The sequence below is a fragment of the Pseudophryne corroboree genome, chromosome 3 (genome assembly GCF_028390025.1).
Source record: "Pseudophryne corroboree isolate aPseCor3 chromosome 3, aPseCor3.hap2, whole genome shotgun sequence".
In the NCBI taxonomy this organism is placed as follows: Eukaryota; Metazoa; Chordata; class Amphibia; order Anura; family Myobatrachidae; genus Pseudophryne; species Pseudophryne corroboree.
In genome coordinates this window covers 341,277,843-341,521,635 of record NC_086446.1, presented here as the reverse complement: position 1 = coordinate 341,521,635, position 243,793 = coordinate 341,277,843, and the positions used below count along the sequence as shown (strand labels likewise).

Genomic DNA, 243,793 nt, shown 5'->3' with positions numbered 1-243,793 from the left:
TTTTTATCAGGGGCAACCCACGCTTCATTACACACGTCATTTAATTCTTCTGATTCAGGAAAAACTATAGGTAGTTTTTTCACACCCCACATAATACCCTGTTTAGTGGTACCTGTAGTATCAGCTAAATGTAACGCCTCCTTCATTGCCAAAATCATATAACGTGTGGCCCTACTGGAAAATACGGTTGATTCGTCACCGTCACCACTGGAGTCAGTGCCTGTGTCTGGGTCTGTGTCGACCGACTGAGGCAAAGGGCGTTTCACAGCCCCTGACGGTGTTTGAGTCGCCTGGACAGGCACTAATTGATTGTCCGGCCGTCTCATGTCGTCAAACGACTGCTTTAGCGTGTTGACACTATCCCGTAGTTCCATAAATAAAGGCATCCATTCTGGTGTCGACTCCCTAGGGGGTGACATCCTCATATTTGGCAATTGCTCCGCCTCCACACCAATATCGTCCTCATACATGTCGACACACACGTACCGACACACAGCAGACACACAGGGAATGCTCCTAACGAAGACAGGACCCACTAGCCCTTTGGGGAGACAGAGGGAGAGTTTGCCAGCACACACCAAAAGCGCTATATATAACAGGGATAGCCTTATAATAAGTGCTCCCTTATAGCTGCTTTATATATATCAAAATATCGCCATAAATTTGCCCCCCCTCTCTGTTTTACCCTGTTTCTGTAGTGCAGTGCAGGGGAGAGACCTGGGAGCCGTCCTGACCAGCGGAGCTGTGAGAGGAAATGGCGCCGTGTGCTGAGGAGATAGGCCCCGCCCCTTTTCCGGCGGGCTCGTCTCCCGCTATTTAGTGAATCCAGGCAGGGGTTAAATATCTCCATATAGCCTCTGGGGGCTATATGTGAGGTATTTTTAGCCTTTATATAGGTTACATTTGCCTCCCAGGGCGCCCCCCCCCAGCGCCCTGCACCCTCAGTGACTGCGTGTGAAGTGTGCTGAGAGGAAAATGGCGCACAGCTGCAGTGCTGTGCGCTACCTTTAGAAGACTGCAGGAGTCTTCAGCCGCCGATTCTGGACCTCTTCTGACTTCAGCATCTGCAAGGGGGCCGGCGGCGCGGCTCCGGTGACCATCCAGGCTGTACCTGTGATCGTCCCTCTGGAGCTGATGTCCAGTAGCCAAGAAGCCAATCCATCCTGCACGCAGGTGAGTTCACTTCTTCTCCCCTCAGTCCCTCGTTGCAGTGATCCTGTTGCCAGCAGGAATCACTGTAAAATAAAAAACCTAAGCTAAACTTTTTCTAAGCAGCTCTTTAGGAGAGCCACCTAGATTGCACCCTTCTCGGCCGGGCACAAAAATCTAACTGGAGTCTGGAGGAGGGTCATAGGGGGAGGAGCCAGTGCACACCACCTGATCTGGAAAAGCTTTACTTTTTGTGCCCTGTCTCCTGCGGAGCCGCTATTCCCCATGGTCCTTTCAGGAACCCCAGCATCCACTAGGACGATAGAGAAATAAAAATTATACTCACAACAATCCTGCGTAGATCGGTCCTCTTCTGGTTTGTAATCCACGTACTTGGGAGAAAAAAAAACGAAGAACCCTAACCACGCACTGAAAGGCCTTTCCCCCGACTGGCGGGACCCCCCGTGACTGCTGTCAAAGAGGGTCCCTTCAGCCAATCAGGGAGCGCCACGTCATGGCACTCTCCTGATTGGCTGTGCGCGCCTGAACTGTCAGTCAGGCGGCGCACTCGAGATACAATGTAGCGCATAGGGGCTCCATTGTATCCAATGGTGGGAACTTTGCGGTCAGCGGTAGACCGCGAGGTTATGTGGGGTCACTCTTGTGGTCTACCGCTGACCGCAAAGTTCCCATTTGATACAATGGAGCGCCTATGCGCTACATTGTATCTAGAGTGCGCCGCCTGACAGTTCAGGCGCGCACAGCCAATCAGGAAAGTGCCATGACGTGGCGCTCCCTGATTGGCTGAAGGGACCCTCTTTGACAGCAGTCACGGGGGGTCCCGCAAGTTGGGGAAAGGGGTCCCATGTGTAAACAGACAAGAAGAGGACCGATCTACACAGGATTGTTGTGAGTATAATTTTTATTTACAGGTACACCTGGATTCTACTAGAGAAGAGGACCGACAGCTTTGTGTCAACATAGGCAAGTATGTGTGTATGTAGGTGTGCATGTATGTAATAAAGATGTACTGTCACGGTGTGTGCATTGTTATTTTGGGGGGTATTTTTTTTGTAGAACTACAGGTACCAGCGGGCCTGTTTTTCACCCGCATGCTGGTACTTGTGGTTCTCCAAGTACCAGTTTGCGGATTAAGCTTGCTGGGACTTGTGGTTCTGCTACAAAAAACAATATTCTTTTTTTTTTCACAAAAGGCTATCAGCCCCCCATCCGCCACCCTTGGATGGGGAGGGGGGGGGGGGGTAGCCTTGGGCTTCACCCCTGGCCCTTGGGTGGCTGGAGGGAGGGACCCCTTGATTTAAGGGGTCCCCACTCCTCCAGGGTACCCTGGCCAGGGGTGACTAGTTGGGGATTTAATGCCACGGCCGCAGGGACCTATATAAAAGTGTCCCCCGGCTGTGGCATTATCTCTCTGACTAGTGGAGCCCGATGCTGGTGGAAAAAATACGGGGGACCCCTACGTCTTTTGTCCCCCGTATTTTTTGCACCAGGACCAGAGCCCGGTGCTGGTTGTTTAAATATGGGGGAATCACAGTCAATTTCCCCCCCGTATTTTTACAACCAGGACCGGCTCAAAGAGACCGAGGCTGGTTATGCTTAGGAGGGGGGACCCCACACAATTTTTTTCAGGATTTATTGAACACTTTTGTAATGTCCATGAAGTCGAATCCAGGCCGCCCACTATTCGTCAATTGGTCCGTTTTTCGACAGGGTGACTGTCGAATCCGTTATTTATTGAATATGTCGAATTCGGGTCCCGGCGGGAGGGTTTCGCCTGTCGAATTGTGTTGAATCCAAAAACAGTCGAATTCACGCCGGAATTTGACTGCAATTGAATATACCCCTATGTGATGTGTACCCAGCCAAACACCGCTCACTCCAGGACCCAGCATCGGCTACTTCATACGCACTAACCGATGACGGCAGCGACATATCTTTAGCGGAAACCGGAGCTCCATTCAACTGCATTGCCCCGTTAACGATATCAACAGACTGACGAACATGTTCAGCCGACTAGAAATGTCATTGACGACGCGCAGGAGAGTGCATCATCAAGACTAAGGGGTCTATTCATGAAGCAGTGAAAAGAGTGGAGAAGTTGCCCATGGCAACCAATCAGCTGCTCTGTATGATTTTATAGTATGCAAACTATGTTACTTCAATGCTGATTGGTTCTTCTCCACTGGCTCACTTCTCGTTTTCACTGCTTCATGAATAGACCCCATAGTGCATACACACTATACGCATACCCCGCAACTGTACATTTTTGACCAGTACAGTACCATTTTGTCATGGCATGTACCGGCCATAAAGTGCTTTGTACCGTGTTTCGATAAACTGTTCATAATATTGCAGTGTGTAGCCAGCTTAAGAAATCTGTAGCACAACTATCTCCATATTATTCCATCCTAGCAGTAGCTTCTGTTCTGTCTGCATGACAGTGTTTCAAACTATTTATGGTGAAACACGTTTTTTACAGATTTCTATATACTTTGGCTGAATGTAGATCACTTGTGGTCCGTCGCATTAAGAGCACCACCATCATAGCTATGCCGGGACACTATACTGATTACCAGGCTCAGGGGATTATCGTGATCGTAAACTGTTGCTGCCGTACAGATCTCAGCCTACAGAAACATACGTTGTGACTGAGGCTGGAAGGGGACGCTGACACTTCTGTTGTGCCGCAGCGCAGCTTCGGCTCTGCAGCAGTACCGGCATGTGTTTGCGCCCTCCGGCGCTTCCTCTCCCACATTGCCTATCTTGTGCGTTTATACTACACACGCATGCATTTACCACAACACGCAAGCGCCTCGCAGTCCCATCCCCCACCGAGTCCCGGCGTCGGTGGCACTAGGGCCGCAGCACTAGACTGCTTCCAGCGCACATGTTGGATGACCCCCAGGCCAACAAATACTCCGCCCCCCGACTCACCCGCCCGGGCCCCGCCTCTCGCCATCCCAGCATCCTTAGCGGCAATGACTGGCGCCTCAGTGTATGCTGCCAATCAGCGCTCTCTAATCTGTGTAAGATCCGGCTGATATCAGTGCGCGAGGAAGCCCCGCCCCTCTTGTACTGCGCGCCTGGATCCCTCCGCGCCACGCTCGCTCCCTCCCTCCGGCAGCCCGCCCGGCACCGCCCGAGCAGTGACCCGGTACCGCCCGCATGGAGCTCATCACTATCCTCGAGAAGACCATCTCTCCCGGTAAGGTAGAGACGGCGTGTGGGGAAACTGGCTGGCAGGTAGCGGGTGGATGGGTAGCGCTGCGGGACTGATAAGAGGCTGTGACAACAGCCGGCGCTTAGTGCAGGGTGCTGGCCTGACGCTCTCTCGCTCTCTTTTTCCCCCTTAGACCGCAATGAGTTGGAAGCGGCACAGAAGTTCTTGGAGCAGGCGGCCATCGAAAACCAGGTGAGAGACCGTGAGCCACGTCCCGTGCCGGGCGGGTTGGGCCCCCTGGTAGTGATACACGTAGCAGCAGGGGGCCGGCGTGCCGGTTATGATGTGCCGGGCACGCTACGTGCCTGGGCCTCCTATAACCGCCAATACACGCACAACCTAACTTGCCCGCCATGAGCTTTCAGCCAATGTGGAGGCGAGGAAAGATCGAGCCGGGTGGCTGCAGGCCAATAGGAAGGCGAGGCTCAGGGAGCGGTGTGGGGGGAGGTGGCCAAACAAGTTGAGTTGACGAGCGGCCTAGTACAGCTATCCCTCATGCTGGGGACCGGGGATAAGATGCTGTCCCCTCTATATGTCCTAATACACCTATATATACAGTAGTGTGGCTGGATGCTGTCCCCTGTATATGTCCGAATATACCTTCTATATAGTGTGCCGGTAGCCAGATGCTGTCCCCTCTATATATCCAAATACACCTATGTATAGTGTGCCGGTAGCCAGATGCTGCCCCCTCTATATGTCCTAATACATCTATATATAGTTTGTCGGTGGCTGGATGCTGTTGCCTCTATACTGAATGTCCTAATACATCCATATATATAGTGTGCCGGTGGCCAGATGCTGTCCCCTCTATATATCCTAATACACCTACATACAGTAGTGTGCAGATGGCCAGCTGCTGTGTCCTCTATGTCCTGACTCCTAACAAACCTATGTGTTCCACCAGTGATAACGTGTTCGATATAAAAGAGCTATTCTACATGATTTTGTCTGCCACCATTGTTTATAGAGGATGGTTGACTATGTAGGGTTGCAGTTAAGGTACTGTATAGTATATCTGTAATATTATGTAAGAGCTATTCCTTGAGCTGGTGTCTGTGTATTATGTTTAATTCTTTGGAGAGCCTTCTCAATGTGATCTATAATGGAGTTATTCAGTGTGGGCGTGTCAGTGTGACTAGTCAGTGAATTACTATCTAAAGCAGGATTTTATTATGCTAGATCAGTATAAAGGGGGATACTCGTGGAGCGATCGCTGCTTAAAATCTAAGCAGTCTGACTAGATTGCTTAGATTTTAAGCAGTGATCTCTCCGTGTGTACTCCCTATAGCGATACGCAGCCCTGCGCATCGCTATCGCTGGTGCTAGATTGGCCTGCATGCAGGCCAATCTAGCAGGTCGCTCATTTCACCCGCTGGTTGAAGTGAGCGCCCCCGCACGCTCAGCACACATAGCGCTGTGCTGAGCGGGGGGAGAGATGTGTGCTGAGCGGTTCGCTCAGCACACATCTCTCCCACATCGGCCAGTGAGTACTGGCCTTAATTGATATTATGGTGGGCAGAGAATGTTGCTGCTCCAGTATAGTGGGGTAGCTGGAGGAGTCGCATGCAGACATTGAAACCTCATCCGAATCCACACCATGACCCCATTGCTGTGTGAAAGCCCTGCTAACCATTCCATCCCCACTATGCACAATATAAATACCAATGCAGTCTTAGGGGGGTATGCAATTTGCTCTGGTAGTCTGAGCTATTGATTTTGCACCCCTGCCTTTTCAAGTACCGCCCATTGTTAAGGCATTTTTAGCCTTGCCTTTTCACCTCTTTTTGTAGATGGCTCCAAATCTGTTAGGATACATTTTTATTACCACCAGTCAGCACAGGATGCTACTACCAAAGTGTCTGCACAAAGTACAGCAGAATGGGACAGGCTCTGTTTTTGAAGTATGATAGTACTAAGATGTGTTACCAGGTTACACCATAATGGATGTTAAAATGCAGCATGTGAGGATGGTTTAATGCAGTTTTGCACATAAATGTGCATTGGAGCATTAGCGATCATACACTGTGTGCACTAAACACTATTTTCAGTAATCTTTAGGTCAAATTTCACATTTCGAGCAATTCTTGCTTGAAATGTACATATGCCCTACATGTAAAGCTGGATGCGCACTATAAGATTATGGGTGGTATTCAAATGATATATCACGCCCAATCTCCTATTTAAAGTGATCCCCATTATCGCGCCTGTCGCACCCATAGTAATCCGGCTTTAGCTGTGTAAAGGGTTGAAATTATAATACACCCGTCAGCAGAAACAGAACGTGTGTGGAAGGGGGTGAAAAGAATTGAATACCAACTTATCTGTCTAGTCTTTCTTGTTGGAGTATAATTTGCTAATGTGTGGGAGCAAATGACAATCAACTATTTGCTCCCAAAAGCCAGAAAATAGGCAAAAAATGTTGTTCGTATGAATTTGTTACATCAAATGGCTTTAACCAGGTTGTCTGAACGTCCATTTTTGTCTGTTTTTCCAGTGTTTGAGAACAAATGTTAAGCTGGGTACACTACACACTGAGCGATGTCGCCTGATCCAGCGGATAAGTCTGACATATTGCTGAATTAGGCACATATCAGGCAGTGTGTGTGTGCCCACGGTCGCTAGAAGCGTCGTCAGGTTTGATGTGCTGCACAACAATGTATGCTATCGAAGGACAAACACTGATCATTCCATCCTTAATTAACATTGCTCAATCTGTACCCAGGTTTTGATGTCAGGTTGACATATCGACTGGGTACGCATTGCTCCAGTGTGTACCCATCTTTAGGGACGTAACTGATCAGGTCACCTGAACATGGTGTGTAGGCCCATACTTTTGGCCAAAACTATGCAACAAATCTCAAATTTCTTTTATATTACCTGTACATTGCAGAATTTATTACAATTCTTATTAGTAATGTTTGGAGAGTGTACAGAATAGCCCTTACATTTTTCATTTTTAAAATTTTTTTTTTTATGGTTAACTGGATTTTAGATGGATATTTGCCCATTTAGGTCTTGTCACTTGGCAGAAAGTATAGTAATTCCAGCTGCTTTTGGGAAATCCTTTCCTATATTGCCCTGTACAAGGCTTTCTTATACTGCATTATTGGACACAAGAAGGTTTCCTTTGATTAGCTGCCACATAAATATTTGCTTATGTTATAAATGATATTCCATTTTGAAGGTATCAAATTTTGGAAGATGCTGTAAATACTTAATTTTCTATTTGTGCCACAATATTCCATACTGGTGTATTACCAGATGTAGCTTCTTTATAGAAGAATAGGTATTTATTATATATGAGATTAGATCCATACACTTGTTCTAGGTATGTGATGTCTCTGTACTGGAAGGATGTTATGTATGTATTCTTTCTATGTGTAATGTTTATACCTGTCATTCTGTCTAGGCAACATTCCTGTTGGAGCTCTCGAAAGTACTTGCAAATCCTGCAAACAGCCAGGTGGCAAGAGTTGCATCTGGTTTGCAGATTAAAAATTCTTTGACCTCAAAAGACCCAGATGTGAAGGCACAGTACCAACAGCGGTGGTTGGGTATAGATGCTCATGTTCGACGGGAAATAAAGTCTTTGGTAAGCTCTCTCTTTTGCTTAGAAAAAAAGATGTCTTGATCCATTACAGGCTGCCAAGCATGACACTTTTTGCTTCTGTCCTCAGGTGCTGCGAACATTGGGGACAGAGAGCTACAGGCCTAGTTCAGCGTCACAATGTGTGGCAGGGATAGCATGTGCAGAAATTCCAGTCAACCAATGGCCTCAGCTAATTCCACAGCTTGTTGCCAATGTGACCGACCCAAACAGTACAGAACACATGAAGGAATCAACGCTGGAAGCCATTGGTTACATCTGTCAAGACATTGTGAGTAATCCATTTTACTTAGAGGTCTGGCACTATTATCAGTTGTCGCGCACATTTATCTCCTCCCTTTCTTCCCATTTGTTGGATGCCACCCTTATGCCATCTTGGTTACCAACCCCTTTTCTTTTTGTTTATTTTTCTTTCTTGCACTGCCATTTGTGGTTGTACCAAAAAATTCAAATGCTCAATGTTTGTTCAGTCCAGAAACCGGTCACCATCCTGCAGGTGACAGGTCCAATTAAATGCATTGAGGTATGTAAATGAGCCTGGAAGAAGAGTATTTGCACACTTTCTCCCATACACATTATTGGCCAGTGCTCTACATTTTGTTGCCTTTTGTTTCCCACGTGTGTCTTAGGATCCTGAACAACTGCAACATAAATCCAATGAAATTCTCACGGCGATAATCCAGGGTATGAGGAAAGAGGAGCCAAGCAACAATGTCAGACTAGCAGCCACAAACGCTCTGCTCAACTCTTTGGAGTTCACCAAATCTAACTTTGATAAAGAGGTGAGATGGTAGTTTTATGTATAGTCTAATGATATCGGTGCCCTATTTTCATCCATTAGTCACTTTGTATTCTGTGGGCTGGTGTACCGTTGCACAACTGGGATGTAGAAATGTGTAGAAGTGCTGAACTTGCAGCTTCCAGTCTACGTTCTTGAACCAGACATTGTTTTCTGGAAATAACTTGTCTGATGGATTTAGCATGGCATTGCTCTGCATGTATCCTGTGCTCCAGACTGGTGGATTGGCCTCGTGGGTCAGCACTTTCACCAGTGGTGCTATCAGCTGCTGAGAGTTTCTAATGTGTACTAGTATCCAATTTTGTAAGTGGTCGTTATTATGGAAGAAAACCTACAACCAAAAATGGTAAGTTGAAGTGGTGGTTTCACATTGCTACTTTTGTAGCTTCTGAAGCACTTATGTCTCATTTAGGGGGGAATTGTACTGAGCCTTGAAAAGTTATACATTTCACGGTAATAAAGTATCAGCCAATCGGCTCCTAACGTCCATGTCACAGGCTGGGTTTGCAAAAGTGACAGGAGTTGGTTGGTACTTTATCACACTGCAATTTATCACTTTTCAAGGCTTCGTACATCTGGCCCTTAGTGTTTGAATTGCAGGCTTAAGAAGAGCAGTAATTATACATTTCAGTGCTTAATTACACGGTCAGGGTTGGCTCTAATATAACTTAATTTAGTGAGTCTTCATTGAGTGTTTGTCCAAAATGCTGTTTTCACACTTTCAGTAATTAAAGTGCTTGTGACATCCTTATTCTCTAGTACTCATAGGATGGTATTCAGTTGTTATATCACGCCCAATCTCCTGTCTAAAGTGACAAAAGATCGCGGGGCATTATTCAATTGTTTATCGTGCCCATAAGTGCAACCAAACTAATGGGCCCGACGTGAAAAGTCCTGTTTGAACGCTGGAACGGGTTACTTTTTGCTAATTTCAGCTCGCCACCCCCAAAAAGGTTGGGAGCTGAATTTCCAGTGTCAGCAGCTGATAGTGTCTGACCGAAGCAACGATTGAATAGTTCCATTGGGCGCCATATGCTGGGGATAAAACAATTTTAATACCGCCCATAGAAATTACTCAGCTATGGGCATTTACGCTCTTTAGAAATTGAGTGAGAACTACAGTAAGTCATGTACTTTGCTGCTTATAGCCGATTGCTGTAGTGGGATTGCAATGCAAGTGCATCGCGTCAAGCTACGAGCGTGCCCCTCGCTGCCCAGCTCCACTACAGTCAATGGGTGGTGGGAGCAGACGTCCTGCTGTGATGCATACTCATCGCTGCAGCATTATAAACATACACAACTGATTGCAGTTGAGGCTTGGTGCATAGCTTTCTGCTTATTTAAAAATAACTTTATCAGGAGTTCTGTGTATAGGGAATGCAAGACTTCCAAAATCACATTGCATGCATTCAGTATAATAAGCACTTCATATTTGTTCATATGTTTTACATTTATATTTCTTTCTCATCCATAAGGGATACTGGGAACACTGAATTATGATGGGGTATAGACTGGGTCCAAAGGAGCTGGTGCACTTTAAATTTCTTCAACAGGGTGTGCCGGCTCCTCCCCTCTTTCACAGCTCAGTTTAGAAAATGTGCCCTCAGGAGAGGATGCACACTCAAGCTCCAGAGTTTTTCTTCGGTTTAATTTCTGTTTGTTGTTTTCAGGTAAGTTGTTGTGCAGCGCGATTGCAGGGCGGGCATACGGACTCCCCTTGGGGTGATCCCATAGCCCCCCCTCCCCCCCCTGCGCAGACGTGATAGTGGAATGGGGTACTAATACTTTCATTATACCACAACTTGGGGACTTTGCCAGTCTAAATAACAGTATAGCTCCAGCGCCATTGCAGGGGGCGGAGCTTCATCAGAGCGGGACCAGCGGCTTCCATGCGACATTTCCTGCACTCCCAGCGCTGCTGCAGGACTGCCAGCTCCTCCAAAGGATACTCTGTGGCCAGACACTGGTGCAAGGGTGTAGTTATGAGGGAGAGCCAGCTGTGGGACCCTTGTATTAGGCTCCTCTTGCACTGTACAGCAAATTGCCTTCAAGCAGTTCAGTTGTTAGTATCAGGCTGTGTGCTGGTTCCTCATCTCTATGCATCTCCACACATACTAAGTTGGGCAGTCTTGCTTGTACCCTGTGTGTGTGTGTGTGTGTGTGTGTGTGTGTGTGTGTGTGTGTGTGTGTGTGTAAATGTCCTCTGTCAGCATGGTGAAAAAAGTTGTGTGTGCTGTATATCGCACCAGGTTTTTCCCCTCTCGTGCAGATTCCCTCATATGTGAACAATGCAATCAGCCCTCACAAACTAGTGGGGCTTCTGGGGGTGAATTGCAAGAGCCTTTTATTGGCTCAGTTCAATTAAATCTGATGGCTGACCTGTGTCATGGGTTAACTACTGCAAGGCAAGAAAGGCAGCAGTTACAACAGTCTATGGCTGTTCTGACAAAGGATAGGGCAGATAGCAGGCGTGTTTCTCCTCTCTCTAATCCTTTACCCCAGAAAAGAGGGTTACCGGATATCCTCTCAATCTGAAGAGGGGGAGGAGCTGGAATCAAATACTGAATTAGATGATTCCTCTGCTGCACAGGGTATAGACTCGCTTATTGCAATAAGAGATGTTTTAAATGTTCCTAGTGAGGAATCTGATGTGCAGCAATCCTTTCTCTGCACAGAAAAAGGCACAGGTCACATTTGCAGACTCAAAGGAACTGGATGACCTTTTCAGAGCCATGGGTCTCCTGATTAAAAAAATATATATATTCCAAGTGTCCAAGAAGTGGTTAGCCACCTTTCCATTTGCCCAAGATCGGCGTAAGGTATGGAAAACTCCCCTGGCGGTGGACGCCTCGGTGTTACACCTGTCCAAAAAGCTAGTTCTGCTGGTTCCAGGGGCTACGGCCTTAAAAGAACCTGCAGTTCGGAAAATAGAAGCGACTTTAAAATCTATTTATGTTGCAGCGGGGGCATCCGACAGGCCTGTTGCTGGATGTTGGGTGACGCATGCCATACACACTTGGGCTGGTACCATTCAGGAGGGCCTAACAGGGGATAAGTCCCTGGCTGACAATACTGCTGGTTCAGCATATTCAGGAGTCTGTCCGCTTCCTCTGTGATACTATCAAAGGAATCTGTGTTATTAATACACGTACCCCTACCATGGAGATATCTGCGCCCAGAGCGTTGTGGTTATGTCAGTGGGTAGCGGACACTGAGTCTCAGAGGAGTGTGGAAGCCTTACTTTTCACAGGCGATTTGCTGTTCAGAGGTGAATTGGATACCTGGTTTTCGAAGGTGACCGCTGGAAAATCCACGTTCTTCCCCTCTGCTGCTCTGCCACCTAGGCGACCTAACACTGGACCTTCTCTGCAGTCCTTTCGGACAGCGCGCTTTAAGGGTAAATCCAGAGGCGCCTCAAATGCGGCACGAGGTTCCAGAGGTAAGTCTCGCTACAACAGGATCTCGGGACCAGATCATCCGCTCTGGCTCCTCAAAGCCCTCAGCATGACTGTCCCTCTACTCCAGGAAGATCTCAGGGTGGGAGCTCGTCTGAGATTCTTCAACCCCATTTGGAACAGCTCCTGCCAGGATGCCTGGGTAAAAGACCTGATCTCCCATGACTACAAACTGGAGTTAGACAGTCCTCCACCGCAAAGGTTTTTAAAATCGGGTTTACCGGCTTTAAAAACCATGTGCCTCACCCTACGGGAGGCCATTCAAAAGTTGTCCCTGTACCACTTCAGCAACGGGGCGAAGGATATTATTCCAGCTTTTTTATGGTACCAAAGCCAGATGGTTCAGTGAGAACCATTTTGAACCTCAAATCGTTAAATCCATATCTGAGGGTTTTCCGGTTCAAAATGGAGTCTGAGGGCTGTGATCTCTGGTCTGGAGGAAGGGGAATTCTTGGCATGTACCTCAAGTTTGCTCTGATGGAGGAACACTACCAGTTCCAGGCGTTACCATTCGGCTTATCCACAGCCCCAAGGGTTTTCACCAATGGCGGAGATGTTACAACTCAGGATTCAGGGGGTGGACATTTTTCCCTAACTGGACAGTCTGCTTATAAAAGCAAGGAAATCCTGTTGGACAGCATGTGCCGCACGACATACCTGTTGACACGCCATGGTTTGATTCTGAAGTTGCAGAAATCCCACCTGGAGCCAACCCAACGCCTCCAGTTCTTCGGAGTGATCCTGGACTTGGTGGCTCAAAAAATAGTTTTTTCTTCCCTGCAGACAAGGCGGAGGATGTTCAGGAGTTGGTTCGAGCGGTTCTACAACCACGCAAGGTCTCGGTACATCTTTGCACCCGTCTGTTGGGTAAGATGGTGGCCTCCTTCGAGGCTGTTACGTTTTGCAGGCTTCATCCCGCCTGATGGAATCCCGGCGGTCGAAATACTGACGCCGGAATCCCGACTGGCACAATCCCGACATATTCTTCCTCCGTGGGTGTCCACGACACCCATAGAGGGAGAATATAATAGTGTGCCGAGCGTAGCGAGCCTGCAAGGAGCTGCGTTCTGCTCACCACCCCTGTCCAGTGGAAGACCAATTCCTCACGTGGAAGACGGTGATGCTCTTTGCCTTGGCATCCGCTGGGCGGGTTTCAGAGCTGGGTGATTTGTCCTGTAGGAGTACCTATCTGGTCTTTCATGCTGACAGGGCAGAGCTCAGGACTCGTCAGCAGTTTCTGCCAAAGGTGGTCTCTGCATTCCACCTGAATCAGCCTATTGTGGTTCCGGAGGCTTCGACTACTGCCTCTTCCTGAGTCCTTGGATGTAGTGCGAGCCCTAAGGATTTATGTCAAGAGGAATGCGACTATCCGATATTCGGATTCCTTGTTTGTCCTCTATGACGCTTGCAAGTAAAGGTCTTCCTGCTTCCAAGCAATCCATTGCCCGTTGGATTTGGTTTACTATTCAACAGGCCTATGCTTCGGCGGCCTTACCTGTTCCTAGGTCTGTCAAGACCCACTCTACCAGGTCTGTGGTTCTTCCTGGGGTGGCTGCCCGTGGTGTCGGCTTTGCAACTATGCCGGGCCGCTACCTGGTCGGGGACGAACACGTTTGTCAAGTTCTACAGGTTTGATACCCTGGCTACGGAGGATGTCCAACTTGGACATACGGTGTTGCAGGCGTCTCGGCACGTTCCCACCCGTTCTGGGAGCTTTGGGACGTTCCCATTGTAATTCAGTGTTCCCAGTATCCCTTATGGATGATGGAGAAAAAAGGATTTAAATTACCGACCGGTAAATCCTTTTCTTGTCCATAAGGGATACTGGGCGCCCACCTCTGTGCTTCACCTTCCTGCAAGTTTTTGTGTGAAGTTGTTAATTTTAGCTGTTTTCTGGTTTCACTAGCGGTTGCTCGATTTGTTGTTGCTGTGGGCTGGGTTGTTTCTCACCACTCGTGTTTTGATATGTTTCCTCCTTAAGTATGCCTTCTCCTTTGGGCACAGTATTTCCAGACCGAGCTGTGAGGGAGGGCATAGAGGGGAGAAGCCAGCACACCCTGTTGAAGAAATTTAAAGTGCATTGGCACCTTTGGACCCCATCTATACCCTAGTGTTCCCAGTATCCCTTATGGACTACAAAAAAAGGATTTACCAGTAGGTAATTAAAATCCTCCTCTTTTAACTTGTAGTCTTGGTATAGTAGTAGATCTGGCTTTTGTTCTGACCATAATACACCAGATGCAAGAACAGGTTGGGGGGTTCTTTAAAAAAAAAAAAAAAAGTTTGATAACCTTTTCTTTCTCCTACTAGTCTGAAAGGCACTACATTATGCAAGTAGTTTGTGAAGCAACACAGTGTCCTGATACTAGGGTGAGTTATCTGAAATGTTACTGCAGCAGTTAGTAGTCTCACTAGATTTTTCTTAGTGACATTGTGTCCTCTTCTGTAGGTACGAGTGGCTGCCCTACAGAACCTTGTGAAGATCATGTCCTTGTACTATCAGTATATGGAAACCTATATGGGTCCTGCACTGTTTGCTGTAAGTATTGGGCACTTAATAGCACAACAGCTGGAATAATAAATAAGAGTATTTGGGGAGTTCAATTGTTTGCTTTTTCCATTTGAGCGTCTTTTTTTCCGGTCTAAACAAGCTGGAGGAATGAGAGCAAAAAAAAACGAAACTTATCTACCAAAAAATATATACGGCCTACCTAACAAACAATTACATACCTATAAACTAAACAATTGCCTACCTACTGTGTAAAATAACTGTTACCTAACAAACTATTAACTAACTAATTACCTACCAAGCTAACAAACTATTTACTACCTAACAAAGTATTACCTACCTTCCAAACAAACTAATTTATTTATTTTTTCTTTCAGCCTAGGTGTACACTGAGGCTGTGAGGTATGGTGATGTGGAGCACTGTGGGCACAAAGGAATTAACTTCTTGTAGAGTGCAGCAGAGGCTCCTCCTCCCCGATACACTGCCTACTCTTCAGGGGACCAGTTGTTCTTGGTGCCTTAAGCTAACGGGGCACATTTTTTGGATGGGCTGCTTGCAGTCCAATTTTACTTTTTAAATATGTTTTCCATTTCCATAGCAGTGTTGATACCAGCGCCGCTGCTGGATTTCAACAGACCCCTGCCGGCGGCTGATGTGCGGACCTCACGGCTGCTCACACCAGCCATATCCCGGCACTAGAGGAGCTGCAGCTGCGCTAGGGGACAGGTAAGTGGTTTGCTGGCGCAGCGGCGAACACCACCGGTGGGGAAGGAACAGCCCCTGGCATCACTGCTGTTTTCTCTGAGCCACCACTAGACCACGAGGAGTCATCTGTAGCTCCACCACCTTGGCTACAGTCTGTCCTGGGTGTTGGCACCCAGTGGGTTCTTTCTTTCCTTCACCCCCATCCTAGCTGGTTGGCCATTTTACATGCTGCTTCCCTGCATGGAGGACAGACCCTTACTGCTCCCCTATACCTCACTGTAGTGGCAGGTTGTATTGTCCCCCACTTCACTTCTGTGTTGGTTGGGAACTCATGTGACTTTGCTCTTATTACTGTGAGCTCTGCATTTGGTAATGATAGGGTTACAATAGCTACAGTTTGTTTTCTATATACTGTAACTGTTCTTATTTTTGTTAGCCAGCTGTTTATTTTAACAGTAGTCCTAGCTGTGTTGGACCGCACAGCCCCAGTACCTTTCAACACTGATTCCTTTGTGTGCTCTGTTACTGTGGTGCGCCAGACCTTTTCAGATAGCTGTTCTAGTTGTGTGTGCATTTATACTGCCCTTTCAGTTTTAAGATGTCCTCCAAGGGATCTTCCAAAGCCTCCCAGAAGGTAAGGAATGTTCTAGAGTTGCAAGCCTATACGTGCACTGCTTGCAAGGAAAACGTTTACAGCAGGACCACACGGTGCCTATCTGACTGCTGCTATGCACTGGATAGTTCTGCACCTGAGGTGTCTGCCCCACAGGAGCCAGACTGGGCTGCTTCCTTGACTTAGGCCATGCGGGATCTGGCTTCCCAGCTAACAGCCTCTCTGCTTCCTACACCACCAGAACAGCTGCAGATGGATAACCCACAACAGCCTATTACAGAACCACCGTGGCTACAAGGCCTTTCACAGTCCGTACAGGGATTGGTCCAGGTTTCCAATTCACTGCATCAGGCTTTGGGTTCCTCAACCACACGCAGAAACCCCAGGCGCTGCTCGCGCTGACGGACATCTCCCACTCGGAAGCTTCTTATGAGAACACCTCTTACCATACTGCTGAGGAGGATGTACCCTCGGCTCAGGAAGACCACATGACTCAAGTCAGAGTGGAAAATTTGATCAAGACTGTTTGGCTCCAGTTACAGGATAAGGACTCTTACATGCAACTGGCTGTAGAGGTTACCTTATTCAAGAGGAAGAAAATGGAACTGCTGCTTTATCTCCTTCCTCTCCCTCAAGTGGGATCTTCAAGGAGGCTTGGTTGCACCCTAACTAAAACTGTTGATATACCGTCTGCTATCCTCCTATCCGATGCCGGAAGCAGACCAGAGAAATGGAACACTCCCTCTGGGGTACGCTTACATCGCTAGGTTGGTAAAATCAACCGCCCTTCCCATTCCAGATGTTACTTCCCTCAGGGATACCACTGACAAAAAGCTGGAGCAGTTCCTTAAGTCGCTGTTTACCAATGTAGGTGCGTCTGTTTGTGCATCTTTTCCTTTAGCCTGGGTCTCCTTGGCAATAGGAAGCTGGGAGGATTCTTTTGCAGAAGGTCTCCAATCCTGGACACTCTGCTCTGATTTGCTATCTATTGTGGATTGCATTAGAGAGGTTAGCACTTATTTATTAAAAAGCCATGGAAGTCCTCACCTTTTCTGGGGATATGCTCTTCTGTCCATAGTTGGACAAGGTTGTGGCCACTATTGCGACCTCTAAAACTGCCTTTCTGAGGTCAAACAGCCCTCTTTTCGTTCCTTTCGCCCACAGGGCAAAGTGACCGAAAGGAGGGCTGTTTGACCTCAGGCAACCACCTCCTAAGATGCAGAGATCTTTGTCCAAGGCCGCCAAGTCAAAAGGGTCATCAGGCAAGCTGACAAACCTACAGCATGACAGAGTACCCACCTGGGCTCTTTCAGGGTGGCCGGTCGACATCTATGGTTCGCAGAAGTCTAGCTTAGACTCTACATCCAACTCCTGGGTGTCGGGCATTGCATTCAGAGGATTTGCCCTCACTGTTCTGGAGCGGCAGCCTGCTCAGTTCTTCACTACCAGTCTGCCAGTGGATGTTGGCAAATCCACTATCCTAATCTTCCATTAGTCCCCACGGAACGTCAGGGGTTATTGTCCTGCTGCCTCAAAGTGGTCCAGTCTTTTATTCCAATTAGTTCTTTGTTCAAAAACCCAACGGATCGTTCTTCCCTTGTCTCGAAGTTGAACCTGTTCCTTGGCATTTCCACGTTCAGAATGGAGTGGCTTCAGGCCATTCTGCAGGCTCTGGAGCTGGGGGATTTTATGGCCTACTTGGATATTCAGGACACCTAACTTCACATCCTCATTTGGCCAGAGCACCAGCGCTTTCTGCGGTGAATGGTCTCCAGACCCTCACTGATTTCCTCACTGGTCTCAATATACTTTTGCGTGGGAGTTCTGGGTAAGATGGTATACTGTTTCGATATGGTAGAATATGCCCAATTCAGCTGCAGCTCGAACTGCTACGACAATGGAAGAGATCTCCTGTCTCAAGTCCATCCCTAATTTTTCTGTCCAGCGAAACCCGCCTTTCACTATTGTGGTGGCTTCAGTCATCCCATCTCAACAAGGACCGCCTATTCCTGATCCAGGATTATAACATTCTTACCACAGATGCCAGGTTCTGCGGCTGGGGGGCACTGGGAACAGTTCCTTTCAGGAAGGTTGGTCTCCGCGTAAATATGAAATACAGACGCTGCAATCCCAACACAGGGAATATGCTGGCGGTCAAAATCCCGCCTGGTACTCCCACTCAGGTGGAGGACCACGCCACCACCCATGGGGGTAATAGAATAGTGTGGCACGCTGCGCGTGAGGTTGAGATTCCTGCGTCTGTATTTTGACAGCCAGATCCCAACAGTCAGAATTTCATACCGAATACTTGTCATTATTGCAAACTTCTTCGATATGGCTCCAGAACCAGAGATCCAGAGGGATTTCTGGTAGATGCTCTAGTGGCTCCCTGGTCATTCACCATGGTGTATCTCTTTCAACCGATTGCTTTCTTCCCCAGTGCTTCGACGTCTGAAGCAGGAAGTGGTTGCAGCCATTCTGGTTGACCTGGACTGACCGAAAACAGGCCTGGTACACAGACCTCTGCTGTCTATCCATAGAGCATCTACACTGCTCGAAAAAATAAAGGGAACACTTAAACAACACATGCTAAATCTGAATGAATGAGTTGAATGTGCTGACAACAAAATCACACAAATTTAATAATGGAAATCAAATTTATTAACCCATGGAGGTCTGGATTTGGAGTCGCACTCAAAATTAAAGTGGAAAAACACACTACAGGCTGATCCAATTTTGATGTAATGTCCTTAAAACAAGTCAAAATGAGGCTCAGCAGTGTGTTGCCTCCATGTGCCTTTGTGACCTCCCTACAACGCCTGGGCGTGCTCCTGATGAGGTGGCGGATGGTCTCCTGAGGGATCTCCTCCCAGACCTGGACTAAAGCATCCGCCAACTCCTGGACAGTCTGTGGTGCAACGTGGCGTTGATGGATGGAGCGAGACATGATGTCCCAGATGTGCTCAATTGGATTCAGGTCTGGGGAACGGGCGGGCCAGTCCATAGCATCAATGCCTTCATCTTGCAGGAACTGCTGACTCACTCCAGCCACATGAGGTCTAGCATTGTCTTGCATTAGGAGGAACCCAGGGCCAACCGCACCAGCATATGGTCTCACAAGGGGTCTGAGGATCTCATCTCGGTACCTAATGGCAGTCAGGCTACCTCTGGCGAGCACATGGAGGTGGAGGGCTGTGCGGGCCCCCAAAGAAATGATGACCCACTGCCAAACCAGTCATGCTGGAGGATGTTGCAGGCAGCAGAACGTTCTGCTTGGCGTCTCCAGACTCTCACGTGCTCAGTGAGAACCTGCTTTGATCTGTGAAGAGCACAGGGCGCCAGTGGCGAATTTGCCAATCTTGGTGTTCTCTGGCAAATGCCAAACGTCCTGCGCGGTGTTGGGCTGTAAGCACAACCCCCACCTGTGGACGTCGGGCCCTCATACCAACCTCATGGAGTCTGTTTCTGATCGTTTGAGTAGACACATGCACATTTGTGGCGTGCTGGAGGTCATTTTGCAGGGCTCTGGCAGTGCTCCTCCTGTTCCTCCTTGCACAAAGGCGGAGGTAGCGGTCCTGCTGCTGGGTTGTTGCCCTCCTACGGCCTCCTCCACGTCTCCTGATGTACTGGCCTGTCTCCTGGTAGCGCCTCCATGCTCTGGACACTACGCTGACAGACACAGCAAACTTTCTTGCCACAGCTCGCATTGATGTGCCATCCTGGATGAGCTGCACTACCTGAGCCACTTGTGTGTGTTGTAGACTCCATCTCATGCTACCACTAGAGTGAAAGCACCGCCAGCTTTCAAAGGTGACCAAAACATCAGCCAGAAAGAATAGGACCTGAGAAGTGGTCTGTGGTCACCACCTGCAGAACTACTCCTTTATTTGGGGTGTCTTGCTAATTGCCTATAATTTCCACCTGTTTATTCCATTTGCACAACAGCATGTGAAATTGATTGTCTATCAGTGTTGCTTCCTAAGTGGACAGTTTGATTTCACAGAAGTGTGATTGACTTGGAGTTACATTGTGTTGTTTAAGTGTTCCCTTTATTTATTTTTTGAGCAGTGTATTTTGCATCCCTTTGTCCAGATCTGCTATCCCAGGGCCCGTGTCTCCATCCTGACCTACCCCGGATGGCTTTGACATGGTCGTTGAGAGGTCTGTCTTAAGAGCTCTGGGCTTTTCCGGCTTGTATATACCACAGGTTGTGGCGAAAGCACTTCCAGTGGCGTGCTGCCTGTCATTTTGATCCGTTGGTATACTGGGCCTCCCAAGATTTTGGCCTTCCTTCAGTCGGGGTTGGATTTGGGCCTTAGGCTAGCTTCTTTAAAGATGCAGTATCTGCCCTTTCAGCAACCCCTCCAAAAACATGCCCTGTTGACTTATGGCACCAAGAAAAACTGGTCCACTGAAGAGTATGTGGGGTATAGGGGAGGGAGGCTCTGCTGCACTCTAAAGAAAGGGTGCCTGCAGTGCTCCACATTGCCGTAGCCCACAGTCTTATTGTCCTCCTTGGCTTCACAAAAGACATTACAGGTAAGACAAAAATTCCCTTATCTAACTAAAAAAACAAAACCATCTACCAACCAAACTATCTATGTAACAAATTCAGCTATCTACTGTAGCTACAGAAGATTATACCTACCTATCAAAGAAACTAGCTAGCTATCTAAAACTATTGACCTTTAGAATGTAAGCTCTCACGAGTAGGGCCCTCTTCCCTCATGTGCTTATACTTTTCTTACTTTAATAATCCTCAACTGCCCAGATCCTGCAGTTTTTTTTGGCCACCTGGAACTTATCTCTGTTTACTGGTGTAGATATGCTTAGTTACCCTGTACTTGTCCTATATTGTCTTCAACTATAAGTCACTGTTTTCCTGTTTTGATTATGTGCATATGTACTCTGTAATTGGGTGCTGCGGAACCCTTGTGGCGCGATATAAAGGATGATGATAATAATAACAGGGTAACTCAAACTACAAGAGGAATTTTTTTTTTTTTTAATATGATTTTTTTATACTTTTTTTTTATTTTATTTATTTATTTATTTATTTATTTATATATATATATATATATATATATATATATATATATATATATATATATATATATATATATATATATATATATATATATTTTATAAATTTCAGGTGGGAAATGGGAAAACTACGTAATTAGAATTTTTATAAACCGTTGCGTGCACCCAATCGGATCAATTTTAATTGCACCTCCAGTGGGTAGAAATGTAAAAACTTCAAAAATGGTCCTGTCACTTTTTTACCGTATCTACTACGGATGGTCCTCGGGTAAAGCTAAGAACCAAAGATTAATATTTAATTATATTAAGACATCTCAAATTTTACATTTCTATAGATTTATGCAATTTTTAATATAAAAAAAAAAAAATATATATATATATATATATATATATATATATATATATATATATATATATATATATATATATATATATATATATATTTACAAAATCAATCTCCCATGCGAAGAACGGATAGAACAGCTAGTATATACAGATGTAGATAAATATTTGCGCTCTCATTACTAATAAATGAAATGCACCTTTTAAAGAAGAATAAAAGGAAGGCAGAAACTTAAACAAAATAAAACAAAATTAGAGTAGAATATATATATGTATATATATGTGTGTGTGTGTGTGTGTGTATAGGTGTTTTGAGTGCATTATTACACCTGATCTGGTGAGTAGCAGACGAGCAGCACTGGAGACCAGTCTCCCAAACCAGCGTCTGTGGTTAGCATGCTGGACTCTCCTTTTGGGCAGAGATTGAATGTTCATGGGTCCAAATGCAGTGCCCCCAGAAAACAACTATGTAACCATTGGGCAGGAGGGGAATGATACAGTGGGCAGGGATATTCGTCACCAAAAAGAACAAACAATTGAATTGGTCCCTTTGTGACATGGCTTCTGTCTTGCAGATCACTGTGGAGGCTATGAAGAATGAAATAGATGAAGTTTCTCTGCAGGGAATAGAGTTCTGGTCCAACGTTTGCGATGAGGAGATGGACCTGGCAATTGAAGCATCTGAGGTAACAGGACAGTAATGTGGAAATAGATCTTACATGCTTGATTGTCAAGTAAAAGTTTGGTACCGGACTACTTAACTAATATTTGATAAATCTGTTCTATTTATATTTTAAACGGTAAACTTCTGGATTCACTCAGTGGACACAGTCAAAGTGTGAGCTGAGTGTATATATTGTTTGTCCATAATGTATTGGAGTTATGCTGGGATATTGTGGGGCGTACTGTGAAGTAGTAAAAACCTTCACTCACTTCACTAGTTTTTGTTAATTAATGGCCTTACTCCAATATGAATTACCACGCAATGGCTGCTGCTTCTGTTTACATGAGTTGCACTTTAATAGAGAAGCACGTTGACAAAATGTAAAGCTTTTGCAGGAGCCTGTTCCATATAAAACCTTATTTTATTGGACTATAAAAATGTGTATTCTGATTACCAGTTGGAGTGCCCTGTAAAAGTTATCTTCCTCTGGTATCTCTGATCTGTTGTGTATACATGAAAGGGCTGTACTAATTTTTTTGCAGTGTATGGACCAAAATATTTTAGCATTGTTAATGCCCGGAATTAACTTATTCTAGTATATTGTTGGGAGGGTGGTGACTATTCTGGAGGGCACATTTGTGCACATGGCCTCTCAGACAGTGGATGTGGACTGTTTTACTCCAGACCTCAAGTGGAACCAGTCCCACTTTTCAGCTCTGGTCCAGACCTCCCACTTGGACAAAGGGGGGTCTTTTCCTGGTCTTACACTTAATGCTGCTTGCAACAGACATGAGGTTGTAGGGGAGCCATTGCTCTCAAGCTCACATTCCATGGTCTATGAATGCCCCAGGAAACCTTTCTTTCTATCAACATTGTGGAACTTTGGGCGATCTACAGTGCCTTCTATCATTCAAAGCCTCTTTAGGGCAGTAAAAGTCCAGACGAACAATACAGCTGCTGCCACGTATATAAATGGGGTGGTCTTACAAACTCGGGAGCCATACAAAAAGTCCATGAGCCGAGTCACAACCAATTTACACGCTCTGGCATCATATTAGATTAAGGGCTCTAATTTCTAGGGAGTCAATCCAATTAGCTGCGTGTTCGCACAAAACTGCTTGCCACCCCATAGAGTACAAAGCAATTTTGTGCGAATTGGGACTGATTTGAACCCGCGAAGGGTGCGAGATCGGGTGCCTTTGGCGTTTAAACGCCATTGCAATGGCACGTCGCAACCTTTGCAGTTAATTTAGATTGGCTCCTAGGTCTCTTGCCTAAAAACTTGCAGGAGATATGGCAGAACCCTCTTAGAAAGGGCTCTAGAGGAAGTATAGTCAGATACTGGAGAAGCAGTCCCGCAGCTACCGTTGCTGTAGTCTCTGGGCTCCCATGTAGCAACTAGTTGTGTGGGATTCACGTTTGCTGTGCCAATCATCCATTGTGGCTGTAAAGTTGCCATCTTGTATTGTAGTGTGACCATGTTGCACCTTGATGCAACAGTATTAAACTAAATTATGTAGAGGGTCAGACTTTATGGATAGTTCAACTTGAAACCTTGCTTTAGAGACATGAATAAACTGGTATTAAGCTAGAACACTGCAGAATTAATAATGCCACAGTATTTCTCTCCAAAATTGGCCCTCATTTAAAGAAACTGCTATGTATAATTACTTTGACCATTATAACATATTAATCCCTATATGGGTAAGGATCGTTAGGTCAACCCAACTTAGGTCGGCATTGGTGTTAGGTTGGCAGGTCGAAAGGTCAACTTGATGTTTTTGGTGTCGTTTTCTCCGTAAAGTGACGGAACCCAAATTAGTACACCGTGTCCCCCCTCGCAGCTTCGGGAAAGGTGCCTTGCTCCGCTACTGCTGCGCTTGGCACAGATTACCATTCCAATCGTAGTCCACGTGGATCGTTAAGTATGAAAAAATCAAAAAAATGGAAGAAAAAAGTGAAACTCGTGTCAACGTTTTGACTTAACGGCCATGTCGACCTAATGGCATTGTCGACCTTCAGTGTTCGACCTAATGAGTGTCGACCTAAGTTGTCAACACAACAACCGTAACCCCCCCTAGATTCACGCAAATCATGCTAGATCTCCCCATTTGGCTCCCCACAGACTGTCCACACACTTGTACAAAATATACATCTTCATGACAATATACAATGCACGGGTTCCCTGGACACTGGCAGTCATTCCATGCAGTTGCTTTTGTGCGACTCTAATCTGTGTAACAAAGCAAGACTGAGGACCGAAGCAAGTGAGCTGTGCCACGCATCAATGTGCTTTCCCTGCAACTTTACACTAATTGTAAATGCCTAATACTCTATGGCGTCAGTCCTGTTCACTGCAAACTGGGTCCTATGAGCTTTTCTCATGGCAAGCTTGCACTGCAAATTTTATTGCTTTTCTAGATGATATGTTAGCGTTTTTATCTTGTGCGCTTTCGCCTGAACAAGGTGAAAAGGTAGGGTACATCTCTATTTTAGGGTAAACATGTCGGGGCACAATGCATAACCTCTGGTACATACCTCTTAATAATCCTGCACTTGGAGGGGTTTAAATAGCATAATTTGGCGAATAAAGATGTCTGTTTTCAGGTAAATCTCTAAAAAGCTCAGTAATAGTTTAAAGGATGTGGGACAGGTATATGGTGATGCATTGATGGGAGAGTTTTTAAACTTGCAGATGAAAGGTGTTTATTGCAACTTTACAAGCTTGTATATACACACTGGAAAATTACTAGACAGCATTTTTCAGTACCCCCAAATGCAGGAAAGACTCAACCATTAATATTATGGGGTTAAGGATGGTTTGCCCTTTTTATGTGCTTCTTTTCTCAGGTTGCCTGTGGTAGTAGTGTTATGTAGTGTCGCCACAATTGGTGATTACTCGGCGGATTGTCTTACGCCATGCATACAGTTAGTGATTCATGCTTTTACTTAATGCAGTAGTGATGTCTGCCGGTAGAACACATGGGGTTGGATTTTTATTGAACCTTGTTCTTTGTACAAAGACCAAACTGATCTTCGCCAATCCAAAAACAATCTTGTTTAAGGTAGTCTTTGTGATTCATGGTTAGCTGCATGTGCAGGGTCTGGCAACTGCTCTATGGATATTCACATAGGATATGTCGGCTCTGAGGTCCAGAGTGGCAGCGATTTATACCCATCAGAATGATTTTATCCAGACAGGGTCACCAGCTTGACTTTGAATGCATTGCCAAGGGGCTATATGTGCTATACCACGCGAGTCTCTCAGTTTTGTTTTTCTATAGCCAGAAGTCTAATCTGCTTTCTACTCCAAATATGTTTTATACGTTTTGAAGCTGCTCAGTCCCATTTATTGGCATCCCAGAACAAAAGTCTCAGAGGGACCCTCATACATTTGCTATTTGTACTTTGGTATTTGTGTTGGTGGCCAGCCTCATTGGGTGGTAGTGTGGTCACTTCAGTTGTTTTAAGGGTCTGTGGTCCCTAGTAGAAGCAAAATGTTACCATTCTTTTACTACAATTACGAGTTAAATGTCCTTCAGTTGCTGGTACGGCCCATATGGATTCAATCAGGAGGAAAATTTTCAGTGCTTTGGGGTGATTTAATACCGTGACAGTGTGTCCCCTTTAAAATAAGGTTTTACTTTTTTTTTATTTGGAGCCCCCCTGTAATTGGTTAATGTAGATTTGCAGTGATCTTTGAGGATTGTTAATTGAAAATGTAGTTGTACATTTTAGTGAAGTCTGTTAATTGCTTATCAGGTATTTGGAGGTTGTCACACTACTATACAATGATATTGTGTTCATAACACCATTTGTAGGCAAATGACTGATATAACCAGTAAACTTTTTTTATATTTTTGTTAGTAAACCATTGCAACCTTTAGTATATCTACACCCCTTGTGTCTGGTATGTACCTTTTTATAGGCCCTACATACTGGCCGATAATCCTCAAAGATATGAACGATCTCGTTCATTATTGAACGAGGTAACGTTCATATCTTTGAGTGTGGAGTCACCAGCAATGAATGATGGGCGGCACCACGCTCGTTCATCACTGGTGCCCCGTCGGCTGTGCATGCAGGCTAATATGGACGATCTCATCCATATTTGCCTGCACTTCTATGGAGCCGGGTGACTGGGGGAGTGAAGAAACTTCACTCCCCCCCCCCCCCCCCCCCCCCCCCCCGCCACCGGGTCGGCCGTATCCGCCGTCGGCAGCTCGGCGGTGGGTCGATCAATGTGTAGGGCCCTTTAGGTTACTAATGACTATTTTTTGCTCTAAATTTAAATATTTAAAGGTCTAGTATCATTCATTGTGGAACATGGGTTTGTATGTTGGGTTATACCTTTTTCCTGCTATGTCTGAGGATGACAAGTTCATGCACCACGCAGATCACACTCTGTTGATTATGACTTTCTGAAGACATTTATGAGCAGAAGGGGTTTGGACAAAATGGGCAGTATATGTAGACACTGCTGTATTTGATAAACTTGAATGAGGTGTCTGACATACATCTTACTCTAAAGTCGAGCACAGTGGGTTTGTTTCGCTTTCGTCCGCTAGGGGACACTGGAGATCTTAGACAGCTGGGGTGTGAAGGATGCAGACCGGAGAGCAAAATGTTAAAAAAAAAAAAAATTATGCACAGCTGGCTCTTCCCCCTAATCCCTCCAGTTTAAAAAAAATTGTGCTGGAGGTAGCAGCACAAGACTGGAGCTCTTGCTCCATGAGGAAATTTATTTGTCTTCTTTTTTTTTTTTTTTTACTGTGGCCGATCCAACCTGCTGAAAGGAGGGTGAAGGTTTCCAAGAACTGTACTAACAGTTCCAGTGAGGCAACGATCCTGTTGGAAGGGATCAGTATCTCACTCAGAAGATCTCTGAAGTATAGCATGGGTGAAGTGAGTAATATGGTCTATAGCGGTGGAGAGAGAGCGCAGGCATTCAACAGCTTTCCCCTCCTAATGTTTGTTCTCCCAGCTCAGTAGTAACTAGTCATGGTGGAAGACTGAACAGGGACCCGGCGGCGGGACAGCCCTTGCAGCCAGGGCTCCGGAGTGGTGGGCAGACCGCGTCCAGCAGGGTGGACCGCACACGGGGTCTATGCTGAGGAGCGGACAGCTTGGGAGCCGTGGAGTGTTTATGTATATTAATATTACCGCAGGCGGAGGAGGTTGTCTCGCGGCGGGCGCTCTGAGGTAGGAGCTGAGGGGTTAGTTAATCCCTGCACTGCAAGGGCTACGTTGTGAATAAAAGCGGCCATTTTGTTTTTCCAGGCAGGCGTGCATTTAGAGTAGGCAGTTCACTCTGAAGCGGAGGACTCATTATTTTCTGTCAGAGGCCACAAGGAGCATTGCAGCCAAGACGGAAGTAAAAGCTCATCTGTAGTGACTAGAATACTATGTTTAGCGAGATTTATAAGTGCTCTATGTCAGGATCTGTCTGAAATGAAGTAATTTTATATGGTTTGTTTTTGCTTCCAAAGGACACTGCTGACAGGTCCTGCGGGGGAGGAGCAACAATTTCTCAACCCAGACAACTCAAGCTGTTTCAACAGTTGGTGGTGTGGGGGTTGTAAAAGTCAGGCTGGTTTAAAAAAATAAAAATAAAGTTTGTACTTTTTTAATGTTTAATTTTTAATATAATTCCAGCTGTGTGACTCCCAATCTTCATTGCTACCTATATCCCTACGGTCTTTCTCCTCCTACTCTAATAGAGTGAAAGTACTGCTGATTGGTGTGTTTTAAACATGTCTAAAGCACCAAACAAGACCACAAAAACTTGCTATGTATGTTCAAAATGTGGTAAAAAGAGCACTAATGTTGGCCGCTTCGGGGTGTGAGACACGTTTGGAAATTGACGCTCAACCTGGGAGCAGTGGTCTGTCCGGGTCATGGGGAAAATGCCCATGCAGATATTTCTAAGGAAGGGCAGAATCCCGCAAGCAACATTTACTATGGGCTGCGGGATTTTCCAAAACTATGGAGGAATTCCTTATTAGAATTACTCCTTCCGCACAGGTAGAAAAGAATGTTCGTAAAGTGGTAAAGGGACCCTCCCTCTCATACAGGAAGAGGAGGGTGAGTCCATAGAGGCTATAATTTATGTCAGTCCTCAGGAGGAAGATGCTGAGGAAAAGGGATTAGAATCCCTTATTGAAGAGTTAAAACAGGTCCTTAACTTCAATGAAGAGGAGATTAAGGAACCTGAGGTGTTTGATCTATTTGAGTCTCAGAAACCGCGTACAGCTATTTCCCCCCCCCCCCCCACCCCCGATTCTCCAGGATCAAATGGAAGGAGCCAGATAGACGCTTTCAAATCCCCAAAAAGTTTATGGCTAATTACCCACTTCCCAGGGCTGTCATGTCTAAATGGGAGGTTCCTCTGATTGTGGACGCCTCCCTGGTTAGACTGTCCAAGAATACAATCTTGCCGATACCAAACGTGACTACGCTAAAGGATGTCTGATCGTAAGTTGGATACTGCACTAAAATCTATTTCTCTGACGTCCTAAGTGGATGCTGGGACTCCGTAAGGACCATGGGGAATAGCGGCTCCGCAGGAGACTGGGCACAACTAAAGAAAGCTTTAGGACTACCTGGTGTGCACTGGCTCCTCCCACTATGACCCTCCTCCAGACCTCAGTTAGATTCTTGTGCCCGGCTGAGCTGGATGCACACTAGGGGCTCTCCTGAGCTCCTAGAAAGAAAGTATATTTAGGTTTTTTATCTTACAGTGAGATCTGCTGGCAACAGACTCACTGCAGCGAGGGACTAAGGGGAGAAGAAGCGAACCTACCTAACAGGTGGTAGTTTGGGCTTCTTAGGCTACTGGACACCATTAGCTCCAGAGGGATCGACCGCAGGACCCGACCTTGGTGTTCGTTCCCGGAGCCGCGCCGCCGGTCCCCTTACAGAGCAAGAAGTGTTCCGGAAAATCGGCGGCAGAAGACTTCTGTCTTCAACAAGGTAGCGCACAGCACTGCAGCTGTGCGCCATTGCTCCTTATGCACACCTCACACTCCGGTCACTGATGGGTGCAGGGCGCTGGGGGGGGGGGGGCGCCCTGAGGGCAATATAAGACACCTTGGCTGGCAAATCATCACAATATATAGTCCCAGGGCTATATATGTGATAAATTACCCCTGCCAGAATCCATAAAAAAGCGGGAGAAAAGTCAGCCGAAAAAGGGGCGGGGCTATCTCCCTCAGCACACTGGCGCCATTTTTTCTTCACAGTGCAGCTGGAAGACGGCTCCCAAGGCTCTCCCCTGTAGTTTTCAGGCTCAAAGGGTTAAAAAGAGAGGGGGGGCACTAAATTTTAGGCACAATATATGTATACAAGCAGCTATTGGGGGAAAAATCACTCAGTTATAGTGTTAATCCCTGCATTATATAGCACTCTTGTGTGTGCTGGCATACTCTCTCTCTGTCTCCCCAAAGGACTTTGTGGGGTCCTGTCCTCAGTCAGAGCATTCCCTGTGTGTGTGCGGTGTGTCGGTACGGCTGTGTCGACATGTTGGATGAGGAAGGTTACGTGGAGGCGGAGCAGAGGCCGATAAATGGGATGTCGCCCCCTGTGGGGCCGACACCAGAGTTGATGGATAGCTGGAAGGTATTAATCGACAATGTCAACTCCTTACATAAAAGGCTGGATGACGTAACAGCTGTGGGACAGCCGGCTTCTCAGCACGCGCCTGCCCAGGCGTCTCAAAGGCCATCGGGGGCTCCAAAAAAAAAAAAACGCCCGTTACCTCAGATGGCAGACACAGATGTCGTCACGGAGTCTGACTCCAGTGTCGACGAGGTTGAGATATATACACAATCCACTAGGAACATCCGTTACATGATCTCGGCAATAAAAAATGTGTTACACATTTCTGACATGAACCCAAGTACCACATAAAAGGGGTTTTATTTTTGGGGAGAAAAAGCAGCCAGTGTTTTGTTCCCCCATCAGATGAGTGAATGAAGTGTGTAAAGGAGCGTGGGTTCCCCCGATAAGAAACTGGTAATTTCTAAAAAGTTACTGATGGCGTACCCTTTCCCGCCAGAGGATAGGTCATGTTGGGAGATATCCCCTAGGGTGGATAAGGCGCTCACACGTTTGTCAAAAAAGGTGGCACTGCCGTCTTAGGATACGGCCACCTTGAAGGAGCCTGCTGATGAAAAGCATGAGGCTATCCTGAAGTCTGTATATACACACTCAGGTTCTATACTGAGACCTGCAATTGCCTCAGCAAAAAATAGTGCTGCTGCAGCGTGGTCTGATACCCTGTCAGATAATATTAATACCCTAGACAGGGATAATATTTTGCTAACATAGAGCATATTAAAGACGTTGTCTTATATATGAAGGATGCACAGAGGGATATTTGCCGGCTGGCATCCAGAATTAATGCAATGTCCATTCTGCCAGGAGGGTATTAGAAACCCGGCAGTGGACAGGTGATGCTGCCTTTAAAAGGCACATGGAGATTCTGCCTTATAAGGGTGAGGAATTGTTTGGGGATGGTCTCTGGGACCTCGTATCCACAGCAACAGCTGGGAAGAAATAATTTTACCTCAGGTTTCCTCACAGCCTAAGAAAGCACCGTATTTTCAGGTACAGTCCTTTCTGCTTCAGAAAAGCAAGCGGGTCAAAGGCGCTTCCTTTCTGCACAGAGACAAGGGAAGAAAGAAAAAGCTGCACCAGACAGCCAGTTCCCAGGATCAAAAATCTTCCCCCGCTTCCTCTGAGTCCACCGCATGACGCTGGGGCTCCACAGGTGGAGACAGGTGCGGTGGGGGCGCATCTCGGGAACTTCAGGGACCAGTGGGCTTGCCCACAGGTGGATCCCTAGGTTCTGCAAATAGTATCACAGGGGTACAGGCTGGAGTTCGAGGCGACTCCCCCTCGCCGTTACCTCACATCAGCCTTGCCTGCTGCCCTCGGAGAAAGGTAGTACTGGCGGCAATTCACAAGCTGTACTTCCAGCAGGTGAAATCAAGGTACCCCTCCTTCAACAAGGCCGGGGTTACTATTCCAAAATGTTGTGGTACCGAAACCAGACGGTTCGGTGAGACCCATTCTAAAATTGAAAGCCTTGAACACTTATATACAAAGGTTCAAGTTCAAAATGGAATCGCTCAGGGCGATTATTGCAAGCCTGGAGAATTTCATGGTATCACTGGACATCAAGGATGCTTACCTGCATGTCCCTATTTACCCTCTTCACCAGGAGTACCTCAAAATTGTGGTACAGGATTGTCATTACCAATTCCAGACTTTGCCGTTGGTCTGTCTCCGGCACTGAGGTATTTACCAAGGTAATGGCGGAAATAATTATCCCGTACTTGGACGATCTCCTTATAAAGGCGAGGTCCAGGGAGCAGTTGTTCGTCTGAGTAGCACTATCTCGGGAAGTGCTACAACAGCACGGCTGGATTCTGAATATTCCAAAGTCGCAGCTGGTTCCTACGACGCGTCTACTGTTCCTGGGTATGGTTCTGGACACAGAACAGGATAAAAAGGGTTTCTCCTGGAGGAGAAGTCCAAGGAGTTGTCGTCTCTAGACAGAGACCTCCTAATACAAATACAGGTGTCGGTGCATCAATGCACGCGAGCCCTGGGAAAGATGGTAGCTTCTTACGAAGAAATTCCATTCGCCAGGTCCCATGCAAGGATTTTCCAGTGGGATCTGTTGGACAAGTGGTCCGGGTCGCATCTTCAGATGCATCGGCGGATAACCCTGTCTCCAAGGGCCAGGGTGTCGCTGTTGTGGTGGCTGCAGAGTGCTCATCTTCTAGGGGGCCGCAGATTCGGCATACAGGACTGGGTCCTGGTGACCACGGATGCCAGCCTTCGAGGCTGGGGGGCAGTCACATAGGGAAGAAACTTCCAAGGCTATGGAAAAGTCAGGAGACTTCCCTACACATAAATATTCTGGAACTAAGGGCCATTTACAATGCCCTAAGTCAGGCTAGACCCCTGCTTCAACACCGGCCGGTGCTGATCCAGTCAGACAACATCACGGCGGTCGCTCATGTAAACCGACAGGGCGGCGCAAGAAGCAGGATGGCGATGGCAGAAGCCACAAGGATTCTCCGATGGGCGGAAAATCATGTGTTAGGACTGTCAGCAGTGTTCATTCCCGGAGTGGACAACTGAGAAGCAGACTTTCTCAGAAGACACGACCTCCACCCGGGAGAGTGGGGACTTCATCCAGAAGTCTTCCAGATGATTGTACACCGTTGGGAAAGGCCACAGGTGGACATGATGGAGTCCCGCCTCAACAAAAAGCTACAAAGATATTGCACCTATCAAGGGACCCTCAGGCGATAGCTGTGGACGCTCTGGTAACACTGGGTGTACCAGTCGGTGTATGTGTTCCCTTCTCTGCCTCTCTTACCCAGGGTAATGAGAATAATAAGAAGGAGAGGAGTAAGAACTATACTCATTGTTCCGGGTTGGCCAAGAAGAGCTTGGTAACCAGAACTCCAAGAAATGATCTCCGAGGACCCATGGCCTCTGCCGCTCAGACAGGACCTGCTGCAGCAGGGGGCCTGTCTGTTCCAAGACGTACCGCGGCTGAGTTTGACGGCATGGCGGTTGAACGCCGGATCCTGAAGGAAAAAGGCATTCCGGAGGAAGTTATCCCTACGCTATTTAAAGCTAGGAGAGAAGTGAACGCAAACCATTATCACCACATATGGCGGAAATATGTTGCGTGCTGTGAGGCCAGGAAGGCCCCAAAGGAGAAATTTCAGCTAGGTCGATTTCTGCACTTCCTACAGTCAGGGTGACTATGGGCCTAAAATTGGGTTCCATTAAGGTCCAGATTTCGGCTCTATCGATTTTCTTCCAAAATAGAACTGGCTTCACTGCCTGAAGTTCAGACTTTTGTTAAGGGAGTGCTGCATAGTCAGCCCCCGTTTGTGCCTCCAGTGGCACCGTGGGATCTCAACGTGGTGTTGGATTTCCTGAAGTCGCATTGGGTTGAGCCACTTAAATCCGTGGAGCTATTATACCTCACGTGGAAGTGGTCATGCTGTGGGCCTTGGCGGCGTCCAGGCGTGTATCAGAATTGGCGGCTTTGTCATACAAAAGCCCTTATCTGTATTTTATATGGATAAGGCGGAATTGAGGACTCGTTCCCAATTCCTTCCTAAGGTGGTATCAGTTTTTCATGTGAACCAACCTATTGTGGTGCCTGCGGCTACTTGGGACTTGGAGGATTCCAAGTTACTGGACGTAGTCAGGGCCCTGAAAAGTATATGTTTCCAGGACAGCTGGAGTCAGGAAAACTGACTCGCTATTTCTCCTGTATGCACCCAACAAGCTGGGTGCTCCTGCTTCTAAGCAGACTATTGCTCGCTGGATCTGTAGCACGATTCAACTTGCACATTCTGCGGCTTGACTGCCGCACCCTAAATCTGTAAAGGCCAATACCACGAGGAAAGTGGGCTCTTCTTGGGCGGCTGCGGGGTCTCGGCTTTACAACTTTGCCGAGCTGTTACTTGGTCAGGTTAAAACATTTTTGTAAGAGTCTACAAGTTTGATACCCTGGCTGAGGAGGACCTAGAGTTTGCTCATTCGGTGCTGCAGAGTCATCCGCACTCTCCTGCCCGTTTGGGAGCTTTGGTATAATCCCCATGGTCCTTACGGAGTCTCAGCATCCACTTAGGACGTCAGAGAAAATAAGATTTTACTCACCGGTAAATCTATTTCTCGTAGTCCGTAGTGGATGCTGGGTGCCCATCCCAAGTGCGGATTGTCTGCAATACTTGTTTATAGTTATTGCCTAACTAAAGGGTTATTGTTGAGCCATCTATTGAGAGGCTCAGTTATATTTCATACTGTTAACTGGGTATAGTATCACGAGTTATACGGTGTGATTGGTGTGGCTGGTATGAGTCTTACCCGGGATTCAAAATCCTTCCTTATTGGGTCAGCTCTTCCGGGCACAGTATCCTAACTGAGGTCTGGAGGAGGGTCATAGTGGGAGGAGCCAGTGCACACCAGGTAGTCCTAAAGCTTTCTTTAGTTGTGCCCAGTCTCCTGCGGAGCCGCTATTCCCCATGGTCCTTACGGAGTCCCAGCATCCACTACGGACTGCGAGAAATAGATTTACCGGTGAGTAAAATCTTATTTTTTTGTGTCTACTTGAGCATCACAGCGACCTACAATTATCAGTGCTTGGGTAAATAAGGCTGTTGTAGCATGGGCTGGTCAAATGGTTCAGGCAGTAACGGAAGAGAGAGTTCGACTAGCGGAGCATATCTGGGAGTCAGCCACATTTGCCAAGCTACAAAGGATGCTAGCAGGATAGCATCACGCATTTCGGCTAGATCAGCCAGAGGGATTCTGTGGCTCAGAGAATGGCAAGTGGACTCAGATTCCAAGAAGGCAGTGGAGCTGATCCCCCCCCCCCCCCCCCTTTGTAGGGGAAGCTTTATTTGGACCAGAATTAGATGAGTGGATTTCACAGGCAACAGCACATATACCACATATCCTAGAACCACACCACTGGTCAGAAGAAATTATTCTACTCCGGTGTTCAATTCATTTAGGTCTCATTCCTTTCGAGCTAGAGGAAGAGGTTTTGGCAGTCAAGCTCGTGGAAACGGGCAGAGGCCGTTCCCAGTCCACAACCCGAAAACAGTACTCCAGACCTGCTGACAAGACCGTGGCATGACTGTCTTCCAGCTCACCTTGGGTCTATGGTGGGTGCATGTTTGGAAAGGTTTCGGGACACCTGGGCTGAAACCTCACCAGAAGTCGGGATCAACAATATTGTCTCCCAGGGTTACAAGATGGATTTTCAAACCTTACCTCAGTCAGTTTTTTACAACAGGCCTTCCTCTGTGCTCTCAAAGAGAGGGCATTAGGCACGGCTATTCAAAAGTTACTTCAAACGGAAGTCATTATGCCTGTCCCGACTTCTCAAACAGGAACGGGATTTTATTCAAATCTTTTTGTAGTGCCAAAACCGGATGGGTCTATCAGGCCAATCCTCAATTTAAAGGTGTTGAACCAATTCCTGACTATTGATTCCATCTTGAATCTGTAAACCGTAATTGGGACTGGCGCAAAGAGAGTTCATGGTGTCGGACATAAATGATTCAGAACTCCATGTCCCATTTTGAACCCCTCACAAAGCCTATTTACGGTTTGCAGTGGGAAAGACTCATTACCAGTTCAGAGCTGTACCGTTCGGCGTATCATCAGCCCCGAGAGTCTTCACAAAGATCATGGTAGCAAAATTTAGATAGTTAGGGGTAACGATAATACTGTATCTGGATGACCTTCTTATGAAGGCCACCTCTCAGGACCAGTTGATCCAGGATGTTCAGATCACCCATCAATTTCTGATCCGACACAGCTGGATGGTGAATTAAAAAAAAACCCCAATCTGCAACCGACGGAGGATTTAATTCCTGGGTCTCATTTTAGATAAGATACATCTGAAGGTTTTTCTTCCAGAAGACCGAAATGGTACGTCTGGTTCTACGGAACCAGATGGTCCCTCTCCATCTTTGTGTACGGCATCTAGGAAGGTGGCAGCATCTTTCGAAGCGATCCAGTACGGCAGACTACATTCCAGACCTTCTCAGCTGAATCTGATTGCTCAGGGGGCAGGCATGCATTTACTTCACCAATGGATTCACTTGTCGCCCCAGGCCAGGACCTTGTTAATTTGGTGGTCGGTCCACAAGAACCTGGCGGCGGCGAAGAGGTTTACGATCTGGGATTGGAAGATTGACAACGGATGTAAGTCTGAGGATGGGAAGCAGTACTGGACAACCATCGGTTTCAGGGAAGATGGTCACCACAAGAGAGCAGTCTACCAATAAATGTTCTGGAGCGAGTAGCCATTTACAATGCACTCCTGATGCATACTTGCCTACCTGACCCTCTCCATGAGGGAGAAAATGCTCTGTTCCTAGACTTTCCTGGTAATGTATGATTGCCATCACCTGTGGTGAGCTAGTTAATTGATAAGAAAGATGTTTCACCACATGTGATGGCAATCGTACATTACCAGAAAGTCTAGGAACAGAGCATTTTCTCCCTCATGGAGAGGGTCAGGTAGGCAAGTATGTCCTGATGGCGGAAGAACTAGTAAGGGCTCAGCATGTGAGTGCAGTCGGACAATGTGACTGCAACTGCATACGTAAATCGCCAGGGAGGAACAAAACGCAATATAATCCTGTCGGCAGTCTTCATTCCAGGAGTGGACAATTGAGAAGCAGACTACCTCAGTTGTCAAGATATGCATCCTGGACAGTGGTGTCTACATCCAAAGATATTCGATATAGTGGTAAGAAGGTGGGGTCTACCGCAGAAAGACCTAATGGCCTTTTGAAACAACCATCAGCTGCCATATGTGGCCAGTACGCGGGATTCAGCAGCAGAGGCAGTGGACACGCTGGCAATTACCTGGACCTACGATCTGGTGTACATCTTCCTGCTGTTTCCTCTGTTACCAAGAGTTTCAAAAAAGGTAACTGGAAAGAGTGTGGGTGATTTTAAGGAAGTCCGTCACGGCGGCACATTAATATAGAATTTGGAAGAAGTACATGGACCGCTGCCAGTCTAGGGGGTGGAACCCCAGAGAGTTACGCCTTACTAGACTGAGGTTTCTCCAAAATGGTTTTGATGACGGTTTGAGATTGGGATCCTTGAAGGTACAGGTCTCTGCGCTCTCGATCCTTTTCCAGCAATGTCTGGCGTCCTTGCAGGAAGTAGACATGTTTTACAGGGTGTGTTGAGAATACAACCACTGTTTCGTCCGCCAATGGCCCCATGGGATGTAAATGTGGTCCTAGAATTTCTGAAATTGTCTGTTTTCGAGCCTTTGGAAAGGGCGGATCTAAAATATTGGATGGCGGTCCTGCTCCTCGCCTTAGCATCCGCAAGGAAGGTTTTAGAGTTAGAGGCCCTGTCATGCAAAAGTCCTTTCTTAAGGGCCCCATACACTAGACCGATAACACCCGGTTTCAGCTCAATTCGGGCATTCGGCCCTATATATTGGGTGAAATCGGGCATTTTCAGTGTGCTTTTCCTCCGATCCGATGCGCGCTCCCGTGTGCATCTGTTCCCCCTAGATCCGACATATCACAAGTGCTGCACTTGTTATGTCTGTTCCCGCAGTAAATGGATGGGAAAGTAAAAGATACATCGTATGCAAAAAAAACTGCATACGATATATCGAATACTATCCTGCCAACGGGGAGGCTGCCAGGAGGTTTGAGGAAATCATATTTGACATGACGGACAGTCATGTTGTATAAGTGTATGGGGTCCTTTAGTTTTTCATGAAGACAGAGCGGAGCACCGTATAAAAGTGGAGTTTTTACCTAAGGTGATTTCGGGGTTTCCGCATAAACCATCCGGTTCCCTCCTTCCAAGGATTGCCTGGGGGGGACATGGCCTTGGACGTAGTCAGAGCCTTACTGGAGTATGTTCAGGCTGTTTCTGTTAGGAAGTCGGATGCTTTGTACTGCATGATGTCCCCAAAAGGGTTGGCTGGATTCTAAACAGACATTGGCCAGATGGATACGACTAACTATCAAACAAGTATATATTGCTTGTGGTAAGAGTTCCTTTTCGTGTAGGTGCTCATACCACCAGGTCAGTGGGAGCTTCGTGGGCTGTGGCTAGAAGTGCTTCCACTACCCAACTTTGCAGAGCCACAACGTGGTCGTCGGCACACGCGTTAACTCGTTTCTACAAGTTTGATACATTTGCACCTAGAGATGCAAAATTTGGACGTTTGGTTCTTCAGGCTTCAGACCGCACTCCCGCCCATGGGAGTATCTTTGGGATGTCCCCAGCTCTCTAAGCTTTCCAGTGTCCCCTAGTGGATTGAAAGAAAAAAGAGGATTTTGGTACTTAACGATAAATCCATTTCTCTGAGTCCACTCTGACACTGGACGCCTGCCTCGGTGCTGTCAGCCTGCTTGTTCTTATAAATTTAGTTCAAACAGCTTGGTTATTGTGTTATTAGTTCTTGGTTGCTGTTTGATATGTTGGTACGGTTGGTTCCTTCCCATATGGCTTTGATCTTTCATGTTCCCTCTTCTCAGTCAATTTTTCAAACTGGAAGGATGGGGGGGGGGGGGGGGTGAAGGGGGAGGAGCCAGCTGTGCATACATTTTTTTTTTTTTTTTAACATTGTGCTACCTCCAGTCTACAGCCTTCACACCCCATCTTTCTAAGATCTCCAGTGTCCCCTTGTGGATTCATAGAAATGGATTTATCGTAAATACCAAAATCCTCTCTTCTATGCAACTGCCTTATTTACTTATGTTCATAAGTGGTGTTATATGGAAACCAGTTGGCATACACTATTGAAAACTATGACTTTATTTATCTGATTTAACAGGATCGCATAGTGGAGGAGATAATGGGGTATATTCAATTTATATCCTGATTTTTTTTTTTTTTTTTTTTTTTTTTGGCTAGCTATTCAATCCCAGCTGTTTTCAGCTACTTTTCCAACAATGCGTGTTTGACTTGTTAACAAGTCGAATCTGCATCCGCAGAAAATGGTCAAACAGCCGCGTTTTTTTACAAACGTGAGGATCAGAGAGTAATTCGCTGATCCACGTGGTTAACGACAGTGCTGGATTTTTTGACAGTCGAAAAATTGGCACTTTGAATAGGTCGACTGTAAGTTCGTCCTAAAAGCGGGCGAAAAGTGCGACACTAATTTAATACCCCCCAATAGATTAGTATTGGTGGTGGGAGAATGTGTCTTAGGACTAATCCAAAGTGATCCGTTTTTGCAATGTACAGCTTACTTGATCATAAATTACTACTATAAAGCCAAGTCGGTAAGGGCAAGCTGGTAAATTACCAGTTAAGATTCATAAAAAAAAAAGTGGGGGAAAAAAGCAGGCTGTATAATATAATTTTATTTTATTATTATTATTATTATTATTTTTTTTTTTTTTTTTTACACATTCAGTACCTTTCACAGTCCTGCTGTTTCCATCTTAGAAATCTCCAGGATAAGACCCTTTCTTACCCTGGATGTTAAGACCTAATACACTCACTGGTCCTCTCCAGGTTGTACTACTGTAACCGCCAGAAGGCAGGTTCAGATACACTATGCCTACAACATTAAGAGTCAGTCCTAGCATCCATATAAAATAGGCTGGTGTATAGTATATCCTATGGAGAACATAAACATATTCTTTTTACAAATACATGCAGTGGAACCTTGAGTGCTGGCAATCATTTGCTACCACTACCCCTCCATAAGAACACCCAAATCAACCTTTGTTTGGGTTTCAGTGACCAAAACAAAATCTAGCTGAAAACCCATGAATTTAACAATTTTATATATATATTTTTTTTTAGATCAGATGACTTCTGTTTTCTAAAACTGTAATGCTCTCTTTTCAGGCTGCTGAGCAGGGGAGACCTCCAGAACACACGAGCAAGTTCTATGCCAAGGGGGCTTTGCAGTACCTTGTCCCCATACTGACACAGACCCTAACGAAACAGGTGAATCAAATTTTAATTTTGGCCATATTTTGTGCGAAAAGTAACTAGAAACTAAATTTCTGTTTGTTTGTTTTTTAGCTTTCATTTTAGCAAGTTTTGTCATACCAAATGTGCTGCGTGTTATGAAGATTCTTCAAACTGATGCCTCTGTAGGCTTCTTATTCTAGTACCACTGTACAGATTGCTGCATGCAGGCACATGAACACAGACAAGTTCTGGGTGCTGCCTATCAGTATGTACTAGTTTCTTTTTTTCTTTTTTTATTCTTTCTGCTACCAGGATGAGAATGACGATGATGATGACTGGAACCCTTGCAAGGCTGCTGGAGTTTGCCTTATGCTACTCGCTACCTGCTGTGAAGATGACATTGTTCCCCATGTGTTGCCATTCATCAAAGAACACATTAAAAACCCAGACTGGCGCTACAGAGACGCTGCTGTAATGGCATTTGGGTGTATCCTGGAGGGACCAGAATCCTGCCAGCTGAAGCCACTAGTCATTCAGGTGAGGGTTTGGCTGTTATTACATTCACATTTACCGCTATGTCTATGGATGACCAGTTCATGCACCACACAGAAAATACTGTGTTGATTATGACTTTCTGAAGACTTTTCAATAGCGGGATCCATTGATTTAAAAACTGTTTGGTTTGCTTGCTGCTTTGTATGCGAATGGAAATTCAGTTTGCCTTATAAAATGTTGGAGAGAAAAAAACCACTCCTCATATGCAGCACTTATAATAGAGGCTGTGTTAGATGGATTGAAACAAGCAGTGTGTCTGCCCAAGTCTGATTCGTCGGTGGATGTGGTTCAGAGTGTTGACATCCCATATGCCAAGTTTTATGTATGATAAACCCTAAAGGCAGCCTAACCTGAGCTGCTGCTGTTCAGTATGTCGACATCTTGAATGTTGGCTTGATGTCCAGCTTGGCATTCTGAATGTCAACCTTTTGACTACATACATCCGTTACATAAATCTTGTCCGTTTGATAAGTGCGATGGATGATGGGCTGGTGGTAGGTAATTGTAACTTGCATTTTGGGTGTAGTGATCAGTAAAGAGTACATTTATTTAGTTATATTTTTGGAAATTGTACTAATTGTCTGAACTCGCTTGTACTTCACAACAGGCAATGCCTACATTGATTGAGCTGATGAAGGATCCCAGTGTAGTTGTGAGGGACACAACTGCTTGGACTGTTGGCCGGATATGTGAACTTCTCCCTGAGGCAGCGATCAATGATGTTTACCTTGTTCCTCTACTGCAGTGCCTCATTGAGGGCTTGGGGGCAGAGCCTAGAGTTGCGTCTAATGTGTGCTGGGTAAGTAGAAGATGGAATCGATGCCTTTTGTGTAGTAGAATGAGAAACATAGAAACATAGAATTTGACGGCAGATAAGAACCACTTGGCCCATCTAGTCTGCACCTTTTTTGTTTTATCATTTAGGCAATCTCAACCCTTTTTTAACCTTAATTCTTTGTAAGGATATTCATATGCCTGTCCCAAGCATGTTTAAATTGCCCTACAGTCTTAGCCTCTACCACCTCTGATGGGAGGCTATTCCACTTATCCACTACCCTTTCTGTGAAGTCATTTTTCCTTAAATTTCCCCTGAACCTCCCCCCCTCCAGTCTCAATGTATGCCCTCGAGTTCTAATACTTCTTTTCCTTTGAAGAATGTTTCCCTCCTGAACTTTAAAACCCTTGATATATTTGAAAGTTTCTATCATGTCCCCCCTTTCCCTTCTCTCCTCCAAACTATATACATGTTAAGATCTTTTCTCTGACGTCCTAATGGATGCTGGGAACTCCGTAAGGACCATGGGGAATAGCGGGCTCCGAAGGAGGCTGGGCACTCTAGAAAGATTTATGACTACCTGGTGTGCACTGGCTCCTCCCACTATGACCCTCCTCCAAGCCTCAGTTAGATTTTGTGCCCGGCCGAGGTTGGATGCACACTAGGGGCTCTCCTGAGCTCTTAGAAAGAAAGATAGACTTAGGTTTTTTATTTTCAGTGAGACCTGCTGGCAACAGGCTCACTGCAGCGAGGGACTAAGGGGAGAAGAAGCGAACTCGCCTGCTTGCAGCCGAATTGGGCTTCTTAAACTACTGGACACCATTAGCTCCAGAGGGATCGACCGCAGGCCCAGTCCTTAGTGTTCGGTCCCGGAGCCGCGCCGCCGTCCCCCTTACAGAGCCAGAAGCAAGAAGAGGTCTGGAAAATCGGCGGCAGAAGACATCAGTCTTCTCCAAGGTAGCGCACAGCACTGCAGCTGTGCGCCATTGCTCCTCACACACACTTCACACTCCGGTCACTGAGAGTGCAGGGCGCTGGGGGGGGGGGGGGGGGGGCGGGCGGGCAGCTGGCGCCATTTCTCCTTCACAGATCCACTGGAAGGAAGCTCCCTGGCTCTCCCCTGCAGTCTACACTACAGAAAAGGGTAAAAAAGAGAGGGGGGGGCACTAAATTTAGGCGCTGTATAGATTATATAGAAAAAGCAGCTATAGGGGACATAACTCAGTTAGTCCCTGCATTATATAGCGCTCTGGTGTGTGCTGGCATACTCTCACTCTGTCCCCCCAAAGGGCTTTTGTGGGTCCTGTCCTCTGTTGGAGCATTCCTTGTGTGTGTGCGGTGTGTCGGTACGGCTGTGTCGACATGTTTGATGAGGATAATGATGTGGAGACGGAGCAGATGCCTTTAGAAGGGATGTCACCCCCTGCGGGGCAGACACCTGAATGGTTGAGCTTATGGAAAGAAATGAGTGCACGTATAGACTCCTTACATAAGAAATTTGACGACATGCCAAATGTGGGACAGCCGACTTCTCAGCTCGTGCCTGTCCAGGCGTCGCACAGGTCATCAGGGGCTCTAAAACGCCCGCTACCTCAGACCGCAGACCCAGATGTCGACACTGATACTGACACCAGTGTCGACGACGAGTCTAATCTGATGCCCACTAAGGCCATTCACTGCATGATTGAGGCAATGAAAGAGGTGTTACACATTTCTGATATAAATACAGGTACCACTAAAAAGGGTATTATGTTTGGGGAGAAAAAACTACCCGTAGTTTTTCCCCCATCAGATGAATTAAATGAAGTGTGTGAAGAAGCGTGGGCTTTCCCTGATAAAAAATTGGTAATTCCTAAGAAGGTACTAATGGCGTTCCCTTTCCCGCCAGAGGATAGGTCACGTTGGGAAACACCTCCTAGGGTGGATAAAGCGCTCACACGTTTGTCAAAAAAGGTGGCACTACCGTCTCCGGATACGGCCGCCCTCAAGGAACCTGCTGATAGAAAGCAGGAGGCGATCCTGAAGTCTGTATATACACACTCAGGCATTATACTTAGGCCAGCTATCGCGTCAGCTTGGATGTGCAGTGCTGCCGCTGCGTGGTCAGATAAACTGTCAGAAAATATTGACACATTAGACAGAGACACGATCCTGTTAACCATAGACCATATAAAAGACTCAGTCTTATATATGAGAGATGCACAGAGGGAAATCTGCCGACTGGCATCTAAAGTTAGTGCATTGTCCATTTCTGCTAGGAGAGGCTTATGGACTCGCCAGTGGACAGGAGATGCAGATTCTAAAAGGCACATGGAAGTGTTGCCATATAAAGGTGAGGAATTATTTGGGGATGGTCTCTCGGACCTAGTTTCCACAGCAACGTCTGGGAAGTCAGCATTTTTACCCCATGTCCCCTCACAGCCTAAGAGGGCGCCGTTTTATCAGGTTCAGTCCTTTCAGACCCAGAAAAACAGGCGTGGAAAAGGCGGGTCTTTTCTATCCAGAGGCAGAGGTAGGGGAAAAAGGCTGCAACAAACAGCAGGTTCCCAGGAGCAAAAGTCCTCCCCCCCGCTGCCAAATCCGCCGCATGATGGTGGGGCTCCACAGGCGGAGCCTGGTACGGTGGGGGGCCGCCTCAAGAATTTCAGCGATCAGTGGGCTCGCTCACAGGTGGATCCCTGGATCCTTCAAATAGTATCTCAGGGGTACAAACTGGAAGTCGAGGCGTCTCCACCCCACTGGTTCCTAAAATCTGCCTTGCCGATTGCTCCCTCAGACAGGGAGGCGGTGCTAGCGGCAATTCACAAGCTGTATTCCCAGCAGGTGATAATCAAGGTACCCCTACTTCAACAAGGCCGGGGTTATTATTCCACACTATTTGTGGTACCGAAACCGGACGGTTCGGTGAGACCCATTTTAAATTTGAAATCCTTGAACACATACATAAAAAAATTCAAGTTCAAGATGGAATCGCTCAGGGCGGTTATTGCGAGCCTGGACGAGGGGGATTACATGGTATCCCTGGACATCAAGGATGCTTACTTGCATGTCCCCATTTACCATCCTCACCAGGAGTACCTCAGATTTGTGGTACAGGATTGCCATTACCAATTCCAGACGCTGCCGTTTGGACTGTCCACGGCACCGAGGGTATTTACCAAGGTGATGGCGGAAATGATGATACTCCTTCGAAAAAAGGGAGTTTTTATTATCCCGTACTTGGACGATCTCCTAATAAAAGCGAGGTCCAAGGAACAGTTGTTGGTGGGAGTAGCACTATCTCAGCTACACCAGCACGGCTGGATTCTGAATATCCCGAAGTCACAGCTGGTTCCGACGACACGGCTACTGTTCCTGGGTATGATTCTGGATACAGTCCAGAAAAGTGTTTCTCCCGGAGGAGAAAGCCAGGGAGTTGTCATCTCTAGTCAGAGACCTCCTGAAACCAAAACAGGTATCAGTGCATCGCTGCACGCGGGTCCTAGGAAAGATGGTGGCTTCTTACGAAGCAATTCCCTTCGGCAGGTTCCATGCCAGAATCTTTCAGTGGGACCTGTTGGACCAGTGGTCCGGATCGCATCTTCAGATGCATCGCTTGATAACCCTGTCTCCAAGAACCAGGGTGTCTCTACTGTGGTGGCTGCAGAGTGCCCATCTTCTAGAGGGCCGCAGGTTCGGCATACAGGACTGGGTCCTGGTGACCACGGATGCCAGCCTTCGAGGCTGGGGGGCAGTCACACAGGGAAGAAACTTCCAAGGACTATGGTCGAGTCAGGAGACTTCCCTTCACATAAATATTCTGGAACTAAGGGCCATCTACAATGCCCTAAGTCAAGCAAAATCCCTGCTCCTACAACAGCCGGTGCTGATTTAGTCAGACAACATCACTGCAGTCGCCCATGTAAATCGACAGGGTGGCACAAGAAGCAGGATGGCGATGGCAGAAGCCACAAGAATTCTCCGATGGGCGGAGAATCATGTACTAGCACTTTCAGCAGTGTTCATTCCGGGAGTGGACAACTGGGAAGCAGACTTCCTCAGCAGACACGACCTCCACCCGGGAGAGTGGGGACTTCATCCAGAAGTCTTCCAGATGCTGGTAAACCGTTGGGAAAAACCACAGGTGGACATGATGGCGTCCCGCCTCAACAAAAAGTTAAAAAGATATTGCGCCAGGTCAAGGGACCCTCAGGCGGTAGCTGTGGACGCTCTAGTGACACCGTGGGTGTACCAGTCGGTTTATGTGTTCCCTCCTGCCTCTCATACCAAAGGTATTGAGAATAAGAAAGCGAGGAGAAAACACCATTCTCGTGGTTCCGGATTGGCCGAGACGAGCGTGGTACCCGGAACTTCAAGAGATGCTCTCAGAGGACCCGTGGCCTCTACCGCTCAGACAGGACCTGCTACAGCAGGGGCCCTGTCTGTTCCAAGACTTACCGCGGCTGCGTTTGACGGCATGGTGGTTGAACACCGGATCCTAAAGGAAAAGGGTATTCCGGAAGAAGTCATTCCTACGCTTATTAAGGCAAGGAAAGATGTTACGGCAAAGCATTATCACCGCATATGGCGGAAATATGTTGCATGGTGCGAGGCCAAAAAGGCCCCAACAGAGGAATTTCAACTAGGTCGATTTCTGCATTTCCTGCAAGCAGGACTAAATATGGGCCTAAAACTAGGCTCCATTAAAGTACAGATCTCGGCTCTGTCGATTTTTCTTTCAAAAAGAACTAGCTTCAGTACCTGAAGTTCAGACATTTGTGAAAGGAGTGCTGCATATTCAGCCCCCATTTGTGCCTCCTGTGGCACCTTGGGATCTCAACGTGATGTTGAGTTTCTTAAAATCACATTGGTTTGAGCCACTAAAAACCGTGGATCTGAAATATCTCACGTGGAAAGTGGTCATGTTATTGGCCTTGGCTTCAGCCAGGCGAGTGTCAGAATTGGCGGCTTTATCTTGTAAAAGCCCTTATCTGATTTTCCATATGGATAGGGCAGAATTGAGGACTCGTCCCCAATTTCTCCCTAAGGTGGTGTCAGCGTTTCACCTGAACCAGCCTATTGTGGTGCCTGCGGCTACTAAGGATTTGGAGGACTCCAAGTTGCTAGACGTTGTCAAGGCCCTGAAAATATATGTTTCCAGGATGGCTGGAGTCAGAAAATCTGACTCTCTGTTTATCCTGTATGTACCCAACAAGCTGGGTGCTCCTGCTTCTAAGCAGTCTATTGCTCGCTGGATTTGTAGTACAATTCAGCTTGCTCATTCTGTGGCAGGCCTGCCACAGCCAAAATCTGTCAATGCCCATTCCACAAGGAAGGTGGGCTCATCTTGGGCGGCTGCCCGAGGGGTCTCGGCTTTACAACTTTGCCGAGCAGCTACTTGGTCAGGGGCAAACACATTTGCAAAATTCTACAAATTTGATACCCTGGCTGAGGAGGACCTGGAGTTCTCTCATTCGGTGCTGCAGAGTCATCCGCACTCTCCCGCCCGTTTGGGAGCTTTGGTATAATCCCCATGGTCTTTACGGAGTTCCCAGCATCCACTAGGACGTCAGAGAAAATAAGAATTTACTCACCGGTAATTCTATTTCTCGTAGTCCGTAGTGGATGGTGGGCGCCCATCCCAAGTGCGGATTGTCTGCAATACTTGTAAATAGTTATTGTTAACTAAAGGGTTATTGTTGAGCCATCTGTTGAGAGGCTCAGTTGTTTTCAAACTGTCAAACTGGATATAGTATCATGAGTTGTACGGTGTGATTGGTGTGGCTGGTAAGAGTCTTACCCGGGATTCTAAATCCTTCCTTATTATGTCAGCTCGTCCGGGCACAGTGTCCTAACTGAGGCTTGGAGGAGGGTCATAGTGGGAGGAGCCAGTGCACACCAGGTAGTCATAAATCTTTCTAGAGTGCCCAGCCTCCTTCGGAGCCCGCTATTCCCCATGGTCCTTACTGAGTTCCCAGCATCCACTACGGACTACGAGAAATAGAATTACCGGTGAGTAAATTCTTATTTTAGCCTTTCCGGGTAAGTTTTGTGATGTAGGCCATGCACCATTTTAGTTGCCCTTCTTTGTACACTCTAATGTATTTATATCCTTCTGGAGATAGGGTCTCCAGAACTGGACACAGTATTCCAGATGGGGCCGTACCAATGACCTATACAGTGGCATTATCACTTTTTTTCCTGCTGCTGATTTTTCTCCCTATGCAACCAAGCATCTGACTTGCCTTTCTCATTGCTTTGTTGCATTGCTTTCCTGCCTTCAAGTCACTTGAAATAGTGACTCCTAAATCTCTTTCCTCCTCAGTAGTTTCCATTATAGTACCCTTGATACTATACTTAGCCTTTGGGTTCTTGAGACCCAAGTGCATGATTTTGCATTTTTTAGCATTAAACTGTAGTTGCCACGTTCTTGACCATTTCTCAAGCCTACCTAGGTAATTAATCATTTGTTTGACCCCTCCCGGTGTGTCTACCCTGTTGCATATCTTTGTATCATCTGCAAAAAAGCATATCTTCCCTTCAATACCATCTGCAATGTCACCAACAAAGATATTAAAGAGAACTGGACCAAGTACAGATCCCTGGGGTACTCCACTGGTAACATATCCCTCCATAGATTGCACTCCATTAACTACGACTGTCTGTTTCCTATCCTGCAACAAGGTTCTTATTCATTTAACTGATTTATAATCCACCCCCTGGCTTTCAAGTTTATTTAGCAGTCTGCGATGTGGGACAGTGTCAAATGCCTTACTAAAGTCTAGATATGCTACATCTACAGCTCCCCCTTGATCTATTATTTTCATCACAGAGTCCAAAAAGTCAATAAGATTTGTTTGGCATGATCTCCTACCAGTAAATCCATGCTGTTTTGGATCCTGTAAGTTGTTTGATTTAAGATATTCCACTACTCTTTCTTTTAATAGTTTTTCCATTACTTTCCCTACTACTGATGTAAGGCTTACTGGTCTGTAGTTACTTGCTTCTTCCTTGCTTCCACTTTTGTGCAGTGGAACTACATTTGCTCTTTTCCAGTCCTCTGGAATAGCACCTGTATTTAGTGACTGGTTAAATAATTCTGTTAAAGGTGTAACCAGCACATCTTTTAGCTCTTTGAGTATCCTTGGGTGTATCCCATCTGGTCCCATTGATTTATCCACTTTTAGTTTTGAAAGTTCTGTTAGGACATTCTCTGTAAATGTATTTTCATGTACCTTATTTTTTATGAATGTCCTTGCAACTTAACTGTGGCCCCATCCCTTCTTCTGTAGTAAATACTGAGCAAAAATAATTATTTAGGTGATCTGCTATTGCCTTGTCTCCCTCCACCAAATGCTCCCTCTCTGTCTTAAGTCTTATTTCTCTGACGTCCTAGTGGATGGTGGGAACTCCGTAAGGACCATGGGGAATAGCGGCTCCGCAGGAGACTGGGTACAACTAAGAAAGATTTAGGACTACCTGGTGTGCACTGGCTCCTCCCTCTATGCCCCTCCTCCAGACATCCGTTAGAATTTTGTGCCCAGCCGAGCTGGTTGCACACTAGGGGCTCTCCTGACCTCTTAGAAAGAAATAAGAATTTACTTACCGATAATTCTATTTCTCATAGTCCGTAGTGGATGCTGGGGACTCCGTAAGGACCATGGGGAATAGCGGCTCCGCAGGAGACTGGGCACATCTAAAGAAAGCTTTAGGACTATCTGGTGTGCACTGGCTCCTCCCCCTATGACCCTCCTCCAAGCCTCAGTTAGGATACTGTGCCAAAACGAGCGTACACAATAAGGAAGGATTTTGAATCCCGGGTAAGACTCATACCAGCCACACCAATCACACCTTATAACCTGTGATCTGAACCCAGTTAACAGCATGATAACAGAGGAGCCTCTGAAAGATGTCTCACAACAATAATAACCCGATTTTTGTAACAATAACTATGTACAAGTATTGCAGACAATCCGCACTTGGGATGGGCGCCCAGCATCCACTACGGACTGTGAGAAATAGAATTATCGGTAAGTAAATTCTTATTTTCTCTATCGTCCTAAGTGGATGCTGGGGTTCCTGAAAGGACCATGGGGAATAGCGGCTCCGCAGGAGACAGGGCACAAAAAAGTAAAGCTTTACTAGGTCAGGTGGTGTGCACTGGCTCCTCCCCCTATGACCCTCCTCCAGACTCCAGTTAGATTTTGTGCCCGAACGAGAAGGGTGCAATCTAGGTGGCTCTCCTAAAGAGCTGCTTAGAGAAAGTTTAGTTTAGGTTTTTTTCTTTACAGTGAGTCCTGCTGGCAACAGGATCACTGCAACGTGGGACTTAGGGGGAAAGTAGTAAACTCACCTGCATGCAGAGTGGATTTGCTGCTTGGCTACTGGACACCATTAGCTCCAGAGGGATCGAACACAGGCCCAGCCGTGGAGTCCGGTCCCGGAGCCGCGCCGCCGACCCCCTTGCAGATGCTGAAGCGTGAAGAGGTCCGGAAACCGGCGGCTGAAGACTCCTCAGTCTTCATAAGGTAGCGCACAGCACTGCAGCTGTGCGCCATTTTCCTCTCAGCACACTTCACTGGGCAGTCACTGAGGGTGCAGAGCGCTGGGGGGGGGCGCTCTGAGAGGCAAATATAAACCTTATACAAGGCTAAAAATACCTCACATATAGCCCATAGGGGCTATATGGAGATATTTAACCCCTGCCTGACTGGAAAAATAGCGGGAGAAGAACCCGCCGAAAAAGGGGCGGGGCCTATCTCCTCAGCACACGGCGCCATTTTCTGTCACAGCTCCGCTGGTCAGAACGGCTCCCAGGTCTCTCCCCTGCACTGCACTACAGAAACAGGGTAAAACAGAGAGGGGGGGCACATTAATGGCTATATATATATATATTAAAGCAGCTATAAGGGAGCACTTAATATAAGGATATCCCTTGTATATATAGCGCTTTGTGGTGTGTGCTGGCAGACTCTCCCTCTGTCTCCCCAAAAGGGCTAGTGGGTCCTGTCTTCATTAGAGCATTCCCTGTGAGTTTGCGGTGTGTGTCGGTACGTGGTGTCGACATGTATGAGGACGATATTGGTGTGGAGGCGGAGCAATTGCCAAATATGCAGATGTCACCCCCCAGGGGGTCGACACCAGAATGGATGCCTTTATTTGTGGAATTACGTGATGGTTTATCTTCCCTTAAACAGTCAGTTGAGGACATGAGGCGGCCGGACAATCAATTAATGCCTGTCCAGGCGCCTCAAACACCGTCAGGGGCTGTAAAACGCCCTTTGCCTCAGTCGGTCGACACAGACCCAGACACGGGCACTGATTCCAGTGACGACGGTAGAAATTCAAACGTATTTTCCAGGAGGGCCACACGTTATATGATTTTGGCAATGAAGGAGACGTTACATTTAGCTGATACTACAGATACCGTAAAACAGGGTATTATGTATGGTGTGAAAAAACTACAAACAGTTTTTCCTGAATCAGAAGAATTAAATGACGTGTGTGATGAAGCGTGGGTTGCTCCTGATAAAAAGTTGATAATTTCAAAAAAGTTATTGGCATTATACCCTTTCCCGCCAGAGGTTAGGGCGCGCTGGGAAACACCCCCTAAGGTGGACAAGGCGCTCACACGCTTATCCAAACAAGTGGCGTTACCCTCTCCTGAGACGGCCGCACTTAAGGATCCATCAGATAGAAAGATGGAAGTTATTCAAAAGAATATATACACACATGCAGGTGTTATACTACGACCAGCTATAGCAACTGCCTGGATGTGCAGTGCTGGAGTAGTTTGGTCAGAATCCCTGATTGAAAATATTGATACCCTAGATAGGGACAATGTTTTACTGTCGTTAGAACAAATAAAGGATGCATTTATCTATATGCGTGATGCACAGAGGGATATTTGCACACTGGCATCTCGGGTGAGTGCTATGTCCATTTCAGCCAGAAGAGCCTTATGGACACGACAGTGGACAGGCGATGCGGATTCAAAACGTCACATGGAGGTTTTGCCGTATAAAGGGGAGGAGTTATTTGGAGTTGGTCTATCAGACTTGGTGGCCACGGCTACTGCCGGGAAATCCACTTTTTTACCTCAAGTCACTCCCCAACAGAGAAAGGCACCGACCTTTCAACCGCAGCCTTTTCGCTCCTACAAAAATAAGAGAGCAAAGGGCTTGTCGTACCTGCCACGAGGCAGAGGAAGAGGGAAGAGACACCAACAGGCAGCTCCTTCCCAGGAACAGAAGCCCTCCCCGGCTCCTGCAAAAACCTCAGCATGACGCTGGGGCCTCTCAAGAGGACTCGGGGACAGTGGGGGGCCGTCTCAAAAATTACAGCGCGCAGTGGGCTCACTCGCAGGTAGACCCCTGGATCCTGCAGATAATATCTCAGGGGTACAGGTTGGAATTAGAGACGGATCCTCCTCATCGTTTCCTGAAGTCTGCCTTACCAACCGTCTCTTCCGAAAGGGAGAGGGTGTTGGAAGCCATTCACAAGCTGTACGCTCAGCAGGTGATAGTCAAAGTACCCCTATTACAACAAGGAAAGGGGTATTATTCCACTCTATTTGTGGTACCGAAGCCGGATGGCTCGGTAAGGCCTATTCTAAATCTGAAGTCCTTGAACCTCTACATAAAAAAGTTCAAGTTCAAGATGGAGTCACTCAGAGCAGTGATAGCGAACCTGGAAGAAGGGGACTTTATGGTATCCTTGGACATCAAGGATGCGTATCTACACGTTCCGATTTACCCCGCACACCAGGGGTACCTCAGGTTCATTGTTCAAAACTGTCACTATCAGTTTCAGACGCTGCCGTTCGGATTGTCCACGGCGCCTCGGGTCTTTACCAAGGTAATGGCCGAGATGATGATTCTTCTTCGAAGAAAAGGCGTATTAGTTATCCCATACTTGGACGATCTCCTAATAAGGGCAAGGTCCAGAGAACAGCTGGAGACAGCTTTAGCACTATCTCAAGAGGTGCTAAGACAACACGGGTGGATTCTGAATATTCCAAAATCCCATTTAATCCCGACAACTCGTCTGCTGTTCCTAGGAATGATTCTGGACACGGTTCAGAAAAAGGTTTTCCTTCCAGAGGAAAAAGCCAAGGAGTTATCCGATCTGGTCAGGAACCTCCTAAAACCAGGAAAAGTGTCAGTACATCAATGCACAAGAGTCCTGGGAAAAATGGTGGCTTCTTACGAAGCAATTCCATTCGGCAGATTCCATGCAAGAATATTCCAAAGGGATCTGTTGGACAAATGGTCAGGGTCGCATCTGCAGATGCACCTGCGAATAACCCTGTCACCAAAGACAAGGGTGTCACTTCTGTGGTGGTTGCAGAAGGCTCACCTATTAGAAGGCCGCAGATTCGGCATTCAGGATTGGATCCTGGTGACCACGGACGCCAGCCTGAGAGGCTGGGGAGCAGTCACACAAGGAAGAAACTTCCAGGGAGTATGGACGAGTCTGGAAAAGTCTCTTCACATAAACATTCTGGAACTAAGAGCAATCTACAATGCTCTAAGCCAGGCGGAACTTCTCCTGCAAGGAAAGCCGGTGTTGATTCAGTCGGACAACATCACGGCGGTCGCCCATGTAAACAGGCAGGGCGGCACAAGAAGCAGGAGTGCAATGGCAGAAGCTGCCAAGATTCTTCGCTGGGCGGAGAATCACGTGATAGCACTGTCAGCAGTGTTCATCCCGGGCGTGGACAACTGGGAAGCAGACTTCCTCAGCAGACACGATCTTCATCCGGGAGAGTGGGGTCTACATCCAGAAGTCTTCAACATGTTAATAGACCGTTGGGAAAGACCAATTGTAGACATGATGGCGTCTCGCCTCAACAAGAAACTGGACAAATATTGCGCCAGGTCAAGAGATCCACAGGCAATAGCTGTGGACGCACTGGTAACTCCTTGGGTGTACCAGTCAGTGTATGTGTTTCCTCCTCTGCCGCTCATACCAAAGGTATTGAAGATCATACGGCAAAGAAGAGTAAGAACAATACTAGTGGTTCCGGATTGGCCGAGAAGGACTTGGTATCCGGAACTTCAAGAGATGCTCACGGACGAACCGTGGCCTCTACCTCTGAGAAGGGACCTGCTACAGCAGGGTCCCTGTCTTTTTCAAGACTTACCGCGGCTGCGTTTGACGGCATGGCGGTTGAACGCCAGATCCTAAAAGGGAAAGGCATTCCAGAAGAAGTCATTCCTACCTTGATTAAGGCACGGAAGGAAGTCACCGTGAAACATTATCACCGCATTTGGCGAAAATATGTAGCGTGGTGCGAGGATCGGAGGGTTCCGACGGAGGAATTCCAACTGGGTCGTTTCCTACATTTCCTGCAATCAGGATTATCTATGGGTCTCAAATTGGGATCCATTAAGGTTCAAATTTCGGCCCTGTCAATATTCTTCCAAAAAGAATTGGCCTCTGTCCCTGAGGTCCAGACTTTTGTCAAGGGAGTACTGCATATACAGCCTCCTGTGGTGCCTCCGGTGGCACCGTGGGATCTAAATGTAGTTTTAGATTTCCTCAAATCCCATTGGTTTGAACCATTGAAAAAGGTGGATTTGAAATATCTCACATTGAAAGTGACTATGTTACTAGCCCTGGCCTCTGCCAGGAGAGTATCTGAATTGGCGGCTTTATCTTATAAAAGTCCTTATCTAATCTTCCATTCGGATAGGGCAGAACTGCGGACTCGTCCGCATTTTCTCCCTAAAGTGGTATCAGCATTTCATCTGAACCAACCTATTGTGGTGCCTGCGGCCACTAGCGACTTGGAGGACTCCAAGTTGTTGGACGTTGTCAGAGCCTTAAAAATATACATTGCAAGGACGGCTGGAGTCAGAAAATCTGACTCGCTGTTTATATTGTATGCACCCAACAAGTTGGGCGCACCTGCTTCTAAGCAGTCGATGGCTCGTTGGATTTGTAACACAATTCAACTTGCACATTCTGTGGCAGGCCTGCCACAGCCTAAAACTGTAAAAGCCCACTCCACAAGGAAGGTGGGCTCATCTTGGGCGGCTGCCCGAGGGGTCTCGGCATTACAACTCTGCCGAGCAGCTACGTGGTCGGGGGAGAACACGTTTGTAAAATTTTACAAATTTGATACCCTGGCAAAGGAGGACCTGGAGTTCTCTCATTCGGTGCTGCAGAGTCATCCGCACTCTCCCGCCCGTTTGGGAGCTTTGGTATAATCCCCATGGTCCTTTCAGGAACCCCAGCATCCACTTAGGACGATAGAGAAAATAAGAATTTACTTACCGATAATTCTATTTCTCGGAGTCCGTAGTGGATGCTGGGCGCCCATCCCAAGTGCGGATTATCTGCAATACTTGTACATAGTTATTGTTAACTAATTCGGGTTATTGTTAAGGAGCCATCTTTAAGAGGCCCTTTCTGTTGTCATACTGTTAACTGGGTTTAGATCACAAGTTGTACGGTGTGATTGGTGTGGCTGGTATGAGTCTTACCCGGGATTCAAAATGCCTCCCTTATTGTGTATGCTCGTCCGGGCACAGTACCTAACTGGAGTCTGGAGGAGGGTCATAGGGGGAGGAGCCAGTGCACACCACCTGACCTAGTAAAGCTTTACTTTTTTGTGCCCTGTCTCCTGCGGAGCCGCTATTCCCCATGGTCCTTTCAGGAACCCCAGCATCCACTACGGACTCCGAGAAATAGAATTATCGGTAAGTAAATTCTTATTTTCTCTAACGTCCTAAGTGGATGCTGGGGACTCCGTAAGGACCATGGGGATTATACCAAAGCTCCCAAACGGGCGGGAGAGTGCGGATGACTCTGCAGCACCAAATGAGAGAACTCCAGGTCCTCCTCAGCCAGGATATCAATTTTGTAGAATTTTACAAACTTATTTGCTCCTGACCAAGTAGCTGCTCGGCAAAGTTGTAAAGCCGAGACCCCTCGGGCAGCCGCCCAAGATGAGCCCACCTTCCTTGTGGAGTGGGCATTTACAGATTTTTGGCTGTGGCAGGCCTGCCACAGAATGTGCAAGCTGAATTGTACTACAAATCCAACGAGCAATAGTCTGCTTAGAAGCAGGAGCACCCAGCTTGTTGGGTGCACACAGGATAAACAGCGAGTCAGATTTCCTGACTCCAGCCGTCCTGGAAACATATATTTTCAGGGCACTGACAACGTCTAGCAACTTGGAGGCCTCCAAGTCCCTAGTAGCCGCAGGCACCACCAATAGGTTGGTTCAGGTGAGACGCTGAAACCACCTTGGGGAGAAACTGAGGACGAGTCCTCAATTCCGCCCTGTCCGAATGGAAAATCAGATAAGGGCTTTTTCAGGATAAAGCCGCCAATTCTGACACGCGCCTGGCCCAGGCCAGGGCCAACAGCATGACCACTTTCCATGTGAGATATTTTAACTCCACAGATTTAAGTGGTTCAAACCAATGTGACTTTTGGAACCCAAAACTACATTGAGATCCCAAGTGCCACTGGAGGCACAAAAGGAGGCTGTATATGCAGTACCCCTTTTACAAATGTCTGAACTTCAGGGACTGAAGCTAGTTCTTTTTGGAAGAAAATTGACAGGGCCGAAATTTGAACCTTAATGGACCCCAATTTCAGGCCCATAGACACTCCTGTTTGCAGGAAATGTAGGAATCGACCCAGTTGAATTTCCTCTGTCGGGCCTTACTGGCCTCGCACCACGCAACATATTTTCGCCAATTGCGGTGATAATGTTTTTGCGGTTACATCCTTCCTGGCTTTGATCAGGATAGGGATGACTTCATCCGGAATGCCTTTTTTCCTTCAGGATCCGGCGTTCAACCGCCATGCCGTCAAACGCAGCCGCGGTAAGTCTTGGAACAGACAGGGTCCTTGCTGGAGCAGGTCCCTTCTTAGAGGTAGAGGCCACGGATCCTCCGTGAGCATCTCTTGAAGTTCCGGTTACCAAGTCCTTCTTGGCCAATCCGGAACCACGAATATAGTGCTTACTCCTCTCCATCTTATCAATCTCAGTACCTTGGGTATGAGAGGCAGAGGAGGGAACACATACCCTGACTGGTACACCCACGGTGTTACCAGAGCGTCTACAGCTTATTGCCTGAGGGTCCCTGGACCTGGCGCAATACCTGTCGAGTTATTAATCATGTGGAAGACTTCTGGGTGAAGTCCCCACTTCAGTGGAGGTCGTGCTGAGGAAGTCTGCTTCCCAGTTGTCCACTCCCGGAATGAATACTGCTGACAGTGCTATCACATGATTTTCCGCCCAGCGAAGAATCCTTGCAGCTTCTGCCATTGCCCTCCTGCTTCTTGTGCCACCCTGTCTGTTTACGTGGGTGACTGCCGTGATGTTGTCCGACTGGATCAACACCGGCTGACCTTGAAGCAGAGGTCTTGCTAAGCTTAGAGCATTGTAAATGTCCCTTAGCTTCAGGATATTTATGTGAAGTGATGTCTCCAGGCTTGACCATAAGCCCTGGATATTCCTTCCCTGTGTGACTGCTCCCCAGCCTCGCAGGCTGGCATCCGTGGTCACCAGGACCCAGTCCTGAATGCCTAATCTGCGGCCCTCTAGAAGATGAGCACTCTGCAACCACCACAGGAGGGACACCCTTGTCCTTGGTGACAGGGTTATCCGCTGATGCATCTGAAGATGCGATCCGGACCATTTGTCCAGCAGGTCCCACTGGAAAGTTCTTGCGTGGAATCTGACGAATGGGATTGCTTCGTAGGAAGCCACCATTTTACCCAGAACCCTTGTGCATTGATGCACTGAGACTTGGCTCGGTTTTAGGAGGTTCCTGACTAGCTCGGATAACTCCCTGGCTTTCTCCTCCGGGAGAAACACCTTTTTCTGGACTTTGTCCAGGATCATCCCTAGGAACAGAAGACACGTCGTCGGAACCAGGTGCGATTTTGGAATATTGAGAATCCAATCGTGCTGCCGCAACACTACCTGAGATAGTGCTACACCGACCTCCAACTGTTCCCTGGATCTTACCCTTATCAGGGAATTGTCCAAGGAAGGGATAACTAAAATTCACTTCCTTCGAAGGAATATCATCATTTCGGCCATTACCTTGGTAAAGACCCGGGGTGCCGTGTACCATCCATACGGCAGCGTCTGAACTGATAGTAACAGTTCTGTACCATAAACCTGAGGTACCCTTGGTGAGAAGGGTAAATTTTGACATGAAGGTAAGCATCCTTGATGTCCCGAGACATCATGTAGTCCCCTTCTTCCAGGTTCGCAATCACTGCTCTGAGTGACTCAATCTTGAATTTGAACCTCTGTACGTAAGTGTTCAAAGATTTTAGATTTAGAATCGGTCTCACCGAGCCGTCCGGCTTCGGTACCACAACAGTGTGGAATAATACCCCGTTCCCTGTTGCAGGAGGGGTATCTTGATTATCACCTTCTGGGAATACAGCTTGTGAATGGCTTCCAAAACTGTCTCCCTGTCAGAAGGAGACATCGGTAAAGCCGACTTTAGGAAACGGCGAGGGGGAGACGTCTCGAATTCTAATTTGTACCCCTGAGATATCACCTGAAGGATCCAGGGGTCTACTTGCGAGTGAGCCCACTGCGCGCTGAAATTCATTGAGATGGGCCCCCCACCGTGCCTGATTCTGCTTGTAAAGCCCCAGCGTATACTGAGGGCTTGGCAGAGGCGGGAGAGGGTTTCTGTTCCTGGGAACTGGCTGATTTCTGCAGCCTTTTTCCTCTCCCTCTGTCACGGGGCAGAAATGAGGAACCTTTTGCCCGTTTGTCCACGAAAAGACTGCGCCTGATAATACGGCGTCTTCTCATGTTGAGAGGCGACCTGGGGTACAAACGTGGAATTCCCAGCTGTTGCCGTGGCCACCAGGTCTGAAAGACCGACCCCAAATAACTCCTCCCTTAATAAAGCAATACTTCCAAATGCCGTTTGGAATACGCATCACCTGACCACTGACGTGTCCATAACCCTCTACTGGTAGAAATGGACAACGCGCTTAGACTTGATGCCAGTCGGCAAATATTCCGCTGTGCATCACGCATATATAAAAATGCATCTTTTAAATGCTCTATAGGCAAAAATATACTGTCCCTATCTAGGGTATCAATATTTTCAGTCAGGGAATCCGACCACGCCAACCCAGCACTGCACATCCAGGCTGAGGCGATTGCTGGTCGCAGTATAACACCAGTATGTGTGTAAATACCTTTTAGGATACCCTCCTGCTTTCTATCAGCAGGATCCTTAAGGGCGGCCATCTCAGGCGAAGGTAGAGCCCTTACAAGCGTGTGAGCGCTTTATCCCCCCTAGGGGGTGTTTCCCAACACACCCTAACCTCTGGCGGGAAAGGATATAATGCCAATAACATTTCAGAAATTATCCGTTATCGGGGGAAACCCACGCATCATCACACACCTCATTTAATTTCTCAGATTCAGGAAAACTACAGGTAGTTTTTCCTCACCGAACATAATACCCCTTTCTCTATCGTCCTAAGTGGATGCTGGGGTTCCTGAAAGGACCATGGGGAATAGCGGCTCCGCAGGAGACAGGGCACAAAAAAGTAAAGCTTTTACCAGATCAGGTGGTGTGCACTGGCTCCTCCCCCTATGACCCTCCTCCAGACTCCAGTTAGATTTTGTGCCCGAACGAGAAGGGTGCAATCTAGGTGGCTCTCCTAAAGAGCTGCTTAGAGAAAGTTTAGCTTAGGTTTTTTACTTTACAGTGAGTCCTGCTGGCAACAGGATCACTGCAACGAGGGACTTAGGGGAGAAGTAGTGAACTCACCTGCGTGCAGAGTGGATTTGCTGCTTGGCTACTGGACACTAGCTCCAGAGGGACGATCACAGGTACAGCCTGGATGGTCACCGGAGCCGCGCCGCCGGCCCCCTTGCAGACGCTGAAGAGAGAAGAGGTCCAAAATCGGCGGCTGAAGACTCCTGAGTCTTCATAAAGGTAGCGCACAGCACTGCAGCTGTGCGCCATTTTCCTCTCAGCACACTTCACACAACAGTCACTGAGGGTGCAGAGCGCTGGGGGGGGCGCTCTGAGAGGCAAATAAAAACCTTATTAGAGGCAAAAAATACCTCACATATAGCCCACAGAGGCTATATGGAGATATTTAACCCCTGCCTAACTTCAAAAATAGCGGGAGACGAGCCCGCCGTAAAAGGGGCGGGGCCTATCTCCTCAGCACACAGCGCCATTTTCTCTCACAGAAAAGCTGGAGAGAAGGCTCCCAGGCTCTCCCCTGCACTGCACTACAGAAACAGGGTTAAAACAGAGAGGGGGGGCACTGATTTTGGCGATATTGTATATATATATAAAAGATGCTATAAGGGAGAAACACTTATATAAGGTTGTCCCTATATAATTATAGCGTTTTTGGTGTGTGCTGGCAGACTCTCCCTCTGTCTCCCCAAAGGGCTAGTGGGTCCTGTCCTCTGTCAGAGCATTCCCGGTGTGTGTGCTGTGTGTCGGCACGTGTGTGTCGACATGTATGAGGACGATGTTGGTGAGGAGGCGGAGAAATTGCCTGTAATGGTGATGTCACTCTCTAGGGAGTCGACACCGGAATGGATGGCTTATTTAGAGAATTACGTGAGAATGTCAACACGCTGCAAGGTCGGTTGACGACATGAGACGGCCGACAATCTATTAGGACCGGTCCAGGCGTCTCAGAAACACCGTCAGGGGTTTTAAAAACGCCCATTTACCTCAGTCGGTCGACACAGACACAGACACGGACACTGAATACAGTGTCGACGGTGAATAAACAAACGTATTTCTCATTAGGGCCACACGTTAAGGGCAATGAAGGAGGTGTTACGTGTTTCTGATACTACAAGTACCACAAGAAAGGGTATTATGTGGGAGTGGAAAAAACTACCTGTAGTTTTTCCTGAATCAGATAAAATAAAATGAAGTGTGTGATGATGCGTAGGGTTACCCCGATAGCAAATATTGGCGTTATACCCTTTCCCGCCAGAAATTAGGGTACGTTGGGAAACACCCCTTAGGGTGATAAGGCGCTCACACGCTTATCAAGTGGCGTTACCGTCTCCAGATACGGCCGCCCTCAAGGAGCCAGCTGATAGGAAGCTGGAAAAATATCCTAAAAAGTATATACACACATACGGTGGTTATACTGCGACCAGCGATCGCCATCAGCCTGGAGATGCAGTGCTGGGTTGGCTTGGTCGGATTCCCTGACTGAAAATATTTTATTCATGTAGAGCATTTAATAGGATGCATTCTATATATATGTATGTGAGATGCACAGAGGGATATTTGCTCTCTGGCATCAAGATAAGTGCGTTGTCCATATCTCCCAGAAGATGTCAGGGACACGACAGTGGTCAGGTGATACAGATCCCATACGGCAGATGGAAGTATTGCTGTATAAAGGGAAGGAGTTATTTGGGGGTCGGTCCATCGGACCTGGGGACCACAGCAACAGCTGGGAAATCCAACCTTTTTTACCCCAAGTTACATCTCAGCTAAAAAAGACACCGTCTTTTCAGCCTCAATCTTTCCTTTCCCATGAGGGCATGCAGGCAAAAGGCCAGTCATATCTGCCCAGACATAGAGGTAAGGGAAGTAGACTGCAGCAGGCAGCCCTTTCCCAGGAAAAGAAGCCCTCCACCGCGTCTGCCAAGTCCTCAGCATGACGCTGGGGCCGTGCAAGCGGACTCAAGGTGGGGGGGTAGTCTCAAGAGTCTCAGGGCGCAGTGGGATCACTCGCAAGTTGACCCCTAGATCGTACGAGTATTATCCCAGGGGTAAAGATTGGAGAGTCGAGACATCTTCTCCTCGCAGGTTCCTGAAGTCTGCTTTACCAACGGCTCCCTCCGACAGGGAGGCAGCATTGGAAACAATTCACAAGCTGTATATCCAGCAGGTGATAATCAAAGTACCCCTCCTACGACAAGGAAAAGGGTATTATTTTTCCACACTATATTGTGGTACTGAAGCCAGACGGCTTGGTGACACATAGTCTAAATCTAAAATGTTTTGAACACTTACATAAAAGGTTCAAATCGAGATAAAGTCACTCAGAGCAGTGATAGCGAACCGGAAAAAAGGGGACTATATGGTGTCCCTGGACATCAAGGATTACCTCCATGTCCAAATTTTGTCCTTCTCATCAAGGGTACCTCTGGTTCGTGGTACAGAACTGTCAATATCAGTTTCAGACGATGCCGTTTGAATTATCCACGGCACCCCGGGCCTTTTTACCAAGGTAATGGCCGAAAAGATGTTTCTTCAAAGAAAAAAGGCATCTAAATTATCCCTTACTTGCACGACCTAAAAAGGGCAAGTTCCAGAGAACAGTTGGAGGTCGGAAGAGCACTATCTAAAGTAGTTCTTCGACGGCACGACTGGATTCTAAATATTCCAAGAATCGCAGCTGTTTTCCGACGATACGTCTGCTGTTCCTAGGGATGATTCTGGACACGGTTCAGAAAAAGGTTTTTCTTCCCGAGGAAAAAGCCAAGGAGTTATCCGACCTGTCAGGAACCTCCTAAAACCAGGAAAGGTGTCTGTACATCAATGCACAAGAGTCCTGGGAAAAATGGTGGCTTTTTACGAAGCAATTCCATTCGGCAGATTCCATGCAAGAATTTTCCAAAGGGATCTGTTGGACAAATGGTCAGGGTCGCATCCTCAGATGCACCTGCGAATAACCCTGTCGCCAAGGACAAGGGTATATCTTCTGTGGTGGTTGCAAAAGGCTCATCTATTGGTGGGCCGCAGATTCGGCATACAGGATTTGATCCTGGTGACCACGGACGCCAGCCTGAGAGGTTGGGGAGCAGTCACACAAGGAAGAAACTTCCAGGGGGTATGGACGAACCTGGAAAAGTCTCTTCACATAAACATTCTGGTACTAAGAGCAATCTAAAATGCTCTAAGCCAGGCGGAACCACTCCTGCAAGGAAAACCGGTGTTGATTCAGTCGGACAACATCACGGCGGTCGCCCATGTAAACAGACAGGGCGGCACAAGAAGCAGGAGTGCAATGGCAGAAGCTGCCAAGATTCTTCGCTGGGCGGAGAATCACGTAATAGCACTGTCAGCAGTGTTCTTCCCGGGCGTGGACAACTGGGAAGCAGACTTCCTCAGCAGACACGATATTCACCCGGGAGAGGGGGGTCTTCATCCAGAAGTCTTCCACATGCTAATAAACTGTTGGGAAAGACCAATGGTAGACATGATGGCGTCTCGCCTCAACAAGAAACTGGACAAGTATTGCGCCAGGTCAAGAGATCCACAGGCAATAGCTGTGGACGCACTGGTAACACCTTGGGTGTACAAATCAGTATATGTGTTTCCTCCTCTGCCTCTCATACCAAAGGTATTGAAGATTATACGGTGAGGAGGAGTAAGAACAATACTAGTGGCTCCGGATTGGCCAAGAAGGACTTGGTACCCGGAACTTCAAGAGTTGGTCACGGACGACCCGTGCCCTCTACTTCTGAGAAGGGACCTGCTACAACAGGGTCCCTGTCTCTTTCAAGACTTACCGCGGCTGCGTTTGACGGCATGGCGGTTGAACGCCAGATCCTAAAAGGGAAAGGCATTCCAGAAGAAGTCATTCCTACCTTGATTAAGGCAAGGAAGGAAGTCACCGCGAAACATTATCACCGCATTTGGCGAAAATATGTCGCGTGGTGCGAGGATCGGAGTGTTCCGACGGAGGAATTTCAACTGGGTCGTTTCCTACATTTCCTACAATCAGGATTGTCTATGGGTCTCAAATTGAGATCTATTAAGGTTCAAATTTCGGCCCTGTCAATATTCTTCCAAAAAGAATTGGCCTCAGTTCCTGAGGTACAGACTTTTGTTAAAGGAGTACTGCATATACAGCCTCCTGTGGTGCCTCCGGTGGCACCGTGGGATCTAAATGTAGTTTTAGATTTCCTCAAATCCCATTGGTTTGAACCATTGAAAAAGGTGGATTTTAAATATCTCACATGGAAAGTGACTATGTTACTGGCCCTGGCTTCCGCCAGGAGAGTATCTGAATTGGCGGCTTTATCTTATAAAAGCCCTTATCTAATCTTCCATTCGGATAGGGCAGAACTGAGGACTCGTCCGCATTTTCTCCCTAAGGTGGTATCAGCGTTTCACCTGAACCAACCTATTGTGGTGCCTGCGGCCACTGGCGACTTGGAGGACTCCAAGTTGTTGGACGTTGTCAGAGCCTTAAAAATATACATTTCAAGGACGGCTGAAGTCAGAAAATCTGACTCGCTGTTGATACTATATGCACCCAACAAGTTGGGTGCCCCTGCTTCTAAGCAGACGATTGCTCGTTGGATTTGTAACACAATTCAACTTGCTCATTCTGTGGCAGGCCTGCCACAGCCTAAATCTGTTAAGGCCCATTCCACAAGGAAGGTGGGCTCATCTTGGGCGGCTGCCCGAGGGGTCTCGGCATTACAATTCTGTCGAGCAGCTACGTGGTCGGGGGAAAACACGTTTGTAAAATTCTACAAATTTGATACCCTGGCAAAAGAGGACTTGGAATTCTCTCATTCGGTGCTGCAGAGTCATCCGCACTCTCCCGCCCGTTTGGGAGCTTTGGTATAATCCCCATGGTCCTTTCAGGAACCCCAGCATCCACTTAGGACGATAGAGAAAATAAGAATTTACTTACCGATAATTCTATTTCTCGGAGTCCGTAGTGGATGCTGGGCGCCCATCCCAAGTGCGGATTATCTGCAATACTGTACATAGTTATTGTTAACAAATTCGGGTTATATTGTTAAGGAGCCATCTTTAAGAGGCTCTTTCTGTTATCATACTGTTAACTGGGTTTAGATCACAAGTTGTACGGTGTGATTGGTGTGGCTGGTATGAGTCTTACCCGGGATTCAAATTGCCTCCCTTATTGTGTACGCTCGTCCGGGCACAGTACCTAACTGGAGTCTGGAGGAGGGTCATAGGGGGAGGAGCCAGTGCACACCACCTGATCTGGTAAAAGCTTTACTTTTTTGTGCCCTGTCTCCTGCGGAGCCGCTATTCCCCATGGTCCTTTCAGGAACCCCAGCATCCACTACGGACTCCGAGAAATAGAATTATCGGTAAGTAAATTCTTATTTTTTTGGTGGTACTCGTATTATCAGAAATGTGTAAAACATTTTTCATTGCCTCAATCATGTAACGTGTGGCCCTACTGGAAGTCACATTCGTCTCTTCACCGTCGACACGAGTCAGTATCCGTGTCGGCGTCTATATCTGCCATCTGAGGTAACGGGCGCTTTAGAGCCCCTGACGGCCTATGAGACGTCTGGACAGGCACAAGCTGAGTAGCCGGCTGTCTCATGTCAACCACTGTCTTTTATACAGAGCTGACACTGTCACGTAATTCCTTCCAACAGTTCATCCACTCAGGTGTCGACCCCCTAGGGGGTGACATCACTATTACAGGCAATCTGCTCCGTCTCCATCATTTTTCTCCTCATACATGTCGACACAAAAGTACCGACATACAGCACACACAGGGAATGCTCTGATAGAGGACAGGACCCCACTAGCCCTTTGGGGAGACAGAGGGAGGGTTTGCCAGCACACACCAGAGCGCTATATATATACAGGGATAACCTTATATAAAAGTGTTTTTCCCCTTATAGCTGCTGTATAGTTAATACTGCGCCTAATTAGTGCCCCCCTCTCTTTTTTTAACCCTTTCTGTAGTGTGACTGCAGGGGAGAGACAGGGAGCTTCCCTCCAACGGAGCTGTGAGGGAAAATGGTGCCCGTGTGCTGAGATAGGCTCCGCCCCTTTTTCGCTGACTTTTCTCCTGCTTTTTTATGGATTCTGGCAGGGGTTAAATGCATCCATATAGCCCAGGAGCTATATGTGATGCATTTTTTTTGCCATCCAAGGTGTTTTTATTGCATCTCAGGGTGCCCCCCCCCCCAGCGCCCTGCACCCTCAGTGACCGAAGTGTGAAGTGTGCTGAGAGCAATGGCGCACAGCTGCAGTGCTGTGCGCTACCTTGTTGAAGACGGGACGTCTTCTGCCGCCGATTTTCCGGACCTCTTCTGCCTTCTGGCTCTGTAAGGGGGCCGGCGGCGCGGCTCTGGGACCCATCCAAGCTGGGCCTGTGATCGTCCCTCTGGAGCTAATGTCCAGTAGCCTAAGAAGCCCAATCCACTCTGCACGCAGGTGAGTTCGCTTCTTCTCCCCTTAGTCCCTCGATGCAGTGAGCCTGTTGCCAGCAGGTCTCACTGAAAATAAAAAACCTAATCTAAAACTTTCACTAAGAAGCTCAGGAGAGCCCCTAGTGTGCACCCTTCTCGTTCGGGCACAGAGATCTAACTGAGCCTTGGAGGAGGGTCATAGGGGGAGGAGCCAGTGCACACCAGATAGTCCTAAAGCTTTCTTTAGATGTGCCCAGTCTCCTGCGGAGCCGCTATTCCCCATGGTCCTTACGGAGTCCCCAGCATCCACTTAGGACGTTAGAGAAAAGTATATTTTGGTTTTTTATTTTCAGTGAGATCTGCTGGCAACAGACTCACTGCTTCGAGGGACTGAGGGGAGAAGAAGCGAACCTACCTGCTTGCAGCTAGCTTGGGCTTCTTAGGCTACTGGACACCATTAGCTCCAGAGGGATTGAACACAGGCCCAGCCTCGGTCGTCCGGAGCCGCGCCGCCGTCCCCCTTGCAGAGCCAGAAGCAAGAAGAACATCCAGAAAGTCGGCGGCTGAAGACTCCTGTCTTCATTAAGGTAGCGCACAGCACTGCAGCTGTGCGCCATTGCTCCCCATGCACACCTCACACTCCGGTCACTGATGGGTGCAGGGCGCTGGCGGGGGGGGGCTGCAATATAAATACCTTAGCTTGGCAAAACAACACATAATATAGTCAGGAAGACTATATATGTGTAAAATCCCCTGCCAGAAAGATCCTGAAAAAAGCGTGAGAAGTCCGCCGTGAAGGGGGCGGGGCTATCTCCCTCAGCACATTGGCGCCATTTCCTCTCGCAGCTCCGCTGGAAGGACGCTCCCCAGGCTCTCCCCTGCAGTTTCCAGGCTCAATAGGGTAAAAAAGAGGGGGGGGGCACTAAATTTAGGCGCAAATTGTGTATTATAGCAGCTATAGGGGAAAAATCACTGTGTAGTGGGTATCCCTGTATTATATAGCGCTCTGGTGTGTGCTGGCATACTCTGTCTCCCCAAAGGACTTTGTGGGGTCCTGTCCTCAGTCAGAGCATTCCCTGTGTGTGTGCGGTGTGTCGGTACGGCTGTGTCGACATGTTTGATGAGGAGGCTTATGTGGAGGCGGAGCAGGTGCCGAAAAGTGTGATGTCACCCCCTGCGGGGTCGACACCTGAATGGATGGACATGTGGAAGGAATTACGTGACAGTGTCAACTCCTTACATAAAAGGTTTGACGACATAGCAGATGTGGGACGGCCGGCTGCTCAGCCCGTGCCTGCCCTGGCGTCTCAAAAGCTATCAGGGGCTCTAAAACGCCCACTACCTCAGATGGCAGACACAGATGTCGACACGGATACTGACTCCAGTGTCGACGACGATGAGACTAGTGTAAATTCCAATAGAGCCATTCGTTATATGATTACCGCAATGAAAAATGTGTTGCAAATTTCTGATATTACCCCAGGTACCACAAAAAAGGGTATTGTTTGGGGAGAAAAAGCTACCAGTGGTTTCTCTAACGTCCTAGTGGATGCTGGGGACTCCGTCAGGACCATGGGGAATAGCGGCTCCGCAGGAGACAGGGCACAAAAGCAAGCTTTTAGGATCACATGGTGTGTACTGGCTCCTCCCCCTATGACCCTCCTCCAAGCCTCAGTTAGGTTTTTGTGCCCGGCCGAGAAGGGTGCAATCTAGGTGGCTCTCTTAAAGAGTTGCTTAGAAAAAGTTTTTAGGTTCTTTATTTTCAGTGAGTCCTGCTGGCAACAGGCTCACTGCATCGAGGGACTTAGGGGAGAGATTTTCAACTCACCTGCGTGCAGGATGGATTGGATTCTTAGGCTACTGGACATAGCTCCAGAGGGAGTCGGAACACAGGGCTCGCCCTGGGGTTCGTCCCGGAGCCGCGCCGCCGACCCCCCTTGCAGATGCTGAAGATGAAGAGGTCCGGAACCAGGCGGCAGAAGACTCTCTCAGTCTTCATCAGGTAGCGCACAGCACTGCAGCTGTGCGCCATTGTTGTCAGCACACTTCACACAGCGGTCACGGAGGGTGCAGGGCGCTGGGGGGGGCGCCCTGGGCAGCAATGTATAATACCTGTATGGCGAAAAATACATCACATATAGCCCTTGAGGCTATATGGATGTATTTAACCCCTGCCAGATATCTAAAACTCCGGAGAAGAAGCCCGCCGAAAAGGGGGCGGGGCCTATTCTCCTCAGCACACAGCGCCATTTTCCCTCGCAGAAAGGCTGGTGGGAAGGCTCCCATGATCTCCCCTGCACTGCACTACAGAAACAGGGTTAAAACAGAGAGGGGGGGCACTGATTTGGCGATATGTATATATATTAAAATGCTATAAAAGGAACACTTATATAAAGGTTGTCCCTGGATAATTATAGCGTTTTGGTGTGTGCTGGCAAACTCTCCCTCTGTCTCCCCAAAGGGCTAGTGGGTCCTGTCCTCTATCAGAGCATTCCCTATGTGTGTGCTGTATGTCGGTACGTGTGTGTCGACATGTATGAGGAAAATATTGGTGAGGAGGCGGAGCAAATTGCCTGTAATGGTGATGTCACTCTCTAGGGAGTCGACACCGGAATGGATGGCTTATTTATGGAAATTACGTGACAATGTCAACACGCTGCAAGCCGGTTGACGACATGAGAGGGCCGGCGAACAAATTAGTATCTGTCCAGGCGTCTCAAACACCGTCAGGGGCTGTAAAATGCCCATTTACCTCAGTCGGTCGACACAGACCCAGACACGGACACTGATTTCAGTGTCGACGGTGAAGAAACAAACGTATTTTCTTTTAGGGCCACACGTTAAGGGCAATGAAGGAGGTGTTACATATTTCTGATACTCCAAGTACCACAAAAAAGGGTATTATGTGTGAGGTGAAAAAACTACCTGTAGTTTTTCCTGAATCAGATAAATTAAATGAAGTGTGTGATGATGCGTGGGTTTCCCCCGATAGAAAATTATTGGCGGTATACCCTTTCCCGCCAGAAGTTAAGGCGCGGTGGGAAACACCCCTCAGGGTGGATAAGGCGCTCACACGCTTATCAGAACAAGTGGCGGTACCATCTACGGATAGGGCCGTACTTAAGGAGCCAGCTGATAGGAGGCTGAAAAATATCCTAAAAAGTATACACACACATGCTGGTGTTATACTGCGACCAGCGATCGCCTCAGCCTGGATGTGCAGAGCTGAGGTGGCTTGGTCGGATTCCCTGACTAAAAATATTGATACCTTTGACAGGGACAGTATTTTATTGACTATAGAGCATTTAAAGGATGCATTTCTATATATGCGAGATGCGCAGAGGGATATTTGCACTCTGGCATCAAGAGTAAATGCGATGTCCATATCTGCAAGAAGATGTTTATGGACACGACAGTGGTCAGGTGATGCAGATTCCAAACGGCACAAAGATGTATTGCCGTATAAAGGGGAGGAGTTATTTGGGGTCGGTCCATGGGACCTGGTGGCCAGGGCAACTGCTGGAAAATCCACCGTTTTTTACCCTAAGTCACATCTCTGCAGAAAAAGACACCGTCTTTTCAGCCTCAGTCCTTTCGTCCCTATAAGAGTCATATCTGCCCAGGGATAGAGGAAAGGGAAGAAGACTGCAGCAGGCAGCCCATTCCCAGGAACAGAAGCCCTCCACCGCTTCTACCAAGTTCTCAGCATGACGCTGGGACCGTACAGGACCCCTGGATCCTACAAGTAGTATCCAAGGGGTACAGATTGGAATGTCGAGAGGTTTCCCCCCTCGCAGGTTCCTGTAGTCTGCTGTACCAATGTCTCCCTCCGACAGGGAGGCAGTATTGAAAACAATTCACAAGCTGTATTCCCAGCAGGTGATAATAAAATTACCCCTCCGACAACAAGGAAAGGGGTATTACTCCACACTATATGGTGGTACTGAAGGCTAGGTGAGACCTATTCTAAATCTGAAAAATTTGAACACTTGCAAGGGTTCAAATCCAGATGGAGTCACTCAGAGCAGTGATAGCAAAGAACAAGGGGACTATATGGTGTCCCGGGACATCAGGGATGCTTACCTCCATGTCCCAAAATTTGCCTTTTCTCACCAAGGGTACCTCAGGTTCGTGGTACAGAACTGTCACTATCAGTTTCAAGACGATGCCATTGGATTGTCAAAGGCACCCCGGGTCCTTACCAAGGTAATGACCGAAAGGAGGATTAGTCTTCAAAGAAAATGGACGACCTCCTGATAAGAACAAGGTCCAGAGAACAGTTGGAGGTCGGAGTAGCACTATCTCAAGTAGTTCTACGACAGCACGGGTGGATTCTAAATATTCCAAAACCGCAGTTGTTCCGACGACACGTCTGCTGGTCCTAGGGATGATTCTGGACACAGTCCAGGAAAAGGTGTTTCTCCCAGAGGAGAAAGCCAGGGAGTTATCCGAGCTAATCGGGATCCTCCTAAAACCAGGAAAAGTGTCAGTGCATCATTGCACAAGAGTCCTGGTAAAAATGGTGGCTTATTACGAAGCGCTTCCATTCGGCAGATTTCACGCAAGAACTCTTCAGTGGGATCTGCTGGACAAATGGTCCGGATCGCATCTTCAGATGCATCAGCGGATAACCCTATATCCAAGGACAAGGGTGTCTCTCCTGTGGTGATTACAGAGTGCTCATCTTCTAGAGGGCCGCAGATTCGGCATTCAGGATTGGATGCTGGTGACCACGGAGGCCAGCCTGAGAGGCTGGGGAGCAGTCACACAAGGAGTGTGATCAAGTCTGGAGAATTCTCTCCACATAAATATACTGGAGCTAAGAGCAAATTTATAATGCTCTAAGCTTAGCAAGACCTCTGCTTCAAGGTCAGCCGGTATTGATCCAGTGGGATAACATCACGGCAGTCGCCCACGTAAACAGAAAGGGCGGCACAAGAAGCAGGAGGGCAGTGGCAAAACTGCAAGGATTTTTCGCTAGGCGGAAAATCATGTGATAGCACTGTCAGCAGTGTTCATTCCGGGAGTGGACGACTGGGAAGCAGACTTCCTCAGCAGGCACGACCTCCACCCGGGAGAGTGGGAACTTCATCGGGAAGTTTTCCGCATGATTGTGAACCGTTGGGAAAGACCAAAGGTGGACATGATGGCGTCCCGCCCGAACAAAAAATGGGACAGGTATTGCGCCAGGTCACGAGACCTTCAGGCGATAGCTGTGGACGTCCTGGTAACACCGTGGGTGTAACAGTCGGTGTATGTGTTCCCTCCTCTGCTTCTCATAACCAAGGTATTGAGAATTATAAGACATAGAGGAGTAAGAACTATACTCGTGGCTCCGGATTGGCCAAGAGGGACTTGGTAACCGGAACTTCAAGAGATGCTCACAGAGGACTAATGGCCTCGGGAGCTAAGAAGGGATTTGCTTTCAGCAAGTACCATGTCTGTTCCAAGAGGAACCGTGGCATCGGCCTTTAAGAAAGGACCTGCTCCAGCAGGGACCTTGTCTGTTCCAAGACTTACCGCGACTGCGTTTGACGGCATGGCGGTTTGAACGCCGGATCCTAAGGGAAAAGGCATTCCGGAAGAGGTCATACCTACCCTGGTCAAAGCCAGGAAGGAGGTGACCGCACAACGTTATCACCACATGTGGTAAAAATATGTTGCGTGGGTGAGGCCAGGAAGGCCCCACGAAAAAATTTCAACTAGGTCGATTTCTGCACTTCCTGCAAACAGGAGTGTCTATGAGCCTCAAATTGGGGTCCATTAAGGTTCAAGTTTCGGCCCTATAGATTTTCTTCCAGAAAGAATTGGCTTCAGTTCCTGAAGTCCAGACGTTTGTCAAGGGAGTATTGCATATACAGCCCTTGTGTGCCTCCAGTGGCACCGTGGGATCTCAACGTAGTGTTGGGATTCATCAAATCATATTGGTTTGAACCACTCAAATCTGTGGATTTGAAATATCTCACATGGAAAGTGACCATGCTGTTGGCCCTGGCCTCGGCCAGGCGATTGTCAAAATTGGCGGCTTTGTCTTACAAAAGCCCATATTTGATTTTCCATTCGGACAGGGCAGAACTGCGGACTCGTCCCCAGTTTCTTCCTAAGGTGGTGTCAGCGTTTCACCTGAAACAACCTATTGTGGTGCCTGCGGCTACTAGGGACTTGGAGGACTCCAAGTTGCTAGACGTTGTCAGGGCCCTGAAAATATAAATATATATATATATATATATATATATATATATATATATATATATATATATATATATATATATATATATATATATATATATATATATATATATATATATATATATATATATATATATATATATATATATATGTATATATATATGTGTGTGTTCTAGTGATAAATCAGTTGCGCCTTCAGTGTTTGTGAATAAAACGTTGCAAATCCTTAAGTGATAGTTAAAAAATGCGTACCAGACATATGCAGAACATTCGCCTTGTTTATGGTGTCTTTGCATCTGGATGTTCCTTACTCGTACTAACTCTCCGTTCCCATCCGTCCAGGCATTGGTGTGGAGTTTGTACGTATATGCAAGACAATGTCAATATACTGCTCTTAGAAAAGTGACTTGGTGCTATTTTTGTGCAAAGTTAGCAGTAAAGTGAATATGTGCAGAGAAAGTGCTGTAAGTGCTTATTAAAAATATATGAATAAAAATGAATATATTACTGGCAGTGTGCTAGTTCCCTTTTTTTCTTAGGTAATGTGCTTAAATACCATTTCTTAAGGGTGCAACACCATATAGCTCAGTATTCAGAGGAGATCTATAGAGGAGGTATATTTATATGAGGCACTTACATCTAGAGTTGCAATGAATTAAAAAGATGCTGCCGTCATTCCGTCATCAGACTTATATACCTCTCTATTGTATTCCGTATAGAAGTGCTTCTTGCGAGCCAGATAATAAGATGTGAGTGACCGGAGAACCTGGAGCTGTGTGGGTGCGGCTCAGAGACACATACACAAAGCTAAGGGACGGAGGAGGAAGTCACAAAAATAGCACCAAGTCACTTTTCTAAGAGCAGTATATTGACACATTGTCTTGCATATACGTACAAACTCCACACCAATGCCTGGACGGATGGGAACGGAGAGTTAGTACGAGTAAGGAACATCCAGATGCAAAGACACCATAAACAAGGCGAATGTTCTGCATATGTCTGGTACGCATTTTTTAACTATCACTTAAGGATTTGCAACGTTTTATTCACAAACACTGAAGGCGCAACTGATTTATCACTAGAACAAATTTGAAAACTAAGTTCCCTTGGGAATTGGACATTTTGAAATCTGGTTGCGACACCATTTAATCTGGGAGTGTTCTCTAAATAATTTAATAATTTGCTTTGCACTATTTCATGTGTAATTTATGATCTCCCATCTCAGGGATATCTGGTTATAGAATATTCAGGTTGTAGCGCTATCTGCACTTTTTGTACACAATATATATATATATATAATATATAATATATAATATATATATATATATATATATAAATAAATATATAAATTCCAGGACGGCTGGAGTCAGAAAGTCTGACTTGCTGTTTATATTGTAGGCACCCCAAAAACTGGGTGCTCCTGCTTCTAAGCAGACTATTGCTCGTTGGATTTGTAGTACAATTCAGCTTGCACATTCTGTGGCAGGCCTGCCACAGCCAAAATCTGTAAATGCCCATTCCACAAGGAAGGTGGGCTCATCTTGGGCGGCTGCCCGAGGGGTCTCGGCTTTACAACTTTGCCGAGCAGCTACTTGGTCAGGGGCAAACACGTTTGCAAAATTCTACAAATTTGATACCCTGGCTGAGGAGGACCTGGAGTTCTCTCATTCGGTGCTGCAGAGTCATCCGCACTCTCCCGCCCGTTTGGGAGCTTTGGTATAATCCCCATGGTCCTGACGGAGTCCCCAGCATCCACTAGGACGTTAGAGAAAATAAGATTTTACTTACCGATAAATCTATTTCTCATAGTCCGTAGTGGATGCTGGGCGCCCATCCCAAGTGCGGATTGTCTGCATTACTTGTACATAGTTATTGTTACAAAAAATCGGGTTATTATTGTTGAGCCATCTTTTTTTAGAGGCTACTTCATTGTTATCATACTGTTAACTGGGTTCAAATCACAAGTTGTACGGTGTGATTGGTGTGGCTGGTATGAGTCTTACCCGGGATTCAAGATCCTTCCTTATTGTGTACGCTCGTCCGGGCACAGTACCTAACTGAGGCTTGGAGGAGGGTCATAGGGGGAGGAGCCAGTACACACCATGTGATCCTAAAAGCTTGCTTTTGTGCCCTGTCTCCTGCGGAGCCGCTATTCCCCATGGTCCTGACTGAGTCCCCAGCATCCACTACGGACTATGAGAAATAGATTTATCGGTAAGTAAAATCTTATTTTTTCCCCCATCTGATGAATTAAATGAAGTGTGTGAAAGCGTGGGTTTCCCCCGATAAGAAACTGGTAATTTCTAAAAAGTTACTAATGGCGTACCCTTTCCCGCCAGAGGACAGGTCACGTTGGGAGACATCCCCTAGGGTGGATAAAGCGCTCACACGTCTGTCTAAAAAGTGGCACTACCGTCTCCGGACACAGCCGCCCTAAAGGAAACTGCGGATAGAAAGCAGGAGGCTATCCTGAAGTCTGTATATACACACTCAGGAATTATACTGAGACCGGCTATTGCTTCAGCATGGATGTGCAGTGCTGCAGCTGCGTGGTCAGATTACCTGTCGGAAAACATTGATACCCTAGATAGGGACACTATATTGCTAACCGTAGAGCATATTAAAGACGCTGTCTTATACATGAGAGATGCACAGAGGGATATTTGCCGGCTGGCATCTAAAATAAACGCAATGTCCATTTCTGCCAGGAGAGGATTGTGGACTCGGCAGTGGACAGGAGATGCAGATTCTAAAAGGCACATGGAAGTTTTGCCTTACAAGGGTGAGGAGTTGTTTTCGGATGGTCTCTCGGACCTCGTTTCCACAGCGACAGCTGGGAAGTCAGCATTTTTACCCCATGTTCCCTCACAGCCAAAGAGAGCACCGTATTATCAGGTACAGTCCTTTCGGCCCCAGAAAGGTAAGCGGGTTAGAGGCGCGTCCTTTCTACCCAGAGGCAGAGGTAGAGGGAAAAAGCTGCAACATACAGCCAGTTCCCAGGAACAAAAGTCCTCCCCCGCTTCCTCTAAGTCCACCGCTTGACGCTGGGGCTCCACAGGCGGAGCCAGGTACGGTGGGGGCCCGTCTCAAGAACTTCAGCGACCAGTGGGCTCGCTCACGGGTGGATCCCTGGATTCTACAAGTAGTATCTCAGGGGTACAAGCTGGAATTCGAGACGTCTCCCCCTCGCCGTTTCCTCCAACCTGCCTAGCCGACGGCTCCCCCGGACAGGGAGGCAGTGCTGGAGGCGATTCACAAGCTGTTTTCTCAGCAGGTGATAATCAAGGTACCCCTCCTTCAACAAGGACGGGGTTACTATTCCACAATGTTTGTGGTACTGAAACCGGACGGTTCGGTGAGACCCATTTTAAATTTAAAATCCTTGAACACTTGTATAAGAAGGTTCAAGATGGAATCACTCAGGGCGGTGATTGCAAGCCTGGACGAGGGGGATTACATGGTATCACTGGACATCAAGGATGCTTACCTACATGTCCCCATTTACCCTCCTCACCAGGAGTACCTCAGATTTGTGGTACAGGACTGTCATTACCAATTCCAGACGTTGCCGTTTGGTCTGTCCACGGCACCGAGGGTATTTACCAAGGTAATGGCCGAAATGATGATACTCCTTCGAAAAAAGGGAGTTTTAATTATCCCGTACTTGGACGATCTCCTTATAAAGGCGAGGTCCAGGGAACAGTTGTTGATCGGAGTAGCACTTGCTCGGGAAGTGCTACAACAGCACGGCTGGATCCTGAATTTTCCAAAGTCGCAGCTGGTTCCTACAACGCGTCTACTGTTCCTGGGGATGGTTCTGGACACGGAACAGAAAAAGTGTTTCTCCCGGAGGAGAAGGCCAAGGAGTTGTCATCTTTAGTCAGAGACCTCCTAAAACCAAAACAGGTGTCGTTGCACGCGAGTCCTGGGAAAGATGGTGGCTTCTTACGAAGCAATTCCTTTCAGAAGGTTCCATGCAAGGATCTTTCAGTGGGATCTGTTGGACAAGTGGTCCGGATCGCATCTTCAGATACATCGGCTGATAACCCTGTCTCCAAGGACCAGGGTGTCGCTGTTGTGGTGGCTGCAGAGTGCTCATCTTCTAGAGGGCCGCAGATTCGGCACACAGGACTGGGTCCTGGTGACCACGGATGCCAGCCTTCGAGGTTGGGGGGCAGTCACACAGGGAAGAAACTTCCAAGGACTATGGACAAGTCAGGAGACTTCCCTACACATAAATATTCTGGAACTAAGGGCCATTTACAATGCCCTAAGTCAGGCAAGACCCCTGCTTCAACACCAGCCGGTGCTGATCCAGTCAGACAACATCACGGCGGTCGCCCATGTAAACAGACAGGGCGGCACAAGAAGCAGGATGGCGATGGCAGAAGCCACAAGGATTCTCCGATGGGCGGAAAATCACGTGATAGCACGGTCAGCAGTATTCATTCCGGGAGTGGACAACTGGGAAGCAGACTTCCTCAGCAGGCACGACCTCCACCCGGGAGAGTGGGGACTTCATCCAGAAGTCTTCAAGCTGATTGTTAATCGCTGGGAACGGCCACAGGTGGACATGATGGCGTCCCGCCTCAACAAAAAGCTAAAAAAATATTGCGCAAGGTCAAGGGACCCTCAGGCGATAGCTGTGGACGCTCTAGTGACACCGTGGGTGTACCAGTCGGTTTGTGTTCCCTCCTCTGCCTCTCATACCCAAGGTACTGAGAATAATGAGGAGTAAGAACTATACTTGTGGTTCCGGATTGGTGAAGAAGAGCTTGGTACCCAGAACTTCAAGAAATGATCTCAGAGGACCCATGGCCTCTGCCGCTCAGACAGGACCTGCTGCTGCAAGGACCCTGTCTGTTCCAAGACTTACCGCGGCTGCGTTTGACGGCATGGCGGTTGAACGCCAGATCCTGAAGGAAAAGGGCATTCCGGAGGAAGTCATCCCTATGCTGATTAAAGCTAGGAAGGAGGTGACCGCAAACCATTATCACCGCATATGGTGAAAATATGTTGCGTGGTGTGAGGCCAGAAGGGCTCCAACGGAGAAGTTTCAGCTGGGTCGATTTCTGCACTTCCTACAGTCAGGGGTGACTATGGGCCTAAAATTGGGTTCCATTAAGGTCCAGATTTCGGCTGTCGATTTTCTTCCAAAAAGAACTGGCTTCACTGCCTGAAGTTCAGACGTTTGTTAAAGGAGTGCTGCATATTCAGCCCCCTTTTGTGCCTCCAGTGGCACCTTGGGATCTCAACGTGGTGTTGAATTTCCTTAAGCCACACTGGTTTGAGCCACTTAAAACCGTGGTACTAAAATATCTCACGTGGAAAGTGGTCATGCTGCTGTTGGCCTTGGCTTCGGCCAGGCGTGTGTCAGAATTGGCGGCTTTGTCATGTAAAAGCCCTTATCTGATTTTCCATATGGATAGGGCGGAATTGAGGACTCGTCCCCAATTTCTTCCTAAGGTGGTATCAGCTTTTCATTTGAACCAAACTATTGTGGTGCCTGCGGCTACTAAGGACTTGGAGGATTCCAAGTTGCTGGACGTAGTCAGGGCCCTGAAAATATGTTTCCAGGACGGCTGGAGTCAGGAAAACTGACTCTCTATTTATCCTGTATGCACCCAACAAGCTGGGTGCTCCTGCTTCAATGCAGTCTATTGCTCGCTGGATCTGTAGTACGATTCAACTTGCACATTCTGCGGCTGGACTGCCGCATCCTAAATCTGTAAGAGCCCATCCCACGAGGAAAGTGGGCTGCTCTTGGGCTGCTGCCCGAGGGGTCTCGGCTTTACAACTTTGCCGAGCTGCTACTTGGTCGGGTTCAAACACATTTGCTAAATTCTACAAGTTTGATACCCTGGCTGAGAAGGACCTTGAGTTTGCTCATTCGGTGCTGCAGAGTCATCCGCACTCTCCCGCCCGTTTGGGAGCTTTGGTATAATCCCCATGGTCCTTACGGAGTTCCCAGCATCCACTAGGACGTCAGAGAAAATAAGATTTTACTCACCGGTAAATCTATTTCTCGTAGTCCGTAGTGGATGCTGGGCGCCCATCCTAAGTGCGGATTGTCTGCAATACTTGTATATAGTTATTGCCTAACTAAAGGGTTATTGTTATGAGCCATCTGTTCATGAGGCTCAGTTGTTATTCATACTGTTAACTGGGTATAGTATCACGAGTTGTACGGTGTGATTGGTGTGGCTGGTATGAGTCTTACCCGGGATTCCAAAATCCTTTCCTTATTGTGTCAGCTCTTCCGGGCACAGTTTCCTAACTGAGGTCTGGAGGAGGGGCATAGAGGGAGGAGCCAGTGCACACCAGGTAGTCCTAAATCTTTCTTAGTTGTGCCCAGTCTACTGTGGAGCCACTATTCCCCATGGTCCTTACGGAGTTCCCAGCATCCACTACGGACTACGAGAAATAGATTTACCGGTGAGTAAAATCTTATTTATTCCTCCATTTGATTTTCTCCTTTCGCTTATATACTTAAAAAAAAGTTTTTGCCCCCTTTATCTACTGACTGGGCCATTTTCTCCTCCGCTTCTGCCTTTGCACGTCTGATCACTTTCTTAGCATCCTTCCGTCTGTCCAGATACACCTTTGTCGTTATTATTTTGTGTCTGTTTGTATTTCCTAAAAGCCATCTTTTTTGCTTTCACACTAGTTGATACTTCTTTTGTGAACCACACTGGCTTCCTTTTCCTGGTGCTTTTCCTAACCATTTTGATACAAAGGTCTGTTGCACTTAGTATTGCACTTTTCAGTTTTTTCCACCTCTCCTGAACTCCCAAGTTCCTCCAGTCTGCCAATGAATCACTTAAACATCTCCCCATTTTTGCAAAGTCAGCATTTCTAAAATCCAACACCTTTGTTTCTCTAACGTCCTAGTGGATGCTGGGGACTCCGTCAGGACCATGGGGAATAGCGGGCTCCGCAGGAGACAGGGCACATCTAAAAAAGCTTTTTAGGTCACATGGTGTGTACTGGCTCCTCCCCCTATGACCCTCCTCCAAGCCTCAGTTAGGTTTTTGTGCCCGTCCGAGAGGGTGCAATCTAGGTGGCTCTCTTAAAGAGCTGTTTAGAAAAGTTTTTTTTTTAGGTTTCTAATCAGTGATTCCTGCTGGCGACAGGATCACTGCAACGAGGGACTTAGGGGAGAGACTTGCAACTCACCTGCGTGCAGGAGGATTGAAGTTTTAGGCTACTGGACACTGAGCTCCAGAGGGAGTCGGAACACAGGTCAGCCTGGGGTTCGTCCCGGAGCCGCGCCGCCGATCCCCCTTACAGACGCTGAAGAACGGCAGAACGGAGGTCCGGAAACAGGCGGCAGAAGACTCCTCAGTCTTCATGAAGGTAGCGCACAGCACTGCAGCTGTGCGCCATTGTTGCTACACGGCTCACTGATCTCGGTCACGGAGGGTGCAGGGCGCTGCTGGGGGCGCCCTGGGCAACAATATAGATTACCTTAGAGGCAAATAAATACATCACATATAGCCATTAAGGCTATATGTATGTATTTAACCCAGGCCAGTTTTCCTAATAACCGGGAGAAAAGCCCGCCGTGAAAGGGGCGGAGCTTATTCTCCTCAGCACTCAGCGCCATTTTCCTGACCAGCTCCGCTGGTGAGGAAGGCTCCCACTCTCCCCTGCACTACAGAAACAGGGTTAAAGAGAAGGGGGGCATAAATTGGCGATATAATTATATATTAAGAGCCCATATATAGAAACAACACCTTCTAGGGTTGTTATATACATTATGGCGCTTTTGGTGTGTGCTGGCAAACTCTCCCTCTGTCTCCCCAAAGGGCTAGTGGGTCCTGTCCTCTATCAGAGCATTCCCTGTATGTGTGTGCTGTAGGTCGGTACGTGTGTGTCGACATGTATGAGGAAAATGTTGGTGAGGAGACGGAGAAAATTGCCTGTAATGGTGATGTCACTCTCTAGGGAGTCGACACCAGAATGGATGGCTTACTTATGGAATTACGTGATAATGTCAACACGCTGCAAGCCGGTTGACGACATGAGACAGCCGGCGGACAAATTAGTATCGGTCCAGGCGTCTCAGACACCGTCAGGGGCTTGTAAAAACGCCCATTTACCTCAGTCGGTCGACTGACACGGACACTGACCCCAGTGTCGACGGTGAAGAAACAAACGTAGTTTTCCTTTAGGGCCACAAGTTACATGTTAAGGGCAATGAAGGAGGTGTTACGTATTTCTGATACCACAAGTACCACAAATAAGGGTAATTTGTAGGGTGGGAATAAACTACTTGTAGTTTTGCCTGAATCAGATAAATTAAATGAAGTGTGTGATGATACGTGGGGTTCCTCCGACAGAAAGTTATGGGCGGTATACCCTTTTTCCCGCCAGTAGTAAGGGCGAGTTGGAAAACACACCTTAGGGTGGACAAGGCGCTCACACGCTTATAAAAAACATGGCGTTACCGTTTCCAGATACGGCCGCCCTCAAGGAGCCAGCTGATAGGAAGCTGGAAAATATCATAACAGTATATACACACATACTGGTGTTATACTACGACCAGCAATCGCCTCAGCCTGGATGTGCAGCGCTGAGGGGGCTTGGTCGGATTTCCTGACTGAAAATTTTGATACCCTTGACAGGGACAGGATTTTATTGTCTATAGAGCATTTTAAGGATGCATTTCTATATATGTGTGATGCGCAGAGGCATATTTGCATTCTGGCATCAAGAGTAAATGTGATGTACATATCTGCCAGACGAAGACACGACAGTGGTCAGGTGAGGCAGATTCCAGACGGCATATGGAAGTATTGCCGTATAAAGGGGCGGTCCATTGGACCTGGTGGCCATGGCAACAGCTGAAAAATCCACCTTTTGTTACCCCGAGTCACATATTGGCAGAAAAGGACAGTCTTTTCAGTCTCAGTCCTTTCGTCCCCATACGGGCAGGCGGGCGAAGGCCAGTCATATCTGCCCAGGGGGAGAGGAAAGGGAAGAAGACTGCAGCAAGCAGCTCATTCCCAGGAACAGAAGCTCCTCACGGCTTCTGCCAAGTCCGCAGCATAACGCTGGGGCCGTACAAGCGGACTCAGGTGCGGTAGGGGGTCATCTCAAGAGTTTCAGCAACACTCGCAAGGGAACTCCGGGATCCTACATGTAATATCCCAGGTGTACATTGGAAATTCGAGACGTCTCCCCCTCACACAATTCACAGGCTGTATTCCCAGCAGGTGATAATCAAAGTACCCTTCTTACAACAAGGAAGGGGGTAGTATTCCACACTATATTGTGGTACTGAAGCCAACCGGCTCGGTGAGATCTGAAATATTTGAACACTTACATACAAGTGTTCAAATCAAGATGGAGTCACTCGGAGCAGTGATAGCGAACCAGGAAGAAGGGGACGATATGATGTCACTGGATATCAGGGACGTTTACCTACAGGTCCAAATTTGCCCTTCTCACCAAGGGTACTTCAGGTTCCTGGTACAGAACTGTCACTATCAGTTCAGACGCTGCCGTTTGGATTGTCCACGGCGCCCCGGGTCTTTACCAAGGTAATGGCCGGAATGATGATTTTTCTTAAAAGAAACATGGACGCTTTCCTGATAAGGGCAAGGTCCAGAGAACAGTTGGAGGTCGGAGTAGCACTATCTTAAGTAGTTCTACGACAGCACGAGTGGATTCTAAATATTCCAAAATCGCAGCTTTTTCCGACGACACGTCTACTGTTCCTAGGGAAGATTCTGGACACAGTCCAGAAAAACGTGTTTCTCCCAGTGGAGAAAACCAGGGAGTTATCCGAGCTAATCGGGATCCTCCTAAAACCAGGAAAAGTGTCAGTGCATCATTGCACAAGAGTCCTGGTAAAAATGGTGGCTTATTACGAAGCAATTCCATTCGGCAGATTTCCCGCAAGAACTCTTCAGTGGGATCTGCTGGACAAATGGTCCGGATCGCATCCTCAGATGCATCAGCGGATAACCCTATATCCAAGGAAAAGGGTGTCTCTCCTGTGGTGATTACAGAGTGCTCATCTTCTAGAGGGCCGCAGATTCGGCATTCAGGATTGGATGCCGGTGACCACGGAGGCCAGCCTGAGAGGCTGGGGAACAGTTACACAAGGAAAAAATTTCCAGGGAAGTGTGATTAAGTCTGGAGAATTCTCTCCGCATAAATAAGCTTAGAGCAAATTTATAATGCTCTAAACTTAGCTAGACCTCTGCTTCAAGGTCAGCCGGTATTGATCCAGTGGGATAACATCACGGCAGTCGCCCACGTAAACAGAAGGGCGGCACAAGAAGCAGGAGGGCAGTGAAAACTGCAAGGATTTTTCGCTAGGCGGAAAATCATGTGATAGCACTGTCAGCAGTGTTCTTTCCGGGAGTGGACGACTGGGAAGCAGACTTCCTCAGCAGGCATGACCTCCACCCGGGAGAGTGGAAACTTCATAGGGAAGTTTTTCAACATGATTGTGGACCGTTGGCAAAGACCAAAGGTGGACATGATGGCGTCCCGCCCGAACAAAAAACGGGACAGGTATTCCGCCAGGTCATGAGACCTTCAGGCGATAGCTGTGGATGTTCTGGTAACACCGTGGGTGTACCAGTCTGTGTATGTGTTCCCTCCTCTGTTTCTCATAACCAGGGTATTGAGAATTATAAGACATAGAGGAGTATGAACTATACTAGTGGCTCCGGATTGGCCAAGAGGGACTTGGTACCCGGAACTTCAAGAAATGCTCACAGAGGACTAAGGGCCTGGGGAGCTAAGAAGGGACTTGATTCAGCAAGTACCATGTCTATTCCAAGACTTACCGCGGCTGCGTTTGACGGCATGGCGGTTGAATGCCGGATCCTGAGGGGAAAAGGCATTCCATAAGAGGTCATACCTACCCTGGTCAAAGCCAGGAAGGAGGTGACCGCACAACGTCATCACCACATGTGGTGAAAATATGTTGCGTGGGTGAGGCCAGGAAGGCTCCACGACGGAAATTCAACTAGGTCGATTTCTACACTTCCTGAAAACAGGAGTGTTTTGGACCTCAAATTGGGGTTCATTAACATTTAAATTTCGGCCCTGTAGATTTTCTTCCAGAAAGAATTGACTTCAGTTCCTGAAGTCCAGATTGTAAAGGATGTATTGCATATACAGCTTTTTTGTGCCCCTAGGGGCACCGTGAGATCTCAACATAGTGTTGGGATTTCTTAAAATCATATTGGTTTGAACCGCTCAAATCTGTGGATTTGAAATATCTCACATGGAAAGTGACCATGCTGTTGACAAATATCTCACATGGGAAGTGACCATGTTGTTAGCCCTGGCCTCGGCCAGGCGATTGTCAGAATGGGCGGCTTTGTCTTACAAAAGCCCATATTAAAATTTTCCATTTGAACAGGACAGAACTGGGACTCGTCTCCAGTTTCTTCATAAAGGGGTGTCAGCGTTTTCACCTGAAACAACCTCTTGTGGTGCCTGCGGCTACTAGGGACTTGGAGGACTCCATGTTACTAGACGTGGTCAGGGCCCTAAAAATATATATATATATATATATATATATATATATAGTTAGGACGGCTGGAGTCAGAAAGTCTGACTTGCTGTTTATACTGTATACACCCAACAAGCTGGGTGCTCATGCTTCTAAGCAGTCTATTGCACGCTGGATTTGTAGTACAATTCAGCTTGCACATTCTGTGGCAGGCCTGCCACAGACGAAATATGTAGATGCCCATTCCACAAGGAAGGTGGGCTCATCCTGGGCGGCTGCCCGAGGAGTCTCGGCATTACAACTTTGCCGAGCAGCTACGTGGTCAGGGGAGAACACGTTTGTAAAATTTTACAAATTTTGATACTCTGGCTAAGGAGGACCTGGAGTTCTCTCATTCGGTGCTGCAGAGTCATCCGCACTCTCCCGCCCGTTTGGGAGCTTTGGTATAATCCCCATGGTCCTGACGGAGTCCCCAGCATCCACTAGGACGTTAGAGAAAATAAGAATTTACTTACCGATAATTCTATTTCTCGTAGTCCGTAGTGGATGCTTGGCGCCCATCCCAAGTGCGGATTGTCTGCAATGCTTGTACATAGTTATTGTTACAAAAATCGGGTTATTACTATTGTTGTGAGCCATCTTTTCGGAGGCTGCTTCGTTTTGTTATCATACTGTTAACTGGGTTCAGATCACAAGTTGTACGGTGTGATTGGTGTGGCTGGTATGAGTCTTACCCGGGATTCAAGATCCTTCCTTATTGTGTACGCTCGTCCGGGCACAGTACCTAACTGAGGCTTGGAGGAGGGTCATAGGGGGAGGAGCCAGTACACACCATGTGACCTAAAAAGCTTTTTTAGATGTGCCCTGTCTCCTGCGGAGCCCGCTATTCCCCATGGTCCTGACGGAGTCCCCAGCATCCACTACGGACTACGAGAAATAGAATTATCGGTAAGTAAATTCTTATTTTTTGTGTGACAGGAGTTGGATCCTGTCTTTATACTAAACCATACTGCTTGATGATCACTGGATCCCAGGTGCTCACCCACATATATATCCGATATCCTATCACCATTTGTAAGAAATAGATCTAATATTGAGTCTTTGCGAGTGGGCTCCCTCACCAATTGCTTGAGAGATGCTCCCTGTAAGGAATGTAGAAATTTGCCACTTGTAGCTGAACTTGCAAAAGACCCCTCCCAATTTACATCAGGTAAATTAAAGTCTCCCATGATTATGACTTCTCCCTTAAAAGCCATTTTAGAGATGTCCAAAAATAGGTTCCTGTCCAAATCCTGCCCCTGGCCTGGTGGTCTATAAATCACCCCAATGCGAATAATGTCCTTCTTCCCAGTTTCTATGGTGACCCAAAGGGCCTCAGTTTTGGCTTCAATATTTTGTATTAAAGTAGCATTTATGCTTTTTTTTCACATACATTGCTACCCCTCCTCCTATTCTTCCTATTCTGTCTTTCCTAAATAAATTGTATTCTGGTATAGCTAAGTCCCAGTCATGATTCTCATTGCACCAAGACTCTGTAATTGCCACAAAATCCAGGTTATCCCTGGTCATTATCGCAATTAGCTCTGGAATTTTGTCTCCTAAGCTCCTAGCATTTGCAGACATAGCTTTAAGAATTTTGTCTGTGCATTTGTTATTAGTAGCCATGTCCAGGGCGTACAAAATAAATGACAAGTTTAAAGTTGAAATTACCTGTTTGGGGATGTTGCTCAGTATTTGTTTTCTTTTACTAATCAGTAATCATACTCTGTCCTTTACACCATGACTACACCTTACTAAATATAAAGATATAGTACACCTGACCACAATGGGTAAATGTTCAAAGGAGGTAAACACCAGTCAGTATGCAATAATAAACTGTTTAACCAAGCAACTTCCCCACACATGCAATGACATTTACAAGAAAGAACCATTTCCTAGCTGCGGTCCTCTTGTGCTATAGTACTAAGCTTCTGTGGTGATGTAACTTTCTATGCTGCTGTGGTAAATGTGAGTATACTTGTGTGTTAAGGCTCTCTCCAGCTTGGCTGAGGCTGCTTATGAAGCTGCAGACGTAACAGATGTTCTGGAGGAGCCAGCGTCATATTGCTTGTCTAGCTCATTTGAGGTGATTGTGCAAAAGTTGCTGGAGACTACTGATAGGTGAGTACTACTAGATTTCAAACTTTAGTCTTTCCCACGTGTTACAATACCATTCATATAGCTACTAGCATTTCATTATTTTCCAATGATGACCTGTTCATGCACCACACAGAATCTATGCTGTGTTGATTATGACTGTCTGAAGACTCCTTAAATACTCATGTTTTGGCTGCCCCAGGGTTAATATTGACAAGTAGTAAATTAGCAACCTGTTTTCTTCTATTACTCAGACCTGATGGACACCAGAACAACCTACGGAGTGCTGCCTACGAAGCCCTAATGGAAATTGTCAAGAACAGTGCCAAGGACTGCTACCCGGCTGTGCAGAAAACCACTCTAGTGATAATGGAGAGGCTGCAACAAGTGCTTCAGATGGAGGTAGGAGTTAAGCATCTGCTGCGTGAGACATTACTGCTTGCAGCCAGCAGCATGTTATGTATTCCACCTCTCATTTCTCTCCACAGTCCCACATACAGAGCACATCAGACAGGATACAATTTAATGATCTCCAGTCCCTTCTCTGTGCTACTCTCCAGGTAAGTGTCCATAATTATCACAGACCTTCGTGGTTGATAGCTGGAGAGATGCCACATTGTCTGAGGATGACTAGTTCATGCACCACACAGAATTTGCTGTGTTGATTATGACACTCTGAAGACATGTCACCTGGGATTTTGTAGCAGACGAACTTACTGTACTGATCTTTAATCACTTTCCCGGCATGTTTGCATCAGACCACGACAGCAAGTGTTTTCTCTGACCTGGTCTCACAGGATGCGACTAGTCCGTTAAACAGCAGCTGCTACACTCAGAGGGGCTGGGACCTTCCCGGGGTTGGTTATGTGTGACCGGTGGCCAGCATACCTCCACCGGTATCATGGCAGCAGAAAACCAGCAGGGGAAGGGGAGCGCGCGCCCTTCTCACTCTATTGGTGTCATGGACACCCACAGGTGGGAATAGTCCCTGCTAGTCGTCATGCCGACTGTTGGTATTCTCTGGGGCCTGGATGTAGGGGGAGGAGAACTTCCTCCTTCACGTACCCTCCCCCATTGTCTGCTGTACTGCCTATCACTGCTGATTGGTCAACACTGCACAACCCTTCACCCGACGGCAGCAGCCAATAGTAGCCACTGGGAAAGTGTTAGTTAACACCCCCCAAGCCTCACCTTCCCAACCTGGTGGCTGTCTGGCTTTGAAAATGAAAGCTGCGATGTTTCAGTGTTTCGTGGGGAGGGGTTTTTTTTTTTGGGGGGGGGGGGGGGGGTCTGGCTGGAAAGTTTTTATATTTTGAAACACCCCCCCCCCCCCCAAAAAAAAAACCCTCTTTACAAAGCACGGAAACATTTGACCCCTCCCCCGCCCCACTAAAATCATTTTGGATGAGGTTAAATACATGTTCATCACCTACTTCACTCATTTAAATTTTTTTATTTCTGAGTTTTTTTAGTCGGGGAAAAAAAACTTGTCAGATAGGCTTCTATGTGGAAACTGTCCTTTTATTAACCAGTGCTGTTCCTTGTAGTCTGTGGGAGCCAATGCCTGTCCTGCGTAGCTGCTAATAGAGATATTAAAACTGTCATGCTTCTGGCTAAATATAATGGAACTAGACAGAGGAGGGAGGCTGGTGCGGGATGGGGGGGGAGGTGTGTGGTGGTCTACAGCTTACTGGCCTCTGATACCACTGTGCTAATGGCTCCGATCTCATAGTATAGGAGATATTGTTAATGTGCCAACTATATTCAAATTATGGCTTCCTCTTGACCCTTATGGAATAGCTGACTGCCATCTGAGCCTAATGGTGTAATACTGTAGCTTTTTACTAGATGTGTGTGCTCAGTTGTACCGCATTCTTATTTCTTTTCTTCCAAGAATGTGCTCCGCAAGGTGCAGCCTCAGGATGCCCTACAGATCTCTGATGTGGTGATGGCCTCTCTGCTGCGCATGTTCCAGAGCACAGCTGGTTCAGGAGGAGTGCAGGAAGATGCCCTCATGGCAGTGAGCACTTTGGTTGAAGGTAAGGTTTCTGAGCAGGCTAGATTTTGTGGAGCGGTTGTGCAGATTTTCTTTGAGGGAGACTTATTTGTATTCTAGCAACTTGCATAAACTGTGTAGGTATGGTGAAATGATCTACCATACTTGTTTTGGGAAAATCACTGATGTACACTTGCATATGGACTGTTAAGGTCACACTAGCATGAAGAAAACTCATTCCAACTTCAAATCTATTTGAAAATGCTAAGTTAAGCTTTTTCTTTTGATATGGTACCAGTGTACTGACCAGCAGCCTTCAACAGTACTTTGTAAACATTAGGTTATGCTGTGGGAGAACAAACTAGACCAGTCATTCTAAATCCAGTTTTTCCAACAGGTTACTGTATTTTTTGATTTTGGTCTGTGGAAGCAGGTGGGATAATTACTGACCCAGGAAAATAGATTAATCCACCTGTACAAGATAAAAGAAATCCACAAAACATGACCTATTGGTGGTACTTGAGGACCGAGTTGATAACGCCTGCTGTAGACAAAGTTGCACCCTTTTTATGATCACATGCTTTTTATTCATAGTGAAGTGTTTGACTCAACAAAATATTTGCTTTTGCACCAGAGTTTATCCACACAAATTGGTATGCTTAAACATAAATATTAAACTATTGCTGATTGTGATCCTGTAAACTGTCTTACAGTACTTGGAGCAGAATTTTTGAAATACATGGAAGCATTTAAACCTTTCCTTGCCATTGGACTCAAAAACTATGCAGAGTATCAGGTGAGATTTTGACTACTTTGCACATCCACTTTTTGCCCTTAAGTCAGTTCAGATAACTAGAGGTTTGTAGTAATTTCCACTGGAGTGCAAAACTACTAACTTACTCTACTAAATTTCTCTGGCATCCATAAGGGATACTGGGGTTTACTTAATACGATGGGTTATAGACTGGGTCCAAAGGAGCCGGTGCACTTCAAATTTTTTCAGCTGGTTGTGCTGGCTCCTCCCCTCTATGCCCCCTCCCATAGGCAGTTTAGGAAAAAGTGCCTTCAGGAGAGGATGCACACCCTGGGAGCTCCAGAAGATTTTTCTTCAGATTCTTTTGAACGTTATTATTTTCGGTATGCTGTCTGGGCAACAGTATACCTGCACCGTGGTAGTTAGGGGGGGAAGGGGACGGTTACCGGCCTCTGTAAGGCGTCAGCTGCTTCCCCCGCTGCAGGACCACCATCCTGAGAGGTTGGTTGTTTCCGCGTGTGACTGCGCCTTGGCTGTCACTGCCGCAGCATACCCCTAACATAGCCTGAAGGTGAGAAGAGTGGAGAGTACAAACTGGGGGCCCCGCTAGGGGGCCCCCCCGGTTCTGGGTGTGGCGGAACGCCAAGGCGGCATACCGGCCACGGGGGGGACCCACTATAGCCCCCATGTGTACACTGGCAGCGGTAGTGCAAACTAACAGCTATTGTGGTGTTTGCACAGTGTATGCAGACTTTGCCAGTATAAAGGTTCTATATAGCTCCAGTGCCATTACAGGGGGCGGAGTTTACTCAGCGGGACCAGCAGCGTTTTGGCGCCTTCCTTTGCCTACAGCAGCAGCAGCAAGGATACACATCTCCTCCAGGCACTCCGGGATACACAGGAAACTGGTACAAGCATCTATAATAAAGGGGAGAGCCGCTATTATACACAATCTAGTGTCCTAAATAGGACAAGTAATCCGGTTTTTACTGTGATAGGAAATCTGCAGGCTGAATATATTTAAGTCTGACAGTCTGGGATGTGCTCTCTTCCTCTCACTCTAGGTCTTCATCTCACACGCAGTAAGGGCAGGCTTGTTGTTGTACTTGTCTGTGTGTGAGTGTTACTGTAATTATGGTCAAACACGCATTATGCAAGGTTTATCACACCAGATTCTCCCCTTCTACCACTGGTTCCCTATCGTATGACCAATGCAGTCAGTCTTCCCAAGTTAGTTTGGAGACTGGGGGGAGGGCCAGGAGCCATCCTGGCTCAGTGCCATAAAGACTAATGGTAGACATGTCATCTCAGCTCAATGCTAATAAACAGACAACAACTGCAACAGGTTGTTGCGGACCTGGCTGCTAAGGCTGATGAAAGACAGCTTCCCCTCCCTAGTTGAGGGCCACTTAAATGTGGGCTGCCTGCTTTACTCAGACTGAGGATATTCAGGAGGAGGGGGAGTAATTTGAACCTGATATAGAAGATTCCACTTCTACACAGGGTATTGAGCCCCTCATTCTTGCTATCAGGGATGTATTAAAAATCCTTTTGGAAGACGCTGCTGCACAACAGTCGTTCTTCCTAGCGCGTAAAAAGCTCAGTATCACCTTCTCTGATTGTCCTGAACTAGATGAGGTTTTTAAACAAGCCTGGAAAAATCCTGATAAAAGATATCTGGTTACAAGGAGATTTTTACGCTCTTTCCCATTTACACCGGAAGGAAGGAAACATTGGGAAGAACCCTCAGCCGTAGATGTCGGTCTCCCGCCTTTCTAAAAAGGTGCTCTTGTCGGCCCCAGGGTCCTCTCAGCTCAAGGACCCTGGGGATAGGAATATAGGAACTACACTGGTCTATTTACACTGCGGCTGGCATGTCACAAAAACCTGTGATAGCGGGTTGCTGAAGGTCTCATGCCATCCATATCTGAGCGACTCAAATTCAGGAGGGCATTGCGGGGGATATGCCCCTGGTCACACTACAGTGACCCTCCTTAAACACATTTAAGACACTGCACGCATGCTGTGTGACTCTGAAGGAGATAGGCACTGTTAATGATAGAACTACTACCATGGCAGTGTCTGCACGCAGAGCTTTGTGGAAGCGTCAGTGGATTGTGGACGTGGATTCCAAGCGCAGTGTGGAGTCTCTCCCTTTCACAGGGGAGTGGCTCTTCTGGGTTGAGTTAGATACATGGATTTCTGAGGTTACTGTAAGAAATCCACGTTTCTACCCTCTGGGGCCCCGCCGGCTAGGCGTTCCTACCCAGGGTCGTCTAACCAGTCCTTTCAGACCACCAGATTCAGATCAAGAGCCAGTGGTGCCTCCAATGTGGCACAAGGCCCCAGAGGTAAGACAAGAAAACCAACTGCTGCTTTTTCCCAGGAACCAAGCACCAGTTCAGCTTCCACAAAAGCCTCAGCATGACTGTGCCTCCTCACCCTGAGAGGATCTCGAGGTGGGAGCTAGTCTGTATCACTTAAGCCACATCTGGGACAGCTCCTGCCAGGATACCCCTGGGTAAGGACCTCATTTCCCAGGGCTACAAGCTGGAGTTAGACAGCGCTCCTCCCCAACGATTTTTCAAATCAGACTTGCCAGTTTTGGAGGATACATGGGTTACGCTGCAACAGTCTATCCTAAAGTTGTTCCAGTACCACTGCTACAACAGGGAAAGGGTTACTACTCCAACCTGTTTGTGGTACCAAAACCGGACTGTTCGGTAGGGCCAATTATGAATCTAAAATCCTTGCACCCTTACCTCAAGGTTTTCAAGTTCAAGATGGAATCCTTGAGAGCAGTGATTTGCAAGCCTGGATGACCGGGAGTTCATGGTCTCTCTGGATATAAAGGATGCTTATCTCCATATCCCAATTTGGCCGCCTCCCCAGGCTTGCATGCGGCTTGCCCTGCTGAACAATCGCTACCAGTTCCAGGTTCTAACCTTCGGCCTATCCACAGCTCCGATGGTATTCACCAAGGTGATGGCAGAGAAGATGTTCCAACTCCGGGTCCAGGCAATCAATATTGTCCCTTATCTGGACGATCTCTTGATAAAGTCAAGATCCAGGGAACTTTTATTGCTCCATATAGAACGCACTATCCAACTTCTGTAAATTGAGGATCCACTCATGGTGTGACAGAAGTCCCACTTGAAGCCAACTCAGCTGTTCCTGACAATGTGGCTGGATACTGTGACTTTGAAAGTGTTCCTCACAGAGGACAAAGCAAGAACACTTCAGGAGATGGTGCAACTAGTCCTCCTCGGATATCCATTCATCTTTGCATAAAGTTGTTGGGAAAGATAGTGGCTACCTACGAAGCCATTTAATATGGAAGGTACCATGACAGAACGTTTTAATTGGATCTCCTGAGCAAGTGGTCCCGATCACATCTTCAGATGCACTGGATAATTTGTCTGTCACCTCAGGCCAGGATCTCCCTCCTGTGGTGGTTGCAGTCCTCCATCCTACTGGAAGGTCGCAGTTTTGGGATTCAGGATTGGATCGTCCTTGCGACAGATGCGAGTCTGAGGAGAGGATGGGGGGAGCTATCACCGAAGGGGCTCCATTCCAGGGCAGGTGGTCAACCCACGAAGCCCTTCTTCCAATCAACATTCTAGAACTTCTGCTTCAGGTCTCTCCTCCGCTCAGGGATCGGGCTATGCAAGTTCAGTCGGACAACGCCATGGCAGTGGCTTACATAAATCGACAAGGAGGGGCACAAAGCAGAGCCTGCATGCGAGATGTGTCAAAAATACTCTTCTGGGCAGAACTAAGAGCAATGTCCGTGATCTTATTCCAGGGGTTGACAAGTGGGAAGCGGACTTCCTCAGTCGCCACAATCTCCACCTGGGAGAGTGGGGTCTCTACCACCTGGTGTTTCAACAGATCATTGACTTGTGGGGCTGCCCACAGACTTGATGGCTCCTTGACTCAAGAAGAAGCTTCCCTGGTATTGCTTAATAACCAGGGACCCTCAAGCGAGGGCAATAGACGCGCTGACGTCTCCTGGGCCTTATCGGTTGGTCTACCTGATTCCTCTGATTCCGTGGCTCCCGAGGGTGCTCAAACGAATCAGGGAGTCGAGGCAATTCGGATTGCCCCAGATTGGCCTCGGAGGACTTGGTACACAGATCTTCTGGACATGTCCGTGATGGACCCTAGGCCTCCAAGAAAAGCTCTTCTGCAGCAAGGCCCGTTCGTCTCCCCGGACTTACGGTGACTTCGTTTGACGGCTTGGAGGTTGAGCGGAACATCCTAGCTCGCAAAGGCATTTCTAAGAAGGTTATTGCAACCATGGTTCAGGACAGAACCTGTAACATCAAAACACTATCATTGTATCTGGAGGAGATATGTCTCCTGGTGTGAGGAATGCACATATCCTCCTGCAGAGTTCCACTTAGGATGTCTTACATTTGCTGCAGGCTGGTGTGGATAAGGGCTTACATTTGGGTTCCCTTAAGGTCCAGATTTCAGCGCGCTCAATTTTTTTCCAGAAGACACTGAGTGTTTCCAGAAGTTCAGACCACCTTGCAGGGAGTTCTCCACATACAACCTCCATTTGTGCTGCCCAAGGCACCCTGGGACTTGAATGTGTTGTTGGAATTTCTAGTGTCCTCCTGGTTTGAACCTTTGACGGTGGAAGACAAGTACCTCACGTGGAAGATGGTGATGTTGCTGGCCCTGGCTTCTGCTAGGCATGTCTCAGAATTTGGGGGCCTTATTGTGTAAAAGTCCCTACTTGGTCTTTTACAAGGACAGAGTTGAGCTCTGGACTAGACAACTGTTTCTGCCGAAGGTTGTCTCTGCATGCCACTTGAATCATCCGATTGTAGTCCCGTCCAGTTCTGGTACATCTGATACTCTGGAGTTGTTAGATGCTGGTGAGAGCCTTGAAGATCTATGTCAAGAGTGGCTCAGATCAGAAAGACTGATTCCTTGTTCGTGCTATATGATGCGCAGAAACAGGGTTGAGCTGCTTCTAAGCAGTTCATTGCTCGTTGGATTAGGCTGACTATCCAACAGGCTTATGTGTCAGCAGCCTTACTTGTTCCACAGTCTCTGAAGGCCCACTCTATACGATCAGTGGGGTCTTCCTGTTCGGCTGCCCGTGGAGTCTCAGCCTTGCAACTATGCTGAGATGCTACCTAGTCGGGGAAGAGCACCTTTTGTGAAGTTCTACAAGTTTGATACCCTGGCCAAAGAGGATACTCAGTTTGGGCAGGCGGTACTGCAGGTGTCTTCGCCAGTTCTGGATGCTTTAGGATGTCCCCATCGTATTAAGTAAACCCCAGTGTCGCTTATGGATGCCAGAGAAAATGGGATTTTAATACCTACCAGTAAATCCCTTTCTCATAAGGGATACTGGGAGCCCACCTCAGTGCGTTGACTTTTCTGCAGGTTTTTTTTTTTTTTTTTTTACAAAAGTTGCCTGTTCAGCTATTGCTGTTTTGTTCCAGCTGTTGGTGGTTTTGCTGTGGTATGCTGGTGTGTGAATCTCACCACTCATTATGTTCCTTCTCAAGTATGTCCTTTCTCCTTCGGGCACTATTTTACTTATAACTGCCTGTGGGAGAGGGCATAGAGGGGAGGAGCCAGCACACCCAGTTGAAGAAATGTAAAGTGCACCGGCTCCTTTGGACCCCTTCTATACCCATCGTATTAAGTAAACCCCAGTATCCCTTATGGACTACGAGTAAGGGATTTACCGGTAGGTATTAAAACCACGTTTTTAAGCTTCATCTGTAGGTGCTCCTGCAAAGATTGGGTATTGAATCTGGGCCGTTTTGCGACTAATTCTAATTGCTGCTATAACCCCATTTGCTGCCTCAGATGGCAGGGTTTTTGTAAGTGTCCGATGGCACACTGTTTCTACAGGGACAGCCAGCTCCCACTGTGGCATCCTCTTCAGTGAGGGCAAACCACAATGTACACAGGTATGTGCTTGGGTACCCTCCATAGGTTAAAGATCTCCCCTGCCATAAGTGTGGGTGCCAGATCAAAGCTGCAGTCTAGCCTCGTTCAGTTCAATTGTACTGGGAAGTGAAAAGTTCTCAGGGCACAGCCTTACAAAAGGTGTAAACACACCAAAGTTCCCATACACCAGGTCACACCCAAGTGCCTTCTGTGCTACTTGCAAGACATAGGGCCGCCATCCCTGCATACCTGTGGTGGCTCCCTCAGACTCAAATAAACCTGTCTTGTCAAGAGCTCTCACACAGGGAATCTGATTGAATGAGGTCCAAAACTCAATGGCTAGATGCAAAGAATGGTGGAGTTCCCGTAATGGTTTATTTAGTTTTTTTTTTTCTTTTTTTTTTTTTCCTGTCAGCTACTAGGGGACACTGGCCCAACTTCAAGAACGTGGGGTCATGGTGTCTTACAGGGAGCTGGCACTTTAAATCTAAGAAGTGAAACTGGGTGCTCCCCCTCTATCCCCCATCATCCCCCAGTTTTGAATTTGTGCTGAGGGAGCTGGCTCCTGCTTAGTTATTTTATATTTTTTCTTTTTTCTGTTGGGACTTCGTTCCCTTAGCCTCAGGCACCCTTCGCCACTTGTCCAGAGAAGTGGGGTTCGGGTCACACCAGCAGCAATCTGCAGGAGAACAGCGCTCAACTCTAGAAGCACTGTTCCTCCCAACACAGCCACATCCTGGGGCTCCGGTTTGGTGAGTGAGCCTCCTTGTAGGCACAGCAGCTGGCCTCACTACTCTTCCGGTTACGCTGGGCACGATAGCTGCGGGACCAGTGTAGCTGCAGTATTCCTATACTGCCGCACGGACAGTGGGGATGTGTGTGTGTGTGGGGGGGGGGGGGGTAATAATGCGCACCCGCTCCTCTCAGTGACTGTCTTCCTGCACTGCCGCGCTGACAGTACACAGCACGGCAGTGTGGGCAAAGTACGGACGCCGCATACAGTTTGTGGAGGGAGGGCACTCGGGACTGCGGCAGCGTGAAGGGGAATCAGTCCTGTGTGTGGAGTGGCCGTGTCCCGACCAGCGCTGGTGACACGCTGTGTGTAGTGTCCGCATTGCACAGTTAGCACACATGAACAGGTTGTTTGTGTTAGCAATGTTATCAGCACACATGAACTGGTTCTTTAAATGCGGTACCCACTCAAAAAAAAAAAAAAAAATTGGTGAGATGGGTGCCTCTGCCTGTCAGTCCAAAATAAAAAAAGGTAAAAAGCCCTTCTCAGCTAGGCAGCTCATTAATGGCAACAATTGTTTCATTCTCCTCAGGAATCTGCACTGTATAGAGAGAGAGGTGCACATTGCTACAGACTGCCAGCAACTTACACCCCCTTCACATCGCATCAAAAACCTGGTATAGTGCCGAGTTTTAGCAGTGTCAACCCGGGTCGAGCTGCAATGTGAAAGTGCCATAGTGAATTTACCTGGTCCAACAACACGGTATTTCAACCCGTGTTAAAATAAGGATCCTACACTGTTCGGACCCGGTTCATTTGGCAGTGTGAAAGTCTCAGACCTGGTATATTCAACCCTGGAATATTAAAAAGGTGGTGATAGGCTGTCTCCCTGCATGATGTCACCAGCCTGAACCCGGAAACAGGCAGCACTTTGTAAACAGTGGGTGAGCTTTTATACAGCATTCAAATGCTCTTTAAAATATGGCAACCTGGAGGGATGACGAAGTTAAGGAGTTGTTGAGGATTAGAGGGGAGGCTGAAATTGCCAAGCAAATTACAGGCACAGTAAAGGATGCAATAACCTATAAAAACACAGCTGAGACTATCACAAAGTCTCTACAGACGTGCTCTGTCGGCCATTATTGCTGCACTGCTCAGCATTCCCCAGCCCCTCTAACTGTGAAACGTCATATGTGATACAGAAAAGTCCATACAAAGGGTAGTCACACTATTTTAAATGGGTGAACTGTGTTCAGTGTGAAAGGCACCAACTCGGGAATAACCTGGTAATAACCCGGCTCCAAAATGTGATGTGAAAGGGGTAAAGCTTGTTCAGACCCGGGTCAGACGCATGTTCAAAAGCAGTGTCCTTACCGGGTTTGCGGCGTGAAAGCGGTATTAGCCACTAGCCTGTAGTTTATGCAGGCTTCTGAGGGGATTCCCCCCCCCCCCCCCCCTCTTTTCTTTCTCCTATATTTGTGAGTGCTCGTGTAAAATTTGTATGCGTCTCCACAATGGCAGGCAAGGGGACCAGCGAATAAGGTGTCACAAAAATTGTTTCTTTGCAAAGTGTAACAAAATAGTTCACACAGACTATTCCTCGATATGTGAGGCATGTGCTTCGGAGGTCGCGTTGGTTAACCCATCCCAAGATGCTAATTTCTCCCCCTGGGCGCTGGCGCTAACTGGAACGATCTCACAATTACTGAGGTGGCTGCCTTAATGAGGACTCGTTAGATGGTTGGGGATATGCCTCAAAATGAGGTACCCTCTATTACTACGGAACCACCCTGGGTGGCAGGGCCAGCCAAAGTCAGTAGAAGGTCTCACAAAACGCTTGGACACGTCCAGTAAACAACCGCAGACAGTGGCTAGGCCAAAACGCCCAGTACCATTAATTCTTCAGTGTGATGAATCTGGGGAAGAGCTTCTCTCTCTCTCTCTCTCTCTCTCTCTCTCTCTCTCTCTCTCTCTCTCTCTCTCTCTCTCTCTCTCTCTCTCTCTCTCTCTCTCTCTCTCTCTCTCTCTCTCAAGCCAAAGAGGATGATCGTGAGTTGGGCGAAATTACTGACGCGGACAACGAAGTTACGCTAGAACCTTCTCAAGGGGTTGAACCTTTTATTTCTGCTATAAGGCAAATGTTGAACACTTCCGAGACGACAATACCAGATTCGGCAGATACTGCGCTATTTGGTAGAAAACGGCGTTCAATGGACACATCCCTTTTCAAAGAAACTAGATCAGCTGACTGAGACTTGGAAGAACCCAGACAAGTGTGTTCAGATGCCCAAAAGATTCCTCAGTCTTTATCCGTTTCCATCGGCTATGACTTATAAGTGGGAGAACTCATTGAGTGGACTCCTCTGTACATGTTAGAAAAGGGAATGGGTCAGTTAAATCCTTTGGCGCATGGGAAAAGGGGCAAAAAAGACCTATGGATATGGTTCAAATTACTTCCCTAAGTCTATTTCGACAAAACTTGAAGGAAATGATCTGCGTACCCCCACTCACACTGTGCGGGAGTAAGACGTATCCATAAAGGTATCTTTTTTTTCTTTCAATCGTAAACCAATATCACAACTGTCCAGACCTTATATCAAAAAGCAATCCGAAGTGTGGCAATAAAGAAACAGAGTATCATACCCCAACTCACACGAGAAGAAACTTGATGACTCCTATCAAGGTATCTTTGAATATTCAATGTAGCTCTTAGTATGACTCCTCAGCACGCGATGGTCTCATAGGATTGAAAAGATAAAACAGACATACAATGTGTAGTATTGCAAATGACCCCACTCTTATATTTCTCTATCGTCCTAAGTGGATGCTGGGGTTCCTGAAAGGACCATGGGGAATAGCGGCTCCGCAGGAGACAGGGCACAAAAAAGTAAAGCTTTACTAGGTCAGGTGGTGTGCACTGGCTCCTCCCCCTATGACCCTCCTCCAGACTCCAGTTAGATTTTGTGCCCGAACGAGAAGGGTGCAATCTAGGTGGCTCTCCTAAAGAGCTGCTTAGAGAAAGTTTAGTTTAGGTTTTTTTTTCTTTACAGTGAGTCCTGCTGGCAACAGGATCACTGCAACGTGGGTCTTAGGGGGAAAGTAGTAAACTCACCTGCATGCAGAGTGGATTTGCTGCTTGGCTACTGGACACCATTAGCTCCAGAGGGATCGAACACAGGCCCAGCCGTGGAGTCCGGTCCCGGAGCCGCGCCGCCGACCCCCTTGCAGATGCTGAAGCGTGAAGAGGTCCGGAAACCGGCGGCTGAAGACTCCTCAGTCTTCATAAGGTAGCGCACAGCACTGCAGCTGTGCGCCATTTTCCTCTCAGCACACTTCACTGGGCAGTCACTGAGGGTGCAGAGCGCTGGGGGGGGGCGCTCTGAGAGGCAAATATAAACCTTATACAAGGCTAAAAATACCTCACATATAGCCCATAGGGGCTATATGGAGATATTTAACCCCTGCCTGACTGGAAAAATAGCGGGAGAAGAACCCGCCGAAAAAGGGGCGGGGCCTATCTCCTCAGCACACGGCGCCATTTTCTGTCACAGCTCCGCTGGTCAGAACGGCTCCCAGGTCTCTCCCCTGCACTGCACTACAGAAACAGGGTAAAACAGAGAGGGGGGGCACATTAATGGCTATATATATATATATTAAAGCAGCTATAAGGGAGCACTTAATATAAGGATATCCCTTGTATATATAGCGCTTTGTGGTGTGTGCTGGCAGACTCTCCCTCTGTCTCCCCAAAAGGGCTAGTGGGTCCTGTCTTCATTAGAGCATTCCCTGTGAGTTTGCGGTGTGTGTCGGTACGTGGTGTCGACATGTATGAGGACGATATTGGTGTGGAGGCGGAGCAATTGCCAAATATGCAGATGTCACCCCCCAGGGGGTCGACACCAGAATGGATGCCTTTATTTGTGGAATTACGTGATGGTTTATCTTCCCTTAAACAGTCAGTTGAGGACATGAGGCGGCCGGACAATCAATTAATGCCTGTCCAGGCGCCTCAAACACCGTCAGGGGCTGTAAAACGCCCTTTGCCTCAGTCGGTCGACACAGACCCAGACACGGGCACTGATTCCAGTGACGACGGTAGAAATTCAAACGTATTTTCCAGTAGGGCCACACGTTATATGATTTTGGCAATGAAGGAGACGTTACATTTAGCTGATACTACAGATACCGTAAAACAGGGTATTATGTATGGTGTGAAAAAACTACAAACAGTTTTTCCTGAATCAGAAGAATTAAATGACGTGTGTGATGAAGCGTGGGTTGCTCCTGATAAAAAGTTGATAATTTCAAAAAAGTTATTGGCATTATACCCTTTCCCGCCAGAGGTTAGGGCGCGCTGGGAAACACCCCCTAAGGTGGACAAGGCGCTCACACGCTTATCCAAACAAGTGGCGTTACCCTCTCCTGAGACGGCCGCACTTAAGGATCCATCAGATAGAAAGATGGAAGTTATTCAAAAGAATATATACACACATGCAGGTGTTATACTACGACCAGCTATAGCAACTGCCTGGATGTGCAGTGCTGGAGTAGTTTGGTCAGAATCCCTGATTGAAAATATTGATACCCTAGATAGGGACAATGTTTTACTGTCGTTAGAACAAATAAAGGATGCATTTATCTATATGCGTGATGCACAGAGGGATATTTGCACACTGGCATCTCGGGTGAGTGCTATGTCCATTTCAGCCAGAAGAGCCTTATGGACACGACAGTGGACAGGCGATGCGGATTCAAAACGTCACATGGAGGTTTTGCCGTATAAAGGGGAGGAGTTATTTGGAGTTGGTCTATCAGACTTGGTGGCCACGGCTACTGCCGGGAAATCCACTTTTTTACCTCAAGTCACTCCCCAACAGAGAAAGGCACCGACTTTTCAACCGCAGCCTTTTCGCTCCTACAAAAATAAGAGAGCAAAGGGCTTGTCGTACCTGCCACGAGGCAGAGGAAGAGGGAAGAGACACCAACAGGCAGCTCCTTCCCAGGAACAGAAGCCCTCCCCGGCTCCTGCAAAAACCTCAGCATGACGCTGGGGCCTCTCAAGCGGACTCGGGGACAGTGGGGGGCCGTCTCAAAAATTACAGCGCGCAGTGGGCTCACTCGCAGGTAGACCCCTGGATCCTGCAGATAATATCTCAGGGGTACAGGTTGGAATTAGAGACGGATCCTCCTCATCGTTTCCTGAAGTCTGCCTTACCAACCGTCTCTTCCGAAAGGGAGAGGGTGTTGGAAGCCATTCACAAGCTGTACGCTCAGCAGGTGATAGTCAAAGTACCCCTATTACAACAAGGAAAGGGGTATTATTCCACTCTATTTGTGGTACCGAAGCCGGATGGCTCGGTAAGGCCTATTCTAAATCTGAAGTCCTTGAACCTCTACATAAAAAAGTTCAAGTTCAAGATGGAGTCACTCAGAGCAGTGATAGCGAACCTGGAAGAAGGGGACTTTATGGTATCCTTGGACATCAAGGATGCGTATCTACACGTTCCGATTTACCCCGCACACCAGGGGTACCTCAGGTTCATTGTTCAAAACTGTCACTATCAGTTTCAGACGCTGCCGTTCGGATTGTCCACGGCGCCTCGGGTCTTTACCAAGGTAATGGCCGAGATGATGATTCTTCTTCGAAGAAAAGGCGTATTAGTTATCCCATACTTGGACGATCTCCTAATAAGGGCAAGGTCCAGAGAACAGCTGGAGACAGCTTTAGCACTATCTCAAGAGGTGCTAAGACAACACGGGTGGATTCTGAATATTCCAAAATCCCATTTAATCCCGACAACTCGTCTGCTGTTCCTAGGAATGATTCTGGACACGGTTCAGAAAAAGGTTTTCCTTCCAGAGGAAAAAGCCAAGGAGTTATCCGATCTGGTCAGGAACCTCCTAAAACCAGGAAAAGTGTCAGTACATCAATGCACAAGAGTCCTGGGAAAAATGGTGGCTTCTTACGAAGCAATTCCATTCGGCAGATTCCATGCAAGAATATTCCAAAGGGATCTGTTGGACAAATGGTCAGGGTCGCATCTGCAGATGCACCTGCGAATAACCCTGTCACCAAAGACAAGGGTGTCACTTCTGTGGTGGTTGCAGAAGGCTCACCTATTAGAAGGCCGCAGATTCGGCATTCAGGATTGGATCCTGGTGACCACGGACGCCAGCCTGAGAGGCTGGGGAGCAGTCACACAAGGAAGAAACTTCCAGGGAGTATGGACGAGTCTGGAAAAGTCTCTTCACATAAACATTCTGGAACTAAGAGCAATCTACAATGCTCTAAGCCAGGCGGAACTTCTCCTGCAAGGAAAGCCGGTGTTGATTCAGTCGGACAACATCACGGCGGTCGCCCATGTAAACAGGCAGGGCGGCACAAGAAGCAGGAGTGCAATGGCAGAAGCTGCCAAGATTCTTCGCTGGGCGGAGAATCACGTGATAGCACTGTCAGCAGTGTTCATCCCGGGCGTGGACAACTGGGAAGCAGACTTCCTCAGCAGACACGATCTTCATCCGGGAGAGTGGGGTCTACATCCAGAAGTCTTCAACATGTTAATAGACCGTTGGGAAAGACCAATTGTAGACATGATGGCGTCTCGCCTCAACAAGAAACTGGACAAATATTGCGCCAGGTCAAGAGATCCACAGGCAATAGCTGTGGACGCACTGGTAACTCCTTGGGTGTACCAGTCAGTGTATGTGTTTCCTCCTCTGCCGCTCATACCAAAGGTATTGAAGATCATACGGCAAAGAAGAGTAAGAACAATACTAGTGGTTCCGGATTGGCCGAGAAGGACTTGGTATCCGGAACTTCAAGAGATGCTCACGGACGAACCGTGGCCTCTACCTCTGAGAAGGGACCTGCTACAGCAGGGTCCCTGTCTTTTTCAAGACTTACCGCGGCTGCGTTTGACGGCATGGCGGTTGAACGCCAGATCCTAAAAGGGAAAGGCATTCCAGAAGAAGTCATTCCTACCTTGATTAAGGCACGGAAGGAAGTCACCGTGAAACATTATCACCGCATTTGGCGAAAATATGTAGCGTGGTGCGAGGATCGGAAGGTTCCGACGGAGGAATTCCAACTGGGTCGTTTCCTACATTTCCTGCAATCAGGATTATCTATGGGTCTCAAATTGGGATCCATTAAGGTTCAAATTTCGGCCCTGTCAATATTCTTCCAAAAAGAATTGGCCTCTGTCCCTGAGGTCCAGACTTTTGTCAAGGGAGTACTGCATATACAGCCTCCTGTGGTGCCTCCGGTGGCACCGTGGGATCTAAATGTAGTTTTAGATTTCCTCAAATCCCATTGGTTTGAACCATTGAAAAAGGTGGATTTGAAATATCTCACATTGAAAGTGACTATGTTACTAGCCCTGGCCTCTGCCAGGAGAGTATCTGAATTGGCGGCTTTATCTTATAAAAGTCCTTATCTAATCTTCCATTCGGATAGGGCAGAACTGCGGACTCGTCCGCATTTTCTCCCTAAAGTGGTATCAGCATTTCATCTGAACCAACCTATTGTGGTGCCTGCGGCCACTAGCGACTTGGAGGACTCCAAGTTGTTGGACGTTGTCAGAGCCTTAAAAATATACATTGCAAGGACGGCTGGAGTCAGAAAATCTGACTCGCTGTTTATATTGTATGCACCCAACAAGTTGGGCGCACCTGCTTCTAAGCAGTCGATTGCTCGTTGGATTTGTAACACAATTCAACTTGCACATTCTGTGGCAGGCCTGCCACAGCCTAAAACTGTAAAAGCCCACTCCACAAGGAAGGTGGGCTCATCTTGGGCGGCTGCCCGAGGGGTCTCGGCATTACAACTCTGCCGAGCAGCTACGTGGTCGGGGGAGAACACGTTTGTAAAATTTTACAAATTTGATACCCTGGCAAAGGAGGACCTGGAGTTCTCTCATTCGGTGCTGCAGAGTCATCCGCACTCTCCCGCCCGTTTGGGAGCTTTGGTATAATCCCCATGGTCCTTTCAGGAACCCCAGCATCCACTTAGGACGATAGAGAAAATAAGAATTTACTTACCGATAATTCTATTTCTCGGAGTCCGTAGTGGATGCTGGGCGCCCATCCCAAGTGCGGATTATCTGCAATACTTGTACATAGTTATTGTTAACTAATTCGGGTTATTGTTAAGGAGCCATCTTTAAGAGGCCCTTTCTGTTGTCATACTGTTAACTGGGTTTAGATCACAAGTTGTACGGTGTGATTGGTGTGGCTGGTATGAGTCTTACCCGGGATTCAAAATGCCTCCCTTATTGTGTATGCTCGTCCGGGCACAGTACCTAACTGGAGTCTGGAGGAGGGTCATAGGGGGAGGAGCCAGTGCACACCACCTGACCTAGTAAAGCTTTACTTTTTTGTGCCCTGTCTCCTGCGGAGCCGCTATTCCCCATGGTCCTTTCAGGAACCCCAGCATCCACTACGGACTCCGAGAAATAGAATTATCGGTAAGTAAATTCTTATTATAATGACATAAGATGTGGGTAACCTACACCCTGATAGTGTCATATGCCTGTGTCACAATTGCTAGGTGCACTGTACATCTACCCTTCACCGTGGTAAAATGAAGCATATGACACAGGCATACTTACTCACAGGCAGTCTTACTCCCGCACAGTGTGACTGGGGGTACGCAGATCATTTCCTTCAAGTTTTGTCGAAATAGACTTAGGGAAGTAATTTGAACCATATCCATAGGTCTTTTTTTTGCCCCTTTTCCCATGCGCCAAAGGATTTAACTGACCCATTCCCTTTTCTATGTTGTATTTGTTGTTGGATAAAAGGTGAAATCCAATTTGGGTCCGTGTTCTCCATAGGCAGCATTCCCCTTGCGCCGTCTGTTGTATACATTACAGTTACACCCCTTTTTCTCTGTCCTCCATCTGGGGGACGCTGCGCCGTTACTTGTGGGTTAGAGGTGTGTGGTAGTGGAGTTTGGCACAGAATCTAAAGCTGACTCCTCCCCCCTCTAACCCCTCCCATCTCCTTCCTGCTCAGCCATATTCAGTTTTTATTTTGTGCCTGTGGAGTACAGACACAGTTTTTATTTCTCCTAGATTTTTTTGTTTTTGTTTTTTTTGTTTGTTGTTTACAGGATGCCTAGTCCCTGTTTACGGGTGACAGGTATTGATGGAGTGGACTAATATTCCACTCGAGGATGCTGTCTAGAAAGGCCACCATACCTGGGTCACTGGGGCCTTTGTACATTAACGACGACAGAAGAAAGGTAACGGACAGCCACAATCTGTCACCGACAGTATTGGGCTGTCCCTATTTATTTCACTCATTTATTTCATAAACATGCACGCCAGCCGAGCCCCCCCCCCCCCCCCCGCCACCAGCGGGAGCGGCGCCGGAGATTTCTCCCCTACAACCGCAGTGAGAGACCTGGAGGGTTGTGGGGACAGATGGCAGACTGGTCCGGGAGAATCTTCTGACTCCCGGGGACCAGCTAGAAGCCGCCGCGGACGCTGTGAGTAGCGGCGCGCGGCGGCCCGAACTTCCGGTTTCAGCGCGGGGTGACGTCAGCAGTGCAGGGACGGCTTCCCGCCCTGCTCTGCCCGCGCGCGCGCCAATCTGCCTGACGCCATCTTCTTCTGCACGGAGACAGGGGGACGCTGTGCGCTTCACACACGGAGCCTGCCAGGGGGAGAATTTTAACATAATCGCAAGTATAGAGGGGGCTGATCAAAGGGGGGATTACAGGCCATATTGGAATCCACCTAGGGATTAACCTAATAAGGAGAGTCTCTGACTTGCACTCAGTCATCCTGGATTAGGTCCCACTCTATCCTTAATGTAGATTGTTAACACAGCTCATTAGTCAGAAGGTTTAGGGTGATTTTATTTTAGTGTATACCTTCAGAATGGAAAAAGTGACTAGTAAACCGGACAGACCTACAAAGGGAAAAACGGCCTCGGTAGTTTATTTTTCCTGCTCTCAGTGTGGCTCAAAGCTGGCTAAAGGTAGTTCTGACGCAGGTACCTTATGTGCTTCATGCTCTGGTGCATCAGTGACAGATCAGCAGGGAGGTTCCGCAGATCAGCCGACGCCCCCATGGGTTAAAAACATGGTGGACGCCATTTCAGATTTGCGTCAATCTAGGGAGACTGAATCTGCTCGGACTCAGGTGGAGCCTTTATGGGCCCAAAATATGGGAAAGTGCCTCACTGATTTAACTCAATCTTTGAATAAGTTTGTAAATGCTGCCAGCAGTTCGACTGCTACTAAACGATCGCAGCCGTTACCTGCTATAGCATTTCCAGGTGAGGAGGCGGACACCCTGGCATCTCCATTGGAGGAGGGGGAGGTAGATCCTGAATGGGATGAAGTTTCGGCTTGGGAAGATGAGGAACCTTCTACTAGTTCAGGTGTTAGATTGTTAATAGAAGCCATTCGTCAGACTCTTAATATTCAGGACACGGTGGTAGAGGAAACTCCTTCCCCCTTCTTCAAACGACAAAAGAGACAGGTTACGGCCTTCCCTTCTTATTCTCACTTTGCGGATATTTTAAAAGAACCCTGGCTTAAACCGGATTCTCGTTTTCAGGCGCCTAAAAAGTTAAGATTTCTATATCCTTTTACAGAGGAAGATACGAAATTTTGGGAGACGGCCCCTAAGGTAGATGCTCCTATTTCACATCTAGCAAAAGCTACGGTTATTCCGTCGGTACAGTCTGTGACCTTAAAAGACGCTACTGATAGAAAGATTGAAGCATTACTAAAATCTATGTTTTCTTTATCAGGTGTTTCTCTCCGTCCAGTACTGGCGAGTGCCTGGGTACTTAAGGCCGTGGATGAATGGCTTGCACAGGTGGTATCGGGAATGCAGTCGGATGATCCGTCGGAAGCCATTCACGTAGCGGAACAGATTTCGGAGGCACTCACTTATGTGGGTGAAGCCTTGTTGGATTCGGTTGCGCTACAGACCCGGGTTTCAGCCTTGACAGTATCTGCAAGACGCTCTTTGTGGCTTAGAGTTTGGAATGCTGATTCTGACTCAAAGCAAACATTGACGGCTGTGCCTTTTGAAGGTGAGTTCCTTTTTGGATCAATTATTTCAGATTCTACTGGAGGAAAGAGCCCTTTCCTTCCATCTGCACCTCACAAACCAAAACCTACAAGGTTTCGGTCCTTTCGTACGCAGGGCAGAGGTAACTTCCAATCCTTTCGTGCTTCCTCCAGATTCCCAAGAAGGGGCTCTTTCAGAGGAAGAGGATATCAGGCTATTCGCAGACCGGCCAGTAAGCCTGCCGACAAACCTGAGGCATGACGTCTCAGGTCCCCTGGAGGGATCAATGAAGGTTGGGGCCCGGTTACTTCAGTTCAGGGAAGTGTGGCTCCTATCGAAACCGGATCGGTGGGTAATGGGGGTCATTTCCAGAGGATATATGTTGGATTTCGAAGAGACGGTCCCAACCCGACTATTCATAACACCTCTCCCAGACGATCCCTCCAGACGGCAAGCTCTTCTTCAGGCAATCACAAACCTCTTACAAAATGGAGTAATCATTCCGGTTCCCTCTCATCAAAGGGGGCGGGGGTTTTACTCAGGTCTTTTTCTTGTGGACAAGCCGGATGGTTCGTTTCGGCCCATTCTGAATCTGAAGGCTCTCAACCCGTATCTCTCAACCCAAAAATTCAAGATGGAATCCATTCGCTCAATTATCGCCGCCATGGAGCCAGGGGAATATTTGGCTTCAATAGACATAAAAGACGCCTACTTACATGTCCCGATTTGGATAGGGCATCAGTCTCTGCTGAGATTTGCAATCGGGCCGGAGCATTTTCAGTTTCAAGCTCTTCCCTTTGGTCTTTCTACGGCTCCCCGAGTTTTTACAAAGGTCTTAGGCCATGTAGTCGCAGTTCTTCGTTGCCAAAGGGTCAACATCACTCCATATTTGGACGACCTGTTGGTCAAGGCACCGTCAGCGGAGATTCTCACTCAGAACCTGCAGTTAACAATGGAGACTCTACAATCGTTCGGGTGGATAATCAACTTTCCAAAGTCATCTCTACTCCCTTCTCAGAAGATGATTTTTCTGGGACTTTTATTCGACACCAACAGCCAGAAGGTGTTTCTTCCTGCGGACAAGATTCAGGATCTGCAGTCGAGAATCCGAACCCTGTTACACTTACCAGTAGTGTCGGTCCTCAGATGTATGCAGGTGTTGGGCAAAATGGTATCCTCCTTCGAGGCAGTTCCATATGCCAGATTTCATGCCCGTCCTCTTCAAACGCAGATTCTCAACTGTTGGACTCGGACGGAACCACGTCTCGAATTGCAGTTGATCCGCTTGTCGATAAAGACTCGTCAGTCTCTTCACTGGTGGCTTCACAGTCACAATTTGAAAAAGGGTGCACCGTTCACAATCTGGTCTTGGATGATGGTCACCACGGACGCAAGCCTCAGTGGTTGGGGGGCAGTTTTCCAGACTCATCACTTCCAGGGACGCTGGAGCAATCAGGAGTCAAAATTGCAAATCAACATTCTGGAACTAAGGGCGATTCGGTATGCACTCATTCGCATTCAAACCATGGTGCAGGGTCAACCAGTTCGGGTGCAGTCCGACAATGCCACCGCAGTGGCTTACATCAACAAACAGGGAGGAACTCGCAGTTGGTCCACAATGAGAGAGGTCGCTCAGATCCTCGCGTGGGCGGAACGCTGGGTTCCGGTGATCTCCGCGATCCACATTCCAGGAGTCGAAAACTGGGAAGCAGACTTTTTGAGTCGTCACACGATTCATCCGGGGGAATGGGAACTTCATCAGGAAGTGTTTCTCTCTCTAGTGGATCGATGGGGAATGCCAGACATAGACCTGATGGCGTCTCGCCTCAACGCGAAACTTCCTCACTACGGAGCAAGGACTCAGGATCCACAGGCAATCCTGATCGATGCTCTTACTGCCCCATGGCAATTTCAACTGGGATATGTGTTTCCGCCAATCCCACTGATTCCGCGTCTACTCCAACGCATTCGGCGAGAGGGTCTCGCAGTGATTCTAGTGACTCCAGATTGGCCGCGTCGACAATGGTACACTCTTCTGCGCAGTATGGTAGTCGGAGATCCCTTTCGTCTACCTCTGCGACCAGATCTGCTTCTTCAAGGGCCTTGTCGCCACCCAGATTTACATCGGATGGCTTTGACGGCTTGGCTCTTGAATCCAAGATTTTGAAGGCAAAAGGTCTTTCTCGATCGGTTGTCCAGACGATGATTCGAGCTAGGAAACCGGTGACCTCAGGCATTTACCATAGAATATGGCGTATTTACATTGCATGGTGCGAAAAACGGAGACTGACTCCGCATTTGTTTAGACTACCTCGCCTACTCTCTTTCCTTCAGGAGGGTCTCGACAAGGGCCTAAAGCTTTCTTCACTAAAGGGTCAGGTTTCAGCTTTATCGGTTCTTTTTCAGAAGAAACTAGCAAATATTCCAGAGGTTCAAACATTCCTGCAGGGAGTACTTCGGATTCAACCACCTTTTGTCCCTCCGGTTCCTCCCTGGGATTTAAACTTGGTCCTTACGGCTCTTCAGACCTCTCCATTTGAACCTTTAGAATCAGTTGAGCTCCGTTATCTGACACAGAAAGTTGTTTTTCTGTTGGCTATTGCCTCAGCTAGACGAGTATCTGAGTTGGCGGCCCTTTCTTGCAGACCCCCCTTGTTAGTGTTTCATGAGAACCGGGTGGTTCTACGGACTAAACCTTCTTTCCTCCCAAAGGTTGTTTCAGCATTCCATTTAAATCAGGACATTGTACTTCCTGCCTTTACTCCGACATCTTCTTCTGGTGAGGACTCTCATTTGGCTCTTCTGGATGTGGTTCGAGCCTTGCGTATCTATTTGTCTCGCACAGAGTCATTCCGTCGCACGGATAACTTACTGGTTTTAATTGATGTTCCAAAACGAGGTTGGCCGGCCTCCAAAAATACTGTGGCCCGTTGGATAACTTCGGCCATAAGACAGGCTTACCTGTCTTCTCATGTTTCGGTTCCTGACTCAATTAGGGCTCATTCGACTAGAGCTGTTGGAGCCTCTTGGGCTGTTCGCGGTGGTGCATCTGTTGAGCAACTGTGCAGAGCAGCGACCTGGTCGTCAGTTCATACTTTCACAAAGTTTTATAGTTTTCATACTTTTGGTTTGGAGACTGCCTCTGTTGGGCGTCGTATATTGAAGACGGCTATGCCGTCACCGTCTCCCTCCTCTCATTAGCTTGCTTTGGGAAATCCCACAAGTAACGGCGCAGCGTCCCCCAGATGGAGGACAGAGAAATTGGGATTTTTGTTTACTTACCGTAAAATCTCTTTCTCTGAGTCCATCTGGGGGACGCTGCGATCCCTCCCATAGTTTGTCTGGTTTAATTGGTTAATTTTTTTTTTATTCTGGTCTATCTCCTTTGGCTTGGCTAAACGTTAACTGAATATGGCTGAGCAGGAAGGAGATGGGAGGGGTTAGAGGGGGGAGGAGTCAGCTTTAGATTCTGTGCCAAACTCCACTACCACACACCTCTAACCCACAAGTAACGGCGCAGCGTCCCCCAGATGGACTCAGAGAAAGAGATTTTACGGTAAGTAAACAAAAATCCCAATTTTTGTATCCTCTGTACATGTTGTCCATGAAAACATCATTACCTGTCCCGGTAGCACTTTTGTTGAAAGACCCGTCTGTCCAGAAGCTGGACACCATGTTGAAGTCTTCTCTAATCAGCCGCAGGTGTCCCACTTAGCCCAACCTTTGTAAGTTCCAATTGATAAAGGATTTACAAGAGGGTGTTCCGTTGGAAGAAGTAGTGATCTTAGCGGAACATATTAAGATTTCTATCTACCTAGGAGAAGTGACTAGAGATATTTGACAAGTTAATTAGAGGATCTCAGCAGCAACTATTGCAGCCAGAAGAGTTCTTTGGCCTTGGTCATGGCAAGTGGACGCTGAGTCAAAAAGAGCGACTGAAGCACTTCCGTTTCCAGGTGGTCTTTTTGGAAAAGAACTAGACTCATTAATTTCTCAGGCTACGGGTGGTAAATCTACCTTCTTACCAACCCTTCCGCCACCACCTAAGCGCTCTTAGGAGGCCTTTTATGTGAATCACTGAGGTGAACCTTACGAATAGAACTGCACATCCCAAATGCTGTAATAGCCGAAGGAGCCTGGGTGGATAGTTTACCCTTTGAGCATCTGCAAGGAGTGTTCATGAACATTTGTGTTTGCATTGTTTTTTTTTTTGTTTTTTTCATACATTTTCTCTAACGTCCTAGTGGATGCTGGGAACTCTGTAAGGACCATGGGAAATAGCGTGCTCCGCAGGAGACTGGGCACTCTAAAGAAAGATTTAGTACTATCTGGTGTGCACTGGCTCCTCCCTCTATGCCCCTCCTCCAGACCTCAGTTAGTTAGAATCTGTGCCCGGACAGAGCTGGGTGCTTTTAGTGAGCTCTCCTGAGCTTGCTAATAAAGTATTTGTTAGGTTTTTTTTATTTTCAGAGAGCTTCTGCTGGCACAGACTCTCTGCTATGTGGGACTGAGGGGAGAGAAGCAAACCTACTAACTGCGGCTAGGTTGCGCTTCTTAGGCTACTGGACACCATTAGCTCCAGAGGGATCGAACACAGGACCTGACCTTGTCGTCCGTTCCCGGAGCCGCGCCGCCGTCCCCCTCGCAGAGCCAGAAGACAGAAGCCGGCAGAAGCGGAGAAGACATCGAAATCGGCGGCAGAAGACTCCTGTCTTCACATGAGGTAGCGCACAGCACTGCAGCTGTGCGCCATTGCGCCCACACTAACCCACACACTCCGGTCACTGTAGGGTGCAGGGCGTAAGGGGGGGGCGCCCTGGGCAGCAATTGATACCTCCTGGCGAAAACTGCATATAGACAGTGGGACACTGTAACATGTATGAGCCCCTGCCATTTATTTTACAGAAAATCGCGGGACAGAAGCCTGCCGCTGAGGGGGCGGGGCCTTCGTCCTCGGCACTCACCAGCTCCATTTTCCTGCCACAGCTCCGCTGAGAGGAAGCTCCCCAGGCTCTCCCCTGCAGAATCACGGTAGAAGGGTGAAAAAGAGGGGGGGCACATAAATGTAGGCGCATTAATCATAATACAGCAGCTACTGGGTAAACACTAAAGTACTGTGTAATCCCTGGGTTATATAGCGCTGGGGTGTGTGCTGGCATACTCTCTCTCCAAAAGGCCTTGTGGGGGTCCTGTCCTCATTTAGAGCTTCCCCTGTGTGTGTGGTGTGTCGGTACGCGTGTCGACATGTTTGACGAAGAGGGCTATGTGGAGGCAGAGCAAGTGCAGTTGACTGACGTGTCGGCGCCGACACCTGATTGGATGGATATGTGGAAGGTGTTAAATGATAATGTAAACTCCTTACATAAAAGGTTGGATAAAGCTGATACCTCGGGCCAGTCAGGGTCTCAACCCATGCCTGATCCTACAGCGCAGAGGCCCTCAGGGTCTCAAAAGCGTCCACCATCCAAAATGGTTGACACAGATTCTGACTCCAGTGTTGACGACGATGATGCAAAATTGCAACCGAAAATGACAAAAGCTATACGCTACATGATTATAGCGATGAAGGATGTGTTACACATATCGGAGGTAAACCCTGTCCCTGACAAGAGGGTTTATATGTATGGGGAGAAAAAGCAAGAGGTGACTTTTCCCCCTTCACATGAGTTAAATGAGTTATGTGAAAGTCCTGATTTCCAAAAGGTTACTTATGGCGTACCCTTTCCCGCCAGAGGACAGGGTGCGCTGGGAATCCTCCCTTAGGGTAGATAAAGCTCTCACACGCTTATCTAAGAAGGTGGCCCTGCCGTCGCAGGATACGGCCACCCTAAAGGATCCTGCAGATAGAAAGCATGAAAGTATCCTGAAATCTGTTTATACACATTCAGGGACTCTACTGAGGCCGGCAAGTGCGTCGGCTTGGATGTGTAGTGCTGTAGCAGCGTGGACAGATAATCTGTCTGAGGAAATGGATACCTTGGACAGGGATACCATTATGCTGACCCTGGGGCATATAAAAGACACTGTCCTATATATGAGGGATGCCCAGAGGGACATTTGCCTACTGCGCTCTAGAATTAATGCAATGTCAATTTCTGCCAGGAGGGTCCTGTGGACTTGGCAGTGGACAGGTGATGCCGACTCCAAAAAACACATGGAGGTGTTAAAAAATAATATAAAAAAAATAAAAAAAAAATAAGGGGCAGACTAGATGGGCCAAGTGGTTCTTATCTGCCGACAAATTCTATGTTTCTATGTGTTACCTTACAAGGGTGAGGAATTGTTTGGGGACGGTCTCTCGGACCTGGTTTCCACAGCTACTGCTGGGAAGTCCAACTTTTTGCCATATATTCCCTCACAACCTAAGAAAGCACCGTATTACCAAATGCAGTCCTTTCGCGCACAAAGAAGCAAGAAGGTCAGAGGTGCTTCCTTTCTTGCTAGAGGCAGGGGTAGAGGAAAAAAGCTGCACCTTACAGCTAGTTCCCAGGAACAGAAGTCCTCCCCGGCTTCCACTAAATCCACCGCATGACGCTGGGGCTCCACGGGTGGAGCCAGGAGCGGTGGGGGCGCGTCTCTGACATTTCAGCCACCAGTGGGTTCGCTCACAGGTGGATCCCTGGGCTATACAGATAGTGTCTCAGGGATACAAGCTGGAATTCGAGGTGATGCCCCCTCAACGTTACCTAAAATCGGCCCTGCCAGCTTCCCCCATAGAAAGGGAAGTAGTGGTAGCGGCAATTCACAAGCTATTTCTCCAGCAGGTGGTGGTAATGGTTCCCCTTCTTCAGGGGAAAGGGATACTATTCCACAATGTTTGTGGTACCGAAACCGGACGGTTCGGTCAGACCTATATTAAATTTAAAGTCCCTGAACATTTATCTGAAAAGATTCAAGTTCAAAATGGAATCGCTCAGAGCGGTCATTGCAAGCCTGGAAGAGGGGGATTTTATGGTGTCTCTGGACATCAAGGATGCTTACTTGCATGTCCCCATTTATCCGCCTCATCAGGAGTACCTCAGATTTGTGGTACAGGACTGTCATTACCAATTCCAGACGTTGCCGTTTGGGTTTTCCACGGCACCGAGAATATTTACCAAGGTAATGGCAGAAATGATGGTGATCCTGAGAAAGCAAGGAGTCAGTTATCCCATACTTGGACGATCTCCTCATAAAGGCGAGGTCACGGGAGCAGTTGCAGATCAGCGTAGCGCACTCTCAGGAAGTGTTGCAACAGCATGGCTGGATTCTGAATATCCCAAAGTCGCAGCTGATTCCTACGACGCGTCTGCCCTTTCTGGGCATGGTTCTGGACACAGACCAGAAGAAGGTGTTTCTCCCGACGGAGAAGGCTCAAGAGCTTGTGACTCTAGTCAGAGACCTCTTAAAACCGAAACAGGTGTCGGTGCATCACTGCACGCGAGTCCTGGGAAAGATGGTGGCATCGTACGAAGCCATTCCCTTTGGCAGGTTCCATGCGAGGATCTTTCAATGGGATCTGTTGGACAAATGGTCCGGATCGCATCTTCAGATGCAGCGGCTGATCACCCTGTCCCCCAGGGCCAGGGTGTCTCTTCTGTGGTGGCTACAGAGTGCTCACCTTCTAGAGGGCCGCAGGTTCGGCATACAGGACTGGGTCCTGGTGACCACGGATGCGAGCCTCCGAGGGTGGGGGGCAGTCACTCAGGGAAGAAACTTCCAAGGGTTGTGGTCAAGTCAGGAGGCTTGTCTGCACATAAATATCCTGGAACTAAGGGCCATATTCAACGCCCTGAGTCAAGCGGAGCCCCTGCTTCGCAACCAACCGGTGCTGATTCAGTCAGACAACATCACCGCGGTGGCTCATGTAAACCGCCAGGGCGGCACAAGAAGCAGAGTCGCGATGGCGGAAGCCACCAGGATTCTTCGGTGGGCGGAGAATCACGTGCAAGCACTGTCGGCAGTGTTCATTCTGGGGGTGGACAACTGGGAAGCAGACTTCCTCAGCAGGCACGACCTTCACCCGGGAGAGTGGGGACTTCATCACGAAGTCTTCATTCAGATTACAAATCTATGGGAACTGCCACAGGTAGACATGATGGCGTCCCGTCTCAACAAAAAGCTACAACGGTATTGCACCAGGTCAAGAGACCCTCAGGCGATAGCTGTGGACGCCCTGGTAACACTGTGGGTGTTCCAGTCGGTCTATGTGTTTCCTCCTCTTCCTCTCATACCCAAGGTGCTGAGAATCGTAAGAAGAAGAGTGAGTACAATACTCATTGTTCTGGATTGGCCAAGAAGGCCTTGGTATCCGGAAATGCTCAGAGGACCCATGGCCTCTGCCTCTCAGACAGGACCTGTTGCAACAGGGGCCCTGCCTGTTCCAAGACTTACCACGGCTGCGTTTGACGGCATGGCGGTTGAACGCCGGATCCTAGCGGAAAAAGGCATTCCGGAGGAAGTTATTCTTACGCTGATAAAGGCTGGGAAGGACGTGACAGCAAAGCCTTATCACCGCATATGGCGAAAATATGTTGCTTGGTGTGAGGCCAGGAAGGCCCCTACAGAGGAATTCCAACTGGGCAAATTTCTGCACTTTCTACAGTCTGGAGTGATTATGGGCTTGAAGTTTAGATCCATAAAGGTCCAGATTTCGGCCCTATCCATTTTCTTTCAAAAGGAACTGGCGTCTCTTCCTGAAGTTCAGACGTTTGTTAAGGGAGTGCTGCATATTCAGCCCCCTTTTGTGCCACCAGTGGCACCTTGGGATCTCAACGTGGTGTTGGGTTTCCTAAAATCCCACTGGTTTGAACCACTTAGACTGTGGAGCTAAAGTATCTCACATGGAAGGTGGTCATGCTATTGGCCTTAGCTTCGGCTAAGCGTGTGTCAGAATTGGCGGCTTTGTCATGTAAAAGCCCCTATCTGGTTTTTCATATAGACAGGGCAGAATTGCGGACTCGTCCCCAATTTCTGCCAAAGGTGGTGTCATCTTTTCATTTGAACCAACCTATTGTGGTGCCTGCGGCTACTCGTGACTTGGAGGATTCCAGGTTACTAGATGTAGTCAGGGCTTTGAAGATTTATGTAGCCAGAACGGCTGGAGTCAGGAAAACTGACTCGCTGTTTATCCTATATGCCCCCAACAAGTTGGGGGCTCCTGCTTCAAAGCAAACCGTTGCCCGCTGGATCTGTAACACGATTCAGCAGGCTCATTCTGCGGCTGGATTGCCGCATCCAAAATCAGTGAAAGCCCATTCCACAAGGAAGGTGGGCTCTTCTTGGGCGGCTGCCCGAGGGGTCTCTGCTTTACAGCTTTGCCGAGCTGCTACTTGGTCGGGTTCAAACACATTTGCAAAATTCTACAAGTTTGATACCCTGGCTGAGGAGGACCTTGAGTTTGCCCATTCGGTGCTGCAGTGTCATCCGCACTCTCCCGCCCGTTTGGGAGCTTTGGTATAATCCCCATGGTCCTTACGGAGTTCCCAGCATCCACTAGGACGTTAGAGAAAATAAGATTTTACTCACCGGTAAATCTATTTCTCATAGTCCGTAGTGGATGCTGGGCGCCCGTCCCTAGTGTGGACTTTCTGCAATACGCGTACATAGTTATTGCTTAATAATGGGTTATGTTATGTTGGCATCCATTGTTGATGCCCTTTTCATACTGTTGACTGGATAAGTGTATCACAAGTTATGCGGTGTGATTGGTGTGACTGGTATGAGTCTTACCCGGGATTCCAAAATCCTTTCCTTATAATGTCTGCTCTTCCGGGCACAGTTTCCTTAACTGAGGTCTGGAGGAGGGGCATAGATGGAGGAGCCAGTGCACACCAGATAGTACTAAATCTTTCTTTAGAGTGCCCAGTCTCCTGCGGAGCCCGCTATTCCCCATGGTCCTTACAGAGTTCCCAGCATCCACTACGGACTATGAGAAATAGATTTACCGGTGAGTAAAATCTTATCTCCTGGACGACGGATTTACGTATGAACTTTCCTGAAAAAAATGAACTGACTTTAGCTCACACGGGTAATTTCTTTGTACTATTGATTATTTGCGCCACCTAGGGATTATCCTAAAAATCTTTCTTAACATTTATTTTTAGCGTGTAAGGTGACCACACCTGGATAGACCTTGGGTTGGCTGCATTTGTGCACAGGGATATATCTTAAATTTTTGTCTTTTTTTTCATATCAATCAGCCTATTGTGGTACCGTCCTTGCAGGAGGATTCTGGGATGCCTTCTTCTCTGGATGTAGTGAGAACGTTGAAGATTTACGTGGAACAGACAGCACCGTTACGAAAGACTGATGCTTTATGATCTCCCACGTTGAGGGTGGCCTGCTACTAAGCAGACCTTGGCCTGCTGGATTCGGTTGACTATTCGTCAAGCCTATCTACATCAATCTAGGTGTCCTTCATTATCCATTGCGGCCCACACTCCCGCTCGGTTTGGTCTTCCTGGGCCACTAGTTGGGGGGTTACCATGTCTCAAATCTGTAGAGTAGCCACTTGGCCCTGTATTCATACGTTTACCAAATTCTACAAGTCTGATACATTTGCAGCTTCATCTTCACAGTTTGGCCGTCTTGTTTTGCAAGTTCCCTGGGCGGGAGATCGCTGAGGGGGAAACTTTGGGCTGTCCCCACGGTCTTGAAGTTGTGCAAGTGTCCCCTAGTGGCTGACAGAAAAAGCAGGATTTTGGTGCTTACCGATAAATCCCTTTTTCGGAAGCCGTAGGGGACACTGGCCGCCCGCCAGTCGCTGTTCTCTTGCCTTCATTGTTCTGTTTTAATTATGTGCTCTCTTCCCTCGTATAGTTCTGCTCTCTTGTCCCCGTCTCTTCTTAGCTAATTTATAACTGAGGGATGAGGGGGGAGGAGCTTGTTACACTTCTTACGTTATTTAAAGTGCCAGCTCCCTGTAAGCCACCATTATCACCCCACGGTCTTGAAGTTGTTCCAGTGTCCCCTATGACTTCCGAAAAAGGGATTCATCAGTAAGTACCAAAATCCTCCTTTTCTGTGCCTCATTGTTTATGTACTGTATTCTGTTCATTCTATATGTTAAGCACCTTGAGTCCTATTTAAGAAAGAATGCTATTCTGTATGCTGTTAGGAATGTACTGCATATTCAGGGGAGAGCAGCGAAGCACTGTTTAGGAGGAGATTGAATCAGGCAGGTACCCCGAGTGTGTCTGACATTTTAAGTCTTTTTAAATGCTTCTTTGAACACAAATTGGGAGTTTCCTCTGTAGCTTAGATACTCCCATTGCTCGATTGTCTAAAACTACTAGTTTAAATCCTGAATGCGGCTATCATCAATGATAGGAACATTTGAGACCATTGTGAAGTGTCTAATCATGTGTATAATGTTGGTATGCGCTTGACGTAGGTCTACAGTCTCATTTGCCTAGATAAACAAAACGATAGGCAGCTCAGCTGGAAGTGGGCCTACTCTTCAGTATTTGCATATAACAATAGCTCACTCTGGTTGAGCGTATCAAGGAGGCTCCAGTCTTTGGTTGATCAGGAGTATTCAACATGCAGACCTCCAGCTGTTGTGGAGCTAAAGATCACAGCATGTTCTGCCACAGTTTTGCTATTATGGCCTGCTACTTTTTTTTTCTAGAATGTGTCGTTCTAGTTCTACACTAGAATGTGTAGTTCTACAGCACCACATATTGAATACCCCTGTACTAGACTTTGCAAGGTCTCATCTATTGTGGTTCTCAACTACTGATTTGCAAGCAGACAATGTGTTTGGCATTCAGTGAAGCTGTGCAAAATTTTGCTTTCTATTGTCCTAGATTTGTGACTGGACTTTGGTGAAACTAGATGCCAGTCTCAATGGTTGGTTAACAGTGCTCCTTCAGTCCAGATTTCAGTATCAATGGACACCTGAGCAGTCCATGCTCATCTTAAATGCCCTGACCAAAAAAATCTGTCCCCCTTGGGGGACATGCTATAATGATCTAATTAGACAAGACCACAGCTGTGGTACATCTTCTATAATTGTAGGCATCTGAAGCACTCAAGCCATGAGGTAAACCGGCACAAAATGAGCAGATATTTGTATGTATGTATGTATGTATGTATGTATATATATATATATAATAAATATATATATATATATATATATAAATATATATATATAAATATATATATATATATATATATATATATATATATATATATATATATATATATATATATATATATATAGTGGTGTTCATCCTGGGCATCAACAGTTAGGTTAACCACCTCAGCAGGCAGGACCTGCACACAGTTGATATGTTTATCTATCTGGAGATCAGCTGTGGATTGCAACAGTGTCCAGATCATTGCAATTTCTATGAATTATTATTATTTTTTTTTTTTTTTTTTCCTTTATCCCTGCTACCAAGGGTACTCAAAAGGGTAAATTGAGGAGTCTGTTATTCTTGGGTTTGCACCCTGAGCATGACAATGGCTCATCCTTGGCTCCTCGCACTTCTGTCTCAGTTAGGGTCCCTTTGGACACCTACTGTACATCTTTCTAATTTGGCTTAAACAGCGTGACTATTGATGCTATGAACAAAAAATGTTGTTCTATTAGATGGGTAGACACAGATTCACAAAGACTTAAGAACTCCACTTTTTACAGGGACTTTGTCTAAATGCAGATTGGTCCTTTGTCCATTAGCTGGTGTAATTTGTGCTGTATGATGGTCATTGATCACTGTGTACATTGCTGGGAGATATATGTTCATATCCTATTTTTTCTTTTTTATTATAGGTATGTCTGGCTGCTGTAGGTCTTGTAGGGGACCTCTGCCGAGCTCTGCAAACAAACATTTTGCTAGTCTGTGATGAGATAATGCAGCTTCTGCTGGAGAACCTAGGGGTAAGAAACATCTTTATGTCAAACTTTTATAGCTTTTTGTTGCCAATTACAGCAGTCTTTGCATAGTTGGTGGTTTAATTGAGTTAGTTGCCTTTATCGTAAATCCAGTGTTCTATTTTTCCTTTTCCTCAGAATGAAAATGTTCACCGCTCTGTTAAACCACAGATCCTGTCTGTGTTTGGAGACATTGCTTTAGCTATTGGTGGGGAGTTTAAGAAGTACTTAGAGGTTGTACTGAACACATTGCAGCAAGCCTCTCAGGCTCAAGTGGATAAAGTGAGTATCGCCTGTATCTCTCTAGCAAACAGTCTTGATATCTTTGGCACCATGGGGAAAAGTAATCCGTGATGATGATGGTTGCAATGTCAGTTTAGGGGTCTATTCAATTGATGTTGGATCCTTTCCGACAGTTCAGTAATCAATTTGAGAACCAATCAGACTGGTTTCCTTCAATGTCAATCCGACTTCTTTTAAAGTCGGAGTAACATTGTCGAAAATGGGACTAAACCCTGTTGTATATTTGGCCAAATACGACAAAACACGTGGATCTGTGGCTAATTTGCCGATCCACGTGTTTTCCGACAAGTCTGAAAAAACGGCAGCCCCATTGAATAGGTAGAATCGTGATTTGACTTAAGTTGGAAACGGCTGTCTTTCCAACTAGACCCCGTAGTGTCCTTCACAATGGATTGTTTGTCCTTTTTTACAAATTTGCCTGTGTGGATTCCACTCCACCCAGCCCACTCCTTTCCAAGTATTGTTATCTTATCATAGATGGTGAGTATATTCTAAATCCTGATCTGATCCACCTCCCACTTTAGACAGACTATGATATGGTGGATTACCTGAATGAGCTGCGGGAGGGATGCTTGGAGGCATATACCGGAATAATCCAAGGACTCAAGGGAGACCAAGAGAATGTGCATCGTAAGTAGTAGTAGACAGTTCCTTTTATATAGCATATAAAGAGCTAAATCTGTAGAATTTAATTTTTCACTATACCTTATCTATTCAGAAACTTCCACAACTTCTGTGGGGCACAAAGTATAGTGCTTCAATCTATATAAAGTGTTTTCCAAAAGAAGTTCTCAAGCACTGAATGTTTGCCTTAATCTAAAATATTACTCATAGGTTTCTTGAGACAAGGAATGGAATATTCCATAATATGTATGGTAATTTCCACAATTGGAAAGATAGAGAGAGATATAGGTAGAGAGATATAGGTAGAGAGATATAGGTAGAGAGATATAGGTAGAGAGATATAGGTAGAGAGATATAGGTAGAGAGATATAGGTAGAGAGATATAGGTAGAGAGATATAGGTAGAGAGATAGGTAGAGAGATATAGGTAGAGAGATATAGGTAGAGAGATATAGGTAGAGAGATATAGGTAGAGAGATATAGGTAGAGAGATATAGGTAGAGAGATATAGGTAGAGAGATATAGGTAGAGAGATATAGGTAGAGAGATATAGGTAGAGAGATATAGGTAGAGAGATATAGGTAGAGAGATATAGGTAGAGAGATATAGGTAGAGAGATATAGGTAGAGAGATATAGGTAGAGAGATATAGGTAGAGAGATATAGGTAGAGAGATATAGGTAGAGAGATATATATATAGATATGTAGAGATATATATATATATATATATAGAGATATATATATATATATATATATAGAGATATATATATATATATATATATATATATATATATATATATATATATATATATATATATATATATATATAGATAGATAGATAGATATAGATAGATAGATATATAGATAGATAGATATAGATAGATAGATAGATAGATAGATGTAGATGTAGATGTAGATGTAGATATATATGTAGATATGTAGAGATATATATATAGATATAGATATATATATATAGATATGTAGAGATAGATATATATATATATATATATATATATCTATCTATCTATCTGTGTATGTATGCGTGTGTATATATATGTGTATATATATGTATATATGTATGTATATATATATATATATATATATATATATATATATATATATTTATATTATTTTTTTTTCTCTCTCTGACATCCTAGTGGATGCTGGGAACTCCGTAAGGACCATGGGGAATAGACGGGCTCCGCAGGAGACTGGGCACTCTAAAGGAAAGATTAGGTACTATCTGGTGTGCACTGGCTCCTCCCTCTATGCCCCTCCTCCAGACCTCAGTTAGATTTCTGTGCCCGGCCGAGCTGGATGCACACTAGGGGCTCTCCTGAGCTCCTAGAAAGAAAGTATATGTTAGGTTTTTTATTTTACAGTGAGACCTGCTGGCAACAGGCTCACTGCAACGAGGGACTAAGGGGAGAAGAAGCAAACCTACCTGCTTGCAGCTAGCTTGGGCTTCTTAGGCTACTGGACACCATTAGCTCCAGAGGGATCGACCGCAGGACCCGTCCTTGGTGTTCGTTCCCGGAGCCGCGCCGCCGTCCCCCTTACAGAGCCAGAAGCATGAAGATGGTCCGGAAAATCGGCGGCAGAAGACTTCAGTCTTCACCAAGGTAGCGCACAGCACTGCAGCTGTGCGCCATTGCTCCTCATACACACTTCACACTCCGGTCACTGAGGGTGCAGGGCGCTGGGGGGGCGCCCTGAGCAGCAATAAAAACACCTTGGCTGGCAAAATAATCACAATATATAGCCCCAGAGGCTATATATGTGATAAATACCCCTGCCAGAATCCATAAAAAAGTGGGAGAAAAGTCAGCGAAAAAGGGGCGGAGCTATCTCCCTCGGCACACTGGCGCCATTTTCTCTTCACAGTGTAGCTGGAAGACAGCTCCCCAGGCTCTCCCCTGTAGTTTTCAGGCTCAAAGGGTTAAAAAGAGAGGGGGGGCACTAAATTTAGGCGCAATATTGTTTATACAAGCAGCTATTGGGGAAAATTCACTCAGTGATAGTGTTTATCCCTACATTATATAGCGCTCTGGTGTGTGCTGGCATACTCTCTCTCTGTCTCCCCAAAGGGCTGTGTGGTGTCCTGTCCTTTTCATCAGTCAGAGCATTCCCTGTGTGTGTGCGGAGTGTCGGTATGGCTGTGTCGACATGTTTGATGAGGAGGCTTTTGTGGAGGCGGAGCAGATGCCGATAAATGGGATGTCGCCCCCTGTGGGCCGACACCAGAGTGGATGGATAGGTGGAAGGTATTAACCGTCAGTGTCAATTCCTTACATAAAAGGCTGGATGACGTAACAGCTATGGGACAGCCGGCTTCTCAGCCCGCGCCTGCCCAGGCGTCTCAAAGGCCATCAGGGGCTCAAAAACGCCCGCTCCCTCAGATGGCAGACACAGATGTCGACACGGAGTCTGACTCCAGTGTCGACGAGGTTGAGACATATACACAATCCACTAGGAACATCCGTTACATGATCCCGGCAATAAAAAATGTTACACATTTCTGACATTAACCCAAGTACCACTAAAAAGGGTTTTATGTTTGGGGAGAAAAAGCAGGCAGTGTTTTGTTCCCCCATCAAATGAGTGAATGAAGTGTGAAAAAGCGTGGGTTCCCCCGATAAGAAACTGGTAATTTCTAAAAAGTTACTGATGGCGTACCTTTTCCCGCCAGAGGATAAGTTACGCTGGGAGATATCCCCTAGGGTGGATAAGGCGCTCACACGTTTGTCAAAAAAGGTTGCACTGCCGTCTTAGGATACGGCCACTTTGAAGGTACCTGCTGATAAAAAGCAGGAGGCTATCCTGAAGTCTGTATTTACACACTCAGGTACTAGACTGAGACCTGCAGATAGTGCTGCTGCAACGTGGTCTGTAACCCTGTCAAACAGGGATACTATTTTGCGAACATAAGACGTCGTCTTATATATGAGGGATGCACAGAGGGATATTTTGCCGGCTGGCATCCAGAATTAATGCAATGTCCACTCTGTCAGGAGGGTATTAGAGACCCGACACTGGACAGGTGATGCTGACTTTAAAAGGCACATAGAGCCTTATAAGGGTGAGGAATTGTTTGGGGATGGTCTCTGGGACCTCGTATCCACAGCAACAGCTGGGAAGAAATTTTTTTACCTCAGGTTTCCTCACAGCCTAAGAAAGCACTGTATTATCAGGTACAGTCCTTTCGGCTTCAGAAAAGCAAGCGGGTCAAAGGCGCTTCCTTTCTGCACAGAGACGAGGGAAAAAGCTGCACCAGTCAGCCAGTTCCCAGAATCCAAATACTTCCCCCGCTTCCTCTGAGTCCACCGCATGACGCGGGGGCTCCACGGGCGTAGCCAGGTATGGTGGGGGGCCGCCTCAAAAATTTCAGCGATCAGTGGGCTCGCTCACAGGTGGATCCCTGGATCCTTCAAGTAGTATCTCAGGGGTACAGGCTGGAATTCGAGGCGTCTACCCCCCGCCGTTTCCTCAACTCTGCCTTGCCGACAACTCCCTCAGGCAGGGAGGCTGTGCTAGAGGCAATTCACAAGCTGTATTCCCAGCAGGTGATAGTCAAGGTGCCCCTACTTCAACAAGGACGGGGTTACTATTCCACACTGTTTGTGGTACCGAAACCGGACGGTTCGGTGAGACCCATTTTAAATTTGAAGTCCTTGAACACATACATAAAAAAATTCAAGGTCAAGATGGAATCGCTCAGGGCGGTTATTGCAAGCCTGGAGGAGGGGGATTACATGGTATCCCTGGACATCAAGGATGCTTACCTACATGTCCCCATTTACCATCCTCACCAGGAGTACCTCAGATTTGTGGTACAGGATTGCCATTACCAATTCCAAACACTGCCGTTTGGACTGTCCACGGCACCGAGGGTCTTTACCAAGGTAATGGCAGAAATGATGATACTCCTTCGAAAAAGGGGTTTTTAATTATCCCGTACTTGGACGATCTCCTTATAAAGGCGAGGTCCATGGAGCAGTTGTTGGTCGGAGTAGCGGGAAGTGCTACAACAGCACGGATGGATTCTATACATTCCAAAGTCACAGCTGGTTCCTACCACACGCCTGCTGTTCCTGGGGATGGTTCTGGACACAGAACAGAAAAAAGTGTTTCTCCCGCAGGAGAAAGCCAAGGAGCTGTCATCTCTAGTCAGAGACCTCCTGAAACCAAAACAGGTATCGGTGCATCACTGCACACGAGTCCTGGGAAAAATGGTAGCTTCTTACGAAGCAAAATTCCATTCGGCAAGTTCCATACAAGAACCTTTCAGTGGGACCTCTTGGACAAGTGGTCGGAATCGCATCTTCAGATGCATCGGCTGATAACCCTGTCTCCAAGGACCAGGGTATCTCTACTGTGGTGGCTGCAGAGTGCTCATCTTCAAGAGGGCCGCAGATTCGGCATACAGGACTGGGTCCTGGTAACCACGGATGCCAGCCTTCGAGGCTGGGGGGCAGTCACACAGGGAAGAAATTTCCAAGGACTTTGGTCAAGTCAGGAGTCGTCCCTACACATAAATATTCTGGAACTGAGGGCCATTTACAATGCCCTAAGTCTGGCAAGGCCTCTGCTTCAAAACCAGCCGGTACTGATCCAATCAGACAACATCACGGCAGTCGCCCATGTAAACCGACAGGGCGGCACAAGAAGCAGGATGGCGATGGCAGAAGCCACAAGGATTCTCCGATGGGCGGAAAATCACGTCTTAGCACTGTCAGCAGTGTTCATTCCGGGAGTGGACAACTGGGAAGCAGACTTCCTCAGCAGGCACGACCTCCACCCGGGAGAGTGGGGACTTCATCCAGAAGTCTTCCAACTGTTGGTAAACCGTTGGGAAAGGCCACAGGTGGACATGATGGCGTCCCGCCTAAACAAAACTAGATATTGCGCCAGGTCAAGGGACTCTCAGGCAATAGCTGTGGATGCTCTAGTGACACCGTGGGTGTACCAGTCGGTTTATGTATTCCCTCCTCTGCCTCTCATACCAAAGGTACTGAGAATAATAAGAAAACGAGGAGTAAGAACGATACTCGTAATTCCGGATGGGCCAAGAAGAGCTTGGTACCCAGAACTTCAAGAAATAATATCAGAGGACCCATGGCCTCTACCGCTCAGACACGATCTGCTACAGCAGGGGCCCTGTCTGTTCCAAGACTTACCGCGGCTGCGTTGGACGGCATGGCGGTTGAATTCCGGATCCTAAATCAAAAGGGCATTCCGGAGGAAGTCATTCCTACGCTGATAAAAGCCAGGAAAGAAGTAACCGCAAACCATTATCACCGTATTTGGCGAAAATGTTGCGTGGTGTGAGGCCAGGAAGGCCCCAACAGAGGAATTTCAGCTGGGTCGTTTTCTGCACATCCTACAGTCAGGAGTGACTATGGGCCTAAATTTGGGTTTCATTAAGGTCCAGATTTCGGCTCTGTCGATTTTCTTCCAGAAAGAACTGGCTTCACTGCCTGGAGTTCAGACATTTGTAAAGTGAGTGCTACATATTCAGCCCCTTTTTTTGTGCCTTCTGTGGCACCTTGGGATCTCAACGTGGTGTTGAGTTTCTTAAAATCACATTGGTTTGAGCCACTTAAAACTGTGGATTTGAAATATCTCACGTGGAAAGTGGTCATGTTATTGGCCTTGGCTTCGGCCAGGCGTGTGTCAGAATTGGCGGCTTTGTCATGTAAAAGCCCTTATCTGATTTTCCATATGGATAGGGCAGAATTGAGGACTCGTCCCCAGTTTCTCCCTAAGGTGGTATCAGCTTTTCACTTGAACCAACCTATTGTAGTGCCTGCGGCTACTAGGGACTTGGAAGATTCCAAGTTACTGGACGTAGTCAGGACCTTAAAAATTTATATTTACAGGACGGCTGGAGTCAGGAAAACTGACTCGTTTTTTATCCTGTAGGCACCCAACAAAATAGGTGCTCCTGCTTCTAAGCAGACTATTGCTCGCTGAATTTGTAGCACAATTCAGCTGGAGCATTCTGCGGCTGGATTGCCGCATCCTAAATCAGTAACAGCCCATTCCACGAGGAAAGTGGGCTCATCTTGGGCGGCTGCCCGAGGGGTCTCTGCTTTACAACTTTGCCGAGCTGCAACTTGGTCAGGGGCAAACACGTTTGCTAAATTCTACAAATTTGATACCCTGGCTGAGGAGGACCTGGAGTTCTCTCATTCGGTGCTGCAGAGTCATCCGCACTCTCCCGCCCGTTTGGGAGCTTTGGTATAATCCCCATGGTCCTTACGGAGTTCCCAGCATCCACTAGGACGTCAGAGAAAATAAGATTTTACTCACCGGTAAATCTATTTCTCGTAGTCCGTAGTGGATGCTGGGCGCCCATCCCAAGTGCGGATTGTCTGCAATACTTGTATATAGTTGAGAGGCTCAGTTATATTTCATACTGTTAACTGGGTATAGTATCACGAGTTATACGGTGTGATTGGTGTGGCTGGTATGAGTCTTACCCGGGATTCAAAATCCTTCCTTATTGTGTCAGCTCTTCTGGGCACAGTAGCCTAACTGAGGTCTGGAGGAGGGGCATAGAGGGAGGAGCCAGTGCACACCAGATAGTACCTAATCTTTCTTTTAGAGTGCCCAGTCTCCTGCGGAGCCCGTCTATTCCCCATGGTTCTTATGGAGTTCCCAGCATCCACTACGGACTACGAGAAATAGATTTACCGGTGAGTAAAATCTTTATTTTTTTTTTAGACTAAATAGTTCTGAAAATGCAGTAATGTTTGTTTCAGTCCGCTTTGGCAGTGGACCGCTACAGGAGGAGGAAAATGGCCACATCACGCACACTTCCTGCGATTGCAACTTCCCCGTTACTAAGTGGAAGGTACAGATGTAGCCACGCTCATCCAGCCTGTATCTAGCCACTAAATACTACCCGTTTGGCGTGAGGCGCATGCTATTATGCATGTGCATCTAATTTGACTAGTCTCAGCTCGGTGTACTAAGTCGCATTCGCAGCAAGTGCAAATGTGTCAGTCTGGATGAACTTAGCTATGTCTGTAGTACAGCCACTTGCTGCTGAGGCACTCACATAGGTTACTTATGTACCTCCAGAAAGAAGTGCTTGTGCCCAACAAACTTTGGAGCTATGTTATTACTTTTGTACTACTTTAGAAGCAAGTTCGTTTTTTGGGAGACGGGGGTGTGTGTGTGGGGGGGGGGGGGGGTGCTAATTGCCCACATGGTGACGTAAGACCCAATAGTAATTGACTGTTGTCTCCAATAGCTGATGTCATGCTTGTGCAGCCGCGTGTGGAGTTCATCCTATCATTCATAGATCACATTGCTGGAGATGAGGATCATACAGACAATGTGGTGGCCTGTTGTGCTGGTCTTATTGGGTGAGTAAGATGTAGCAATTCAGTGACTGAATATTCATTTATTGTAAACTTGTTGCATCCTGCTTCATATTTTCCAGGAAAATGGTTTGATCTTTGTTCTCCTATCTTGCTTTAAGGCTGATTCTTGGTGTCGTACTCCTTTCTTTATCTTGCTAGTATCCTGAAATACCCCATAGATGCAACTTTTTCAGAACAATTCCTATAGTTAAGCTCATTTGGCTGAATACTGTTTCATGTAGAGTGCAACTTTCGTATGGGACTTTGGGGACTGAATATCTGAAATTGCCAAGTTCTCACAGAAATGTTATTTTTTTTCTGACTGCTGCTTTTGCATTAGAGTTAAGATTAATTGAATGCAGTTAAGGAGCAGGATCTTGACTTTAGATGTGGGCTTAAGCTGCTACATTTTCTCCTATTCCATCAGAGATCTTTGTACAGCATTTGGGAAGGATGTTGTTAAATTGGTAGAGACTCGCCCAATGATCCATGAACTGCTGACAGAGGGCAGACGATCAAAGACGAACAAGACAAAAACACTTGCTACCTGGGCCACCAAGGAACTGCGAAAGCTAAAAAACCAAGCCTGGTAAGCAGCATATGTAGCAGTTTTAAATTGAGTTTGTCAGGCCTTTTAAATGTTTTGACCACAGTCCTTTTCTGTTTTCAGACCACAGTGGCTGGGTGATGCTGATAACCCACTGGAAATCTCCAACCTTCTTGAAAACAAAAAAATTATATCCCGGAAGCGAGACGTATGAGCGGGGTACTGAATGTTTGAGAGTGAGAGAGAGTGATTGAGTGAGGCTTCAAACATACCATATGGATAATGCATCCACAGCAGCGCTGTGAGAAGAGCAGACTTCCTGGGAGAAAGGGGTGAGAGCTGTAACATTGTCCGCCCATCAGCTGAGAGAAGCAAGGACCTGCAGGCCTTCATTAATTGTCTGCTTTCACTGCCTTGTGGCCAGGCAGAGCAGGAGTGACTGGTGTACCTTTTTTATTTTTAACTTAATTGGCCTTTATTCTTTATTTTTTTTCTTTTCTCCAGCACCCCCTGCTGAAAAATAGCAGCCCTGGTCAGTTGCTGCACACGCCATCTTTTTAGGGCAGGGGGGACCTGAGCGGAAGGATTCTCGGAGCGAGTGTGGTGTGAGTGCGGAGGTATAGCAGTGTCTACAGTCTGAACTTCATTTTACAGATTATGCTGAGGAAAAGGGGTTCATTGTTCTACATGCTTCTGGATACACCCTGAAGGAGTAACCGTTATCAGATGCAAAACACAAGAATTCTAGATTACAAAATGTAAGGTTTTCTCTAGGTTATTTAAAAAATTAAACTTTTTTAACCATTTCCTTTCCAGAAGCTAGTGCAGATTAGAGACCTTTCTGGCAGGGGATTGGTTAAGGGAAACACTGGCTTGAAAATTCTCTAGTCCTGTAGTAAGCAAGCAGCAGCCTTTTGTCAGTCTGTTTGGGGGCGAGAAGAGCAGGGAACTGTTTAAAAATTACAAAATAAATTCAAAGTTAACTGCCCAAGGAACATGGAAAGCACCCCATTCTTATATAAATATTAAGGTTTCTGGTGTTTGAGGGGGTCTGTGCCTCTCTGCACTCCACTATCTCTGTAGAGAAAAAGAAAAAAAAATGCCCACAAACGTGCCAAAGAGAAAAATCCATGAAGATTAAGAATGTGAATTAAGCAGTTTCTGCGGGTGGGGGGGGAGGGGGGGGGGGCTACGGTACTCCGCTACTGCACATATTGTGTTCTTCCTGTGGTTTGTATCTAGTCCCTCCCCAGCAGTGACATTATTTAGTTGTCCATATTTACAAGACCTATTGCTTACACTGGATGCTGCCATTTTGTGGGCTGAACAAATATTCCTGACAACACGCATTATTAGGAAGTGATGTCACAAGTTCCTAGTAAATTGATGGACTGTGTTCTTTTTACATTTGGCTCAAATAATGGCTGTTTCCATAGTGTCTAGACAATTTGGGGTTTTTTTTCTTCCTTTTTTCTTTCTTTGGTGAACTAAAAGTGATGCTATGCTATAGAGCATGAAATGCTAACTTTTAATTCAGAATCTAATGTGATATTCAATATCCTGCACTTAAACATTAAAAAAAAGTTCATAGAAAAAAATTACAAAAAAAAATTCTATTATAGATACGGACTGGATGTACGTTGGACCATGGCACTTGTACAAGGTTCTATTTTTTCACTGCAGTTAAATATTATAATAAAATGGTGTCAAACATCCCCTGCCCTCCATCTTGTGTTCTTGTTTTGATTATGAAAAGGCTCTTTGAGCCCTTATTACATTTTCTTCCCTCAGCCCCAAGCCCAGGTCTCTAATGGCAGCAGTCTTAATATTTTCCCATTGATTGGTCCTCCATTTCCCTTTTCAGCTCAGATTTCTGTGGTAATGATACCCCATATATGACTGGGGACTTCAGTGAACTGCCTCACATTGAACTGTTCAACAGATTTATCAGGGTTTTAAAGAAGTGTGTGTGACAGTCAGTGTTCCTCTAATATATAAGTGCATTGCTGCAAAAGCTGTTTGTGTGTGTGTTTGAGGCACTGAAATGGAGGTGGGATTCAGTCTCCTTATCCGTTTCACAACAGTCTTGCAGTCCAGCATGAACCTGATGTCCTATGCAATGTTTGTCTTAGAATGAGGCTAGTTTTGGGCCTATTCAAGTACTGGTATGGAGATCCCAAAATACAAGCTTGCATAATATGGTCTGATGGCAATCAACGTTCTTTCAGACAGTTTCTTTTATAGGGACTGAGCAGCCCTGGCTGCAGCAAACTCCCTTTTTGTCATAAGCAGTGGGGGAAGAGGGGAAAACAAAGGTTTCCTTCATGCTCCTTTCTAGGCTGTGCCATTTGTAGACTGCAAGGAGAATAAACAATGACACAGTGGTGGAAATGAAACCTGTGTGTGTGTTTCTGACTGCGTCTCAAAGTGACTTAGATCTGTCCTAGCAATACTGCTAGCAAATACTTTGTTGCTGCAAAAAGTACTAATATGATGTGAAGTCCTACTGGGATGAATATTCCGTATTCTCATAAGTGTTTGAGACAAAAGAAATGTCTGGCTGTATAGTCGGTGACCTCACCTGATGTGTGTGTACTTATATTGGTTGAGCCCACTAATTGTCGATCTCCACATGTATGACATGGGTTCCCCAAAGAAAAGGTGGCCATATACCTAGAGATTTATTGTCCAATCTGGCTAGTTGGAACGAAAATCTGGTAATGTATGGGAGTAAATTACAATTGACATTTGCTACGAAATGCCAGTAAGCTGACAAAAAATGGTCAAATTGGTTAAATCCATTTGATTTAACCAATTTCACATTTTTTTAGTCTGTGTTCTGGCATTTTGGAGCAGTTGGTCAATTGTCATTCACTCCCATGCATTACCAGATTTTCATTCCAACCAACCAGATTGGACAATAAATCTTTAGAATTTTTTGTTTTTCTTCTCTTGCTGTGCTCACGCTTCTAACTACTAGGGTGTTGCCCAGCAACCCCCTACTTTCACCCCAATGGCTGCCGTGGTGCTGAGGCCTGGCCGCTCAAACCGAAGAGGGGTGCTTGGTGTAACCCTATAGCTCATCAGGTTCCTGTGTGGAGTGTGCTTAATTTTCTCATTGCCTAATCTCTCTGGAGCAGAGCACTGGTGAGCAGCACAACTGTGTAGAGTAAGGAGGAAATGCAGCTACCAGTTGGTGGAGTGGGTGCTGGCTGGAGGGTGGTGCCCACCTGCAGGTGAATCCAGAGCTGGACAAGGGAGACAGAGCGGTGGTGGGGAGGTGCCACTGTGTGGTTTCCAGGAGCAGGAAGGAACGCAGATGGGCACGTGCACACTGCCAGAAGCAGCAGCATGTTCAGATTCAGGGGTAGTCTCCCATGATGCATGATGGTGGCATTACTGAGAATCTGCATCCAGGAAGCGATGCCTGGAGCAGGCCAAGCTTCTTTTCAGAGAGGTGCCTAGAAGGATCAGCAATGGGCCCCTTTTGCCCTATCGGAGAATGTAAGCAGTAGGGGCAGATGTGCTCAATGCCTATGCTCAGGAAAGAGTAACATACGTAAGGCATCTGGCTATTCTGAAAAGCAATAAATAGCCAAAAGGCTCTGACTGGTTGAGTCCAGTAGCTGAAGAGACCATACAAAAGCTCCTATACCTCAGCTACTACATGGGGTATATTTACTAAACTCAATTTTCTCTGTCCTCCATCTGGGGGACGCTGCGCCGTTACTTGTGGGGTTAGAGGTGTGTGGTAGTGGAGATTGGCACAGAACTATCAAAAGCTGACTCCTCCCCCCTCTAACCCCTCCCATCTCCTTCCTGCTCAGCCCTGATCAGTTTTAGTTTTGTGCCTGTGGAGTACAGACACAGTTTTGATTTCTCTTTAGGAATTTTTTTTTTTTTTTTTTATTATTTCTTCTTTCACAAATACCTAGTCCCTGTTTACAGGTGACAGGTATAACAGTGGAAGGGGTTAGTATCCCATTCCAGACTGCTGCAGGGAGGCCACTATACCTTCGGTCACTGGGGCCTTCAGAGAGAGAAAGAGAGAAGACAGCAGCATCAGGTACTGGACAGCCACAATCTGTCATTGACAGTATTGGGCTGTCCCTATTTCCTATTATTAATGTCCCTATTTCCTATTATTAATGGTGAATTTATTGGGACTACCAAACTCCTCCTCCCCTCCCCCCCCCCCCCCCCCCCCCGAGCGCGCGATCACCCACAGACAGCACGGAGGCTGATCTGGGGTGAAATGTGAGGTGGAGGACTGTGTTAGGTCCGGGAGGGTGTTATTCACTCCCTGGACCGTTACTTGGCTGCCGTGACAACCGCTCTGTGTAGCGGCGCACGGGAGCCGAACTTCCGGTTTTTGACGAGATGAGAATGACGTCAGGCGGGCAGAGCCGTCTTCCCGCTCAGCTCTGCCCGCGCGCGCGCACGGCTGGTCACGGCGCCATCTTCTCTGCCTGCACACAGGGGACGCTGTGCTACGGAGGAGGATTACATACACAGGGGGATAAAAACCGCAAGTATAAAAGGGGGGGAGGGGGATCACAGTGTCTCCTCTAGTCTGGTGGCTAGAGCAGCATATTAACAAAGAGCAAGTCTAGTGGGTTGAATCTCAGATATTTTTTAACACAACTTGGGGGACATAGTTCACCAGAGTAAAGATGACCAGCAAGCCAGAGAAACCTACTAAGGGAAAAACAACCTCAGTGGTTTATTTCTCATGTTCACAATGTGGCACAAAGCTGGCTAAGGGGAGTGCTGACGCAGGGACCCTCTGTACATCATGCTCTGGTGCACCAGCGGCAGATCAGCAGGGCAGATCCACAGATCAGTCAATGCCCCCTTGGGTCAAGGCCATGGTGGACGCAATTTCAGATTTGCGTCAGTCAAGGTCGGAAGCAGCTTTGGCCCAGACTCAGGTGGAACCGCTGTGGGCCCAGAATATGGGAAAATGTCTCACTGATTTGACTCAGTCTGTAAATAAATTTGTAAGTTCGGCCAGTAGTTCGGCGGCTTCTAAGCGAACGCAGCCGTTACCCGCTATTGCATTTCCAGGAGAGGAGTTGGATACTCTGACATCTCCATTGGAAGAAGGGGAGGTAGATCCTGAAGGGGACGAAAATTCGGCTTGGGAAGATGAGGATTTATCTACTAATTCAGGTGTTAGGCTACTAATAGAAGCCATTCGTCAGACCCTTAATATTCAGGATGAGGCAGTAGCCGAGACTTCTTCCTCTTTCTTTAAACGACAGAAGAGACAGGTTACTGCGTTCCCTTCTTACTCGCACTTTGCGGATATTTTAAAAGAACCCTGGCTAAAACCGGATTCCCGTTTCCAGGCGCCTAAAAAGTTAAAGTTTCTATATCCTTTTACAGAAGAGGATACAACAATTTGGGAAACCGCCCCAAAGGTAGACGCCCCTATTTCGCATTTAGCAAAAGCTACGGTTATTCCGTCAGTACAGTCTGCGACTTTAAAAGACTCTACCGATAGGAAGATAGAAGCATTACTAAAATCTATGTTTTCCTTATCAGGTGTTTCTCTCCGTCCAGTTCTGGCGAGTGCCTGGGTGCTTAAAGCCGTTGATGAGTGGCTTGCACAGGTTGTATCTGGGATGCAGTCAGACGATCCGTCGGAGGCCATTCAATTAGCAGAACAGATTTCTGAGGCCCTTACTTACGTGGGTGAAGCATTATTGGATTCGGTGGCGCTACAGTCCCGTGTTTCTGCCTTAACAGTATCCGCAAGACGATCTCTTTGGCTTAGGGTTTGGAATGCTGATTCGGACTCAAAGCAGACCTTGACGGCAGTCCCTTTTGAAGGCGAATTTCTTTTTGGATCAGAGTTAAAGAAAATTATTTCAGATACTACGGGGGGAAAGAGCCCTTTCCTTCCGTCTGCTCCAAACAAACCAAAGCCTACAAGATTTCGGTCCTTTCGTACGCAGGGCAGAGGTAATTTCCAGTCCTTTCGACCCTTCTCCAGATTTCCACGAAGGGGATCATTCAGAGGTAGAGGAGCTCAGGCTACTCGCAGACCGTCCAGTAAGCCTGCCGACAAGCCTGAGGCATGACGCTTCGGGCCCTCTGGAGGGATCAATACAGGTTGGGGCTCGTTTACTTCACTTCAGGGAAGTGTGGCTCCTATCGAAACCGGATCGGTGGGTAATAGGGGTCATTTCCAGAGGATATATGTTGGATTTCGAAGAAGCAGTCCCAGCCCGACTAATTGTGACGCCTCTCCCAGACGACCCCTCCAGACGTCAGGCTCTCCTTCAGGCAACAGCAAAACTATTACAAAATGGAGTAATCCTTCCGGTCCCAGCTCCTCAGAGAGGTCGGGGCTTTTACTCGGGTCTTTTTCTCGTAGACAAGCCGGACGGTTCGTTTCGACCCATTCTAAATCTAAAAGCCCTCAATCCGTACCTTTCATCCCAGAAATTCAGGATGGAATCCATTCGCTCCATTATCGCAGCCATGGAGCCAGGGGAATATTTGGCTTCAATAGATATAAAGGACGCATACCTACATGTTCCAATTTGGACAGGACATCAATCACTTCTGAGATTTGCAGTAGGTCCGTGGCATTTTCAGTTTCGGGCCCTTCCCTTTGGTCTTTCTACGGCTCCCCGGGTGTTTACGAAGGTCCTGGGTCATGTCGTCGCAGTTCTCCGTTGCAAAGGGGTCAACATCACTCCATACTTGGACGACCTGTTGATCAAGGCCCCGTCACCGGAGATTCTCACTCAGAACCTGCGTCTAACGATAGAGACTCTACAGTCTTTCGGGTGGATAATCAATTTTCCAAAGTCATCTCTACTCCCGTCACAGAAAATGGTTTTTCTGGGTCTTCTATTCGACACCAACAGCCAGAAGGTGTTTCTTCCTACAGACAAGATTCAGGACTTACAAGCCAGAATCAGAACCTTGTTAAAATTGCCGGCAGTATCAGTCCTCAGATGCATGCAGGTACTGGGCAAGATGGTAGCCTCATTCGAGGCAGTTCCATACGCCAGATTCCACGCCCGACCTCTTCAAGCTCAGATTCTCCACTGTTGGACTCGGACGGATTCGCGCCTCGAACTGCAGTTGATACGCTTGTCGATAAGAACTCGTCAGTCGCTCTACTGGTGGCTTCACAGTCACAATCTGAGGAAGGGTGCGCCGTTCACGGTCTGGTCTTGGATGATGGTAACCACGGACGCAAGCCTCAGCGGTTGGGGAGCAGTGTTCCAGACTCATCATTTACAGGGGCGCTGGAGCAATCAAGAGTCAAAACTACAAATCAACATTCTGGAATTGAGAGCGATCCGGTATGCTCTCATTCGGATTCAGACCATGGTGCAGGGCCATCCAGTTCGGGTGCAATCCGACAATGCCACGGCAGTGGCTTACATCAACAAACAGGGAGGAACTCGCAGCTGGTCCGCAATGAGAGAGGTTGCTCAGATTCTCACGTGGGCGGAGCGTTGGATTCCCGTGATTTCAGCCATTCACATTCCGGGAGTCGAAAACTGGGAAGCAGACTTTTTGAGTCGTCACACGATTCATCCGGGAGAGTGGGAACTTCACCAGGAAGTGTTTCTTTCTCTAGTGGATCGCTGGGGAGTGCCAGAATTAGACCTGATGGCGTCACGGCTCAACAAAAAACTTCCGGTTTACGGATCAAGAACTCGGGATCCTCAAGCATTTCTGATCGATGCACTAACAGCTCCGTGGCAATTTCAGCTGGGTTACGTGTTCCCACCAATTCCACTGCTCCCACGTCTACTCCAACGCATTCGGCGAGAAGGCCTTGCAATAATTCTGGTGGCTCCGGATTGGCCACGCCGACAGTGGTACACTCTTCTAAACAGCATGGTCGTCGGAGACCCCTTTCGCCTCCCTCTGCGACCAGATCTTCTGCTTCAGGGACCTTGTCGCCACCCAGATTTAAATCGGCTGGCTTTGACGGCTTGGTTCTTGAATCCAACATTCTGAAGGCAAAGGGCCTTTCTCGTGCGGTTGTTCAGACAATGATTCGGGCTAGAAAGCCGGTGACTTCTGGCATTTACCATAGAGTATGGCGTATTTACATTGCTTGGTGCGAGAAAAGGAACTTGACTCCGCATTTGTTTAGACTTCCTCGCCTGCTCTCCTTTCTCCAGGAGGGTCTTGACAAGGGTTTAAAACTTTCTTCCCTGAAGGGTCAGGTTTCGGCCTTGTCGGTCCTTTTTCAAAAGAAATTAGCAATCATTCCAGAGGTTCAAACATTCCTGCAGGGAGTACTTCGAATTCAACCACCTTTTGTTCCTCCGATTCCTCCCTGGGATTTAAACTTGGTACTTAAGGCTCTTCAAAAGTCTCCATTTGAACCTCTAGAATCTGTGGAACTACGTTATCTAACACAAAAAGTTGTTTTTCTGTTGGCAATTGCCTCAGCTAGACGAGTGTCTGAGTTGGCGGCTCTTTCTTGCAGGCCACCCTTGTTAGTGTTTCATGAAAATCGGGTGGTGCTGAGGACAAAGCCTTCATTTCTTCCAAAGGTTGTTTCAGCATTCCATTTAAATCAGGACATCGTTCTTCCAGCTTTTAATCCGTCATCTTCTCAGGGGGAGGATTCCCATTTGGCTCTCTTGGATGTTGTTCGGGCCTTACGTATTTATTTGTCTCGCACGGAGGCTTTCCGTCGTACGGATTCCTTGCTGGTATTGATTGATGCTCCCAAACGAGGTTGGCCTGCCTCTAAGAACACTGTGGCCCGTTGGATAACTTCGGCCATCAGACAGGCTTACGTGTCCTCAAGCGTTTCGGTTCCTGACTCAATTAAGGCTCATTCGACTAGAGCAGTTGGAGCGTCTTGGGCTGTTCGCGGTGGTGCATCTGTTGAGCAACTATGCAGGGCGGCGACCTGGTCGTCAGTCCATACGTTCACAAAGTTTTCGGTTTCATACTTTTAGTTTGGAGACTGCCTCTGTTGGGCGTCGTATTTTACAGACGGCTATGCCGTCAACGTCTCCCTCCTCTCATTAGCTTGCTTTGGGAAATCCCACAAGTAACGGCGCAGCGTCCCCCAGATGGAGGACAGAGAAATGGGGATTTTTGTTTACTTACCGTAAAATCTCTTTCTCTGAGTCCATCTGGGGGACGCTGCGATCCCTCCCATAGTTTGTCTGGTTTAATTGGTTAATTTTTTATTCTGGTCTATCTCCTTTGGCTTGGCTAAACGTTAACTGATCAGGGCTGAGCAGGAAGGAGATGGGAGGGGTTAGAGGGGGGAGGAGTCAGCTTTTGATAGTTCTGTGCCAATCTCCACTACCACACACCTCTAACCCCACAAGTAACGGCGCAGCGTCCCCCAGATGGACTCAGAGAAAGAGATTTTACGGTAAGTAAACAAAAATCCCCATTTTTTTCAATTTTGTGTTTTTTTGTTTTTTTTTCAGTGTCATCTCGGGAGTTTACTAAACAGAAATCTCGGCAGTGATGAGGGCATTCGTATTTGTTTTAACGGCAGAGTTCACAAATACGAATGAATACACCATCGGTCAAACACGGCTGCTGTTTTATACAATTCGGTAATTTACTAAGAATTTGTTTTCACAATCACTGTTGGTAATAGCCAAACACTGCCGGGAAATGTTATTCGTAAAAACAAAAAAAGCCGTTTTCAAATAGACCTGCTCTTTTTTTTTTTTAAATCCGTATTCCGATAAGCATGCACAGATCTGGCTGATCCATGCATGCCTGTCAGTGGGAAGGGGTGTGAATGGGTTAAAAATCGGGGGGGGGGGGGGGGGGGGGGGGATTGCGCGGGGGTCCCCTTTCCTAAGCATAAACAGCCTCGGGTTCTTTGAGCCGGTCCTGGTTGAAAAAAAATACAGGGGGAAAAATGACTGGGGTCCCCCCATATTTAAACAGCACCAGGCTCTGCATCCGGTCCTGGTTCAAAAAATACGGGGGACAAAAAGACGTAGGGGTCCCCCGTATTTTTTTTTTTTAAACCAGCACCGGGCTCCACTAGCCAGAGATAATGCCACAGTCGGGGGACACTATATATAGGTCCCTGCAGCGTGACACTACCTCCCCCCCCCCCCCCCCCCCCCCCCCCCCAAAACTAGTCACCCTTGGCCGGGGTACCCTGGAGGAAGTGGGGGACCCCTTAACCCAAGGGTGAAGCCCGAGCCTGTTGTCATCAATCCCCCCCCCCCCTCCTCTCTCAATATATATCCGTGGGAGGCTGATAGCCATTGTCTACATTTTTTGTCTAAACTACAAGTCCCAGCAAGCCTCCCTAACAAGCTTTTACTTGGAGAACTACAAGTACCCAGCATGCGGGAAATTAACGGGCCCACTGGTACCTGTAGTTCTACAAAAAAAATACCCCCCCCCCCCCCCCCAAAAAAAAATACACAACACACACACCGTAATAGTACAACTTTAATTGACATACATACATGCACACTTACACATATACTTACCTATGTTGACACGGAGCACCTCTGTCCTCTTGTCCACGTAGAATCCACGGGGTACCTGTAAATTAAAAATTATACTTGCAAACAATCCAGCGGCGTTCTGTCCTCTTCTTTAAACTTTGTAATCCACAAACTTGTTTAAAATAAAAAAACATAATTGGCTGTGTGCTCCTGCACTGTCAATCAGGAGGAGCGTACTAAGTACAATGTAGCTTAGCGCAGCTCCATTATAACCAATGATGGGAACTTTGCGGCCTGTGGTTAACCGCAAAGTTATTTGGGGTCACTCTTGTGGGTGACCCCAATTAACTTCACGGTTGACCGCAAAGTTCCCATCATTTCCCCGCCAGTCGGGGAAAGGGGTTCTGTGTGTAAACATGGAACCCCTTTAGTAGCATGGACCGGGGTTTTTCATTTTTGATTTAAACAAATACGTGGATTACAAAGTTTAAAGAAGAGGACAGAACGACGCTGGATTGTTTGCAAGTATCATTTTTGTTCACAGGTACGCCATGGATTCTGCGTGGACAAGGGGACCGAGGTCCTCCGTGGTCAACATAGGTTAAGTGTGCATGTATGTCAATTAAAGTTAGTGTGTTATGTATTTTTTGGGGGGGGTATTTTTTTTTTTTTTTGTAGTAGAACTCCAGGTACCAGCGGGCCCGTTATTTTCCCGCATGCTGGTACTTGTGGTTCTCCAGATACCAGCTTGCGATGGAGGGCTTGCTGGGACTTGTAGTTCTTCTACAAAAAAAACACAATATTCTTTAATTTTACGCAATGGCTATCAGACTCTCATCCACCGCCTGGGGGTGGTACAGCCTTGGGCTTCACCCCTGGCCCTTGGGTGGCTGGGGGGGGGGGACCCCTTTGATTTAAGGGGTCCCCACTCCAGGGTACCCCAGCCTGGGGTGACTAGTTGGGGGGGGGGGGGGGGTGTAATGCCACGGCCGCAGGGACCAGTAGAAAAGAGTCCCCCCGGCTGTGGCATTATCTCTTTGGCTAGTGGAGCCCGGTGCTGGTTTAAAAATACGAGTGACCCCTACGCCTTTTGTCCCCTGTATGAAAGACGACAACTCTGGCAGCTTAGTAAACTACATCCACTTTATTCAAAAAGTTGAAGAAGAAAAAAAACACGACTGATACAATTCGAGATTAAACTCCCACCAAATCGTCACAAATATGAATCTTGGTAAATGTACCCTCATGAGGGAGTTTGGATACAATACAGATCTGGGAGTACTAACAGTAATAAAATGATAATAGCTTTAGCCACAGTTACTAAAAACATTGTATTAAGAATGTTTAATATTACAAAGTCCATAATGACCATTCATTTCACAACATTTACAGAGATAAATGACTTTGCTGTACAGATCACATACACATTCAGTCTGAGTATAGTATCTTTGGCAGAAATTCGGTATGCATCGGTTTGATTGATCAAATGAAAAAGCCAACGCGTTTCGTCCTGTAGGACTTCCTCAGGGGTACTAGATCAGTAAACGTCTGAGATAAATATCTCTGAACGGTGAATTTTTTTAAGTTAAAAAGGTCAAATAAAATTGGACCTATGATCTATAGCAGACCAATGCATTGTGCAAAGAATGACAGCACTGATTTTTTTAAAACAAATAGCTGGCATCAAATCAGGAAGGTAAAGTACAATGATGCAAACACCGCTCACAATCCAATGATATATAGTGTGTGGTTGCGATGTTGGTGTAATTGGTTATGGATGGATGAAAATGATAATTAAACATATAAGTTTCTCATACATCCTAGAGGATGCTGGGGTCCATTTCATGACCATGGGGTATAGATGGTTCTGCAGGAGCCATGGGCACTTTAAGACTTTTCAAGGGTGTGAACTGGCTCCTCCCTCTATGCCCCTCCTCCAGACCTCAGTTTTAGAAATGTGCCCAGGCAGACTGGATGCACTCCAAAGGAGCTCTACTGAGTTTCTCTGAAAAGGCTTTTATGTTAGGTTTTTTATTTTCAGGGAGAACTGCTGGCAACAGTCTCCCTGCTTTGTGGGACTGAGGGGGCAGAGGTAGGAACCAACTTCCTACAGAGTTTCATGGCTCTGCTTCTGGCTGACAGGACACAATTAGCTCCTGAAGGGAATTGAACGCTAGCCGTGCCTAGATGCTCACTCCCACAGCATGCCGTCACCCCCCTGACAGAGCCAGAAGACAGGTGATTGTTAGAAGACAGATCTTCAATCAAGAAAGTGACGGCTAAAGGTACCACGCGGCTGGCGGGAGCGCAGCGTGCCATATTGCCCACACATACACAGGCACTGCAGGGCGTGGGTAGGGGCGCCCTGGACAGAATGAAACCTATGGAAACTGGCATAAATAAGGGGCATAAGTTGCTAAGGCACAGTCCTACCCCCGCCAGTATAAAAAATGACCTCATAAAAGCTGAGGAGAAACACACCATTGAAGAGTGGAGCTTCCTCAGCCAGCACACTGCTCAGCGCCATTTTCTTTCCTCAGGCTGCAGAGACAACGCTGGTCCTCCTCCACTACTGAACAAGTTTCGGGGTGCAAAACAGGGGGGCCACAGTGAATTTGGTGATATATAATTGTGATTAGCATTATAAAAGCGCTGCATGTCAGTGTTTTTTTTTTGTGTTCACAGACATTGTGTTACTGGCGCTGGGTTGTGAACTGGCAAATCCTATCTGTGTCCCTCTGACAGATTTTACTGTGGGTCTGTCCCCTATAAGTCCCGGAGTGTCTGGTGTGGTTGTGCATGTGACATGTCTGTGGCAGGGAATGTCTTCCTCTGTGGAAGATTTGTTAGAGAGACAGAGGTGTAATATGACACCAAGAGCCTGACTGGGTGAAAGGTTACATGATAGTGTGAATCACTACTGAATCTCATACAGAAAATTGAATATGGGTCTAATTCTGAGTTGATCGCAGCAGCAATTTTGTTAGCAGTTGGGCAATACCATGTGCACTGCAGTGGGGGGTGAGATATAACATGTGCAGAGAGTTAGATTTGGGTGGGGTGTATTCAAACTGAAATCTAAATTGCAGTGTAAAACTAAAGCAGCCAGTATTTACCCTGCACAGAAACAAAATAACCCACCCAAATCTAACTCTCTCTGCAAATGTTATATCTTCCCCCCCCCCCCCTGCAGTGCACATGGTTTAGCCCAATTGCTAACAAACTTGCTGCTGCAATCAACTCAGAATTACCCCCATAATCTGTTGAAGATGTGACTTTTAATAGTTCTGCCTTTCATCCACAGGGACCCCTCTGGGTCACATACAAATTTGCACAAGTAGTACAAACTGATACCGACACGGACTCTTGTTTCCTGTGTCGACACTAGTGATTCTAGGGGAATAGGTCCTAAATTAGCAAAAAAGCATTCAAAACATGTTTTAGCTATAAAGGTGGTGTTAGAAGTTATGAAGCCCCTCTTTTTACCACAAGGAGAGGGTTTACTTTAGTAAAGAAGTAATGAAATTTCTCTGACGTCCTAGTGGATGCTGGGAACTCCGAAAGGACCATGGGGAATAGCGGCTCCGCAGGAGACTGGGCACAACTAAAGAAAGCTTTTAGGTCACCTGGTGTGCACTGGCTCCTCCCACTATGACCCTCCTCCAAGCCTCAGTTAGATTTTGTGCCCGGCCGAGGTTGGATGCACACTAGGGGCTCTCCTGAGCTTCTAGAAAGAAAGTATATATTTAGGTTTTTATTTTACAGTGAGACCTGCTGGCAACAGGCTCACTGCAGCGAGGGACTAAGGGGAGAAGAAGCGAACCTACCTGCTTGCAGCTAGCTTGGGCTTCTTAGGCTACTGGACACCATTAGCTCCAGAGGGACCGACCGCATGGAACTGGCCTTGGTGTTCGGTCCCGGAGCCGCGCCGCCGTCCCCCTTACAGAGCCAGAAGTAAGAAGAGGTCCGGAAAATCGGCGGCAGAAGACATCAGTCTTCACCAAGGTAGCGCACAGCACTGCAGCTGTGCGCCATTGCTCCTCATACACACTTCACACTCCGGTCACTGAGGGTGCAGGGCGCTAGGGGGGGGTGCCCTGAGCAGCAATAAAAAGACCTTGGCTGGCAAAAATACCACAATATATAGCCCCAGAGGCTATATATGTGATAATTACCCCTGCCAGAATCCATAAAAAAGCGGGAGAATAGTCCGCAAAAAAGGGGCGGAGCTATCTCCTTCAGCACACTGGCGCCATTTTCTCCCTCACAGCTCCGCTGGAAGGAAGCTCCCTGGCTCTCCCCTGCAGTCTACACTACAGAAAAGGGTAAAAAAGAGAGGGGGGGCACTAAATTTAGGTGCAGTATATAGAACAGCAGCTATAGGGGACATAATTCAGTTAGTCCCTGCATTATATAGCGCTCTGGTGTGTGCTGGCATACTCTCACTCTGTCTCCCCAAAGGGCTTTTGTGGGTCCTGTCCTCTGTTAGAGCATTCCCTGTGTGTGTGCGGTGTGTCGGTACGGCTGTGTCGACATGTTTGATGAGGATAATGATGTGGAGGCGGAGCAGATGCATATAGAAGGGATGTCACCCCCCTGCGGGGCAGACACCTGAGTGGATGGACTTATGGAAGGAATTGCGTGCACGCGTCGACTCCTTACACAAAAAAATTGACGACATGCCAAATGCGGGACAGCCGGCTTCTCAGCTCGTGCCTGTCCAGGCGTCTCAAAGGCCTTCGGGGGCTCTAAAACGCCCGCTACCTCAGATGGCAGACGCGGATGTCGACACGGATACTGACACCAGTGTCGACGACGATGAGTCTAGTCTAATGTCCACTAAGGCCATTCGTTGCATGATTGAAGCAATGAAAGAGGTGTTACAAATTTCTGATGTAAACCCAGGTACCACTAAAAAGGGTATTATGTTTGGGGAGAAAAAACTACCCGTAGTCTTTCCCCCATCAGAAGAATTAAATGAAGTGTGTGAAGAAGCGTGGGCTTTCCCTGATAAAAGATTGGTAATCTCTAAGAAGTTACTAATGGCGTTCCCTTTCCCGCCAGAGGATAGGTCACGTTGGGAGACACCACCTAGGGTGGATAAAGCGCTCACACGTTTGTCTAAAAAGGTGGCACTACCGTCTCCGGATACGGCCGCCCTCAAGGAACCTGCTGATAGAAAGCAGGAGGCTATCCTGAAGTCTGTATATACACACTCAGGCATTATACTTAGACCTGCTATTGCGTCAGCATGGATGTGCAGTGCTGCCGCTGCGTGGTCAGATTCCCTGTCAGAAAATATTGACACCCTAGACGGGGACACTTCTGCTAACCATAGAGCATATAAAAGACTCAGTCTTATACATGAGAGATGCACAGAGGGAGATCTGCCGGCTGGCATCTAAAATAAGTGCACTGTCCATTTCTGCTAGGAGAGGCTTATGGACTCGCCAGTGGACAGGGGATGCAGATTCAAAAAGGCACATGGAAGTTTTGCCTTATAAGAGTGAGGAGTTATTCGGGGATGGTCTCTCGGACCTAGTTTCCACAGCAACTGCTGGGAAGTCAGCATTTTTACCCCATGTTCCCTCACAGCCAAAAAAGGCGCCGTTTTATCAGGTACAGTCCTTTCGGACTCAGAAAAACAGGCGTGGAAAAGGCGGGTCCTTTCTGTCCAGAGGCAGAGGTAGGGGAAAAAGGCTGCAACAAACAGCAGGTTCCCAGGAGCAAAAGTCCTCCCCCGCTTCTTCCAAGTCCGCCGTATGACGGTGGGGCTCCACAGGCGGAGCCAGGTACGGTGGGGGGCCGCCTCAAAAATTTCAGCGATCAGTGGGCTTGCTCACAGGTGGATCCCTGGATCCTGCAAATAGTATCTCAAGGGTACAAACTGGAATTCGAGGCGTCTCCACCCCACCGGTTCCTAAAATCTGCCTTGCCGACAACTCCCTCAGGCAGGGAGGCTGTGCTAGAGGCAATTCACAAGCTGTATTCCCAGCAGGTGATAGTCAAGGTGCCCCTACTTCAACAAGGACGGGGTTACTATTCCACACTGTTTGTGGTACCGAAACCGGACGGTTCGGTGAGACCCATTTTAAATTTGAAATCCTTGAACACATACACCTTTCGGCAGGTTCCATGCCAGAATCTTTCAGTGGGACCTGTTGGACCAGTGGTCCGGATCGCATCTTCAGATGCATCACCTAATAACCCTGTCTCCAAGAACCAGGGTGTCTCTGCTGTGGTGGCTGCAGAGTGCCCATCTTCTAGAGGTGCCGCAGATTCGGCATACAGGACTGGGTCCTGGTGACCACGGATGCCAGCCTTCGGGGCTGGGGGGCAGTCACACAGGGAAGAAACTTCCAAGGACTATGGTCGAGTCAGGAGACTTCCCTACACATAAATATTCTGGAACTAAGGGCCATTTACAACGCCCTAAGTCAGGCAAGGCCTCTGCTTCAAAACCAGCCGGTACTGATCCAGTCAGACAACATCACGGCAGTCGCCCATGTAAATCGACAGGGCGGCACAAGAAGCAGGATGGCAATGGCAGAAGCCACAAGGATTCTCCGATGGGCGGAAAATCACGTACTAGCACTGTCAGCAGTGTTCATTCCGGGAGTGGACAACTGGGAAGCAGACTTTCTCAGCAGGCACGACCTCCACCCGGGAGAGTGGGGACTTCATCCAGAAGTCTTCACGCTGATTGTAAATCGATGGGAACGTCCACAAGTGGACATGATGGCGTCCCCCCTAAACAAAAAACTAGAGAGATATTGTGCCAGGTCAAGGGACCCTCAGGCGATAGCTGTGGACGCTCTGGTGACACCGTGGGTGTACCAGTCCGTTTATGTATTCCCTCCTCTGCCTCTCATACCAAGGGTACTGAGAATAATAAGAAAACGAGGAGTAAGAACGATACTCGTGGTTCCGGATTGGCCAAGACGGGCGTGGTACCCGGAACTTCAAGAGATGATCTCAGAGGACCCATGGCCTCTGCCGCTCAGACAGGACCTGCTGCAGCAGGGGCCCTGTCTGTTCCAAGACTTACCGCGGCTGCGTTTGACGGCATGGCGGTTGAACGCCGGATCCTGAAGGAAAAGGGCATTCCGGAGGAAGTCATTCCTACGCTGATTAAAGCCAGGAAAGATGTAACTGCAAAGCATTATCACCGCATATGGCGGAAATATGTTGCTTGGTGTGAGGCCAAAAAGGCCCCAACAGAGGAATTTCAACTAGGTCGATTTCTGCATTTCCTACAAGCAGGAGTGACTATGGGCCTGAAATTAGGCTCCATTAAGGTACAGATCTCGGCTCTGTCGATTTTCTTCCAGAAAGAACTGGCTTCATTGCCTGAAGTTCAGACGTTTGTGAAGGGAGTGCTGCATATTCAGCCCCCGTTTGTGCCTCCAGTGGCACCTTGGGATCTCAACGTGGTGTTGAGTTTCTTAAAATCACATTGGTTTGAGCCACTTAAAACCGTGGATCTAAAATATCTCACGTGGAAAGTGGTCATGTTATTGGCCTTGGTTTCGGCCAGGCGTGTGTCAGAATTGGCGGCTTTGTCATGTAAAAGCCCTTATCTGATTTTCCATATGGATAGGGCAGAATTGAGGACTCGTCCTCAGTTTCTCCCTAAGGTGGTATCAGCTTTTCACTTGAACCAACCTATTGTAGTGCCTGCGGCTACTAGGGACTTGGAGGATTCCAAGTTGCTGGACGTAGTCAGGGCCTTGAAAATTTATGTTTCCAGGACGGCTGGAGTCAGGAAAACTGACTCTCTATTTATCCTGTATGCACCCAACAAGCTGGGTGCTCCTGCTTCTAAGCAGACTATTGCTCGCTGGATTTGTAGCACAATTCAGCAGGCGCATTCTGCGGCTGGACTGCCGCATCCTAAATCGGTAAAAGCCCATTCCACAAGGAAGGTGGGCTCATCTTGGGCGGCTGCCCGAGGGGTCTCGGCTTTACAACTTTGCCGAGCTGCTACTTGGTCAGGGGCAAACACGTTTGCAAAATTCTACAGATTTGATACCCTGGCTGAGGAGGACCTTGAGTTCTCTCATTCGGTGCTGCAGAGTCATCCGCACTCTCCCGCCCGTTTGGGAGCTTTGGTATAATCCCCATGGTCCTTTCGGAGTTCCCAGCATCCACTAGGACGTCAGAGAAAATAAGATTTTACTCACCGGTAAAATCTATTTCTCGTAGTCCGTAGTGGATGCTGGGCGCCCGTCCCAAGTGCGGATTGTCTGCAATACTTGTACATAGTTACTGTTAACTAAAGGGTTATCGTAGAGCCATCTGTTGAGAGGCTCAGTTTTTCATACTGTTAAACTGGGTATTGTATCACGAGTTATACAGTGTGATTGGTGTGGCTGGTAAGAGTCTTACTCGGGATTCAAAATCCTTCCTTATTATGTCAGCTCGTCCGGGCACAGTGTCCTAACTGAGGCTTGGAGGAGGGTCATAGTGGGAGGAGCCAGTGCACACCAGGTGACCTAAAAGCTTTCTTTAGTTGTACCCAGTCTCCTGCGGAGCCGCTATTCCCCATGGTCCTTTCGGAGTTCCCAGCATCCACTACGGACTACGAGAAATAGATTTACCGGTGAGTAAAATCTTATTTTTCCCTCCACCTGAGAAGTTGAACAATCGCTTGGAGGGAGTCGGATTTAACCTGAAAAGAAATTTCAGATTCCCAAAAAAAATTCAAGCAGCTTACCTTTTCCCAAAAGGTGGGAGTCACCCCGTATTTTAGACAGGACCCTGTCATAAAAGAGAAAAGGTGTTTCTCCCTGCGCCTGGAATGGCTTCACTTAAGGAGCCGACAGACCGCAAGTGAGTGAGGTGATCTATTGATGTGGCCAATGGGACACTACTCAGGCCTACCATTGTCTGTGCGTGGGTGAGTAGTGCTATTGAGAAGTGGTCAGAAAACTTGTCATTAGACATTGACACAATAGATGGAGACAAGATACTCCTAACGTTAGGTCATATCAAAGACGCTGCTGCGTACGTACTAAAAACCATGAAATATATTGGTCTCTTGGGATCAAGAACTGCTACCATGGCAGTATCGGCTCGGAGGGCGTTGTGGATTCGCCAGTGGAATGCTGATGCAGATTCCAAAAGAAATATGGAGGCTCTTCCGTATAAAGGTGAGGCCTTGTTTGGTGATGGGCTGGATGCGTTAGTCTCGGAGGCTACCACAGGTAAGTCGACATTCTTGCCTTATGCTCCTACACCGGCGAAAAAGACATCACTCTCACATGCAGTCCTTTCGGCCAACAAATACAAAAAGGCCAAAGGTTCCCCATTTCTTTTTCATCTACTAGGGGTCACTGGAGTACTCTTGAGATATGGCTGGCTTCCGCAGGAACAGGGTACTGAATATTTAAATTTAGAACTCTCCACCCCTCCATATCCCAGAGTACCTCAGTTTTTTTTCTGTGCTCACAGCACTAACAAGGCTTAAGCACATCCCTTCCCAGTTTCTACTAAAAACGTGGGTCTGGGATAGTGCCGCTGCACGGAGGCAGCGCATGGCGTGTCAGTCCTCACAAAGAGCACCCTCACTGCCACACGCAGCCCAGTGCCTGCTGCAAGAGCTGGACGGAGCTTACAGAAAGAAGCCCCGTCGCAGCCCTCCCTACAGGAGACTAGGTATGCTGGGGGGGATGGGGCGGTCAGCGCACGCTGCCGCCCCGCTGTGTGGGGTCCGTGTTATAACCGCCGCCGCTAATTCAGGCCGCCCGCTCCATCCGCGCTGTACGGACCTCAAAGTTTGCTCCAGCCGCTACGAGGGGGAGAACCACCGCAGCACAGCCGCTCACACTAGCGCCGCCGGAAGCCGATACGCGCCGCTCCAGCCCGCCGAACTCCGTTCACACGGCCGCTCTCCTCATAAGCGTCCCCCGCCTCCCTGCAATGACACCAAGGTCAGATACAGGGGTGTTAGGCTTCCCGGCAACCGCTCCCCGCTGAGACACAGCGTTACACGGAGCACAGGGGGAGGGGGGGAGAAGTCTGATCACAGGCAGCGCTGCTGCAAGGGAGAAAAATAGGCTGCATGACAGGCTGCCAGATTTCATATGCATAGGTTATATTAATGGACTATTAAGCCTATATTAAACTGCAGTCAGGTACAGGTTATAAAGGCATGTATTGTACCCTGTACTGTGATTCTAACTGTAAGCATGGCATGGGGGCCATTTTAACCATGCTTCCTGTTTGTGATTCCAGAACGTTCCTGTCCTACATCTCTACTCCACCGGAGGCGCAGGGGTGTTAGTGGGAATTTTGGTTCAGGTTTCACATAGGCTGGCCACGTGAACTGCACTTCGGCCATATATATATATATATATATATATATATATATATATTACACACCTTAAGTAACAATTTTACTGAGTCGTGCAAGTTGTTTGTCTATTGTATTGTCTGTCTGCATAATGAGTAAGGCACCAGCAAAGACTAAAAATAAGTTTCTTTTTCATCCACTAGGGGTCACTGGAGTACTCTTGGGATATGGACGGCTTCCGCAGGAAACAGGGCACTGAATATTTAAATTTAGAACTCTCCACCCCTCCATATCCCCGAGTACCTCAGTGTTTTTTCTGTGCTCACAGCACTAACAAGGCTTGTGTGGAGCTCCCACACTTAGTTGAATATTTTATTAACTTTTACATTTTACTTTTGCACTTAGCACATCCCTTCCCAGTTTCTGTAAAAACATGGGTCCGGGATAGTGCCGCTGCACGGAGCAGCGCATGGCGTGTCGGTCCTCACAAAGAGGACACACGCAGCCCACTGCCTGCTGCAAGAGCTGGACGGAGCTTACACAAAGAAGCCCCGTCGCAGCCATGTACTGAACAGCTGGACGGAGCTTACAGGAAGAAGCCCCGTCGCAGCCATGAACTGACGAGCTGGACGGAGCTTACAGATAGAAGCCCCGTCGCAGCCCTCCCTACAACAAGGTATGCTGGGGGGGGAACGGGGCGGTCAGCGCAGGCTGCCGCCCCGCTGTGTGGGATCCGTGTTATAAGCCGCCCGCACCCGCCGCTCATACAGCCCGCTCGCCCCAGCCGCTCCGTCCGGCCACCCCAGCCGCTCCGTCATGCAAGTACCAGCGCTGAGAGGGGGAGAACCGCCGCAGCTCGGCTAGCGATGCCGGAAGCCGCTAAGCGCCGCTCCGGGCTGCCGAACTCCGCTGCTCTGCAATAAGTGTCCCTCGCCTCCCTGCAACGCTCCCCGCTGAGACACAGCGCTACAGGGAGCACAGGGGGAAGGGGGGGGACATGTCTGATTACAGCGCTGCTGCAAGGGGGAAAATCTTAAGGGGAAGAATAGCCTGTATGACAGGCTGCCATATCTATAGGTTGCATTAATAGACTATAAGCCTATTTCTCTGACGTCCTAGTGGATGCTGGGAACTCCGTAAGGACCATGGGGAATAGCGGCTCCGCAGGAGACTGGGCACAAAAGTAAAAGCTTTAGGACTACCTGGTGTGCACTGGCTCCTCCCCCTATGACCCTCCTCCAAGCCTCTGTTAGATTTTTGTGCCCGGCCGAGAAGGGTGCACACTAGGGGCTCTCCTGAGCTTCTTAGTGAAAAGTTTAAGTTTAGGTTTTTTATTTTCAGTGAGACCTGCTGGCAACAGGCTCACTGCATCGAGGGACTAAGGGGAGAAGAAGCGAACTCACCTGCGTGCAGAGTGGATTGGGCTTCTTAGGCTACTGGACACCATTAGCTCCAGAGGGACCGAACACAGGCCCAGCCTCGGAGCTCGGTCCCGGAGCCGCGCCGCCGGCCCCCTTACAGAGCCAGAAGCAAGAAAAGGTCCGGAAAAATCGGCGGCAGAAGACATCAGTCTTCAACAAGGTAGCGCACAGCACTGCAGCTGTGCGCCATTGTTACTCAGGCACACTTCACACTCCGGTCACTGAGGGTGCAGGGCGCTAGGGGGGGGCGCCCTGAGCAGCAATGTAAAACACCTTGGCTGGCATAAATACACCACATATAACCCCCAGGGCTATATGGGTGTATTTTAACCCCTGCCAGAATTACCAAAAAAGCGGGAGAAAAGGCCGCCGAGAAGGGGGCGGAGCCTATCTCCTCAGCACACGGGCGCCATTTTCCATCTCAGCTCCGCTGGAAGGACGTCTCCCTGACTCTCCCCTGCAGTCCTGCACTACAGAAAAGGGTAAAAAAGAGAGGGGGGGCACTAATTTGGCGCAGTTTTATATTAACAGCAGCTATAAAGGAAAAGCACACTTGATAGTGGTATTCCTGTGTATATATATAGCGCTCTGGTGTGTGCTGGCATACTCTCCCTCTGTCTCCCCAAAGGGCTAGTGGGGTCCTGTCCTCTATCAGAGCATTCCCTGTGTGTGTGCGGTGTGTCGGTACGATTGTGTCGACATGTTTTAGGAGGAAAATGAGATGGAAGCGGAGCAATTGCCTATTATACAGTTGTCACCCCCTAGGGAGTCGACACCTGAGTGGATGAGCTTGTGGAAGGAACTGCGTGACAGTGTCAGCTCCTTACGACAGACAGTTGACGACATGAGACAGCCGGCTAATCAGCTTGTGCCTGTCCAGGGGTCTCAAACGCCATCAGGGGCTTTAAAACGCCCGTTACCTCAAATGGCAGACACAGACACTTATACTGACTCCAGTGTCGATGATGAGGAGACAAACGTGACTTCCACTAGGGCCACACGTTACATGATTGAAGCAATGAAAAATGTATTGCATATATCTGATAATACAAGTACCACTAAAAAGGGTATTATGTTTGGTGAGAAAAAACTGCCTGTAGTTTTTCCTGTATCCGAGGAATTAAATGAAGTGTGTGAGGCGTTGGTTTCCCCCGATAAAAAACTGATAATTCCTAAAAGGTTATTGGCATCGTACCCTTTCCCGCCAGAGGATAGGGCACGTTGGGAAACTCCCCCAAGGGTGGATAAAGCGCTCACACGCTTGTCTAAACAGGTAGCACTACCCTCTCCTGATACGGCCGCCCTAAAGGAACCTGCCGATAGAAAGCTGGAGAATATCCTAAAATGTATATACTCTCACACGGGTGTTTATACTGCGACCAGCAATAGCCTCAGCCTGGATGTGCAGTGCGGGCCTGGCGTGGTCGGATTCCCTGACTGAAAATATTGATACCCTTGATAGGGACAGTATATTATTGACTGTAGAGCATTTGAAGGATGCATTTCTATATATGCGTGATGCACAGAGGGATATTTGCCGACTGGCATCAAGAGTTAGCGCGCTGTCCATTTCTGCAAGAAGAGGTTTATGGACGCGGCAGTGGTCAGGTGATGCGGATTCTAAAAGGCACATGGAAGTATTGCCTTATAAGGGGGAGGAGTTATTTGGGGTAGGTCTATCAGACCTGGTAGCCACAGCAACTGCTGGAAAATCCACATTTTTACCCCAGGTAGCTTCTCAACCTAAGAAGACGCCATACTATCAGGCGCAGTCCTTTCGGCCCCATAAGGGCAAGCGGGCAAAAGGCGCCTCATTTCTGCCCCATGGCAGAGGGAGAGGAAAAAGGCTGCAACAAACAGCCAGTTCCCAGGAACAAAAGCCCTCTCCCGCCTCCGCAAAGTCCTCAGCATGACGCTGGGGCTTTACAAGCGGACTCAGGCACGGTGGGGGCCCGTCTCAAGAAGTTCAGTGCGCAGTGGGCCCACTCGCAAGTGGACCCCTGGATCCTTCAGGTGGTATCTCAGGGGTACAAATTGGAATTCGAGACGTCTCCCCCTCGCCGTTTTCTAAAGTCTGCTTTACCGACGTCTCCCTCAGACAGGGAGGCAGTATTGGAAGCCATTCACAAGCTGTATTCCCAGCAGGTGATAATCAAGGTACCCCTCCTACAACAGGGAAAGGGGTACTATTCCACACTATTTGTGGTACCGAAGCCGGACGGCTCGGTGAGACCAATTTTAAACCTAAAATCCTTGAACACTTACATACAAAGGTTCAAATTCAAGATGGAGTCACTCAGAGCAGTGATTGCAAACCTGGAAGAAGGGGACTATATGGTGTCTCTGGACATCAAAGATGCTTACCTACACGTCCCAATTTACCCTTCTCACCAAGGGTACCTCAGGTTTGTGGTACAGAACTGTCACTATCAGTTTCAGACGCTGCCGTTTGGATTGTCCACGACACCCCGGGTCTTTACCAAGGTAATGGCCGAAATGATGATACTCCTTCGAAGGAAGGGAGTTTTAGTTATCCCTTACTTGGACGATCTCCTGATAAGGGCAAGATCCAGGGAACAGTTGGAAGTCGGGGTAGCACTATCTCAGATAGTGCTGCGCCAGCACGGTTGGATTCTCAATATTCCAAAATCGCAGCTGATCCCGACGACACGACTTCTATTCCTAGGGATGATCCTGGACACAGTCCAGAAAAAGGTGTTTCTCCCGGAGGAGAAAGCCAGGGAGTTATCCGAACTAGTCAGAAAGCTCCTAAAACCAGGCCACGTCTCGGTGCATCAATGCACAAGGGTTCTGGGAAAAATGGTGGCTTCTTACGAAGCAATCCCATTCGGCAGATTCCACGCAAGAACCTTCCAGTGGGATCTGCTAGACGTATGGTCCGGGTCGCATCTTCAGATGCATCAGCGGATAATCTTGTCTCCAAGGACAAGAGTGTCTCTCCTGTGGTGGTTGCAGAGTGCTCATCTTCTAGAGGGCCGCAGATTCGGCATTCAGGACTGGGTCCTGGTGACCACGGATGCCAGCCTGAGAGGCTGGGGAGCAGTCACACAGGGAAGAAATTTCCAGGGCTTGTGGTCAAGCCTGGAGACATCACTTCACATAAATATCCTGGAGCTAAGAGCCATCTACAATGCTCTGAGCCTAGCAAGACCTCTGCTTCAAGGTCAGCCGGTGCTGATCCAGTCGGACAACATCACGGCAGTCGCCCACGTAAACAGACAGGGCGGCACAAGAAGCAGGAGGGCAATGACAGAAGTTGCAAGGATTCTTCGCTGGGCAGAAAATCATGTGATAGCACTGTCAGCAGTGTTCATTCCGGGAGTGGACAACTGGGAAGCAGACTTCCTCAGCAGACACGACCTCCACCCGGGGGAGTGGGGACTTCACCCAGAAGTCTTCCACATGATTGTGAACCGTTGGGAAAAACCAAAGGTGGACATGATGGCGTCCCGCCTCAACAAAAAACTAGACAGGTATTGCGCCAGGTCAAGGGACCCTCAGGCAATAGCTGTGGACGCTCTGGTAACACCATGGGTGTACCAGTCAGTGTATGTGTTCCCTCCTCTGCCTCTCATACCCAAGGTACTGAGGATCATAAGAAGGAGAGGAGTAAGGACTATACTCGTGGCTCCGGATTGGCCAAGAAGGACTTGGTACCCGGAACTTCAAGAGATGCTCACAGAGGACCCGTGGCCTCTACCTCTAAGAAAGGACCTGCTCCAGCAGGGACCCTGTCTGTTCCAAGACTTACCGCGGCTGCGTTTGACGGCATGGCGGTTGAACGCCGGATCCTGAAGGAAAAAGGCATTCCGGATGAAGTCATCCCTACCCTGATCAAAGCCAGGAAGGATGTAACTGTACAACATTATCACCGTATTTGGCGTAAATATGTTGCGTGGTGCGAGGCCAAGAAGGCCCCTACAGAGGAATTTCAACTGGGTCGTTTCCTGCATTTCCTGCAAACAGGACTGTCTATGGGCCTAAAATTAGGGTCCATTAAGGTTCAAATTTCGGCCCTGTCGATTTTCTTCCAAAAAGAACTGGCTTCAGTTCCAGAAGTACAGACGTTTGTCAAGGGGGTACTGCATATACAACCTCCTTTTGTGCCTCCAGTGGCACCTTGGGATCTCAATGTAGTTTTGGGATTCCTAAAATCACATTGGTTTGAACCACTTTCCACTGTGGACTTAAAATATCTCAAATGGAAGGTGGTAATGCTGTTAGCCCTGGCTTCAGCCAGGCGTGTCTCAGAATTGGCGGCTTTATCCTATAAAAGCCCTTACCTAATTTTTCATACGGACAGGGCAGAATTGAGGACTCGTCCTCAATTTCTCCCTAAGGTGGTTTCAGCATTTCACTTAAACCAGCCTATTGTGGTGCCTGCGGCTACTAGGGACTTGGAGGACTCCAAGTTGCTGGACGTAGTCGGGGCCCTGAAAATATATGTTTGCACGACGGCTGGAGTCAGAAAATCTGACTCGCTGTTTATCCTGTATGCACCCAACAAGCTGGGTGCTCCTGCTTCTAAGACTATTGCTCGTTGGATTTGTAGTACAATTCAGCTTGCACATTCTGTGGCAGGCCTGCCACAGCCAAAATCTGTAAAAGCCCATTCCACAAGGAAAGTGGGCTCAGTTTGGAAATTACAAAGTATGTCGATTTCTGCTTGCTGATAAGTACACCTCTGCAATAACCCACAGACATCTCCATGCTATATTTTCAAATGTATGTCGATTTCTGCTTGCTGATCCCTGCAAACTATAACTTTGATCTCTATTCACACCAATGTATATTTTAGCAGTGTATGTAATTGTATTTGTAGAATATTAGTACTTGCTTATAGCTGATATTATCTCTTGTATAGATGTGGGTCAGTGGAGTGGAGTTTATTAGCATACATGGACTGGTGTTTACTTAACACAGGGTAATATAAGCCCTTTGATTAGATGTCCAATTAGCTTCAGCTGAAGCCTTTGTAAATTAGAACCAGTATATGTTAGCATTCAGTTATGGGGCAGTTGTCTGCGGGGCAGTTGTCAGAAGTTTAGAAATATACGAAGTTTGGAAATTACAAAGTTAGGAAATTTTAAAAAGAACAGTTAAACCAACAGTTAAACAAACATTGAAAAACATTGGAAAGCAGGTAAATCTACCATTTGATTAACAATTTCCATAAGCATTTTCCTATCTATACTTTTCTCTTTATAAACACCATGCTCCACAGACTTTTTTTCCTCAGCACTTCATGGTATCCTCTATAAAATGACATCGTCCTTCACTATTCCTGTTATTTATCGCTCTGTACACATTGCAGCCTCATTAATCCACTCCCCTCTTATTAACACTCATGAGCTTTTAACCTATCTATGTACACTAACTGTCACATCCTCTACCTGTCACCATAAGAAACTATCACACACCTCCCCTAACTATACCTATCTCTCTCTTCTGCTTCTACTAGCTGGTGACATATCCCCAAATCCAGGTCCCATCCACATACCACGCTCACATTCAGCTGATTCACAACAGAATATAAAATCAACAAACCTTATCAACATCACTTGTCTCCCATCTACCTCCAAGTCACTAAAATGTGCTTTATGGAATGCACGCTCTGTTTGCAACAAATTAACAGCTATTCATGACCTTTTCATAGCAAACAAATTCAATATGCTGGCTATAACAGAAACCTGGCTCACACAATCAGACACTGCCTCCCCTGCAGCACTGTCACATGGTGGCCTCCACTTCACACACACCCCCAGGCCTGGTAACATCAAAGGAGGGGGTGTTGGAATATTACTATCCAAATGTTACACGCACATTGTTTTACCACCTGTTCCCTCACTCACATTTCTCTAACGTCCTAAGTGGATGCTGGGGACTCCGTAAGGACCATGGGGAATAGCGGCTCCGCAGGAGACTGGGCACATCTAAAGAAAGCTTTAGGACTATCTGGTGTGCACTGGCTCCTCCCCCTATGACCCTCCTCCAAGCCTCAGTTAGATCTCTGTGCCCGAACGAGAAGGGTGCACACTAGGGGCTCTCCTGAGCTTCTTAGTGAAAGTTTTAGATTAGGTTTTTTATTTTCAGTGAGACCTGCTGGCAACAGGCTCACTGCATCGAGGGACTAAGGGGAGAAGAAGCGAACTCACCTGCGTGCAGAGTGGATTGGGCTTCTTAGGCTACTGGACATTAGCTCCAGAGGGACGATCACAGGCCCAGCTTGGATGGGTCCCAGAGCCGCGCCGCCGGCCCCCTTACAGAGGCAGAAGAGGTCCGGAAAATCGGCGGCAGAAGACGTCCTGTCTTCAACAAGGTAGCGCACAGCACTGCAGCTGTGCGCCATTGCTCTCAGCACACTTCACACTTCGGTCACTGAGGGTGCAGGGCGCTGGGGGGGGGCGCCCTGAGACGCAATAAAAACACCTTGGATGGCAAAAAAATGCATCACATATAGCTCCTGGGCTATATGGATGCATTTAACCCCTGCCAGAATCCATAAAAAAGCAGGAGAAAAGTCTGCGAAAAAGGGGCGGAGCCTATCTCCTCAGCACACTGGCGCCATTTTCCCTCACAGCTCCGTTGGAGGGAAGCTCCCTGGCTCTCCCCTGCAGTCACTACACTACAGAAAGGGTTAAAAAAAAGAGAGGGGGGCACTAATTAGGCGCAGTATTAACTATACAGCAGCTATAAGAGGAAAAACACTTATATAAGGTTATCCCTGTGTATATATATAGCGCTCTGGTGTGTGCTGGCAAACTCTCCCTCTGTCTCCCCAAAGGGCTAGTGGGGTCCTGTCCTCTATCAGAGCATTCCCTGTGTGTGTGCTGTATGTCGGTACTTTTGTGTCGACATGTATGAGGAGAAAAATGATGTGGAGACGGAGCAGATTGCCTGTAATAGTGATGTCACCCCCTAGGGGGTCGACACCTGAGTGGATGAACTGTTGGAAGGAATTACGTGACAGAGTCAGCTCTGTATAAAAGAAAGTGGTTGACATGAGACAGCCGGCTACTCAGCTTGTGCCTGTCCAGACGTCTCATAGGCCGTCAGGGGCTCTAAAGCGCCCGTTACCTCAGATGGCAGATATAGACGCCGACACGGATACTGACTCCAGTGTCGACGGTGAAGAGACGAATGTGACTTCCAGTAGGGCCACACGTTACATGATTGAGGCAATGAAAAATGTTTTACACATTTCTGATAATACGAGTACCACCAAAAAAGGGGTATTATGTTCGGTGAGGAAAAACTACCTGTAGTTTTCCTGAATCTGAGAAATTAAATGAGGTGTGTGTGATGATGCGTGGGTTTCCCCCGATAACAACGGATAATTTCTAAAATGTTATTGGCATTATATCCTTTCCCGCCAGAGGTTAGGGTGCGTTGGGAAACACCCCCTAGGGGGGATAAAGCGCTCACACGCTTGTAAGGGCTCTACCTTCGCCTGAGATGGCCGCCCTTAAGGATCCTGCTGATAGAAAGCAGGAGGGTATCCTAAAAGGTATTTACACACATACTGGTGTTATACTGCGACCAGCAATCGCCTCAGCCTGGATGTGCAGTGCTGGGTTGGCGTGGTCGGATTCCCTGACTGAAAATATTGATACCCTAGATAGGGACAGTATATTTTTGCCTATAGAGCATTTAAAAGATGCATTTTTATATATGCGTGATGCACAGCGGAATATTTGCCGACTGGCATCAAGTCTAAGCGCGTTGTCCATTTCTACCAGTAGAGGGTTATGGACACGTCAGTGGTCAGGTGATGCGTATTCCAAACGGCATTTGGAAGTATTGCTTTATTAAGGGAGGAGTTATTTGGGGTCGGTCTTTCAGACCTGGTGGCCACGGCAACAGCTGGGAATTCCACGTTTGTGCCCCAGGTCGCCTCTCAACATGAGAAGACGCCGTATTATCAGGCGCAGTCTTTTCGTGGACAAACGGGCAAAAGGTTCCTCATTTCTGCCCCTTGACAGAGGGAGAGGAAAAAGGCTGCAGAAATCAGCCAGTTCCCAGGAACAGAAACCCTCTCCCGCCTCTGCCAAGCCCTCAGTATACGCTGGGGCTTTACAAGCAGAATCAGGCACGGTGGGGGGCCCGTCTCAATGAATTTCAGCGCGCAGTGGGCTCACTCGCAAGTAGACCCCTGGATCCTTCAGGTGATATCTCAGGGGTACAAATTAGAATTCGAGACGTCTCCCCCTCGCCGTTTCCTAAAGTCGGCTTTACCGATGTCTCCTTCTGACAGGGAGACAGTTTTGGAAGCCATTCACAAGCTGTATTCCCAGCAGGTGATAATCAAGATACCCCTCCTGCAACAGGGAACGGGGTATTATTCCACACTGTTGTGGTACCGAAGCCGGACGGCTCGGTGAGACCGATTCTAAATCTAAAATCTTTGAACACTTACGTACAGAGGTTCAAATTCAAGATTGAGTCACTCAGAGCAGTGATTGCGAACCTGGAAGAAGGGGACTACATGATGTCTCGGGACATCAAGGATGCTTACCTTCATGTCAAAATTTACCCTTCTCACCAAGGGTACCTCAGGTTTATGGTACAGAACTGTCACTATCAGTTCAGACGCTGCCGTATGGATGGTACACGGCACCCCGGGTCTTTACCAAGGTAATGGCCGAAATGATGATATTCCTTCGAAGGAAGTGAATTTTAGTTATCCCTTCCTTGGACAATTCCCTGATAAGGGTAAGATCCAGGGAACAGTTGGAGGTCGGTGTAGCACTATCTCAGGTAGTGTTGCGGCAGCACGATTGGATTCTCAATATTCCAAAATCGCACCTGGTTCCGACGACGTGTCTTCTGTTCCTAGGGATGATCCTGGACACAGTCCAGAAAAAGGTGTTTCTCCCGGAGGAGAAAGCCAGGGAGTTATCCGAGCTAGTCAGGAACCTCCTAAAACCGAGCCAAGTCTCAGTGCATCAATGCACAAGGGTTCTGGGTAAAATGGTGGCTTCCTACGAAGCAATCCCATTCGGCAGATTCCACGCAAGAACTTTCCAGTGGGACCTGCTGGACAAATGGTCCGGATCGCATCTTCAGATGCATCAGCGGATAACCCTGTCACCAAGGACAAGGGTGTCCCTCCTGTGGTGGTTGCAGAGTGCTCATCTTCTAGAGGGCCGCAGATTAGGCATTCAGGACTGGGTCCTGGTGACCACGGATGCCAGCCTGCGAGGCTGGGGAGCAGTCACACAGGGAAGGAATATCCAGGGCTTATGGTCAAGCCTGGAGACATCACTTCACATAAATATCCTGAAGCTAAGGGACATTTACAATGCTCTAAGCTTAGCAAGACCTCTGCTTCAAGGTCAGCCGGTGTTGATCCAGTCGGACAACATCACGGCAGTCACCCACGTAAACAGACAGGGTGGCACAAGAAGCAGGAGGGCAATGGCAGAAGCTGCAAGGATTCTTCGCTGGGCGGAAAATCATGTGATAGCACTGTCAGCAGTATTCATTCCGGGAGTGGACAACTGGGAAGCAGACTTCCTCAGCACGACCTCCACCCGGGAGAGTGGGGACTTCACCCAGAAGTCTTCCACATGATTAAAAACTCGACAGGTATTGCGCCAGGTCCAGGGACCCTCAGGCAATAAGCTGTAGACGCTCTGGTAACACCGTGGGTGTACCAGTCAGGGTATGTGTTCCCTCCTCTGCCTCTCATACCCAAGGTACTGAGATTGATAAGATGGAGAGGAGTAAGCACTATATTCGTGGTTCCGGATTGGCCAAGAAGGACTTGGTAACCGGAACTTCAAGAGATGCTCACGGAGGATCCGTGGCCTCTACCTCTAAGAAGGGACCTGCTCCAGCAAGGACCCTGTCTGTTCCAAGACTTACCGCGGCTGCGTTTGACGGCATGGCGGTTGAACGCCGGATCCTGAAGGAAAAAAGGCATTCTGGATGAAGTCATCCCTATCCTGATCAAAGCCAGGAAGGATGTAACCGCAAAAACATTATCACCGCAATTGGCGAAAATATGTTGCGTGGTGCGAGGCCAGTAAGGCCCGACAGAGGAAATTCAACTGGGTCGATTCCTACATTTCCTGCAAACAGGAGTGTCTATGGGCCTGAAATTGGGGTCCATTAAGGTTCAAATTTCGGCCCTGTCAATTTTCTTCCAAAAAGAACTAGCTTCAGTCCCTGAAGTTCAGACGTTTGTAAAAGGGGTACTGCATATACAGCCTCCTTTTGTGCCTCCAGTGGCACTTTGGGATCTCAATGTAGTTTTGGGTTCCAAAAGTCACATTGATTTGAACCACTTAAATCTGTGGAGTTAAAATATCTCACATGGAAAGTGGTCATGCTGTTGGCCCTGGCCTGGGCCAGGCGCGTGTCAGAATTGGCGGCTTTATCCTGAAAAAGCCCTTATCTGATTTTCCATTCGGACAGGGTGGAATTGAGGACTCGTCCTCAGTTTCTCCCCAAGGTGGTTTCAGCGTCTCACCTGAACCAACCTATTGGTGGTGCCTGCGGCTACTAGGGACTTCGAGGCCTCCAAGTTGCTAGACGTTGTCAGTGCCCTGAAAATGTTTCCAGGACGGCTGGAGTCAGGAAATCTGACTCGCTGTTTATCCTGTGTGAACCCAACAAGCTGGGTGCTCCTGCTTCTAAGCAGACTATTGCTCGTTGGATTTGTAGTACAATTCAGCTTGCACATTCTGTGGCAGGCCTGCCACAGCCAAAAATCTGTAAATGCCCACTCCACAAGGAAGGTGGGCTCATCTTGGGCGGCTGCCCGAGGGGTCTCGGCTTTACAACTTTGCCGAGCAGCTACTTGGTCAGGAGCAAATACGTTTGTAAAATTCTACAAAATTGATATCCTGGCTGAGGAGGACCTGGAGTTCTCTCATTTGGTGCTGCAGAGTCATCCGCACTCTCCCGCCCGTTTGGGAGCTTTGGTATAATCCCCATGGTCCTTACGGAGTCCCCAGCATCCACTTAGGACGTTAGAGAAAATAAGAATTTACTTACCGATAATTCTATTTCTCATAGTCCGTAGTGGATGCTGGGCGCCCATCCCAAGTGCGGATTGTCTGCAATACTTGTACATAGTTATTGTTACAAAAATCGGGTTATTATTGTTGTGAGCCATCTTTCAGAGGCTCCTCTGTTATCATGCTGTTAACTGGGTTCAGATCACAGGTTATACGGTGTGATTGGTGTGGCTGGTATGAGTCTTACCCGGGATTCAAAATCCTTCCTTATTGTGTACGCTCGTCCGGGCACAGTATCCTAACTGAGGCTTGGAGGAGGGTCATAGGGGGAGGAGCCAGTGCACACCAGATAGTCCTAAAGCTTTCTTTAGATGTGCCCAGTCTCCTGCGGAGCCGCTATTCCCCATGGTCCTTACGGAGTCCCCAGCATCCACTACGGACTATGAGAAATAGAATTCCCCATGGTCCTTACGGAGTCCCCAGCATCCACTACGGACTATGAGAAATAGAATTATCGGTAAGTAAATTCTTATTTTACATCCTTTGAAGTACACTCTCTATTAGGATTTTCACCCCTTTCTCTCTGCGTGTTGCAGCTATCTATCGCCCACCTGGGCAACCCAAAAAGTTTCTGGAAGATTTTTCTGCATGGCTCCCTCACTTTCTATCCTCTGACATCTCCACCATCATTATGGGTGATTTCAATCTCTCTATTGACAGTCCACAATCTCCCCATGCCTCTAAACTACTTTCTCTAACCTCCTCTCTTGGCCTCTCCCAATGGACTGACTCCCCTACTCATCAGGAGGGCCACTGCCTTGATCTTGTATTCACCAGACTATGCTCTGTTTCTGAACTCACTAACACTCCTTTCCCTCTCTCAGATCACAACCTTATCACATGCATGCTCTCCTCCATTACTTCAAACTCCATGTCCCTAAAGTCTACAAGGACACCTCTTACCCGCAGAAATATTAACGCTATTAATTTTCAACAACTATCTACCTCTCTGCAACCACTGCTTTCACCAATTTCTACATTCACCTCTCCAGAGACTGCTGTGTCACACCTTAACCAAACTCTAGTAACAGCACTTGATGAAGTGGCTCCAGCTACCCATCACACTCCACGTAGACTTAGATGTCAACCGTGGCTCTCTAAATACACTAGACACTTACAAAAACTCTCAAGAAAAGTTGAACGCCAGTGGCGTAAATCTCGTAGTTCAAGTGACTTTCTCACATATAAGACCACCTACCACTCTTTTCTCTGACATCCTAAGTGGATGCTGGGGACTCCGTCAGGACCATGGGGAATAGCGGCTCCGCAGGAGACAGGGCACAAAAGTAAAAGCTTTAGGATCAGGTGGTGTGCACTGGCTCCTCCCCCTATGACCCTCCTCCAAGCCTCAGTTAGGTTTTTGTGCCCGGCCGAGAAGGGTGCAATCTAGGTGGCTCTCCTAAAGAGCTGCTTAGAGTAAAAGTTTTGTTAGGTTTTTTATTTTCAGTGAGTCCTGCTGGCAACAGGCTCACTGCAACGAGTGACTTAGGGGAGAAGAAGTGAACTCACCTGCGTGCAGGATGGATTGGCTTCTTAGGCTGCTGGACACTAGCTCCAGAGGGACGATCACAGGTACAGCCTGGATGGGTCACCGGAGCCGCGCCGCCGACCCCCTTGCAGATGCTGAAGAGAGAAGAGGTCCAGAAATCGGCGGCTGAAGACTTCCCAGTCTTCTTAAGGTAGCGCACAGCACGGCAGCTGTGCGCCATTGCTCTCAGCACACTTCACACCAACGGTCACTGAGGGTGCAGGGCGCTGGGGGGGGCGCCCTGGGCAGCAATGAAAGTACCTATGCTGGCTAAAAATACATCACATATAGCCTCTGGGGCTATATGGATGTATTTAACCCCTGCCAGGTTGTCAGAAAAACGGAAAAGAAGCCCGCCGAAAAGGGGGCGGGGCCTATTCTCCTCAGCACACAGCGCCATTTTCCTACACAGCTCCGCTGCTAGGAAGGCTCCCAGGCTCTCCCCTGCACTGCACTACAGAAACAGGGTTAAAACAGAGAGGGGGGGGCACTTATTTGCCGATATTATTATATATTAAGATGCTATAAGGGAAAACACTTATATAAGGTTGTCCCTGTATAATTATAGCGTTTTGGTGTGTGCTGGCAAACTCTCCCTCTGTCTCCCCAAAGGGCTAGTGGGGTCCTGTCCTCTATCAGAGCATTCCCTGTGTGTGTGCTGTGTGTCGGTACGTGTGTGTCGACATGTATGAGGACGATGTTGGTGAGGAGGCGGAGCAATTGCCTGTAATGGTGATGTCACTCTCTAGGGAGTCGACACCGGAATGGATGGCTTATTTAGGGAATTACGTGATAATGTCAACACGCTGCAAGGTCGGTTGACGACATGAGACGGCCGGCAAACCAATTAGTACCTGTCCAGGCGTCTCAAACACCGTCAGGGGCTTTAAAACGCCCATTTACCTCAGTCGGTCGACACAGACACGGACACTGACTCCAGTGTCGACGGTGAAGAAACAAGCGTATTTTCCATTAGGGCCACACGTTACATGTTAAGGGCAATGAAGGAGGTGTTACATATTTCTGATACTACAAGTACCACAAAAAGGGTATTATGCGGGGTGTGAAAAAACTACCTGTAGTTTTTCCTGAATCAGATAAATTAAATGAAGTGTGTGATGATGCGTGGGTTTCCCCCGATAGAAAATTATTGGCGTTATACCCTTTCCCGCCAGAAGTTAGGGCGCGTTGGGAAACACCCCTTAGGATGGATAAGGCGCTCACACGCTTATCAAAACAAGTGGCGTTACCGTCTCCAGATACGGCCGCCCTCAAGGAGCCAGCTGATAGGAGGCTGGAAAATATCCTAAAAAGTATATACACACATACTGGTGTTATACTGCGACCAGCGATCACCTCAGCCTGGATGTGCAGCGCTGGGGTGGCTTGGTCGGATTCCCTGACTGAAAATATTGATACCCTTGACAGGGACAGTATTTTATTGACTATAGAGCATTTAAAGGATGCATTTCTATATATGCGAGATGCACAGAGGGATATTTGCACTCTGGCATCAAGAGTAAGTGCGATGTCCATATCTGCCAGAAGATGTTTATGGACACGACAGTGGTCAGGTGATGCAGATTCCAAACGGCACATGGAAGTATTGCCGTATAAAGGGGAGGAGTTATTTGGGGTCGGTCCATCGGACCTGGTGGCCACGGCAACAGCTGGAAAATCCACCTTTTTTTACCCCAAGTCACATCTCAGCAGAAAAAGACACCGTCTTTTCAGCCTCAGTCCTTTCGTCCCCATAAGGGCAAGCGGGCAAAAGGCCAATCATATCTGCCCAGGGGTAGAGGAAAGGGAAGAAGACTGCAGCAGGCAGCCCCTTCCCAGGAACAGAAGCCCTCCACCGCTTCTGCCAAGTCCTCAGCATGACGCTGGGGCCGTACAAGCGGACTCAGGTGCGGTGGGGGGTCGTCTCAAGAGTTTCAGCGCGCAGTGGGCTCACTCGCAAGTGGACCCCTGGATCCTACAAGTAGTATCCCAGGGGTACAGATTGGAAATTCGAGACGTCTCCCCCTCGCAGGTTCCTGAAGTCTGCTTTACCAACGTCTCCCTCCGACAGGGAGGCAGTATTGGAAACAATTCACAAGCTGTATTCCCAGCAGGTGATAATCAAAGTACCCCTCCTACAACAAGGAAAGGGGTATTATTCCACACTATATTGTGGTACTGAAGCCAGACGGCTCGGTGAGACCTAATCCACGGCACCCCGGGTCTTTACCAAGGTAATGGCCGAAATGATGATTCTTCTTCAAAGAAAAGGCGTCTTAATTATCCCTTACTTGGATGATCTCCTGATAAGGGCAAGGTCCAGAGAACAGTTGGAGGTCGGAGTAGCACTATCTCAAGTAGTTCTACGACAGCACGGGTGGATTCTAAATATTCCAAAATCGCAGCTGTTTCCGACGACACGTCTGCTGTTCCTAGGGATGATTCTGGACACAGTCCAGAAAAAGGTGTTTCTCCCGGAGGAGAAAGCCAGGGAGTTATCCGAGCTAGTCAGAAACCTCCTAAAACCAGGCCAAGTGTCAGTGCATCAATGCACAAGAGTCCTGGGAAAAATGGTGGCTTCTTACGAAGCGATTCCATTCGGCCGATTTCACGCAAGAATTTTTCAGTGGGATCTGCTGGACGAATGGTCCGGATCGCATCTTCAGATGCATCAGCAGATAATCCTGTCTCCAAGGACAAGGGTGTCTCTTCTGTGGTGGCTGCAGAGTGCTCATCTACTAGAGGGCAGCACATTCGGCATTCAGGACTGGGTTCTGGTGACCACGGATGCCAGCCTGAGAGGCTGGGGAGCAGTCACACAGGGAAGAAATTTCCAAGGAGTGTGGTCAAGTCTGGAGACTTCTCTCCACATAAATATACTGGAGCTAAGGGCAATTTACAATGCTCTGAGCCTAGGAAGACCTCTGCTTCAAAGTCAACCGGTGCTGATCCAGTCGGACAACATCACGGCAGTCGCCCACGTAAACAGACAGGGCGGCACAAGAAGCAGGAGGGCAATGACAGCAAGGATTCTTCGCTGGGCGAAAAATCATGTGATAACACTGTCAGCGGTGTTCATTCCGGGAGTGGACAACTGGGAAGCAGACTTCCTCAGCAGGAACGACCTCCACCCGGGAGAGTGGGGACTTCATCTGGAAGTCTTCCACATGATTGTGAACCGTTGGGAAAGACCAAAGGTGGACATGATGGCGTCCCGTCTGAACAAAAAACTGGACAGGTATTGCGCCAGGTCAAGAGACCCTCAGGCAATAGCTGGGACGCTCTGGTAACACCGTGGGCGTACCAGTCGGTGTATGTGTTCCCTCCTCTGCCTCTCATACCCAAGGTACTGAGAATTATAAGACGGAGAGGAGTAAGAACTATACTCGTGGCTCCGGATTGGCCAAGATGGTACCCGGAACTTCAAGAGATACTAAGAAGGGACTTGCTTCAGCAAGGATCATGTCTGTTCCAAGACTTACCGCGGCTGCGTTTGACGGCATGGCGGTTGAACGCCGGATCCTAAGGGAAAAAGGCATTCCGGAAGAGGTCATCCCTACCCTGGTCAGAGCCAGGAAGGAGGTGACCGCACAACATTATCACCGCATTTGGCGAAAATATGTTGCATGGTGTGAGGCCAGGAAGGCCCCCACGGAGGAATTTCAACTTGGTCGATTCCTGCATTTCCTACAAACAGGAGTGTCTATGGGCCTCAAATTGGGGTCCATTAAGGTTCAAATTTCGGCCCTGTCGATTTTCTTCCAGAAAGAATTGGCTTCAGTTCCTGAAGTCCAGAAGTTTGTCAAGGGAGTACTGCATATACAACCCCCTTTTGTGCCTCCAGTGGCACTGTGGGATCTCAACGTAGTTCTGGGATTCCTCAAATCACATTGGTTTAAACCGCTCAAATCTGTGGATTTGAAATATCTCACATGGAAAGTGACCATGCTGTTGGCCCTGGCCTCGGCCAGGCGAGTGTCAGAATTGGCGGCTTTGTCTCACAAAAGCCCATATCTGATTGTCCATTCGGACAGGGCAGAGCTGCGGACTCGTCCCCAGTTTCTCCCTAAGGTGGTGTCAGCGTTTCACCTGAACCAGCTTATTGTGGTACCTGCGGCTACTAGGGACTTGGAGGACTCCAAGTTGCTAGATGTTGTCAGGGCCCTGAAAATATAGGTTTCCAGGACGGCTGGAGTCAGGAAAACTGACTTGCTGTTATCCTGTATGCACCCAACAAACTGGGTGCTCTTGCTTCTAAGCAGACGATTGCTGGTTGGATGTGTAGTATAATTCAGCTTGCACATTCTGTGGCAGGCCTGCCACAGCCAAAATATGTAAATGCCCATTCCACAAGGAAGGTGGGCTCATCTTGGGCGGCTGCCCGAGGGGTCTCGGCTTTACAACTTTGCCGAGCTGCTACTTGGTCAGGGGCAAACACGTTTGAAAAATTCTACAAATTTGATACCCTGGCTGAGGAGGACCTGGAGTTCTCTCATTCGGTGCTGCAGAGTCATCCGCACTCTCCCGCCCGTTTGGGAGCTTTGGTATAATCCCCATGGTCCTGACGGAGTCCCCAGCATCCACTTAGGACGTCAGAGAAAATAAGAATTTACTTACCGATAATTCTATTTCTCGTAGTCCGTAGTGGATGCTGGGCGCCCATCCCAAGTGCGGATTGTCTGCAATACTTGTACATAGTTATTGTTACAAAAATCGGGTTATTATTGTTGTGAGCCATCTTTTCAGAGGCTCCGCTGTTATTATGCTGTTAACTGGGTTCAGATCACAGGTTGTACAGTGTGATTGGTGTGGCTGGTATGAGTCTTACCCGGGATTCAAAATCCTTCCTTATTGTGTACGCTCGTCCGGGCACAGTATCCTAACTGAGGCTTGGAGGAGGGTCATAGGGGGAGGAGCCAGTGCACACCACCTGATCCTAAAGCTTTTACTTTTGTGCCCTGTCTCCTGCGGAGCCGCTATTCCCCATGGTCCTGACGGAGTCCCCAGCATCCACTACGGACTACGAGAAATGGAAAAATCTGTAAGTAAATTCTTATTATCGTACTGCTCTGGACACTGCCAAACAAACATATTTTCAATCTCTCATCTCTGCTCAAGCCTCTAACCCCAAGCGACTTTTTAATACATTTAAATCACTTGTCCCTCCCTCACCTAACCCACCAGCCACTGTCAGTGCGCAAGATCTTGCTTCCTATTTCAAGGACAAGATTGACAAGATCCGAAATGAAATGGTATGCTCTTCCACAGCAAGTGACCTGCTCAATTTCCTGCCTGAACCCTCTAACACCTTCTCTTCCTTTGATCCTACAAATGAAGATGAAGTATCTGCACTCTTTTCATCTGCCTACTCGAATACCTCTCCCCTTGACTCTATACCCTCACAAATTAGTAAAGCTCTGTCTACTGTGCTCATCCCAACCTTAACAAAAATCTGTAATCTCTCCCTGTCTACTGGTATCTTTCCTTCTCTATACAAGCATGCAGTGATTACTCCCATTCTGAAAAAAACAAAACTCTGACCCGAACTCTCTCTCTAACTACCGTCCCATCTCTCAGCTCCCATGCCCCTCCAAGCTACTGGAGAGACTTGCCTACACTCGCCTCACACACTTTCTTAACTCACACAGCCTACTGGACCCACTTCAGTCAGGATTTCGTGCCCAACACTCCACAGAGACAGCACTGACTAAGGTAGTGAATGATTTGGTCACTGCTAAATCTAAAGGACATTTCTCTCTCCTTATTCTCCTTGATCTCTCTGCTGCTTTTGACACTGTTGACCACTCTCTTCTCATACAAACACTACAATCCCTAGGTATTCAGGACACAGCTCTTTCTTGGTTCTCATCCTACCTATCTAATCGCTTCTTCAGTGTTCGTTTCTCTGATTCCACCTCTACTTCGCTACCTCTCTCAGTTGGAGTACCGCAAGGCTCAGTCCTAGGTCCTCTGCTTTTCTCTATCTATACCACATCTCTTGGCAAACTAATCAACTCTTTCGGATTTCAGTACCATCTGTATGCGGATGATACTCAAATCTACCTATCCTCCCCTGATTTGTCACCATCTGTATTGGGCCGTGTCACTGAATGCCTTTCTGCCATTTCATCTTGGATGACATCTCGCCACCTCAAACTTAATATTTCCAAAACAGAATTAATTATATTTCCACCGGCCAATAGTAGTTTCCAACCTGATATCTCTATCACTGTTGAGAACTCTGCAATCACCCCTACCCCACAAGCTCGCTGCCTAGGTGTCATTCTTGACTCTGAACTGTCCTTTGTTACCCACATTCAATCTGTCTCAAGATCATGTTACATACATCTAAGAAACATATCCAAAATACGCCCTTATCTTACACAAGACACAGCAAAAACTCTAATCCATGCTCTCATTATCTCCCGCATTGATTATTGTAATAGTCTCCTGACCGGTCTTCCCAAACATAGGCTGTCACCACTACAATCCATTTTGAATGCAGCTGCGAGGCTAATCTTCCTTGCCAGACGTTCATCGTCTGCAGATCCGCTCTGTCAGTCCCTCCATTGGTTACCGGTATTCTACCGTATTAAATATAAAATACTTTTACTCACATACAAGGCTATTAACCAAACTGCACCAACATACATCTCTTCACTCATCTCAAAATATCTCCCTACCCGACCTCTCCGCTCTACACAAGATCTACGTCTCTCATCCACACGCATTACTTGTTCACACTCAAAATTACAGGACTTTATCCGGGCTTCACCCACTCTGTGGAATGCCCTCCCACGCACAGTAAGACTCGCCTCTAGTCTCCAAACCTTTAAATGTTCCCTGAAAACTCACCTCTTCAGACAAGCCTATCAAATTCCAGACCCACCCACATAACCTTCAGTGCTTCCCTATCTAATTACATCCTCTGTAGAGTATTCATAACATCACATATCTTGTCTTTCTTTAGTCTCACACCCTCCTGACACTTGGATAACTTTGTGGGGTATCATCATACAACCCATTAAGAACCTAGCAATCTGGTGGACCATTATGCAATAGGTAGCATCTATCCTTGTGTATCTATGCCTATTTCCCTATAGATTGTAAGCTTGCGAGCAGGGCCTTCCTACCTCTGTCTGTCTGTTTTTACCCAGTTTTGTTCTATTACTGTTGTCTTAATTGTAAAGCGCAACGGAATATGCTGCGCTATATAAGAAACTGTTAATAAATAAATAAATAATCTTGGGCGGCTGCCCGAGGGGTCTCGGCTTTACAACTTTGCCGAGCAGCTACTTGGTCAGGGGCAAACACGTTTGCTAAATTCTACAAATTTGATACCCTGGCTGAGGAGGACCTGGAGTTCTCTCATTCGGTGCTGCAGAGTCATCCGCACTCTCCCGCCCGTTTGGGAGCTTTGGTATAATCCCCATGGTCCTTACGGAGTTCCCAGCATTCACTAGGACGTCAGAGAAAATAAGAATTTACTTACCGATAATTCTATTTCTCGTAGTCCGTAGTGGATGCTGGGCGCCCATCCCAAGTGCGGATTGTCTGCAATACTTGTACATAGTTATTGTTACAAAAATCGGGTTATTATTGTTGTGAGCCATCTTTTCAGAGGCTCCTCTGTTATCATGCTGTTAACTGGGTTCAGATCACAGGTTGTACGGTGTGATTGGTGTGGCTGGTATGAGTCTTACCCGGGATTCAATATCCTTCCTTATTGTGTACGCTCGTCCGGGCACAGTATCCTAACTGAGGCTTGGAGGAGGGTCATAGGGGGAGGAGCCAGTGCACACCAGGTAGTCCTAAAGCTTTTACTTTTGTGCCCAGTCTCCTGCGGAGCCGCTATTCCCCATGGTCCTTACGGAGTTCCCAGCATCCACTACGGACTACGAGAAATAGAATTATCGGTAAGTAAATTCTTATTATTAAACTGCAGTCAGGAGGCATGTATCGTAACCTGCCTGTGATTATCAGTGTAAGCATGGCATGGGGGCCATTTTAACCATGCTTCCTGTTTGCAATTCCAGAACGTTCCTGTCCTACATCTCTAGTCCACCAGAGGCGCAGGGGTGTGAGTGGGAATTTTGGTTCAGGTTTCACATAGGCTGGCCATGTAAACTGCATTTCGGCAATATATATATATATATATATATATAAGAAGAAATATCTCTAGGGAGCGCTCTTATTCTATAATCTGATATAATTAGATGACTGTTGGTGGATGTTATATAAAGAGAGGATGACCTTACACATTTATACACCCATATTAGAATCGCATATATCTCTTTATTAAAAGATTTTGATTTAAAACTTATCATAAAACTTTTCCTTTTCTTTTACATTGGAGATACAATTGTATATTTCAACATTATTTGTATAAGGAAAAAAACAACAATATAATGAGCTTTCACCCAACGCGTTTCGTCTATATCGACTTCTTCAGGGGTGTTTTCTAAATAACAGCTCTCTGTTTATATTGGAATAACTGTAGTATTCAAAAGGTATGAAGTTCTAATTGAACCAAAGTTGTACTGAAAAATATTTATTACCAAGTTGAAAAAACTTGAAGAAAATTATTCCCAGAATATGATAGCGTTTATTGGGATTCCTTATTATAGGCCACCTAATGAATTATATTCTTCTCCAGCATGTAGATATATATTTCATTCATTTTTCTTGGCTCATTGGGTTGGCATTTCCTCAGTTTTTCAAAGTATCATTGAAGTCCAACAGAAGGGATCCACTTGTAAACTTAGGATAAAAATATCCCTTTAATTTTCCAGCAGTTGTCCTATAGGTCTGCCTGCATAGGTATCCAATATTGCAGTCAGGAGGCATGTATTGTAACCTGCCTGTGATTATCAGTGTAAGCATGGCATGGGGGCCATTTTAACCATGCTTCCTGTTTCTTCCTGTTTGTAATTCCAGAACGTTCCTATCCTACATCTCTAGTCCACCAGAGGCGCAGGGGTGTGAGTGGGAATTTTGGTTCAGGTTTCACATAGGCTGGCCATGTAAACTGCATTTCGGCGCTATATATATATATATATTACACACCTTAAGTAATAATTTTACTGAGTCGTGCAAGTGTCTGTCTTTGGCTATTGTGTTGTCTGTCTGCATAATGAGTAAGGCCCCAGCAAAGACTAAAAATAAGTTTTACTGCAAAGTCTGTACATAAATCTACCACATGTTCAGTATGTTTTGTAGGTTTCCACTCCGGAAGCCGGTTCATTCCCAGATCCTATGTTAAGCAAAAGTAATGGCTGGGTTGGCAATTCAATTTGGCCGCCGCTCGACAGGAGCGGCAAGATCGGAGTCTCGGGTTACACCGCCAGCTCTAACGAAGGAGTCTCAGCCTTTGCAAAGGTCCAACTTCACTTTGGGTAACAGGGTGTTAATTTAATTGGTCTTATAATTTAACCATTTCTGCTATGTTGCAGTCTGACAATTCTATGCCAAACCTCACGGCGCTAAATAAGGGTGAGGAGGGTACATTAGACCAGCAGTCAGATAGTGCGGTTTTTGCCCAGACATTGATAATGACCAGTGCGTCAGTCTCTGAAGTTTACAGAGACTAAGGAGCCTCTAACATATAATCCGTCGTATTTACTAAACGACAGATCTTCAATGGGCTTCTTATTTAGGATATCTTACTAAGATTTAAGTCTATTTACCCGATGACATCTACATTACCCGTTTCCACACAGTGACCTCTACATTGGAGAATCCGCCATTGGTGAATTCGTCTGTGTCAGACCTTATAAAGACCCAAGATACATTTGGGTCACTAGGGCGCTCTATGTATGGAAACAATGACGATCACGTTATACTTATCGTTAATCAAATCTGAGAAGCTGCTGAGTATCTCTGTACAGCTTCTGCTGCCGGCTGTTAGCTCGCTTCTCGCTTTTCATCGTCGCTAGTTACAGCACGACAAGGACTCTGGCTGCGGTCTTGGCAAGCAGAGTCAGAGGTCAAAAGAATACGGTGGCCAGAAGTTGTTTGGTCCTAAATTTGACAAATGCATTTCTCAGGCCAAGGCGGTGGGGGGGGGGGGGGGGGGAGGGGGAGTCTAGTTTCCCGCCATTGCCTCCTCCGGTACCAAGACGGAAATACTCTGGTCCGGCGTTTAAATTCTTTAGACTTCAGTCTTTTCAAGGCTGTGGTACAAAAACAGTCACGCCTTGTAACGCCAGGGCGCTAAAGTCACCAACAAGCCAGTGGCTTGACGGGCTCCCAGCCCATCACGGATTTCCAATTGTGGGAGCGCGCCTTTAGACGTTACATTTGCCGGGATTCCAGACATCCACTGATGGATGTATCCGCTATTTAGTGTTAACGGAAAGCTGTCTCCCGCCACTGCGTTTTTTCAAGACAGGACTGCCTCTGTCGGACGACACGAAGGCGTTTTGGCAGGTTGCCATTCAGTCTCTGCTGGATTCAGCAGTTTTTAATTCCAGGCCTGGTACACCAACAAGGTCAGGGTTATTATTCCCGTCTGTTTGTGGTACCGAAGCCGGAGGGCTCCGTCACAGTCTCAATCAGTAAGTCACTTACTACAGATTGAAGATGGAATTTCTGCGGTCAGTAATTGCAGATTTGGAGCCACAAGATTGCATAATTGCACTTGATCACCAGGATGCGTACTTACACATTCCGGTTTGGTCACCTCATCAGAGGTTCTTGGGTTTTGCAATACGCCACAACCATTAACAGTTTCAGGCTCTACCGTTTGGCCTCTCGTCAGCGCCTCGGGTATTCACCAAAGTGATGTTTGTGATGATAGCTCATCTCAAATCCCTGGCAGTGACAATCGTTCCGTACTTAGACGATCTGCTCATAAGAGCTCCGTCTCAACAGATGTTCCTCCAAATTGCGCTGCTAACGTACACCACGGTTGCGGTGTCAACTTCAAGAAATCCCATCTAATTCCGTCTCAACGACTTCAATTCCTAGGTCTGATTCCAGATACGGTAAATCAAAGAATTTACCTACTACACCAGACAGATTATTCACCATCTGGTACAATTAGTGCTCAAGCCACACACTATCTGTACATTTGTGTATTCGCCTATTAGGAACGATTGTGGTGGCTTTCGAAGCGCTTCAGTTCGGAGGTTTTCACTCGCGTCCATTTCAACAGCAGTGGTCGCACTCGCATAGACAGATTCCCCACAGGGTGAGGTTGTCGCCAAGGGCGAGGGTGTCTCTACTCTGGCCGAGAGTCTCAGAAGTTGGGGAGTTGTAGTTTAAAATGGTCAGCGACAGGGTCTCTAGGCAGATCACGACAGGTTGCTGTCTATAAATGTCCTGGAACTCCGCGCAATTTACAATGCACTACATGCTTCGCTCTCAGACTGTCCAAGTGCAGTCAGACAACGCGACGGCAGTCGCATACATCAACAACCAGGGAGGAACGAGAAGCCGCATGGCAATGCGGGAAGTAGCTCGAATCCTCAATTGCCCAGAATACCACCAGGTGATATTGTCGACTGGGTTCATTCCGGGAGTGGATAACTGCGAGGCGGATTATCTCAGCCGTCGGGATTTTCATCCAGGAGACTGGGCATTAAATCCAGAGGTGTTTCACATGTTGGTCCACAGGTGGGGTTACCCTCAGGTGGATCTGATGGCACCTCGCCACAATTACCAAACGCCCCAGTATGTGTCCAGAACGAGAGATCCAAAGGCAGTGGCGGTGGATGCTCTCACAATCGCGTAGCCGTACAGCCTCGTGTATCTGTTTCCGCTGCTCTCTCGGGTGCTAAAACGGATCAAAAAAGAGTCCGTCACAGTCATACTAGTGGTGCCTCATTGGTCTCGGAGAGCTTGGTTCTCGGATCTCCGCGGACTACTCGCATAAGATCCTTGGCCGCTCCTACTACGTCCAGACCTGTTACAACAGGGTCCGTTCTTTTACCCCGATTTAGCACGGCTGCGTTGGACGGGGTGGCTGTTCAGACCGCCCTCTTAAGAAGAGAGGGCATTCTAGTATCGGTTATACCAACCATGTTACGAGCTAGGAAGCCGGTTACGGCAGCTCATTATTACAGAATTTGGCGTGCCTATATAGGTTGGTGTGAAGCTCGGAAGTTTCCGACATCATCTTTCAAGTTATCCCGTCTTTTGTTATTTCTACAGAGGAGGTTAGATGGAGGACTGCGTTTATCTACACTAAAGGTGCAGGTATCTGCGTTGTCAATTTATTTTCAAAGACGATTGGCTCTATTGCCGTCTGTACACACTTTTCTGCAAGGTGTCCTCAGAGTACAGCCTCCATTCATTCTACCTACAGCGCCATGGGACTTGAATCTGGTTGTAGATTTATTACAGTCTTCATAGTTTGAACCCTTACAGCAAGTGGATATAAAGTTTCTCACTTGGAAAACAGTTTTTCATCTAGCCTTAGCTTCGGCAAGGCGTGTTTCAGATTTGGGTGCCTTGTCATGCAAGCCATCGTATTTGGAGTTTCATGATGACAGAGCGGAACTTCGGACGAATCCCGCTTTCTTACCAAACGTAGTGTCATCTTTTCACATCAATCAACCAAGAGTAGTTCCTGTGTTAACCGGACATTCTGGAACTCTGGATGTGGTGCGCGCATTACGCGTTTATGTATCCCGAACGTCTACAGTTCGTAAAACGAATGCATTGTTTGTTCTCTATGATGCTGCCAAGATGGGTTGGCCAGCTTCTAAGCAGACCTTTTCCAGATGGATACAACTGCCTATACGTCAGGCTTACCTTAATGCTAGGTTACAGCCACCTACATCAGTAACAGCTCATTCCACACGTTCTGTGGGAACTTCATGGGCAGCTGGTCGTGGAGCTTCTACGACGCAGCTTTGCCGTGCGGCTACATGGTCTTCATTGCACACGTTTGTGCGCTTTTACACGTTTGATACGTTTGCGGCATCAGCATCTAGCTTTGGCCGCCTAGTGTTACAGGTGCCAAACAGCTCTCCCGCCCACGGGGGAAGCTTTGGTACGTCCCAAGAGTACTCCAGTGACCCCTAGTGGATGAAAAAGAAAATAGGATTTTGGTACTTACCAGGTAAATCCTTTTCTTTGAATCCATAGGGGGCACTGGACGCCCACCCAGAGCAGTTTTACCTGGTTTGTCTTAAGCTCAGGGGATCTTATGGTAACACATTTTCACCGACTGGTTCAAATTATAAGGTTCTATCGGTTATGGTGTCAACTGTTTAGTTGTCAGTAACGTTATGTGTCAACTTTGTTGTTGTCCGTTATGTTATATGTAATTCTCCATTGTCAACCTCTCAATAGTTCCTGTTCGGCTCAGTAAAAAACACTGAGGTACTCGGGGATATGGAGGGGTGGAGAGTTCTAAATTTAAATATTCAGTGCCCTGTTTCCTGCGGAAGCCGTCCATATCCCAAGAGTACTCCAGTGCCCCCTATGGATTCAAAGAAAAGGATTTACCTGGTAAGTACCAAAATCCTATTTTCACTGCAATGTCTGTACATGAATCTACCACATGTACAGTATGTTTTGTAGGTTTCCACTCCGGAAGCCGGTTTCATTCCCGGATACTCCATGGTCTATGTTAAGCAAATGTAATGGCTGGGTTGAATCAGAATTGGCCGCCGCTCAACACGAGCGGCAAGATCGGAGTCTCGGGTGAGACCGCCAGAACTAACTGAGGCGTCTCAGCCTTTGCAAAGGTCCAAGTTCACTTTGGGTACAAGGGATAAATTTAATTTGTCTTATAATTTACCGGTTTCTGCTATGTTGCAGTCTGAAGATTCTATGCCAGACCTCACGGCGCTAAATAAGGGTGAGGAGGGCAAATTAGACCAGCACTCAGTGCAGCTTTTGATAGCCCAGGCATTGATAATCTCATCAGGCCAGTGCGTCAGTCTCTGAAGTTTACAGAGACTAAGAAGCCTCTGACATAATAAAGTCGTATTTACTAAACGACAGATCTCCAATGGGGTTCTTATTTAGGAATATCTTAATAAGATGTTAGTAGAAACACGAAAGAATCCGAATAACCGGTTCTATACCTCACAGATTTAAGTCTAGTTACCCGTTTCAACAGTCAGTGACATCTACATTGGAGAATCCGCCATTGGTGGATTCGTCTGTGTCAAAACTTATAAAGACCCTTCAGACGTAAGATAGAAGGGCATTTGGGTCAAATCTGATAAGCTGCTGAGTATCTAGTTACCCGTTTCAACAGTCAGTGACATCTACATTGGAATCTGATAAGCTGCTGAGTATCTAGTTACCCGTTTCAACAGTCAGTGACATCTACATTGGAGAATCCGCCATTGGTGGATTCGTCTGTGTCAAAACTTATAAAGACCCTTCAGACGTAAGATAGAAGGGCATTTGGGTCAAATCTGATAAGCTGCTGAGTATCTATGTACAGCTTCTGCTGCCGGCTGTCAGCTCACTTCTCGCCTTTCATCGTCGCTAGTTACAGCACGACAAGCACTCTGGCTGCGTTCTTGGCAAGCGGAGTCAGAGGTCAAAAGAATACGGTGGCCAGAAGTTGTTTGGTCCTAAATTGGACAAATGAATTTCTCAGGCCACGGGGGGGAAGTCTAGTTTCCTGCCATTGCCTCCACCGGTACCGAGACGGAAATACTCTGGGCCGGCGTTCAAATTCTTTAGACTTCAGCCCTTTCAAGGCCGTGGTAGAGAAACGGCCATGCCTAGTACACAAGGTCGAGGACGTGGTTTCCAACAAACCAACACCAGTCGTCAGGGCGCTAAGGTCACAGACAAGCCAGTAGTGGCATGACTGGCTCCTAGGCCATCTCGGATTTCCAATTGTGGGAGCACGCCTTCAAACGTTCCATTTGCCGGGGTTCCAGACATCCACTGATGGATCCGCAATTTAGTGTTAAAAGAAAGCGGTCTCCCGCCACTGCGCTTTTTCAAGACAGGACTGCCTCTGTCGGACGACAAGAGGGCGGTTTGGCAAATTGCCATTCAGTCTCTGCTGGATTCAGCAGTTTTAATTCCAGGCCTTGTACACCAACAAGGTCAGGGTTATTATTCCAGTCTGTTTGTGGTACCGAAGCCGGATGGCTCCGTCAGGCCAATATTGAACTTAAAGGGTCTCAATCAGTAAGTCACTTACTACAGATTAAAGATGGAATCTCTGCGGTCAGTAATTGCAGATTTATTGCCACAGGAATTCATGATTGTGCTAGATCTCAAGGATGCGTACTTACACATTCCCATTTGGTCACCTCATCAGAGGTTCTTGCGTTTTGCAATACGCCACAACCATTACCAGTTTCAGGCTCTACCGTTTGGCCTCTCGTCAGCGCCTTGGGTATTCACCAAAGTGATGTCTGTGATGATAGCTCATCTCAGATTCCTGGGAGTGACAATAGTTCCGTACTTAGACGATCTGCTCATAAAAGCTCCGTCTCAACAGATGCTCCTCCAACATGCGTTGCTAACGTACAATGTACTGGTTCACCACGGTTGGATTGTCAACTTCAGGAAATCAGATCTAATTCCGTCTCAACGACTTCAATTCCTAGGTATGATTCTCCATACGGTAAATCAAAGAATTTACCTACCAGAACAGAAAGTACAGATTATTCGTCATCTGGTACAATTAGTGCTCAAGTTACGCACAGTCTCTGTACATTTGTGCATTCGCCTCTTAGGCACAATGGTGGCGGCTTTCGAAGCGCTTCAGTTCGGAAGATTTCACTCATGTCCATTTCAACTGGATGTGCTCGCACAGTGGTCGGCCTCGCATCTGCAAATTCACCACAGGGTGAGGTTGTCGCCACGGGCAAGGGTATTTCTACTCTGGTGGCTCAAAGTACACAATCTAACCGCAGGGAAACGGTTCGGCGCCTGGAATTGGATAATTCTAACGACGGACGCGAGTCTCAGAGGTGGGGGAGCTGTCGTTCAAAATTGTCAGCTCCAGGGTCTCTGGGCGGATCACCAAAGAGTGCTGTGTCTAAATGTCCTGAAACTCCGTGCAATTTACAATGCGCTACGACAAGCAGTACACATGCTGCGGTCTCAGACTGTCCGGGTGCAGTCAGACAACACGACGGCAGTCGCGTACATCAAGGAGGAATGAGAAGCCGCATGGCAATGCGGGAAGTAGCTCGAATCCTCAATTGGGCCGAACATAACCAAGTGATATTGTCGGCAGTGTTCATTCCGAGAGTGGACAACTGGGAGGCGGATTATCTCAGCCGTCGGGATTTTCATCCAGGAGAATGGCCATTAAATCCAGAAGTGTTTCACATGTTGGTCCAGAGGTGGGGTTACCCTCAAGTGGACCTGATGGCATCTCGCCACAATCCCTAAACGACCAGTATGTGTCCACAACGACAGATCCAAAGGCAGTGGCGGTGGATGCTCTCACAATCGCGTGGCCGTACAGCCTCGTGTATTTGTTTCCACCGTTTCCGCTGCTCCCTTTGTTGCTAAAACGGATCAAAATGGAGTCCGTCACAGTCATACTAGTGGCGCCTCGGAGAGCTTGGTTCTCGGATCTCCGCTGACTACTCGCAGACGATCCTTGCCCTCTCCCACTACGTCCGGACCTGTTACAACAGAGTCCGTTCCTTTACCCCGATTTAGCGCGGCTGCTGAGACCGCCCTCTTAAGAAGAGGGCATTCCAGAATCGGTTATACCAACCATGTTACGAGCTAGGAAGCCGTTACGGCAGCTCATTATTACAGAATTTGGAGTGCCTATATAGGTTGGTGTGAAGCTTGGAAGTTTCCAACATCATCTTTCAAGTTATCCCGTCTTTTGTTATTTCTACAGACGGTGTTAGATAGAGGACTGCGTTTATCTACATTTAAGGGTGCAGGTATCGGCGTTGTCACTTTACTTTCAAAGACGATTGGCTCTATTGCCGTCGGTACACACTTTTCTGCAAGGTGTCCTAAGAGTACAGCCTCCATTCATTCTACCTACAGCACCATGGGACTTGAATCTGGTTTTAGATTTCTTGCAGTCTTCATATTTTGAACCCTTACAACAAGTGGATATTACTTGGAAAACTATTTTTCTCCTAGCCTTAGCTTCGGCAAGGTGTTTCAGATTTGGGTGCCTTGTTATGCAAGCCACCGTATTTGGTGTTTCATGATGACAGAGTGGAACTTCGGACGAATCCCGCTTTCTTACCAAAGGTAGTGTCATCTTTTCACATCAATCAACCAATAGTAGTTCCTGTGTTAACCGGACATTCTGGAACTCTGGATGTGGTACGCGCATTACGCGTTTATGTATCCCGAACGTCTACAGTTCGTAAAACGGATACGTTGTTTGTTCTCTATGATGCTGCCAAGATAGGTTGGCCAGCGTCTAAACAAACCTTATCCAGATGTATAAAACTGACTATACGTCAGGCTTACCTTCATGCTAGGTTACAGCCGCCTACATCAGTAACAGCTCATTCCACACGTTCTGTGGGAGCTTCATGGGCATCTGGTCGTGGAGCTTCTACGACGCAGCTTTGCCGTGCGGCTACATGCTCATCAGTGCACACGTTTGTGCGCTGTTACAAGTTTGATATGTTTGCGGCATCAGCATCTAGCTTTGGCCGCATAGTGTTACAGGTGCCAAACAGCTCTCCCGCCCAGGGAAACTTTGGTACGTCCCAAGAGTACTCCAGTGACCCCTAGTGGATGAAAAAGAAAATAGGATTTTGGTACTTACCAGGTAAATCCTTTTCTTTGAATCCATAGGGGGCACTGGACGCCCACCCAGAGCAGTTTTACCTGGTTTGTGGTAAGCTCAGGGGATCTTATGGTAACACACTTTCACCGACTGGTTAAAATTATCAAGTTCTATCGGTTATGGTGTCAACTGTTTAGTTGTCAGTAACGTTATGTGTCCACTTTATTGTTGTCCGTTATGTTATATGTAATTCTCCATTGTCAACCTCTCTATAGCTCCTGTTCGGCTCAGTAAAAAACACTGAGGTACTCTGGGATATGGAGGGGTGGAGAGTTCTAAATTTAAATATTCAGTGCCCTGTTCCTGCGGAAGCCGTCTATATCCCAAGAGTACTCCAGTGCCCCCTATGGATTCAAAGAAAAGTATTTACCTGGGAAGTACCAAAATCCTATTTTTTTTGCAGGTAGGGGAATGGGAAAAGGAAAGAAATCCACAGTGCCTCCCGGATAGCAGGAGCAGAAGTCCACCCCTGCTTCTGCCAAATCTGCAGCATGACGCTGGGGCTCCCTTCCGGGAGTCCACTCGGGTGGGAGCACGTCTGAAACTTTTCAGTCAAATCTGGATTCAATCTGGCCTGGACCCATGGGTTTTATAAATAGTGTCCCATGGGTACAAACTAGAGTTTCAAGACGTCCCCCCATGCCGATTTTTCAAATCGACCTTGCCAGCTTCTCTTCCAGAAAGAGAGGCAGTAACAACGGCAATTCAAAAATTGTCAGGATCAGGTCATTGTGCTTGTACCCTTGTCACAGCAAGGAGAAGGTTTTTATTCAAGCCTCTTCGTAGTTCCGAAGCCGGACGGCTCGGTCACATCGATTTTTAAACCTGAAAAATCTGAATCTCTGCCTGAAAAGGTTCATGTTCAAGATGTAATCCTTGAGGGTAGTGATTTCCAGTCTGGAGGAGGGGAACTTCATGGTATCAGTAGACATAAAGGATGCTTACTTGCATGTTCCCATTTATCCTCCTCACCAAGCTTATCTGAGATTTGCAGTACGGGATTGCCATTACCAGTTCCAGACGTTGCCATTTGGACTCTCCACGGCACCGAGGGTATTCACCAAGGTGATGGCGGAGATGATGGTCCTCCTTTGTCAAAAAGGAGTCAATATAATTCCTAATCTGGACGATCTCCTGGTAAAAGCGAGATCCAGGGAATATTTGGTGCAAAACATCGCATTCCAACAACACGGTTGGATCATGAATTTTCCAAAGTCGCAGTTGGAACAGACAACAAGATTTGCCCTTTTTAGGGATGATTCTGGACACAGAAGCACAGAGTATTACTCCCAGTGGAAAAGGCTCTGGAAATCCAGAAAATGGTCAAACAAATATTGAAACCAACAAGAGTGTCAATCCATCAATGCATTCGGTTGTTGGGGAAAATGGTAGCGGCCTACGAGGCCATACAGTTTGGCCGATTTCATGCCAGAGTATTCCAGGGGGACCTGTTGGACAAGTGGTCCGGATCCCACCTACACATGCACCGGAAAATAATCCTGTCCCCCAAAGCCAGGATTTCGCTCCTGTGTTGACTACTGTTGCTCACCTACTAGAGGGACGCAGGTTCGGGATTCACGACTGGGTCCTAATAACCACTGATGCAAGTCTCCGAGGCTGGGGAGCTGTCACACAGGGGGAAAGCTTCCAATGAAAATGGTCAAGTCAGGAAGCCTGCCTTCACATAAACGTTCTGGAATTGAGAGCCATTTACAATGGCCTTCTACAAGCGGTACATCATCTTCAAGATCATCCCGTGCAGATCCAGTCGGACAATGTAACAGCAGTCGCGTACATAAACAGGCAAGGCGGAACGAAAAGCAGAGCAGCAATGGCAGAGGTGACAAGGATTCTCCTCTGGGCAGAAAGACATGTTAGAGCTCTGTCAGCAATTTTCATTCCGGGAGTGGACAACTGGGAAGCAGACTTCCTCAGCAGACACGATCTCCATCTAGGAGAGTGGGGCCTCCACCAAGAAGTCTTCGCAGAGGTGACAAGTCTTTTGGGAGTTCCTCAAGTAGACATGATGGCATCTCGTCTAAACAAGAAGCTTCAGAGATATTGTTCCAGGTCGAGAGACCCTCAAGCAATAGCAGTGGATGTACTGGTGACCCTGTGGGTGTTTCGGTTGGTATATGTTTTCCCTCCACTTCCACTGATTCCAAAAGTTCTCAAAATAATAAGAAGAACAAGAGTTTGAGCAATTGTCATTGCCCCACACTGGCCATGGAGGGCTTGGTATCCAGATCTTCAGGAGTTGCTCATAGAAGATCCTCGGCCTCCTCCTCCTCGAGAGTACCTACTACAGCAGGGGCCGTGCGTGTATCAAGACTTACCGCAGCTACGTTTGACGGCATGGCTGTTGAGAGTCGGATCCTAGCCCGAAAGGGTATTCCCAAGGAAGTCATCCCCACTCTTATTCAGGCCAGGAAAGGAGTAACGTCTAAACATTACCACTGTAATTGGAGAAAATATGTGTCTTGGTGTGAATCCAAGAAGGCTCCTACGAAAAGAGATTGAGTTGGGACGTTTTCTCCATTTTATACAGGCTGGTGTGGATGCGGGCCTTAGATTGGGGTCAATCAAGGTCCAGATTTCGGCCTTATCAGTTTTCTTTCAAAAACAATTGGCCTCCTTTCCAGAGGTTCAGACGTTCGTGAAAGGGGTTCTGCATATCAAGCCTCCATTTGTGCCTCCAGTGGCACCATGAGACCTTAATGTGGTGTTGCAGATCCTTCAATCAGATTGATTTGAACCTCTGCAGGAGATAGAATGGAAGTTTCTCACTTGGAAAGTGGTGATGCTTTTGGCCTTGGTATCCGCAAGGTGGGTGTCTGAGTTGGGGGCCTTGTCTCACAAGAGCCCTTACCTGATCTTCCATGAAGATAGGGCAGAATTAAGAACTCTGCAACAATTTCTTCCAAAGGTGGTTTCGTCCTTCCACATAAACCAACCTATTGTGGTGCTAGTAGCTACTGACACTTTAACTGAGTCACAGTCTCTAGATGTGGTTAGAGCTTTGAAGATTTTTGTCGCAAGAACAGCTCGGTTACGAAAAACAGAGGCTCTGTTTGTCCTGTATGCTCCCAGCAAGATTGGGTGTCCTGCTTCTAAGCAGACTATTGCGCGCTGGATCAGAGGAACGATTCAGCATGCTCATACTATGGCTGGATTGCTGTTACCTACGTCGGTGAAGGCCCATTCTTCTAGGAAGGTGGGCTCATCCTGGGCGGCTGCCCGGGGGGTCTCGGCATTGCAACTTTGCCGAGCAGCTACTTGGTCAGGGTCAAACACTTTTGCTAAATTTTATAAGTTTGACACTTTGGCCGATGAGGACCTCAAGTTTGGTCAATCGGTGCTGCAGTCATCCGCACTCTCACGCCCGTACTGGAGCTTTGGTATAAACCCCATGGTCATGAAATGGACCCCAGCATCCTCTAGGACGTATGAGAAAACAGGATTTTAATACCTACTGGTAAATCCTTTTCTCCTACTCCGTAGAGGATGCTGGGCGCCCGACCCAGTGCGTACTTTACCTGCAGTTTTGTTCAATTAGTTACACAAGTGTGTTACATTTGTTTTCAGCATGTTGCTGTAAATGGTTCATGCCTGTTGGCGTGTGTTAGGTTGAATGCTATGTTGTGCGACATGGTTGAGGTGTGAGCTGGTATGAATCTCACCATTAGTATAAAAGTAAATCCTTTCCTCGAAATGCCCGTCTCCCTGGGCACAGTTCCTATAACTGAGGTCTGGAGGAGGGGCATAGAGGGAGGAGCCAGTTCACACCCTTGAAAAGTCTTAAAGTGCCCATGGCTCCTGCGGAACTGTCTATACCCCATGGTCATGAAATAGACCCCAGCATCCTCTACGGACTAAGAGAAAAGGATTTACCGGTAGGTATTAAAATCCTGTTTTTACAGGTTAATCTTCAGTTGCATGGTAGCGTTCTTTCTCTGGCATCAATAAGGGATACTGAGGTTTACTTAATACAATGGGGTATAGAAGGGGTCCAAAGGAGCCTGTGCACTTTAAATTTCTTCAACTGGGTGTGCTGGCTCCTCCCCTCTATGCCCCCTCCCAGAGGCAGTTTAGAAAAAAGTGCCCTCAGGAGACGATGCACATCTCCGCAGCTCCAGAGAAATTTTCTTCAGTTTCTTTTAAACTTTATTATTTTCGGTTTACTGTCTGGACAACAGTATACTTGCACGGTGGGCGTTAAGGGGGAGGGTTACCAGCCTCTGTAAGGTGTCGGAGCCTCTTCCTCGCTGCAGGACCACCGTCCTGAGAGGTTGGTTGTTCTGCGGAGCACTGCACCTTGGCGGTCACAATCGCAGCACGCCGCACCCCCTTAACATAGTCTGAAGGTGAGAAGAGTGGGGAGTACAAACCGGGGTCCCCCGGTTCTTGGTGCGGCAAAATGCGGGGACGGCATACAGGACCCTCCACCGGGGGACCCGCTATAGCCCCCCTGTGTACAGCAGTAGTGCAAACTAGCAGCCTCTGTGATGTTTGCTCCGTGTAAGGAGACTTTGGGGTATATTCAATAAAAGTCAGATCCATTCCGACGTGCATTTGTGTCGGAATTTGTGCTAAATCCGACTGTTGGATTTGGCCATACCTGGGTTGCTGTTCTGCTGCCGCTTGCGCTGACAGCGGTGGCTTGTGGGGGGTAGGTGATAGCGGCAGGAGCTGGACGGTGGGGGGAGCTGCCAGTGCCTGAGCAGAGTGATGTCTGCGGCAGGGGGAGGCACTGCACGGGGGGCGGCCAGGCAAGGTACCTCTCATCCCCGTATCCTGCCACAGCGCTCCCTGTCTCACCGCAATCTGACTTTTTTTTTCAAGTCGTATTGAGTTTGTCGGTAAAGGGACCAAAACATGTCTGATTTGGCCCCATTTCCGACAGGGGATCCGGTCAAGATGCCGCCGGACGGAATCCCGGCGGTCGAAATACCAACGCCGGAATCCCGACCGCCGCAATCCCGACATATTCTCCCTCCGTGGGTGTCCACGACACCCATAGAGGGAGAATATAATAGTGTGCCGAGCGTAGCGAGGCACCGTGCCCGCAGCGTGGCGAGCGAAGCGAGCCCGCAAGGGGCTGCGTTCCGCTCGCCACCCCTGTCGGGATTGTGTGGTCGGGATTCCGGTGTCGGTATTTCGACCGCCGGGATTCCGACCACCGGCATTTAGTACTGATCCCTCCGACAGAAGCACATGGATTGGTGGCTATTCCGCCCATCCATGTGGTTTCCGAATAGGTCAGAACCCCTTCCGCCCAAAATCTGCCTGAAGCTGCCGTCTTTCCGACAAGACGGCAGCTTCCAACAGTTATTGAATATACCCCTTTGCCAGTATAATCTATGTAGCTCCGGCGCCATTACAGGGAGCGGATGTTGCTCAGAGCGTGACCAGCTGCATTTTGGCGCCTTCCTCTGCCCAGCGCTGCAGCAGCAAAGACACACAGCTCCTCCACGCACTCCGGGATACACAGGAAACTGGTACAGGGGTGTATAACAAGGGGGAGAGCTGCTATTGCACACAATCTGGCGTCCTACATAGGGCATATATATAGTTTTCAGTGTGATTATAAATAGATTCAGCCTGCAGTTTTCCATAGTCTGACAGGCTGGGGTGTGCTGTATCCCCCTCTGGATCTCCATCTCACACGCAGTAAGGGGCAGGCTTGCTATTGTACTTGTCTGTGTGAGTGTTACTGTCATTATGGTCAATCTGTTTGCAAGGTTTGTCACATCAGATTCTCTCCTTCTACCACTGGTTCACTGTTGTGTGACCAGTGCACTCAGGGCCTAATTCTGAGTTGATCAGAGCAGCAATTTTGTTAGCAGTCGGGCAAAACCATGTGCACTGCAGGAGGGGCAGATATAACATGTGCAGAGAGAGTTAGATTTGGGTGGGGTGTGTTCAAACTGAAATCTAAATTGCAGTGTAAAAATAAAGCAGCCAGTATTTACCCTGCACAAAAACAAAATACCCCACCCACATCTAAATCTCTCTGCACATGTTAAGGGGGATACTCACGGAGCGATATTCTAAGCAATCTGACTAGATTGCTTAGGATTTAAGCATTATCGCTCCGTGTGTACCCCCTACAGCGATAGCAATGCGCAGCGCTACCGCTGGTGCTAGATTGGCCTGCATGCAATTTAGCGGGTCGCTCACTTCACCCGCTGGGTGAAATGAGCGCCCCGCACGCTCCGCACAGATCACGCTGTGCTGAGCGGTTCGGTCAGCACACATCTCTCCCGCATCGGCCAGTGAGTACTAACCTTTACATCTTCCTCACCTGCAGTGCACATGGTTTTGCCCAATTGCTAACAAACTTGCTGCTGTGATCAACTCAGAATTACCCCCCCAGTCTTCCCAAGTTAGTGTGGAGACTGGGGGGTAGGGTCCAGAGCCATCCTGGCTCGGAGCCATTAAAACTATGATGGCGGATAGGTCATTCCAGCTCAATGCTAATAAACGAACAACACTTCAACTACAACAGGCTGTTGCAGACCTGGCTGCTAAGGCTGATGAAAGGTAGATTCCCCCCACTAGTTCAGGGCCACTTAAACGTGGACTCCCTGCTCTACTCTCAGACTGATGAGGATATTCAGGAGGAGGGGGTGGAATTGGAGCCTGATATAGATGATTCCACTTCCACACAGGGTATTGAGCCGCTCATTCTTGCTATCGGGGATGTGTTAAAAATCCCCTTGGAGGACACTGCTGCACTGCAGTCGTTCTTCCTAGCACAGAAAAAGCTCAGTATCGCTTTCCCTGATTCTCCAGAACTAGATGAGGTTTTTAAATAAGCCTGGAAAAATCCTGATAAAAAATATCGGGGTACCAGGAGTTTTTTCCGCTCTTTCCCATTTACACCGGAAGGTAGGAACCATTGGGAAGAGCCCCCAGCCATAGATGTCTGTCTCCCACCTCTTTAAGAAGGTGATTTTGCCTGCCCCTGGGTCCTTTCAGCTCAAGGACCCTGGGGATAGGAAACTAGAAACTACACTGAAGTCTATTTACACAGCGGCTGGAATATTACAACGACCTGTGATTGTGGGTTGCTGGATGTCTCATGCCATCCATACCTGGGTGACTGAATTGCAGGAGAGCCTGGCAGGAGATATGCCTTTGGTCGCTATGGTTACCCTCATCAAACACATTCAAGACGCTGCCCGTGTGCTGTGTGACTCTGTCAAAGAGATAGGCACTATTAATGCTAGAACTACCACCATGGCAGTGTCGGCGCGCAGAGCTTTGTGGCTGCGTCAATGGATTGTAAATTCCAAGCGCAGTGTGGAGTCTCTCCCTTTCTCAGTTGAGTTCGATACATGGATTTCAGCAGGGAAATCCACGTTTCTCCCCTTTGGGGCCCCGCCGGCTCGGCGTTCCTTCCCGGGGCCATCTACCCAATCCTTTCGGACTTCCAGATTCAGATCTAGAGCCAGTGGTGCCTCCAGTGCGGCACGAGGCACCAGAAGCAAGATGAGAAAACTGGCTACTCCCATTTCCCAGGATCCAAGCACCAGTTCAGCTTCCACTAAAGCCTCAGCATGATGGTGCCTCCCCACCCGAGGGGTTCTCGATGTGGGAGCTCGACTGCGTCACTTCAGTCGCATCTGGGACGGCTCCTGCCAGGATTCCTGGGTGAGGGATCTCGCTTCCCAGGGTTACAAGCTGGAATTTGACAGCGCTCCTCCACAACGATTTTTCAAATCAGGCTTACCAGCATACACAAGTTATGCTGCAACAGGCCATTCTAAAGTTGGTCTAGTCCCAGGTCATTGTTCTCTTACCACTGCTACAACAGGGAAAGGGTTACTACTCCAACTTGTTTGTGGTACTGAAACTGGATGGTTCGGTAAGGCCCATTCTCCGTCTGAAATCCTTGAACCCTTACCTCATGGTTTTCAAGTTCAAGATGGAATCCTTGAGCAGTGATTGCGGGTCTGGAGGAACGGGAGTTCATGGTCTCTCTGGATATAAAGGATGCTTATCTCCATACCCCAATCTGGCCGCCTCACCAGGCTTACCTGCGGTTTTCCCTGTTGAACGATCACTAGCAGTTCCAAACGCTACCCTTTTGGCCTCTCCACAGCTCTGAGGGTGTTCACTAAGGTGATGACGGAAATGATGTCCCAACTCCGGGTTCAGGGGGTCAATATTGTCCCTTATCTGGACTATCTCTAGATAAAAGCAAGATCCAGTGAACTGTTACTGATCCACAGACTGCACTATCCAACTTCTGTCACACCATGGGTGGATCTTCTGTCACACCATGGGTGGATCCAACCCAGTGGCTCCTGTTCCTGGGAATGTGGCTGGATACTGGGGCCCAGAAAGTGTTCCTCCCAGAGGACAAAGCACAAATACTTACTTCAGGAGATGGTACGGCCTACTTGGATATCCATTCATCTCTGCATAAAGTTGTTGGGGGGAAAATGGTAGCCTCCTACGAAGCCATGCAATACGGAAGGTTCCATGCCAGAACTTTTCAATTGATTGGATCTCCTGAGCAAATGGCCCGGATCACATCTTCAGATGCACCGGATAATTTGTCTGTCACCTCAGGCCAGGATCTTCCTCCTCTGTTGGTTGCAGTCTTCCAACCTACTGGAAGGTTGCCGTTTTGGGATTCAGGATTGGATGCTCCTCACGACAGATGCAAGTCTGAGAGGATGGGGAGCTGTCACCCAAGGGGCTTAGTTCCAGGGCAGGTGGTCAGCCCACAAAGCCTTTTATTTTTTTCGATCAACATTCTAGGACTCTGGGCGATCTACAATACTCTGCTTCAGGCCTCTCCTCTGCTCCGGGATCGGGCAATCCAGGTTCAGTCTGACAATGCCATGGCCTACATAAATCGACAAGGAGGGACAAAAAGCAGAGCCTGCATGTGAGAGGTATCAAAAATACTCCTCTGGGCAGAACAAAATGCAAGGGCGATGTCCGCAATCTTTATTCCGGGGGTGGACGACTGGGAAGCTGATTTCCTCAGTCGCCACAATCTACACCCGGGGGAGTGGGGTCTCTACCACCTGGTGTTTCAACAGATCATCGTAGTGTGGGGCTGTCCACAGATAGACTTGATGGCTCCTCGACTCAACAAGAAGCTTCCCTGGTATTGTTCAAGAACCAGGGACCCTCAAGCAAAGGCAATAGATGTGCTGACGTCTACTTGGCCTTATCGGTTGGTTTACCGGTTTCCTCCGATTCTGTTGCTCCCAAGGGTGCTCAAACGAATCAGGAGTCAGGGAGTCCAGGCAATTCTGATTGCCCCGGATGGCCTCGGAGGGCGTGGTACGCAGATCTTCTAGACATGTCCGTGACGGACCCTTGGCCTCTGCCACTGAGAAAAGATCTACAACAAGGTCCAATCGTCTACCCAGACTTATGACGACTTCGTTTGACGGCTTGCAAGTTGAGCGGAACATCGTAGCTCGCAAAGGTTTTTCCAAAAAGGTTATTGCGACCATGGTTCAGGCCAGAAAGCCTGTAACGGCAAAACACTATCATCCTATCTGGAGGGAGATATGGCTACTGGTGCGAGGAACGCACTTATCCGCCTGCTGAGTTCCACTTGGGACGTTTCTTACGTTTCCTGCAGGCTCGTGTGGATAGGGGCTTACGTCTGGGTTCCATTAAGGTCCAGATTTCAGCTCTCTCAATTTTCTTCCAGAAGAAATTGACGGTATTGCCAGAAGTTCAGACCTTCTTGCAGGGAGTTCTCCACATTCAATCTCCTTTTGTGCCGCCCACAGCACCCTGGCATTTAAATGTGGTGTTGGACTTTCTACAGTCCTCTTGGTTTGAACCTTTGATGATGGTAGAAGACAAGTACCTCACGTGGAAGACTAGGATGTTGCTTGCCCTGGATTCTGCTAGGCGTGTCTCAGAATTGGGGGCCTTATCGTGTAAAAGTCCCTACTTGGTCTTTTATGAGGATAGAGCTGAGCTCAGGACTAGACAGCAGTTCCTGCCGAAGGTTGTCTCTGCATTCCACTTGAATCAATCGATTGTAGTCCAGTCCAGTTCTGTTACATCTGATCTTCCGGAGTCATTAGAAGTTGTGAGAGCCTTGAATATTTATGTCAGAAGAACAGCTCAAATCAGAAAGACTGATTCTTTGTTCGTGCTCTGTGATGCGCAGAAAAAGGGTTGCCCTGCTTCAACGCAGGCCATTGCTCGTTGGATTAGGTTGACTATCCAACAGGCCTATGTGTCGGCAGCCTTACCCGTTCCACAGTCTCTGAAAACCCACTCTACACGATCAGTCGGGTCTTCTTGGGTGGCTGCCCGTGGAGTCTCGGCCTTGCAATAGGCCGAGCTGCTACCTGGTCAGGAAAGAACACCTTTGTGCAGTTCTACAAGTTTGATACCCTGGCCAAAGAGGATACCCAGTTTGGACAGGCGGTTTTGCAGACGTTTCTGCACGTTCCCGCCCATTTTGGATGCTTTGGGATGTCCCCACTGTATTAAGTAAACCCCAGTATCCCTTATGGATGCCAGAGAAAATGGGATTTTAATACCTACCGGTAAATCCCTTTCTCGTAGTCCCGCCTCAGTGATTTTACTTTTCTGCAGATTTTATCTTTTCAAAAGTTACCTGTTCAGCTGTTGCTGGTTGTTTTATGTCATAATGTGTGAATCTCACCACTCCCTGTTGTTCTGTTCTTTCTCTCAAGTATGTCCTTTCTCCTTCGGGCACTATTTTACTTAACTGCCTGTGGGAGGGGGCAAAGAGGGGAGGAGCCAGCACACCCAGTTGAAGAAATGTAAAGTGCACTGGCTCCTTTGGACCCCCTCTATAGCCCATCGTATTAAGTAAGCCCTAGTACACCTTATGGACTACGAGTAAGGGATTTACCGGTAGGTATTAAAATCCTGTTTTAAACAATACTCTGAAAAAGCAAATGAACATTCGAGGTTGGGAAGCATTCACCATACTGCTATTCGGGATCCCGGACGTCCCAATGCCGACGCTGAAATCCTGACTGGAGATGTTCCAGAATATAGCATGTTAGAATAGTACACTTATTGGAGTTCATCAAATTTTAAGTAATGCACATAACGAAAAACGTGGCTTTTGCTGAAGTTTATGAATACATTCTTTTGTCACCTGTCTGCTGCCTTGCTACTGTATACTGGTTTTCTGCTCTTAACACTGTCCACTCAACATGAATAGTGTCTAAACCTGTAACTGTCTATTTCCTTGATTTGAAAGTGTAAAGTTGTATTTCTCTGACGTCCTAAGTGGATGCTGGGGACTCCGTCAGGACCATGGGGAATAGCGGCTCCGCAGGAGACAGGGCACAAAAGTAAAAGCTTTAGGATCAGGTGGTGTGCACTGGCTCCTCCCCCTATGACCCTCCTCCAAGCCTCAGTTAGGTTTTTGTGCCCGGCCGAGAAGGGTGCAATCTAGGTGGCTCTCCTAAAGAGCTGCTTAGAGTAAAAGTTTTGTTAGGTTTTTTATTTTCAGTGAGTCCTGCTGGCAACAGGCTCACTGCAACGAGGGACTTAGGGGAGAAGAAGTGAACTCACCTGCGTGCAGGATGGATTGGCTTCTTAGGCTACTGGACACTAGCTCCAGAGGGACGATCACAGGTACAGCCTGGATGGGTCACCGGAGCCGCGCCGCCGACCCCCTTGCAGATGCTGAAGAGAGAAGAGGTCCAGAAATCGGCGGCTGAAGACTTCCCAGTCTTCTTAAGGTAGCGCACAGCACGGCAGCTGTGCGCCATTGCTCTCAGCACACTTCACACCAACGGTCACTGAGGGTGCAGGGCGCTGGGGGGGGCGCCCTGGGCAGCAATGAAAGTACCTATGCTGGCTAAAAATACATCACATATAGCCTCTGGGGCTATATGGATGTATTTAACCCCTGCCAGGTTGTCAGAAAAACGGGAGAAGAAGCCCGCCGAAAAGGGGGCGGGGCCTATTCTCCTCAGCACACAGCGCCATTTTCCTACACAGCTCCGCTGCTAGGAAGGCTCCCAGGCTCTCCCCTGCACTGCACTACAGAAACAGGGTTAAAACAGAGAGGGGGGGCACTTATTTGGCGATATTATTATATATTAAGATGCTATAAGGGAAAACACTTATATAAGGTTGTCCCTGTATAATTATAGCGTTTTGGTGTGTGCTGGCAAACTCTCCCTCTGTCTCCCCAAAGGGCTAGTGGGGTCCTGTCCTCTATCAGAGCATTCCCTGTGTGTGTGCTGTGTGTCGGTACGTGTGTGTCGACATGTATGAGGACGATGTTGGTGAGGAGGCGGAGCAATTGCCTGTAATGGTGATGTCACTCTCTAGGGAGTCGACACCGGAATGGATGGCTTATTTAGGGAATTACGTGATAATGTCAACACGCTGCAAGGTCGGTTGACGACATGAGACGGCCGGCAAACCAATTAGTACCTGTCCAGGCGTCTCAAACACCGTCAGGGGCTTTAAAACGCCCATTTACCTCAGTCGGTCGACACAGACACGGACACTGACTCCAGTGTCGACGGTGAAGAAACAAACGTATTTTCCATTAGGGCCACACGTTACATGTTAAGGGCAATGAAGGAGGTGTTACATATTTCTGATACTACAAGTACCACAAAAAAAAGGGTATTATGTGGGGTGTGAAAAAACTACCTGTAGTTTTTCCTGAATCAGATAAATTAAATGAAGTGTGTGATGATGCGTGGGTTTCCCCCGATAGAAAATTATTGGCGTTATACCCTTTCCCGCCAGAAGTTAGGGCGCGTTGGGAAACACCCCTTAGGGTGGATAAGGCGCTCACACGCTTATCAAAACAAGTGGCGTTACCGTCTCCAGATACGGCCGCCCTCAAGGAGCCAGCTGATAGGAGGCTGGAAAATATCCTAAAAAGTATATACACACATACTGGTGTTATACTGCGACCAGCGATCGCCTCAGCCTGGATGTGCAGCGCTCGGGTGGCTTGGTCGGATTCCCTGACTGAAAATATTGATACCCTTGACAGGGACAGTATTTTATTGACTATAGAGCATTTAAAGGATGCATTTCTATATATGCGAGATGCACAGAGGGATATTTGCACTCTGGCATCAAGAGTAAGTGCGATGTCCATATCTGCCAGAAGATGTTTATGGACACGACAGTGGTCAGGTGATGCAGATTCCAAACGGCACATGGAAGTATTGCCGTATAAAGGGGAGGAGTTATTTGGGGTCGGTCCATCGGACCTGGTGGCCACGGCAACAGCTGGAAAATCCACCTTTTTTTTACCCCAAGTCACATCTCAGCAGAAAAAGACACCGTCTTTTCAGCCTCAGTCCTTTCGTCCCCATAAGGGCAAGCGGGCAAAAGGCCAGTCATATCTGCCCAGGGGTAGAGGAAAGGGAAGAATACTGCAGCAGGCAGCCCCTTCCCAGGAACAGAAGCCCTCCACCGCTTCTGCCAAGTCCTCAGCATGACGCTGGGGCCGTACAAGCGGACTCAGGTGCGGTGGGGGGTCGTCTCAAGAGTTTCAGCGCGCAGTGGGCTCACTCGCAAGTGGACCCCTGGATCCTACAAGTAGTATCCCAGGGGTACAGATTGGAAATTCGAGACGTCTCCCCCTCGCAGGTTCCTGAAGTCTGCTTTACCAACGTCTCCCTCCGACAGGGAGGCAGTATTGGAAACAACTCACAAGCTGTATTCCCAGCAGGTGATAATCAAAGTACCCCTCCTACAACAAGGAAAGGGGTATTATTCCACACTATATTGTGGTACTGAAGCCAGACGGCTCGGTGAGACCTATTCTAAATCTGAAATCTTTGAACACTTACATACAAAGGTTCAAATCAAGATGGAGTCACTCAGAGCAGTGATAGCGAACCAGGAAGAAGGGGACTATATGGTGTCCCTGGACATCAAGGATGCTTACCTCCATGTCCCAATTTGCCCTTCTCACCAAGGGTACCTCAGGTTCGTGGTACAGAACTGTCACTATCAGTTTCAGACGCTGCCGTTTGGATTGTCCACGGCACCCCGGGTCTTTACCAAGGTAATGGCCGAAATGATGATTCTTCTTCAAAGAAAAGGCGTCTTAATTATCCCTTACTTGGACGATCTCCTGATAAGGGCAAGGTCCAGAGAACAGTTGGAGGTCGGAGTAGCACTATCTCAAGTAGTTCTACGACAGCACGGGTGGATTCTAAATATTCCAAAATCGCAGCTGTTTCCGACGACACGTCTGCTGTTCCTAGGGATGATTCTGGACACAGTCCAGAAAAAGGTGTTTCTCCCGGAGGAGAAAGCCAGGGAGTTATCCGAGCTAGTCAGAAACCTCCTAAAACCAGGCCAAGTGTCAGTGCATCAATGCACAAGAATCCTGGGAAAAATGGTGGCTTCTTACGAAGCGATTCCATTCGGCAGATTTCACGCAAGAATTTTTCAGTGGGATCTGCTGGACGAATGGTCCGGATCGCATCTTCAGATGCATCAGCGGATAATCCTGTCTCCAAGGACAAGGGTGTCTCTTCTGTGGTGGCTGCAGAGTGCTCATCTACTAGAGGGCAGCACATTCGGCATTCAGGACTGGGTTCTGGTGACCACGGATACCAGCCGGAGAGGCTGGGGAGCAGTCACACAGGGAAGAAATTTCCAAGGAGTGTGGTCAAGTCTGGAGACTTCTCTCCACATAAATATACTGGAGCTAAGGGCAATTTACAATGCTCTGAGCCTAGGAAGACCTCTGCTTCAAAGTCAACTGGTGCTGATCCAGTCGGACAACATCACGGCAGTCGCCCACGTAAACAGACAGGGCGGCACAAGAAGCAGGAGGGCAATGGCAGCAAGGATTCTTCGCTGGGCGAAAAATCATGTGATAACACTGTCAGCGGTGTTCATTCCGGGAGTGGACAACTGGGAAGCAGACTTCCTCAGCAGGAACGACCTCCACCCAGGAGAGTGGGGACTTCATCTGGAAGTCTTCCACATGATTGTGAACCGTTGGGAAAGACCAAAGGTGGACATGATGGCGTCCCGTCTGAACAAAAAACTGGACAGGTATTGCGCCAGGTCAAGAGACCCCCAGGCAATAGCTGGGACGCTCTGGTAACACCGTGGGCGTACCAGTCGGTGTATGTGTTCCCTCCTCTGCCTCTCATACCCAAGGTACTGAGAATTATAAGACGGAGAGGAGTAAGAACTATACTCGTGGCTCCGGATTGGCCAAGATGGTACCCGGAACTTCAAGAGATGCTAAGAAGGGACTTGCTTCAGCAAGGATCATGTCTGTTCCAAGACTTACCGCGGCTGCGTTTGACGGCATGGCGGTTGAACGCCGGATCCTAAGGGAAAAAGGCATTCCGGAAGAGGTCATCCCTACCCTGGTCAGAGCCAGGAAGGAGGTGACCGCACAACATTATCACCGCATTGGCGAAAATATGTTGCATGGTGTGAGGCCAGGAAGGCCCCCACGGAGGAATTTCAACTCGGTCGATTCCTGCATTTCCTACAAACAGGAGTGTCTATGGGCCTCAAATTGGGGTCCATTAAGGTTCAAATTTCAGCCCTGTCTATTTTCTTCCAGAAAGAATTGGCTTCAGTTCCTGAAGTCCAGAAGTTTGTCAAGGGAGTACTGCATATACAACCCCCTTTTGTGCCTCCAGTGGCACTGTGGGATCTCAACGTAGTTCTGGGATTCCTCAAATCACATTGGTTTAAACCGCTCAAATCTGTGGATTTGAAATATCTCACATGGAAAGTGACCATGCTGTTGGCTCTGGCCTCGGCCAGGCGAGTGTCAGAATTGGCGGCTTTGTCTCACAAAAGCCCATATCTGATTGTCCATTCGGACAGGGCAGAGCTGCGGACTCGTCCCCAGTTTCTCCCTAAGGTGGTGTCAGCGTTTCACCTGAACCAGCTTATTGTGGTACCTGCGGCTACTAGGGACTTGGAGGACTCCAAGTTGCTAGATGTTGTCAGGGCCCTGAAAATATAGGTTTCCAGGACGGCTGGAGTCAGGAAAACTGACTTGCTGTTATCCTGTATGCACCCAACAAACTGGGTGCTCTTGCTTCTAAGCAGACGATTGCTAGTTGGATGTGTAGTACAATTCAGCTTGCACATTCTGTGGCAGGCCTGCCACAGCCAAAATATGTAAATGCCCATTCCACAAGGAAGGTGGGCTCATCTTGGGCGGCTGCCCGAGGGGTCTCGGCTTTACAACTTTGCCGAGCTGCTACTTGGTCAGGGGCAAACACGTTTGAAAAATTCTACAAATTTGATACCCTGGCTGAGGAGGACCTGGAGTTCTCTCATTCGGTGCTGCAGAGTCATCCGCACTCTCCCGCCCGTTTGGGAGCTTTGGTATAATCCCCATGGTCCTGACGGAGTCCCCAGCATCCACTTAGGACGTCAGAGAAAATAAGAATTTACTTACCGATAATTCTATTTCTCGTAGTCCGTAGTGGATGCTGGGCGCCCATCCCAAGTGCGGATTGTCTGCAATACTTGTACATAGTTATTGTTACAAAAATCGGGTTATTGTTGTTGTGAGCCATCTTTTCAGAGGCTCCGCTGTTATCATGCTGTTAACTGGGTTCAGATCACAGGTTGTACAGTGTGATTGGTGTGGCTGGTATGAGTCTTACCCGGGATTCAAAATCCTTCCTTATTGTGTGCGCTCGTCCGGGCACAGTATCCTAACTGAGGCTTGGAGGAGGGTCATAGGGGGAGGAGCCAGTGCACACCACCTGATCCTAAAGCTTTTACTTTTGTGCCCTGTCTCCTGCGGAGCCGCTATTCCCCATGGTCCTGACGGAGTCCCCAGCATCCACTACGGACTACGAGAAATAGAATTATCGGTAAGTAAATTCTTATTTTAAGCTGCAAGGTCTATTAGCGTAAAGAGGAATGAGGCTTTGGGGACAGGAATGTATTTGAAAACAAAAGCATACTTATGTATGAACGATTCACCAAAGTCCAAAACTCTAAAACTTGACTTGGGTAAAAAGATTCAGTGTGATATCCCAGTGGGCTGGAGACAGTATGGAGTATTAAGCTAGGTACACACTATACAATTATCTGCCAGATGTAGCTGGTTGGAATGGAAATCTGGTAATGGAAGAGAGCAAATGACAATCAACCAGTTGCTCATAAACACTGCAAAACAGACAAAAACAGTTCATACAAGTTTGTTAAATTTGCATTTAACCAATTTGTCTGAACGACAGGTTTTGTTTGTTTCCCAGTGTATGGAAGCAAATAGTCTATTGTCATTTGCTCTCATCCATTACCCAATTTTCATTACAACCAACCAGAGCTGGCAGATGATCTGCTAGATAATTGTATAGTGCAGTGGCGTAAGTTCGTCCTAGACGCCCGGAGGCAATATAAATACAGGTGCCCCCCTATATAGAGGCAAAAAAATAAAAATAAAAATATATATATATATATATACACACATACACACACACCACACCAATATTGATCCTGCAGGCTATATATATATAGGCAGAATGAGGGGTCATTGTATATATGAGGCGGGATGAGGCAGAATGGGGGTCATTGTATATATGACAAAAATGCAGATTCATTAAACGGGCATTGAAACGTTGCACTACTTCAATTGGTGTCAGTGTGCAAATCATTGGAGTGCCGCACCACCTCTATTTTGCTAAACTACTTTGCTGTGAGGGCACCCAATGTATTAGTCTATTATGTGGCTGTGCCAGACCCCTACCTCTATCTATATATACACAAACATACATACAGTATACTGGCAGTGCACTTATACAGGGAGAAAGGGAGCATAGATGGATACCTTGTGTAGTGAAAGAAGGCTCTACTCTCCTCCCCAATTACCGGAGGCAGAGCGCAATTAGGAAGTGGAATACAAGGCAAGCGTGGTACCAGCTCTTAAACTCCGCCTCGCACGTGTGTCCATCCATCCCGTCCCCCCCTTCCCCACAGCAGCGGGGCAACGGTAGCAGCAGCTCCTCTCCTACCTCCCACAGCAGGCGCTCACCAGCGTACTCTCCTGGGGTTTGCGCTGTGGTGGCGGCTTACAGAATGAGTCAGTTCAGTGACGTAACTAGAAATTTTTCTCCCCCAAGCCAAAAAATTATTTGCCCCCCCCCCCTCCATAATTGGCAGTATAGAGTGTGTGGCTTCGTTGGGATGGCTTACCATAAAGGGGCGTGACATTGCAGGAAAAGACTGCGTTATACCCCAGTTTTCCAACCTGCACGCCCAGACGGGAAAGAAAAATAATCCTGATTCATGCCCCTTACATTATTTGTAATTTTTCCTCCTTATAGTAATGCCCAGTATACATTATGCCACATACTGCAGTGGCCCTTAGACATTATGCCACACACAATAATGCACATGACACAATATGCACACACCATAATGCCCACGACACATTATGCCACACACCGTAATGCCCCCGACACATTATGACAGGAATCGCAATGCCCGTTCTACATTATGCTACACACTGCAATGCCCCTAATACATTATACCACACACCGTAATGCCTGTGACACATTATGACAGGAATCGCAATGTCCATTATACATTATGCTACACACTGCAATGCCCTTGATACATTATAGCACATAAAATGTCTTTGACACAGTATAACACACACCACAATGAGCCTGAGACATTATACCACATATCACAATGCCCGCGATATAGTATACCATACACCGTAATGCCCGACACATTATGACACACACCGCAATGTCCGTGATACATTATGCCACACACCGTAATGCCCATTACACATTAAGTTCTACAGTAAGGCTTCTAATTACTTTTAAATTACCTGCTCGTTGCCAGGGGTTTCATGCTCTTGGTTCCATGCACGGTGCCAAGGGTTTTCATGCTCAGGGTGTCATGCTCGTTGCCAGGGGTTTCATGCACTGGGTGTCATGCTCGTTGCCAGCGGTTCCATGCACGGTGCCAGGGGATTTCATGCTCAGGGTGTCATGCTCGTTGCCAGGGGGTTCATGCACTGGGTGTTATGCTCGTTGCTAGGGGGTAGTGCTTGTTGCTAGGGCCGTGCCCCCAGTGCCACATATGCCCCCAGTGCCAGATATTCCCCCACAGTGTCAGGTATATGCCTCCAGTGCCAGGTACATGCCCCCAGTGCCAAATATACCCCCCCCCCCAGTGCCACATATGCCCCCTCAGTGCCTGCTCCCCCCAGTGCCAAATATTCCACCACAGTGCCACATATGCCCCCTCAGTGCCTACTCCCCCACAGTGCCAGCTATATGCCCCCAGTGCCTGATATTCCTCCACAGTGCCAGGCATATGCCCCCAGTGCCAGATATTCCCCCCACAGGGCCAGGTATATGCCCCCAGTGCCAGAACTTCCCCCACAGTGCCAGGTATATGCCCCCAGTGCCAGATCTTCCCCCCACAGTGCCAGGTATATGCCCCCAGTGCCAGATATTCCCCCACAGGGCCAGGTATATGCACCCAGTGCCAGGTATATGCCCCCAGTGCCAGATATTCCCCCACAGGGCCAGGTATATGCCCCCAGTGCCAGATCTTCCCCCACAGTGCCAGGTATATGCCCCCAGTGCCAAATATATCCCTCTCCCCAGTGCCAGGTATATGCCCCCCGCCCCAGTGCCAGGTATATGCCCCCCAGTGCCAGGTATATGCCCCCCAGTGCCAGGTCTTCCCCCACAGTGCCAGGTATATGCCCCCCAGTGCCAGGTATATGCCCCCCAGTGCCAGGTATATGCCCCCCAGTGCCAGGTCTTCCCCCACAGTGCCATGTATATGCCCCCCAGTGCCAGGTCTTCCCCCCAGTGCCAGGTATATGCCCCCCAGTGCCAGGTCTTCCCCCACAGTGCCATGTATATGCCCCCCAGTGCCAGGTCTTCCCCCCAGTGCCAGGTATATGCCCCCCAGTGCCAGGTCTCCCCCCCCCCCCCCCCCCTCGTGCCAGGTATATGCCCCCCAGTGCCAGGTATATGCCCCCAGTGCCTGCCCCCCCCCCCTTGTGTTGGAGGGACACGGAGCGCATAGAGCGTCTCTCCTGTGTCCCTCCCTGGCTCTCTCCCCCGGCTGGTCTAATACAGGAAGTGCCGGTTCGTGAGCCAATCAGAGCTCACGAACGGCACTTCCTGTATTAGACCGCCGGGGGAGAGAGCCAGGGAGGGACACAGGAGAGACGCTCTATGCGCTCCGTGTCCCTCCAACACAGCAGGGAGGGAGACCGCAGATTGACATGCGGACGCTCGTCCGCATGTCAATCTGTGTAAAGTCAGTGGGCGCTGCGAGGCGCCCTCTTCAGGTTAGGAGCCCGGCGGCAGCCGACTCCGCTGCCTCCGGGACTTCCGCCCCTGGTATAGTGTGTCCCTAGGTTTAACCACATTTGTGAAGCCAAAAATCTTGTTCATTGAAGCACTGAGTGTTTATCAGGTGCTGGTTCCTACTGAGTTGAGAGGCTTATTTATATAAGCTTGGATTTCACAAATAATATGGATGGCTACACTATGGGGGTAATTCAGGCACGATTACTGCTGTGCGTTCAGATCTGAACTGCGTATGCACCGCAATGCGCGGGCGCAACAGACGGCTGCAAAGTAGATTGCCGGTCAGCGACTGGTTTGTGTGAAGGATCTACTTGCATGGGCATTCACAAGGAGATTGACAGGAACAGGCAGTTTGTGGGTGTCAACGGACCATTTTCAGGGAGTGACTGGAAAATGCAGCTGGGGCCAAGCGTTTGAAGAGAGGGTGTCTGACGTCAAATCCGGTCCTGAACAGCCTGATGTGATCGCAGCTGCTGAGTAAGTCCAGGGCTGCGCAGAGACTGTACAAAATCAGTTTGTGCAGCTCTGCTACACATGCCTTTTCACACTTGCACAGCGAAAATCCACTGCCCCGGTAGGCGGTGACTATCTGATCGCAGGGCCACAAAAATCGCTGCCTAGCGATTGGGTCTGAATTACCCCCAACTTTTTGTGAGATGGGTTTAGGTATATCCCATACGTGTACCATATTTATGGAGGTTTTAGAAATTGATTTGCAAACAACTATACTTGCACAATGTGGTCAGAGCATCTCTTCTCAATAGGTTCTAAATATATACAGGTATTTCCAGTTTCTTATATAGAGCAGCATATTCTGTTGCGCTTTACAATTGGAAACAACCATGATGAGACAAACTGGGTTATAACAAACAGACTTATAGGCCCTACCCACTGGCCGATATCACTCAAAGAAATGAACGATCTCGTACATTAATGAACGATATACCGTTCATATCTTTGAGTGTGGAGGCTCCAGCGATGAACGATGGGCGGCCCCGCGCTCGTCCATAGCTGGTGCCCCGTTGGCTGTGCATGCAGGCCAATACGGACGATCTCGTCCATATTTGCCTGCACTTCTATGGAGCCAGGGTGACTTCCCCCCCGCCGCCGGGTTACCCGTGTCCGCCAATATGTAGGGCCCTTTAGAGGTAGGATGGCCCTGCTCAAAATATCCACCCCATGCCCAGGAAAAGCCTTAATGGAGTATATTGCTAATGTGAATGTCGCCAAAATTTAGTACACGGTACAATTGCAGTCATTTTGTTGAAAATATAATAAATACTGTCCATACTAAAAAGTAAATACAAAATTATTCATTTATTTGAAAACTATTACTGCACAAATTATCATCAGAAATATATTTTTTTTAAAAAGCACTTTTCTCTAACATCCTAGAGGATGCTGGGGTTCACATTAGTACCATGGGGGTATAGACTGGTCCACCAGGAGCCATTGGCACTTTAAGAGTGTGGTATGGCTCCTCCCTCTATGCCCCTCCTACCAGGCTCAGTTTAGAAAATGTGCCTGGAGGAGCCGGGCACAGCTAGGGGAGCTCTCCTGAGCTTTCCTAATAAAGTTTAGTTTTAGAGTTTTTTATTTTACAGGGAGGCAGCTGGCAACAACCTCCCTGCAGCGTGGGACTAAGGGGGGGGAGCAGTGTCCGCCCTGCGGGGTCTGAGCCACTGACTCCGCTGACTGGACACAGCTCCAGAGGGGCTGATCACTCTCCGCCGCAGACGAACCGCTCACCCCAGCAGCATGCCGCAGACCCCTTACAGAGCTGAAGAAAGTGGTGAGTTAGTCACTGACCCCCCTTGCAAGCGGGGGGCTGGTGTGAAGATGGCAACAGGGGAGGGAGCGTGGTATTTAACCGCGCTCCTGGACGGTACCAGAGGCACACGGTGCGGCACTGTGACCAAATTTAAACTCAGAAGAGGAGCTTCTCCTCAGAGCGGATCTGCAGCGTTCCAGCGCTATTTTCCTGCATGCGAACAGGCTGAAGGAAGAGCCTGACCCTCCACAGCAGCTCCAGTTTACTGTGACGGTACCAGGGGGTTGTAGAAGAGGGGAGGCTAATTACTTGACTGTGTGTCCTATTAAGGTGCACAAGTCAGCGCTGGAAAGAGGTTTTCTCCTTGGTTTAGGCGCTGGTGTGGGTTGGCTCCAATCTCTGTCTCTCTCTTCCATTTTTTGGGGGGAAACTCTGTCTTACCCCATCCTATGTGTGTGTTTGGTGGTCGCTAGCAGCAATGTCCAGGGATACAGTGTTATATGCTGCAGAGGATTTATCATCTCAGGATGATCCCATTCCATGCAATCATTTTAGCACTGGTTTAGCACAGATTCCAGCAAGGGAACCAGAGTGGTTTTCCTCTATCAGAACTTGGATTTCTCAGATTTCTGACAGGGTTGCCAGTAATGAGTCTGCCACCCAGGTATTGCAGTCCTCGGTCGCTGTGTGGCCCTTGTCGGGTACTTCGGGACCCCCCACAATATACCCCCACAAACGTGCTCTTGTGCAGGTAACACAAGATGACTCGGATACCGATTCTGACACTACAGATGGGGATGTATTGCGGGTGTCCGCATCTATCGCAAGGGGGGTACAGTTGTTGATAGAGGCGGTCAGGGATGTGTTAAATGTTAATGATAACACACCTGAACAGGTTGAGGCTTTCTTCACTGAAAACAAGAAAGCCTCGCTAACCTTCCCTGCGTCAAAAGGGCTGAATGCTATATTTGAAAAGGCCTGGGTGAACCCTGAGAAGAAGTTTCAGATTCCTAAGAGGATTCTGGTAGCCTTTCCTTTCCCTGAGGAGGATAGGAAAAAGTGGGAAAACCCGCGTATTGTTGACGCATCTGTATCCAGACTCTCAAAAAAGGTGGTTTTACCGGTACCGGGATCTACCGCCTTAAAGGAGCCGACAGACAGGAAAATTGATATTCAGAAAATACTCTGAAATCAGTGTACACTGCTTCAGGGGCCATATTACGTCCCACTATTGCTAGCGCATGGATTGCAAAGGCAATAGTGAAGTGGTCAGCTGTCTTGATGGGGGATTTGGATACGATGGATAGGGATGACGTTGCATTGTATTGACGCAACATTCATGATTCTGCAGGTTTCATGGAAGAATCCATGAAAGACCTGGGTTCCATAGCTGCGGGTATTTCTTCCATGTCTGTTTTAGCTCGTCGGGGACTGTGGCTCCGCCAGTAGTCGGCCGACGCGGAATCCAGAAGAAGTGTAGAGTCGCTACCCTATACAGGCCAGGCTCTCTTTTGGGGAAGCCCTAGACGCGTGTATTTCTACCGCTACAGCAGGTAAGTCTCCGTATCTTCCCTCAGCAGCTCCTGCTCCGAAGAGATCATTCTCCTCAGCTACGCAGCAGTCCTTTCGGCCCAACAAGACCAGAAAGGCCAAGTCATCCAATACCTTCTTCAGGTAAATCCAAGAAACCTGCCGCTGCAGGTTCCCAAGAACAAAAGCCTGCTTTGGGTACTCCTAAGTCCTCCGCTTGACGGTGGACGGGAGGGCCTCGAGGTTGGGCCTGTGGGAGCGAGACTCAGACAGTTCAGTCAGGTCTGGGTCTCGTCCGGCCTGGATCCCTGGGTGGTAGATATTGTCTCTCAGGGATACAGGCTGGAATTTCAAAGTCTCCCTCCTCATCGTTTTTTCAAGTCGGGCTTACCAACTCTGTTGCAGGACAGCACAGTGCTACAGGACGCAGTCCAAAAGCTGATGGAGGCATAAGTTATTGTGCCGGTACCACCGCACATGTTGACAAAGGGTTACTATTCGAACCTTTTCGTGGTACCGAAACCGGATGGTTCGGTCAGGCCTATCCTGAATCTAAAATCATTGAACCCCTTTCTAAAGGAGTTCAAGTTCAAGATGGAGTCTCTCAGGGCAGTGATAGCAGGTCTGGAAGAGGGGGAATTCTTGGTATCCCTGGATATCAAGGATGTGTACCTTCACATTCCGATCTGGCTGCCGCTTATGCTTATCTCTGCTTCGCATTGCTGGACTGTCATTTTCAGTTCCAGGCCCTGCCGTTCGGCCTTTCGACAGCACTGAGGGTGTTTATCAAGGTGATGGCGGAGATGATGATGCTACTCCGCAAACAGGGTGTGAATATCATTCCTTATCTGGACGATCTCCTGATGAAGGCATCGTCCAGGGAAAAGCTGCTGCAATCCATTGTTCTCACAACATTGCTGCTTCAGAGTCACGGGTGGATTCTGAATTTTCCAAAGTCACATTTGGAACCAACCTGGAGATTGTCATTTCTGGGAATGATCCTGGATACGGAAGTGCAGCGGGTGTTCCTTCCACGGGACAAGGCATTTGTGATCCAATCCATGGTCTGAGATGTCTTGAAGCCACCCCGGGTGTCGGTTCATCAGTGCATTCGCCTATTGGGAAAGATGGTGGCCTCCTACGAGGCTCTCGAGTACGGGAGGTTTCATGCTTGGACCTTCCAACTGGACCTCCTGGACAAGTGGTCGGGATCTCACCTTCACATGCATCAGAGAATTTGTCTGTCGCCAAGGGCGAGGATTTCACTCCTATGGTGGCTCTAATAGCCTCACCTGCTGGAGGGCCGCAGGTTCGGGATTGGGTCCTGCTAACGACGGATGCGAGCCTCAGGGGCTGGGGAGCAGTCACTGAAGGGGTGACCTTCCAGGGAAGATGATCAAGCCTGGAAGCCAGCCTGCCCATCAACATTCTGGAACTAAGAGCCGTCTACAACGGTCTTCTTCTGGCGGCCCCTCTTCTAAGAAACAGGGTCATTCAAGTACAGTCGGACAACGTAACTACAGTGGCTTACATAAACCGACAGGGCGGAACGAAGAGCAGGGCGACGATGTCAAGAGGTCACAAGAATACTCCTCTGGACGGAAAAGCACGCGTTGGCGCTGTCAGCCATCTTCATTCCGGGAGTAGACAACTGGGAAGCAGAATTCCTCAGCAGGCAAGATCTCCATCCGGGCGAGTGGGGCCTCCATCCAGAGGTGTTCATGGAGGTAACAGATCTTTGGGGTCTACTCCAAATAGACATGATGGCCTCTCGTCTCAACAAGAGGCTTCGGCGTTATTGTTCCAGGTCGAGGGACCCCCAGGCAGTGGCGGTGGATCCCCTGGTGTCTCTATGAATGTTCCAGTCGGTGTACGTGTTTCCACCATTCCCACTCATCCCAAGAATCCTAAAGCTCATAAGGAGAACTAGGGTTCAAGCGATCCTCATTGCCCCAGACTGGCCAAGACTGGCTTGGTACGCAGACCTTCTGGATCTACTGCAAGAAGAGCCGAGGCCTCTTCTTCTTCAGGAGGACCTGCTGCAGCAGGGTCCGTTCGCCTAACGAGACTTACCGTGGCTGCATTTGATGGCATGGAAGTTGAGCGCCTGATTCTTGCTCGGAAGGGTATTCCGAAAGAAGTGATTCCTACCCTCATACAGGCTAGGAAAGGGGTAACGTCTAAACATTACCATCGTAATTGGAAGAAATATGTCTCCTGGTGTGAGTCCAAGAAGTTTCCTGCTGTGGAATTTAAACTGGGATGTTTCCTCCTCTTCCTGCAAGCAGGAGTGGATATGGGGCTGAGATTGGGATCTGTGAAGGTCCAGATTTCAGCCCTGTCCATTTTCTTTCAGAAACAATTGGCTGCCCTCTCGGAGGTTCAGACCTTTTTGAAGGGATTTCTGCATATCCAACCTCCCTTTGTACCGCCTACGGCACCTTGGGACCTTAACGTGGTGTTGCAGTTTCTCCAGTTGGATTGGTTTGAGCCTCTACAGGAGCTGGAACTCAAATTTCTTACATGGAAGGTGGTCACTGTGTTGGCCTTAGCCTCTGCTAGGTGTGTCTTTGAGCTGGGGGCTTTGTCAAGCAAAAGCCCTTACTTGATCGTCCATGAGGATAGTAAAACGGAATAAGAGGAGCGCTTAAAATGTACCAAATAATAATAAAAAATTGCAAACACCTGTGAAAAAAGAATTGGTTAGTGAGTAATGTTTACAGCACTTTTGTGCTGATGTAAAAGTCCTGTGCGGGAGTCCCTTTATAGATGCCGGCGCTGCGGTCCGTGCTGCGGCTGCAGTGTGGAAATCTATCTCTCTTTCCCTAGTGCTGCCTAGTCACGTCCAGACTTTGGTTCTTTCTTGTGGATCGCGTCCTGCCGGCTGGTCCCGATGCTGGTACACGCACTCCCGTCTCCACACCCATTTGGCGTCTGGAGCAGCTCCACAAAACCTTTAAAGCGCGGGCTATCCATTATACTTCCATGAGGATAGAGCTGAGCTCCAGACTCATCAGCAGTTCCTTCCAAAGCTTGTGTCGGCATTTCATATCAACCAACCTATTGTGCCAGTTGCTACTGACCCCTCGATTACTTCAAAGTCCTTGGATGTCGTGAGGGCTCTGAAGATTTATGTGAAGAGAACTTCTCGTCACACGAAATCGGACTCTTTGTTTGTCCTATATGATCCCAAGAAAATTGGGTGTCCTGCTTCTAAGCAGTCTATTTCTCGCTGGATTAGGTTCACTATCCAGCATGCCTATTCTACGGCAGGACTGCCGTGTCCAAAATTCGTTAAGGCCCACTCTACTCGTAAGGTGGGGTCTTCCTGGGCGGCTGCCCGGGGTGTCTCGGTAACGCAGCTTTGCCGAGCGCCAACTAAAACAAAATCACCAAGTAGGCGCACGGTACCAGTGATGTTGATAAAAACACAATTTATTAACATAAAACCAATAACAAACTGATTAAAAGACACAACACTACACAGAGCATATAACTGAGGTATTATACCTTATAGTTCACACATAAAGTGTATAAATAAGTGAAAGGGACACTAATATGCAGGAGAACCCGTCTCTGTAAGATAGGGTTAATCTCTCACATTAATTCCATATCAGACAGTTTAAATGGAAAGGAAGTCCTGTAAACTGATGTAATTAGCGTTTGTGACCATAAAGGTGTCCAGATTTAAATAGTGTTTCCTTGGAGCAAAATAAACCAGCCGATTAATGTTACTCACTGAGACGTAATGATCTCTTGCTGTACGGGATAAATGGTTAAGAAACCGCTTGTTATCACCCTGTGCATGGGTGAGACATCCGTCAGCGGTATATTCAGATGAAAGCCACTTCAAGAGGCAGAGGCAACACTCTGCCTCTTGAAGAAGCCGCCTGAGGTGCGGAGAAACGCGTTGAGGGTACAGAAGTAAGGGCCACACTTGACCATTAAGTGTCCCACGGAGCACGACATCCATCACTTTCAGCCGTTTGTTACAAGTTACCGGTGAATGATCCAGCCTGTGATTCAATCACTCCACTCTAACTCTCCTTGCATTTGGAACATTGTTACCTCCTGCCCGGCCGGGCGTCGCTCAGCAAGCTGGAGGATCTGTATGGTGATCTAATACAGGCAACTGGTGCTGCACAGAAAGAAGTGGCTTTCATCTGAATATACCGCTGACGGATGTCTCACCCATGCACAGGGTGATAACAAGCGGTTTCTTAACCATTTATCCCGTACAGCAAGAGATCATTACGTCTCAGTGAGTAACATTAATCGGCTGGTTTATTTTGCTCCAAGGAAACACTATTTAAATCTGGACACCTTTATGGCCACAAACGCTAATTACATCAGTTTACAGGACTTCCTTTCCATTTAAACTGTCTGATATGGAATTAATGTGAGAGATTAACCCTATCTTACAGAGACGGGTTCTCCTGCATATTAGTGTCCCTTTCACTTATTTATACACTTTATGTGTGAACTATAAGGTATAATACCTCAGTTATATGCTCTGTGTAGTGTTGTGTCTTTTAATCAGTTTGTTATTGGTTTTATGTTAATAAATTGTGTTTTTATCAACATCACTGGTACCGTGCGCCTACTTGGTGATTTTGTTTTAGTTGTTTCACTTTCAGGAGGCCGGCTACCTCCTTACCAAGTGGCTGCCATTACCAGTGCTATATTTGCACGACCCTGTTCAGCGCCTAAAAACCTTTTTTCTGTTTGCCGAGCGCCAACTTGGTCTGGGTCGAACACGTTTGCAAGGTTCTACAAGTTTGATACTTTGACCGAACTTCAGGTCATCAGAGGCCAATCTGTTCTGCAGGAGCCTCCGCACTCTCCCTCCCATTCTGGGAGCTTTGGTACATCCCCATGGTACTAATGTGGACCCCAGCATCCTCTAGGACATTAGAGAAAATAGGATTTTGCTACCTACCGGTAAATCCTTTTCTCGTAGTCCGTAGAGGATGCTGGGCACCCGCCCAGCGCTTCGTTTTCCTGCTTATGTTGTTTGGTTCAGTACCACTTCATTTAGTTGCGTACTGCATAGTTACTGGGTAAGTAAGGTTTCAGCCGTTTGCTGATTAGTTCAAGCTAGTTGATTTGACGTGCCTTGTATGTGTGAGCTGATATGAATCTCACCACTATCTGTGTTAAGTCCTTCTCTCGAAGTATGTCGTCGCCTTGGGCACAGTTTCTAGACTGAGTCTGGTAGGAGGGGCATAGAGGTAGAAGCCAGCCCACACTTTTAAACTGTTAAAGTGCCAATGACTCCTGGTGGACCCATCTATACCCCATGGTACTAATGTGGACCCCAGCATCCTCTATGGATTACGAGAAAAGGACTTACCGGTAGGTACCAAAATCCTATTTTCTCTGACTGTATTTAAACATATGTATCCCAGTTACTGTAAAGGATTAGAGCTGGGCTTATAACATATATACCTGTTGCTTAAAGGCAGGGAGGATAGGTCCGGGTATCTCCCTGGGTCCACGCGGGGCAGCTGGATGGTGAAGCAGTTGGCCGCATAAGGAGGTCGGGTGACACAGCGGGCCGTAGAGGATAAAAGGGGGATGCAGCCGTTGATGGGTGTGGTGCGGACCCCTCAAGAGATGAGGACCGTGAGCGGTGGGGAACCAGCTCTGAACAGCAGGCAAGAGATGAGCAGCGGAGCCTGGCTCCTGGGGTGACGGTGATGGTCCGGAAGTATGGTCTGATACTGGGAGCCCAGCGGTGGAGCTAGCGAGCTGCTGAACTGGGGTCAGAAAGTCAAGGGCCGGTGTTGAGAGTGGAGCTGGGGGCTGACCTCCCATTGTGACCCTGGTGTGTGGCGCAGGTGTCTGGAGGTGGTAGTTTGGCGGCGCTGAAGGGGTGCAGTAAGCTGCGCCACCAGTTAAGGGGACCCTCAACCGAAGCTAGAGCAGTGGCTTCCGTTTCTGGTGCCTGGCGGCAGACCATTTCCAGCTCTCCTTTCCCGTAGAGGCGGAGCTGGGCCAGTATCCCCATTGAGCCAGCCAGCCCAGTGAGGAGTCGGGGGAGTGTTGTCTACCACATAGCAACCCCATGAGGTGTGAGTGAAGGGGAGGTTACCCTGCTCCTTTGTCTGCAATACTAATCAGCATATCCCCCTCAGCCACATATAAATGGGGACAAAAAGACATTTACAAGTAACACTGCACACCATAAGTAATTAGTGATAGTGCCAAGCATTCATATTAACAGTTGCTAGCCGCAGATATAGTATTCAACAATGGTATACTGCAGGATTGTGTACACAGTAAAGGCAGCCGCAGGCATCCAGAAGCACAAGGAAATAGTGGATAGAAATAAGTAAACCGTCTCTGTTGACAGAAAATTCTTGTGAGTCCAGCCCTTTGGTTTAAACAGCTGTAGTGAAGTAAGGAGCTGATATCGTATAGAGACTGAACGCGTCTCCATTACGCTGCTGTATACTACTCCATAGTACTGTGAGATTTGAGGTAGAAAAGGTAAGCCTTCATAACTGTCATCCTCTGATGTTTTAAGAACACTGTATGGATACAACTTATAAAGATTAAAAGGGAAACAGAAGTGCAATCCAGCACTCAAAATTAAATATTAGTTTAAACAGGAACTAAGGTACTGAAAGAGTTACCATTGAGCTGGTAATTAAACTCTCTCCACCTCTACCAATACCTAAAACCGAAGGGCCCCAACTGCGCACTACAGGACTAAGAGTACCTGGGTCACTCAGTAATTCCATGTTAATGGTTCAAAGGAGTTTTTTTGCATTGCATGCACTACTAACTTGTATAGGAAATAGAGGGGGGTTTAGAGGGGATTTATTGTATTTCTGTGTTTTCTACCTTGCTGTTTTGGTAAGAGCAATTTGTACTGTTAAAAGTCTAGGGTAATAAAAATACTCACCTGGTATCTTGCCAGTCTGAGAATCGATCCAACCTGAAGGAAGGAGAGGAAAACAGGTATATGATTGTGGGGTGTGTACTGCTAAAAACCAAGACTGGCATCATTATTACGCTCATAGCTGGTATAGACACATATGGGGGCAGGATTAGCTCTTCACTTTCACACTACAACCAGGAACATTTTGACTTTGCCATAACCCACAGACCGGTGGGGCAAGGGTTATATTTGGAGGCACTGCTGAGATCTCAACCCACTTGCGTCTTCTGTTACCAACATAGCACAGGTAGCCAGTGTCAGGATGGAAATTATCACTGGAGAAGATATTACCAGGTGGTACCTTGAGAAAGGGGTGGATCCTCCCTACAGTTTCGGTTTGGTGGGGAATCTCTTACTGAAGAAGTAGTATTGACATTCGTGGAGCAGTTACCTGGGGTAAGCCAGCCCTGTGTTGTGGATAAGTGGAAGGGGCAGTATGGGGAAGTATTTGCTATGCTCCTTCATAATAGAGATCCTTTGGATAGGACGTTAATACCCAGTATGATTATATTGGAAAAGGGAACGGGAAGGAAGATACAGATATTGTGTCTGGATGGGCGAAGGTCTGGGGAGGAAGAGGTCGCCTAAAGGGATGGACCGGGGGGGCCCTCCCCTGGGTAGTTCAAATAATAGCACCGAGTCCAACTCGATGGCCAGTCACGGTGTTGGCATAGGGCAGTAGGTGGACAAGGTGGATTAGGCACCTCGAAAGATGGCAATACGAGGGCTGATATTGTAGATTGAGGTTATTCTCAGGAATTACCCCTGTACCGGCGAGGGAGGAAACCTATGATATGTGGAGGGAAGCTGCCATTCAACACTCCGAGGAGTGGCAATGCCCGGAGCACATACGAAAGCAGAGGGTGGTGGAAAGTTTACGTATACCCGCCATGGGGGTGATCCAAACTACCAGGCAAAGCAATCCCGCTGCTACGTTGAGGGAATACATCGAGGCATTTGACTTTTCTTTCGGGACATTGGAGGATGTGGGAGTCCTGATGGCTAGATTAAACAGTACCTATCGGGATTTTGGAGAGACATTAACTCACTACATTTATTGAGTGGATCGGTTGATCTACAAAATTATGGACAAAGGAGGCCTCACCATAGAAGCAGTGGATGATTGAAGGTTAAAGCAAGTATTGCGAGGGGCCCTTACTAATAACTCCGTAGCTCAGAAACTACGTTGTACCATAACTACTGTCCACCCTCCGACCTTGAACGAATTGGTCAAAGTGGTGAAACTGGAAGAAGTCCAGATTGAAAACCGGGAAAAATCCATAAAGAAGGTTAAAGTTGTACTACCTACTACGGATCCCCCTCCCATGGATGAGAGATTAGTGAAGCTGTTTGAGGAACAGAACAAGAAAACCGAGAAGCTTATTGCTTTACAGATTAGTCAAACACGGGCTTCCAGTAGGCCGGCTGGTTTAGGAAGGGGGTTAACTAGGAGGGCAGACCCCCGGACCCCTTATGAATGCTACAGTTGTGTGCAGATTGGGCATCGGTCATTTGAATACCCTGTGGTTGGAACAGAAAGGAGGAGGTAATTCCAATAGCAGAAGGAGGGCCACCTCAGGGGAAAACTCTAACAGGAGCATTGTGGTCCCCTCACAGGCTCTCCAATAATACATGTTCGAGCTATGGGGAGTGCCCGGTGGTCTCACACTATACCGGATAGTTTAATGTGTCATGCCCCTATAACCAGAGCTATGATCAATGGGCATGATTGCACCATTCTAATGGATAGTAGATCCCAAGTGTCCATAGTATTTGAACACTGTTACAATACCCATCTTTCTGACATTCCCATTCAACCCCTTAGTGGCCTCACTATATGGGGATTGAGCGAGCAACGCTATCCATTTCTAGGGTACAGAGTTACTCAGATTACTTTTAAACTCGGACTGGGTTCCCCTAATAAGACTGTCCCATTACTTGCATTTGTATGTCCCAATGCCCTGGGAGACAATGGAAAACTGCCAGTTATAGTGGGCACCAACACCAATATGTATCAGAACCTCATCCGATGGTGTGAGAAGCAGGAGCAAGAGGCTATTGATGGCAAAGATTGGGAGCCCATTGACCACCATTGTAGGTGTCAGAAGACGGAAGGCTTGGTCAAGGCCGGGGAAATGGAGTTACCTACCGAAGAGGGGTACCCCGCTTCCAAGTTCAACTTAGAATTCTGTTTTGCAGGAAGCGATAATGATGAGGTCAGCAAACAACGCCTTATGGAGCAGCTACGACAGAGGGAGTCCGCCTTCTCTAAGAGTGGATGAGATCTGGGCACTGCTTAACAGACAACACGCCGTTCTGAGAAAGATCCAGACGCTTGGCTCCAGCGGACTTTGTAGATGTTAGGAATAATTTACTGGGATTGCTTGAAAATAACGTACTAGCCAATTCCGAGAGCCAGTACGCTTCTTCAATCGTGGTAGCTCGGAGGAAGAACAGTGAACTCAGACTTTGTGTTGATTATTGCACCCTCAATAACCGCACCGTTCCAGACCAATATACCGTACCGAAGGTGGACGAAGCCCTAGACTGCCTCCAGGGGGGTAGTCAGTGGTTCTCCGTGTTAGACCTAAGGTGTGGTTATTACCAGATACCGATGAGTGTGGCTGACCGGTCCAAGACGGTGTTCATATGTCCCATCGGGTTCTTTGAATTTTTAAAGTTGCCGCAAGGGATAACCGGTGCCCCCGCTACATTCCAAAGGACAATGGAGAAGATCGTCGGGGATATGTGCTACCGGGAAGTGTTGGTTTACTTGGATGACATCATCGTGTTTAGGAAGACTCTTGAGGAGCACAATCGGCGTCTGATCAAAGTCTTAGATCGGTTACTCGCTAGAGGGTTAAAGTTCTCTATTGAAAAATACCAGCTTTGTCGGTCTTCAGTGAAATATTTGGGCCATATTGTCAGTCGCCAAGGAGTTGCCACTGACCCAGCTAAAGTGGCCACTGTAAGGAATTGGCCACGACCAGATAACCTCTGAGATCCTTTCTCGGATTTTGCGGATACTACCGGAAATTTGTCCCGCAATACTCTAAAATAGCCCGTCCTTTAACTGAGCTAACTAGAGGTTACCCACCGAATGGGAAAGTCCAGGGTACTCATCCGACAAAAGTGAAAGATTACTTTAATCCAAAAGAGTCTTTTGGACCCCGATGGGATGGGAACTACTAGGTTTTTAACCAGCTAAAAGAGAGTTTAATGAACTCCCCGGTGCTGGTGTATGTGACCCGAGGACTCCCTTATGAGGTCCACATTGATGCGTCCTTTGGAAGACTCGGGGGAGTTCTGTATCAACTTCAGGATCAGCAGTTAAGACCGATCGCGTATGTAACTCGGGGATTATCCAACAGCGAAAGGAAATATCCCAACCATAAATTTGAATTTCAAGCCCTTAAATGGGCCGTCACTGAGAAGTTTGATGATTACCTATATGGCGTGGAGTTTTTAGTGCAGACGGACAACAATCCTTTGACTTATGTTCAGACTACGGCTAGACTTGATGCGACTGGTCATAGGTGGTTGGCCGCGTTGAATAATTACAACTTCACTATAAAATACTGACCCGGACCCACTAACCAGGATGCGGATGCATTGTCCTGAATGCCTCATCCGGAAGTTCAAGAGGACACCAATGAGTGGATTGAAGTCCCGGCAGCAGCTGTACAGGGGTTATGCCATCAAATCGGTAGCACCAGATATGTGAGGGTGGTGGCCAGTGCCGTAACTAGGTGTGTGCAGAAGGTGCATTGCCCACAGCGCATTTGCCCTGTGGGTGCACCTTCTACATACACCCCGAGTTGCCACATATTCCCCCCCAACTGACTGACACTCTGCCCGCTTGTATGGCGCCCGCAGCCCCAAGTTCCTGGTCTCCGCCTCCGCACCTAACCGGCACAGGGAGAGGCCAGTCATTGCGCTCCAAGTACCACCCGGGACCGCCTCTAAGGGTGGGCTGCGCCTGTCATCACGGACCTTCTCCGCCGCAGCTGCCGCTTCCCCGCTGGATCCGCCTCGTCAGGAGCAAGTAAACACTGGGGCTGGTGGGGAGACACTCGGAGTTGCTGGAGCCTGTCAGCGCTGCAGTAACTCACAGCGCGGCTCCTTCTTTCAACAGGTCACCTCAGCGCTGGCTTTTCTCACACTGCCACCAATGACTAGGACAGCAGTACAAGCTGCATATAATGAATAAATGAAGGTCTCTTTCTGTTTAACCCCCTCCTCAATCAGGGTAAATGTGGCTCTTTAGGGGGTAATTATAACAGGTATCACCTGGAGGGAAGGGAGAACGTGCCTACACACTACACTAATCTACATTATATTACACTTCAATACTCTACACTATCTTACAGTTGATAATGTCGATATTATCTTAAACCACAAAGCTATACCTCTAAACACACTCTTACCATTGAGCCGCTACGGCCGCTAGACTTAATACACACGCTACGCACTTCGCACGCTATTTGCGTACAGAGTCCCATACGTCGTACGTACTTAGCGTACACACGCCGCGCTGGGGGTACAGAGTACGCACAGCGCGCGCACACTTCTTATGAACTTTAAACCTTATTCGTAATGCAATGTTATTCTTACACTCTAAACCTTGTGCCGCAAAGCACTGTAATGATGATACACCTTAACCCTTACGCAGCGCTGACAGTAAAAAGTACTTGTGCGTACACACCTTATCAATACACTGGTAAACCTTATACAGTTAAATACACTTTAAACCCTAGCAGGGAAATGAGGACACAACACCGATATGTAGTTGAACACTGGGTTCTAAGGCCACAGTGGATTATTTGAAAGGGGATAACAGTACAAGTTATACACTACAGACCTAACAAGATAAATCTACAACAGAATAATGGCTACAGTCAATGTACATACGTGAGAATGTTCGCTTGCGCAACCCGGCCGGTCCTCTGCTTGTCAGGTAGAAAGCGTTCAGAGTCTTCTGACCGGCCAGGCAACAATGGTCTTTTTATACACAACTTACATACACAATACAATGGTCATTGTAATCTCATTGTCCATTGGACACAGAAGTGCATCTTTACATTACAGGAGAGGTCATAGGTTGATTTGAAAAGGTGGGCGATGTCTTTCTCAACTGCTCTTGGGAGTGGTATCCTCTGGATTCCCGCCGCATACATAATATACAGTAAATACAGTTAATATCTATATTCTACTTTTGCACATAACTATACGCAGGAACATGCGATCTTTCTCTAACCAACACCGGAATGTTACCCTTAAAATACCCTACAGCTGCATACTAGAGATGAGCGGGTTCGGTTTTACTCGGTTCTCAAAACGGCATCTAATTGGCTCACGGATGTCACTACTAGACATCACCTTATAACCTTTGTCTGTCCCTTCCTATCATGCAAAGGCGAATCCCTTAGTCCTGGAATCATTTAAACTGTTGATACTTGCTGATGTGGTGTAGGGGAGCTATGTGTACAAAATGCACTATTTGGGTTAAATATGTAATGTTCTGATAACCCTCTATGCGCTCACAAACTCTGGCGTAAATACCCATACCACGCGCATGATCGCAGGAGCGATCCTACGCAAATTGCGGATATGTGCACGTACGGCAGAATAAGTGCACACGCAGCGGGCATGTGTATGGGGTTAGTACATGGTGTATGCATTTACAATATTTTTCGACTTTGACAGTCCACCCTTTGGCAGTCAACAATAACTGCCACTATCTAAACTTTAAACAGAAAAATCTACAATACATATCTACAGGTAATTGGATGGTATGAGGAGAGGTGTAGGTGGGAAATGTATGACCTAGTGAGAGATTAAAAGCATGTATGTATGAATCCATGTCTGAGGGGCATGTATCATCGTGCCGTATATGTTCTAGATAAGCTTCGAGGTATTGCGAAGTATATATTAAATCCTTCTCATCCCGTATTAAGGGTCTGTAAGTGGGCCAACAAACACTACCGAGCTCTTTTCGGGTTCTTGTTCCAACAAATGGGGTGCCCATTTAGATGATGATACATGGAGGGGGAACATATGTGAGTGCTAATATATGTGGATATCACCTGTCGACTATGTGTGTCACTAACTGAAGGTTGTAGTGATGAAGATAAGACACATATGTACAATACATTCACATAACATTTGCGTAATCATTCTTGGGTGTTGATCGAAGTCTCTTCCGGATGGGTGTATTTTTGCTGAAACACAAGAAAAACGGGTGAAATAAACGGGCCGTGGAATTCATTTGCAATCCTTATCACAACATTGTTTCTATAGTTGGATCATAAATTAAATCTGCTGCTGTTCCAATGCCCCTGCTCCTTAGACTCATCACTTTTGTACTCCGCTTGCGCTGCGTTAAAATTCGAACACATCTAAATATCAAGCCAATAATTATGACGACTCCCAGTATACAAAGGAGAAACTTTCCTACATTCATGATAAAATTTTGAGCCCATTCTCCTAAACCTGAGAACCAATTGCGTGGGTTCAACCATGAGACCCAGCCGGTCAGTTCATTACCCACAGCAGTCAGGGTAAGGTTGTGTCTCCTTCGGAACTCCCACTTTAACTGCAAGATATCGTCCATCTTTTGATCAATGATCTCAGTTGGGTCGTCAGTGCTGTTTGTAATATACGTGCAGCACTTCACACCATATTGAATTGCCAATGTGACACAGTACCCGCCTGTCACTGCTGTGATATAATTGAGGACCATCCTGTGCTGGATCAGTTCCGTTTTGTAAGCTTGCAACTCCCTTCCTGTATACCTGAAGGTGTCATCATACATCTCAGTGATATTATCTATCAGGTTCGCTAGCGCATGGATGTACCTATAATTTATAATTCCTCTGGCAGTACGGGTGATATCTAATGCGAGAAGGAATTGAATCCCGGTGGATTCGTGGATCATATCAGAGGCTACGTGCTCTGTCCTATCTATAAGGTGTCTCTTAACGATGTGTTCATAATGAGTATGAGTATAAGGAGCTTGAGCACTGCGGTGAACGTCTTTCATCTTATCATGGGTTATGGTCATAACCTCTAGCAACACTCTTTCAATGTAACACAATCCCTCTGAGTTTGGGGCAAGCCACTTATACGCCTTCCTCCCACATATGAAATAAGCATCATCGGGGAGAACATATGGGACAGAATATGACATTACCATATTGCAAACCTTCCAAGTGAAAAATCCTATCCCTATCTCTCTCATCTGTTCAGTACACGTATCAGGCTGTATGATATGCGCACAGTACCCTGGTGATACTTCTCCAACCCGCATGGTCTTACTTCCTTGAGTATACCTATACCGAAAATACCTTCCACTGTTGGCTATTTGGCGTATAAGTTCAGAGTCTACGGGTATCCTATCAGCTCTGTGCGAAAATGCCATGGTTTGGTTATTCCATGTCACCTCTCAATTTCCCGGCTTTCGGAAATTGGAAATGTTGAAACATACTAAGGATCTATCCACATGGTACTGGTGGAGCTTCAAACTAGGGGGCCTAGAAATATTAAATTTCTTGTCCACCGGTCTCCCACCCCGTAATTCGATTACCTCATCTATTGCTAAAGGCTACGGTACTAATCCTGACTTGCTCTGACCTTGAGGTACTTGTGAGCACACCCAGCATTCTGTCTGGTTTAAGACCTTACCCACTAGTGAGTGGTAATCACTCAATGGATGACGGTCCATGTTGATATTAAGGCTGGACTGACATCTCTGGATGCACCCATCCTCAACTATGTTTTCAGAATTCCTACAAATGCATTCTTCCTCAGCCAATAACCCTTCACAGTGCCTCCTAGTTTCTAGACTACCAGATCGTTTTCTGATACTCGCCTTTGCTCGATGGATGTGTTGCTCTTGGAATTCTACAAATCCGTCCTTGCATCAGAACCCATTCCAGATCCTTTCTTGACCTCTCTGGTACTCTCACCGAAACAGACTGTTCTCGTCAACAACAGGATTAACAGGATAACCCGGAATGCAGTCTCTTGGGGTAAGTCCATCTTGTTAGGGGGAGAGAAAGGGAACAAGAAGGGGGAGGAAATGGGAGATGGAGAAAATAATAAAAAGGAAAAAGAAAACCGGTACGACAACCCCCTCTGATCTTATTGTTCTCCGCGCTCAGGTGCCGTGACAACAGTCCTGCCTCTCAGCCTTCCCGGAACAGACACTCCAGTGATACGATGTTCTCTACACTCTGCTCTTTGTCACGGGCTCTCTCTGGGTCAGCGACCTTCTTACAGTGGGACGAGTGGACCCAAGTCTCTCTCTCGGCAACCTATAATGCTGTCGTGCTGGTTAGTAAGACTTGGTATGGTCCTTCCCACCTGTCAATGAGGCAACCTGAGTGTAGAAAATTTTGAATCATTACATAATCCCCAGGTTCAATGTCATGACAATTACTGTTTGGTAGGTCAGGAATCACCAGCTTTAGATTTCTGTTTTGATTCCTCAACTGCTTGCTCATCTTAACCAAATATTTTACAGTCACTTCGTTATTGCATTTCAAATCATCCTGGGGGTCAATCATTACATGGGGTTGTCGACCAAAAAGAATCTCAAAGGGTGATAGGTTAAGGGGGGACCTGGGAGTGGTTCTGATGCTGTACAATACAAGTGGCAAAGCTTCTGGCCATAACAATCCAGTTTCAGCCATTACTTTGCTCAACTTGTTCTTAATAGTGCTGTTTACTCTTTCCACCTTCGCACTCGCCTGTGGGCGGTACGGAGTATACAGCTTACTATTAATTCCCATCAGTTTGCACATAACCTGAAAGACTTCACCTGTAAAATGGGTACCCCTATCGCTTTCAATTATTCTAGGGATACCATACCTGCACACAAATTCCTGCACAATTTTCTTTGCAGTGAACGTAGCAGTATTTGTGGCAGCGGGGAACACTTCTACCCAATTAGAAAACACGTCAATACAGACTAACACATATTTTAAATTTCTGCAGGGTGGTAACTGTATGAAATCAATTTGTATTACCTGAAAAGGGCCGTCTGTTGGCGGGATATGGGATGGTTCTGTTGGTATTGACTTTCCAATATTCTTCCTCAAGCAGATAAGACATGTCATTGCTCTCTTACCCGCATGAGAAGAGAATCCTGGCGCACACCAGTAGGCTCTCACCAGCTTATACATACCCTCTTTGCCCAGATGAGTCAGACCGTGTGCCGCCTCAGCTAAGCTTGGAAGATATGCTCTGGGGGCTACTGGCTTACCCTGTCCATCTGTCCAGAGTCCTGAGGACTCCTGGCCATATCATTTTGACTTCCAGACTGCCTTTTCCTGTGGAGAACACAAATTTTGCATTTCACTTAATTTTTGTGTGTTGACGGCGTTGAATACCATCAGTGATGTGATATCTGTTTGTATGGGGGTGCTGGCTGCTGATTTAGCAGCTTCGTCTGCCCGGCTGTTACCAAGTGACACTGGGTCTTGACTGTAAGTGTGGGCTTTGCACTTGATAACATCCACTCTGTCTGGTTCTTGTATCGCTGTTAGAAGCCTTTTTATATGGGATGCATGCGCTACAGGTGTGCCAGCTGCCATCATGAAATTTCTGAGGCGCCATAGGGCCCCGAAATCATGCACTACTCCAAAGGCATACCTAGAATCTGTGTATATATTGGCTGACTTACCCTTGGCCAGTTCACACGCTCTGGTTAGGGCGACCAGCTCAGCAACTTGTGCTGAGTGCGGTGGGCCCGGGGGTTCAGCTTCTATGATACCTCTGTCATCTACGACTGCGTATCCAGTACACAGGTCTCCCGAGTCCGTCTGTCTGTGGCAACTACCGTCAGTGTAAAAAGTAAAATCTACGCCTTCCAGTGGGTTGTCACTAATGTCGGGTCTTGCAGTGAAAGTTTGGTTCAGATATTCCATACAATCATGTGTGTCAGTGTCTGTACTAAATCCTCCTTCACCATCATTCTCATGCTCCACCCTTTGTTCCTGTCCAGGCACACCTGGTAAATAAGTTGCAGGATTTAGTGCGCTGCATCTCTTTATGGTGATGTTTACAGGGGCCATTATTGCTAATTCCCACCTTGTAAACCGTGCAGATGAGACATGTCTGGTTTGGGCAGAGTTCAGTAAGGCTGACACTGCATGAGGTGTATGGATGGAAAGGTGGTGTCCTAACACTACGTCTTCGCTTTTACTCACTAGCAAAGCTATCGCTGTAACACTTCGCAAGCATGTGGGGAGAGACTGCTCTACGGTGTCCAACTGTGCACTGTAGTAAGCTACCGGCCTGCTGGCATCACCATGTTTCTGGGTTAGGACACCTGCCGCGCACCCAGCGCTTTCCGTACCGTACAATTCAAAAGGTTTCCCATAATCTGGCATGCCTAATGCAGGTGCCTGTGATAGGCACTGTTTAAGTCTCTCAAATGCCAGTTCGGACTCATCTGTGTGAGAGATCCGATCTGGTTTGTTCGAGGAGACCATTTCCTGCAAAGGTAAAGCCAATATGGAGAACCCTGGGATCCAGTTTCGGCAGTACCCACACATTCCAAGGAAAGTGCGCATCTGTTGCTGGGTTTGTGGCAGAGTCATGTCGCGAATCGCCTGTATTCTATCAGCGGTGAGGTGTCTAAGGCCTTGTGTCAAGTAATGTCCCAAATATTTTACCTTGGTCTGGCACAACTGCAACTTGTCCTTTGAAACCTTGTGTCCCGTATTAGAAAGGTGAAACAGAAGCTGTTTTGTGTCTTTCAAGGATGCTTCGAGTGAATGAGAGCACAGCAGTAAGTCATCTACATACTGTATTAATACTGACCCGTTCTCAGGTTGAAAGGACTGTAAACAGTCATGCAAAGCCTGGGAGAAAATACTTGGGCTGTCAATGAAACCTTGGGGTAGGCGAGTCCAGGTGTACTGTACTCCTCTGTATGTGAATGCAAACAAATATTGGCTGTCAGGGTGCAGAGGGACCGAAAAGAAAGCAGAACAGAGGTCAATTACAGTGAAAAATTTTGGCAGTAGGGGGGATTTGCATGAGAATGACAGCTGGATTTGGCACTACGGGGAATTGGCTCTCAACTATCTTGTTTATCCCCCTTAGATCCTGCACTAGCCTGTAACCCCTCCCCCCACTCTTTTTCACAGGGAAGATGGGACTATTGGCAGTGCTGGACGTCCTAACTAGGATGCCCTGTTGTTGCAAGCGCTCTATGACTGGGTACACTCCTAATTCCACCTCTGGCTTCAGAGGATACTGTGGGATTTTTGGAGCTATCCTACCATCTTTTACTTGCACTACTACAGGAGCTACATTTGCCATTAATCCAGTGTCTTGTCCATCTTTGGTCCAGAGGGATTCCGGTATCTGGGAGATCATTTCCTCTACCTTGGATGGACACTTGTCTATAACAGCAGAGTGTGACATTAACCTTTGTGGGGTGTCTAACATATCCTGCACTTCCTGAACGTGATTCTCGGGTATATCTAAGAAGACACCCTCAGGAGTACAATATATGACACACCTCATCTTACACAGTAAATCTCTCCCAAGTAGATTAATCGGAGCCGATGCAGCCAGCAAAAAGGAATGCTTGGTCTGCAAAGGCCCTATCGTAATCTCCGCTGGTTTACTTAAAGGGTAGTGTTGCACTATTCCTGTTACTCCCATTGCTGAAATTGTTTTACCCATGGTTTTCATACCTACCGTTGAATTTAACACTGACCTGGCCGCCCCTGTATCTACAAGAAAAGGTAGTGATCTACCAGCTACATCAACTGTGACCTCAGGTTCACTACCTAGGCTAGCAATCAACTTCACTGGCTGCAGACTACAGGTGTGGCCTAACCCCTATTGAATGTTGTGACCCTCCCGCAGCGCGCTGGCAGCTACAATATGTTAGGGGGGTAGCTGAGAATTTTCAGAGGTCTGCCAGTCCCTCCTAGGTGGGTACCTCCTTGTTTCCCCTGCAGGTGGCTCATAACTCCTCCTATGCGATCCCTGATCCCTATTACGTGTATCATAATGTGGTTCGTGTTCTGGTCTAGGGGGTCTATATACCTTATGTGTGTCCTTATACCTACAATTCCGTGCATACTGTCCTTCCTTCTGGCATGTATAACATTTTACTACATACGACTTACCATCAGGGGTCTGGGGTTTCGGCTGATGTGGCTTCGTTGTCAGGGCTTTTATACTTACTGTCATCAGCTTATCCCCCTGTGACTCCCTGTGCTTAATGATGTTCCGATCGTGCTCGATAGCTCATAACTCCTCCTATGCGATCCCTGATCCCTATTACGTGTATCATAATGTGGTTCGTGTTCTGGTCTAGGGGGTCGATATACCTTATGTGTGTCCTTATACCTACAATTCCGTGCATAGTGTCCTTCCTTCTGGCATGTATAACATTTTACTACATACGACTTACCATCAGGGGTCTGGGGTTTCAGCTGATGTGGCTTCGTTGTCAGGGCTTTTATACTTACTGTCATCAGCTTATCCCCCTGTGACTCCCTGTGCTTAATGATGTTCCGATCGTGCTCGATAGCGGACTCTCTTAATGCAGCCACCGAGATACCTCTCCAGTTAGGTTGAGTGGTTTGTACCCTTGTTCTCAATGTTTCTTTTAAGCCGTCCATTAATACTGACACAGCTACCTCCCTGTGGTGTACATTTTCCTTAATGTCCTCGACCCCAGTGTATCTAGCCATTTCCTGCAGTGCTCGATGGAAATATTCAGACGCCGTTTCACCTTCTTTTTGTCTTATGGAAAAGATTTTGTTCCATTTGACAACAGTAGGGAAATATACTCCTAATTGTAGATTGATCTGTTGTATATTCTCCTGAGTGTATTCATCAGTGAGAGGCACTTCTACGTCTAGTTTACAATCAGTAATGAATTTCACGGGGTCAATATTGGAGGGTAAACATGCTCGTAGCACTGTTCGCCAATCTTTGTTTGTGGGTTCGGTGGCGTTACCTAATTCTCTAACAAACCTCTGACATGCGGCTAGATCCTTTCTGGGATCGGGAAATTCAGACATAATTGTCCTCAATTCTGTCCGGGACCAAGGACAATGCATAGCAATGTTCCTGACGGGAGTGACTCCCTGAGCGTCAGTCCTCCCATTGGGGACTGCGATCACCCTGACAGGATTTAGTTCAATTACATCATTCTGAGTTGCTTCTACAATGTGAGGTGCAATTGTCTCTGCATAATGTACTGTACCGTACTTACCTGTGGACACAACCTCACCTACTCCTCCGCTAGGGGCCTTTACTACTCTTATTGGTTGGTCCGTGCCCACCTGGGTGTCTCGTATGGTGGCTGCTAGAGAGAGTGCCGATATCGTGCTGGGCTCATCTTCTTGGTCGCAGTCCTGAGGAAAGTTTAGAATGGGATACAACTTGCACGGGTTAGCATTATTACATTTATCAACTTTACTATTATCATATATCAGTATGCCATTGTCTGTAGCCATTTTCTCCCCTGTAATATACGGTGGTGGTGGTGCGGTTGCCATCAGTTTCCTGCTAGGTTTAGAACCGGCTGCATGAGCTAGTTCCCTCTGCATATCACCCTCTTGCTGCCATAAATGTAAACAGTTTGTGTGTCTGACCCTTTGTTTTCGGGATTTTATCAGACATATCCTAAACCTTAAATTCTGCAACACCTCTGGTTCAAAACTGCCTACCCTAGGGAATGGTTCCCTATCTTCCGCAGTCATACGTTCCCATTCATTGCATAAAACCTCTGTGTGTGATCCGTACTTCTCACACATTATGTACCTCGCTGACTCTCTGGGCCGCGGAACATCAACCTGAACCCTGGTTGAACGCCCCTTACTTGAGCAACTGGCCCCCATATTTTGCAGGTATTGCCTTCTCAGCACAATTCCTACAAAAAACCAAAATACTCAATGTAAGGCAACGGTGAAAGTTCAACGAGTGCTTTCACCCACTCACGCCACCGTTGGCCAATACTACCATACACTGTTGATAGCGCAGGCAATGTACCCAACCTCGGGCCCCTGTGTAACCTCTATTTACTGAAAGTATATGGGAGTGACTTACCCTTCCCAGTAAATATTGGTTGTTGGAGATTTCCTGAGTGACCAGCGAAACTCCCTTAAAACCAAAACATTTTTACACAAATCACGCTTGCATATGCTACACCCAGCGCTAATGATCCCGCGATTTTACGCAAAGCTCGTAAAAAGGGTATCACGTTGAGCTAAGTATTGCACCCACGAACGCGCGGTACAATCGCACAGCGTATAGGTAACTGTTACTTATCCGCCGTACGACCAATGGAATCGTTTTTCAGGCTGCGAAACCTCAGCCGGAGCGTATCAATCAAATGGCCTATATGGGTTTCTTCGCTAACCCCTTGTGGTTGCGGCACCTAAACAAAACCTTGCTGACCTTTTGGTCTGTGGTACTCTAAACCTTTGCTGACCTTCTGGTCTGCGGTATCTGCTACCTTGCTCCTTTGTACCTTAATCAATGTTAACGTGAGCAAGCCAGTCTCACGCCACCAAGTGTCCACTCACCTGGTGTGGTCTCCTACGGGATCCCGAATTCCCTGGGTCCACAAAACCTTTATTGTTTGCACACTTACGCTCGTTCACTCATATACACTTTGTTTTTTTTCTGTACAGAAAATTTTACTTTCATTCAGGTGAACAGCCTTAGTACCAGAGGTAATACAGTAAAGAAGGTTTTATTTAAACTAAATCTTGGACACTGAACAATTTGTGCTATTACCGCGTGGCTACCGTTTCGCGCCTAAACTAAGCAATGCTATTGTGTAAATTGTACTTAGCGGCCGTATCCTTACGCACGTTGCGTAAGCACGCAATCGTGCGTACGTCTTTACGTTGTGTACGCAGTCCCGTCCTTTGTCCGAGACACGTGTACAAAAGACCGTACGTCCGCAATAGTACAAATCCCACACTTCTATAAATGTGAGCGATGTTAACTATAATCGCTCACTTAACACAGCACACAGTTTCTTCTGTATAAACCTTTACAACTAGGCCAGGCTGCATGTGCGTCTTACACTTATTTCTTAAATATTAACTCTTTATTTTAACTAAATAGCAACAAATTTTTCAGTACAGGTCAAAATGAATCTAATAATCACTACTTATGGCAATAATGCGAGCAGATATGCAAAGTACAAAATACAGGTGTATGCGTGTGATGTGTGCGCATTTGGCGCCAAACAGAAATTCACAGACTTTAAAAATAGCTTTGTATATTTACCTTACGGATCCCACCAGCATCCCTACAAACCATGCAGAGCAGACGCTTATCTTATCAGCACTTGAGAAAGAGTTTACCAGAGTATCCACCAACCAGGAAAAGGCTTACGTGGATACCTGTCCACCCTTTGCTGATAGATAAAGTCTGGTGTACCCTGCTAGGCTGTGGGTATGAGGAAAAACAGGACGATGCCCCCAATTGATAATGTCGATATTATCTTAAACCACAAAGCTATACCTCTAAACACACTCTTACCATTGAGCCACTACGGCCGCTAGACTTAATACACACGCTACGCACTTCGCACGCTATTTGCGTACAGAGTCCCGTATGTCGTACGTACTTAGCGTACACACACCGCTCTGGGGGTACAGAGTACGCACAGCGCGCGCACACTTCTTATGAACTTTAAACCTTATTCGTAATGCAATGTTATTCTTACACTCTAAACCTTGTGCCGCAAAGCACTGTAATGATGATACACCTTAACCCTTACGCAGCGCTGACAGTAAAAAGTACTTGTTGTGCGTACACACCTTATCAATACACTGGTAAACCTTATACAGTTAAATACACTTTAAGCCCTAGCAGGGAAATGAGGACACAACACTGATATGTAGATGAACACTGGGTTCTAAGTAGTGATGTGCACCGGACATTTTTCGGGTTTTCTGTTTTGGTTTTGGATTCGGTTCCGCGGCCGTGTTTTGGATTCGGACGCGTTTTGGCAAAACCTCACCGAAATTTTTTTGTCGGATTCGGGTGTGTTTTGGATTCGGGTGTTTTTTACAAAAAACCCTAAAAAACAGCTTAAATCATAGAATTTGGGGGTCATTTTGATCCCATAGTTTTATTAACCTCAATAACCATAATTTCCACTCATTTCCAGTCTATTCTGAACACCTCACACCTCACAATATTATTTTTAGTCCTAAAATTTGCACCGAGGTCGCTGGATGGCTAAGCTAAGCGACACAAGTGGCCGACACAAACACCTGGCCCATCTAGGAGTGGCACTGCAGTGTCAGGCAGGATGGCACTTCAAAAAAATAGTCCCCAAACAGCACATAATGCAAAGAAAAAAAGAGGCGCACCAAGGTCGCTGTGTGACTAAGCTAAGCGACACAAGTGGCCGACACAAACACCTGGCCCATCTAGGAGTGGCACTGCAGTGTCAGGCAGGATGGCACTTCAAAAAAATAGTCCCCAAACAGCACATGATGCAAAGAAAAAAAGAGGCGCACCAAGGTCGCTGTGTGACTAAGCTAAGCGACACAAGTGGCCGACACAAACACCTGGCCCATCTAGGAGTGGCACTGCAGTGTCAGGCAGGATGGCACTTCAAAAAAATTGTCCCCAAACAGCACATGATGCAAAGAAAAATGAAAGAAAAAAGAGGTGCAAGATGGAATTGTCCTTGGGCCCTCCCACCCACCCTTATGTTGTATAAACAGGACATGCACACTTTAACAAACCCATCATTTCAGCGACAGGGTCTGCCACACGACTGTGACTGAAATGACTGGTTGGTTTGGGCCCCCACCAAAAAAAGAAGCAATCAATCTCTCCTTGCACAAACTGGCTCTACAGAGGCAAGATGTCCACCTCATCATCATCCTCCGATTCCTCACCCCTTTCACTGTGTACATCCCCCTCCTCACAGATTATTAATTCGTCCCCACTGGAATCCACCATCTCAGGTCCCTGTGTACTTTGTGGAGGCAATTGCTGCTGGTGAATGTCTCCACGGAGGAATTGATTATAATTCATTTTAATGAACATCATCTTCTCCACATTTTCTGGAAGTAACCTCATACACCGATTGCTGACAAGGTGAGCTGCTGCACTAAACACTTTTTCGGAGTACACATTGGAGGGAGGGCAACTTAGGTAGAATAAAGCCAGTTTGTGCAAGGGCCTCCAAATTGCCTCTTTTTCCTGCCAGTATACGTACGGACTGTCTGACGTGCCTACTTGGATGCGGTCACTCATATATTCCTCCACCATTCTTTCAATGGTGAGAGAATCATATGAAGTGACAGTAGACGACATGTCAGTAATCGTTGGCAGGTCCTTCAGTCCGGACCAGATGTCAGCACTCGCTCCAGACTGCCCTGCATCACCGCCAGCGGGTGGGCTCGGAATTCTTAGCCTTTTCCTCGCACCCCCAGTTGCGGGAGAATGTGAAGGAGGAGATGTTGACGGGTCACGTTCCGCTTGACTTGACAATTTTCTCACCAGCAGGTCTTTGAACCTCTGCAGACTTGTGTCTGCCGGAAAGAGAGATCCAACGTAGGTTTTAAATCTAGGATCGAGCACGGTGGCCAAAATGTAGTGCTCTGATTTCAACAGATTGACCACCCGTGAATCCTGGTTAAGCGAATTAAGGGCTCCATCCACAAGTCCCACATGCCTAGCGGAATCGCTCTATTTTAGCTCCTCCTTCAATGTCTCCAGCTTCTTCTGCAAAAGCCTGATGAGGGGAATGACCTGACTCAGGCTGGCAGTGTCTGAACTGACTTCACGTGTGGCAAGTTCAAAGGGTTGCAGAACCTTGCACAACGTTGAAATCATTCTCCACTGCGCTTGAGTCAGGTGCATTCCCCCTCCTTTGCCTATATCGTGGGCAGATGTATAGGCTTGAATGGCCTTTTGCTGCTCCTCCATCCTCTGAAGCATATTCTGAAGCATATAGAGGGTTGAATTCCACCTCGTTACCACCTCTTGCTTCAGATGATGGCAGGGCAGGTTCAGGAATGTTTGGTGGTGCTCCAGTCTTCTGTACGCGGTGGCTGAATGCCGAAAGTGGCCCGCAATTCTTCGGCCACCGACAGCATCTCTTGCACGCCCCTGTCGTTTTTTAAATAATTCTGCACCACCAAATTCAATGTATGTGCAAAACATGGGACGTGCTGGAATTTGCCCAGATGTAATGCACGCACAATATTGCTGGCGTTGTCCGATGTCACAAATCCCCCGGAGAGTCCACTTGGGGTAAGCCATTCTGCGATGATCTTCCTCAGTTTCCGTAAGAGGTTGTCAGCTGTGTGCCTCTTCTGGAAAGCGGTGATACAAAGCATAGCATGCCTAGGAACGAGTTGGCGTTTGCGAGATGCTGCTACTGGTGCCGCCGCTGTTCTTGCTGCGGGAGGCAATACATCTACCCAGTGGGCTGTCACAGTCATATAGTCCTGGTGTCTGCCCTGCTCCACTTGTCCACATGTCCGTGGTTAAGTGGACATTGGGTACAACTGCATTTTTTAGGACACTGGTGTGTCTTTTTCTGAGGTCTGTGTACATTTTCGGTATCGCCTGCCTAGAGAAATGGAACCTAGATGGTATTTGGTACCGGGGACACAGTACCTCAATCAAGTCTCTAGTTGCCTCTGAATTAACGGTGGGTACCGGAACCACGTTTCTCACCGCCCAGGTTGCCAAGGCCTGAGTTATCTGCTTTGCAGCAGGTTGACTGCTGTAATATTTCATCTTCCTCGCAAAGGACTGTTGGACAGTCAATTGCTTACTGGAAGTAGTACAAGTGGTCTTCCGACTTCCCCTCTGGGATGACGATCGACTCCCAGCAGCTACAACAGCAGCGCCAGCAGCAGTAGGCGTTACACTCAAGGATGCATCGGAGGAATCCCAGGCAGGAGAGGACTCGTCAGACTTGCCAGTGACATGGCCTGCAGGACTATTGGCTTTCCTGGGTAAGGAGGAAATTGACACTGAGGGAGTTGGTGGTGTGGTTTGTAGGAGCTTGGTTACAAGAGGAAGGGATTTAGTGGTCAGTGGACTGCTTCCGCTGTCACCCAAAGTTATTGAACTTGTCACTGACTTATGATGAATGCGCTGCAGGTAACGTATAAGGGAGGATGTTCCGAGGTGGTTAACGTCCTTACCCCTACTTATTACAGCTTGACAAAGGCAACACACGGCTTGACACCTGTTGTCCGCATTTCTGTTGAAATAATTCCACACCGAAGAGCTGATTTTTTTTGTATTTTGACCAGGCATGTTAATGGCCATATTCGTCCCACGGACAACAGGTGTCTCCCCGGGTGCCTGACTTAAACAAACCACCTCACCATCAGAATCCTCCTTGTCAATTTCCTCCCCAGCGCCAGCAACACCCATATCCTCATCCTGGTGTACTTCAACAGCGACATCTTCAATTTGACTATCAGGAACTGGACTGCGGGTGCTCCTTCCAGCACTTGCAGGGGGCGTGCAAATGGTGGAAGGCGCAAGCTCTTCCCGTCCAGTGTTGGGAAGGTCAGGCATCGCAACCGACACAATTGGACTCTCCTTGGGGATTTGTGACTTAGAAGAACGCACAGTTCTTTGCTGTGCTTTTGCCAGCTTAAGTCTTTTCATTTTTCTAGCGAGAGGATGAGTGCTTCCATCCTCATGTGAAGCTGAACCACTAGCCATGAACATAGGCCAGGGCCTCAGCCGTTCCTTGCCACTCCGTGTCGTAAATGGCATATTGGCAAGTTTACGCTTCTCATGAGACGCTTTCAATTTAGATTTTTGGGTCATTTTACTGAACTTTGTTTTTTGGATTTTACATGCTCTCTACTATGACATTGGGCATCGGCCTTGGCAGACGACGTTGATGGCATTTCATCGTCTCGGCCATGACTAGTGGCAGCAGCTTCAGCACGAGGTGGAAGTGGATCTTGATCTTTCCCTATTTTAACCTCCACATTTTTGTTCTCCATTTTTTAATTTGTGGAATTATATGCCAGTAACTATCAATAGCAATGGCCTACTACTATATATACTGCGCACAACTGAAATGCACCACAGGTATGGATGGATAGTATACTTGACGACACAGAGGTAGGTAGAGCAGTGGCCTTCCGTACCTTACTGCTATATATACTGGTGGTCACTGTCAGCAATCTGCAAAACTAAAATGCACCACAGGTATAGAATGTAGATGGATAGTATACTTAATGACGACACAGAGGTAGGTACAGCAGAGGCCTTCCGTACCGTACTGCTATATATAGTATACTGGTGGTCACTGTGTCAGCAAACTGCAAAACTAAAATGCACCACAGGTATAGAATGTAGATGGATAGTATACTTAATGACGACACAGAGGTAGGTACAGCAGTGGCCTTCCGTACCGTACTGCTATATATAGTATACTGGTGGTCACTGTGTCGGCAAACTGCAAAACTAAAATGCACCACAGGTATAGAATGTAGATGGATAGTATACTTAATGACGACACAGAGGTAGGTACAGCAGTGGCCTTCCGTACCGTACTGCTATATATACTGGTGGTCACTGTGTCAGCAAACTGCACAACTGAAATGCACCACAGGTATAGAATCTAGATGGATAGTATACTTAATGACGACACAGAGGTAGGTACAGCAGTGGCCTACTGTACCGTAATGCTATATATTATATACTGGTGGTCACTGGTCAGCAAAACTCTGCACTGTACTCCTCCTATACTGGTCAGCAAAACTCTGCACTGTACTCCTCCTATATAATATTATACTGGTGGTCCCCAGTCCCCACAATATAGCAGCACACTGAGCACAGATATGGAGTGTTTTTCAGGCAGACAACGTATACTGGTGGTCACTGTCAGCAAAACTCTGCACTGTACTCCTGCTATATAATACAGCTGCTCCCCAGTCCCCACAATTAAGCAGTGTGAGCACAGATATATGCAGCACACTGAGCACAGATATGGAGCATTTTTTTCAGGCAGAGAACGGATAACTGGTGGTCACTGTCAGCAAAACTCTGCACTGTACTCATCCTATATTATACAGCTGCTCCCCAGCCCTCCCCACAATTAAGCAATAGTGCACAATCAAGTTCAACAATAACAGAGAGGACGCCAGCCACGTCCTCTCCCTAACATTTCCAATGCACGAGTGAAAATGGCGGCGACGCATGGCTGTTTATATAGAATCCGAATCTCGCGAGAATCCGACAGCGGGATGATGACGTTCGGGCGCGCTTGGGTTAACCGAGCCATACGGGAGAATCCGAGTATGGCTCGGACCCGTGTAAAAAGGGTGAAGTTCGGGGGGGTTCGGTTTCCGAGAAACCGAACCCGCTCATCACTAGTTCTAAGGCCACAGTGGATTATTTGAAAGGGGATAACAGTACAAGTTATACACTACAGACCTAACAAGATAAATCTACAACAGAATAATGGCTACAGGCAATGTACATACGTGAGACTGTTCGCTTGCGCAACCCGGCCGGTCCTCTGCTTGTCAGGTAGAAAGCGTTCAGAGTCTTCTGACCGGCCAGGCAACAATGGTCTTTTTATACACAACTTACATACACAATACAATGGTCATTGTAATCTCATTGTCCATTGGACACAGAAGTGCATCTTTACATTACAGGAGAGGTCATAGGTTGATTTGAAAAGGTGGGCGATGTCTTTCTCAACTGCTCTTGGGAGTGGTATCCTCTGGATTCCCGCCGCATACATAATATACAGTAAATACAGTTAATATCTATATTCTACTTTTGCACATAACTATACGCAGGAACATGCGATCTTTCTCTAACCAACACCGGAATGTTACCCTTAAAATACCCTACAGCTGGATACTAGACATCACCTTATAACCTTTGTCTGTCCCTTCCTATCATGCAAAGGCGAATCCCTTAGTCCTGGAATCATTTAAACTGTTGATACTTGCTGATGTGGTGCAGGGGAGCTATGTGTACAAAATGCACTACTTGGGTTAAATATGTAATGTTCTGATAACCCTGTATGCGCTCACAAACTCCGGCGTAAATACCCATACCACGCGCATGATCGCAGGAGCGATCCTACGCAAATTGCGGATATGTGCACGCACGGCGGAATAAGTGCACGCGCAGCGGGCAAGTGTATGGGGTTAGTACATGGTGTATGCATTTACAATATTTTTTGACTTTGACACAGTACACTACACTACACCCTAAGAGTAGAGAGGGGGGTGTAAGGTCCTATGCCTGCGTAATGTGTAAAAGGGAACTCTCTGCCGTAATGTGTAAAAAAGGGGGGCGCTGTCTGCCGTAATGTGTAAAAAGGTGACGCTGTCTGCCGTAATGTGTAAAAAGGGGACTCCGGCTGCCGTAATGTGTAAAAAGGGGACCTTGTCTGCCATAATGTGTAAAAAGGGGGATGCTGTCTGCCATAATGTGTAAAAGGGGACGCTGTCTGCCGTAATGTGTAAAAAAAGGGGGACGCTGTCTGCCGTAATGTGTAAAAAGGGGATTCTGCCTGCCGTAATGTGTAAAAAGCGAATTCCACCTGGTGTAATGTGTAAAACAGTGTAGTGGCGCTGCTGTGCGGCGTAATTTGAATAATGGAGACTACTGTGCAGCGTAATATGAATTGGTATTATTTTTGGCCATGCTCCTTCCCCATGAAACCACGCCCCATATTTTTGTGGCACGCTTATGGCGCGCACTTGCCCTATTTTAAATAGGGGGGCACCGATGCGGTTTCTTGCACACAGCGCTAAAATGTCTAGTTACGGCACTGGTGGTGGCTATACAGTTATTGGGAGAATCCGAGAAAGCCATATCGCCCAAGTATCATAGGTTGACATGAATGGATTAGAGGTTATCGGGACCGACCAACTGGTTCAAGAGCAGAGGGCCGACCCAGATATTTTACCTATCATTCAGATCTTGGAAGAGCCTCGGTCTGCTAAGTCACGAGTCCTTCTCCATCAGTTAAAGAAACTGAGCATACAAGAGGGTGTGGTCTACCATAATGGCCAAAGGAGAGATGGTAGGGAGAGGCGGCAGATAGTGTTACCAGCTAAATATAAACAATTCATGATGACCTCATTGCATGATAGACATGGCCATCAAGGATATGATAAGACCCAAGGTTTGATTGCTGAACGCTTCTTCTGGCCCTTCATTAACCAGGACATTGACCAATTCTGTAAAACCTGTGGGAGCTGTGTGGTTCGAAAGACCCTACTCATGAAAGCTGCTCCACTAGTGAACATACAAAGTTCCAGACCTATGGACTTGATATGTATCGACTTCCTTTAGTTAGAAGGACCAGGAGGTCAGGACGGGAACATACTAGTAGTTACCTATCATTTCACCCGGTATGCACAAGCGTATGTGACCCCCAATCAGAAGGCAGTAACGGTTGCTAAGACTTTGTGGGAGAGATTCTTCAAGCACTATGGGTTGCCTGCTCGTATTCACTCAGATCAGGGACGAGACTTTGAGAACAGACTTATTCAGTAATTATGCCGTTGTTGCGGAATAAAAAAAATCTTGCATTACCCCTTACCACCCCCAAGGTGACCCAAAACCTGAACGTTTCAATCGCACCCTATTAAATATGTTAGGGACCTTAAATTCTAAGATGAAATGGCGATGGAAACAGTATGTTTCGACTTTGGTACATGCCTATAATTGCACCCAAAATTAGTCCACCGGGTACACACCATATTTCCTTATGTTCAGCCGAGAGGCTAGACTACCAATTGACATGTGCTTGGGAACGCAGATCAACTCCCCTACAGTGTCCTCTCATACCCAATATGTAAAACGCTTGCGCCAGCAGATAAAAGAGGCCTATAAGCTTGCTCAAGCGGCCACTGAAAGTATATGGGAAAGGAATAAAATCCGGTATGACAAATATGTATAAGAACACCGTTTGTTCCCAGGAGATCTAGTGTTACTTAGACTGCTAGGAGCCCCCCGAAGAAGGAAACTTGCCAATTCGTTGGCAATCCAAGCCATACAAAACAACTCGTCAACCTTCCGGTATACCAGAGGATGGACAAGGACCCATGGTAACTTATCTGCAGCACCTGCTACCAGTTGCACTAGATACACTATGGGTAGACGATGATGCGGACTCTATGGGCAACGGTCCTAAATCAAAGCCAACCAACTCAACTGCGGTAAACTTTCCCAATTCTGAACTGGAGATTGAGAGAAATGAGGAGGAGGATTACTATAGCGGACATTATTATAAGGAAAATATATGCCCTAAAGCGAAAAGTGTAAAGGAGACCCATGAAGGGGTCATAGAAACACCAAAGAAGCTTAATAGGTGGGGACTGGAGGGGAGCTCGGAAGATCAAGAAGGGGCATGGGAAAACGATAGCGACCCTGAAGTACTGAGTGACCTAATTTAGAATCCGGGTATCAATTCAGGAGGGGTAAACATAACATCACCTAGATCGCAACGACTTCGCAATCCTCCCAGGGTACTTACCTATGATCAGTTGGGGATTCCTACCGAGATCCCATTGATAGTACATTCTAGTGTGGTTATGTCTTGGCCTTACCAAAAAAGAAAAAGAGAGTAATGCCTCGCGCCCTTATAGCAGCTTTGTACTAAAACCCCTTGGAGACACCACTTCCAAAATACATAAATGTTACAAAGATTGGAGTAGTACACAAGCGCTTCTAATCCTGAAAGCAAAGAGTTTCTTTACAAGATACACTTTAAATATCCGATGTTCTCTGCTTTCCGTGTGGTTCGCACCTCCAAACTGACCTCCTTTCAAGTGATGGTACACATATAAAGGTATCTTTTCACAAAAAAATTTTTCCCACAGATCTTCCTTTTTCTATAACACCTCTTAGACAGACGCTCACCTCATATATGGGCCCTATGTGCTCTGAAAGGTTTCTTTAAAATCTTCATATCTCACACCTTATCCACCATAATCTGCAGGCACCCTCTCCCTTATTATGATGCTCACCTTAGGGTAGGTCACTATGTTCCTTGAAAGGTTTCTTTTACGGTCAGCATTCGCTGGATGGGAGAAAACCACCTCTTTCCAGTCTCAGGTACTCGATTTTTATAATACCATAAGTCCACAGTGGTAAAAGGATAAGGTTTTTAATAAAAAAAATTTTTTTCCGTACAATAAAAAAATTCTCATACAATAAAAAACATACATGTACCCATACAAGGCCGTCTGGGTTTGTCCCTCTCTACTCCCTTTGGAACCGATGGTGATAATTACACCGCAAAAAAAGTATAATCAACACTTACTGCCTTGGTTCCTAGTAGAAGAATTCGAATAGTAGAAGGTAAACCTTAAGACCTGGGTAAAAACAGATAAAAGCCAACGCGTTTCGGAAAAAATCCTTCCTCAGGGCATGTTTAGAACCTACCCAGTCGGCCTTTTAAACCTAACTGAGATTCCCTCCCAATATTACAACCAATCAGATACCTCCAGTGTGGGCATCTATCATATACATGTTTCTAGTATACAAAATTACTCCTACTGTATTCCTAAGTCACTGTGCAAAGTATCTTTCATATTGGACATCAAGTATACATAAGCATAACAAAGAAAAATAAATTTTCATATTAATTGGTATTCCGCAAAATCCATTCTGGAACACACTTTATGTGGATCCCTATTGATTATGTAAGGGATAGATCTTTATAATCCGGGTTTGATGTCCACATATTACTATTGTGCTGTGCCGAATCGTCATTTCCGGTTTCGCGGGAGGCGCGCAAATCCCAATGTAGTTGTCCGCCTTAGAATGTGTTCCTCCGCCGACGATGACCGATGACGTGCTTCCTACTTGTTGTCATAGGAGCCGCGTCACCCGGCGGTCCTTCCCCGCAGTGGTAACCATAGTGACCGTTGTCTCTCGTCAGTTCCTTTCTGTGCTGACGTATTTCCGGCCATATGGAACGCACAACCCGGAAGTCTCCTGGAACGCATAACCCGTTTTCCACCGCACAGGAATGGATGTTCATTTGTTCTCATCGCACAGGACAAAGACAACATAGAAAAAGATTTGTTAGTGATTGGGCGAACATCCACATTCCATATATTTATACAGCATAACTGGAATTATGATCTCCCTTATATATCATAGATAAAGATTTGTTAGTAATTGGACAAACATACACATTCCATATATTTATACAGCATAACTGGAATTATGATCTCCCTTATGTATCATAGCATACACATATTATTACTTATCCTTTTAGTACAAAAAGGTTTAAGTCAGAGAAACCATTTCATTTCGAAATCTACGTTCAGTCCATTAGGGACCAATGTTTTTAGATCATAGATGGTCCTCATCTCGCTTTTTGCTAATCGTTTTTCCCCATCATTGGTTCTCCAATTGGGGGTAATCAATTTAATTCCACTGAAATTCTTTAGGTGATTGATATTGCAGGCATGGGCATTTTTAAAGTGTAATGATACATTATGGGTCTCTAATCCTTTTTTAATGTTACGGGCATGCTCAGCCATCCTTATTTTGAGCACACGGGTAGTTCTGCCCACGTACTGCAACCCACAAACACATTCTAGGAGATATACGACATTCTTAGAGTTACATGTTATAAAGTCTTTAATATCATAGGACTTTTGGGTTTGTGTAGACTTGTATTGTGTGATTTTACTTTCTTTACTTTTACACATTTTACACATAGAGCACATACCACATCTAAAAAAGCCCTTTGATCTATTCCTCATAAGCATTTATGCTTATGAGGAATAGATCAAAGTAAAGAAAGTAAAATCACACAATACAAGTCTACACAAACCCAAAAGTCCTATGATATTAAAGACTTTATAACATGTAACTCTAAGAATGTCGTATATCTCCTAGAATGTGTTTGTGGGTTGCAGTACGTGGGCAGAACTACCCGTGTGCTCAAAATAAGGATGGCTGAGCATGCCCGTAACATTAAAAAAGGGTTAGAGACCCATAATGTATCATTACACTTTAAAAATGCCCATGCCTGCAATATCAATCACCTAAAGAATTTCAGTGGAATTAAATTGATTACCCCCAATTGGAGAACCAATGATGGGGAAAAACGATTAGCAAAAAGCGAGATGAGGACCATCTATGATCTAAAAACATTGGTCCCTAATGGACTGAACGTAGATTTCGAAATGAAATGGTTTCTCTGACTTAAACCTTTTTGTACTAAAAGGATAAGTAATAATATGTGTATGCTATGATACATAAGGGAGATCATAATTCCAGTTATGCTGTATAAATATATGGAATGTGTATGTTTGTCCAATTACTAACAAATCTTTATCTATGATATATAAGGGAGATCATAATTCCAGTTATGCTGTATAAATATATGGAATGTGGATGTTCGCCCAATCACTAACAAATCTTTTTCTATGTTGTCTTTGTCCTGTGCGATGAGAACAAATGAACATCCATTCCTGTGCGGTGGAAAACGGGTTATGCGTTCCAGGAGACTTCCGGGTTGTGCGTTCCATATGGCCGGAAATACGTCAGCACAGAAAGGAACTGACGAGAGACAACGGTCACTATGGTTACCACTGCGGGGAAGGACCGCCGGGTGACGCGGCTCCTATGACAACAAGTAGGAAGCACGTCATCGTCGGCGGAGGAACACATTCTAAGGCGGACAACTACATTGGGATTTGCGCGCCTCCCGCGAAACCGGAAATGACGATTCGGCACAGCACAATAGTAATATGTGGACATCAAACCCGGATTATAAAGATCTATCCCTTACATAATCAATAGGGATCCACATAAAGTGTGTTCCAGAATGGATTTTGCGGAATACCAATTAATATGAAAATTTATTTTTCTTTGTTATGCTTATGTATACTTGATGTCCAATATGAAAGATACTTTGCACAGTGACTTAGGAATACAGTAGGAGTAATTTTGTATACTAGAAACATGTATATGATAGATGCCCACACTGGAGGTATCTGATTGGTTGTAATATTGGGAGGGAATCTCAGTTAGGTTTAAAAGGCCGACTGGGTAGGTTCTAAACATGCCCTGAGGAAGGATTTTTTCCGAAACGCGTTGGCTTTTATCTGTTTTTACCCAGGTCTTAAGGTTTACCTTCTACTATTCGAATTCTTCTACTAGGAACCAAGGCAGTAAGTGTTGATTATACTTTTTTTGCGGTGTAATTATCACCATCGGTTCCAAAGGGAGTAGAGAGGGACAAACCCAGACGGCCTTGTATGGGTACATGTATGTTTTTTATTGTATGAGAATTTTTTTATTGTACGGAAAAAAAATTTTTTTATTAAAAACCTTATCCTTTTACCACTGTGGACTTATGGTATTATAAAAATCGAGTACCTGAGACTGGAAAGAGGTGGTTTTCTCCCATCCAGCGAATGCTGACCGTAAAAGAAACCTTTCAAGGAACATAGGGACCTACCCTAAGGTGAGCATCATAATAAGGGAGAGGGTGCCTGCAGATTATGGTGGATAAGGTGTGAGATATGAAGATTTTAAAGAAACCTTTCAGAGCACATAGGGCCCATATATGAGGTGAGCGTCTGTCTAAGAGGTGTTATAGAAAAAGGAAGATCTGTGGGAAAAAATTTTTTGTGAAAAGATACCTTTATATGTGTACCATCACTTGAAAGGAGGTCAGTTTGGAGGTGCGAACCACACGGAAAGCAGAGAACATCGGATATTTAAAGTGTATCTTGTAAAGAAACTCTTTGCTTTCAGGATTAGAAGCGCTTGTGTACTACTCCAATCTTTGTAACATTTATGTCTTGGCCTTACTTCGGGTTCATACCGCAATAGTATGCACTTCGGTACGTTAATGGAAAATAGGAATTAGCCTAGTGAAATGTTTAGAATTGTTGTAAACAGTGGTAATTTTGCAGTTAGAACCTTGAAATCAACAGGGGGAGAGTGTAGCCCTGTAACCGTAAAAGGCTAGAGCTGGGCTTATATCATATATACCTGTTGGTTAAAGGCCGGGAGGATATGCCCGGGTAGCTTCCTGGGTCCACACGGGGCAGCTGGATGGAGGAACAGTTGGCCGCACGAGGAGGTCGGGCAACACAGCGGGCTGTAGAGGATAAAAAGGGGATGCAGCCATTGACGGGTGTGGCGCAGACCCCCGAGAGTTGAGGACTGTGAGCGGTGGGGAACCAGCTCTGAACAGCAGGCAAGAGATGAGCAGCCGAGCCCAGGTCCTGGGGTGACGGTGGTGGTCCAGAAGTGTGGTCTGACACCGGGAGCCCAGCAGCAGCTAGCGAGCCACTGAACTGGGGTCGGAGAGTCAGGGGCTGGTGATGAGAGTGGAGCCAGGGGCTGACATCCCATTGTGACCCTGGTGAGTGGCGCAGTAGTCCGGAGGTGGTAGATTGGTGGCGCTGAAGGGGTGCAGTAAGCCGTGCCGCCAGTTACGGAGACCCTCAACCATGGCTAGAGCAGCGGCTTCTGGTGCCTGGGGGCAGACCATTTTCAGCTCTCTCCTTTCCTGTAGAGGCAGAGCTAGGCCAGTATCCCCATTGAAACAGCCAGCCAGCCCAGTGAAGAGACAAGGGAGGAGTCGGGGGAGTGTTGTCTACCGCATAGCAACCCCAGGAGGTGTGAGTGAAGGGGTGGCATATCCCCTCAGCCACATATAAATGGGGACAAATAGACATTTATAAGTAACACTGCACACCATAAGTAATTAGTGATAGTGCCAAGCATTCATACTAACAGTTGCTATCCGCAGATATAGTATTCAACAATGGTATACTGCAGGATTGTGTACATAGTAAAGGCAGCCGCAGGCGTCCAGAAGCACAAGGAAATAGTGGATAGAAATAAGTAAACCGTCTCTGTTGATAGAAAATTCTTGTGAGTCCAGACCTTTGATTAAACAGCTGTAGTGAAGTAAGGAGCTGATATCATATAGAGACTGAACGCGTCACCTTTATGTTGCATACCACAAGTAAGGAGATTTATTTATAGACTGGCTATAATAACTTATCCCATGAACCCCTCAAGTAGAAAAGGTAAGCCTGCAGAACTGTCATCCTCTGATGTTTTAAGAACACTATCTGTATGGATACAACTTATAATGGTCAAAAGGGAGACAGAAGTGTAATCCAGCACTCAAAATTAAATATTAGTTTAAACAGAAACTAAGGTACTGAAAGAGTTACGTTGAGTTGGTAATTCAACTCTCTCCATCTCTACCAATACCTGAAACCGAAGTGACCCAACTGCGCACTACAGGACTAAGAGTACCCGGGTCACTCAGTAATTCCATGTTAATGGTTCAAAGGATCATTTTTTTTAGAGGGGATTTATTGTATTTCTGTGTTCTCTACCTTGATGTTTTGGTAAGGGCAACTTGTACTGTTAAAAGTCTAGGGTAATAAAAATACTGACCTGGTATCTTGCCCGTCTGAGAATCGATCCAACCTGAAGGAAGGAGAGGAAAACAGGTATATGATTGTGGGGTGTGTACTGCTAAAAGCAAAGACTGGCATCATTATTTATTACCCTCAGCTGGTATAGACACATATGGGGGCAGGATTAGCTCTTCACTTTCACACTAGAACAAGGCTTACCCAGGTGACAATGTCTATAATATTTGTCCTATTAAAAACACGTTAAAGGTTAAAGAACACAGTACGCAATTGGCGTAAAAAGTACCGCAAGGGTACTCCCTTAACTATACCTTAAGGAATGTACTTATACTGTAAACCTCTGTGTAGTGGGAGAGTGTAGATGCAACACAGTATAACCTTATTACCTTTAAAGCTGTTCGAGCGTCACTGACGCTCTGAGATTACTTAATACTATAAGAAATACACAGATACCGTGCTCAGGGTCCAACGCCTAAATATATATTATGAATGATATACTTGCAAAAGAATTTAACACAATACAAGTCATACACTACAATATAACATAGACTACCTAACCAGATAACTACACGGGAAATACAATACAATACAATTACGTTTAAGGGAAAATAAGAGGGGAAGAGGAGAAGAGAGAGAGAGAAAGAAATGGCTCACAATAACAAGAAGACAAATATGATTGCAGAGAAAGCTTACACATGTGAGGAACAATCGCTGCGCAGTCAGTCAATGCTGAGAATCTTTGTTTAGAAAGTACTTGAGCTTACCCATGCTGCCTGTCCCTATATACACAACACCCAGCAACACAATTGTCCCTACAATGCCGCATGGGGCAGAAGCTAGACTCCATTTTGGGAAAACTCCACTTGATTCCAAAGACTACACCACATGGCTGAAAGGGGGAGGGGAAAATACCCGGCAGCAGCCATTTTAGATTTGCAGGTCCAAACACATGGCACTCTCTACTACACCACAATCACATAGCAGAAAACACAAGACTCCATTTTATTCCAAAATGTCCAAGCCTCAAAACAATGCATATGTTCTGATTTTACAATTCCAAACAATCTAAATCACCTTTCACAATTTCAATCCAACTTCCTAGAACCATCTTATTAAATCTCCATAGGCAAACAAATACCACAAATGCTATGCTACAGGTTGTCTAATGTTCCACTTCATCACAGACTTCACAGAGTATTCAGCACAAACAAGTTACAATCACACAGCTGCGCAAGCCTCACCATCCCCAAGCCATTTGTTTCTCCAAACCAACCACTCTATGCTTACCCATCATTCCACAACTACCCCACCACAAAACACACATTTAAAACTACTCTATGCCAATCAGCCATGAGATATTGAAATTATGATACTTAGCCTTTCGTAAGGAGCCTGGTGATGATCCAGCCATGCTTGCTGTGTGTCAGGTAGCTGTGTGAGTGAGTGAGTGAGCCCTGTGATCTCCAGTGGGTATATCATACCCTCATTCCAGCTGTGGGGGGGTGTCAACAACAAGATGTGTGTGTGTGTCCCTCACAGCATGTGAGCCAGCTGCATCAGTGGCCTTGGTTATGCAAAACAATGGGTGATGACCGACACATTCCTGTCTTGTGGGAAGCTATTGTTTGGCGAATACTGTCCCACTGTCCACTCTCAGTTGAGACAATGACATCTCAGCAATCATTCTTCTGTATACAAATCCAGCCCCATTTCGTAAACACAGGTGTTGGCCCTCCTCATTGAGTCTCAAAGCTCAGTGTAATTAAAGGCTATTGTACTCTGTCTGCGGGAAAGATACTGATTCGGAATACAATTAATCTTCAATTACTATTCCTGTGCTTTAGCTATGCATATGAAGATGTGAAGCCCTCACAACATGCAAACTATTGTTTGGGGGATCTCTAAGGTCAAAGAGCCATTTGAGACCCACTGATACCTGTTGGACTCAGGGGAATATTAACTTATAAAATACATTATATGGTTGAATTATGTAACGATTGAGTCGCACGCTGGGCACACAGAAACTCTACCGTAAATGCGCATACAGTGCGCCTGCGGGTGCACGTAACAGCGGGTATGCGCACGCATGGGAGAGCGCCCGCATGCGCAGCGCGGACATGTATGAGGTGCAAATATGGCAGTGTGCATAGTGATATTTTTCTGACTTTGACAGTCCACTCTTTGGCAGTCAACAATAACTGCCACTTCCTAAAACATTTCAAAAGGAGAAAAATATATGTCAAGTGTAAATACATTTCCATGGTTGGGTTGGGGAGGAGAAAGAGAAGGTGTGAAAAGGGTATGACCTAGTGAGATAGCAAAAGCATGTGTGTATGAATCCATGTTTGGGGGGGTCATGTATCATCGTGCCGTACGTGTTTTAAATCAAGCTTCGAGGTATTGCGAAGTATACATTTGAATTCCTTCTTATCCCGTATTAAGGGTCTGTGGATGGGCTGTCAAACTCTACCGAGCTCTTTTCGGCTGTGGTTGCAACAAAATGGGGGAGCACATTTTAGTTGATGACACATGAATGGGGGAGATATGTGATTGCTGATATCTGTGCCTGTATTCCCTATCGACTATGTGTGTCATTACCTGAGGGTTGTAGAAATGAAGATAAAGAACACTTATGGTAAATGCAGTGGTATTCTATGTCAGGTTAATGTACATTTGTCGATTGAGGTCTTGTTCGGTGTCTGTTGAATGCAGTCTTCTTTGTGCTTTTGCCCATTAGGTGCGAGCAAAAGCTGTCAATGTCCATAGATTTACAAAAGTGTTGGGCTAGCGTAATTTTAAAATTTCTAGGGAAACTGGGGATCCATGGCATAGTTCATCAAAAATCTGTGTATAAGGTTGTCAGAACTTCTTCTTTAATCCATCTGTTGTCTGTATATCGGCTCATCAAATTCCTCGTCCAAGTGGGTCTTTTTACCTTGGAGGAAAACGGAAAAACAGGTGAAAGAAACGGACCGTATAATCGCATTTTCATTACATCATTGTTTCTACCGTTGGGTCATAAATCAAGTCCATTGGGATTACAGTTTCCTCACTCCTTAGACTCATTACCTCAGGTAGTACTTTTCCAATATAACACAATCCTTCAGAGTTTGGGGCAAGCCACTTATACGCCTTCCTCCCGCATATGAAATATGCATCATCGGGGAGAACATATGGGACGGAGTAGGACATAACCATGTTACACATCTTCCATGTGAAATCTCCTAATCCTAATTCTCCCATCTGCTTAGTACACGTATCAGTTTGTACGATATGTGCACAGTATCCTAGTGATACCTCTCCAACTCTCGTAATCCTATTTCCTAAGGTATACCTATATCGGAAAGATTTTCCTCTACTGGCTATGTGGCGTATAAGCTCTGTATCTGTAGGCTTTCTATCTGCTCTATG

The 243,793-nt window shown here is 47.4% G+C and overlaps 2 protein-coding genes across 2 annotated transcripts; both read left to right on the top strand.

Moving 5' to 3' along the window:
- The first annotated feature begins 4,157 nt into the window (after positions 1-4,157).
- KPNB1 (karyopherin subunit beta 1) lies at positions 4,158-129,384 on the top strand. The gene is made up of 22 exons (XM_063959652.1): positions 4,158-4,375; positions 4,524-4,582; positions 7,803-7,985; positions 8,071-8,271; positions 8,630-8,782; positions 14,565-14,624; positions 14,704-14,793; positions 22,043-22,153; positions 39,529-39,630; positions 39,910-40,134; positions 40,760-40,951; positions 84,749-84,879; positions 85,110-85,257; positions 85,344-85,415; positions 86,750-86,894; positions 87,565-87,647; positions 118,045-118,152; positions 118,285-118,428; positions 118,974-119,079; positions 126,330-126,444; positions 126,869-127,030; positions 127,112-129,384. Coding segments are annotated over exons 1-22 (2,631 nt in total). The 5' UTR covers positions 4,158-4,335; the 3' UTR covers positions 127,113-129,384.
- LOC135055504 (uncharacterized) lies at positions 103,621-108,386 on the top strand. The gene is made up of 2 exons (XM_063959651.1): positions 103,621-105,309; positions 105,461-108,386. The coding sequence occupies exons 1-2, from the start codon at positions 104,142-104,144 to the stop codon at positions 107,452-107,454; spliced, it is 3,162 nt and encodes a 1,053-aa protein (XP_063815721.1). The 5' UTR covers positions 103,621-104,141; the 3' UTR covers positions 107,455-108,386.
- Positions 129,385-243,793: the final 114,409 nt, after the last annotated feature.

Excerpts from the sequence above, each read along its gene's own strand:
- KPNB1 (XM_063959652.1), top strand. The coding sequence starts at position 4,336 with ATGGAGCTCATCACTATCCTCGAGAAGACCATCTCTCCCG. Across the intron at positions 4,583-7,802 it reads AGGCGGCCATCGAAAACCAG|GCAACATTCCTGTTGGAGCT; the intron begins GTGAGAGACCGT and ends CATTCTGTCTAG. Across the intron at positions 7,986-8,070 it reads GACGGGAAATAAAGTCTTTG|GTGCTGCGAACATTGGGGAC; the intron begins GTAAGCTCTCTC and ends TTCTGTCCTCAG.
- LOC135055504 (XM_063959651.1), top strand. The coding sequence starts at position 104,142 with ATGGAAAAAGTGACTAGTAAACCGGACAGACCTACAAAGGGAAAAACG. Across the intron at positions 105,310-105,460 it reads GACGGCTGTGCCTTTTGAAG|ATTCCCAAGAAGGGGCTCTT; the intron begins GTGAGTTCCTTT and ends TGCTTCCTCCAG.